Source organism: Argopecten irradians, chromosome 8 (assembly GCF_041381155.1).
Source record: "Argopecten irradians isolate NY chromosome 8, Ai_NY, whole genome shotgun sequence".
NCBI classification, from domain to species: Eukaryota; Metazoa; Mollusca; class Bivalvia; order Pectinida; family Pectinidae; genus Argopecten; species Argopecten irradians.
The window spans coordinates 336,911-625,268 of NC_091141.1; the positions used below are offsets into that span (position 1 = coordinate 336,911).

The following is a 288,358-nucleotide window of genomic DNA, read 5'->3' on the forward strand; positions in this document are numbered from 1 at the left end:
GTGTTATACTGACCATAAATAAATATTACAGGCCCTTTGTGTTAATAGGTGGTGAAACTGTTTACTGTCCTGACCATTTATAAGCTTTTACAAAATTTGTGCCTTTGTCTCTGTTAACAGGTGAAGAGGTGGTGTGAACTGTTTACAGAACTTTAACCTCAGTGTTATACTGACCATAGATATTAGCTGTATTACACAGGCCCTTTGTGCCTCTTGTCTCTGTTAACAGGTGGTGAGGTGTGTGAAATGTTTACTGTCCTCAGTGTTATACTGACCATAGATGTATAAATTACAGGCCCTTTGTGCCTCTGTTAACAGCATGTGGTGAGGTGGTGTGAACTGTTTACTGTCCTCATGTTATACTGACATAATTATTGTAGCTGTATTACAGGCCCTTTGTGCCTCTTGTCTCTGTTAACAGGTGGTGAGGCGAGTGGTGTGAACTGGTTTACTGTCCTCAGTGTTATACTGACCATAGATATAGCTGTATTACAGCCTCTTGTCCTTTATGAAGCTGTTTACTGTCCTAGTGTTATACTGACCATGAATAGCTGTAACAGGCCCTTTGTGCCTCTTGTCTCTGTTAACAGGTGGTGAACAAAAGTTACTGAATAATAACTACCCTTTGTGCCTCAACAGGTGGTGTTTTTTGCATACTGTTATACTGACCATAGATGTAGCTGTATTACAGCCCCTTTGTTCCTTGTGGTGAAACAGACCATGAATAGTGAACCCTGTTGTGGTGGTGAGGTGTGAACTGTTTACTGTCCTTGTTATTCTGACAATAAAGTGAAAAAAGTGAATCAGTTCACACATTAAGCTCATATTTTTTAATTATCACGAGCAAGAGTAAAGATTATCAGCAAAAATTAGCTACGATTAGCAGCTAAAAATCGCTGGTGCAAAGTGATGATTTAATAAAAACAATTTCATAAAAAATGGTAAAACTTTGGCTTTTACCTCAAAGCGAAAAAAAGACAAAATTTTTCAAACATGTCCGCCAAATTTGGCCATTTCTTACAATCCCCCCCCCGAATAAAAAAATTCTGCTAAAGATAAGAACTGGTAAATATTTTTACAAAATTTGCACCTGGCAACTTTCCTACCACGATTTTGAATAAATTGTAAATTGAAATTCTCATAACTTATACTTGATCTTTGTTGAAACGATTTGACCTTCAACAGGACCCTGAAACCATCAGAAAGCATACATCCTTAAAGTTTTTGGGGTTTACCCCGTTTCTAATAAAATCTCAGGAGAGTAACCCTAGCCCCGATAAACCAAACGTAGATCCGGCTTATACCTGGTTTTTTCGTACTACTTACAGCTCTCTGGCCCTAAACCAGAACGGTACTATCTGTACCATAATGTCTAAGTCTGGTGTCAGGGCCAGAGTATCTCGGGCTATTATCGCCCATAACAATAATAGTCTCTAACACTTAATCCACGAGAAAACAGATTCTATAGAACCATACCGAAAAAATGAACATGAGATTATTGCAACATAGTAAAATATATCAAAATTTAGGAAAAGAAAAATCGATGGGAAATTCAGTAATGATTCTTACTTGTATATAATTTATCATGTGATATTCATATGTATCATACGCCTTGTTTTTCACATGTAGATATAAATCATGGCGATTCTCATGTGGTGAAATAAATGACGAAGTAAATGCGCATGGGACAATCATATGAGAATGACATGAAATTTTCATGCGAAAAATCATGCTTGACAAAAAGTCATATGGATTTACGCATGATATTTCGATGTGAAAATCACATGAACATTGCCGACGCATGCGATTTTACCATAGCGTGGCAACTTTTGCCTGTGTATAATGACTATAAATTAACCCACCATATTTGGATCATTTTATCTTTTCACATTGATAAGTTTGTACAGGTGTATTGCATACTCCCAGCCAAGTGTTATAACCAAGTTCCTGACAGGTTTTTGTGTGTACCTCTCGTCTCATGTGTTGTATCCCTACAGTTTAGGCCTTGACAACCATTTCATTTACCCAAAACTGTAACCCACTCCAACAACTGCAGGTTCGAGATATTCAGCACTAACTTACTACAACTAAAACCTAATAGTAGACCGTAGTACATCTTTAAGATTGTTAGAGTAAATTCCGAGTTTGAGAACAAGTTACTAACGCTTTTTCCCAACAGCATAGGGTTCCTAGAAGTTTCGTAGTTGTAAACACAACTAGCATACAGAATAATTAGATTCAAGGATATATGCATCTGTAGGGTTCTTTAAAATTTGATAAGCAAAGAGATCATTTTTCCCATTATTTTTGGTTGACATCTAATTGAAGAAATGATATTCTTTAGATTACAGAAGCGCAGGCCAAAGCGCAACAAATTAATGCAATTGAATTTAATATTAAATGCAGAGAAAAAGTTAAACTGCATGAATATCATAAGCAACACTTTATTGTAACCTTTACGCATAAAACTTTAGAACTTTACACTAACGTTTAGATTTCTATTGACAGTTGATATGCATGATGCTGTCTTTTGGATTTACATTTGCATACGAGAGGCATGTTTTCCAAGATTTTTGGACGGTTCCACAGACTCACCACAGCCAACAAAAAAGACAGAAAGTTAACTAAGGGGTAACCAAAGGTGGTGTGAACTGTTTACTGTCCTCAGTGTTATACTGACCATAGATGTAGCTGTATTACAGGCCCTTTGTGCCTCTTGTCTCTGTTAACAAGGTGGTGAGGCGGTGTGAACTGTTTACTGTCCTCAGTGTTATACTGACCATAGATATAGCTGTATTACAGGCCCTTTGTGCCTCTTGTCTCTGTTAACAGGTGGTGAGGCGGTGTGAACTGTTTACTGTCCTCAGTGTTATACTGACCATAGATATAGCTGTATTACAGGCCCTTTGTGCCTCTTGTCTCTGTTAACAGGTGGTGAGGTGGTGTGAACTGTTTACTGTCCTCAGTGTTATACTGACCATAGATGTAGCTGTATTACAGGCCCTTTGTGCCTCTTGTCTCTGTTAACAGGTGGTGAGGTGGTGTGAACTGTTTACTGTCCTCAGTGTTATACTGACCATAGATGTAGCTGTATTACAGGCCCTTTGTGCCTCTTGTCTCTGTTAACAGGTGGTGAGGTGGTGTGAACTGTTTACTGTCCTCAGTGTTATACTGACCATAGATGTAGCTGTATTACAGGCCCTTTGTGCCTCTTGTCTCTGTTAACAGGTGGTGAGGTGGTGTGAACTGTTTACTGTCCTCAGTGTTATACTGACCATAGATATAGCTGTATTACAGGCCCTTTGTGCCTCTTGTCTCTGTAAACAGGTGGTGAGGTGGTGTGAACTGTTTACTGTCCTCAGTGTTATACTGACCATAGATATAGCTGTATTACAGGCCCTTTGTGCCTCTTGTCTCTGTTAACAGGTGGTGAGGCGGTGTGAACTGTTTACTGTCCTCAGTGTTATACTGACCATAGATGTAGCTGTATTACAGGCCCTTTGTGCCTCTTGTCTCTGTTAACAGGTGGTGAGGCGGTGTGAACTGTTTACTGTCCTCAGTGTTATACTGACCATAGATGTAGCTGTATTACAGGCCCTTTGTGCCTCTCTGTTAACAGGTGGTGAGGTGGTGTGAACTGTTTACTGTCCTCAGTGTTATACTGACCATAGATATAGCTGTATTACAGGCCCTTTGTGCCTCTTGTCTCTGTTAACAGGTGGTGAGGCGTTGTGAACTGTTTACTGTCCTCAGTGTTATACTGACCATAGATGTAGCTGTATTACAGGCCCTTTGTGCCTCTTGTCTCTGTTAACAGGTGGTGAGGCGGTGTGAACTGTTTACTGTCCTCAGTGTTATACTGACCATAGATGTAGCTGTATTACAGGCCCTTTGTGCCTCTTGTCTCTGTTAACAGGTGGTGAGGTGGTGTGAACTGTTTACTGTCCTCAGTGTTATACTGACCATAGATGTAGCTGTATTACAGGCCCTTTGTGCCTCTTGTCTCTGTTAACAGGTGGTGAGGCGATGTGAACTGTTTACTGTCCTCAGTGTTATACTGACCATAGATATAGCTGTATTACAGGCCCTTTGTGCCTCTTGTCTCTGTTAACAGGTGGTGAGGCGGTGTGAACTGTTTACTGTCCTCAGTGTTATACTGACCATAGATATAGCTGTATTACAGGCCCTTTGTGCCTCTTGTCTCTGTTAACAGGTGGTGAGGTGGTGTGAACTGTTTACTGTCCTCAGTGTTATACTGACCATAGATGTAGCTGTATTACAGGCCCTTTGTGCCTCTTGTCTCTGTTAACAGGTGGTGAGGTGGTGTGAACTGTTTACTGTCCTCAGTGTTATACTGACCATAGATATAGCTGTATTACTGGCCCTTTGTGCCTCTTGTCTCTGTTAACAGGTGGTGAGGTGGTGTGAACTGTTTACTGTCCTCAGTGTTATACTGACCATAGATGTAGCTGTATTACAGGCCCTTTGTGCCTCTTGTCTCTGTTAACAGGTGGTGAGGTGGTGTGAACTGTTTACTGTCCTCAGTGTTATACTGACCATAGATGTAGCTGTATTACAGGCCCTTTGTGCCTCTTGTCTCTGTTAACAGGTGGTGAGGTGTGGTGTGAACTGTTTACTGTCCTCAGTGTTATACTGACCATAGATGTAGCTGTATTACAGCCCCTTTGTGCCTCTTGTCTCTGTTAACAGGTGGTGAGGCGGTGTGAACTGTTTACTGTCCTCAGTGTTATACTGACCATAGATATAGCTGTATTACAGGCCCTTTGTGCCTCTTGTCTCTGTTAACAGGTGGTGAGGTGGTGTGAACTGTTTACTGTCCTCAGTGTTATACTGACCATAGATATAGCTGTATTACAGGCCCTTTTGCCTTTTGTCTTTGTTAACAGGTTGTTAGGCGATGTGAACTGTTTACTGTCCTCAGTGTTATACTGACCATAGATGTAGCTGTATTACAGGCCCTTTGTGCCTCTTGTCTCTGTTAACAGGTGGTGAGGCGGTGTGAACTGTTTACTGTCCTCAGTGTTATACTGACCATAGATGTAGCTGTATTACAGGCCCTTTGTGCCTCTTGTCTCTGTTAACAGGTGGTGAGGTGGTGTGAACTGTTTACTGTCCTCAGTGTTATACTGACCATAGATGTAGCTGTATTACAGGCCCTTTGTGCCTCTTGTCTCTGTTAACACTGAGGTGGTGAGGTGGTGTGAACTGTTTACTGTCCTCAGTGTTATACTGACCATAGATGTAGCTGTATTACAGGCCCTTTGTGCCTCTTGTCTCTGTTAACAGGTGGTGAGGCGGTGTGAACTGTTTACTGTCCTCAGTGTTATACTGACCATAGATATAGCTGTATTACAGGCCCTTTGTGCCTCTTGTCTCTGTTAACAGGTGGTGAGGTGGTGTGAACTGTTTACTGTCCTCAGTGTTATACTGACCATAGATATAGCTGTATTACAGGCCCTTTGTGCCTCTTGTCTCTGTTAACAGGTGGTGTGGTGGTGTGAACTGTTTACTGTCCTCAGTGTTATACTGACCATAGATGTAGCTGTATTACAGGCCCTTTGTGCCTCTTGTCTCTGTTAACAGGTGGTGAGGCGGTGTGAACTGTTTACTGTCCTCAGTGTTATACTGACCATAGATATAGCTGTATTACAGGCCCTTTGTGCCTCTTGTCTCTGTTAACAGGTGGTGAGGCGGTGTGAACTGTTTACTGTCCTCAGTGTTATACTGACCATAGATATAGCTGTATTACAGGCCCTTTGTGCCTCTTGTCTCTGTTAACAGGTGGTGAGGCGGTGTGAACTGTTTACTGTCCTCAGTGTTATACTGACCAAAGATATAGCTGTATTACAGGCCCTTTGTACCTCTTGTCTCTGTTAACAGGTGGTGAGGCGGTGTGAACTGTTTACTGTCCTCAGTGTTATACTGACCATAGATGTAGCTGTATTACAGGCCCTTTGTGCCTCTTGTCTCTGTTAACAGGTGGTGAGGCGGTGTGAACTGTTTACTGTCCTCAGTGTTATACTGACCATAGATGTAGCTGTATTACAGGCCCTTTGTGCCTCTTGTCTCTGTTAACAGGTGGTGAGGCGGTGTGAACTGTTTACTGTCCTCAGTTTTATACTGACCATAGATATAGCTGTATTACAGCCCCTTTGTGCCTCTTGTCTCTGTTAACAGGTGGTGAGGTGGTGTGAACTGTTTACTGTCCTCAGTGTTATACTGACCATAGATGTAGCTGTATTACAGGCCCTTTGTGCCTCTTGTCTCTGTTTAACAGGTGGTGAGGTGGTGTGAACTGTTTACTGTCCTCAGTGTTATACTGACCATAGATGTAGCTGTATTACAGGCCCTTTGTGCCTCTTGTCTCTGTTAACAGGTGGTGAGGTGGTGTGAACTGTTTACTGTCCTCAGTGTTATACTGACCATAGATATAGCTGTATTACAGGCCCTTTGTGCCTCTTGTCTCTGTTAACAGGTGGTGAGGCGGTGTGAACTGTTTACTGTCCTCAGTGTTATACTGACCATAGATATAGCTGTATTACAGGCCCTTTGTGCCTCTTGTCTCTGTTAACAGGTGGTGAGGCGGTGTGAACTGTTTACTGTCCTCAGTGTTATACTGACCATAGATATAGCTGTATTACAGGCCCTTTGTGCCTCTTGTCTCTGTTAACAGGTGGTGAGGTGGTGTGAACTGTTTACTGTCCTCAGTGTTATACTGACCATAGATGTAGCTGTATTACAGGCCCTTTGTGCCTCTTGTCTCTGTTAACAGGTGGTGAGGTGGTGTGAACTGTTTACTGTCCTCAGTGTTATACTGACCATAGATGTAGCTGTATTACAGGCCCTTTGTGCCTCTTGTCTCTGTTAACAGGTGGTGAGGTGGTGTAAACTGTTTACTGTCCTCAGTGTTATACTGACCATAGATGTAGCTGTATTACAGGCCCTTTGTGCCTCTTGTCTCTGTTAACAGGTGGTGAGGTGGTGTGAACTGTTTACTGTCCTCAGTGTTATACTGACCATAGATGTAGCTGTATTACAGGCCCTTTGTGCCTCTTGTCTCTGTTAACAGGTGGTGAGGCGGTGTGAACTGTTTACTGTCCTCAGTGTTATACTGACCATAGATGTAGCTGTATTACAGGCCCTTTGTGCCTCTTGTCTCTGTTAACAGGTGGTGAGGCGGTGTGAACTGTTTACTGTCCTCAGTGTTATACTGACCATAGATGTAGCTGTATTACAGGCCCTTTGTGCCTCTTGTCTCTGTTAACAGGTGGTGAGGTGGTGTGAACTGTTTACTGTCCTCAGTGTTATACTGACCATAGATATAGCTGTATTACAGGCCCTTTGTGCCTCTTGTCTCTGTTAACAGGTGGTGAGGTGGTGTGAACTGTTTACTGTCCTCAGTGTTATACTGACCATATATATAGCTGTATTACAGCCCCTTTGTGCCTCTTGTCTCTGTTAACAGGTGGTGAGGTGGTGTGAACTGTTTACTGTCCTCAGTGTTATACTGACCATAGATATAGCTGTATTAAAGGCCCTTTATGCCTCTTGTCTCTGTTAACAGGTGGTGAGGTGGTGTGAACAGTTTACTGTCCTCAGTGTTATACTGACCATAGATGTAGCTGTATTACAGGCCCTTTATGCCTCTTGTCTCTGTTAACAGGTGGTGAGGCGGTGTGAACTGTTTACTGTCCTCAGTGTTATACTGACCATAGATGTAGCTGTATTACAGGCCCTTTATGCCTCTTGTCTCTGTTAACAGGTGGTGAGGTGATGTGAACTGTTTACTGTCCTCAGTGTTATACTGACCGTAGATATAGCGGTATTGACCACATGGCAGGTGCTGGACCCACTGTACAGAGAAGTTGAAATATTTGAGAAAGAAGATCCTGTTGATACAGATGAAGACATCAAACTACAACCAGAGTTAGAACACTGTACTTCAAAAAATATCTCAATCTGGCTAGGTAGGTACGACATTCCACTCTACTTTAGGTCTTGTTCAATTTCTTGAACTTTCAATACTGTGTACAAAAAAAATCTCATTGGGCTAAGAGGAGACAATATCCCATTGGGCTAAGGGGAGACAATATCTCATTGGGCTAAGGGGAGACAATATCTCATTGGGCTAAGAGGAGACAATATCTCATTGGGCTAAGGGGAGACAATATCCCATTGGGCTAAGGGGAGACAATATCCCATTGGGCTAAGGGGAGACAATATCCATTGGGACAATTGGGCTAAGGGGAGACAATATCCCATTGGGCTAAGGGGAGACAATATCCCATTGGGCTAAGGGGAGACAATATCTCATTGGGCTAAGGGGAGACAATATCTCATTGGGCTAAGGGGAGACAATATCCCATTGGGCTTAGGGGAGACAATATCTCATTGGGCTAAGATATCTATATCCTTATAGAGTGGGGATTCAAAATTGTACAAATGATGTGGCTGACTCTCCGGGGGCCTGAGGGGTGGGGTCAAAAGGGGTTAATTTGGCTATTTCCATATAAATGACTTCTTCTCTGAAACTAAGCATGGGATAGCACTCATAATGCAATGGTAGCTAGCACTCATAATGCATTGGTAGATCCCTTATAGAGTGGGGATTCAAAATTGTACAAATGATGTGGCTGACCCTCCGGGTGCCTGAGGGGTGGGCTCAAAAGGGGTCAATTTTACTATTTCAATATAAACGACTTCTTGTTTGCAACTAAACATGGGATTACGCTCATATTGCATTGGTAGCATCCTTATAGGGTGGGGATTCAAAATTGTGCAAATGATGGGACAGACCCCTCGGGGGCCTGTGGGGGCGGGGTCAAAGAGGTAAATTTATTTCGCTTTTTCCATAGAAACGACTTCTCTAAGCATGGGAGAGCACTCATAATGCAATGGTAGCATCCTTATGTACAAATTATGGAACTAACCCCCCCCCCCCCCCCCCCCCCCCCACAAGTCCAAGCCCTTCTTCAATTAATGTTCTAATATCAACAAAAGTCAACTAGGCTGTTCCCCGATAGCTGTGGTGTTCCAGCAGAGTTAATGCAAATGTTCCATTAATACACTGGACATCATTGTAGATATTGTATAATGTTGTGACATGAGAATTGATACCTGTACATGTGTTTGTTAACAGGTGTGATATACGGCTACAAAGGAATTCTGCTACTGTTTGGTATATTCCTGGCCTATGAGACGAGGAGCGTCAAGCTGAAACAAGTGAATGACTCTAGATTTGTAGGAATGAGTATTTATAATGTGGTGGTAAGTTCTTCTATCATATGTAATTACATTGTGGTTGATCTTCTCTGACTAAATACATTGATTATAATGTGGTGGTAAGTTCTCCTATCATATGTAATTACATTGTGGTTGATCTTGTCTGACTAAATACATTGATTATAATGTGGTGGTAAGTTCTATCATATGTAATTACATTGTGGTTGATCTTCTCTCACTAAATACATTGATTATAATGTGGTGGTAAGTTCTATCATATGTAATTACATTGTGGTTGATCTTCTCTGACTAAATACATTGATTATAATGTGGTGGTAAGTTCTCCTATCATATGTAATTACATTGTGGTTGATCTTGTCTGACTAAATACATTGATTATAATGTGGTGGTAAGTTCTATCATATGTAATTACATTGTGGTTGATCTTCTCTGACTAAATACATTGATTATAATGTGGTGGTAAGTTCTATCATATGTAATTACATTGTTGTTGAAAGATCTTCTCTGACTAAATACATTGATTATAATGTGGTGGTAAGTTCTATCATATGTAATTACATTGTGGTTGATCTTCTCTGACTAAATACATTGATTATAATGTGGTGGTAAGTTCTCCTATCATATGTAATTACATTGTGGTTGATCTTCTCTCACTGAATACATTGATTATAATGTGGTGGTAAGTTCTTCTATCATATGTAATTACATTGTGGTTGATCTTCTCTCACTAAATACATTGATTATAATGTGGTGGTAAGTTCTATCATATGTAATTATATTGTGGTTGATCTTCTCTCACTGAATACATTGATTATAATGTGGTGGTAAGTTCTCCTATCATATGTAATTACATTGTGGTTGATCTTCTCTCACTGAATACATTGATTATAATGTGGTGGTAAGTTCTTCTATCATATGTAATTATATTGTGGTTGATCTTCTCTGACTAAATACATTGATTATAATGTGGTGGTAAGTTCTATCATATGTAATTACATTGTGGTTGATCTTCTCTCACTAAATACATTGATTATAATGTGGTGGTAAGTTCTCCTATCATATGTAATTACATTGTGGTTGATCTTCTCTGACTGAATACATTGATTATAATGTGGTGGTAAGTTCTCCTATCATATGTAATTACATTGTGGTTGAAAGATCTTCTCTGACTAAATACATTGATTATAATGTGGTGGTAAGTGTCTTATCATATGTATTACATTGTGTTGATCTTTCTCATATAAATAATTGATTATATGTGGTGGTAAGTTCTATCATATGTATTACATTGTGGTTGATCTTCTCTGACTAAATACATTGATTATAATGTGGTGGTAAGTTCTATCATATGTAATTACATTGTGGTTGATCTTCTGACTAAATACATTGATTATAATGTGGTGGTAAGTTCTCCTATCATATGTAATTACATTGTGGTTGATCTTCTCTGACTAAATACATTGATTATAATGTGGTGGTAAGTTCTATCATATGTAATTACATTGTGGTTGATCTTCTCTGACTAAATACATTGATTATAATGTGGTGGTAAGTTCTATCATATGTAATTACATTGTGGTTGATCTTCTCTGACTAAATACATTGATTATAATGTGGTGGTAAGTTCTCCTATCATATGTAATTACATTGTGGTTGATCTTCTCTGACTAAATACATTGATTATAATGTGGTAGTAAGTTCTCCTATCATATGTAATTACATTGTGGTTGAAAGATCTTCTCTGACTAAATACATTGATTATAATGTGGTGGTAAGTTCTATCATATGTATTTATAAAACCAGCATTTTTTCCGTTACCATGGAAACATTGCTGAAAATATCATGGTAAATGGTAAATGTTACTTTGCAAAACTCCACCCATCTTTGTGTATATAGTCGAATATAAATGTCAAGGCTGTATACCTGATTCAACAATTGCAGCCCCGCTCTACTTGAATTATACTCCATCTTTCTTTAGCATATTAACACAGGTCAATTACACTTGAATGTATCATAATTAGCCAAGCCTCTCTTAACCACAAATTGATCGCTTTGAGAAAGATTATTATTATATAATTATGATATTCACTTCGTAAAATGAACACATGTTTTGTGTATTAGGAATTTCTAGACCCAGAAATACTAATTGTGTATTTTTCTTTTGCATGCAGAGTTCCATTAAATTGATATCCCCTGGAAGTATCTATGCTCCAGCATTTGTATACTATTGTATGAATTACTGCAGTCGAGTTACACATTCAAACTTTCCAGGGTAAATCTTACTGTTTAACTGTACAATATATAAATTCTATAAAAAATACTTACATTATGTACATTGTAATGCATGCTGATGATCAAAATACATGAACTAATTACCAGAAAGATGGGACACAACACCTTATCTGTTCTATAACGCTTTGGACTAAATGAAAGTTTTTATGATTTTTTTTTCTAATCGTTTTACATCAAATTCTTTATTAGATCTTAATCAAGGTTATTGTTTGATGTACTACACACATAACCTATTACAGTAATTAGTAATAATAGATAATATTTCGTCTTATCAGCCGTGTTCTCTTCAATTCTTCAAATTGAATAATAAGTCTTAACCGATTGATAACACAAATATTTTAAAAGGATATTTTACAATATTAAGTTGATATACATTTGTCGTCTCTGTCACTGTTCATTATACAAACATTTTTGTTCTGTGTTCTGACAACATCCTTTGTTTTGTTAATATTTATTTAATTTAATATTATAATTTCCGTTAAGTATAATACTTTTCAAAAGAGTTAACAATGGGGAAAATATGATTTTTAAACAATTTTGTACATCGAATATATTACAAACACACCAAATATTCACAAGCACTGACTTCAGTTTTCTATATTCAAAGATAGTGGCTATTTCATATGATTTGCGCATGTGTAACAGGAAGGCGACAAGTCGACAACTCGACAACACGACAAGTCCGACAACTCGACAACACGACAAGTCGACATTTTACCGCGACAACACGAGATTCTGTACGCGCTAATTAGCGTGTTTGAAATGTCGACTTGTCGTGTTGTCGACTTGTCGTGTTGTCGACTTGTCGCGGTTCAAAAACGCGACAAGTCGACATTTTAACTGTTAAATCTCGGGTTGTCGCAGTTTGAGACCGCGACAACTCGACAAGGCGACAACACGACAAGGCGACAACACAACAACACGAGATGGCCGTAATCAGCCACCATATGAAAGTCTGTTGTCAACCTCGCTGAGTGCGCACGGGCATTATGTTGCTGCAGAACGTCGACGGCAGGATGATTACAAAAGAACGGTACCACGGTAGTTTTTAGGACTAATGCGGTATAACGTCGCGCCGTCAGATTACCATCCATAACCACCAGAGGCGTTCTGCGATCGAATGAAATCCCTCCCCAAACCCAACCGGAGCGACCGAGGGGAGATAAATCACAAAAGTGTATCATGTGTAATGCCCGATGTCCTTCAGGTTGTCCCCAAACCATCACGCTACCATCACCTCATGCCACCTGTCACATTCGTTGACGCACGAATCGACGTAGCGTTCTCGGGGCCAGGACCGTCTTCTCCAAACACGAAATTTCCTGTTACTATTGAAGTTATATTGCATGCTAATTTCACCGTTACGATATATCACTTAAACATTTGATAATTTACAAAAAATGTAGTTCCCCTTAATTGGAAAAGCATACATGTATGTCGGCCTATAAGCCAATCTGATTAAAATACATATCCTTATTATCGCTACGTTTGATAAAAGGATCTGACAACATCTCATTAGGAGTCACTTCACGATGACCTTTGCAAATGGCCAATGGAATTTGCACTGCCAGAATCTTGACTGGGGACGAAATACATGTAGTTTGAAAAAGCTGTTCGAACTATTTTTGTAGACAAAGTCATCTCGCCCAAAAAGCCAACAAAGCTAAATGCTTATGTATACTGGGACGAAATGGCGTTATCAAATGACGTAGCAATGTGTAGAAAATGTATTTCATTTGAAGTACACGTGGTAAAAGATTATCCGAACATGACCCCCTTATGGGGTGCTGTCAGGTCCTCTATTGAACGGAGTGGTTATAAGGATCTGTATTTTAATCAGATTGCCTATAAGAGAGCCGAAATCTATGGATCATATATTCCTGGTTTTGAATAGAGCTCATTCAATCACCGCCATGTTCAGTGACTTCGGGTTTTGTCGGTTTCCGAATCGTGTCACGTGACTGACGTTCGACATGACCTGCACGTGGTGAGCCAGGTAACTAGCGTAAGCGCTTATGTGTCTGTTTACGTTTTCCTTCTGGCTAATATGAACAGATCATGCTGGTAGATGTCCACAGAACGAGTATTTGAAACATCCAATTCACACATTGCCGTAAAATATTGTGTGTATCAAATATTGTAATGTGTGAGCATTATTTTCTTTGTAGATCCGGTCAGCTGAGGTCGACCACATGTTTTGTTTATGAAAAATTGTTAACATTTTTTTCACAACTCTCGTGTTACTTCGAGATTGTCGCGAAGATGTTCGGAAGAGTTCGGAATGATTCGGCATCTTTCGAGCTTATTTTTTACGTGTACGCGTCAGAAAGTTTTTTTACTCATTTTTTTTGTCAATCAAGGGATTCTACATACTATTTAAAAAAATGTCTCTTTAAAGATTCATTTGTTTATATGGCTTAGCAAGACGACAATTAATTCATTATTATTTTGTGTTAAACAACAATGTGCCGATGGTGTGAAGCCGGTATGTTCAGATCGAGCAGAGTTGCATATATATATGACGCCATTCACAATTATCATTTCTAAATGCAGGTAACTTTAAAAAAAAGTATCATGTTAAGAACGCTTTAAAATCATTAATATACATCGTAAAACTCATCACAGCAATTCTAAATCGTAATTTTTTTATCCGGACCCCTTCAAACACCAAAATCTCACGCCTTCGGGCGCTCCCACATTCATCAAAATCACATGAGTTTTTGACGTTCTGTCAATAATACATAGTATAAAATATATAAAAAATATCCCTATATACTATATAAAAACACTAGGCTTATGGTTAGGGTTAGGGTTAGTGTTTTTATATAGTATATAGGGGTATTTTTTATATATATTATACTATATATTATTGACAGAACGTCAAACTCCTGTGTCAAAATGCATCGTAAAATTCTAAATCGTAATATTTTTTCCGATGGAGACCCCCGGACCCACCAAAATCAAAATGCATCGTTAAACTCAACTTAGTCATTTTAAATCGTAATATTTTTTTTTTCTCGTAGGAGACTCTCGGCCCCCGAACACCAAAATATCGCATCTTCGATGCTCGCATGGCAATTTGCGTTTTCATTAATTTCCTTTTATCGACGCCACTGTCTATAAATGTATACAAGGATTCTATATATATATGAAAAACGTTTATAAAGTATATATGGTTGTGTGTTGAATCACAGGAGTTTGACGTTCTGTCAATAATATATAGTATATATATATATAAAAATACCCCTATATACTATATAAAAACACTAACCCTAACCCTAACCCTAGTGTTTTTATATAGTATATAGGGATATTTTTTATATATTTATACTATGTATTATTGACAGAACGTCAAACTCCTGTGGGTTGAATTAAAGAATTAATCTCCTCCTGTGGGTGCGGGGCGAGAAGGGGGGGTTCCAAATATTGAGGACCTTTAAACCCCCCCCCCCCCCCCCCAATTACGTTTCATCTTCCTACGCCACTGACATACGCTGTAAATGTATCAGCTATTACGCTTAATCAGGCCAATGTAACCCGATAAAATATAAGTTGCCTCTTAGTGGTGTTATTATAATTTTCAGCGACCCCGATTTCGAACTCGATGATGCACTCGGTTCTTTCCGTTGTAAACAGTCAATGCCGACAGATACGATTTCTTGTTGTGTTTGGCGATATTTTAACGTTGATAAACATTGCCAATAGTTCAAATTAAATGTTGTAATTTTGAAAACTTTCTAATTTCAGGTATAAGAACGTTTGATGGAAGTCAAAAACCCTAAGAAATCTATGTAAATCTAATGATTTAGTAACTTTAAAAAGTTGTTTTTTTCATCGGCGCTCAGTATATACATGTATCTATACGTTCAGGAATTTAGCATTTAACAAAATCAGATGAATTTGCCTTGATTGAACTATTTATTTTCAGGCTGTACATTTAATTCAATTTTAATTGAAAAATGATATACGTAGGCTAATAGCCTCTATGTCCATGTCATAAGATAGATAGATAGATAGATATCTTTGTTTCCTCCATGCACAGGGCCTCGTTACTATTGATGATATATATAAGATAGGTCACGTAATGTATGTAAATAGACGTGACCTATCTTATATATATCATCAATAGTAACGAGGCCCTGTGCTCCATGGGTATGAAGATTACAAAAATAGTTCATAATAATGAGTTAGAAAAAAGAACATTATATACAAAATAATTATCGTCACTGATTACTAGACACTGATGGCACGATGGCCATATAATTTACCAGGATATGTAATTTACATTACAGTCTCTCATATAATAGCTTTGTCATAGCTGCAATGCTGTCACTGTTCATGAGCATGAACTGTTCCCAAACATTATCTTCAATATCAAGATATTGTCTACTGCCAAATATTACTTTTGCCATACTTGTTTCGTCCAGGTCTGAGAATGTAATATAGTTCGTTGTACCAAGTATGTTGATGACATTATCGAGTAATTTATCTCTAGTTTCGAAAAGCTTGCAACATTGAATTAAGAATTGAACTATTACATTACTGCCTTGTTGTCCACATAATTTACACACCACTATTTCGTTGACATATACAAAAAACAACCTTTTTGCCATCCTGCAAAATTACATGTACAGAAATTGCTTTTCCAGTCGTCATGTGCCACCCCTCTTACAAAATGTCTGTATAATGTGACAAATATTATAATACATATATATTGTCAGTTTAAACTGGTTACAAGCGTAAAAACTCTCCATGCTGTGAAGCTCTGTTTGCATATTGAATACTCGGATTGGTATACCATAGAACAACAAACAGTGAATTGAGTGGCGATCATTGGCTCACTTCTTTATTAAAGTGGCCGCATTTATTAAAATTTTCTTTTAAAAACATATACATCCAAATTATCATTTAACAATCTTACATCAGACATAAAAGACCAATTTTACATAAAAGTAAATATGCAAAGGTGAGCGGAATATCCGCCATCTTCCTTCTGACATAAAAAACCACAATGTTTTCAAAAAGTAATATGAAAGAATGAGCAGAATATCTGCCTATTTGAAACCAATATATACGCTTAAACAAAAAACAAATGAGACATCAAATAGGGAGGAGAGGGAGGGTAAGCACAATACGATGAAATCAAATGTGATACAATGTTGAGTGTCAAACAAAGATGGCGATCGTTGAAAATTTTTTCTTCTTGTGACATGATGTCTGTGGTATTGACCAATGAAAATTGACCTTTAACTTATGACCCGGATGTTGATACCATATATGGCATGCAGAGAGCGCGAAAATTCAAACTAGTTAATTATATATGTATAACTGGTATGCAGTTTACAAAAATACGTTTGTTATTACAAACTTCAATTTATTTTGCCATCCTGCAAAATTACATGTACAGAAATTGCTTTTCCAGTCGTCATGTGCCACCCCTCTTACAAAATGTCTGTATAATGTGACAAATATTATAATACATATATATTGTCAGTTTAAACTGGTTACAAGCGTAAAAACTCTCCATGCTGTGAAGCTCTGTTTGCATATTGAATACTCGGATTGGTATACCATAGAACAACAAACAGTGAATTGAGTGGCGATCATTGGCTCACTTCTTTATTAAAGTGGCCGCATTTATTAAAATTTTCTTTTAAAAACATATACATCCAAATTATCATTTAACAATCTTACATCAGACATAAAAGACCAATTTTACATAAAAGTAAATATGCAAAGGTGAGCGGAATATCCGCCAAAATGACAATAAATATTATGATATTGTCATCCGCCACCATACAAAAAACAACCTTATCATCTCTGCCAATTTCCAAATGTACCTTGGATGTCATAAGCTATATTACACTAGATTGTATAACAATGTAATAACAATGGTCAAGTGAAATTAAGATACAGTTATCAGTAATCATTATACATGTTGTCCCTTAGATGGTTGTCTAGCAGAATTTCAAATTCTATCGTTATTTCTGCACTCACGACGGAATCTGGCAAACCGTTCCAGATATCAACCTCTCTAAAAGGAGTTTTTCCAGAGTTTTGAGTTATATCGTTGTTTGTGCAACTTGTAATTATGTCCCGTGTTCTTTCATTAGTATCGTAGACAGATGGATTGGAGGTGACGTTGTCGTCGAAACATTTTCTCCACAATTAAAAAACATTGATTAAATCCCCTCTAGTTCTTCTATGCTTAATTGTTGGTACTTTTAATTTTGTACAGGGTTCTTCATAGGAGAGCTCTTTGAATCCAGGTAGTTGCTTAGTAGCTCTTCGCTCTACATTCTGTACCAAACATCCGAATACCCTTAAGTTTGTATGGACTCCACGCACTGGCTGCACTGGCTCTAAATGTGGTCTTACGAGTGCCTTAAATAGCTGTTTTAAATATCTATTCGTCCAAGAAAGTAAATGACCTTCTGATCATCCCAAGTACTGAATTGGCTTTATTTATTGAATTTTGAATTTGTGTTCGTAAATCCAAGTTGGCGTCCAACGTTACTCCTAATTTTTTCTTGTTAATGATTTTTTCCAGGTACCACTTCTCCAGTTTGGCTTGCGAGACGGTATTCGGTGATCCCTTTACCTGCAGAACTTTGCATTTATTCGGATAACATTTCTGAAGGCAATCATCGGACCACTTTTGGAGATTGTTCAAATCTGTTTGTAAAATTTTCTTATCTTCATCGTTGTTGATCTAGCTGTATACTTTCGTATGATCGGCGATTTAAGGGCACATAATAGTAAACCGATTATTTTTTGCGATGGAAGCGCAACTTTGCCTTGTGGATTGCCCCATTTCCACAAATGACCCAGAACTGGTCTTTGATGTCGAATACACCACCGCTCATTTCATTTGACATGACAATATCGTCCAAGTTCCAGAAAAAGTCTCCTTCTTTGTCAAACACGACAATGCGCTTGTTACCTTCGTCCAAAACAAATCGTTCACCTTCAGATGTCACTGCGATACTGAGGGGCTGAAATCGTTTCACCACATCCACTTTTTCAGGGTCACTGTCTAGCTCACCTTTCCAGGTTTTCTTAACCTTGCCGTACGTATCCAAGGTTACCAGTGTTTTATTATCAGTCACCAGCACATCCCCTGTAGGTCTCACCTCTAGAACTTGTCTTGGTCTGTGGAAAATTTCTTTGTCGTCCTGATCACAGCGAATGGTCTGTAGGTAGCATTTTCCGTCGGAGGAGAATTTGGCCACTTCGGCGTAGTCAATTCCTTGGAGACACACTAGTATTTCATCTTTAGAAGTGATGGTGATTCCGAAAGTTACTCTTGATTCTGTCTTTATAATAGTATTCCAACTGAATAAGGCTTTCCTTTTTATCCTACAGCGGTTACAAACTGACGCGAAAAGTTCATTTTTGCTGTTGACGGATATATCATAGATATCAAAGTTGCTGAGAACCTGCTTCTTGACATTGCCCTGTTCGTCATAATGTCGGACCCACCTCTTCCCAGTGCATGCTATCCAAACACCGCCCTCACTGCTTGCAACCATTTTAAAATTGTTTTCTTCACCTTGCACATCGGAGCTCTGAAATTGACAGTGCTCCAGAATTTCAACATCTGCGACTTTCGCTTCTTCGTAGATTCTTTCTGGACATACGTCCTCCTTGAACGCATCTGAAGTAGTACAGGAATTTGATTTGATGTCAGATACGATGTCCGATCCATAAGATTCTTCATCAGAAACGTGACCTAACAACCTGTCTAGGTCTAGTTTAGAAAGATCGTCTTCTGTTAAGATGACACTTGCAGGACTGTATACCGATGTGTGACGTTTGACCTGCAATGCTTCATCTGCCAGTTCAAGTGATTTCAAGTAGTTGTCAGGACTACATTTCTCTATGGCAGCTCGCAGCTTGTCTAGGTCCTCTTTAATCGCATCCTGTCGATTTGTCATCAGTGCCCTGTTATTTTCGGCGCGTTCCTGAAGCAAAGATTTCACTTTCGTCTTCCAAGATTCAATTTCTGATTGTAGAGCCTGACTTCGTTTGTCTATCTCGTTGTTCAGATCATGAACAGTAGCATTGAATTTGGACTCTATTTCTAATTGGTGTGCTAGAATGAGAGCAAGTTCATCCTCGATCTTCTGCAGTTCTCCTTTCTTCTGCTCAATTTTCGTTTCGTGATTCTTAGCTATCTTATCCAGCGAAATGAAGATATGTCCTTTGTGTTTATCAGACAATATACCCTGAATACAGACGAATGTCTCGCAGTTCTGACACCAGGCGCTTACTAGTTCCGTGTGTCCTGGTTCTGTACACGGTTTCCCTGATAAAGGTCGAGAGGTTGAAGAATCCATTCTAATGACATAAAAAGTAAATAAAACATTATTATAATTTATACAGTATAGTTTCTCTTCATCGTGGTACTTTATTATGTATATGATTCGTAATTATAAACCAACTGCATTACATTGTAAAGTGATTTCTGCAGTAAAGTGTTTCCATGTATACATGCATTAGTCAAAAACAAGAATTCTACAGTGCATGAATTCCGTGTTGTAACCTACGTTATAAGGCACCATACATGTTTGTTTGTCCATTTGTTCACAGCTTAATTCATCAACTTTATGCTTTTTATTGATAACCGAGGAAAAAATATGTCAACATTTTTGCCCAATTGAGGCACATTTAACTCAATAGCGCGGTAGTGGTATATATTTCGGTATGTCAGTTTTGTTGTCGCTACAACATATAGTAACTGTTGTTAGGCTGTAGCTTCAGATATTGTTCTTCGCATTATCTCGTGACTATTGCTGAATGACGTGTGTATGAGAAAGGTAACTTAATAAGAGAGAAAAACTCACCTGGACCTTGGGGGAACAAAATTAATGTTGTATTGATTCGGTCTCACCTACTATCCAAGTCGTTTGGAAATTCCGAATTCCAGGTAAGACCTTATACTTTCACAATCAGTACGTGTGTATGTAGTGACCTTTAACCCGACTTGTGCGCCATTGCACATATTTAAAAGGTGCAGTTTGTCTATATGTGATTCACAAAACCAATTTGTCTTGAAATGCCGCCAATCAACCATGTTATATAGCCAGGTAAGACAGCGATATAGACAGTTATGTTTGATGTTATGTAATTGGTAGTGTTGATAATATTTATAGTGGTTCAAGACCTTCTTTGTAGTCTGAGGTTAAAATTTGTTAATTTTAGCTACACGTAGGTTTATTGTCTTTTAACGGAGCTAGCAATCCTTCTGTTTGGCCGGTATTTTCTTATTATTTTTAGAAGCTCCGCGAATAAAACTTTGTATATTATTATGGTGTTACGAAATATTCACATTGTAGCATTAACTAGATTAAACTGAATAAAGGCATGCGAAATATCTGCAATACAGATGAACTAAAAAAATGTCGTTACATATATTTACACTTTTATAGGATAACTGTACTTCATGTTGTTAATTTGAACATCTTAAGTAGCAAATTAACATTTCATTCATAACATTAGTCGGCTGTCAAAATGGTTCATGTAACTATCTCTTGTATCAATGTAAAACACATCCTCGATACTCCAGGGGTTCCGATCACTTACGATCTATACACCCCTGGAATTTCGCTAAAAATATATTGCAACATTGAAAAATATTCGATTTTATTTTTAGAATTTCCCAAATATATTATTCAAATAACCGGAGGTCATGTAAAAGTCTATGCAAATACACGGAGTTGAAAAACAAAGATAAAGAAGGAAAAAATCGGGACCGCAGAATTTTATGCAAATAACCGAAATATTCGAATAACCGTTATTCGATTATGTGGAGTCCTCTGTAGTAACTGTTGTTAGGCTGTAGCTTCAGATATTGTTCTTCGCATTATCTCGTGACTATTGCTGAATGACGTGTGTATGAGAAAGGTAACTTAATAAGAGAGAAAAAACTCACCTGGACCTTGGGGGAACAAAATTAATGTTGTATTGATTCGGTCTCACCTACTATCCAAGTCGTTTGGAAATTCCAAATTCCAGGTAAGACCTTATACTTTCACAATCAGTACGTGTGTATGTAGTGACCTTTAACCCGACTTGTGCGCCATTGCACCACATTTAAAAGGTGCAGTTTGTCTATATGTGATTCACTAAACCAATTTGTCTTGAAATGCAGCCAATCAAACCATGTTATATAGCCAGGTAAGACAGCGATATAGACAGATATGTTTGATGTTATGTAATTGGTAGTGTTGATTGGCCGGTATTTTCTTATTATTTTTAGAAGCTCCGCGAAATAAAACTTTGTATATTATTATGGTGTTACGAAATATTCACATTGTAGCATTAACTAGATTAAACTGAATAAAGGCATGCGAAATATCCGTAATATCAGATGAACTAAAACAAGAGGCCCATGGGCCTTAACGGTCACCTGAGTTAGAATATATAATTAAACAAATAATGAAACAAATTAAAGGCATATAAACACTATATGCTGGGCCTTGAAGTTGGTCAGTGATTTATAAATTTGACTTTTTAGACTATGAAGAGTATTTGCTTCCATCAAACCTGTGAATTTAGAGGTATTTTTTGAAATTTTAATCATTTTGACCCTGTTTGGTCCTGCCCCTCTGGTCCCCCAGGGGGTCATTGAGGACGGATATGGATGTTAAAATGCTATATCTTCGGCTAATAATTCTAATCAAGTATGACTCATTTCCTACGAAAATTGGGCAAATAATGTTCACAAATATGTCTTTCCTATATAAATTAAAGTAAACTTGACCCCTCCCCTGGGGGTAACATGAGACCCCAAGGTCATATAATTCACAATTTTTATAAAACACATCTTAAGACCTTTCCATCTATAATTATTTGATTCTACTATATCCAGAATTTTAGAAGATTTTTGAAGTTTTAGCCTATTTGACCCTTTTTTTTTGCCCCGCCCCTCTGCCCCCAGGGGGTCGGCCAGGACCAATGTGGATATGATATTTAAATGCTATCTCAGGCTAATAATTCTAAACAAGTTTTTGACTCGTTTCCAATGAAAATTGAGCAAAAACATGCTCATAAATGTGTTTTTCCTATATAAACTATAGTAAACTTGACCCCCTCCCCAAGGGGAAACAGGAGACCCCAGGGTCATATAATTGACAATTTTTATAAACAAACTTTAAGACCTTTTCATCTATAAATGTATTTGTTTATACCATTGCCAGAATTTTAAAAGAATATTTTCGAAATTTTAGCCTATTTGACCTTTTTGGGCCTATGAATTTGGGCCCGCCCCACTGCCCCAGGGGGTCGGCCTGGACCAATATGGATATGATATTAAAATGCTATGTCAGGCTAATAATTCTAACCAAGTTTGACTCATTTCCAATGAAAAATTGAGCAAAACATGCTCATAAATGTTTTTTTTCCCTATATAAACTATAGTAAACTTGACCCCCTCCCCAGGGGGAAACGTGAGACCCCAGGGTCATATTATTCACAATTTTTGTAAAGGACCTTAAGACCTTTCTATTTATTAAAAGTATTTGATTCTACCATTTCCAGAACTTCAGAAGAAGATTTTTGAAGTTTTAGCCTATTTGACCCCTTTTGACCCCGCCCCTAAGGCCCCTGGGGGTTAGTCATAGAAAATTTGTTAATAGGAAAAATTCCGTTCAATGGCCAAAAAATTTCTGTAAAATTTGACTCATTTCCTGATTAAATGCCCAATTTGCTAAAGGCCGTTTTTGGAATCCCAATATATATAATTAACTTTCGTCCAGGGGGGGAAATACAACCCATTTGTTTTCCTATAATTTCCGGACTAAAACACTAAAACCTTTACAAATTCTACCATGTATCTGTGACAAGATGAAGAAGATTTTTGAAAAATTTTACCCCTTTTTCCAACCCCCCTGGGGGGTGTGTACCAAATATTAATTCAACTTGTAACCTTAACTTGATCTTAGAAGGTTTATGCAAATTTTCATTGATCATTGCTTCAGCAGTTTTGGAGAAAAGTCGAAAACTACGGAAACTTTCAAGACCCCCAGGGTCATATAATTCAAAATTTTTGTTGCTTGATACTTCGTCTAGGACCTTAAAAATGTCTGTTACATATTTCCTTACACAAAATTTAAGACATTTTAAAATTTGTTATTTGAACATTTTTAGCAATACATTGCATTATCAAATTAGTCGGCTGTCAAAATGTTACAATGTAAACATTGCGTATCAATGTAAAACGCCACGCTCGATACTCCAGGGTTTTTCAATTTACATTTATACCCCTGGGACAACAGCATTGTAAAAGTATGTTTTGGCAGGTATTTAGTCTTTCAATGCACATTAAAAGAGCCAGTGAAGGTTTTGGCGAAGTCATTTAATTTCAAGTTGACAATTCTTGTTCATTGTCTTTTGGAAATTTTTGCTGGCCTGTGTTGGTTAAGATATTTAGCTGAGCTTTCAGAAGATAGTCCAGGGGAACACTTAGAGAATAAAAGTTCATGAAAATCTCAAACATGTTTTTCTACAAAATTTCATCATCAGAAAATGCAAGGAATTGGACAAGTGATTATGAGTTTACAAAATGTCTATAAAAACACACAGAAATGAATATAATAGTCTCACTATCAAAGTTTACATTTTAATACTTCCATTCACGTTACACCGGGGGTTTGTGTTGTAAAAGTAGAAACATTTTGACTTTTGTAGATATTAAGAAAATGACAAATAACAGAACAGGTGTTATATTTCAGCAAATGTTTGCCGTAAATTTGGATAAAAAAATCCTTGCTCATTGTAAAGATTTTAAAATAATGAAATCGAATTTCACTGACTGAAGTAAATATGTTTCAATACCAATCTTGATACTTGTATTCATGGATCATGAATTCACTTCAATTGTTTCGAAAAATATTAAGTTTCCTACTGGTGGTTCAAAGAGGTAAGTTTTGGTATTAGCACTTTTTGAAGTACATGCTGTAGTACTTAAATCTGACAAGTAATTGCTAAGAATACCTTTTCCATATTAAAATATGGCAAATATTTTATTTCCCTGCAGGACTAGAATTGTCAAACACAAGTAGTATTTCCATTTTTGTAAGGTCATAATTATTTGCTTTCATTTTGTTTTGTTTTCAAATCTAGTGATTTCATTCGAATTTTCGGACTTTGAAAACTCAAAATTCACCAGGAATTTTCTGATAACAATGTTCAGACAATGATCTAGTTGTGCCTTTTGCTAAATTGCTAGTTCCATGTTAAGTGTACATTTCTCTTGTCATCAATAACAAACCAATTTGTTTATGTAAACTTTGTTTCCGGATTAACATAATAAATGCAGCTCCATGAAAATTTTTTAACTCCAAAGACCGTTACAATGCAGCTCCATGTTTTCAGAATTTTGTGCCTTTTTTGTTGACCTTAGGGGAAGTTTTATCTGTTAGTACATTGAAAACTCAGTTGCTAAATTACCTAAATTACATTTTCAATTTTGTTATGTTAAAATTTTTGCAGTTCATATAAATTTTACATACTTGCTATATTTTAATTATAAGGTCAAATGATTATTATTCAAATGTTAAAAATTTGGGTTTTTAACCAATTCGTTCAGTCAGGGGATATTTAAAGCTTTGCGACTATTGTTTTATTTCAGTAATTGTACAAGGGTTTTGTTACACTATTGTAGGCTTTAAAATCTGTGGATTTTGAATTTTCAAGGTTACCTAATGGGCCGAAATTGAGTTGTGAGGTTTCACAGAGCAGATTAACTAACCTTTGATAGCAATGGTCTTAATTTGACCAATGTCTACACAATTCATTACACTAATATTGTATGGCTGTATCATTATAAACTGATTGTTAGTCACTAATTGGTCAATTTAAAAATAAATTGATTCAGATCTGTAAATGGTAAATGATCAGGACCAATTTTCACTAATTTTTAGGGGATAAATTTTAATTTATTTTTGTTCAGATAAATGTAACACGGGTCCAATTTTTACACTAGGTCATTATAAACATTGATCAGATAATGTTCATGGAGACAATTGTTACACATCCATAGGTTAGGGCCCTACTATCTTTATTGATTCAGATAGATGTACCAGAGGATCGCCAATGTTACGACTAATTTGGTATGGCCCCTTTATAACATTGATCTCAGATAATGCTACAAAGGTAGCCAATGTGTACACTAAATACGGTATGGTCATTTTAATATATGATTCATGATAAAAGTACAAAGGACCTATTGTTACTCATAATTGGTAGGGCCTGTATACTTATTGATTGCTTAGATGAAGTGTTCGAGGGACCTATATGTTACTACTAATTGGTAGGTCCTTAATAACATGATCAGATAATGTACAAGGAGCCTAATGTTACCATGATAAGGTAGGCCACTTATACAGTTGATCAGATGTATGTACAAGGGACCAGATCGTTACACTATTAGGTAGGACAATTATAATATTGTTCAGTTCATGTGCACATAAGGACCAATGTCTACACGCGTATAGGGTAGGGCCCTTATAATATTGATCAGATAATGTACTAATAGGACCAATGTGTCACTTATAGGTTAGGCCCTTCTAATACTATTGATTCAGATAATGTACAAAGGACCAATGTTACACTAATAGGTAGGTCCTTATAACAGATTGATAATCAGGATAATGTACAAGGGACCAATGTTACACTAATAGGTAGGGTCCCTTACTTACTAATCGATCAAGATAATGTACAAGGACCAATGTTACACTAATAGGTAGGAACTTATATTAATTATTGATCAAGATAATGTACAAGGACCAATGTCTACACTAATAGGTCAGGAGGCCCTGATACTATTGATAATAATGTACAATGGATCAATGTTACACTAAATGTATCATGATAATGTACATGGGACAATGTTACACAATATGGTAGGTCCTTATAATATTGATCAGATAATGTACAAGGATCAATGTTTACACTAATAGGTTGGCCCTTATAATATTGATCAGCGTAAGTGTACAAGGACCAATGTTACACTAGGTCCTCTATAACATTGATCAGATCATGTACAAAGGACCAATGTTTATATAGGCCCTTATAAGAATATTGATCAGATAATGTACAAGGGACCAATGTTACACTAATAGGTAGGCCCTTATAATATTGATCAGATAATGTACAAGGACCAATGTTACAACTAATAGGTAGGTCCTTATATTGTATTGATCAGATAATGTACAAGGACCCAATGTTACACTAATAGGTAGGTCCTTATAATATTGATCAGATAATGTACAAGGACCAATGTTACACTAATTAGGCCCTTATAAACATTGATCAGATAATGTACAAGGACCAATGTTACACTAAGGTAGGCCCTTATAATATTGATCAGATAATGTACAAGGACCAATGTTACACTAATAGGTAGGCCCTGATTATAATATTGATCAGATAATGTACAAGGACCAATGTTACACTAATAGGTAGGTCCTTATAATATTGATCAGATAATGTACAAGGGGACCATGTTAACTTAGGCCCTAAATAATAATGGGATCAGATAATGTACAAGGACCAATGTTACACTAATAAGTAGGTGAGGACCTTTTAATATTGATCAGATCATGTACAAGGACCAATGTTACACTAATTAGGTAGGCCCTTATAATATTGATCAGATCATGTACAAGGACCAATGTTACACTAATAGGTAGGCCCTTATAATATTGATCAGATAATGTACAAGGACCAATGTTACACTAATAGGTAGGTCCTTATAATATTGATCAGATCATGTACAAGGACCAATGTTACACTAATAGGTAGGCCCTTATAATATTGATCAGATCATGTACAAGGACCAATGTTACACTAATAGGTAGGCCCTTATAATATTGATCAGATCATGTACAAGGACCAATGTTACACTAATAGGTAGGCCCTTATAATATTGATCAGATAATGTACAAGGACCAATGTTACACTAATAGGTAGGGCCCTTATAATATTGATCAGATCATGTACAAGGACCAATGTTACACTAATAGGTAGGTCCTTATAATATTGATCAGATAATGTACAAGGACCAATGTTACACTAATAGGTAGGCCCTTATAATATTGATCAGATAATGTACAAGGACCAATGTTACACTAATAGGTAGGCCCTTATAATATTGATCAGATAATGTACAAGGACCAATGTTACACTAATAGGTAGGTACCCCTTATAATATTGATCAGATAATGTACAAGGACCAATGTTACACTAATAGGTAGGCCCTATATAATATTGATCAGATCATGTACAAGGACCAATGTTTACACTAATAGGTAGGCCCTTATAATATTGATCAGATAATGTACAAGGACCAATGTTACACTAATAGGTAGGTCCTTATAATATTGATCAGATCATGTACAAGGACCAATGTTACACTAATAGGTAGGCCCTTATAATATTGATCAGATAATGTACAAGGACCAATGTTACACTAATAGGTAGGCCCTTATAATATTGATCAGATAATGTACAAGGACCAATGTTACACTAATAGGTAGGCCCTTATAATATTGATCAGATAATGTACAAGGACCAATGTTACACTAATAGGTAGGCCCTTATAATATTGATCAGATAATGTACAAGGACCAATGTTACACTAATAGGTAGGTCCTTATAATATTGATCAGATAATGTACAAGGACCAATGTTACACTAATAGGTAGGGCCTTATAATATTGATCAGATAATGTACAAGGACCAATGTTACACTAATAGGTAGGTCCTTATAATATTGATCAGATAATGTACAAGGACCAATGTTACACTAGGTCCATTAATATTGATCAGATAATGTACAAGGACCAATGTTACACTAATAGGTAGGCCCTTATAATATTGATCAGATAATGTACAAGGACCAATGTTACACTAATAGGTAGGCCCTTTATAATATTGATCAGATAATGTTACAAGGACCAATGTTACACTAGGTATATATTGATCAGTAATGTACAAAGGACCCTTACATAATATTGATCAGATCAGAATGTACAAGGACCAATGTTACACTAATAGGTAGGCCCTTATAATATTGATCAGATAATGTACAAGGACCAATGTTACACTAATAGGTAGGCCCTTATAATATTGATCAGATTAATGTACAAGGACCTAATGTTACACTAATAGGTACGGTCTTATAATATTGATCAGATAATGTACAAGGACCAATGTTACACTTATTAGGTAGGTCCTCCTTATAACAGTGATTAGATCATGTACAAGGACCAATGTTACACTAGGCCCTTATAACTATTGATCAGATCATGTACAAGGACATAATGTTACACTAGGCCCTTCTTATAATATTGATCAGATAACATGTACAAGGACTAATGATACACTAATAGGTAGGTCCTTATAATATTGATCAGATCATGTACAAGGACCAATGTTACACTAATAGGTAGGTCCTTATAATATTGATCAGATAATGTACAAGGACCAATGTTACACTAATAGGTAGGCCCTTATAATATTGATCAGATAATGTACAAGGGACCAATGTTACACTAATAGGTAGGTCCTATAATATTGATTCAGATAATAGGTAGGTCCTTATAATATTGATCAGATAATGTACAAGGACCAATGTTACACTAATAGGTAGGTCCTTATAATATTGATCAGATAATGTACAAGGACCAATGTTACACTAATAGGTAGGCCCTTATAATATTGATCAGATAATGTACAAGGACCAATGTTACACTAATAGGTAGGTCCTTATAATATTGATCAGATAATGTACAAGGACCAATGTTACACTAATAGGTAGGCCCTTATAATATTGATCAGATAATGTACAAGGACCAATGTTACTAATCTAGGCCCTTATTAATATTGATCAGATCATGTACAAGGACCAATGTTACACTAATAGGTAGGTCCTTATAATATTGATCAGATCATGTACAAGGACCAATGTTACACTAATAGGTAGGTCCTTATAATATTGATCAGATAATGTACAAGGACCAATGTTACACTAATAGGTAGGTCCTTATAATATTGATCAGATAATGTACAAGGACCAATGTTACACTAATAGGTAGGTCTTTATAATATTGATCAGATAATGTACAAGGACCAATGTTACACTAATAGGTAGGTCCTTATAATATTGATCAGATCATGTACAAGGACCAATGTTACACTAATAGGTAGGCCCTTATAATATTGATCAGATAATGTACAAGGACCAATGTTACACTAATAGGTAGGCCCTTATAATATTGATCAGATCATGTACAAGGACCAATGTTACACTAATAGGTAGGTCCTTATAATATTGATCAGATAAATGTACAAGGACCAATGTTTACACTAGGTCCTTATAATATTGATCAGATAATGTACAAGGACCAATGTTACACTAGGTCCTGATAATATTGATCAGATAATGTACAAGGACCAATGTTACACTAATAGGTAGGCCCTTATAATATTGATCAGATAATGTACAAGGACCAATGTTACACTAATAGGTAGGCCCTTATAATATTGATCAGATAATGTACAAGGACCAATGTTACACTAATAGGTAGGTCCTTATAATATTGATCAGATAATGTACAAGGACCAATGTTACACTAATAGGTAGGCCCTTATAATATTGATCAGATAATGTACAAGGACCAATGTTACACTAATAGGTAGGCCCTTATAATATTGATCAGATAATGTACAAGGACCAATGTTACACTAATAGGTAGGTCCTTATAATATTGATCAGATAATGTACAAGGACCAATGTGTTACACTAATAGGTAGGTCCTTATAATATTGATCAGATAATGTACAAGGACCAATGTTACACTAGGAGGCCCTTATAATATTGATCAGATAATGTACACAAGGACCAATGTTACACTAATAGGTAGGCCCTTATAATATTGATCAGATAATGTACAAGGACCAATGTTACACTAATAGGTAGGCCCTTATAACATTGATCAGATAATGTACAAGGACCAATGTTACACTAATAGGTAGGTCCTTATAATATTGATCAGATAATGTACAAGGACCAATGTTACACTAATAGGTAGGTCCTTATATAATATTGATCAGATTAACTTGTACAAGAAGGACCAATGTTACACTAATAGGTAGGCCCTTATAATATTGATCAGATAATGTACAAGGACCAATGTTACACTAATAGGTAGGCCCTTATAATATTGATCAGATAATGTACAAGGACCAATGTTACACTAATAGGTAGGTCCTTATAATATTGATCAGATCATGTACAAGGACCAATGTTACACTAATAGGTAGGCCCTTATAACATTGATCAGATAATGTACAAGGACCAATGTTACACTAATAGGTAGGCCCTTATAATATTGATCAGATCATGTACAAGGACCAATGTTACACTAATAGGTAGGCCCTTATAATATTGATCAGATAATGTACAAGGACCAATGTTACACTAATAGGTAGGCCCTTATAATATTGATCAGATCATGTACAAGGACCAATGTTACACTAATAGGTAGGCCCTTATAATATTGATCAGATCATGTACAAGGACCAATGTTACACTAATAGGTAGGCCCTTATAATATTGATCAGATCATGTACAAGGACCAATGTTACACTAATAGGTAGGCCCTTATAATATTGATCAGATAATGTACAAGGACCAATGTTACACAGGCCTAGGATAATGTACAGGACCAATGTTACACTAATAGGTAGGTCCTTATAATATTGATCAGATAATGTACAAGGACCAATGTTACACTAATAGGTAGGCCCTTATAATATTGATCAGATAATGTACAAGGACCAATGTTACACTAATCAGGTAGGCCTTATAATATTGATCAGATAATGTACAAGGACCAATGTTACACTAATAGGTAGGCCCTTATATAATATTGATCAGATAATGTACAAGGACCAATGTTACACTAATAGGTAGGCCCTTATAATATTGATCAGATAATGTACAAGGACCAATGTTACACTAATAGGTAGGTCCTTATAATATTGATCAGATAATGTACAAGGACCAATGTTACACTAATAGGTAGGTCCTTATAATATTGATCAGATAATGTACAAGGACCAATGTTACACTAATAGGTAGGCCCTTATAATATTGATCAGATCATGTACAAGGACCAATGTTACACTAATAGGTAGGCCCTTATAATATTGATCAGATAATGTACAAGGACCAATGTTACACTAATAGGTAGGCCCTTATAATATTGATCAGATAATGTACAAGGACCAATGTTACACTAATAGGTAGGTCCTTATAATATTGATCAGATAATGTACAAGGACCAATGTTACACTAATAGGTAGGTCCTTATAATATTGATCAGATAATGTACAAGGACCAATGTTACACTAATAGGTAGGTCCTTATAATATTGATCAGATAATGTACAAGGACCAATGTTACACTAATAGGTAGGTCCTTATAATATTGATCAGATAATGTACAAGGACCAATGTTACACTAATAGGTAGGTCCTTATAATATTGATCAGATCATGTACAAGGACCAATGTTACACTAGGCCCTTATAATATTGATCAGATAATGTACAAGGACCAATGTTACACTAATAGGTAGGTCCTTATAATATTGATCAGATAATGTACAAGGACCAATGTTACACTAATAGGTAGGTCCTTATAATATTGATCAGATAATGTACAAGGACCAATGTTACACTAATAGGTAGGCCCTTATAATATTGATCAGATAATGTACAAGGACCAATGTTACACTAATAGGTAGGCCCTTATAATATTGATCAGATAATGTACAAGGACCAATGTTACACTAATAGGTAGGTCCTTATAATATTGATCAGATAATGTACAAGGACCAATGTTACACTAATAGGTAGGCCCTTATAATATTGATCAGATAATGTACAAGGACCAATGTTACACTAATAGGTAGGCCCTTATAATATTGATCAGATAATGTACAAGGACCAATGTTACACTAATAGGTAGGCCCTTATAACATTGATCAGATAATGTACAAGGACCAATGTTACACTAATAGGTAGGCCCTTATAATATTGATCAGATAATGTACAAGGACCAATGTTACACTAATAGGTAGGTCCTTATAATATTGATCAGATAATGTACAAGGACCAATGTTACACTAATAGGTAGGTCCTTATAATATTGATCAGATCATGTACAAGGACCAATGTTACACTAATAGGTAGGTCCTTATAACATTGATCAGCATGCCAGGCCATTGTGTAAATCTTCAGTTATTCCAAATACTGTTAAAGTGGAGATATTTGTGGCATGGACATTTTCTTTAAAATCTCTGTGAATATATCCACACAAGCAAAACATAATTACAAGTGCAGAATTCACATGTGAAAGTTATAGGTGCACATTGTTGAAAATTGGCATTCAACTCACAGTGCAAAAATCCACAAGTAAAAATACTTATATTTACAGTTGATCAACTTGTGATTGACTGTAAGTATATGGTATTGCTTTGGTGCGCAAGATCACAATTCATATTTAGTTTCTTTAACTCAATTTCAACCTTGAAGGCCCATTACCTTTCGGAAGCGGCTTTTGATTTTAAAATTGGAATGTAAAACGAGATATAGAATTTTGAAGAGTCACAAAAGTTATAACCTTACCATTAATATATTAATCCTCCACTTTCTGAACAATATTATTAAAATAAATCAAATGTCTAAAATTTTCCCATCGTCGCCCTTATTGCCATGTCGCCCTTTATTGACTATCATGCGCCAGCTAAAAACAGCGAAATGAATGACTATCACTGTGCCAGACGGTAAAACAGCGAAATGAATATTCACTGTAAACATTGATTACACATGCAAATCTTGCATTTGCTTAGTGGTTGTAACCTCATTGGTATATATTTTCTGATGTTATTGGTTTTAAGAAAATTTCAATATTTGTTTCGGAAAGGTTGTGGGCCTTAAATACAACAGTAACATTTCGCATGCTTTTGCTGAAAGCATATGCTAGAAAATCACAGGCACACGTACAAAATGGTCAGCAGCAATCTTATCAATATGTGAATGAAAGGTAAACAAAGACATAAAGTTCAGCAAATTATTATGTGTTTTCAATAAAAAAATAAAATATTGGTCACTTGCTTGAGTTATCCAAATGTCTTCATATTAACTAAGGACTATTTCAGCAAAACATATATGGTAGGAGGGGGAAGGCACTTTGAAATTGGGAGACTCACCGATAGAAGTGATTTTCAGTTTAGTTGACTCCAACACATATTTATTTTTTTGTGAACGAGACCATGGCATAGAAGCAATTTAATCTTTTATTTTGCTCCAACATCTTTTTGAATTTACATATTTTGATTTCTAGCATCATTTAAAGTTCCAGGACAAAATTGCACTGTATATGTCGCAGAGAACTATTGTTTGATGTGCTGCATCTATTACTGAATTTGTATAAAGGTACAATCCTCATAGAACCAGCGGAAATTCTACTAAAGATACCGAAGTGTTTCACAAGCGTAATGAAAGAGTAGACATTTGGACACTCATACTTAAGCTTGTGAACTGCCACTTTTTCCTCCACTTAATAACAGTGAATTTAAATAAAGATCTGTTGATGACAACTTTTTGCCAAAACTAATCCATTGTTTCTCTGTACTATTGACAAGTTTGGGTGAATAAATATGTTTTAGATAAATATTCTGTCATAATTATATCAAAACACCCAGATAATAAAAAACAAGGACATAGTCATTCAGATCCCCCGCCAATGGAGATAACAAAGCTGAAGTAAGTTTGATTGTGGAGACTTATGTGTATGAAAAAATGTATAATTCAAGTAGAGCGGGGCTGCAATTGTTGAATCAGGTATACAGCCTTGACATTTATATTAGACTATACAGTGGACCCGCGATAATCCGGACGCCGGTAGTCCGGAAAACTCACAATCCGAACGGAAATGTCAGGGAACGGATTTTCGTAAGGTTATTTATACTCACTAGTCCGGAAATTCGTATTCCGAATCCGGAACTCCATTTTGGGAACGGAATGTCATTTTCGTTAATAAATTCCCGCAATAATCCGGACAATTTGTTGTCGCCACGTGCCGAGAAAATCCAAGGCCAGCTACAGTCATGTGTACAATACACACAATCACTTGACACTGAGTGTGTTGTCATAACGACGGCTGCCAGGTCATAGCCACGGGCGTTTACCTGAACACCTTTCAGACGGGTACATGCAGTCATGTAATGGTTCATTGGTTTTCTATAGGAGATCAAACTTCAGTGTTGTTATTGAGATACGCAATATAAATGTTTAGCCACACACTTTTAAACATGCACTTTGAGCTTGGGTACGGGTACGTATGCTGTAGATACCTTACTTGTTTCGCATGCAGAATATATCGCTATGAGTATCGAATGCAATAAAGTGAGATAATACTCACAAAATTAATAAGAATTTTAAATGTATGTGAATCTATTCGAATTCATCGTCTGTGGTATAAGATATAAAGGCTACGGCATATGCCATTTACACGTGTGTGACATTGTGCACGAAGTTAGACGTGAACGGGCGCGTGGTTGTTACAAACGTCTGTAAGTCAGAAAGCAAAGATTTGTAGAGAAATGGTCATTAAAAACACACATTATACAAAATAACAATTATATGAGTTTATAAAATGTTCACAACTATTTGTTATCATAGTTTTTTTATGCCAAGAACGTAGATGATATTGATCCTTTGTTAGGCAATATCAAGAGTGGGATACGTAGCTAATATGCATACATAGTACACAATTAACAATGGCTTTAGGTTTCGTATTTTGAAGAAGAAATACGTTTATTCAATATTTTTAACGTAATGATATAAAAATACCTATAAATCATAACAAACGAAGTATTCCGTATATTACATAAAAGCCTATCATCGATTACAAGGTCAAGGGGAGTAACTCATACGTGCCAATTTAATTGACTAAGAACATGGAATTCGGCAGTCCAGAAAACTCGTAATCCGGACGGTTTAGGCTGGGAACGAAGGTGTCCGGATTATCGAGGGTCCACTGTATACACAAAGATGGGTGGAGTTTTGCAAAGTAACATTTACCATTTACCATATTTTCAGCAATGTTTCCATGGTAACGGAAAAAAGTGCAAAAAATGAAAACCTAAAAATAGCAAAAGGTACTACTAGACCATAAAAAGAATGTGTCTATGAAGTTTCGTGGAAATATCTCTGCTGGTTTTAGAGTTATGCTCCGGAAATGAACCTGCTACAAAAATATGATATTTTCAACAATGTTTCTATGGTTACAGAAAAAAGCACAAAAAGTGAAAACCTAAAAATAGCAAAAGGCACCACTAGACCATAAGAACAATGTGTCTATGAAGTTTCATGGAAATATCTCTGCTGGTTTTAGAGTTGTGCTCCGGAAACGATTCTTACACAAAAATCTGCCATTTTCACCAATGTTTCCATGGTTACAGAAAAAAGTACAAAAAGTGAAAACCTTAAAATAGCAAAAGGCACTACTAGACCATAAGACCATTGTGTCCATGAAGTTTCATGGAAATATCTCTTCTGGTTTCAGAGTTATGCTCCGGAAACGAACCTGGTACAAAAATATGATATTTTCAGCAATGTTTCCATGATTACGGAAAAAATGCAAAAAATGAAAACCTAAAAATAGCAAAAGGCACTACTAGACCATAAGACCAACGTGTGTTTGAGGTTTCGTGGAAATATCTCTACTGGTTTTAGAGTTATGCTCCGGAAACCATTCGTACGGACAGACGGAAACCCATTTGTATATCCCCCGCCAACTTCCTTGGGCGGAGGATAAAAATTTTTTTATGGAAGATGAACAACACATTAATAATATCAGAAGTTAAATTTTTTCTCAACAGTTATTTTTGTAGTCAGGATGACTGACAGCAGCATTATAAAACACAAATTTTGCATTTTATTTCAAACATTGCTTCAGATAGACCCACTCAAAAAAGCAAATTTTTATTGAAACTCCACCCTGGCACATACTATTTTCTAAAGTGCCTTCCCCTAGTTGCCATATACGTTTTGCTGGAACAGCCCTAAAGTTTTATGTGTGAATAAGTATCCCTCTGGATACTCTTTGTAAGATTAGTAGTAATATCTGCTATCTGATGTAGTGCTATGACAGAAATTAAATTTATTTTGAAATCTAAATATTTCAGTGTTAGAATTCACCATGAAAACTATATATTTCAGAATTTGAATTCACTATGAAATCTAGATATCTCCATGTCACATTAACATCATCACATAAACTAACAAGTCTTTCCGCTTTCAGAACAGTTGGTTTCAAAGTCATTTGACTTCACATAAAAGTACCTCACACACTATTCTGCATATCCTTGGATTTCTTCAATGTTCCATCAAAGTAGATTTCAGGACCATTTATGAATCTTGACATCTTTTTCCGTGAGAGCAGCGATGTAATCGTGTTGATTACTGCGTACCGCACATATATCCACCACTATACCACCTGTGTGTAGTCTCTGACTCATCTGGTTTGTCCCGCAATCCCAAACATGCATCTGTAGATAAAACAACACACACATCCATACACGTCATGTCTCTGGACTTGGGTCAGATTTATAGGATATTTGCCTACAAATAGTCTACCCAATTTAATTAAAAAATTTTTTTTACTTACTGTATTAAATTGGAAATTTTTATTTTACTTTGTCAAAAACAAACAAGAATCTTAATCATTTTGAAATATTCAAAGTTAAAGAAATACAAAGCATTAACATATATATTGTATAGAATATGTTTTACGTGTGCAAGTTGTCTTGCCCTGAGTAAGACAGAAAAATCTTACCCTCATCGGAAGTGCAGATATATCTGCCCGATGGGGTAGAAATATCTATCTTATCTTACCCAGGGAAACTCAGCCTGTATGCACAGAACACTTCAATGACGTCACAACTTGTCTTTTGTCAGCAGTATTAACATCAGTAAGCAAACAGGCTAAGAGAAAAATAACCATTCACCTCTGTCAGAATAAGAAAAGCTAAATCTCAACTTGGGGTAAATCCTCACACTGTCTAACAACTCCGCAACACTCGCGTTTGACAACTCAACAATCTTGACCCCTTAGGTTGAGATTTTCCCATCTCACCCCCGACAGGGTGAAAGACTCTATAGATTGAGATTTTGCCATCTCACCCGCGACAGGGTGAAAGACTCTATAGATTGCAGTAATTTAGTCCTAATTAGCAAAATAATTATGAAGTGAAATAGAAATGTTTGTAAATCATAAATCTTACACGGCAGACACATCGGAAAAACTATTCTGTATTTGAATATTACAGAGTTATCTACCTTTGTGGGTTGGTATTGATTGTTACGTCATGTATTTGCAAATGTAACGTCATATTTTTTGGAGAAACCAACGTAAATTGGGTTCACAATATAATGACGTCACAATCGATACCTTCTCACATGGGAGATAACTCTGTAATATGCAAATACAGAATATGAGAGGAGTAAAGTGCTATATTTCACAATGCACAGAGCTATTGGGTCTTGGATTACTTACCGCAGAGGAAGCTTCTTCCCCAGCACACACAAGTAATCTGGTGTTGTCCTCCGGGTGGGGTAGTAGGAGAGAATTGGACAGCATGGCCTGGGTTCTCCCTCCATGGAATGTTTGTATCACGTTACAAGAACATGCCAAGTCTGTACCAGAATTTAGGTGGATGGACGACATCTCGCACATCTGACAACAAAGGTTTACTTTGAAGAAATTACCTTAATAGTTGATAGTTAAGATGAATAAATGATATCTTTTTTCATCTGTCAATCAATACTACAAAGCGAGAGTTTTCTTGGATAAAAAAATATCACAATTTTGACAAAAAATGAGAAGATTACAATTTAACTCATTATATACAGTGGACCCTTGATAATCCAGACACTTCGTTCCCAGTCTAAACCGTCCAGATTATGAATTTTTCCGGACTGTCCAATTCCGTGCTCTTCGTCAATTAAATTGTCATGTACGAGTTACTCCCCTTGACCCTGTAATCGATGATAGGCTTTTATGCAATATATGTGTAATATAATAAATACTTTGTTTGTTATGTTTTATAGGTGTTGTTTTCATATTATTATGTTAAGAATATTAGATAAACGTATCTCATTTTAAAATACAAAACCGAAAGCCATCATTAATTGTGAACAATGTATGAGTATACCTACGTATCCCATTCTTGATCTGTCGTACGACAAATTTTGTTTCAAAATGCCAAACCAAGGATCAATATCTACATTCTTGGCATAAGAAAACTATGATAATAAATAGTTGTGAACATTTTATGCACTAATATAATTGTTATTTTGTATATTGTGTGTTTTATTGACAATTTCCACAAGTCTTTGCTTTCTGACTAACAGACGTATGTAACAACCATGTGCAAATTCACATTTGACTTCGTACACAATGTCACATACGTGTATATGGCATGTGCCGTAGCCTTTATATCATATACCTTAGACGATAAATTTGAATAGATTCACATACATTTAAAATATTTATTAATTTTGTAAGTATTATATCACTCATTGTATCCGAAACTCAGAGCAATATATTCTGCATGCGAAACCAGTAAGGTATCTACAGCATACGTACCCAAGCTCAAAGTGCATGCTTAAAAGTGTGTGGCTAAAAAATGAAAAAAATATATTGCATATGTCAATTGCAACACTGAAGTTTGATCTCCTATAGAAAACCAATGAACTGTTACATGACTGCATGTAACCGTGACTGCATATACCCGTGAGAAAGATGTTCAGCTAAACGCCCGTGACTATGACCTGGCAGCTGTCTTTATGACAACACACTCAGTGTCAAGTGGTAGTATGTAGTTTACACATGACTGTAGCTGGCCTTGGATTTTCTCGGCACATGGCGACAGAAAATTGTCCTGATTTTTGCGGGAATTTTTAATGAAAATTTTATTCAGTTCCCGAAATTGAGTTCCGGATTCAGAAGTATAAATAGCGTTATGGAAATCTGTTCCCTGATATTTCTGTCTGGATTGTGTGCTTTCCGGACTATCAGCATCCGGATTATTGCGGGTCCACTATATCTGCTATGAGGTATATTTTCAACTAACCAAAATAAACTTCAATTAACTTTCAGTAAATTTTATTTATTCATAGAACATTAAAAACATGTTTAGCAAAACTATCCACAGGGTCATCTATATATTTGAACAGAGTTATTGGGATCATTTCTTTTCAATTTTAATGTCCAAGAAATAGGAACATTAATGTATTAAATAAACATTTTACTGATGCGTCAACGTACCTGATGTCGAGTTGTTGGATACTTAGAGTTCGGTTTAAAACTTGCCAGCAAGTTTCTAGTGTTAGGCTTCAAAACACAGACTAGATAATGTTCCTTCAAATAATAAACAAAAGGAAATAGGGTGTTATAAGTTTAATTCGACCACAGTGTGTAATGGCGGACAGCGAGAAAGTTTGAATATTTCACACACGTGTCACCACCATAGGCGTTTCAGGCATATCACAGTAAAACTGACTGATGTAATTTCCATTAGAAGTTGACGTTTTCTCTGATATATATAACAAATTCTAATGTTCTCTTAGAATGAATTGTCCCTTTAATATGTTCTAGCAAAAGAACAAGATTTTATTAATCTTGTAATCAAGTACAAGTGCTACAGTCTACATGTATCTGAAGATTTCTTGATTCCTTTAAACAACTTTATTTTTGGGATATACACAAATTTTTGAAGTACAATAATTTCACAAGAGAGATTGAACGCCAAATTAAAATGTTACCTGAATAATTGTATGAATTTGTATTATTAATTAGTTGTCTGGAGTGTCTACATGTATAAACACGACAAGGTTTTACTAGGACACATTATCATTGTCTGGAGTGTCTACATGTATAAACACGACAAGGTTTTTACTAGGACACATTAACATTGTCTGGAGTGTCTACATGTATAAACACGACAAGGTTTTACTAGGACACATTATCATTGTCTGGAGTGTCTACATGTATAAACACAAACAAGGTTTTACTAGGACACATTAACATTGTCTGGAGTGTCTACATGTATAAACACGACAAGGTTTTACTAGGACACATTATCATTGTCCTGGAGTGTCTACATGTATAAACACAACAAGGTTTTACTAGGACACATTAACATTGTCTGGAGTGTCTACATGTATAAACACGACAAGGTTTTACTAGGACACATTATCATTGTCTGGAGTGTCTACATGTATAAACACGACAAGGTTTTACTAGGACACATTATCATTGTCTGGAGTGTCTACATGTATAAACATGACAAGGTTTTACTAGGACACATTATCATTGTCTGGAGTGTCTACATGTATAAACACGACAAGGTTTTACTAGGACACATTATCATTGTCTGGAGTGTCTACATGTATAAACACGACAAGGTTTTACTAGGACACATTATCATTGTCTGGAGTGTCTACATGTATAAACACGACAAGGTTTTACTAGGACACATTATCATTGTCTGGAGTGTCTACATGTATAAACACGACAAGGTTTTACTAGGACACATTAATCATTGTCTGGAGTGTCTACATGTATAAACACGACAAGGTTTTACTAGGACACATTACATTGTCTGGAGTGTCTACATGTATAAACACGACAAGGTTTTACTAGGACACATTAACATTGTCTGGAGTGTCTACATGTATAAACACGACAAGGTTTTACTAGGACACATTATCATTGTCTGGAGTGTCTACATGTATAAACACGACAAGGTTTTACTAGGACACATTATCATTGTCTGGAGTGTCTACATGTATAAACACGACAAGGTTTTACTAGGACACATTATCATTGTCTGGAGTGTCTACATGTATAAACACGACAAGGTTTTACTAGGACACATTATCATTGTCTGGAGTGTCTACATGTATAAACACGACAAGGTTTTACTAGGACACATTATCATTGTCTGGAGTGTCTACATGTATAAACACGACAAGGTTTTACTAGGACACATTATCATTGTCTGGAGTGTCTACATGTATAAACACGACAAGGTTTTACTAGGACACATTAACATTGTCTGGAGTGTCTACATGTATAAACACGACAAGGTTTTACTAGGACACATTATCATTGTCTGGAGTGTCTACATGTATAAACACGACAAGGTTTTACTAGGACACATTATCATTGTCTGGAGTGTCTACATGTATAAACACGACAAGGTTTTACTAGGACACATTATCATTGTCTGGAGTGTCTACATGTATAAACACGACAAGGTTTTACTAGGACACATTATCATTGTCTGGAGTGTCTACATGTATAAACACGACAAGGTTTTACTAGGACACATTATCATTGTCTGGAGTGTCTACATGTATAAACACGACAAGGTTTTACTAGGACACATTAACATTGTCTGGAGTGTCTACATGTATAAACACGACAAGGTTTTACTAGGACACATTAACATTGTCTGGAGTGTCTACATGTATAAACACAACAAGGTTTTACTAGGACACATTAACATTGTCTGGAGTGTCTACATGTATAAAACACGACAAGGTTTTACTAGGACACATTATGTCTACATGTATAAACACAACAATGTGTCTACATGTATAAACACGACAAGGTTTTACTAGGACACATTATCATTGTCTGGAGTGTCTACATGTATAAACACGACAAGGTTTTACTAGGACACATTATCATTGTCTGGAGTGTGTCTACATGTATAAACACGACAAGGTTTTACTAGGACACATTATCATTGTCTGGAGTGTCTACATGTATAAACACGACAAGGTTTTACTAGGACACATTATCATTGTCTGGAGTGTCTACATGTATAAACATGAAAAGGTTTTACTAGGACACATTATCATTGTCTGGAGTGTCTACATGTATAAACATGACAAGGTTTTACTAGGACACATTATCATTGTCTGGAGTGTCTACATGTATAAACACGACAAGGTTTTACTAGGACACATTATCATTGTCTGGAGTGTCTACATGTATAAACACAACAAGGTTTTACTAGGACACATTATCATTGTCTGGAGTGTCTACATGTATAAACACGACAAGGTTTTACTAGGACACATTAACATTGTCTGGAGTGTGTCTACATGTATAAACACGACAAGGTTTTACTAGGACACATTATCATTGTCTGGAGTGTCTACATGTATAAACACGACAAGGTTTTACTAGGACACATTAACATTGTCTGGAGTGTCTACATGTATAAACACGACAAGGTTTTACTAGGACACATTATCATTGTCTGGAGTGTCTGGAGTGTCTACATGTATAAAACACGACAAGGTTTTTTTTACTAGGACACATTATCATTGTCTGGAGTGTCTACATGTTAAGGGACTCAAATCCCGGAGATGTCACTGTCAGTGTAATTCTGATGGGACATAAACTCAACAGACAGTGGGCTCGTTACCTACAGTCCAACGAAGAATAAACTGGCTATAGATCATGATGTTCCATACACAGCTCCACACAGACAGTGGGGTCTCATACCTACAGACACAACACCACTAAATAAACTGGCTATAGATAATGATGTTCCATACACAGCTCCACACAGACAGTGGGGTCTCATACCTACAGACACAACACCACTAAATAAACTGGCTATAGATAATGATGTTCCATACACAGCTCCACACAGACAGTGGGGTCTCATACCTACAGACACAACACCACTAAATAAACTGGCTATAGATAATGATGTTCCATACACAGCTCCACACAGACAGTGGGGTCTCATACCTACAGACACAACACCAAGCAGTTTAGATAATGATGTTCCATACACAGCTCCACACAGACAGTGGGGTCTCATACCTACAGACACAACACCACTAAATAAACTGGTTATAGATAATGATGTTCCATACACAGCTCCACACAGACAGTGGGGTCTCATACCTACAGACACAACACCACTAAATAAACTGGCTATAGATAATGATGTTCCATACACAGCTCCACACAGACTGTGGGGTCTCATACCTACAGACACAACACCACTAAATAAACTGGCTATAGATAATGATGTTCCATACACAGCTCCACACAGACAGTGGGGTCTCATACCTACAGACACAACACCACTAAATAAACTGGCTATAGATAATGATGTTCCATACACAGCTCCACACAGACAGTGGGGTCTCATACCTACAGACACAACACCACTAAATAAACTGGCTATAGATAATGATGTTCCATACACAGCTTCACACAGACAGTGGAGTCTCATACCTACAGACACAACACCACTAAATAAACTGGCTATAGATAATGATGTTCCATACACAGCTCCACACAGACAGTGAGGTCTCATACCTACAGACACAACACCACTAAATAAACTGGCTATAGATAATGATGTTCCATACACAGCTCCACACAGACAGTGGGGTCTCATACCTACAGACACAACACCACTAAATAAACTGGCTATAGAATATGATGTTCCATACACAGCTCCACACAGACAGTGGGGTCTCATACTTACAGACACAACACCACTAAATAAACTGGTTATAGATAATGATGTTCCATACACAGCTCCACTCAGACTGTGGGGTCTCATACCTACAGACACAACTGTGACAACACTAAATAAACTGGTTATAGATAATGATGTTCCATACACAGCTCCACACAGACAGTGGGTCTCATACCTACAGACACAACACCACTAAATAAACTGGCTATAGATAATGATGTTCCATACACAGCTCCACACAGACAGTGGGGTCTCATACCTACAGACACAACACCACTAAATAAACTGGCTATAGATAATGATGTTCCATACACAGCTCCACACAGACAGTGGAGTCTCATACCTACAGACACAACACCACTAAATAAACTGGCTATAGATAATGATGTTCCATACACAGCTCCACACAGACAGTGGAGTCTCATACCTACAGGCACAACACCACTAAATAAACTGGCTATAGATAATGATGTTCCATACACAGCTCCACACAGACAGTGGGGTCTCATACCTACAGACACAACACCACTAAATAAACTGGCTATAGATAATGATGTTCCATACACAGCTCCACACAGACTGTGGAGTCTCATACCTACAGACACAACACCACTAAATAAACTGGCTATAGATAATGATGTTCCATACACAGCTCCACACAGACAGTGGGGTCTCATACCTACAGACACAACACCACTAAATAAACTGGCTATAGATAATGATGTTCCATACACAGCTCCACACAGACAGTGGAGTCTCATACCTACAGACACAACACCACTAAATAAACTGGCTATAGATAATGATGTTCCATACACAGCTCCACACAGACAGTGGAGTCTCATACCTACAGGCACAACACCACTAAATAAACTGGCTATAGATAATGATGTTCCATACACAGCTCCACACAGACAGTGGGGTCTCATACCTACAGACACAACACCACTAAATAAACTGGCTATAGATAATGATGTTCCATACACACAGCTCCACACAGACAGTGGGGTCTCATACCTACAGACACAACACCACTAAATAAACTGGCTATAGATAATGATGTTCCATACACAGCTCCACACAGACAGTGGACATCTCATACCTACAGACACAACAACACTAAATAAACTGGCTATAGATAATGATGTTCCATACACAGCTCCACACAGACAGTGGGGTCTCATACCTACAGACACAACACCACTAAATAAACTGGCTATAGATAATGATGTTCCATACACAGCTCCACACAGACAGTGGGTCTCATACCTACAGACACAACACCACTAAATAAACTGGCTATAGATAATGATGTTCCATACACAGCTCCACACAGACAGTGGGGTCTCATACCTACAGACACAACACCACTAAATAAACTGGCTATAGATAATGATGTTCCATACACAGCTCCACACAGACAGTGGGGTCTCATACCTACAGACACAACACCACTAAATAAACTGGCTATAGATAATGATGTTCCATACACAGCTCCACACAGACAGTGGGGTCTCATACCTACAGACACAACACCACTAAATAAACTGGCTATAGATAATGATGTTCCATACACAGCTCCACACAGACAGTGGGAGTCTCATACCTACAGACACAACACCACTAAATAAACTGGCTATAGATAATGATGTTCCATACACAGCTCCACACAGACAGTGGGTCTACACATCATACCTACAGACACAACACCACTAAATAAACTGGCTATAGATAATGATGTTCCATACACAGCTCCACACAGACAGTGGGGTCTCATACCTACAGACACAACACCACTAAATAAACTGGCTATAGATAATGATGTTCCATACACAGCTCCACACAGACAGTGGGGTCTCATACCTACAGACACAACACCACTAAATAAACTGGCTATAGATAATGATGTTCCATACACAGCTCCACACAGACAGAGGACATCTCATACCTACAGGCACAACACCACTAAATAAACTGGCTATAGATAATGATGTTCCATACACAGCTCCACACAGACAGTGGGGTCTCATACCTACAGACACAACACCACTAAATAAACTGGTTATAGATAATGATGTTCCATACACAGCTCCACACAGACAGAAGACATCTCATACCTACAGGCACAACACCACTAAATAAACTGGCTATAGATAATGATGTTCCATACACAGCTCCACACAGACAGTGGGGTCTCATACCTACAGACACAACACCACTAAATAAACTGGCTATAGATAATGATGTTCCATACACAGCTCCACACAGACAGTGGGGTCTCATACCTACAGACACAACAACACCACTAAATAAACTGGCTATAGATAATGATGTTCCATACACAGCTCCACACAGACAGTGGGGTCTCATACCTACAGACACAACACCACTAAATAAACTGGCTATAGATAATGATGTTCCATACACAGCTCCACACAGACAGTGGGGTCTCATACCTACAGACACAACACCACTAAATAAACTGGCTATAGATAATGATGTTCCATACACAGCTCCACACAGACAGTGGGGTCTCATACCTACAGACACAACACCACTAAATAAACTGGCTATAGATAATGATGTTCCATACACAGCTCCACACAGACAGTGGGGTCTCATACCTACAGACACAACACCACTAAATAAACTGGCTATAGATAATGATGTTCCATACACAGCTCCACACAGACAGTGGAGTCTCATACCTACAGACACACACCACTAAATAAACTGGCTATAGATAATGATGTTCCATACACAGCTCCACACAGACAGTGGGGTCTCATACCTACAGACACAACACCACTAAATAAACTGGCTATAGATAATGATGTTCCATACACAGCTCCACACAGACAGTGGGTCTCATACCTACAACAGACACACAACACCACTAAATAAACTGGCTATAGATAATGATGTTCCATACACAGCTCCACACAGACAGTGGAGTCTCATACCTACAGACACAACACCACTAAATAAACTGGCTATAGATAATGATGTTCCATACACAGCTCCACACAGACTCTCATACTACAGACACAACACCACTAAATAAACTGGCTATAGGATGTTCCATACACAGGCTCCACACTACAGTCTCATAACTACAGACACAACACCACTAAATAAACTGGCTATAGATAATGATGTTCCATACACAGCTCCACACAGACAGTGGGGTCTCATACCTACAGACGCACAACACCACTAATTTTTAAACTGGCTATAGATAATGATGTTCCATACACAGCTCCACACAGACAGTGGGTCTCATACCTACAGACACAACACCACTAAATAAACTGGCTATAGATAATGATGTTCCATACACAGCTCCACACAGACAGTGGGGTCTCATACCTACAGACACAACACCACTAAATAAATGGCTATAGATAATGATGTTCCATACACAGCTCCACACAGACAGTGGAGTCTCATACCTACAGACACAACACCACTAAATAAACTGGCTATAGATAATGATGTTCCATACACAGCTCCACACAGACAGTGGAGTCTCATACCTACAGACACAACACCACTAAATAAACTGGATATAGTAATAGATAACAGATCTCATTTTCTTTTCTCTGTTACATTTTTGTCTGTTATCTAAATTAAACTTACGTTTGCACAACAGAATTACTGATGACGCTCGTCATTTTGATGGTTTTATCCATTGATGCACTAAGCAGCATGCCATCGTCTACCAGAGGATGAAAGCAAACATCACGGATAGCTTTGGAATGCAGTGTCAAGTACTGGCATGTCTTAAAGTCCATCATGCTCACCTAGCAAGTATTAGCCATGCATGATAAGTACACGTAAATGTGTTACATTTGTGTTACATTTACAAGAGTTCCAAGATGGATCTTGGCGCCCATCAAAGAATTATCTATGTCTGACAAACAGAAAAGGGATCTTTTCTCTGCTTTTCAAACTTTTTCAAACATACCACATACAATTATTAAGACAGATCGCTTCATTACTTTCTGAGAAATAGCGGTAATAAACTTCAACTATCAAAATCCAAAATGGCTGCCTGGCAGCCATCTTGTTGACCGATTGGTCCAAAAACGTAATATGAACAACTACGGCCCTAGGGGAACCTACACATGAAATTTGAGAATGATCCATTCAGTACTTATTGAGAAATATTGATAAAAAATTGTTAACTATCAAATTCCAAGATGGCTGCCTGGCGGACATATTATTGACCCATCGGTTCCAAAATGCAATATGCACAACGAGGGCCATAGGGGAACCTACGTATGGAATTTGAGAAAGATCTTTTCAGTACATTCTGAGAAATAGCGATAACACACTTCAGGTATCAAATACAAGATAGTGGCCTGTTGGCTATCTTCTTTACCGATCAGTCATAAAATACAAGATGCACATAGAATTTGAGAGGGAACCCCTCAGTGCTTTCTTAGAAATAGTGATAAAAAAATTCAATTATCAAAATCCAAGATGGCGGCCTGTCAGCTATCTTGGTCACCATTCGGTCCCAAATCACAATATGCACAACAACGGCCCTAGGGGCACCTACATATGAAATTTGAGAATGATCAATTCAGTACTTTCAGAGATATAGCGATAACAAACGTTAACTAGCAAATTCCAAGATGGCTGCTTGACGGCCATCTTGTTGATCGATCGGTCCTTAAATGCAATTTGCACATCTAGGGTCCTCAGGGAACCTACATGTGAAATTTGAGAATGATCCCTTCAAGACTTTCTGAGAATTATTGACAACAAGAATTGTTAACGGACGGATGGAAGGACGGACGGACGAACGGAAGTATGGACCATGGACGAAAAGCGATTTGAATAGCCCTTAATTTAGTGATGTAAATTTACCTTTATCTCTAAGTGTCTTATAGAATATAGGGTAGATAAGATAAAACTGGATCTGCTTTTCTGTGTTTCCCTTTTTTGGTACAGATATTCTGTGTTTCCCTTTTTTCAAAATAACATTTTCTCCAAATGCTACTACTAACAGTAATTCATAATACTGCTTGTCATGGTGGAAATAGTTGAGTGTCTTAGGATTTTCCAGAGAAACAGCTCATTAGCCAGATGCCCCAAATTTTTCATAAGATTGTCTTCTTGTGTCTGATATGGAAATCAAATTCCATTTTATTTTAAAAAGGCTAACAGACAGAATGTGATAAATATAAGATAACTTGAATCATGATAAACCAACCTTTTTTATGCCAAACCCAGGGAACAGTGGACTAGCTGATGGCTGTGATACAACCAGTGTACCAAGGGAGAAACTGTAATCCATCACACGACAGTTACCTGCCTAAAATACAAAACATTACTATATTGTATTCTAAATACAGTTATTACACTGTACTACTGAATTCAAACCAAAACCGACAAGACAATTTAATGTATAGTAATCCCTAGCTGGATGTCAAATAATATAACAAGCATGCACAGGTAATGAATTAAAATTTGACCATACAAAACTTGCTGTCCAATTCTTTAAAAGATTTTAGGGAAATCTCACCTCCCATATCCTGATGGTTTTCTCCAGTTTGAACTGACCATTGAGTCTGGCCTTTATCTGCCTTGTAGGACTGGTCTGGGTCAGAGGCACACTGCTACTGGACGCCTGAGACCTGCAATAATACATGTACAACTTGTTTACTCAAAATCATGTAATTTAATGAATCCGTTTCATTTAAGGCCTTTTCTTAAGTTGAGGCCCAGAGGGCCTGTATCGCTCACCTGGTTTGTAATGCCAAATAATTTTCTGAATACAGGTTCATTGTTTCTTTTCTAAAGGAATTTTAATATTAACCTCTAACTCCCCTATTGGGCCCCACCCCTCCTGCCCCCTGGGGGTCAGAGCCAAAATTTATACAAGTTCTGTTCCCCTTCCACAAAGGATGTTTCTGGCCAAATTTGGTTACAATCCATGCAGAACTCTATGAGAAGTAGCGATTTAAAGGATTGACCTCTATTTCCCCTATTGGGGCCCACCTCTCCTACCCCCAGGGGATCAGAGCCAAAATTTATACAAGTTCTGTTCCCCTTCCACAAAGGATGTTTCTGGCCAAATTTGGTTACAATCCATGCAGAACTCTATGAGAAGTAGCGATTTAAAGGATTGACCTCTATTTCCCCTATTGGGGCCCACCTCTCCTACCCCCAGGGGATCAGAGCCAAAATTTATACAAGTTCTGTTCCTCTTTCCCCAAGGATGTTTGTGGCCAAATTTGGTTACAATCCATGTAGAACTCTAGGACAAGTAGCGATTGATAGAATTTACCTCTATTTCCCCTATTGGGCCCGCCCCTCCTGCCCCCTGAGGGTCAGAGCCAAAATTTATACAAGTTCTGTTCCCCTTCCCCCAAGGATGTTTCTGGCCAAATTTGGTTACAATCCATACAAAACTCTAGGACAATTAAGTAGCAATTTATAGAATTTACCTATAATTCCCCTATTGGACCCCGCCCCTCCTGCCCCGGGGACCAGAGCCAAAATTTATACAAACTCAGTTCTTATTCTCCCAAGGATATTTCTGGCCAAATTTGGTTACATTCCATGCAGAACTCTATGACTAGTAGCGAATTAAAGGATTTACCTCTATTTCCCCTATTGGGCCCCACCCCTCCAGCCCCGGGGGGGGCCAGAGCCAAAATTTATACAAGTTCTGTTCCCCTTCCCCCAAGGATGTTTCTGGCCAAATTTGGTTACAATCCATGCAGAACTCTACGACTAGTAGCGATTTATAGGATTTACCTCTATTTCCCCTATTGGGCCCCGCCCCTCCTGCCCCCGGGGGGGGGGTCAGAGCCAAAATTTATACAAGTTCTGTTCCCCTTCCCCCAAGGATGTTTGTGGCCAAATTTGGTTACAATCCATGTAGAACTCTATGACTAGTAGCGATTTAAAGGATTTACCTCTATTTCCACTATTGGGCCCCGCCCCTCCTGCCCCCGGGGGGTCATAGCCAAAATTTATACAAGTTCTGTTCCCCTTCCCCCAAGGATGTTTGTGGCCAAATTTTGTTACATTCCATTCAGAACTCTATGACAAGTAGCGATTTAAAGGATTTACCTATATTTCCCCTATTGGGCCCCGCCCCTCCTGCCCCCGGGTGTCAGAGCAAATATTTATACAAGTTCTGTTCCCCTTCCCCCAAGGATGTTTGTGGCCAAATTTGGTTACAATCCATGTAGAACTCTATGACAAGTAGCAATTTAAAGGATTTACCTCTATTTCCCCTATTTGGCCCCGCCCCTCCTGCCCCCGGGGGGTCAGAGCCAAAATTTATACAAGTTCTGTTCCCCTTCCCCCAAGGATGTTTGTTGCAAAATTTAGTTACAATCCATGTAGAACTCTATGACAAGTAGCGATTTAAAGGATTTACCTCTATTTCCCCTATTGGGCCCCGCCCCTCCTGCCCCCGGGGGGTCAGAGCAAATATTTATACAAGTTCTGTTCCCCTTCCCCCAAGGATGTTTGTGGCCAAATTTGGTTACAATCCATGTAGAACTCTATGACTAGTAGCGATTTAAAGGATTTACCTCTATTTCCCCTATTGGGCCCCGCCCCTCCTGCCCCCAGGGGGTCAGAGCCAAAATTTATACAAGTTCTGTTCCCCTTCCCCCAAGGATGTTTCTGGCCAAATTTGGTTACAATCCATGTAGAACTCTATGAGAAGTAGCGATTTAAAGGATTTACCTATATTTCCCCTTTGGGCCCCGCCCCTCCTGCCCCCGGGGTGTCAGAGCCAAAATTTATACAAGTTCTGTTCCCCCTCCCCCAAGGATGTTTGTGGCCAAATTTGGTTACAATCCATGCAGAACTCTATGACTAGTAGCGATTTAAAGGAAATGTTGATGGACAGACGGACGGACGGACGACGGACGGACGACGGACGGACGGACGACGGACGCCGCGCCATGACATAAGCTCACCGGCCCTTCGGGCCAGGTGAGCTAATAACTGCAAACAGTATTACTATACATTCAATTAAACGTATCTCAAATACTCTGATTAGTGTTACCAAGGTGCTCTAGACTTCTAGTTAATGAAATATGACTATTCTGTCTTATAGGCCTCCAGACCCTAATGTAGTTTGACTGTAGAAAGAGGTTTCAAGAGGTTTCAATGATAATGGTCCAAGGATGAAGGACACCTATGGTAAAGTCAAGGTCACAAATGATACCTGGTATCTACAGTAAGGTCAAGGTCACCAATGATACCTGGTATATACAGTAAGGTCAAGGTCACAAATGATACCTGGTAGTAGAGTCAAGTTCACAACAAGCAATTTCGTGGAATTTCCATCCCCCCTTTCAGGACATATTGTAGGTAAACATTATTGAGGTTAGGTTTAACCTTGGTTGAAATAGTAATAAATAAACTGAAGTCTTATTCGGATGTAAGACATTTACCTTTGTTACTAAGTTTGAAGAAAATCGGTTAATATTTATTACAGTTATTGTACGGAAGTGGCAGAAAATAATTTTTTTTTTTAAATTAAATCAAAGGGCTATAACTCTGCTAATTATGATCTGCCAAAAGTGGCAATCGAACTTGGCTAAGCCCTTAAGGCATTTAACTTTGTTGCCAAGTTTTAACAATATTAGTTTTAACATTTGTTAGTTATCACACAGAAACTGCAGAAAAATGACATTTTTAGTAAATTAAAGGGCCATAACTCTGATAAATAACATCTGCTGAAAGAATTGATCAAACCTGGCCAGGCAATTAAGGCATTCAACCTTGTTACCAAGTTTGAAGAAATCGGTTAATATCTATTACAGTTATTGTACGGAAGTGGCAGAAACTGACTTTTTTTATTCAAGCAAAGGGCCATAACTCCGCTAAATAAGGTCGGTTGAAAGTTGCATTCGAACTTGGCCAAGTCTTTAAGGCATTTAACCATGTTACTAAGTTTGAAGAAAATCGGTTTACATTTGTTACAGTTATTGCAAGGAAACGAAGTGTTACAGACAGACGGACAGATAGACGGACGAACCAAAATTAATATCCCCCGTTTCGGAGAAAGCGGGGAAAAATTAATACCTGACACTAACAGTAAAGTTTAAGTCATGGATAACACCTGGTAGTAAAGTCAAGGGCACAAATGATACCTGGTACCTATAGTAAAGTCAAGGTCATAGATGATTTCTATATAGCATGAAGGTCATTGATAGCCTTGTATGCCTTTTTCACCTGAGAGATTGTACAGTCTGGTTGAGTCGTTCCAGTTCAGCTTTGAGTCGGTTACACTCCTCCCTGGACAGTTGATATTGTAGTCGTGTCTGTGCAGCCTCCATCTCACACCGTCGACGTGCTTCCTTCTCCTTCTCTAGGTCCAGTAGGGCACGATCACGCTCTGATGTATCTATTGCCTGGTAAACAAAGTTTTTGAAACACCTTCATCAAAGACGGCAAATAAAGTATGGTCATGCTTTGAGACATCACCTGGTAAAGTTAACACACCCTAAATGACATAAATTGTTACATATCCATTTCATGAATTAAGTCTCATAAGTTTTTATTTTCGCGAGACTTGGCAAGCAAATAATTATTAAATTATGGAGACAAATTTTTTCTATAAATAATGTCAAACAAGATAGGTTTAGCAATGAAATCTGTGTATCAAATCATAACTTGCAGTATTGCCAACTCACCCGATTTTCCCGGGTTGACCCGTTTTTTTAGACATTTTAGAATGTATAACCCGATTGACCCGGCGGGTCATCAAATAACCTGATTTTCAGCACTTGGACCAAAGTGTCAAAAAGCTTACAAATAATTCGTCAGATAAAGCCATTAGTGCAATTTTAATTATATCTCAGGACTTTAGACTCATGTCAGGCCCTTGTATAATGCAGGTAGCAATGTTTGTGTTTACACAAACTTTGAAAAAGGTGTGAAATTGTAGCAATTAATCTATTCAGTCATGCTTCACGATGTCCATGATCGTTTTTAGCCAGACCCAGCTAGCAAAATCAGACATGGCCAATTAATACTGTTCAAAATTAGAAATTATCTCTTCAAAATTCTTCAAAAGCACAAACACTTCAAGTGTTGTGATCTCAGACAAAGATTTACTCACATGAATAAAACAGTCAACGTGAAGGGTATCCTGTTTCTGTAGGCAGGCAAGCCAATCATAATGGCCGCCATTTTGTTTAGTCAAAGATAATAATGAAACCGGACAACAAAAAATCCGGATTTTATTAAACATTATTTTAAAGATTTTTTAATAAAATATTTTTTATCAATTATCAGATTTAAATTATATTATAACATAAATATATCATAAAAATTATTGAATTACAATATGAAAAAAATAAAAATATAGGCATATTTAAGGCTTTTAAAAAGTGTTAAAAAATACACAAAATGTGGTTTCGCACATGACCCTTGTTTTGACCCTTTCACCCGTTTTTTCAAGGGTGATCACCTGATTTGACTTCATCAGAGGTTGGCAATACTGAACTTGATATCTTGGATATCCTGTAACATAGAGCAACTGTTGTAAGCTTTAATTTTTAAGCTGATACCTTGATAGCCTTGGCATATAACATCCTGATGTCCTGTCTCTTAGCCTTGGTATTACACTGGGGACATTTGCCTCCCTGACCCCTCAGCCATTTGTCTATACAACTGTAAAAAGCAATCATTTTACAATTCACAATAAACATTGCTATTAAATCATAACAAGTCATTATGACATACAAAATTTTTAACTGTAAGTTAACTGTAACCAGAAAACATACCCAGAAATTATCATTTCAGTTATAAGATATTCTGTATATCTTTTATATTCATTGCATCTTTGCAATGGTCTGTTAAACTTGTTTTATGAGCATATTAGATATGGTAATGGTAATACTGTTTCAGTGCCAAACAAATGGAAATGAACACAAAATGACATGTATACTACAAGGGGCGTTATAAATATCAAATGTACCCTACTGGCTGGCTAAAGTAGATTTTTTTATCATTTGGTGCAAAGTCTCTATCATCATCTACATCTTCAGCTTGTATGTGAATTTGTTCCTACCTGTGTCCGAATAAGTGACCACATCTGAGAGAAGCCAGTCTGTGGGAACCAGATGTTGTCCAATCCTCAAAACAGATAGGACAACTCTACAACCAAAATATACACCAGTTAGATATACCAAATACAATTATTTTCAACATTTAGCAAAATAACATGACCATAACTTGAGAACAAGTTCAAAATGTGTTTTAAAGATGGCGGTTGTGGTGGCCATCTTGGATTTTGGATCGACCCAAAAAATAACAACACTTTGTTTGGACCATGTCAGGATCATTTCAGGCAAGTTTGAGCTGAATCGCCCGGTAGAGCTTGAGAAGAAGTTCAAAATGTGAAAAAATTATGCACGGCGGACGACTACGGACAAAATATGATGACGAGGGGTCAGGATGACCTAATGAAATATTTGTTGAACATGTTTGAAGATAAAGGAAAATAACATCTTCAATATTTATGCCTAACAAAATAACATCTTCAATATTTATGCCTAACTACATATTTAGTAATAAGAATTTCACAAGAAACATTTCACGTTATTCACCACTTTTAGCAGATTTAATCTGCTGCCTGATCCAAATTGAATCTTGTTTAAATTATTTTTATTTTTGAAAAGAAATAAGAAACATATCAATTGTCTCCTTCAGTAACACATTATATTTATATATATTTCCCTTTACTCTTAGGAAGAAAGTATAGATATGTGCCTTAATTCTGGCAAATGAAATTGTTTATTCTTTTAAGAATTTAACTTATATGTTGAACAAAGGATAAGCTGTCAGAAACTATTTGATGTCTTACATTTGCATCATCATCGTCGTCATTATCTGTACATGATGTGGGACCTGCACCACCAACAGCACTTGTAGTCACAGTTTCACTGGAATCAATTCTTCTCCGTTTTGGAGATCGGAAATCCGCCGGAGAATTGTGGGCAGCCAACAAAGCTCTCACATCTGTATTTTGGGCTGTCGAGGGGCCAGCCTGTGGTGTACCCGGTGTATCAGCAGGAGGCTCAGGCTGCTGTGCATCAGCAGGACTACTTGGCTGGGGTGTTTCTGTATCAAATCTTTCTTCCTGTGTATCATTAAAATCATATTTTAAATAATTAAATCATGAAAAGATTACTTCTTTTTCATTGAGAAATGTTATTGGCATGATGAAAATTTTGTAAGACTTTAAAAATTATATTATCTCTTAATTAACTTCTAATAATAAGGTGACAATACTAAGAATAAAACAGGAAATATCTGAATGTATGTAAAAGGAGTAAGAGTAGTGTACAGCCAACCGAGATTGAATCAGTGAACATGGCCTTACTGCTATGCCACTCGATTGAGTGTGCTAAAAAGGAAATTGCTCCCTGTATGAAGCAATTAGACTACTGTATCACTAAATACTGGTATATCCTGTTCACAATTTAAACCTGATGCATGTATACAGGGTTCTCACTAAGTTTTTGAATACATGGTTGAAAATTTATAATAGGTGGTTGAGGGCCACAAGCCCCCATGGGGCCAATACTTATTTCTGACAAAAATAGCCAGTTGTAAACAAGGAAATACACGGCTGTTTTTGCCGGCAACCGGCTTTTAACGAGAACCCTGGTATATATATTATTTTGATCATTATTTTCAAAGAGTCATAATGTGATAACCAATGCTAGAAATATAACCAATGCTAGATGTTTTGATGAAGATGTCTCTGATTTATCAATATTACTTCATTTTCAGAGTTGGTGTCCTCTGTATGATCAGAGTTATCTTCAGACTGCACCTCTACCACATCACTGTCTCGGGAACTGTTGTCTACATCAATCACAACCTAAAACACACAAACATGCACCTTACTCAAAAGTACTAGTACTAATGGTTTCAAAACATTATTTATAATTGAGTCTTATTAAATTGTTAAAACATACATGTCACTTCATGTACATTTAGATGTGGTTGAAAAAACATGATCTAAAATCAAAACATCTATTACTTTATAACTAAAGCTGGTTTCTTTAAAGTATAAACTATATACCATTATACACAATATAAATTTTCGGCTACGTAGCTATAGCCTTCGTCTGGGAAATGAATCGCCCAGACGAAGGCTACGTAGCGGAAAATTGGGAACAGAGACTGTTTATATTGTGTATATACTGTAATTATGTTCCCTTTGGAACAATTATGAGAAGTTATATATATACCATTAATTACCGAAAGACTTTTATTTCATACATATATGGTACTGACAGTACTGTGCAGTATGCAAGTGAAAATTTCAATAGGTTATACCCTAATAAGATTACCCTTAAACAATTGTTGCTATTTTTATTGTAATTGGAGTCAAATGGCACACCTGATCTGCCAATGGCTGTATTGCAGCAATATCACTTCCAGATGGAACCAGAATATTTCCTTCAGGAATGACTAAGGATGGTAAGGGAGGCTCATTTGTTCTTGGTCCAGAATATCCCTGTCTTTGTCGAAAGAGATTCTGCAGTGATCTGCCAAACGTTAAGTTGGAGGATGTTCTTTGTGAAGATGCACCGATGAAATCAGGAATACTAACAGTTGATGAGGATGACTGAATGCCCGTACCAGGAGAGGGGGGTAATACTATTAATTCATCACCGCTATCATCAGACATGTCCCTTTTAGGCTTCAAAGTCTACTCCCCATGGAAATCACTCATCTGAAAAAAAAATAATTATCCAGTGATTAAAAGCAACCATGGCCAATTCTAGCCTCAATGCCTAAACTTTTTACTAAAAGTCAAGCTTGATCGGTTGATTTGTCAGAGGTTTGCAGAGTTTGATTCATAGTGGAGGCAGTGATCATAATTTTAAAAAAATTGTGTTATTACCTAACGACAATAGGTATGCTCTGAAGTCTGATCCTGTAAATTAAGATACTTAAACTATTTGATTCGAATATTTCCCCTAGCTTTTGCTTCTTAAACATTCTAAATTTTGCATCTTTATAAATACAAGACTACTATTAATGGTGTGTATAGATGTAGCTAACACATGCTAGCGACAATCAGGAACTTTCAGAAAACTACTAGTCTACCACCATTAAAGAACCAATTAAAAGATTAAACTTTGTACTCTGGTCTGTACATCGACAGTCAGAAGGCAATTTGGTAATTATACAATCTAATAAATTAACATTAGACTTGTAATGTCCATTTCACTACGATGCTCAGCATTGGAGCGTAACGTAGAGCATCGTAGTGGAGTGGAATTACAAGTCTAGTTTTAAGTAGATTGATAACTAAACTAACTAACTTCTGGCCCGAAATGAATGAACTAGACTGAATTCCTAGGAGTACATAATTTGCATCACATAATAACAGCAAAAATCACTATCTACATATATGTGATAATCTAAGCATGCTCATTTGATTTAATGCGATACATGTTGATATCAACTGGCCATGTCATGAAGGCGTTACCAAATGCATTGAAACCTTTTGCACAATCAGCGGTCGCCATACATCATTGTTAGACGATCAATAATGGACGATCAGTTTGTTCCATCAGCATATATCATAAATCGGACAAATCAAAAGTACACGGAATGTCTTACGAATCAAACAAGTGCAGATGAAATAGCTTGATAACATGTCATCTGCAGGATTATTGCGTTACACAACTTTAGTTTTCCCTCATTTCTCAAATTTTCCGCCATTCTCCATATATTCAGATTCCTCTAGTGTTATTTTAAATCTTCGTGATAAGTCAAGAGAGTGTCCGAAATGACAAGGGAAGTTACTCTAAACGAGCAAATGACAAGAACAGCGACGAAGGAATGTGCTCAATGAGTAGGCTCTGCAAACTAGTCAAAATGCATTTTATTTGTGCCAAAATACTAATTTATGTACTTAATTGATACAATACCGGCGATAAATACAGGTACAGTGAATTTCTTGTCCAACTGTCACTTCAACGTCATTGTCCACTTGTCAGATTGTTACCACAGCGCAGACAGACAGTGTCGAATATGATATTAGTCAAATACTGAAATAAGGTATTTTTTTATCTACTTCAATTAACATTCACTGCATTTCCTCTTTGACTAAATGATATATGAACACAGGGGAATGTAACAATATACATTATAAGTATCTAACAGTCAAACTTAGTTGAATTCAATGTGATTACTGTAGACTTGCAGAGACAAAAAGAACCTTTTTTAGACGAATTTCTTGAATAAAACTAATATATCAATGGATCACAGCAGCTGTGGAGATGATTAATGCCAGTGTAATCTTATTTTATTTTACTATACAATCATTCAGGCAGTGAATTGGATCTCTTCCGATGAAAAATATAATTTAAGTTGAATAATATTTATTTCAAAAAAATTGGGACTGATTCATGCACCACATGATGCCAAATGATGACACCGTTTGTACAGTACTAGTATCTATAGTGGTGACTTAACTCTTTGTAATCTTCCCACTGAAATGATGTTAGCGCGGGATATCATCTTTTATTGTCATTCCACCACCAACTGAAACAATCAGTCCCACACAAACATTATCATGTATCATGTGGTATGTGAATAAGTTCAATACGGAGGTTTCGAGATCTAAAACGACGTAGCTAAATTACAATTTACCGTCGATTATTCCCACCTTCCGGTGATTGTGATGTCATCTTTCAACATAAATTTTGTGATGTCACAATTACAGTAAGGTGGGACATGTAAATGACGGTAAATTACATGTTATTGTACTTTACCCATATCATTCTGAGATCTCAAAACCCTCGTGAATATGTCACAATCACAGTAAGGTGGGACATGTAAATGACGGTAAATTACATGTAATTGTACTTAACCCATATCATTCTGAGATCTCAAAACCCTCGTGAATATGTGTACACAATCACATTAAGGTGGGACATGTAAATGACGGTAAATTACATGTTATTGTACTTTACCCACATCATTTTGAGATCTCAAAACCCTCGTGAATATTTCACAATCACAGTAAGGTGGGACATGAAAATGACGGTAAATTACATGTAATTGTACTTTACCCAAACTGTTTTGAGATCTCAAAACCCCTGTATTGTAAAGGAGGGGACTCATGTGCATGGTACATATTAAATGTGCTTAATACTCTATCACTTTCAATAGCTCACAACATTATTTATTTTGATCATATCTGTGGCAATTTTTTATTTTTTTCACTGAATTTTATCTTTTTTTCCCTAGGATGGCTGGACATGATGAAAGAAACTTTCGAACTTACTATTACGAAAAATTTGGAATCGGAGGAGTAGATGAAAAGAAATCATTGGAGATCCTCCTTAAAGAACAACCACTTAACATAGAGAAGCTCAGACAATTCTGTTTACGATTCCAAGTTCCTGCCATGTATAGAATTCATTTATGGAAAGCTATTTTAGGTATTCTGACGATAGCATGTCTATTTGTAGCTTAAAATAATGCATTTATGAGAATAGAATGATTAATTCTTCAAGCTGGTATTGCATGGGTTTAGCCAGATTGTAAGTTCATAATTGATTTATGATGATGTACTTGTGCTCAAATGGAGCTAAGAGTGGTTTAGATGTCCCGACATATTACCACAAGCCCTCCACCTCTGGGTTGTGTTGGCCGAGTGGTTAGATGTACCGACATATTACCACAAGCCCTCCACCTCTGAGTCCTGTTGGCTGAGTGGTTAGATGTCCTGACATATTACCACAAGCCCTCCACCTCTGGGTCGTGTTGGCGGAGTAGTTAGATGTCCTGACATATTACCACAAGCCCTCCACCTCTGGGTTGTGTTGGCCGAGTGGTTAGATGTACTGACATATTACCACAAGCCCTCCACCTCTGGGTCGTGTTGGCCGAGTGGTTAGATGTACTGACATATTACCACAAGCCCTCCACCTCTGGGTCCTGTTGGCTGAGTGGTTAGATGTACCGACATATTACCACAAACCCTCCACCTCTGGGTTGTGTTGGCCGAGTGGTAAGATGTTCTGACATATTACCACAAGCCCTCCACCTCTGGGTTGTGTTGGCCGAGTGGTTAGATGTACCGACATATTACCACAAGCCCTCCACCTCTGAGTCCTGTTGGCTGAGTGGTTAGATGTCCTGACATATTACCACAAGCCCTCCACCTCTGGGTCGTGTTGGCGGAGTGGTTAGATGTCCTGACATATTACCACAAGCCCTCCACCTCTGGGTCGTGTTGGCCGAGTGGTTAGATGTACCGACATATTACCACAAGCCTTCAACCACTGGGTTGTGTTGGCCGAGTGGTTAGATGTACCGACATATTACCACAAGCCCTCCACCTCTGGGTCGTGTTGGCCGAGTGGTTAGATGTTCTGACATATTACTACAAGCCCTCCACCTCTGGGTCGTGTTGGCTGAGTGGTTAGATGTCCCGACATATTACCACAAGCCCTCAACCTCTGGGTCGTGTTGGCCGAGTGGTTAGATGTACCGACATATTACCACAAGCCCTCCACCTCTGGGTCGTGTTGGCCGAGTGGTTAGATGTCCCGACATATTACCACAAGCCCTCCACCATTGGTTCGTGTTGGCCGAGTGGTTAGATGTACCGACATATTACCACAAGCCCTCCACCTCTGGGTCGTGTTGGCCGAGTGGTTAGATGTACCGACATATTACCACAAGCCCTCCGCCTCTGGGTCGTGTTGGCCGAGTGGTTAGATGTACCGACATATTACCACAAGCCCTCCACCTCTGGGTCGTGTTGGCCGAGTGGTTAGATGTCCCGACATATTACCACAAACCCTCCACCTCTGGGTTGTGTTGGCGGAGTGGTTAGATGTACCGACATATTACCACAAGCCCTCCACCTCTGGGTCGTGTTGGCCGAGTGGTTAGATGTCCCGACATATTACCACAAACCCTCCACCTCTGGGTTGTGTTGGTGGAGTGGTTAGATGTACCGACATATTACCACAAGCCCTCCACCTCTGGGTCGTGTTGGCCGAGTGGTTAGATGTCCCGACATATTACCACAAACCCTCCACCTCTGGGTCGTGTTGGCCGAGTGGTTAGATGTCCTGACATATTACCACAAACCCTCCTCCTCTGGGTTGTGTTGGCCGAGTGGTTAGATGTCTCGACATATTACCACAAGCCCTCCACCTCTGGGTTGTGTTGGCGGAGTGGTTAGATGTTCTGACATATTACTACAAGCCCTCCACCTCTGGGTCCTGTTGGCGGAGTGGTTAGATGTTCTGACATATTACTACAAGCCCTCCACCTCTGGGTTGTGTTGGCCGAGTGGTTAGATGTACCGACATATTACTACAAGCCCTCCTCCTCTGGGTCCTGTTGGCCGAGTGGTTAGATGTTCTGACATATTACCACAAGCCCTCCACCTCTGGGTTGTGTTGGCCGAGTGGTTAGATGTACCGACATATTACTACAAGCCCTCCTCCTCTGGGTTGTGTTGGCCGAGTGGTTAGATGTCTCGACATATTACCACAAGCCCTCCACCTCTGGGTCCTGTTGGCCGAGTGGTTAGATGTTCTGACATATTACCACAAGCCCTCCACCTCTGGGTTGTGTTGGCCGAGTGGTTAGATGTACCGACATATTACTACAAGCCCTCCTCCTCTGGGTTGTGTTGGCCGAGTGGTTAGATGTACCGACATATTACCACAAGCCCTCCACCTCTGGGTCGTGTTGGCGGAGTGGTTAGATGTCCCGACATATTACCACAAGCCCTCCACCTCTTGTTCGTGTTGGCCGAGTGGTTAGATGTACCGACATATTACCACAAGCCTTCCACCTCTGGGTTGTGTTGGCCGAGTGGTTAGATGTACCGACATATTACCACAAGCCCTCCACCTCTGGGTCGTGTTGGCCGAGTGGTTAGATGTTCTGACATATTACTACAAGCCCTCCACCTCTGGGTCGTGTTGGCTGAGTGGTTAGATGTCCCGACATATTACCACAAGCCCTCAACCTCTGGGTCGTGTTGGCCGAGTGGTTAGATGTACCGACATATTACCACAAGCCCTCCACCTCTGGGTCGTGTTGGCCGAGTGGTTAGATGTCCCGACATATTACCACAAGCCCTCCACCATTGGTTCGTGTTGGCCGAGTGGTTAGATGTACCGACATATTACCACAAGCCCTCCACCTCTGGGTCGTGTTGGCCGAGTGGTTAGATGTACCGACATATTACCACAAGCCCTCCACCTCTGGGTCGTGTTGGCCGAGTGGTTAGATGTACCGACATATTACCACAAGCCCTCCACCTCTGGGTCGTGTTGGCCGAGTGGTTAGATGTCCCGACATATTACCACAAACCCTCCACCTCTGGGTTGTGTTGGCGGAGTGGTTAGATGTACCGACATATTACCACAAGCCCTCCACCTCTGGGTCGTGTTGGCCGAGTGGTTAGATGTCCCGACATATTACCACAAACCCTCCACCTCTGGGTTGTGTTGGCGGAGTGGTTAGATGTACCGACATATTACCACAAGCCCTCCACCTCTGGGTCGTGTTGGCCGAGTGGTTAGATGTCCCGACATATTACCACAAACCCTCCACCTCTGGGTTGTGTTGGCGGAGTGGTTAGATGTACCGACATATTACTACAAGCCCTCCACCTCTGGGTCGTGGTGGCTGAGTGGTTAGATGTCCCGACATATTACCACAAGCCCTCCACCTCTGGGTCGTGTTGGCCGAGTGGTTAGATGTCCTGACATATTACCACAAACCCTCCTCCTCTGGGTTGTGTTGGCCGAGTGGTTAGATGTCTCGACATATTACCACAAGCCCTCCACCTCTGGGTCGTGTTGGCGGAGTGGTTAGATGTCCCGACATATTACCACAAGCCCTCCACCTCTGGGTCGCCACCTCTGGGTTGTGTTGGCCGAGTGGTTAGACGTCCTGACATATTACCACAAGCCCTCCACCTCTGGGTTGTGTTGGCCGAGTGGTTAAGATGTCCTATATATTACCACAAGCCCTCCACCTCTGGGTTGTGTTGGCCGAGTGGTTAGATGTCCTGACATATTACCACAAGCCCTCCTCCTCTGGGTTGTGTTGGCCGAGTGGTTAGATGTACTGACATATTACCACAAGCCCTCCACCTCTGGGTCGTGTTGGCCGAGTGGTTAGATGTCCCGACATATTACCACAAGCCCTCCACCTCTGGGTTGTGTTGGCCGAGTGGTTAGATGTACCGACATATTACCACAAGCCCTCCACCTCTGGGTTGTGTTGGCCGAGTGGTTAGATGTACCGACATATTACCACAAGCCCTCCACCTCTGGGTCGTGTTGGCCGAGTGGTTAGATGTACCGACATATTACCACAAGCCCTCCACCTCTGGGTCGTGTTGGCCGAGTGGTTAGATGTACCGACATATTACCACAAGCCCTCCGCCTCTGGGTCGTGTTGTCCGAGTGGTTAGATGTACCGACATATTACCACAAGCCCTCCACCGCTGGGTTGTGTTGGCCGAGTGGTTAGATGTACCGACATATTACCACAAGCCCTCCACCTCTGGGTTGTGTTGGCTGAGTGGTTAGATGTCCTGACATATGACCACAAGCCCTCCTCCTCTGGGTTGTGTTGGCCGAGTGGTTAGATGTACTGACATATTACCACAAGCCCTCCACCTCTGGGTCGTGTTGGCGGAGTGGTTAGATGTCCCGACATATTACCACAAGCCCTCCACCTCTGGGTCGTGTTGGCCGAGTGGTTAGATGTCCCGACATATTACCACAAGCCCTCCACCATTGGTTCGTGTTGGCCGAGTGGTTAGATGTACCGACATATTACCACAAGCCCTCCACCTCTGGGTCGTGTTGGCCGAGTGGTTAGATGTCCCGACATATTACCACAAGCCCTCCACCTCTTGGTTGTGTTGGCCGAGTGGTTAGATGTCCCAACATATTACCACAAGCCCTCCACCTCTGGGTTGTGTTGGCCGAGTGGTTAGATGTACCGACATATTACCACAAGCCCTCCACCTCTGGGTTGTGTTGGCCGAGTGGTTAGATGTACCGACATATTACCACAAGCCCTCCACCTCTGGGTTGTGTTGGCTGAGTGGTTAGACGTCCCGACATATTACCACAAGCCCTCCACCTCTGGGTTGTGTTGGCCGAGTGGTTAGATGTCCCGACATATTACTACAAACCCTCCACCTCTGGGTTGTGTTGGCCGAGTGGTTAAGATGTCCTACATATTGCCACAAGCCCTCCACCTCTGGGTCGTGTTGGCCGAGTGGTTAGATGTACCGACATATTACCACAAGCCCTCCACCTCTGGGTCGTGTTGGCTGAGTGGTTAGATGTCCTGACATATTACCACAAGCCCTCCACCTCTGGGTTGTGTTGGCCGAGTGGTTAGATGTACCGACATATTACCACAAGCCCTCCACCTCTGGGTTGTGTTGGCTGACTTGTTAGATGTACCGACATATTACCACAAGCCCTCCACCTCTGGGTTGTGTTGGCCGAGTGGTTAGATGTACTGACATATTACCACAAGCCCTCCACCTCTTGGTCGTGTTGGCGGAGTGGTTAGATGTCCTGACATATTACCACAAGCCCTCCACCTCTTGGTCGTGTTGGCCGAGTGGTTAGATGTACCGACATATTACCACAAGCCCTCCACCTCTGGGTCGTGTTGGCCGAGTGGTTAGATGTCCCGACATATTACCACAAGCCCTCCACCTCTTGGTTGTGTTGGCCGAGTGGTTAGATGTCCCGACATATTACCACAAGCCATCCACCTCTGGGTTGTGTTGGCCGAGTGGTTAGATGTCCCGACATATTACCACAAGCCCTCCACCTCTAGGTTGGGAGTTCAAGCTAATGTGGGACAGTTTTACTGACCACTGATAGGAGGTTTTTCTCAAGGTAATGAGGCTTTCCTCCACCAGCAAATCTGGCACAACCTAAAATGACATTTGTTGTTAATAGGACTTTAAACTAATAAAACCAAATTATTATATTTTTTTTCAGACAAACATACTTGCAATGAAAGATGAATTACTTCATCCCTTTTCTAAAAATATTTTTAAGCTTTTTGAAAAATAGTGAGCTATAATTTCAATATTCCGTCAAACCACATTCTTGTATTCTGCTTTGTTGTCTGTAGTAATTATTGTGTTGCTATCCTTGTTATACCAGGAATCACTCCAGCCTATTCCAGATCCACAGATTTTGTTATGACTCAGCGTCGTCAGCAGTATGAAGATCTCCACCATGCCCTTTGTGTGATGAAGAGAATTGATAGTGATACTCCCCCAGGGGAAGTCTACACAAAGATGTTTCTTCTTCAGACAGGCATGCTGTCATTTGAGGATCATGATTTGGTATGCATAAATGTTCTTGTATTATTTCATCAACTTTCCTCGATATTCCAGGGTTAGTATCACTTGTCATATCCACCCCTGGACCTTGTCATAACAAAACTAAAGGCTCTGTGTGGACAATAGATGGGGCAGATAGATTGGTCATTTGATGTACATCAAAAGAATCGGATAACAAATTTATTTACTTCAACACTATTATTTACACCTTGCTGCTAATTTTAATACTTTCATATCTGTATTGATTATAATATCTTTATTGACTTTGTTCAGGAATTGTCTTAGTCTCATGAAATTTTGATCACCTTAACAATTATATTCCATATAGTTAAAACACTTTTTTCTTTCTTAGAACAATCCAGAGAACCAGGCCCTGGTTTCCATGGGAACTTCAGTGAGTGGTATAGTCGAGGACGATGTGGATGGCTACTGGATCACAACAAGGTTTTATTCACAGTTCAACAAGTGTAAAGAGTCTCTACAACAATTGGTGGGTTATCATCGTAATATTATTCTCTGAAACCTGTAAAGAGTTCCTACAATAGTTGATAAGTTGTCATAGTAACATTACTGTTCCACTCCAAACCCTATAAATAGTGTAAAGAGTTCCTACAATAGTTGATGGGTTATTATTATAATATTACACTCCAAACCCTATTAATAGTGTAAGAGTCCCTATAACAGTTGGCGGTTATTATTGTAATATTACACTCCAAACCCTATAAATAGTGTAAAGAGTCCCTATAACAATATTACACTCCAAACCCTATAAATAGTGTAAAGAGTCCCTATAACAGTTGGCGGTTATTATTGCAATATTACACTCCAAACCCTATAAATAGTGTAAAGAGTACCTATAACAATTGATGAGTTATTATTGTAATATTACACTCCAAACCCCATAAATAGTGTAAAGAGTCTCTATAACAATTGATGGACTATCAATGTAATATTACACTCCAAACCTTATAAATAGTGTAAAGAGTTCCTATAACAATTGATGGGTTATCAATGTGATATTACACTCCAAACCCTATAAATAGTGTAAAGAGTCCCTGTAACAATTGATGGGTTATTATTATAATATTACACTACAAACCCTGTAGATAGTATATAGAGTTCCCAAAACAGTTGATAGGTTATCATTGTAATATTACACTCCAAACCTATAAATAGTGTAAAGAGTCCCTATAACAATTGATGGGTTATCAATGTGATATTACACTCCAAACCCTATAAATAGTGTAAAGAGTCCCTATAACAATTGATGGGTTATCAATGTGATATTACACTCCAAACCCTATAAATAGTGTAAAGAGTCCCTATAACAATTGATGGGTTATCAATGTGATATTACACTCCAAACCCTATAAATAGTGTAAAGAGTCCCTATAACAATTGATGGGTTATCAATGTGATATTACACTCCAAACCCTATAAATAGTGTAAAGAGTCCCTGTTACAATTGATGGGTTATCAATGTGATATTACACTCCAAACCCTATAAATAGTGTAAAGAGTTCTTATAACAATTGATGGGTTATCAATGTGATATTACACTCCAAACCCTATAAATAGTGTAAAGAGTTCTTATAACAATTGGTGGGTTATCAATGTGACATTACACTCCAAACCCTATTAATAATGTAAAGAGTCCCTGTAACAATTGATGGGTTATTATTATAATAATACACTACAAACCCTATAAATAGTGTAAAGAGTTCTTATAACAATTGATGGGTTATCAATGTGATATTACACTCCAAACCCTATAAATAGTGTAAAGAGTTCCTGTAACAATTGATGGGTTATTATTGTAATATTACACTCCAAACCCTATAAATAGTGTAAAGAGTCTCTATAACAATTGATGGGTTATCAATGTAATATTACACTCCAAACCCTATAAATAGTGTAAAGAGTTCTTATAACAATTGATGGGTTATCATTGTAATATTACACTCCAAACCCTATAAATAGTGTAAAGAGTTCTTATAACAATTGATGGGTTATTATTATAATATCACACTCCAAACCCTATAAATAGTGTAAAGAGTTCCTATAACAGTTGATGGGTTATCAATGTGATATTACACTCCAAACCCTATAAATAGTGTAAAGAGTTCCTATAACAATTGATGGGTTATTATTGTAATATTACACTCCAAACCCTATAAATAGTGTAAAGAGTTCCTATAACAATTGATGGGTTATCAATGTGATATTACACTCCAAACCCTATATAAATAGTGTAAAGAGTTCCTATAACAGTTGATGGGTTATCAATGTGATATTACACTCCAAACCCTATAAATAGTGTAAAGAGTCTCTATAACAGTTGGCGGTTATTATTGTAATATTACACTCCAAACCCTATAAATAGTGTAAAGAGTTCCTATAACAATTGATGGGTTATCAATGTGATATTACACTCCAAACCCTATAAATAGTGTAAAGAGTCCCTATAACAATTGATGGGTTATCATTGTAATATTACACTCCAAACCCTATAAATAGTGTAAAGAGTCCCTATAACAATTGATGGGTTATCAATGTGATATTACACTCCAAACCCTATAAATAGTGTAAAGAGTTCTTATAACAATTGATGGGTTATCAATGTGATATTACACTCCAAACCCTATAAATAGTGTAAAGAGTTCCTATAACAATTGATGGGTTATTATTGTAATATTACACTCCAAACCCTATAAATAGTGTAAAGAGTCCTGTAACAATTGATGGGTTATTATTGTAATATTACACTCCAAACCCTATAAATAGTGTAAAGAGTCTCTTTAACAATGGATGGGTTATCAATGTGATATTACACTCCAAACCCTATAAATAGTGTAAAGAGTCCCTGTAACAATTGATGGGTTATCATTGTAATATTACACTCCAACCCTATAAATAATGTAAAGAGTTCCTATAACAATCGATGGGTTATCAATGTGATATTACACTCCAAACCCTATAAATAGTGTAAAGAGTCCCTATAACAATCGATGGGTTATCAATGTGATATTACACTCCAAACCCTATAAATAGTGTAAAGAGTTCTTATAACAATTGATGGGTTATCATTGTAATATTACACTCCAAACCCTATAAATAGTGTAAAGAGTCCCTATAACAATTGATGGGTTATCAATGTGATATTACACTCCAAACCCTATAAATAGTGTAAAGAGTCTCTATAACAATCGATGGGTTATCAATGTGATATTACACTCCAAACCCTATAAATAGTGTAAAGAGTCCCTGTAACAATTGATGGGTTATTATTGTAATATTACACTCCAAACCCTATAAATAGTGTAAAGAGTCTCTATAACAATCGATGGGTTATCAATGTGATATTACACTCCAAACCCTATAAATAGTGTAAAGAGTCCCTGTAACAATTGATGGGTTATTATTGTAATATTACACTCCAAACCCTATAAATAGTGTAAAGAGTTCTTATAACAATTGATGGGTTATCAATGTGATATTACACTCCAAACCCTATAAATAGTGTAAAGAGTTCCTATAACAATTGATGTGTTATTATTGTAATATTACACTCCAAACCCTATAAATAGTGTAAAGAGTCTCTATAACATTTGGTGGATATCATTGTAATATTACACTCTTAAATCCTATTGATAGTGTAAAGAGTTCCTTCAACAATCTGGTTTGTCATCATAATGTCATATAATAATATACTAAAATAACAAACTTTGAATATGATTCAGAACTCAGTTTTGTCTAAAAACACCATCATAATAATGATAAAAGCATTTGTTTGTACACAGCCTGAAAAAACTATTCAGTACCTGAAAAAGGAAGATACAGACCAGCGCCTTGTCAACCACCTCAACAAACATGATGTCTGGAGTTGTCTACCCTTAGTTGATTGGTACCGAAGGTGTTTTTCCAATGTCCTTCCAGACACATCATTTGAAAGGTACTGATTTTTCGGTTGTATCAAATATGGACATGGTTGATATCATCTGTAACAAGATAGCTCAATTGGTAGAACATCTCACTTGTGTCTGCTGTCTGCAGGTCATGGGTTCAAACTGTAGTCTGGCCACGCTTTGCATGCATGAAAAAAATCATGAAAAATACACATTTGATTCATATTGTGTCATTTACCCTACATGGAACTTTAGCCTGTTATTAGGTCACCTGACCAAAGGTCATGGTGACCTATTGCGATAGCCTTTTGTCCGTTGTCTTCCGTCGTGCGTCGTCCGTCGTGCGTTAACTTTTTGTTGTGAACACGATAACTTGAGTAAATGTGAACCGAGATTGATGAAACTTTGTATGTAGCTTAATATTAACAAGATCTCGGACGAGTTCGAGTTTCAGGGTTGCTGGGTCAAGTTCAAGGTCACTGCTACTATTTTTAGAAAATCCCTATCAGCACTCTAGCGGCTTCATTCCTTGAGTGATTTTGATCACACTTCACACATAGACAAAGGATCATAATATCTCGGACAAGTTTGAGTGTGAAGATTGCCAGACTAAGGTCAAGGTCACTGTTACTATTTTTAGATAATTTCTTTGTCAGCACTCTAGCGGCTTCATTCCTTGAGTTATTTTGATCAAACTGCACACAAATACAAAGGACTGAAAAAGTTTGAGTTTCAAGGTTGCAGGGTCAAGGTCAAGGTCACCGTTACTATTTTTAGAAAATCCTTTTCAGTGCTCTAGCGGCTTCATTCCTTGAGTGATTTTGATCAAACTTCACACAAATTTAAAGGACCATAATATTTTCGACAAGATACAGTTTCAGGATTGCCAGGTCAAGGTCAAGGTCACTGTTACTATTTTTAGGTCACCTGACCATACGTCATAGTGACCTACTGCAATAGCCTATTGTCCATCGTGCGTTAACTTTACTTTGTGAACATGATGACTTGAGTAAATGTTAACTGAGGTTGATGAAACTTTGTATGTAGCCTTATATCAACAAGATTTCGTACGAGTTCAAAAATGGGAATTATTCGACAGTAACGTACAAGTTATTGCCCTTTGTTCTAATTTTATCATTGTGCTTGTGAACAAGATAACTTTGGTAAATGTGAACTGATTTTGATGAAACTCTGTATGTAGCCTTATATCAACAAGATCTAGGATGAGTTTGAAAAAGGGAATTTTTCGACGGTAACTATATTATAGAGTTCATGTCCTTTGTAATAATGCTATTATTGGACCTTGTGTTCTAAAGATATTGTGGTGCTTTATCAGAATTGTGAATTTTATAACCCTTGGCCTCTTTGACTGCCCCTGGGGAGGGGGCTAAGTTTGCTATAGTTTATATTGAATACCTCTTGGGTATATTTTGTTTATTTTCTACTGGAAATTGTTCAAACTTTTGATTCACATTATAACCACTAGAGGACATTTTGCTATTATGTCATTTTGACCCTGTCTCATCCCCAAAGGCTGAGGGGTGGAGCCAAGTGGGGTCCAAATGGCTTAATTTTTTAGGTCACCTGACCATAGGATGATAAAATCAGAAAGAAAAATAACAACCATATGTCAGTTATGATAAATTGTTCCAGTATGCAAATTCATCCAAGACCTCATTGCATACAGAGTTTCATCAACATCAGTTCATATTTACTTCAGCTTCTGTGTTGAATACAGGAGGGAAAAAAATTACACACCATGTGTTAAAGTCCCTCATAGCTATTATGTTGGCTCTTAAATGACAAATTACTATTGGATGTCAGGTGACCGTTAAGGCCCATGGGCCGCTTGTTTAATAATACAGTATATAATATCTGGTCCATTAATGAAGAAATTAAAACCTGCCGTATACATCAAACGGGCCGAGACATTTCATACCTGCGCACAATAGATGTAAACAAACATGTAGAAGAACACGTGTTAGTGTTATTTTGGACTGAAGAAGGCCCTATAGTGGCTGAATATATATTCCTTAGAAATGATTTTGATTTTACTTTGAATTTATTTTGGCCTTTCATTTCGGATTATTAATATACTAGCTTTATACCGTTTTTACCTCAGTAGAATACCAAGATTTGCCATTGCTCAGGAAATCCAATTCCATTCCCTGCAATAATGATTGTGTATTAAAACAATACCAGGTACGGAAAAAAATATTGTATCTTTCAACCCATTTAAATTTTCAGCCGTTATCACATCCATAAAGACGATATTGTTTTGTTTCAACAGAGTATGGGATAAAGTTATTGGAGGATCGTGCAGCATACTCATATATGTAGCAGTGTCTATATTCCTTACCTTCAAACGTCCACTCTTGAGTATGAATAGTCGAGACGACATGGTGAATTATCTTCTTAAAGTGAGTACATGTATAACCACATCATACAGGTGGTTCAATTACATTTTATGTATTACCTTTTGTTCTGTTGATGAAAACAAAAGGTAGACCATGTTCCTTGGTCCATCTGTAGATTGACACCTCATGTTCCTTATCCCAGCTTGTTTGTGGACAAATATTTCTTGGGGTCCAAACTGAAAGTGTGAATCATTGTGGTCTTCTGTTAATGTTGTTGCCAATTCTGTGTTCGAAAAAGAAGAAAGGCATCTTTGGATAACAGTTCAGTATATTTCTGATTTTTGACTCCTTCTCTTTGGAGCCTGGCATTATCTACCCTTCCAGACAGTCCTTGCATATAAATGACCATAGTTACCCATGTCCATGTGAAAATGACCATAGTTACCCATGTCCATGTGAAAATGACCATAGTTACCCATGTCCATGTGAAAATGACCATAGTTACCCATGTCCATGTGAATATGACCATAGTTACCCATGTCCATGTGAAAATGACCATAGTTACCCTTGTCCATGTGAAAATGACCATAGTTACCCATGTCCATGTGAAAATGACCATAGTTACCCATGTCCATGTGAAAATGACCATAGTTACCCATGTCCATGTGAAAACAACATTCTGCCAAATCAAGCAGAAGCTAAATGTGTGTGATAATTCTTATGTTCTATAATAGAAGTGGTTATCTAAGTCATATTATTGTTTCAGATCTCCGAGGATAGTGGTGATGTCCTTTAAATGTGGGTGATAATTCTTATGTTCTAGAATAGAAGTAGTTATCTGAGTGATATTATTGTTTCAGATCCCCGAGGATAGTGGTGATGTCCTTTAAATGTGTGTGATAATTCTTATGTTCTACAATAGAAGTGGTTATCTGAGTGATATTATTGTTTCAGATCCCCGAGGATAGTGGTGATGTCCTTTAAATGTGGGTGATAATTCTTATGTTCTACAATAGAAGTGGTTATCTGAGTGATATTATTGTTTCAGATCCCCGAGGATAGTGGTGATGTCCTTTAAATGTGGGTGATAATTCTTATGTTCTAGAATAGAAGTAGTTATCTGAGTGATATTATTGTTTCAGATCCCCGAGGATAGTGGTGATGTCCTTTAAATGTGGGTGATAATTCTTATGTTCTAGAATAGAAGTGGTTATCTGAGTGATATTATTGTTTCAGATCCCCGAGGATAGTGGTGATGTCCTTTAAATGTGGGTGATAATTCTTATGTTCTAGAATAGAAGTGGTTATCTGAGTGATATTATTGTTTCAGATCCCCGAGGATAGTGGTGATGTCCTTTAAATGTGGGTGATAATTCTTATGTTCTAGAATAGAAGTGGTTATCTGAGTGATATTATTGTTTCAGATCCCTGAGGATAGTGGTGATGTACTTGTGATACAAGCTATAGAGCTTTGGCAGAAACATGGCGGACATATGATACAAACCAAATCAGACTCACCAATCTTTGTGGACAGGTCACCATCCTGACACAAACAGGTTCTTGTGAACAAAATAAAAGTCGATATCCAATGTAATCTGAAGGATGTGGCACATAGACATCAGTGAACAGAAAGTACCAGTGTATATCTGCTATGACTTTGTGTGCTGGACAGATGAAGTCAGGTTCACTTGTGTTCTGGCTATGACTTTGTGTGCTGGACAGATGAAGTCAGGTTCACTTGTGTTCTGGCTATGACTTTGTGTGTTGGACAGATGAAGTCAGGTTCACTTGTGTTCTGGCTATGACTTTGTGTGCTGGACAGATGAAGTCAGGTTCACTTGTGTTCTGGCTATGACTTTGTGTGTTGGACAGATGAAGTCAGGTTCACTTGTTTTCTGGCTATGACTTTGTGTGCTGGACAGATGAAGTCAGGTTCACTTGTGTTCTGGCTATGACTTTGTGTGCTGGACAGATGAAGTCAGGTTCACTTGTGTTCTGGCTATGACTTTGTGTGCTGGACAGATGAAGTCAGGTTCACTTGTGTTCTGGCTATGACTTTGTGTGTTGGACAGATGAAGTCAGGTTCACTTGTGTTCTGGGTTAACATGAGAATGACATTTTGTTGTAAAAGAAAATACATGCTCTTCAGAGAAGTGTTTACAGAAAACAACTACTGTAGGAAATGCAGTAGAAATGAATGCTGGTGAACCTGATAGCCGATGTAACTCACATTGTTGAACATTGTTATTGAATGTTAATAATATTATGATCATGAATAAAAATAGCATGATGACTTAATTTTCATATCTTTTATAAAGAATGTTCAATAAGAACCTTTTCTATGACAACAAGTTTTTCTAAATGTTTCTATGACCACAATCAAGTTACCATAACACAATCAAATTACCATGACCACAATCAAGTTACCATGACACAATCAAGTTACCATAACACAATCAAGTTACCATGACACAATCAAGTTACCATAACACAATCAAGTTACTGTTTTCAAGATTACTGCACCAACCAGTACTGCTGCCAAGACTATGCCATATTGCCATGTCTACACCATATTTCTGTAACTATGTTTCCATCAGATATGCCACGTTTCAAATGACCATGTTAGCTATAGTTTCCTAACTGTTACCATGACTACCCTGTGACCCCAGCCATTTTCATGGCTAAAGTGTTTTTACTGTTAAACTGTACCACCCCCACTCCCAATTATTGTAATAAAGGGGCATAACTCTGAAACAGGTGGAGGTATCTTGTTCATAGATTACACACATCAATACTGTATAAGGATTATTGCCATCAAGTTTCACTGGAATCCATCTAGTATTTTAGGAGTAGTCGGTTGATCGTTGTATCTGCAATTCCATCTATTACAATTCATAAAATTGTTGTGTTCAAAATTATGACAAAACCAGAGTTTCTATAACTTTAATAATCATAACTATGTCTCTTTGTAAACACAGCCTTGTTGAAACCAACTTTGATTTTATTTTGAATAATGGATTTAATCAATTATTAGTTCATAATTATTCATTGTTAAGCTTGGTGGGGGCAAACACGGTTTTTATAAACATGCTAATTATATATAATTTAATGTCCTCTGCCTTATGTGCCGTAAGATATTATACACTGCCCTCCAAAAGTTCTGTTACAACTCTCTTAATTCTGTATAAAATTGTTTTTGACAAAATTATTGGGGATAGAATTTGTTTGTCATATGTTTTAAATGAAGTAAAGGGGGGTAATACTACTTTGGTATTTTAACACAAATTATTGTCCTAATTAAGTCCTAAAACGTGTTTTTTTTTTAAATTCAATTATTCCATATTTAATACAGACCTATCAAATGCCTAAAAATAGTAAAGCAAACTCACATATGGACAGTATTTCCATGGAAATTTAATTTAAATGACAAAATTAATCACTGCTCACCATGTGTCATCTTTTTTGTTATTCTTAAAGTATGATTTAATTATGAAAAATTTCATGTAACAAAATGCAGCAATTATCTAGAGAAGACCGTTTTCAGTGTGTTTTAAGCTCACCTGGCCCGAAGGGCCGGTGAGCTTATGTTATGGCGCAGCGTCCGTCGTCCGTCCGTCCGTCCGTCAGTCCTTCCGTCCGTCCGTCCGTCAACATTTCCTTTAAATCGCTACTAGTCATAGAGTTCTGGATGGATTGTAACCAAATTTAGCCAGAAACATCCTTGGGGGAAGGGGAACAGAACTTGTATAAATTTTGGCTCTGACCCCCAGGTGGCAGGAGGGGCGGGGCCCAATAGGGGTAATAGAGGTAAATCCTATATATCACTACTTGTCCTAGAGTTCTGCATGGATTGTAACCAAATTTGGCCAGAAACATCCTTGGGGGAAGGGGAACAGAACTTGTATAAATTTTGGCTCTGACCCCCTGGGGGCAGGAGGAGCGAGGCCCAATAGGGGTAATAGAGGTAAATCCTATAAACCGCTACTTGTCCTAGAGTTCTGCATGGATTTGAACCAAATTTGGCTAGAAACATCCTTGGGGGAAGGGGAACAGAACTTGTATAAATTTTGGCTCTGACCCCCAGGGGGCAGTAGGGGCGGGGCCCAATAGGGGTAATAGAGGTAAATCCTATAAATCGCTACTTGTCCTAGAGTTCTGCATGGATTGTAACCAAACTTGGCCAGAAACATCCTTGGGGGAAGGGGAACAGAACTTGTATAAATTTTGGCTCTGACCCCCAGGGGGCAGGAGGGGCGGGGCCCAATAGGGGTAATAGAGGTAAATCCTATAAATCGCTACTTGTCCTAGAGTTCTGCATGGATTGTAACCAAATTTGGCCAGAAACATCCTTGGGGGAAGGGGAACAGAACTTGTATAAATTTTGGCTCTGACCCCCAGGGGGCAGGAGAGGCGGGGCCCAATAGGGGTAATAGAGGTAAATCCTATAAATCGCTACTTGTCCTAGAGTTCTGCATGGATTGTAACCAAATTTGGCTAGAAACATCCTTGGGGGAAGGGGAACAGAACTTGTATAAATTTTGGCTCTGACCCCCAGGGGGCAGGAGGGGCGGGGCCCAATAGGGGTAATAGAGGTAAATCCTATAAATCGCTACTTGTCCTAGAGTTCTGCATGGATTGTAACCAAACTTGGCCAGAAACATCCTTGGGGGAAGGGGAACAGAACTTGTATAAATTTTGGCTCTGACCCCCAGGGGGCAGGAGGGGCGGGGCCCAATAGGGGTAATAGAGGTAAATCCTATAAATCGCTACTTGTCCTAGAGTTCTGCATGGATTGTAACCAAATTTGGCCAGAAACATCCTTGGGGGGAGAGGAACAGAACTTGTATACATTTTGGCTCTGACCCCCTGGGGGCAGGAGGGGCGGGGCCCAATAGGGGTAATAGAGGTAAATCGTATAAATTGCTACTTGTCCTAGAGTTCTGCATGGATTGTAACCAAATTTGGCCACAAACATCCTTGGGGGAAGGGGAACAGAACTTGTATAAATTTTGGCTCTGATCCCCCGTGGGCAGAAGGGATGGGGCCCAATTGGGGAAAAAGAGGTAAATCCTATAAATTGCTACTTGTCCTAGAGTTATGCATGGATTGTAACCAAATTTGGCCAGAAACATCCTTGGGGGAAGGGGAACAGAACTTGTATAAATTTTGGCTCTGACCCCCTTGGGGCAGGAGGGGCGGGGCCTAGAGTTCTGCATGGATTGTAACCAAATTTGGCCACAAACATCCTTGGGGGAAGGGGAACAGAACTTGTATAAATTTTGGCTCTGACCCCCCGGGGGCAGGAGGGGCGGGGCCCAATAGGGGAAATAGAGGTAAATCCTTTAAATCTCTACTAGTCCTAGAGTTCTGCATGGATTGTAACCAAATTTGGCCAGAAACATCCTTGGGGGAAGGGGAACAGAACTTGTATAAATTTTGGCTCTGACCCCAAGGGGGCAGGAGGGGCGGGGCCCAATAGGGGAAATAGAGGTAAATCCTATAAATCGCTACTTGTCCTAGAGTTCTGCATGGATTGTAACCAAATTTGGCCAGAAACATCCTTGGGGGAAGAGGAACAGAACTTGTATAAATTTTGGCTCTGACCCCCCGGGGGCAGGAGGGGCGGGGCCCAATAGGGGTAATAGAGGTAAATCCTATAAATCGCTACTTGTCCTAGAGTTCTGCATGGATTGTAACCAAATTTGGCCAGAAACATCCTTGGGGGGGGAGAGGAACAGAACTTGTATAAATTTTGGCTCTGACCCCCTGGGGGCAGGAGGGGCGGGGCCCAATAGGGGAAATAGAGGTAAATCCTATAAATCGCTACTTGTCCTAGAGTTCTGCATGGATTGTAACCAAATTTGGCCAGAAACATCCTTGGGGGGAGAGGAACAGAACTTGTATAAATTTTGGCTCTGACCCCATGGGGGCAGGAGGGGCGGGGCCCAATAGGGGTAATAGAGGTAAATCCTATAAACGCTACTTGTCTAGAGTTCTGCATGGATTGTAACCATTTGGCCAGAAACATCCTTGGGGGGAGAGGAACAGAACTTGTATAAATTTTGGCTCTGACCCCCTGGGGGCAGGAGGGGTGGGGCCCAATAGGGGTAATAGAGGTAAATCGTATAAATTGCTACTTGTCCTAGAGTTCTGCATGGATTGTAACCAAATTTGGCCAGAAACATCCTTGGGGGAAGGGGAACAGAACGTGTATAAATTTTGGCATTGACCCCCCCGGGGGCAGGAAGGGCGGGGCCCAATAGGGGAAATAGAGGTAAATCCTAAAAAATTCTACTTGTCTTAGAGTTCTGCATGGATTGTAACCAAATTTGGTCAGAAACATCCTTGGGGTTAACAGAATTTGTATAAATTTTGGCTTTGACCCCCCTGGAGGAGAAAGAGTGGGCCCAATAGGGGAATTAGAGGTAAATATCCAAATTTCTTCAGAAAAGAAACAATGAACTTATATTCAGAACATTACTTGGCATTACAAACCAGGTGAGCGATACAGGCCCTCTGGGCCTCTTGTTTACCATTGTAATGGTGTTCCGGCGGCACAAACTGCAAGGATACTTGGAACTAGCAGGTAAGTGATCATTGTTTTCCTTGAAACTTTTGAGGATTTTGCAATTCATAATTTGGTATGCAGTTTTAAAGTTTGACCATTTCTCTTTTGTTACAGACAGAACGTGTACAGGGCTATTAAAAGATTCCAAGATACGGGTAACTACGAGGATCGGGAACGTTTTGGTCGGCCACGTATTTCTACGGATCGGGATGACAGATTGCTAGTCCGGGCCAGTCTAAGAAATCGTAAGGAGACCGTTGCTGAACTTCGAACCGTATGGCTCCAAACTGGTGTTGTGGCATCCAATACAACAGTGAGGAGAAGATTACACAATGCAGGGTTAAAGGGTTGTGTTGCTGCCAAAAAAAAAACACTTTTAACTGTTACCCATCGTTAGAAGAGGTTGGCATTTGCACAGAATCACGCAAATTGGACCTGGGTGGACTGGTCAACAGTTCTATGGACTGATGAGTCAAGATTCACTCTCTTCCAAACAGATGGCAGAACGTACGTGAGAAGAAGAGTGAATGAACAATTACATCACGAGTGTGTAGAGCCTACAGTTCGAGTCGGGTGGGGGTGGTGTGACGGTTTGGGGTGCTATATCTTTCCCAGGGACTGGATATCTTACTCCTTTGAAAGGAAATCTCAACGGAATAAAGTACATTGACATTTTAGAGAACAGTGCAATACCATCAGCACATCTGCTAGGCTACAGTAATAACTTTTTCTTCTAGGATGATGGTGCCCCATGCCACAGAGCCCGTATAGTAACTGAATGGAAGGATGAAAACAATATTCAGTCTTTGGAATGGCCCCTACAATCCCCTGACCTGAACCCAATTGAAAACCTGTGGAGAGATCTTGGTATGGAAGTCCGCAAGCACAAGTGCGGAAACCTTGGGGAACTGGAAGCTGCATTGCAGCTAGCATGGGATGAGATACCTGCTAGAAGATGTAGAACATTGATCAGAAGTATGCCTGACCGTATACAGGCAGTACTTAGAGCACGTCGAGGATATACCAAATATTAACAGAATAACAATATTTTTTTATTTTTAACAAATATTCCAATTTCATTACAATACATGAACTCAGGGCCATTGCATTATCATGAAAAATTGTAAAAGTATTTGGACAATAAAATATTCACGTGATAACTAAAAGAATATTGATTTTTTTTTTTTGTATTTTAAATCTATTGATAAAAAATGTATGTGTAACAGAACTTTTGGAGGGCAGTGTAGCTGTGCATATTTCTCTTGCCTAGAAAAACTCATACATTACAATGTGCTTTAGACCTAAAACTTTATAATAATGAAGAAAGAAAACGCACTAACTTTTTTTTCAAATCGTCTGTTAACAATTCTGTTACCGCTATCTGTCATAGTACTGGATGGACTGATCACCAGTGATCGGTCAACAATACGGCCGACATCTTGAATTTTACTAATAATTGAAGTTTGTTATGGCTATTTCTCAGAATATACTGAAGGGATATTTCTGAAATTTCATTTGTAGGTTCCCCTGGGACCCTAGCTGTGTATGTTGCATTTTGGAACTGAACGGTCAACAAGATAGCCAACCGGCCGCCATCTTGAATTTTGATAATTGAAGTTTGTTACGGCAATTTTTCAGAATATACTGAAGGGATATTATCTGAAACTTCATTTGTAGGTTCCCCTAGGACCCTAGCCATGTATGTTGCATTTTGGAACTGAACGGTCAACAAGATGCCCAACCGGCCGCCATCTTGAATTTTGATAATTGAAGTTTGTTACGGTTATTTCTCAGATTATACTGAAGGGATATTTCTGAAATTACGTTTGTAGGTTCCCCAAGGACCCTAGGTGTGTATGTTGCATTTTGGAACTGAACGGTCAACAAGATAGCTGACCGGCCGCCATCTTGAATTTTGATAGTTGAAGTTTGTTACAGCTATTTCTCAGAAAGTGCCAAAAGGATCTGTCTCAAATTTTATATGTAGGTTCCCATAGGGCCCAAGTTGTGCATATTACATTTCAGTCAACAAGATGGCCGCCATTTTGGTAGTTGAAGTTTGTTACTGGTGTTATTCCTATAGTACTGAAGGACCCATTCTCAAATTTGATAAATAGGCTCCACATAAGCCATAGATTTGCTAATGCATTTTGGGACCAATCGGTTAACAAGATGCCAACAGGCTATGGCCACCATCTTGGATTTTGATAGCCAAAATTTGAAAAGAAGAGAAAAGATCCCTCTTTTATTTGTCTGACATAGATCAATCTTTGGTGGGCGCCAAGATCCCTCTGGGATCTGTTTTAATTAAGGTCAAAATATAGGCCAGTGACCTGCTTTTGGTACAAGACCCAGTCATGTCTAGGTAGATTCACATATCAAGTATGAAGCTCCAATTCCCTATAGTATAGGAGATATAACCCTGAAAATCTTTTCCTAATACCAAGTTAAAAGAAAGGTCACATTGATGACCTGGTTTTGGTACCCTACACATCACCTCATCTAGATGAAGCCACATTTGCCTTTTAGAAGAAGTGGGAGCCAAGACTAGCTTTTCTTAACTGGGGTCAAAGATTGATCCCGTTTTTGGTATGCAACATGTCTCGCCAAGGTGGACCCACATAACGTATTTATTGCCTTATAGTATATAGGAAATAAAGAGTCTGGACAGACATGTAACACAAACGTATCTTCCCCACAATGTCCATACAATCTAACAATATATCTCTGCCGAGTGGGCTGGTCAGCAGGAGACCTGAAGAGTTGCAAATCAGTCAAAATCTTTTATAGAAATATCTCTAAATTGATATTTGATGATTTGATAATTTTTCTTGTTTATTTGAGAAAATGATATTTTCATCTCACATTTTTAGCCCACCATCATCAGATGGTGGCATCAGATGGTGGGCTATTCAAATCGCCCTGCGTCCGTGGTCCTCCGTAAACAATGCTTGTTATCACTATTTCTTAAAAACTGCAATACTATCAAATTCTTGTCAATAAAAAGAATGGAATTAACCTACAGAGACATTTGAGCAGAGCATACTTTCATAAGAACCCCCTAAGAACATATCCAGATAATTAAGATCTGTTGTCTCGTCCCTCGAAGAGTGAAAATGATTATTTTTTTACTTACACTGTTTACTAGCTGCAATATTGTAGCTCAAAAGACTTTTAGACAGAAAATGGTGTTAACATTGTAGCTCAAAAGACTTTTAGACAGAAAATGGTGTTAATATTGTAGCTCAAAAGACTTTTAGGACAGAAAATGGTGTTGATATTGTAGCTCAAGACTTTTAGACAGAAAATGGTGTTTAATATTGTAGCTCAAAAGACTTTTAGACAGAAAATGGTGTTAATATTGTAGCTCAAAAGACTTTTAGACAGAAAATGGTGTTAATATTGTAGCTCAAAAGACTTTTTGACAGAAAATGGTGTTAATATTGTAGCTTAAAAGACTTTAAGACAGAAAATGATGACGTCTTTAGAGCTACAATTGGTGCCTATTACCGCTAATGGAGCAAATTAATGATTATGCAAACCATTATAAATAAATCGTTTGTTTGCATTTTATCATACTTGTTTGATATCGTTACCTACTAGACAATTAAACTGAACCACATAAAATATCAAATTCTCATCGAGGCAATATTTTTTTTACATATTACATATGAAGGTCTTTCTGAAGGGAATTTATATGGTTAGTCCACAAATTGTGAATTGGACGTCTTGTGAGCTGTACGGTAGATATTAAGAATGGTTGTTTTGGACAAAAATAATATGTAAATGCATGTATACGCATAAAATAATCGGAAACCTAAAATCGGAAACCTACAAACAAGAGATCCCAGAGGGATCTTGGTCCCCACCAAAGAATGATCTATGTCTGACAATGGAAAGAGGGATCTTTTCTCTGCTTTTCAAACTTTTTTCAAACGTACTACATATACAATTTGAGCCAGATCCCTTCAGTACTTTCTGAGAAATAGCAGTAACAAACTTCAACTACCAAAATCCAAGATGGCTGCCTGGTGGCCATCTTTTTCATCAATCGGTCAAAAACACAATATGCGTAACTAGACCCCTAGGGGAGCCTACATATAAAATTTGAGACAGATCCCTTCAGTAATTTCTGAGAAGTAGCAATAACAAACTTTCACTATCAAAATCCAAGATGGCTGCCTGGCGGCCATCTTGTTAACTGATTGGTCCCAAAAGAATATGCACAACTAGGGCCCTAGGGGAACCTACATATAAAATTTGAGACAGATCCCTTCAGTAATTTCTGAGAAGTAGCAATAACAAACTTTCACTATCAAAATCCAAGATGGCTGCCTGGCGGCCATCTTGTTAACTGATCGGTCCCAAAAGAATATGCACAACTAGGGCCCTAGGGGAGCCTACATATGAAATTTGAGACAGATCCCTTCAGTACTTTCTGAGAAATAGCGATAACAAACTTTAACTATCAAAATCAAAGATGGCTGCCTGGTGGCCATCTTGTTGACCGATTGGTCCCAAAATGCAATATGCACAACTAGACCCCTAGGGGAGCCTACATATGAAATTTGAGAATGATCCATTCAGTACTTTCTGAGAAATAGCGATAACAAACTTTAACTATCAAAATCCAAGATGGCGGCCATCTTGCTAACCGATTGGTCCCAAAATGCAATATGCACAACCAGGGGCCTCGGGGAACCTACATATGAAATTTGAGACAGATCCCTTCAGTACTTTCTGAGAAATAGCGATAACAAGAATTGTTAACGGACAGACGGAAGGACGGACCACGGACAAAAGGCGATTTGAATAGCCCACCATCTGATGATGGTGGGCTAAAAAGTATGAAAAACTATGCCCGAGTGATTTTCAGAGGCAGTGCTCTACTACGACGCATAGGGACCAATTCGTACCCGGCCGAAAGGTATAGTAGGCTGGGTATGTATATTCGTTCTCACTGTATACCAGTGTGCTATATTTCCTAGTCCTCTGGACTGTGAAATCAAAACCCATGTGGGGCAGTTGCAGGTTCTGTCACAGGTCAATTGTTTTCTTCAGGTATTTTGGCTTTCAACCACCTCCTAATGCTAGCACATCCCTAAATGACCATGGCTACAAATAAGAATAACCATGTAAATATGGGAAGAAATATCATGCTCATTCAAAACAAAAATTAGATAGCTGAAGACTGGTTTATTCTGCATGTTTTATAAAACTGTGTCCATCTCTGTTCCCTGTCAAGTCAATGATTTAATGTCTTATAATCTGCTGCCTGCTGGATCTTTCTCACATCAGGTTTTTCATTTATTTCTTTTTTACTGCTGCCAGTAAATATTGTCCAGATTAAAGTCACTATTATCGTAAATGCAAGAAGAGGTCCAGTGATGTAGCAAGAATGAAATCCAGTTTACATCTTCAGCTTTGTCCTCCTCCAGTGACGCCTCTTGGCATTGTATCTGAAAGAACGTAGATATTTATCAAACTGATAGGCAATTAATCATCTTTGATAATCATGGCTACAGGAATAATTGTCTCCCTTATTGTTTTTTTTTGTTTTGCACTAGATTAGAATAATTTAGAAGTTTTTTTTTTCCTTTCATCAGAATCAAAACTACATTTTTTGGTTCAGACGCTTCTCTAGTTCAGAAGATCATTCTTGATACTGATATATTCTATCAAAGGACATAACTCTATTTTCTCACATGATCAAACTCTTGCATAAGCAGATAGCAAAAAGAAATGATGCATTGACATTTCTAATAAGTGTTTTTCTTGATCTTTTTGGCATCTAGGTTATCTTACCTTATTGTGTTGCCAGTCTTCATTCTGACCCACTGTGGCACTGGCCTGTTCTGCTTCTGTTTTTTAGCAAGACGCATCTTGATCCTAAATGATTTGTGGGCGCCCTGTAGATGACAAGTTTGTTTATATTAACAAGACAAGAAAAAAAAATAATACAAAAAATTATTTAACATATAATAAACAAGTAGCTAGTTTATATAACGACCAGACAATTCCAAATTAAAATGTATCTTTTATACATACTTGGCTTGTAACATTGGAATTGACTACTGCAAACAAACCAATTTTCGAAAATGATTTAATCTTGCAATATTCAATGTGTTCAGAATGCATGTGTCACAGTCAAGCTTTGATGTACTTATCATATTATAAATAATTGTAGTCCAAACCTTTTTGCTGCTAACATTACTAGTTTTGTCTCAAAAGATACGGATTTGCCAAATCCCAACCACGGTTATAAATGCATGTTTGCATGCGGAGTTTTGTACGAATTAAACTTCGAGAGAATCTAGAATATCTTGCTTTACAATGAGCCTATTTGAGGGGTCCATTTTTGGACAATGTGCAACAAATATTAAGTCATCTCTTTAAAAAGTATAAACCATTTGCCGCGTGAGTTCTTTGAATTGGGCACTAATGTTAGTAACAGGGAAAATACATTTTTTGAATCCCTAAAGTCATAAATGGGTAGAACCGTCACAGTTACGCCACCAATAAGATCAAAAACATATTTTATGAACAACAACACGAGCTGTTTTAAGTGCACTTAACAATAATAACGTTACAAGTTAATATCAAACTTCATACAAGCTGAAAACCAGTGAAATTATTGGAGAACAACACGAAACACTAGTCTGTTTACATTTTACTTGGTAAAACGTGATCACCAACCCATGTTTAGTACGGTTGAATATAATCAAAGGGGTCCCATCAAAACGTTTAAGTATGCAATCATGACCAATCATCACACCTATTACTTAATTTTGTATTTTATACTTTCATATGATATCAGAAACTATGCATAAATTACTATCAAAGTGCCGACTCGTACCATTTTGATGTAGCGGAAATGGCGTCCGTTTTGGAAAGGAAAACAGGAACGGAGAAATTTAAGTCGTAGACAAACAAAATAATTGAAGGAGGTATTTATTTATAGTATTCCCTTTGTGTGATTACTTATATTATCAAGATATCAATATAACAGTAAATATATTTATCAAAGATGTTTGTAGGATTTTCATTTTGTCCGTGACTTGAAAGTAGGGTTTTTGACAACGACGCGGAAGAAGCGTCTGCAAATTATTTTTCATCTTCTTTATATTGGAAAGAATAAACCTATTTTGCTTCTGGTGTACTTACTAGAAATGTTTTTTTTGTGTTTTATGTACATGGAAATGTACCAATTCCAAAATTCAGGCTCTTCAATGCGTTATTGTGTTATACACGGGACTACATTTTTAAGCGGACGGTAGCATCATTTGGCGTAACGCGTCTCGCACTGACTTGAAATGACGATAGCACGTCTTTACCTGTACTAACGTATTTATTTTGCTATTTAAAAGGATTGATAGGTGACCCAATACACAATAACTCATTCTTTATTGATAAATCCGTTCTTACAAACCACCCAATTTGTATGTCACTTAATATTATTATGCAAAACAACGTTTGAAAAATTGGCTGTCTGCACTGTAAGGATTCGTTACAAGACTCAAAACGCTCTTCAGATTGACTGTGAAAGTAATATCGACGATCACGTCTCTAACTTTTGAAGATGTGGGATGCTGGATTAGTTGCTACAAAAAGGCGTGTGGATAATTCGTGGATAAAATGAAAGACGAATATTGAGTACAAAATTATGAATGTGGCATCACTGCAAGCTTCAAACTTTTCCATCGACTCCACTGAAAAGATTTAGTTAGTTATTTCAACATGTGGGAAAATCCTGACACCGATTTTCAATATGACTTGGTGAGTATTTTTGAGTGTGTTTTAATTTGTGTGTCTTGATAGTAACGTCTAATAAACTGTTCTTAAGTGATTCATTACACAATTGATATTTAATTGTGCAGACAACATCTTAGTAGTTCTAACGAATCAAATGAATTCATCAATCTAAAAAAAAATGTCTCTGGTATTTTCATCCAGAACCCCCTATATCTGTTTTTTCTTAGTTTCTGAAGTTTCCTTTTTTTTTTTACAAAGCCCATTAGTGATGACAATCACAATATAATTTATTAATTTCTTATTATTAGTACATCTTTTAAGTTCAATTTGCAATTTTTTGAATAACTAATTATACACCACCTTTAACTTTACAAAGTATCAAACTAATTATACACCACCTTTAACTTTACAAAGTATCACTATGTATATATATATATATATGTAATATGGATACATTTTTCTGTCATGGAAGTCTAATTGTATATGTAAATGTATATTGTATAACATAACTGGATTCTGGAATTTCTTCATAATGAGGTAAAAATGGTATGAAGCTAGTATATCAATAATCCGAAATAAAAGGCCAAAATAAATTCAAAGTAAAATCAAAATCATGTCTATGGAATATATATTCAGCCACTATAGGGCCTTCTTCAGTCCGAAATAACACTAACACAAATTTCTTGTAAATGAATTACAAACATTTGAATTGTAAAATACTGTATCATCTATAATAGAAGTGTTTAAAGTCCTTGAATCTTGAAGGAGAGGTTACAATTTTATGTCATTTAAGGTAAATTAGGTAATAATCAAATTAAAAAAAAAAAAAAATGAAAAAAAAACATGTATGCAATAGACATTTGCTAAATGGTCTTCACTCAGTGCTTAAAAGTACATTTTTGTAATTTGGATCATAACATTCATCAAGTGTATACCATTCATCTTGAAGTATATATATACAGTGTATATATAAAATCTCTTCTGATAAAACTCCATTGTTGAGTGTTTTAAAGTAAAGTTATAAAAGATTCTTTGCTCTTATAAGAGACACTTGCAAAATGCAAAATTTATGTTGCATGCAACATGATAGAATTTTATGTCTTTCGATAGTCAATCTATGGTGTAAATTCAATGAATAGTTCAATAATGAGATTTATGATTATTATGATTTCATTTTATTATAAAGTCTAAACTGATTTTTAGGATAAAAAGACTAGGTGTTAAATACAAACAAGAATTAGTGGTATATACCAGATGAACCTCACATATTATCACTGTGCCATTACACCTTCAGATTTCAATGCTAGACTTGTGGTATGACCTTATCATTTCTTGGCTTAGTTAAACTCAAAGTTTGTTTGTTTTATGGCTAAACGTTTGATTCAAAGCTTACAATTTTATCAGTAAAGCCAAATGTGTCTGACTGTTCGATTGACACAGTGAAGGCCTTTGAGGAAAGTTTGCTATCAGTTCTTTTAAGGCGACATATCTTTGACAGTGCCCTGTTGTTCGATAATACACTTTGCATGTTATTTTTGACAAAACGACTTGGTTAGCTCTTATCTTGTGAAAGAAACGGAATAATGTCTGATAAACAGGGGATACATTTTTTTTTCAGGAGAGGCAGAGCGATTTCAGGGGGTACTTTTCTATATTTTCTCTATGTTTTCTAATGCAATTTAGCCCAAATCAGACGGCACCATAGGCAGGTTTATAACCGGCAAAAAGTACTGGATAAGCAGGTACTAGGGGTGTAACAATACCTTGGACTATCGATATATTGCGATTGTATGCCTTTCAACTCGATCAATCGATGGCAATTTCAAAACGTTGATAACAATCGCCAATAGTACACCAAACTATCGATAGCAAACTATCGATAGTTTCAATAGTCAGATATTTTTCTGTAACTTGGACTAAAATCATGTACATGTACTCACAGAGGTTTGATACAGTAACAGACTAACATTCACGATAAAATGTCAGTTTTCCATGCTTTCCGATCAAAATATGACACAGACAATGTTCTCAATCACGATCTTCATTGCGTTTGAGTTGGTACTTTGTTGTAGTCTGCAATAGTTAAACTATAGCAATAGTATTGCAATAGTTAAAATTGTAGGCAATAGTCACCCCTAGCAGGTACCTTCTGATAATGAAACCCCTGGATATATGTACTAGTCAGTCCTTTAGAATACCGACTAGTTCAAAATTGACAAGTGGTTTCTTTTGTTCTTCAACATTCTAATGACTATATTACTATAGACTACAGAATGATATATTGACAACATGTCATGTGCGATCTTCGATATTTTCTTAATATGGAGCTAAAAGGTATTTTCAGGTGTATTTTTTCAACATTTAGCGGCATTTAAATGGTTTCATTATTAATATTACTTGAAAGAGAATATAGATTTTCGACATCAGACCAAAGAAATGTGTAAATTTCAAATGGAGTGGAAATTGAAAATAGAATGCCATTGATGGTAGTTGACTCTTTTGTAATTGTGCCTATCAATATCTGTCAGATCAATGTAGGGAAAAGTGTTGTAACTAGCTACCGGGTAAATACTCTCTTTGTATCATGTTTGATAGATAAATTCAATCGATACAATGATAGAAATATTTATTGATAGTGCAACCACATACATGGAGTTAGTAAAGCCCCGGGTGTGATGGTGCCCAATAGAAGTGGACGTACTTAAAACATTAAGTGCTAATTTACTATGGAACCCACACAGACATTAATGCTAGTATATTTACTCAGAATGTTTGTCCAATGATTTTAAATATGCGCTTAGTGTATTCACAATAGTTTTAGAATCCTTGTGTGATTGCTCAATTCAAATAAACCATTGACATTGATGTTTGATAAGGTTTCACTACCTTGTACAGTAAGCAAGTGATAAGGGTCCATCTTTTAGGCCAAACAGGAGTCCTTGATGTTCAAATATATATACATGAGAGGGCTTTGATTTGAATATCAATAATTTTGGGAGTACCTGTTATAATACCATACATTATATTCATGGTCTAGTACCTATTTAGTCAACATGATGTAATAGGCTTTAAAGTACTTCTTGTTGATCTTATTACGCTCTATTTAGAACTTTGTTTGTTGGAATCTGAATGCTAGGAGATCTAACACTGATTGTAAGCCTTTAATCAGATGACTTTCTGAGACCCCTTAATTAGTTAGTAACATACTGTCTTGAAATTGTCCCTGAAAGAGGATTTAGAGGGACAACTGTAGATTATAAGACATTGGCCAGATATATATGTAAACTTAAAGAGAATTAAAGACGGTTGTTTTATATCAGTATTTGTGTTTTATCAGTCGGTATAGGGTTTGACTTAAATCCTTAGCATATTCATGGCTTGTTATGGCAGATTTGGTGGTGAATGAAAGTGTGCTTTTTGATACTTACAATCTTTCAGTTTTTCCATGATTGTTGACTTGTGCAGAAAATAAGTAAAGGTTATTGCATGGCTTTTGAGTAATAACGGATTTATTACACCCAATCAAAGCGAGGGGGTAATTAAGTCCCAAATTATATTGGACAGTAAAGGGGTTTTGAGATACCGAAACGACATGGATAAAGTATAATTTACCATAGATTAGTCCAATCTTGGGTTGATTTTGACGTCACAAAAATCACATTAAAGATGATGTCTCAATTAATATAAGGTGGGACTAATCAACAGTAAATCGTACTTTACGTTGTTTTTGTATCTTGAAACTGTCATATATTGTTTCTGTTGAAATTGTGTCCTTTAGCTTTCAAGACTATGACTCGAGACTTTGCCTCAAATAATTTTAAGGCCACTGCCTTTCTGAAACAGCTTTTAATTTTTAAAAAGCGAATGTAAAGCGAGATTTATGATTTTGTTGAGTCTCAAAAGTTATCTCTTTATTGTTTATACTACAGTACATTTATCATTACCTTCTGAACAATTTATTTAAGATAAACTAAATGTTAATTTTTGTTACACAGGTCGTCTTATGTTTCTCATCGTTGTTCTTGTTATCACACATTAGTCAACTATCACTGCGTCAGACGACAAAACAGCAAAATGAATCTTTACTGTTAACATATAGTATTATGAAATACCCACTTTTGACCATCAATATATGTTTTAATGTTATTATTGTTTTAAATAAACTTTTATAAAATGTTTCGGAAAGGTAGTTGGCCGTTACTGGCAGTCCTCATACTATAAAATATGGCAAGATATTAGTATCTTGTATGTTAGTGCCCTAGATATTGGTATCTTGTATGTTGGTGACCTAGATATTGGTATCTGTATGTTGGTGACCTAGATATTGGTATCTGTATGTTGGTGACCTAAATATTGGTATCTCGTATGTTGGTGACCTAGATATTGGTATCGTATGTTGGTGACCTAGATATTGGTATCTGTATATTGGTGACCTAGATATTGGTATCTGTATCATGTTGGTGACCTAGATATTGGTATCTGTATGTTGGTGACCTAGATATTGGTATCTGTATGTTGGTGCCCTAAATATTGGTATCTGTATGTTGGTGACCTAGATATTGGTATCTGTATGTTGGTGACCTAGATATTGGTATCTGTATCATGTTGGTGACCTAGATATTGGTATCTGTATGTTGGTGACCTAGATATTGGTATCTGTATGTTGGTGCCCTAGATATTGGTATCTGTATGTTGGTGCCCTAGATATTGGTATCTGTATGTTGGTGACCTAGATATTGGTATCTGTATGTTGGTGACCTAGATATTTGTATCTGTATGTTGGTGACCTAGATATTGGTATCTTGTATGATGATGACCTAGATATTGCTTTTGTGCTGTATTGCTGACATTATTCTTGGTTTTGTAGTGAGTATATCATTGACATGTTTAATGGCACTTGTTCTATATTGGTTAGTACATGAAGTATAATTGTGAGCTACTTTAATGATCTGTACCTAATGCATGATGACCTAGCTATCCTTATCAATACTTTCTTAACCAAACCATTTTACAAGACAGTCTAGATGCCAGATCTACAGTTTACATGTAAATCATTCAGAGCTTTGCAATATTGATCTGTAGAAGATATTTAGTTTTTGTTTTCTTTGTAGCACTTGTATAGATGAATAGTTAATGACCTAGTGTATGTTTATTATGGTCAGCTGTCCGGTACTGGTTAAGGTGGGTCAGTACACATACTCCTTAGGCACTAAGTATTGATACCATATCCAGGATCACTGATTCCTAGAGTACATTATTATGTACATGTTGAACATGACATTTACAATTACTAGACTGACCGGTTTTTATGCCCCAGTAATGAAATTGAGAATGATGGTATACGTAGGGAGGTTCCATATAGTGTTACTACAGTATTTACCATATTTGCCCCCCCCCCCCTCTCCCATTGTGTTGCAGTTAGAACTGTCATTTACAATTGCAGCCTGGTTAGAAGTTGTGCAGTTACAATTGCAGTTAGATTTGTTCATTTAAGAAATGCAGGTTACAAGTTGTTTATATAGTTATATGTGCTGATGCTAGATTTGTTCATTTAAGAAGTGCAGGTTACAAGTTGTTTATATTGTTATATATGCTGATGCTAGATTTGCTCATTTAAGAAGTGCAGGTTAGAAGTTGTTTATATAGTTATATGTGCTGATGCTAGATTTGTTCATCTAAGAAGTGGAGGTTAGAAGTTGTTCAGTTATTAGCTCACCTGGCCCTTCGGGCCGGTGAGCTTTTGCCATGGCGCGGCGTCCGTCCGTCCGTCCGTCCGTCCGTCAACATTTCCTTTAAATCGCTACTTGTCCTAGAGTTCTGCATGGATTGCAACCAAATTTGGCCAGAAACTTCCTTAGGGGAAGGGGATCAGATTTTGCATAAATGGTGACCCTGACCCCCCTGGGGCAGGAGGGGCGGGGCCCAATAGGGGTAATAGAGGTAAATCCTATAAATCGCTACTTGTCCTAGAGTTCTGCATGGATTGCAACCAAAATTTGGCCAGAGACTTCCTTAGGGGAAGGGGATCAGATTTTGCATAAAGGGTGACCCTGACCCCCCCTGGGGCAGGAGGGGCGGGGCCCAATAGGGGTAATAGAGGTAAATCCTATATATCGCTACTTGTCCTAGAGTTCTGCATGGATTGCAACCAAATATGGCCAGAAACTTCCTTAGGGGAAGGGGATCAGATTTTGCATAAATGGTAACCCTGACCCCCCTGGGGCAGGAGGGGCAGGGCCCAATAGGGGTAAAAGAGGTAAATCCTATAAATCGCTACTTGTCCTAGAGTTCTGCATGGATTGCAACCAAATTTGGCCAGAAACTTCCTGAGGGGAAGGGATCAGATTTTGCATAAATGGTGACACTGACCCCCCTGGGGCAGGAGGGGCGGGGCCCAATAGGGGTAATAGAGGTAAATCCTATAAATCGCTTCTTGTCCTAGAGTTCTGCATGGATTGCAACCGAATTTGGCCAGAAACTTCCTTAGGAGAAGGGGATCAGATTTTGCATAAATGGTGACCCTGACCCCCCTGGGGCAGGAGGGGCGGGGCCCAATAGGGGTAATAGAGGTAAATCCTATAAATCGCTACTTGTCCTAGAGTTCTGCATGGATTGCAACCAAATTTGGCCAGAAACATCCTTGGGGGAAGGGGAACAGAACTGGTATAAATTTTTGCTCTGATCCCCGGGGGTAGGAGGGGCGGGCCCAATAAGGGTAATAGAGGTAAATCCTATAAATCGCTACTTGTCCTACAGTTCTGCATTGATTGCAACCAAATTTGGCCATAATCATCCTTTGGGGAAGGGAAACAAAACTTGTATAGATTTTGGCTCTGACCCCCCTGGGGGCAGGAGGGGCTGGGCCCAATAGGGGAAATAGAGGTAAATCCTAAAAATCGCTACTTGTCCTAGAGTTCTGCATGGATTGTAACCAAATTTGGCCAGAAACATCCTTGGGGTTAACAGAATTCGTATAAATTTTGGCTTTGACCCCCTGGAGCAGAAAGAGTGGGACCCAATAGGGGAATTAGAGGTTAATATTCAAATTCCTTCAGAAAAGAAACAATGAACTTGTATTGAGAACATTACTTGGCTTTACAAACCAGGTAAGCGATACAGGCCCTCTGGGCCTCTTGTATTAATATAAGTGCTGAGGCTAGATTTGTTCATCTAAGAAGTGCAGGTTAGAAGTTGTTCAGTTATATTAATATAAGTTCTGAGGCTAGATTTATTCATTTCAGAAGTGCAGGTTAGAAGTTGTTTATATAGTTATAAGTGCTGAGGCTAGATTTGTTCATTTAAGAAGTGCAAGTTAGAAGTTGTTTATATAGTTATATGTGCTGATGCTAGATTTGTTCATCTAAGAAGTGCAGGTTAGAAGTTGTTCAGTTATATTAATATAAGTGCTGATGCTAGATTTGTTCATCTAAGAAGTGCAGGTTAGAAGTTGTTCAGTTATATTAATATAAGTGCTGAAGCTAGATTTGTTCATTTAAGAAGTGCAGGTTAGAAATTGTTCAGTTATATTAATATAAGTGCTGAGGCTAGATTTGTTCATCTAAGAAGTGCAGGTTAGAAGTTGTTCAGTTATATTAATATAAGTTCCGAGGTTAGATTTGTTCATCTAAGAAGTGCAGGTTAGAAGTTGTTCAGTTATATTGATATAAGTGCTGAGGCTAGATTTGTTCATCTAAGAAGTGCAGGTTAGAAGTTGTTCAGTTATAAGTGCTGAGGCTAGATTTGTTCATCGAAGAAGTGCAGGTTAGAAGTTGTTTATATAGTTATATGTGCTGATGCTAGATTTGTTCATCTAAGAAGTGCAGGTTAGAAGTTGTTCAGTTATATTAATATAAGTGCTGATGCTAGATTTGTTCATCTAAGAAGTGCAGGTTAGAAGTTGTTCAGTTATATTAATATAAGTGCTGAAGCTAGATTTGTTCATTTAAGAAGTGCAGGTTAGAAGTTGTTCAGTTATATTGATATAAGTGCTGAGGCTAGATTTGTTCATCTAAGAAGTGCAGGTTAGAAGTTGTTCAGTTATATTAATATAAGTGCTGAGGCTAGATTTGTTCATCTAAGAAGTGCAGGTTAGAAGTTGTTCAGTTATATTAATATAAGTGCTGATGCTAGATTTGTTCATCTAAGAAGTGCAGGTTAGAAGTTGTTCAGTTATATTAATATAAGTGCTGAGGCTAGATTTGTTCATCTAAGAAGTGCAGGTTAGAAGTTGTTCAGTTATATTAATATAAGTGCTGAGGTTAGATTTGTTCATCTAAGAAGTGCAGGTTAGAAGTTGTTCAGTTATATTGATATAAGTGCTGAGGCTAGATTTGTTCATCAAAGAAGTGCAGGTTAGAAGTTGTTCAGTTATATTAATATAAGTGCTGAGGCTAGATTTGTTCATCTAAGAAGTGCAGGTTAGAAGTTGTTCAGTTATAAGTGCTGAGGCTAGATTTAAATTTGTTCATTTACAAGTGCAGGTTAGATTTGTTCAGTTTCAAATGCAAGTTTAAAATTGTTCAGTTACAAGTGAAAGAAAGAAGATGGTTTCAGTTGCAAGTTCAGCTTACAAATTGTTCAGTGAGATATGTTGCAAAATAATGTTTGATGCATGTATTATTGGTGCCAATTGAATTTTGTAGTGTACATGTTGAGAATGTATCCTGTATATGGTAGATTACCAGGCCTTTTATTATTCAAATGTCACAGCTCTGTTTGTCAGTTATAACAAATATTTGTATGGAATAAGATTATCAGTGTAACATAGTTTACAGTTGTTATTTAATCAGTGTGATTTATCATGAAGGATTTTCACTTCAGTCCAATTTTATGAATATTTGTTGGCAGATTTTAGACTGGTTTTAAACCCATGAGGATTATCCCCTTAAACAGAAAATGACAATAGATATGATTACTGGTGACTTTTCCCAGAGCTACCTGGTCACCGATGATAGACTACTAGTCCAATCCCACAACACTCCTCTCTCTTGTTCCAAGGTCTTCGACTTGAAGGCATACAAGACCCCTATACCACCACCATGGGTATTTTAATAAAGCACCAAATTTGTATTAGTAGAGGAAAAAATGAAGTGACCAGACCGAGATTCCAATTCAGGACCTCTGAACACTAGCGGAATGCTCTACTGACCACAGGCGTTTGGCTCTATAGATATTTTTCTCTATTTAAATATGTAATACTGTGTCAAGGTTCATAACTCGACTGGCCTTATAACACTACCCAATTTAAGAAAACAACATGATTATCAAAAAACCGTAAGTTATTTCATGTCTAAATACCATCCATTTGTCCAAAGTAGCCATTTGAAATTTCCGATTCAAATATTTGCGTCTTATGTAAGTACGTGTGTAGTTCATTTTTTTTTCTCTGCGTTGATTGGCTCTCGGAAATTAATTGACCAATCAACGCTGAGAAAACAAATGTACTACACACATACTAACATGGCGGCTAGAGACACAAATTTTTGAATCGGAAATTTCAAAGGGCTGTATTGAGCTAATGGATGGTATATAGATATACACTAACATACCGGTACGTTTACTTTCTACATAACTTTCATTTTTATGACGCTGAAGTATTTTATGCAGTGGTTTTTGAGCTACCCATTGGATCCCTGGCGACTTTTTTTTCGGAGGCTACCAGTGTCCGGCCAATTCAAAGGTTTCTCAATACCTAGTGACATTTATACGACATGCTATCTTTTGTATCCTATACCAAATTAAAGATAAATTATCTGGCTGTCGATTGAGAGTATTCCTATTGTCACATCTTATACGGTTTTTTAATAATCATGCTTTTTTCTTAAATTGGGTAGTGTTATAAGGCCAGTCGAGTTATGGACCTTGATACAGTATTACATATATATATATAGAGAAAAATGTCTATAGAGCCAAACGCCTGTGACTTACTGAGCTACCTGGTCACCAATGATCAACCCAGTCCAAGCCTGCCATATTTTAAAAAACACTATTACCACACATGATAATAAGAATCCTGATTAATACTCTAGTTGATGGAATTACTTTAAGAATATAATGAAATTCAACAAAACACCAGCATCATTTTATTGTTACCATGTTCACAGGCGAAAGATGCATTTTTTGGGGAATTCACTATACACAATCTACATACTAGCCTATGAAATTCTCCTCTCCCTCGAAACATTGTTACTAATTTAAGTGGGGATGTGTTGGCTAAGTGGTTAAGGTGTTTGGACATATTCACCACTAGCCCTTCACCTCCAGGTTTTGAAATTGAATCTTTATGTGGAGCAATTGCCAGGCGCTGACTAGATTTGTGGTTTTTCTCTGCATTCTCTGGCTTTAATACACCTTCTAAACCGGGTGCATCCTCACTGTTACAATAAGACATAAAACAAAAACAATAAAAAATTTCATCCTAACCTGGAATCTAACAAACCTTTAGGTAACAAATGATTTTTGGTCCACTTCTCTTCCTCTTCTCAATTTTAATTATTTTTATTTGTTACAATCAATACACAACTGGCAAACACAAAATAATCTTTAAAAATAATACCAATTTATACGTTCCAGCTCTTTTGTTATTTGTTAGTAAACCATGAATGTTACAAGGATTTGTAGATGTTTTCTTTTTGATTTTCAGAATCCTTATGACAGCTTTATGCGAAAACATTTGGAGCACTATGGCTACTATACAGGTAAGCTGTGTTTGAGTACACTGGATTGTTCACCTGTCCAACAGGTACAGCCATATATTATGATAACAGGTAGACCTGCAGGTATAATGTCCCTTACAGTTTGTCTACCATCAATAGTCGGACACGATCGATGCTGTATATTGGCCAATATCCCTTTACCTTTCATACACAGTGAACCAGTCATGCAGTGATAAGCCGATGGAAACATTCTGTAATCTGTGGCATGGATGCATTAAACTTATATTCTTTTTAGTTATACGATCATAACAGTTGTTTTGGAAGCATATTGTCATTTTGATTTTATCAAATGAATGAATTAACGACAGAATATGAATTTTCTGTTTCATTTGCGGAGCTGACCAGGCGTCGACTTGGGTGTTTCTATATGTTAATTATCCACTTGTCCCTGGAGAACATTTAAACAGCAGCCTCTCTGCTACACAACACACTTATAATAGTTGGTGACACATCTTGATCAAGTGTTAGTGATGAACACAGCTCCATATTACAAAGATTTATTGGGCAGGAGAGTAAACGCTTTCTTTTTATACATCATTGATTGGCTATAATTCTGGGTAGAAGTGAGTCGCTTTGATTTATTAGTACCACACAATAGTACATTTTGTGTAGGCCAGGTAAGGTCTGTTACATTGATAAGTTATTGGTATAGTGAAAGGCAGCAATGACGGCCAACATTAACATCCATATTTAGAACGACAATTAATTGCAATGTTACGCTTTCGAGAATAAATGGAATACATTATCATTAGGCAATAGCTACAACCAAAATAAGTGATTTCCTGTCCATCACAGTGTACCTCTGTACCTATTTATATAGTGTAGCGGACATTACAATTAGACATTTGGTACAATTATCACTGAGTATGTGCTGAATCTTACTATAAATAAGTGGAGTAAGAATTTCCTTATAATTGTTATGCCAATGCTTGGCTTTTGCCACCTTTCCTTGGTATAAAGTATGAGAATGTGGTTATATTTATGAACTCTTTCGCCTCTGAAGACACTTTTAGGCTCTTCTAAGTCAAAGACTAGACCAGTCCAATATGAGCTAATTAGGAAAGAGATCATTTGTTTGAAAATTTCCTTTAATCAATAGTAGATGGGCTATTAAATGGTTTGAATTTTTTCCTGAAAAATGAAAATAGCTGCCAACACTAATAAGAGTGTAAAAATTGAAAAAAAAGTCTGATTTCAGGATCAATTGGTTTATAGGAATGGATACTAAATACCACTGTTAGTTGTAATTTTCAATGGGAGGTCTAGAAATCAATTGTGGCCATTGTGTATAGCCCTGAAGAAATGTAATTTACCCATGCATTCCATATCTAGGGATCTAAATGTAGAAAATCATCTATTTCAATGAACATTAATGTTATTAGGGTGTTCTTGATTTTAAAGTTCTGTTTCATTAGTTTTTGGCTTTGGGATCATGGTGCTGGCTGAGTTGTTAAGATGTCCCAACATATTACCACAAGCCATCCACCTCTGGGTCATGATTTTGAATTTCTTTTGGGAAAGTTGCCAGGTACAGATCACTGGTTGGTTGTTTTTCTCTGGGTAATCGACTTTCTTCAACCTTCTAAACCTGGCATGTCCTTATATGACCCAGGCTGTTAATAGGATGTTAAAATAATTAAACAAAATGTTCGTGGTTTAGTCAAGTATACAAGGTTTGTCATTGGCCATGTTACATAAATCCAAGTAACAGTTGTACTGGTGTTGGGTAATTATAGATTGTATATGGTTTATTGTGTCTGTCCATTGTTTGTATCCAGATATACACACGGCCCTGTCATTGTATATGTCTGTGTAATTGTTCTACACATTATTAGTCCTCAGTTATAATTATACAGATTGTTTTACTGATAATCTGATCCATTATAACGTCCAGAATCAAGTTCTCCTATTTCAACAACGTGCTGTAAACAAGGACACCATTATTATAAAACTTTACTCAGGTCCTCCATAGGTAGGTTCTAAATACATTCAGGGGAAATACAAAGTCAGCCTGAATCGTTTTTTGGCATTGAAAGGGTTAGATCTTATTTTTGACGCTTGATTTCATCCCCACCTCTAATTTTGTCCGTTTTTTGTGGGAGTGAATGCTACAAATACAAGGTACTAGTTCAATCCGTGACAGACATTTAAACTTATATTCCACATTTAAATCAAGACTACATGTTGGTGTTTTCTGTTTATAATATTTTCATTACTGTAGAATATATGTATATATATGGATTATCATGTTAATTCAGCTATACCAGGAGGCATATAGGCAAACATTCCATAAAGTGAATGAATTAAATTGAGTCCAAGGGTTCCTGTTCGGAATATGTTATTTAAAACCATAATTGTGAAGTCATTTGATATGAGAAAATATTATCTGCCTTTCTCAAGGAGAGCTTAATATCTCCAACAAAGGTCAAATTTTAAAAACATTTCATGTTCGAGTCCTATTGCCCAACAATATGATTGGATAGTGACCTAAATGTGAAAATTCACCAAACTCATTGTATGGATATAGATTTAGTTATGACTATTTTTCAATGTCATCCTTTTCAAAATTTGAAATCTGAGGCCTTGATATTTCCTAGCATAATATCAGACACCTACTGGTATGATAATTAAATCTTAAGTGGTCTTAACATTCTGTCATAAGCCCTCCCATCTCTAATTTGCAAGATTGAAAGAAATGTGGAACAATGTGAAACTGCTACAAGTACGTTGATTTTTTTCTTGGTGCTCTGGCTCTTCTCCATTTCCAAAACCCTTGCACATCCATTAATGACCCTGGCTTTTACAATATTAGGTCGATGATATAGGTTAGTAATAATAAGAAAAACTGAAGTAAACTAAACCAAATCGAGATTGAAATGTTTCTATAAATGCATTGGATGAGGGGAAAAATAAGAAAGATCAACTTGTGTTAAGCCTAATGTTATATAGCTGCAATACTGTACCATTGTACATGTAATGGATCCTATACATTTATAAGAGATGTTCAAAACATTGATATAAGCACTACAGGCAATGTTTATTGAACGCAATGGGTGCAGAAAAGTCTAGTGCAGACTTTGTATTATTATAAGTATGTATTGTCTCAGTTGAAAGTTTTAGTAAATTTACACAAGTACAAATTAAATGCAATATTGAGTGCATGAGGTGCAGTCAAATATTAATTCAATAGAGAACTAATATAGGTTATGAATAGAAGTTGTGACAACTTGTTTAGAAATGTTCAAGTAGGAGTAACAGTAACTTTCAGGGGGCATATGGTGACAGTAATATAGATTAAGTAAACTTGGGGATTTTCTGCCATTTTCTCTGATTATGAAGCTGTAGAAGGCTAAATTAGAGAAAACAAATGTATTATAAAAGATAATTGGACCTATTTGATATGAATTTTGAAGTCAATTTATTGGAAAAAATAATACATAGCTAACAATTTTGCATACACTATGGCCAAACAAAAAAATATTTGTGTTTCCGGTAACCCGACCGACCCTATATTATCAGTTTTGTCCTCAAACACTATATTATCAGTTTTGTCCTCAAGCAAACAAATAACAACCTAAATTTTGTTTGGTTTTTCACAATATCCAGAATTTTGGTACAAATTCTGTAAATCTAAGACACCAATAGGCTCATGGGAATCAAATTCATGGTTTATATATGGTTGAATAAAGTCTACTTCAGTTTTTCACTGCAAGACTGGGATGAAGAGAAAAAAATATTTAAAAAAAAAAAATCCCTACCTACCGACCCTTCATTTTTAAAGGGTGTTACCAGAAACAAGAATATTTTTTTATTTGGCCTAATGGTCTCAAGAATTTAAACAATTTTATGATTAAATCAATTTGTTTTTGCGTTTGTTCTAATAGGCATACGGTAATGAATAACAGTTTTTTTTGTCTATTTGATTTTAAAGAAGGGAACTAACTCTTATAGTCTTGTTGACTTATTTGTAAGTCAGCTTTTTATGGGGGTAAAACATAGAAGCTTGTCTCCCTTGACTTACTTGATCAGAGATATGTTATTCTTGGTATGGTTTTCATTTGATAATTGATTGATTATCTCTTTGAATTCTGGTAAAGGTAAGCTTATACATTGATTATTTGTGTCAGTGATCAAATGTTACTCTGCCATGCAATTGGTTAGCCCAATTTCCAATTAAAAGTACAGACAATCTAATTAAAGTTTATTTTTTGCTCCTTTTTGTAATGAACACTGAAGTTTAAAATACTTTTGGATGTTGATGTTGTTTGCTTCAGAAAAAAAAATATTTATGATTCTAAACCAATTTATCATTATAACACAATTAAGGTATCTTCACACTTTTGTTGATTTTAGTACAACTGTCCAATTTCCCCCATAAAACATTGGGTGCCGACAAAAATGCTCTAAAGTAGTGACATACATTATAGTCAATTAGTATGTTTTAACCAGATCACTCAAGAGTACAGATGCCAAATCCAATAATTTTATGACAATGGGGCTGACGATTGTGATAAAATAAGGGAGGGCTTAATAGGGTCAAATTTAGACCAGACTTCATAAAATAATTACACAAAGTAAGCCATAAATTAATTTGCAAAAGAAATAAGGTAAAGAGACATACATGGTGTTCATAGTTTTAGTCTGCATTTAAAATCAGGCCTCAAAATGGAGTTGAGTGCTTATAGGGAAGGGAGTCTCATTGGGTTTACTATGGTATAATATATGATTGTTAAAATAATGATATAATAAAAAGATTTTTCAAGAGACTGTGTATAAAGACCAGATCCTCTGAAATATTCTGATAGATAAAATACCATGGCTTATACAATTTTACTTTTAATGGTTAAATTTGCTTGAAGTATATTGCCCTGTTCAACTATGACTTAGTTATAGCATGAAAATGTGAAGCAGCCTGAAGCTATAAATCAACATTAACATATCTATATTTAGCTTTGTTGATTTTAAGATTGTATGGATGCATCAGGATGTAAACATAAGTAATGATGCCAGTGTCGCCATATTAAATTTTTTAGGTTTTTGTCCCTTACCTGACCCTGTCTAGATAAATTGCATGGTAGGTAAGTGAAAGGTATTTGCTTTGATAGGTAGGTTAGACCTTTTCATAGATTGCAATTAACATTATTATACCTCAAGTGAAAATCCTGCATTCTGATTGGTTGAGAGATATTTGGTATTTTACACTATCACACGGCAGTTAGCATTAGAACAATAGGAAACAATAGACACGTTCGTAGCAACCCCCTAACAACGGATGATAGTGTATTTTTGACAGTGGAAAATATTAACCGCCCGAAAAAGATGCACACTTGTTTCTTTTTTCAACGCCATCTTTGTTATTTGAAGCGACGCTTCAAAATTTATATGGAGCTATTTAGTAATAATTTTGCCAAATTAGTCTGTTTATCAACATATTTTTTTCAAATTAAGGACAGAGCTTTCCATTTACGCCTTTTCGCTTACCATCCAAGCACTATATGTTTGTGTTTATGAACCCGTTGGTGATAAGGTGAACGGAAGACATGCAAATTTAAGCATCTTCGTGATGTTGCTAATGTTGTAAACAGATGACAGGATGAAACCAGAACTCATTGAGATTTACAAAAACGTAAAGATTTTAACAAACGCAGGGGACAAGACAACAAGAATTTTCACTAAATGCTTATTGTGAGTATTCTTTTTTATAATGCAATGATAAGTTAGTGCTACTGAGTAGAAGCTTATATGCTATTCTACTGCCGACAGTGACTGTTCGACTTTTGCTATATTCAGTTAAATTTTTTCAATAGATTGCAAATACTTGAAAACTGGTTTTGTTTCTAGACTTTTGGTATAATAAAATAAATACCACCTGCATTAGAGGGTGACAGTGCCTAGTGTCACCCCTCAGAATATCACTGTCACCCTTGGCTTTGTATATAATGTTACAATAATGACAAGACATTGAAAAATCCAAGATGGCGAAGTCATAGATCAATGTTATCAGGCAGGTTATCCGCAAATAAGACCCCCCCGCTTTTGACCTTAATTTCTTCTTTGGGTGGGGGTCTTGTTTGCAGTGAAATACGGTAGGATTAGAAGCTGAATGCAAAAAAAAAATCACTTAAAGTGGGAAATTAAAGGAGATCCAGGAGTTTTATTAAAGAGTTATCATTAATATTTATCAAATATTATCACTTAGTAAAGTGAATTGAATTATGCATGTTGTTTTCATGTTTCAAGAGTTATTTTGATTGAATTAATCAGTGGCAGAAACTTCTTATTAGGATCACTCCCACACCCACAGTATATATTCATCTATATATTCATCTGTTGGTAATTTATTTGTCCCATCTTAAGGACATTATTTTGAATCTATTTAAGTAAGAAATAATCCACACAATGTAACACAAATAACCCAGTGAAAACTTACCATGCTGTCCTAGGACCAGATCAGGCTGTGTATTTGTTACCAGATTGTCCACGCCTTCTATACATTACAGAAGTGTTTAATAAAACCCTAACCGTTATATTGAATTCAATTTTGAATGTTTAGTTTCTTAAGGACAGAATTGTAAGGTATAGGTATATAGGGGAGAAGATAGAGAACAAAAGCGGGCTAATTATACAGAACACTTGATCTAAGGCTGGCTAGATCTGAATGGGCCGAGCACCGTATATATAAATAGGGAGGTACCGCTGTTGTATGATGACAAAAATATTCTACTCAACCTAGAACATTTAAATAATTATCATTTTATCTTTTTAACCTTTAATAATACTCCTCAGATTATCCAAACATGTCGACTATATAGGTATGCTTTGGTAGTCTTGGTCACATAGACCCTTCAGATTCTTACAACTTTAATTATTTTGTTAATTTAATTTATCAATAAAGAATTGCAATTCTAGTTTTCTTGTGAAGACAACTTCTATTCTAACTTTAACAAAAAGCAAACATACATATCAAATGACTGGCATCTCAATTCGTCATGTAAATTTGAATTGTAAATTGTATAGTGCAATGGTTGTAGTCATGGCATGTCAGCATGTTCTCTGTAGAACCATGCCTTAATTTAAATATAGATTCAACTTATCAATTACATGCAGCTTATTTCGTGGTTGGATAAGGCTGAAAATTAACAACAAAACGATAGTCCAAATTAAATTTGTTCTTTAAAATTTATGATGCATACTTATACAGTAAAACCTGTTTATAAGAAAATTCATGGTTGTTTTTAAAGATATGATTTTCAGTGCCTGTCTGGGTAAGGTTTGGTTTGGTTTAGTAGATCTATGTCCGAGTAACAGCCTGGTGGTTTGGGAGATCAATGTCCTAGTAACAGCCTGTTGGTTTAGTAGATCAATGTCCTAGTAACAGCCTGTTGGTTTAGTAGATCAATGTCCTAGTAACAGCCTGTTGGTTTAGTAGATCAATGTCCTAGTAACAGCCTGTTGGTTTAGTAGATCAATGTCCTAGTAACAGCCTGGTGGTTTAGTAGATCAATGTCCTAGTAACAGCCTGTTGGTTTAGTAGATAGATGTCCTAGTAACAGCCTGGTGGTTTACTAGATCAATGTCCTAGTAACAGCCTGTTGGTTTACTAGATCAATGTCCTAGTAACAGCCTGTTGGTTTAGTAGATCAATGTCCTAGTAACAGCCTGTTGGTTTAGTAGATCAATGTCCTAGTAACAGCCTGTTGGTTTAGTAGATCAATGTCCTAGTAACAGCCTGTTGGTTTAGTAGATCAATGTCCTAGTAACAGCCTGTTGGTTTAGTAGATAGATGTCCTAGTAACAGCCTGTTGGTTTACTAGATCAATGTCCTAGTAACAGCCTGTTGGTTTACTAGATCAATGTCCTAGTAACAGCCTGTTGGTTTAGTAGATCAATGTCCTAGTAACAGCCTGTTGGTTTAGTAGATCAATGTCCTAGTAACAGCCTGTTGGTTTAGTAGATCGATGTCCTAGTAACAGCCTGATGGTTTACTAGATCAATGTCCTAGTAACAGCCTGTTGGTTTAGTAGATCAATGTCCTAGTAACAGCCTGTTGGTTTAGTAGATCAATGTCCTAGTAACAGCCTGTTGGTTTTACTAGATCAATGTCCTAGTAACAGCCTGTTGGTTTAGTAGATCAATGTCCTAGTAACAGCCTGTTGGTTTAGTAGATCAATGTCCTAGTAACAGCCTGTTGGTTTAGTAGATCAATGTCCTAGTAACAGCCTGTTGGTTTACTAGATCAATGTCCTAGTAACAGCCTGTTGGTTTAGTAGATCAATGTCCTAGTAACAGCCTGATGGTTTAGTAGATCAATGTCCTAGTAACAGCCTGTTGGTTTAGTAGATCAATGTCCTAGTAACAGCCTGGTGGTTTAGTAGATCAATGTCCTAGTAACAGCCTGTTGGTTTACTAGATCAATGTCCTAGTAACAGCCTGTTGGTTTAGTAGATCAATGTCCTAGTAACAGCCTGTTGGTTTAGTAGATCAATGTCCTAGTAACAGCCTGTTGGTTTAGTAGATCAATGTCCTAGTAACAGCCTGTTGGTTTAGTAGATCAATGTCCTAGTAACAGCCTGGTGGTTTACTAGATCAATGTCCTAGTAACAGCCTGTTGGTTTAGTAGATCAATGTCCTAGTAACAGCCTGTTGGTTTACTAGATCAATGTCCTAGTAACAGCCTGTTGGTTTAGTAGATCAATGTCCTAGTAACAGCCTGTTGGTTTGGCAGATCAATGTCCTAGTAACAGCCTGTTGGTTTGGCAGATCAATGTCCTAGTAACAGCCTGTTGGTTTAGTAGATCAATGTCCTAGTAACAGCCTGTTGGTTTACTAGATCAATGTCCTAGTAACAGCCTGTTGGTTTACTAGATCAATGTCCTAGTAACAGCCTGTTGGTTTAGTAGATCAATGTCCTAGTAACAGCCTGTTGGTTTAGTAGATCAATGTCCTAGTAACAGCCTGTTGGTTTACTAGATCAATGTCCAAGTAACAGCCTGTTGGTTTGGCAGATCAATGTCCTAGTAACAGCCTGTTGGTTTAGTAGATCAATGTCCTAGTAACAGCCTGTTGGTTTAGTAGATCAATGTCCTAGTAACAGCCTGTTGGTTTAGTAGATCAATGTCCTAGTAACAGCCTGTTGGTTTAGTAGATCAATGTCCTAGTAACAGCCTGTTGGTTTACTAGATCAATGTCCTAGTAACAGCCTGTTGGTTTACTAGATCAATGTCCTAGTAACAGCCTGTTGGTTTACTAGATCAATGTCCTAGTAACAGCCTGTTGGTTTAGTAGATCAATGTCCTAGTAACAGCCTGTTGGTTTACTAGATCAATGTCCTAGTAACAGCCTGTTGGTTTAGTAGATCAATGTCCTAGTAACAGCCTGTTGGTTTAGTAGATCAATGTCCTAGTAACAGCCTGTTGGTTTACTAGATCAATGTCCTAGTAACAGCCTGTTGGTTTACTAGATCAATGTCCTAGTAACAGCCTGGTGGTTTAGTAGATTAATGTCCTAGTAACAGCCTGTTGGTTTGGCAGATCAATGTCCTAGTAACAGCCTGTTGGTTTAGTAGTTCAATGTCCTAGTAACAGCCTGTTGGTTTGGCAGATCAATGTCCTAGTAACAGCCTGTTGGTTTAGTAGTTCAATGTCCTAGTAACAGCCTGTTGGTTTGGCAGATCAATGTCCTAGTAACAGCCTGTTGGTTTGGCAGATCAATGTCCTAGTAACAGCCTGTTGGTTTACTAGATCAATGTCCTAGTAACAGCCTGTTGATTTACTAGATCAATGTCCTAGTAACAGCCTGTTGGTTTACTAGATCAATGTCCTAGTAACAGCCTGTTGGTTTACTAGATCAATGTCCTAGTAACAGCCTGTTGGTTTAGTAGATCAATGTCCTAGTAACAGCCTGTTGGTTGTAGATCAATGTGTCTTACTAGATCAATGTCCTAGTAACAGCCTGTTGGTTTGGCAGATCAATGTCCTAGTAACAGCCTGTTGGTTTACTAGATCAATGTCCTAGTAACAGCCTGTTGGTTTAGTAGATCAATGTCCTAGTAACAGCCTGTTGGTTTAGTAGATCAATGTCCTAGTAACAGCCTGTTGGTTTAGTAGATCAATGTCCTAGTAACAGCCTGTTGGTTTAGTAGATCAATGTCCTAGTAACAGCCTGTTGGTTTAGTAGATCAATGTCCTAGTAACAGCCTGTTGGTTTAGTAGATTAATGTCCTAGTAACAGCCTGTTGGTTTAGTAGATCAATGTCCTAGTAACAGCCTGTTGGTTTAGTAGATCAATGTCCTAGTAACAGCCTGGTGGTTTACTAGATCAATGTCCTAGTAACAGCCTGTTGGTTTAGTAGATCAATGTCCTAGTAACAGCCTGGTGGTTTACTATATCAATGTCCTAGTAACAGCCTGTTGGTTTAGTAGATCAATGTCCTAGTAACAGCCTGTTGGTTTAGTAGATCAATGTCCTAGTAACAGCCTGGTGGTTTAGTAGATCAATGTCCTAGTAACAGCCTGTTGGTTTTGTAGATCAGTGTCCTAGTAACAGCCTGTTGGTTTAGTAGATCAATGTCCTAGTAACAGCCTGTTGGTTTAGTAGATCAATGTCCTAGTAACAGCCTGTTGGTTTACTATATCAATGTCCTAGTAACAGCCTGTTGGTTTAGTAGATCAATGTCCTAGTAACGGCCTGTTGGTTTAGTAGATTAATGTCCTAGTAACAGCCTGTTGGTTTAGTAGATCAATGTCCTAGTAACAGCCTGGTGGTTTAGTAGATCAATGTCCTAGTAACAGCCTGTTAGTTTAGTAGATCAATGTCCTAGTAACAACCTGTTGGTTTAGTAGATCAATGTCCTAGTAACAGCCTGGTGGTTTAGTAGATCAATGTCCTAGTAACAGCCTGATGATTTAGTAGATCAATGTCCTAGTAACAGCCTGTTGGTTTACTAGATCAATGTCCTAGTAACAGCCTGTTGGTTTACTAGATCAATGTCCTAGTAACAGCCTGTTGGTTTAGTAGATCAATGTCCTAGTAACAGCCTGTTGGTTTAGTAGATCAATGTCCTAGTAACAGCCTGTTGGTTTAGTAGTTCAATGTCCTAGTAACAGCCTGTTGGTTTAGTAGTTCAATGTCCTAGTAACAGCCTGTTGGTTTAGTAGATCAATGTCCTAGTAACAGCCTGTTGGTTTAGTAGATCAATGTCCTAGTAACAGCCTGTTGGTTTACTAGATCAATGTCCTAGTAACAGCCTGTTGGTTTAGTAGATCAATGTCCTAGTAACAGCCTGTTGGTTTAGTAGATTAATGTCCTAGTAACAGCCTGTTGGTTTAGTAGATCAATGTCCTAGTAACAGCCTGGTGGTTTAGTAGATCAATGTCCTAGTAACAGCCTGGTGGTTTACTAGATCAATGTCCTAGTAACAGCCTGTTGGTTTAGTAGATCACTGTCCTAGTAACAGCCTGTTGGTTTAGTAGATCAATGCCCTAGTAACAGCCTGTTGGTTTACTAGATCAATGTCCTAGTAATCAAGCCTAGTAACGCCTGTTGGTTTAGTAGATCAAATGTCCTAGTAACAGCCTGTTGGTTTAGTAGATCAATGTCCTAGTAACAGCCTGTTGGTTTACTAGATCAATGTCCTAGTAACAGCCTGTTGGTTTACTATATCAATGTCCTAGTAACAGCCTGTTGGTTTAGTAGATCAATGTCCTAGTAACAGCCTGTTGGTTTACTAGATCAATGTCCTAGTAACAGCCTGTTGGTTTAGTAGATCAATGTCCTAGTAACAGCCTGTTGGTTTACTAGATCAATGTCCTAGTAACAGCCTGATGGTTTACTAGATCAATGTCCTAGTAACAGCCTGTTGGTTTACTAGATCAATGTCCTAGTAACAGCCTGTTGGTTTAGTAGATCAATGTCCTAGTAACAGCCTGTTGGTTTACTAGATCAATGTCCTAGTAACAGCCTGTTGGTTTACTAGATCAATGTCCTAGTAACAGCCTGTTGGTTTACTAGATCAATGTCCTAGTAACAGCCTGTTGGTTTACTAGATCAATGTCCTAGTAACAGCCTGTTGGTTTAGTAGATCAATGTCCTAGTAACAGCCTGTTGGTTTAGTAGATCAATGTCCTAGTAACAGCCTGGTGGTTTAGTAGATCAATGTCCTAGTAACAGCCTGGTGGTTTAGTAGATCAATGTCCTAGTAACAGCCTGTTGTTTTAGTAGATCACTGTCCTAGTAACAGCCTGTTGGTTTACTAGATCAATGTCCTAGTAACAGCCTGTTGGTTTAGTAGATCAATGTCCTAGTAACAGCCTGATGGTTTACTAGATCAATGTCCTAGTAACAGCCTGTTGGTTTACTAGATCAATGTCCTAGTAACAGCCTGTTGGTTTAGTAGATCAATGTCCTAGTAACAGCCTGTTGGTTTGGCAGATCAATGTCCTAGTAACAGCCTGTTGGTTTGGTAGATCAATGTCCTAGTAACAGCCTGTTGGTTTAGTAGATCAATGTCCTAGTAACAGCCTGTTGGTTTACTAGATCAATGTCCTAGTAACAGCCTGTTGGTTTACTAGATCAATGTCCTAGTAACAGCCTGTTGGTTTAGTAGATCAATGTCCTAGTAACAGCCTGTTGGTTTACTAGATCAATGTCCTAGTAACAGCCTGTTGGTTTGGCAGATCAATGTCCTAGTAACAGCCTGTTGGTTTGGTAGATCAATGTCCTAGTAACAGCCTGTTGGTTTAGTAGATCAATGTCCTAGTAACAGCCTGTTGGTTTAGTAGATCAATGTCCTAGTAACAGCCTGTTGGTTTAGTAGATCAATGTCCTAGTAACAGCCTGTTGGTTTAGTAGATCAATGTCCTAGTAACAGCCTGTTGGTTTGGTAGATCAGTGTCCTAGTAACAGCCTGGTGGTTTACTATATCAATGTCCTAGTAACAGCCTGTTCGTTTAGTAGATCAATGTCCTAGTAACAGCCTGTTGGTTTAGTAGATCAATGTCCTAGTAACAGCCTGGTGGTTTACTAGATCAATGTCCTAGTAACAGCCTGTTGGTTTAGTAGATCAATGTCCTAGTAACAGCCTGGTGGTTTAGTAGATCAATGTCCTAGTAACAGCCTGGTGGTTTACTATATCAATGTCCTAGTAACAGCCTGTTGGTTTAGTAGATCAATGTCCTAGTAACAGCCTGTTGGTTTAGTAGATCAATGTCCTAGTAACAGCCTGGTGGTTTAGTAGATCAATGTCCTAGTAACAGCCTGTTGGTTTAGTAGATCAATGTCCTAGTAACAGCCTGTTGGTTTAGTAGATCAATGTCCTAGTAACAGCCTGTTGGTTTAGTAGATCAATGTCCTAGTAACAGCCTGTTGGTTTAGTAGATCAATGTCCTAGTAACAGCCTGTTGGTTTAGTAGATCAATGTCCTAGTAACAGCCTGTTGGTTTAGTAGATCAATGTCCTAGTAACAGCCTGGTGGTTTGGGAGATCAATGTCCTAGTAACAGCCTGTTGGTTTACTAGATCAATGTCCTAGTAACAGCCTGTTGGTTTAGTAGATCAATGTCCTAGTAACAGCCTGTTGGTTTAGTAGATCGATGTCCTAGTAACAGCCTGTTGGTTTACTAGATCAATGTCCTAGTAACAGCCTGTTGGTTTAGTAGTTCAATGTCCTAGTAACAGCCTGTTGGTTTAGTAGTTCAATGTCCTAGTAACAGCCTGTTGGTTTAGTAGATCGATGTCCTAGTAACAGCCTGTTGGTTTAGTAGATCAATGTCCTAGTAACAGCCTGTTGGTTTAGTAGATCAAGGTCCTAGTAACAGCCTGGGTCATTCCAGGATGGCCTCTCATTTGTGTGTTAACGGTGTGTAGATGTCTTGAGTGTTTTGGGAGACTGCAGTATATTCTTGTCTCCTTATAGTAGTGGAACTTTCGCCTAATTTAAAGTGCTATCTCACTGAAGCATGCCCCTGAAGATACCGGATAAGCATAACCCACCCACATCACATGAGAATGACAACAGGTCACTGAAGATACCGAACAAGCATACCGAACAAGCATACCCCACCCATCACATGAGAATGACAACAGGTCACTGAAGATACCGAACAAGCATACCCCACCCATCACATGAGAATGACAACAGGTCACTGAAGATACCGAATAAGCATAACCCACCCATCACATGAGAATGACAACAGGTCACAGAAGACACCGAATAAGCATAACCCACCCATCACATGAGAATGACAACAGGTCACTAAAGATACAGAACAAGCATACTCCACCCATCACATGAGAATGACAACAGGTCACAGAAGATACCAAACAAGCATACCCCACCCATCACATGAGAATGACAACAGGTCACTGAAGATACAGAACAGGTCACTGAAGATACAGAACAAGCATACCCCACCCATCACATGAGAATGACAACAGGTCACTGAAGATACAGAACAAGCATACCCCACCCATCACATGAGAATGACAACAGGTCACTGAAGATACAGAACAAGCATACCCCACCCATCACATGAGAATGACAACAGGTCACTGAAGATACAGAACAAGCATACCCCACCCATCACATGAGAATGACAACAGGTCACTGAAGATACCAAACAAGCATACCCCACCCATCACATGAGAATGACAACAGGTCACGAAGATACAGAACAAGCATACCCCCCATCACATAGAATGACAACAGGTCACGAAGAACACAACATACCCCACCCATCACAGCAGAAGATGAGACAACAGGTCACTGAAGACACCGTACAAGCATACCCCACCCATCACATGAGAATGACAACAGGTCACTGAAGAACCGTACAAGCATACCCCACCCATCACATGAAGAATGACAACAGGTCACTGAAGACACCGTACAAGCATACCCCACCCATCACATGAGTAATGACAACAGGTCACTGAAGATACGGAACAAGCATACCCCACCCATCACATGAGAATGACAACAGGTCACTGAAGATCACGAAATACATGAAGAACAAGCATACCCCACCCATCACATGAGAATGACAACAGGTCACTGAAGATACCAAACAAGCATACCCCACCCATCACATGGGAATGACAACAGGTCACTGAAGATATCGAACAAGCATACCCCACCCATCACATGAGAATGACAGGTAAACCAGAGCCGTTGTCGTTTATGCAGTTGGACCATTTGTAAAAGTTATTATTTCAAGTATAAATATTGACAAACCTACTGATTTTGATACGGGCCTATGAGGGCTTTGCCAATGATTGTCTAAATTTACCAGGTCTGTAAAAAAATGAACAACTAGATCCCTTCAGTCAAATTCTGTATAAACGGAAACGGCCCAGTTGTCTTGATCCTGAACACTTAGAGCACTACCACTTTTATAGACTATGGCATGTCTCGGCCAGGAGACAGAACCCAGCGCCATAAAGGCCACAAGTGAGGAGGTGTCAACGGAGAGGCTAGGAAGAAGAAAGTCAGATAGGATAAAGAGACGCTAGGAAGAAGAAAGTCAGATAGGATAAAGAGACGCTAGGAAGAAGAAAGTCAGATAGGATAAAGAGACGCTAGGAAGAAGAAAGTCAGATAGGATAAAGAGACGCTAGGAAGAAGAAAGTCAGATAGGATAAAGAGACGCTAGGAAGAAGAAAGTCAGATAGGATAAAGAGACGCTAGGAAGAAGAAAGTCAGATAGGATAAAGAGACGCTAGGAAGAAGAAAGTCAGATAGGATAAAGAGACGCTAGGAAGAAAAAAAAGTCAGATAGGATAAAGAGACGCTAGGAAGAAAAAAGTCAGATAGGATAAAGAGACGCTAGGAAGAAAAAAGTCAGATAGGATAAAGAGACGCTAGGAAGAAAAAAGTCAGATAGGATAAAGAGACGCTAGGAAGAAGAAAGTCAGATAGGATAAAGAGACGCTAGGAAGAAGAAAGTCAGATAGGATAAAGAGACGCTAGGAAGAAGAAAGTCAGATAGGATAAAGAGACGCTAGGAAGAAGAAAGTCAGATAGGATATAAAGAGACGCTAGGAAGAAGAAAGTCAGATAGGATAAAGAGACGCTAGGAAGAAGAAAGTCAGATAGGATAAAGAGACGCTAGGAAGAAAAAAGTCAGATAGGATAAAGAGACGCTAGGAAGAAAAAAAGTCAGATAGGATAAAGAGACGCTAGGAAGAAAAAAGTCAGATAGGATAAAGAGACGCTAGGAAGAAAAAAGTCAGATAGGATAAAGAGACGCTAGGAAGAAAAAAGTCAGATAGGATAAAGAGACGCTAGGAAGAAGAAAGTCAGATAGGATAAAGAGACGCTAGGAAGAAGAAAGTCAGATAGGATAAAGAGACGCTAGGAAGAAGAAAGTCAGATAGGATAAAGAGACGCTAGGAAGAAGAAAGTCAGATAGGATAAAGAGACGCTAGGAAGAAGAAAGTCAGATAGGATAAAGAGACGCTAGGAAGAAAAAAGTCAGATAGGATAAAGAGACGCTAGGAAGAAAAAAGTCAGATAGGATAAAGAGACGCTAGGAAGAAAAAAAGTCAGATAGGATAAAGAGACGCTAGGAAGAAAAAAGTCAGATAGGATAAAGAGACGCTAGGAAGAAAAAAGTCAGATAGGATAAAGAGACGCTAGGAAGAAAAAAGTCAGATAGGATAAAGAGACGCTAGGAAGAAGAAAGTCAGATAGGATAAAGAGACGCTAGGAAGAAGAAAGTCAGATAGGATAAAGAGACGCTAGGAAGAAGAAAGTCAGATAGGATAAAGAGACGCTAGGAAGAAAAAAAGTCAGATAGGATAAAGAGACGCTAGGAAGAAGAAAGTCAGATAGGATAAAGAGACGCTAGGAAGAAAAAAGTCAGATAGGATAAAGAGACGCTAGGAAGAAAAAAGTCAGATAGGATAAAGAGACGCTAGGAAGAAAAAAAGTCAGATAGGATAAAGAGACGCTAGGAAGAAGAAAGTCAGATAGGATAAAGAGACGCTAGGAAGAAGAAAGTCAGATAGGATAAAGAGACGCTAGGAAGAAGAAAGTCAGATAGGATAAAGAGACGCTAGGAAGAAAAAAAGTCAGATAGGATAAAGAGACGCTAGGAAGAAAAAAGTCAGATAGGATAAAGAGACGCTAGGAAGAAAAAAAGTCAGATAGGATAAAGAGACGCTAGGAAGAAAAAAGTCAGATAGGATAAAGAGACGCTAGGAAGAAGAAAGTCAGATAGGATAAAGAGACGCTAGGAAGAAGAAAGTCAGATAGGATAAAGAGACGCTAGGAAGAAGAAAGTCAGATAGGATAAAGAGACGCTAGGAAGAAGAAAGTCAGATAGGATAAAGAGACGCTAGGAAGAAGAAAGTCAGATAGGATAAAGAGACGCTAGGAAGAAAAAAGTCAGATAGGATAAAGAGACGCTAGGAAGAAAAAAGTCAGATAGGATAAAGAGACGCTAGGAAGAAAAAAAGTCAGATAGGATAAAGAGACGCTAGGAAGAAAAAAGTCAGATAGGATAAAGAGACGCTAGGAAGAAAAAAGTCAGATAGGATAAAGAGACGCTAGGAAGAAAAAAGTCAGATAGGATAAAGAGACGCTAGGAAGAAAAAAGTCATATAGGATAAAGAGAAAACAGAAGATCCTAAATTTAGTTGTCTTTAATGGACATGTTACTAATGGTGAATTAATTGGCCTTCATTTCTTTTGTTACTACAAAAACAAATAACTTTAGGGTGGCAAAGTCACTATTGATATAACCAATATACTTAGTCAATTAGGCAGATTGTAGCTATTCCAAACCCTGATACTGATGGCTGTTTCTGGTGATATTGAACAGTATTGACTAATTTGATAGCCATTATTTGTAGTGTTGAGTAATTAGATCTATAGACACCAGATACTGCTTCAGGCATGTTGAAAGTGGAGCACAGAAACAATGATTTCTGCAATGCATTATCTGCCTACAAACAGGGTCACATGTGGAATCTGGTCGATTGAGTTTCTGTGGTAGTTACTGGGAGTACCAGGTATGTTCCTGTATCGCTGTCTACACTGTACTGACTAGCCTGTACTTATCTATCATACCCTGCACATGCAATATGTGTTCAATTGTTGCTAATGAAATAAAGGGAAAAAAAGTTCATACAGGTGGCACATATAGATTAGGATATAATAGTTTTCTGTCTGTCACACAGCTATTGTATAATCTTATATAGAATATATACAGACCATCTTAGTGTGACATGGAGAATTTATAATGTTACAATGCTATAGATGTATGGTGCATGTGTAAGTCGGGGAAATGAATCGTTCTTAATATAGGATATAACGACAAATAGGATTTTTATGTTTTTTTAGTGGTTAATTGTATTGAACACCATTAGATATGTTCTAAAGTATTATCAGATTACAAGATATCAAAATAACCTAGCCCCAGTTGTGTTTATTGGTTAGGATTCTTTAGAGCAGTAAGGACCATAAAAACAGTGCCTGTTTCACCTCTGTAAGGGATTTATTTACATCTCGCGTGGCCAACAACAAATAATTCCACTTAATAGGTATGACAACAAAAGCCGGGCACAAGCGATACAAAGCTGGGGAGACAAGATCTTCTGTCGGGAGGCGTGCAGCGGCCGGCGGACCGACCCTTGACGTGCCTCTATTGATCCTGGTAAAAAGCATACCAGGATATCTGATCTTTTGTTAATCATTTAATCTCCTCTTAACTTGGGGGCGCTGCCGGTATATTAGGGTATAGAGGTATTAATACAGCGATATGTTATGTTACCAAACATAAGGGTCGGAACCACTTATCTCTCCATTGTACATGTGTTAGGCCCGAGTGTGTGTGTTGATTGACCAACAGTGTGAGGCCGTCAGGTGTTAATAGCAGCTAATTAATATTTCAAGGAGTTATGACTCTGTCATGTAGCACTTATATTGAATGTCTTTGATGGGAAGTACTTGTGATTGGTTCTCCGGTGACCATCAACACTGTAACGGCCATGTGAGCAACAATTTGATCAGTAGTACCTGGAAATTATGACCTGTGGGATAAAATTCGGTGATGACAACCATTGGGAAGTACAAGGGCCACACTCGGCCCAGTAGTCGACCATCAGGAGATTGCTACAACACAAGCAATAACTTCGGACGCGAGCATGAAAATCCATTTGAGATTGATTTATCTTTTCGTCCTGTGGATTTTACTGCTTTTGGAAAGTGTAAGTACCTGGTATTTGAGCCGTGTATGGAAAATAAATCCGTCTATTGTCCTACTTGCTATAAGCCATGTTGTAGAGATCGAAGGACTAGGGTTTAGGAATAGAAGTTATTGGTGCCAACATAAGCTAGAGTACCTATATATCAGGTGTAAGGCATTCCTTGTAAAAGAGACAGAACCCCTGTACAGATAAACCCCTATATAAACACATAGCTATGGGACTATGGTGATCAATTCTGTCCATGCATACAACTGAAAAGAGGAGATATTTTGTTGTCTATCCAAAACTGTAAGGATTTTGAGATTTCATATTAAATTAGGAATGTTTTCAATGTATTGGTATGACTGATTGGCCAATCTAAATATCTTCACATTCATTTTAATATGGGTACAACTACCTTGACAGTTGTCTACTGGCAGTTTGTTGTGTCAATTAGGTAACTTAATAGTCATTTAGTGGAAGTCAATTAGGGATTTCCAAGGGGAAAATATGGTACATTAAAATTATAGTATGTGGATTCCTCTAAATGAGTAAATTATACTGTATTACACTGTATATATATATAGTGACAGTACCCTTTCTTGTGCTAGTGCATTGCAGTTTCTATTCATGTTGTTGTAATATATTCATATGTAATAGCACAGTATCTGATAGTATATATCATGGAATTTTATACTTATGGCAATAATAATTATTGTTAAACAATACATCCTGAAAATATCCCTCCATGTTACACCGTATATATCCTGACAATACCTCTTCATTTTACACTATATATATTTATCCTGACAATATCCCTCTATGTTACACTGTATATATCCTGACAACACCCCTCCATGTTACACTCTATATATCCTTACAATACCCCTCCATGTTACACTATATTTATCCTGACAATACCCCTCCATGTTACACTATATTTATCCTGACAATACCCCTCCATGTTACACTGTATATATCTCGACAATACCCCTCCATGTTGCACTGTATATATCCTGACAATACCCCTCCATGTTACACTGTATATATCCTGACGATATCCCTCCATGTTACACTGTATATATCCTGACAATATAATGTTACACTGTATATATCCTGACAATACCCCTCCATGTTACACTGTATATATCCTGACAATACCCCTCCATGTTACACTATATATATCCTGACAATACCCCTCCATGTTACACTGTATATATCCTGACAATACCCCTCCATGTTACACTGTATATATCCTGACAATACCATGTTACACTGTATATATCCTGACAATACCCCTCCATGTTACACTGTATATATCCTGACAATACCCCTCCATGTTACACTGTATATATCCTGACAATACCCCTCCATGTTACACTGTATATATCCTGACAATACCCCTCCATGTTACACTGTATATATCCTGACAATACCCCTCCATGTTACACTGTATATATCCTGACAATACCCCTCCATGTTACACTGTATATATCCTGACAATACCCCTCCATGTTACACTGTATATATCCTGACAATACCCCTCCATGTTACACTGTATATATCCTGACAATACCCCTCTGTGTTACACTGTATATATCCTGACAATACCCCTCCATGTTACACTGTATATATCCTGACAATACCCCTCCATGTTACACTGTATATATCCTGACAATACCCCTCCATGTTACACTGTATATATCCTGACAATACCCCTCTGTGTTACACTGTATATATCCTGACAATACCCCTCCATGTTACACTGTATATATCCTGACAATACCCCTCTGTGTTACACGATATATATATCCTGACAATACCCCTCTGTGTTATACTGTATATATCCTGACAATACCCCTCTATGTTACACTGTATATATCCTGACAATACCCCTCCATGTTACACTGTATATATCCTGACAATACCCCTCCATGTTACACTGTATATATCCTGACAATACCCCTCCATGTTACACTGTATATATCCTGACAATACCCCTCCATGTTACACTGTATATATCCTGACAATACCCCTCCATGTTACACTGTATATATCCTGACAATACCCCTCCATGTTACACTGTATATATCCTGACAATACCCCTCCATGTTACACTGTATATATCCTGACAATACCCCTCCATGTTACACTGTATATATCCTGACAATACCCCTCCATGTTACACTGTATATATCCTGACAATACCCCTCCATGTTACACTGTATATATCCTGACAATACCCCTCCATGTTACCACTGTATATATCCTGACAATACCCTCCATGTTACACTGTATATATCCTGACAATACCCCTCCATGTTACACTGTATATATCCTGACAATACCCTCCATGTTACACTGTATATATCCTGACAATACCCTCCATGTTACACTGTATATATATCCTGATAATACCCTCCATGTTACACTGTATATATCCTGACAATACCCTCCATGTTACACTGTATATATCCTGACAATACCCCTCATGTTACACTGTATATATCCTGACAATACCCCTCCATGTTACACTGTATATATCCTGACAATACCATGTTACACTGTATATATCCTGACAATACCCCCTGTGTTACACTGTATATATCCTGACAATACCCCTCCATGTTACACTGTATATATCCTGACAATACCATGTTACACTGTATATATCCTGACAATACCCCCCATGTTACACTGTATATATCCTGACAATACCATGTTACACTGTATATATCCTGACAATACCATGTTACACTGTATATATCCTGACAATACATGTTACACTGTATATATCCTGACAATACCCCTCCATGTTACACTGTATATATCCTGACAATACCCCTCATGTTACACTGTATATATCCTGACAATACCCCTCCATGTTACACTGTATATATCCTGACAATACCCCTCCATGTTACACTGTATATATCCTGACAATACCCCTCCATGTTACACTGTATATATCCTGACAATACCCCTCCATGTTACACTGTATATATCCTGACAATACCATGTTACACTGTATATATCCTGACAATACCCCTCCATGTTACACTGTATATATCCTGACAATACCCCTCCATGTTACACTGTATATATCCTGACAATACCATGTTACACTGTATATATCCTGACAATACCCCTCCATGTTACACTGTATATATCCTGACAATACCATGTTACACTGTGTTACTCTGTATTATATATCCTGACAATACCCCTCCATGTTACACTGTATATATCCTGACAATACCCCTCTGTGTTACACTGTATATATCCTGACAATACCCCTCCATGTTACACTGTATATATCCTGACAATACCCTTCATGTTACACTGTATATATCCTGACAATACCCCTCTGTGTTACACTGTATATATTCTGACAATACCCCTCCATGTTACACTGTATATATCCTGACAATACCATGTTACACTATATATATCCTGACAATACCCCTCCATGTTACACTGTATATATCCTGACAATACCCCTCCATGTTACACTGTATATATCCTGACAATACCCCTCCATGTTACACTGTATATATCCTGACAATACCCCTCCATGTTACACTGTATATATCCTGACAATACCCCTCCATGTTACACTGTATATATCCTGACAATACCCCATGTTACACTATATATATCCTGACAATACCATGTTACACTGTATATATCCTGACAATACATGTTACACTGTATATATCCTGACAATACCCCTCCATGTTACACTACTGTATATATCCTGACAATACCCCTCCATGTTACACTGTATATATCCTGACAATACCCCATGTTTACACTGTATATATCATGACAATACCATGTTACATTGTTTATATCCTGACAATACCATGTTACACTGTATATATCCTGACAATACCATGTTACACTGTATATATCCTGACAATACCCCTCCATGTTACACTGTATATATCCTGACAATACCATGTTACACTGTATATATCCTGACAATACCCCTCCATGTTACACTGTATATATCCTGACAATACCTTGTTACACTGTATATATCCTGACAATACCCCTCCATGTTACACTGTATATATCCTGACAATACCATGTTACATTATATATATCCTGACAGTACCCTGTTACACTGTATATATCCTGACAATACCCCTCCATGTTACACTGTATATATCCTGACAATACCATGTTACACTGTATATATCCTGACAATACCATGTTACATATATATATCCTGACAGTACCCTGTTACACTGTATATATCCTGACAATACCCCTCCATGTTACACTGTATATATCCCGACAATACCATGTTACACTATATATATCCTGACAATACCCCTCCATGTTACACTGTATATATCCTGACAATACCCCTCTGTGTTACACTATATATATCCTGACAATACCCCTCTGTGTTACACTGTATATATCCTGACAATACCCCTCCATGTTACACTGTATATATCCTGACAATACCCCTCCATGTTACACTGTATATATCCTGACAATACCCCTCCATGTTACACTGTATATATCCTGACAATACCCCTCCATGTTACACTGTATATATCCTGACAATACCCCTCCATGTTACACTGTATATATCCTGACAATACCATGTTACACTGTATATATCCTGACAATACCCCTCTGTGTTACACTGTATATATCCTGACAATTCCCCTCCATGTTACACTGTATATATCCTGACAATACCCCTCTATGTTACACTGTATATATCCTGACAATACCCCTCATTTTACACTGTATATATCATGACAATACCATGTTACACTATATATATCATGACAATACCATTTTACACTGTATATATCCTGACAATACCATGTTACATTATATATATCCTGACAGTACCCTGTTACACTGTATATATCCTGACAATTCCCCTCCATGTTACACTGTATATATCCTGACAATACCATGTTACATTATATATATCCTGACAATACCCCTCTGTATTACACTGTATATATCCTGACAATTCCCCTCCATGTTACACTGTATATATCCTGACAATACCATGTTACACTGTATATATCCTGACAATACCCCTCTATGTTACACTGTTTATATCCTGACAATACCATGTTACACTATATATATCCTGACAGTACCATGTTACACTGTATATATCCTGACAATACCCTCTAGTTACATGTTATATCCTGACAATACCATGTTCATTATATATATCCTGACAATACCATGTTACACTATATATATCCTGACAATACCCCTCCATGTTACACTGTATATATCCTGACAATACCCTCCATGTTACACTGTATATATCCTGACAATACCATGTTACACTATATATATCCTGACAATACCATGTTACACTGTATATATCCTGACAATACCCCTCCTACACTGTATGTTACAATACACTGTTATGATATATCCTGACAATACCATACTGTTACACTATATATATCCTGACAATACCATGTTACACTGTATATATCCTGACAATACCATGTTACATTATATATATCCTGACAATACCCCTCTGTGTTACACTGTATATATCCTGACAATACCCCTCCATGTTACACTGTATATATCCTGACAATACCCCTCTGTGTTACACTGTATATATCCTGACAATACCCCTCTGTGTTACACTGTATATATCCTGACAATACCCCTCCATGTTACACTGTATATATCCTGACAATACCCCTCTGTGTTACACTATATATATCCTGACAATACCCCTCCATGTTACATTGTATATATTCCTGACAATACCCCTCCATGTTTCACTGTATATATCCTGACAATACCATGTTACACTATATGTATCCTGACAATACCCCACATGTTACACTGTATATATCCTGACAATACCCCTCCATGTTACACTGTATATATCCTGACAATACCATGTTACACTGTATATATCCTGACAATACCCCTCTATGTTACACTGTATATATCCTGACAATACCATGTTACACTGTATATATCCTGACAATACCATGTTACACTGTATATATCCTGACAATACCATGTTACACTGTATATATCCTGACAATACCCCTCCATGTTACACTGTATATATCCTGACAATACCCCTCCATGTTACACTATATATATCCTGACAATACCCCTCCATGTTACACTGTATATATCCTGACAATACCCCTCATGTTACACTGTATATATCCTGACAATACCCCTCATGTTACACTATATATATCCTGACAATACCCCTCCATGTTACACTGTATATATCCTGACAATACCCCTCTATGTTACACTGTATATATCCTGACAATACCTCCATGTTACACTGTATATATCCTGACAATACCCCTCCATGTTACACTGTATATATCCTGACAATACCATGTTACACTGTATATATCCTGACAATACCCCTCCATGTTACACTGTATATATCCTGACAATACCCCTCCATGTTACACTGTATATATCCTGACAATACCATGTTACACTGTATATATCCTGACAATACCCCTCCATGTTACACTGTATATATCATGACAATACCATGTTACACTATATATATCCTGACAATACCCCTCCATGTTACACTGTATATATTCCTGACAATACCCCTCATGTTACACTATATATATCCTGACAATACCCCCATGTTACACTGTATATATCCTGACAATACCCCTCCATGTTACACTGTATATATCCTGACAATACCATGTTACACTGTATATATCCTGACAATACCCCTCTATGTTACACTGTATATATCCTGACAATACCCCTCCATGTTACACTGTATATATCCTGACAATACCATGTTACACTATATATATCCTGACAATACCCCTCCATGTTACACTGTATATATCCTGACAATACCCCTCCATGTTACACTGTATATATCCTGACAATACCCCTCATGTTACACTGTATATATCCTGACAATACCCCTCCATGTTACACTGTATATATCCTGACAATACCCCTCCATGTTACACTATATATATCCTGACACAATACCCCTCCATGTTACACTGTATATATATCCTGACAATACCCCTCCATGTTACACTGTATATATCATGACAATACAATGTTACACTGTATATATCCTGACAATACCCCTCCATGTTACACTGTATATATCCTGACAATACCCCTCCATGTTACACTGTATATATCCTGACAATACCCCTCCATGTTACACTGTATATATCCTGACAATACCATGTTACACTGTATATATCCTGACAATACCCCTCATGTTACACTATATATATCCTGACAATACCCCACATGTTACACTGTATATATCCTGACAATACCCCTCCATGTTACACTGTATATATCCTGGACAATACCCCTCCATGTTACACTGTATATATCCTGACAATACCCCTCCATGTTTACACTGTATATATCCTGACAATACCCCTCATGTTACACTGTATATATCCTGACAATACCCCTCCATGTTACACTGTATATATATCCTGACAATACCCCTCATGTTACACTGTATATATCCTGACAATACCCCTCCATGTTACACTGTATATATCCTGACAATACCCCTCTTGTTACACTGTATATATCCTGACAATACCATTTTACACTGTATATATCCTGACAATACCATGTTACACTGTATATATCCTGACAATACCATGTTACACTGTATATATCCTGACAATACCATGTTACACTGTATATATCCTGACAATACCCCTCCATGTTACACTGTATATATCCTGACAATACCCCTCCATGTTACACTGTATATATCCTGACAATATACCGACCCCTCCATGTTACACTGTATATATCCTGACAATACCCCTCCATGTTACACTGTATATATCCTGACAATACCCCTCCATGTTACACTGTATATATATCCTGACAATACCCCTCCATGTTACACTGTATATATCCTGACAATACCCTCATTTGTTACACTGTATATATCCTGACAATACCCCTCCATGTTACACTGTATATATCCTGACAATACCCCTCCATGTTACACTGTATATATCCTGACAATACCCTCCATGTTACACTGTATATATCCTGACAATACCATTTACACTGTATATATATCCTGACAATACCCCTCCATGTTACACTGTATATATCCTGACAATACCCCTCCATGTTACACTGTATATATCCTGACAATACCCCTCCATGTTACACTGTATATATCCTGACAATACCCCTCCATGTTACACTGTATATATCCTGACAATACCCCTCCATGTTACACTGTATATATCCTGACAATACCCCTCTGTGTTACACTGTATATATCCTGACAATACCCCTCCATGTTACACTGTATATATCCTGACAATACCCCTCCATGTTACACTGTATATATCCTGACAATACCAGGTTACACTGTATGTTAAACTGTATATAATCCTGACAATATCTGACCTCCATGTTACACTGTATTAATATCCTGACAATACCCCTCCATGTTACACTGTATATATCCTGACAATACCCCTCCATGTTACACTGTATATATCCTGACAATACCCCTCTGTGTTACACTGTTGTTATCCTGACAATACCCCTCCATGTTACACTGTATATATCCTGACAATACCCCTCTGTGTTACTCTGTATATATCCTGACAATACCCCTCCATGTTACACTGTATATATCCTGACAATACCCCTCCATGTTACACTGTATATATCCTGACAATACCATGTTACACTGTATATATCCTGACAATACCCCTCCATGTTACACTGTATATATCCTGACAATACCCCTCCATGTTATACTGTATATATCCTGACAATACCCCTCTATGTTACACTGTATATATCCTGACAATACCCCTCAATGTTACACTCTATATATCCTGACAATACCCCTCCATGTTACACTGTATATATCCTGACAATACCCCTCTGTGTTACACTGTATATATCCTGACAATACCCCTCCATGTTACACTGTATATATCCTGACAATACCCCTCCATGTTACACTGTATATATCCTGACAATACCCCTCCATGTTACACTGTATATATCCTGACAATACCCCTCCATGTTACACTGTATATATCCTGACAATACCCCTCCATGTTACACTGTATATATCCTGACAATACCCCTCCATGTTACACTGTATATATCCTGACAATACCCCTCCATGTTACACTGTATATATCCTGACAATACCCCTCCATGTTACACTGTATATATCCTGACAATACCCCTCCATGTTACACTGTATATATCCTGACAATGCCCCTCCATGTTACACTGTATATATCCTGACAATACCCCTCCATGTTACACTGTATATATCCTGACAATACCCCCATGTTACACTGTATATATCCTGACAATACCATGTTACAATGTATATATCCTGACAATTCCCCTCTATGTTACATTGTATATATTCTGACAATACCCCTCTATGTTACACTGTATATATCCTGACAATACCATGTTACACTGTATATATCCTGACAATACCATGTTACACTGTATATATCCTGACAATATCCCTCTATGTTACACTGTATATATCCTGACAATACCCCTCCATGTTACACTGTATATATCCTGACAATACCATGTTACACTGTATATATCCTGACAATACCCCTCCATGTTACATTGTATATATTCTGACAATACAATACCCCTCCATGTTACACTGTATATATCCTGACAATAATACCTGTATATTCCTGACAATACCCCTCCATGTTACATTGTATATATCCTGACAATACCCTCATGTTAACCATGTATTATCCTGACACTGTATATATATCCTGACAATCCTGTTACACTGTATATATCCTGACAATACCCCTCTGTGTTACACTGTATATATCCTGACAATATCCCTCCATGTTACACTGTATATATCCTGACAATACCATGTTACACTGTATATATCCTGACAATACCCCTCCATGTTACACAGTATATATCCTGACAATACCTTGTTACACTGTATATATCCTGACAATGCCCCTCCATGTTACACTGTATATATCCTTACAATACCCCTCCATATTTCATTGTTTTATACTGTTTATATCCTGACAATACCCCTCTGTGTTACACTTATATATCCTTCTGTTGACAATACCCCTCTGTTTACACTATATATATCTTCTGTCTGTTGTTTTCCTCCTCCACACCTCTGGATAGCACTATTCTTATCTTCTATCTGTTGTTTCCTCCTCCACACCCCTGACAATTTGATAGCACTATTCTTATCTTCTGTCTGTTGTTTCTTCCTCCACACCCCTGACAATTTGATAGCACTATTCTTATCTTCTGTCTGTTGTTTCCTCCTCCACACCCCTGACAATTTGATAGCATTATTCTTAACTTCTGTCTGTTGTTTCCTCCTCAACACCTCTGGATAAGACTATTCTTATCTTTGTCTGTTGTTTCCTCCTCCACACTTCTGGATAGCACTATTCTTATCTTTGTCTGTTGTTTCCTCCTCCACACCCCTGACAATTTGATAGCACTATTCTTAACTTCTGTCTGTTGTTTCCTCCTCAACACCTCTGGATAAGACTATTCTTATCTTTGTCTGTTGTTTCCTCCTCCACACCTCTGGATAGCACTATTCTTATCTTCTGTCTGTTGTTTCCTCCTCCATACCTCTGGATAACACTATTCTTATCTTTGTCTGTTGTTTCCTCCTCCACACCCCTGACAATTTGATAGCACTATTCTTAACTTCTGTCTGTTGTTTCCTCCTCCACACCTCTGGATAGCACTATTCTTATCTTTGTCTGTTGTTTCCTCCTCCACACCTCTGGATTAGCACTATTGTTATCTTCTGTCTGTTATCTTCTGTCTGTTGTTTCCTCCTCCACACTTCTGGATAGCACTAATCTTATCTTTGTCTGTTGTTTCCTCCTCCACACCTCTGGATAGCACTATTCTTATCTTCTGTCTGTTGTTTCCTCCTCCACACCCCTGACAATTTGATAGCACTATTCTTATCTTCTGTCTGTTGTTTCCTCCTCCACACCTATGGATAGCACTATTCTTATCTTCTATCTGTTGTTTCCTCCTCCACACCCCTGACAATTTGATAGCACTATTCTTATCTTCTGTCTGTTGTTTCTTCCTCCACACCCCTGACAATTTGATAGCACTATTCTTATCTTCTGTCTGTTGTTTCCTCCTCCACACCTCTGGATAGCACTATTCTTATCTTCTATCTGTTGTTTCCTCCTCCACACCCCTGACAATTTGATAGCACTATTCTTATCTTCTGTCTGTTGTTTCCTCCTACACACCTATGACAATTAGATAGCACTATTGTTATCTTCTGTCTGTTGTTTCCTCCTCCACACCTCTGACAATTTGATAGCACTATTCTTATCTTCTGTCTGTTGTTTCTTCCTCCACACCCCTGACAATTTGATAGCACTATTCTTATCTTCTGTCTGTTGTTTCCTCCTTCACACCTCTGGATAGCACCATTCTTATCTTCTATCTGTTGTTTCCTCCTCCACACCCCTGACAATTTGATAGCACTATTCTTATCTTCTGTCTGTTGTTTCCTCCTCCACACCTATGACAATTAGATAGCACCATTCTTATCTTCTGTCTGTTGTTTCCTCCTCCACACCCCTGACAATTTGATAGCACTATTCTTATCTTCTGTCTGTTGTTTCCTCCTCCACACCCCTGACAATTTGATAGCACTATTCTTAACTTCTGTCTGTTGTTTCCTCCTTCACACCTCTGGATAGCACTATTCTTATCATCTGTCTGTTGTTTCTTCCTCCACATCCCTGACAATTTGATAGCACTATTCTTATCTTCTGTCTGTTGTTTCCTCCTCCACACCCCTGACAATTTGATAGTACTATTCTTAACTTCTATCTGTCGTTTCCTCCTCCACACCAGTTCTTCATGAATATTGATTATCATGTTCAATCAAAGTCTCCTAAGGGTCAATAATTACTGTGCAGTTATGATATTATAATTGTTTTTCTTTTGTTCTATTTTACAAAGGTTTAATGACTCTTTATTTTATCTTTTTTTTTTCTCAGTTTCCCCAAAGTACATACTTCAATTTTTTCTCTTTTATGTTCCTTTTGACTAAGGTTCAATTTTGGCCTCTGGTCGACCAATTGTGATTGCTTGTTGTTGTCCTTTTGAAATAATTTACATTTTTGACTTCTTCCCAAAAACAATTTGAGGTCAAAGCTTAAGTGTAAATGGAAATAACTTGACTTCTCAATGTCAGAAGACTGTGTGCCTTTAAAATCCTGAGGTGAAGGGCTATACAGTTTGTTCAAAGAGATAACATTGACCATCTTTTGAATTTCTCAATATTTAAGACCTGTTATATTAATGTATCTGTGTGAATGGCAAACAACCTGGTTCCCACATTCATGCTTAAAAGTTATACTGTACAATAACATTACATAATATGTTGTTCAGCTTTAAAAAAAAAAACAAAAAAAAACCTGACAGCTTTATACTGTATCACAACTGACAGCATTTTATTGATAGAAATTGTTAATTTGGAGGTTTTCTTTTTAAGCTGAAGTCGTACCATAGATTTACAGACTTTAAATGCTCTTAGACATGTTCTCCATAGAATATATACAAAGCTAAGTAACGATTGGGCTACGTGATTGATATAGGATATGATCATGATATGTAAATGATTTTTTTATGATCTCCAGTGCCAGTAAAGAGTACGTGAGATGAGTTTGGTGATATGTGTACCTGGGGTAGTCGGTGATTGTAACACAGGTGGTGGTGATATCTGTATTTACGGTGTCCGATTCCACGATGACATAGTCTTTAATGACTTGGTAATGTACCTTAACATGCGCTATGTTCTTGGATATCAAGTTTCATATTTATCATTACATATTTATAATGCCACGTTTATTCGTTAGATTTGCCAGGTTATTACTGGAAACTTCTCATTTTTTTATCGAAATCAATTAAATTTTATTTGAAATTTTGAAAAAGAGAGGAAAGGAAGTGGTTGGAGGGGGGGGGGGAGGGTTTAGAAATTCAATTATGTACTGTTGCTTATTGCAAATTTTAAAAATAATGCTGCCAGAATGGATTTGTCTGAACTAGTGGGTCAAAAAACAGATAAGGATCTACTGTTAAATCCTTTTTAGACTTTAGTAAATTAGATTTTACTATCAAGCCTGTGAGGTGTAACAATTAATTGTTGATAATCTTTTGGCCATCAGTCTTGTGATACATCCACTTTTTACACTCCACAAAAACTTTCCTAGTCCGATATTAACTGGCGACATTGTGTGATATTGTTAGCCTTTCTTCATGGCTAATGGTTCCTGTTATGTCATTTCTTTGGTCAGACAAACAAACCTAACTCCCTACAGGTTATAAATGGACCTTAGAAAGCTGGTCTTCAATCAAATTGAAATTTAATGAGAAGATCCTTGAGAGACTTACAAAGGTACATACCTTAGACATTATAAAGCCCATGTTCATAAAGTGCTGGCAAGTGAAAAAAAAGACTAATGTTAGGAACACCATATCATTGAAAGTACCTATTGATGTAGAATTAAATATTCATATGACAAATAAGCTGTAGTATTGTGGTGATTAGAGAAGAGACTGTTTAATTAGACCTCCTACTGATCACTGTAATGCAGAGAAAAAACGTACTGTGGATTATTTCACGAGAGAAGTTTAAATACATGGTAGAAAAAAACTTACATAACAGACCCATGAGAGTACTATTCACATTGATGTTTACATTTCATTAACAGATTGTTAAAGAGCGGGTGTAAAGATATTGCGACCCTAACCATTTAATTTGTGTGAATTTGTTTGATATTGAGTGGAAGACGTTAATTCATTCTGGTTATAGTTTGATGTTTGGTTGTATTGGGTACCATTGAAGTTTCCTGGTTTTGGTGTAATTGTAAAAATTGATACAAATTATTCATGTCATGTTTAAACTTTTTATTGTGAAATAATGTAAAAGTTTAACCACAATTCTTTTCTCAATTATTGTTAATAGAAATTCTGTGACATGACTTTTATATTAGATTTTAATGTTTGCTTTCAGATACAAAGAGAAGCCAAAAAAAATATTTGGAAAAAAAATCTCTTGAAATGTATAAAAAATAATCATTATTTTGCTATTGCTTTAATGAAGTAATGACAGCTAGGTATCAAGCAAAACCTGGTTTGACCTGAAATGACTTATTGGTGAACACAATGTATGGATGGTTGTATTATATTTGTCGACAACCTTCCCAGGCCTTCACCGTACTAGTGTTTTGTGTGAGCCATGTCAGCAATTCTATGGCCGTCCTGTAGTATACTAAGTAATCGGTAGTAGAATCTTCTGGCACACTGTCAATATGTATTCTAAACAAGTGATTCCTTTAATATTTATTAGCCATATTGTATCAGTCGTTTGGTATTTACCTGATTTAAATATTTTGCATTATCATTGTGTCCTTAACTTGCTCAATGAACTGTAGATGTGGTGGATGTGGACAAGTATTTAACAGGGAATCTCATTCCTTCTTGGCCCTACTCCTCTATATGTTGTATATTAGTCAATGCATTTTATTGAATATTGAACTTCTTAAATGATACTGAATAAGCCAACATGATCTGTTGCATCCCAATACAATGGACAGTTTTTTTTTACAATAGAATAGGCTATAGATCAAACATAAAGAATCTTTCCTCAGAGTTCAGTAAGACACATTTCTTTTGCTGGCTATGTCTACTTTTTATACCCTTGCAATGAAGTTAAGGGGGGAGGGTATACTGGAAATAGGTTTTCCGTCGGTCCGTCTGGAGACACAACTTTGCCCCGCTAACCCCTAAACTTCTTGACAGATATTGTCATCATGCACCGTCCATGGTCGTGCGCCGTCCACCGTGCGCAGTGCGTAAACTTTTCATTCAAACGTTTTCTCAATAACCGAAAGGCCCAGGGCACTGATAATTGGCCTGTAGCATGCTGGTATAAAAGGCTACCAAGTTTGTTCAAATGAATGACCTTGACCTTCATTCAAGGTTACAGTGGTCAAATAGGCTAAAATCCTTTAAACAACTTCTTGTGAATAACTAAGAGGCCTAGTGACCTAATATTGGGCCCGTGGTATGCTGGAATAAAGGGCTTCCAAGTTTGCTCAAATGAATGACCTTGATCTTCATTCAAGGTCAAAGGGGCCAAATAAACTAAAATCTTTAAACGACTTCATGTGAATAACTAAGAGGCCTAGAGACCCGATATTGGGCCTGTGGCATGCACGGATGAATGGCTATCAAGTTTGTTCCTATGAATGCATGACCTTCATCTTCATTCAAGGTCACAGGGGTCAAATAGGCTAAAATCATTAAATGACTTCTTGTGAATAACTAAGAGGCCTAGAGATATGATATTTGACCTGTGACATGTCTGGATGAATGTCTACCAAGTTAGTGCAAATGAATGATATTGACCTTCATTCAAGGTCACAGGGGTCAAAAAGGCTACAGTCTTTAAAGCGACTTCTTCTCAAGAACCAGAAGGCCAAGGGTACTGATATTGGGCCTGTTACATGCTGGGATTAATGGCTATCAAGTTTGTTCCAATGAATGCATGACCTTCATCTTCATTCAAGGTCACAGGGGTCAAATAGGCTAAAATCATTAAATGACTTCGTGTGAATAACTAAGAGGCCTAGAGATATGATATTTGACCTGTGACATGTCTGGATGAATGTCTACCAAGTTAGTTCAAATGAATGATATTGATCTTCATTCAAGGTTACAGGGGTCAAAAAGGCTACAGTCTTTAAAGCGACTTCTTCTCAAGAATCAGAAGGCCAAGGGTACTGATATTGGGCCTGTTACATGCTGGGATGAAGGGCTACCTATTTTGTTCAAGTGAATGACCTTGACCTTCATTCAAGGTCAGAAGGGTATAAAAGGCTAAAATCTTTTAAACAACTTCTTGTAAATAAGGAAGAGTTCTAGAGACTGGATGTTGGACTCATAGCATGGTGGGGACCAAGGGACCTTCATTCATGGTCTAATTCATCAAATATATCAGAACCTGAACTTCTTCTATTAAAACAGTTCTTTGTATTGCCTTAATTGTTTGTCACTGCTATATTCTTTGAGTGTTGTATTGTGCCAGTAGTCAGATGACCGTTAAGGCCCATGGGCCTCTTGTTTTAAAATAAAATGGTACACAAAACCCTGACATAAAGGTAAGTTGACTAAACTATATAGGGTTCTGCAGTGTCCCCCTGTTAATGGAGTTATTACTAAATTTGTGCAGCGGGGGTATTAGTCATCCACTCTGGCGACAGTTTTAGTTTGTCTTGCATATAACCTTTATAAGCTTATGGCATCGTGCAGTCATCCAACTTCCATCTATTTAGCCATTGAGCTTTACATTTTCCTGTAAAGGACTTCTTCACAAAAAACTAAGAACCCTAGCGATATAGAGATATACCTGACACATTTTGGAATAAAAGCTTTCAGGTGTGAATGACCTTGACCTTTATTCAAGGTCACAGGGGTCAAAATGGCTTAAATCTTAGAATTCCTTCGTTTCAAAAAAAAAAGAAGAGGCTTATAGACTTAATATTGGGCTTGTGGCATGTTACCAAGTTTGTTCAAATTAATGACCTTGACATTTGATCATGGTCACAGGGGTCAAAGAGGTTAAAATATGTGAATGACTTGTTGTAAAAAACTAAGCTAGGCCTGATGACATATTGACTGTCAATTAAAGTTACTTTAATAAAACATGGAACAATTTCTTACTATCTTGGGACTATACCAGTAATATTCACCAATTAGCAATTTGGGCCCAAATACAATCCCATCAGAATATCAAGGATGCTACTGAGTATAATATGAGAAATCAAAATTTCAGTCTAAAACTTCACCAGGAACCTTAAAGTTTGTGATCCTAGCCAGGTTTTGTGTGATTTTCTGTTAACAATTTTGGAGGTGGAGGAAAGTCAGAGTACCAAGAGGAAAACCATTGTCCTCTGTTCAGTACCTGACAACTGCCCAATATGGGTTGTATGCCAAATGTTGTGAGACATTAATTACTGGACTGGTGGGGCCTCTATCTAAACTAGAAACAATTCTACCAATTATATAATTACATTGATGGTGGATACCAATTTTGTTTTAAAGTTTCTGAAGTCGTGTTATTTTTGATGTGTTTTGTTGTACCATTATTGTGTTCTGCTAGGCTTAACACAATTACACAGAGGAGTCCTTATACTCATTTACAATCATCGTTTACACAGCTGTTTATTTACATTAGACATTTTAGGGACTTTACCTTGAATAGTTGTCATTATCAGTAAAATCTAAAGTATACAAACAACCTATTTACGTAAATTGAGCATGAGATTTTGTACACAAATAGCCTAACAGCAAACCATTGGTCACTCCTGCTAAAGTCTGGTATTCATTCTTCTCAAACTTTTATGAGACAATGTTCCTTATTTTTTCACAAAGAAATAATTTGTTTGATGAAAGTAGACTGACTCAAATTGGTAATGTAGTCTGTGAAATATGTCTTCACTCATTGTAATTGTATTTTTTAGTTCCTATGTAATTTTGTAAACTCTGTATTTCCATATTACAGTTTAATCTGTCCTTGTCAGTAGGTATTGATTGTGATGTCATGTTTTGCAAGCATAACGTCATACTTTTCTGAGAAAACAGCATTAAGTTTGCTTACAAAAGAATACCATCACAATACCTGCAAGGAAGATAACTCTGTGATATATGTAATGTAAAGATGGATTATCTTATAAATCCTTAGAAATTTTGTAATTATTGGTATTTTGTAATTATTGGTATTTTATAAATAGGAGGTAATTTTCTAATGATTGGTATTTTGTAATTATTGGTATTTTATAAATCAGAGGTAATTTTGTAATTATTGGTATTTTATAATTCGAAGGTAATTTTGTAATTATTGGTATTTCATAAATCGGAGGTAATTTTGTAATTATTGTTATTCTATAAATAGGAGGTAATTTTGTAGTTATTGATATTTAGTAATTTTTGGTATTTAATAAAAGTCATAGGTAATTTTTTAATTATTGATATTTTGTAATTATTGGTATTTTGTAAATATTTATATTTTATAAGTCATAGGTAATTTAGTAATTTTTGGTATTTAATAAAAGTCATAGGTAATTTTTGAATTTTTGTTATTTTACAGCTCGTAGTAAGTATCTAACTCCTTTGGAGTTGGATGATCCGGGAGATTTCTCTGAGTCTGACAATCACTCGGACACGGAGAGTCAGGCTCTCAGTGAAGGTATAGATGTGATGTTATCATATTCACTGCCAGGCCGCCCAGTAGCTATGTCAGTGTCAGGAAATGTTGGCAGCTAGTTAATTTGATAAACCAATCAAAATTGTTCAACATTATAGTTGATAAAAAACTAAGCAATCAGAATTATAAAATGTATTGTCAAAAAAAGAGATATTTTTTTCCTTTGAATCTTTTCAAGAGAATGAATCAATGTTTATTGATATCAATTACATCATTTATATTAAGTACCAGTATTGTGTTTTCAGTGACAATTTTGATTGGTAGTTGATATTTTATTTCAGGCCAGGCTGTAATGTTTGATTTTAGATGCCAGGTTGTTATTTAGACACCATTAAGACAAGTGCTTGTTTACCATTCTTATCATGATAAATACTGACTATCTATTGGTGGCAAAATTATAATTGACATGTATAAAGTATTGATTATGTTAACAGTGATTTCCTTGCCCTAATTATTATACAGAGGCCCACATCTTATTTTCCAAAAGGAAACATAGCTGTGGCAATTTTCACATAGCGGAAAAATATTTCTATCTACTCAAGCACAACACTAGCATCAAAATATTTGCTTGATTAAAGTTGATAAACTATTACCTTGGTTTATTATAAGCTTATGAAAATGTTGTAAAGGAAATACATGTATTTAAGAAATAAATAAATTGGCATATTCTGACTAAGATTAGAATAGGAAAATAAAGTAAAATTTCTGAAGGAGAAAGGACCATGGTATAGATAAGACATACAGAGGACACTGAGTTCTATACTCAAGTAAAGTTTGGTCAATGATTGGAAACCATTTCAAAGGGGAGGTAACTCCTGTAACAAAATCTGCAAATCAAAATATACATATCTTCAGTCCTGGATAACCATGGTATGATATCTCATTAATTTCACTGATAACTTATTTTTGTATATATATCAATTTGTTCATGTCAATTTTTAGCGTAAACAAGATTCATAGTATTTGGCTGACAAAAAGATATTTAAAAAAAAAAAAAGTGTTAAAAATTATCTGAACCATACTGATAAAGGTTAACAGCTTATGATGTAAAAATACATTTATGATGATGTTGTGCTATCTTATTCATCAATAAATAAGAAAAATCAAATGATATCATTGAAATTATTTGACAAATTAAAATAAATCAAGCAAAATCATTTGAATACTTTAATGACTTTGATATAAAATGATAAACAAGTCACACTTGTCGGTTTAATTAATGCTACATTTGGTGAAGGTTAAGTATCACATGTTAAAGCTCGTGTGCCACTTCGCTTTCAGGTCGAAATCAAGGCTTTAGACATAACTTTTCCTCGTATGCCGAGTGGGAGAAGACATATGGCTGTGTGTTGAGCAGTACTAGTGATAGCAGTGACTCCGAATCGGACTCGGACGAGGTCAAAAATGGTAAGAGTAGTCCGTAATTAATGTTCAATGTCTTTATAAAGCACAGACACAGGAGAGATCAAATATAGACATACAGTCAATCAACTGTTTAGATTAACATGATTTACCAACATTTAAGCTATAAGTTACCAGAATTGGTACTCCATAAGGAAGCAGAAAAAAAAAACAAAAAAAATAACTTGAGTTTGAATAACTGTTTCAACAGTACTAACCCTGTACATGTAACTTGTTGGTCCACTAAAGTGCACAAAGGAACATTTAGTTAACATGAAGTTACATTTAATAATAAAATGGTTGAGTCAGATGGGTCCAATTAATGTCTTAATTAGTGCTGGTCAATGAAGGTTTGGTAATTACATAAAGTATTAAACAGCACTACGTATACAATAACAAATGTGGCATCAACTCAAAGGATTCTGTTGTTACAATTACATTATGGTACTGGTCATCAAGGTGTATTATGAAAATACAGTAATTACTGTGTACTGTATCATTATAAGTTGAACGGGAGGTGGAGGGGGAAATTAAGCAGCAATTTGATAATTTAATCTAACACACAATAACATGACAAATATAATATTTCAATGGGGTTTAAAAACAATTGTTAAATTAGAGGCATAAAATAACATTGTAAGGTGTAAATTAAGGTGTAAATACCTTTGTACGTATTTAAATGTTCTAATCCTACAGTGTGACCTTTAATGATTGTTAATGTTATAAGTGTGACCTTTAATGATTGTTAATGTTATATGTGGTCTAGCTGCTCTGTATATTTAATGATTGTTAATGTTATATGTGGTCTAGCTGCTCTGTATATTTAATGATTGTTAATGCAGCTCTGTATACCGACAGTCTTGTTAAACGCTAGATGTGCTTTGTAATGGAAAGATATAATGCTGTGTGTGCTAAAGAGTTTAATCTACTTAGATTAGATCTGCTATTTTAGGTACCACATGTAGAATAGGAATAAAGGGGGACAACTCTGATTGTCTCTTGCATTTTATTGACAGCATGTCTTTTTTGTATTGTCTGTTTATATGTCCAATTTAAGTTAAGTTTATTGTGTGATAAAAAAGAAAAAAATGAAGTTTGATTGTTAAAATTAATCCTTGAAAATTTACCGTTGCCATCAAAAATTTTATGTGATTTAATTGGAAAATCTGCATGGTGTTTAAATTATACCAGGGTAATATTTTTTTTTTAAGTTCTAGAGGTATTTTGATCAGCTTTCATTTCATCATCTGTGTCTAATTACTTTCTGCATTGTAAATAGAATTATAAGAAATTCTGTAATTGCAAGATAAATATGTTTCTTTTCAGAAGGGAAGTTATTCAATACAACATTTTGTATGATAATAAGATAATTCATAAGACATTTAATAAATCAAACTTGGTGATTACCGGCATTGTGATGAATTCAGTATAACTTTATAACTGTGTCAGCCAGCCTTTTCAGATATTGACTTCTGTGTTGTAAACACATTAAATAATACATCATCTATTCTTCAGTCCTAATGCAAATTATATAACTTGAATGGTATTTGTCAATATTCATGCTATGGAGAACATGTATTAGAGCATGGTTTCCAGGTGATTTCTGGGTGATACTATCTAAATTTTACAAAAGACATGATAGAATGTTAAGTCTCCAATGTTCAGATTTAATATTCATACAATATTGTATGAGAGAATGTTCACTTGCTGTAAATAAATAAAAACTTAAAGAAACCTTTCAGTCTCTTCTATAAATGCTATAAGTATTATTATCCCCCGCCCAACGAAGTTGGCGGGGGATATACAAATGGGTTCCGTCCCTCCGTCCGTCCGTCCGTCCATCCGTCTGTCCGTCCGTACGAATGGTTTCCGGAGCATAACTCTAAAACCAGTAGAGATATTTCCACGAAACTTCATACACACATTGGTCTTATGGTCTAGTAGTGCCTTTTGCTATTTTTAGGTTTTCATATTTTGCATATTTTCCGTAACCATGGAAACATTGCTGAAAATATCATATTTTTGTACCAGGTTCGTTTCCGGAGCATAACTCTAAAACCAGAAAAGATATTTCCACGAAACTTCATACACACATTGGTCTTATGGTCTAGTAGTGCCTTTTGCTATTTTTAGGTTTTCATTTTTTGCATATTTTCCGTAACCATGGAAACATTGCTGAAAATATCATATTTTTGTACCAGGTTTGTTTCCGGACCATAACTCTAAAACCAGAAGAGATATTTCAACAAAACTTCATAGACACATTGGTCTTATGGTCTAGTAGTGCCTTTTGCTATTTTAAAGTTTTCACTTTTTGTATTTTTTTCTGTAACCATGGAAACATTGCTGAAAATGGCAGATTTTTGTGTAAGAATTGTTTCCAGAGCACAACTCTAAAACCAGCAGAGATATTTCCATGAAACTTCATAGACACATTGTTCTCTTGGTCTAGTAGTGCCTTTTGCTATTTTTAGGTTTTCACTTTTTGTGCTTTTTTCTGTAACCATAGAAACATTGCTGAAAATATCATATTTTTGTAGCAGGTTCATTTCCGGAGCATAACTCTAAAACCAGCATAGATATTTCCACGAAACTTCATGCACTTTTTCCGTTACCATGGAAACATTGCTGACAATATCATGGTAAATGGTAAATGTTACTTTGCAAAACTCCACCCATCTTTGTGTATATGGTCTAATATAAATGTCAAGGCTGTATACCTGATTCAACAATTGCAGCCCCGCTCTACTTGAATTATACTCCATCTTTCTTTAGCTCAACTTCCTTTTTCCTGTTTTTTTTTCCATACACATAAATCTCCACAATCAAACTTACTTCAGCTTTGATATCTCCATTGGCGGGGGATCTGAATGACTATGTCCTTGTTTAAATAATTTTTGAAACTTAACAAAATCTTGTGAGCCTTTAATTGAAAATTCCTAGAAAACTCTGAGAGTCACTTCAGCCTGTATATGTAATAACTATTAAGATAATGTTTTGAAACTTGACAGAATCTTGTGAGGCTCTTGCTGCTTTATAGCAGGTATTTCGGCTTTTACTTATAGAACTGGCTGATAGAGTGGCAGCAGCTATAAGGCAATGCTACCATTGTAGATCATTATTACCAGCTGATCAGGATAAGGACATCCGATCACAAAGCACTAAAAGAATACCAGTATATGGGGCATGGTTATAACTATCCTGTAGATCACAGCTTTGGAGGGAGAGAGAAAAGTATGCATAAATAGAAACAAAAATTTCAATAATTTGCATGGCATGTTCTATAAAACGGTTACAGGTATTATAAATTCAATCAGGGACTTTAGCATTCTGATAAACTCTTAACAGCTCTATGTGGGTCCAAACATTCTTTACCTCAATTGTTTATTATTTGATCAATTACAAGTACTTTTAGCCTTATATTGATCTTATAGAATATTGTGATGAAAGGTTTCAAAGTTTGTTCAATAATGTGACCTTGATGTTGACCTTCATTCAAAGCCATAGTAATTAAAAAAGCCTCAAAATTGAAATAACTCCTCCATAACCAAGAGGCAGAGCATGTGTGAATGGTTACCAATTTTGTTCAAATAAATAAACTTGATTGTCGATTTATTTTAAAATCTTTATTGTAAATAACTAAGATGCTTAGAGATTTGATTTTGAGTCTGTAGAAAATTTGCATGAAGGACTAACAAGCTTGTTCAGATAAAGTCCTTGATCTTTGTTACGTGTCTTTTAGGTAAAACAGACTAAATGCTTCAAGACTTCTCAACAACCAAAATTCCCAGAATTGTACATGAATTCTCAGTAATAATAAACAGTTAACGAAACCCTTTTTTGGGTGTGTAGCATACTGAGATAAGTTCTTCTAACGTTGTTCAAGTGATGACCTTGACCTTCATTAAATCTCTTCATCATAATTGAGACCTTTATTGAAGGTCACAGAAATAAAAAAAAATTGAAAATTGGGACCAAAAATGGACAGTTTATCCATGGCATATCTCGCATATTGTTATTTCTTTGAAATATGCTACAAATTGCTAATTAACTTATTTTTTAAAGCTCGCCAATCATGCGCATTTTGCATTTTGTGTGATGTTCTTGATGCTATGAAACAACTAAATGTACAATATATCTTCATCAAACTTCATACATTAATTTATGTTATTGCTAGATTATATTCATATGAATGCAAGTCACAAAGATCATAATGCTTATCAAAACTATAGTTATATGAACCTGTTAAATCATTGCCATTTGTGAAATCAAGTCCAAGGTTTTGTTAATGAGTAACCCAAGTCAATAAACTGTATATTTCTAACATTCATGTTAGACAATCATTTCTCCCTTTGGTACGTCCTTCCCAATCTTACTGTCTACAAAGCAGATAACATTTGTTTAAGTCTTTAATTGCTATGTGTATTAAATCTTTTGTATTTCTTACTCTCTTTGGACACCTTAGGCATGAAGGTTGTGAAATTTTAGGACTAGAACCTATTATCAATGGAGATCAAAAGATTGCTAGCTCAGGTATTTGATAATAGACAAACAAGTCTTTACATTACACAGGTCATTTTATGATTAAAGTGTATTACAGGCTTAGTTGTAACTGAGATAGCCATTGAACCTGAACTTTTAATTGGATATTAGTCACATGACGTGCACCTGACAATGCGGTTGTGGCCTGGGTATTAGGTGTTTAGTGGTCAGACTATGTAAGTGGGATTTGTATGGCTGCTGAGATGCAGTCTCAGAGACAGCAGAGTATGTGTCAACAGTTACCGTTCCTTCTTCTGGATGGACCTCTCACTTCTATACTGGAAGGTATAACCGACACTTTTCACTGCCAAGGATTTAAGTTTATACCTGTTGTGTGACATGGTTAGGTCTAATTCAGCTACATGTATTGTCAGAGTTTCAAAAAGGGCATATATCAATTTATTTGAAACATTATCTTTTATCCATTTTGTTTTCTAAACATTAAATGTTTGTCCTAGCTAAACTAACAAACAAGCACATATTTACGTTTTTGATAATTTGGAATGTTTTCTGGTTGTTTTCTCATATCTTTTATTTTGTTGTTTATGTTCACTCTTCTTCTGTTCATCTTTTGACTTGCTTAATTTTTTTTTCATCTTTGTTTATTTTTTTTCTATTTTTTTTGACAGATGAAAGACTAATATTTATTACTATACTATATAAAGTGTAAGATTACTGTTTTCCCAGACAACATACAGTTAAACACTTGAGATAGTCTGGTTATCTGTTGTACCCGTAGCCTCTCAATACAACTGGCAGTTTGTCCATCTTTTAGTCAGACGAGCGATTGTCTTCTATAAGAATCCTTCTACATCTGTGTGTCAGATCTCTGGGAGGACTATAGCTTTACAATACATGTGTATTAGTCTATCCATGTACGTCTATTGTCTCCTCCCCATTGTCTTCATGCCTGGCTTGTTTCCGCTATCATAAATGGCCATTTTGGTTCACCAGACAAATCATACTCATAAAGTATAGTTTTAACATGTCACTATGTACTTCATAATTAACTCCTACAGACAGTACAGATATTTTTGAAGTATTATTTTTCTCTTTGATAAAACATTGCGTGAAGAATTAGTGTAATAGCGCCAACCAAATGCTATTTTGAGGTGTGAACTTTGTCCTTTTTTCTGTACGACGTGGGAAGAATATTTAATTTGTCATTGACTTTGAAATTGTAATGGGGTAGTTTGTCTAATGTTTTTCTGCTAATGTATTAGGTAATAGGTCAGCTGATGTTCCAGTCTAATGATTGTTATCATCTTGTGGCATGAAGTGGTTAAAGCTCACGATTTTGGTTTCTTTGGATATGTGATTGGGTACTAGAGGACTAAAAAAGACTGTTTAACCAGACAATAGAAAACTTTCTTAAATTGTCCTTTATTACTTTTAAACAAGTGGACCATTTTACCATGATTGTTATAGTATTCATTTCTTGATTCCAAAAGTTTTCAACACATATTCCACAGTGACAAGGGTTATGCCTCTTTCTTTGTACCCACATATATTGACAGTACATCACAAATAAGACCTGTGAATAGATGAAGATTTATTTTACACATTTCTGCAGAATGTAGAATAAAACTTTCTGTCCAATACCAATATAAGTGTTTGATTTTATTTTACTGAAAAAAGATAACAATTAGAAAATCTAGAATGGCTTTACAATTATTGCTAATGTAATGTGTAGTGATTGCTTGGCAGGTTTTGGGAGGCTGCAGTATACTTGTGTTAGGCTCCTTGTGATAGGGTAAACTGTCGCTGATATTATGATATTATAGTGCTTTCTCTCAGTAACACACTATGAAAGAGGGTAAACTGTCACTGATATTATAGTGCTTTCTCTCTGTAACACACTATGAAAGAGGGTAAACTGTCACTGATATTATAGTGCTTTCTCTCAGTAACACACTATGAAAGAGGGTAAACTGTCACTGATATTATAGTGCTTTCTCTCTGTAACACACTATGAAAGAGGGTAAAGTGTCACTGATATTATAGTGCTTTCTCTCAGTAACACACTATGAAAGAGGGTAAACTGTCACTGATATTATAGTGCTTTCTCTCTGTAACACACTATGAAAGAGGGTAAACTGTCACTGATATTATAGTGCTTTCTCTCTGTAACACACTATGAAAGAGGGTAAACTGTCACTGATATTATAGTGCTTTCTCTCTGTAACACACTATGAAAGAGGGTAAACTGTCACTGATATTATAGTGCTTTCTCTCAGTAACACACTATGAAAGAGGGTAAACTGTCACTGATATTATAGTGCTTTCTCTCTGTAACACACTATGAAAGAGGGTAAACTGTCGCTGATATTATAGTGCTTTCTCTCTGTAACACACTATGAAAGAGGGTAAACTGTCACTGATATTATAGTGCTTTCTCTCTGTAACACACTATGAAAGAGGGTAAACTGTCACTGATATTATAGTGCTTTCTCTCAGTAACACACTATGAAAGAGGGTAAACTGTCACTGATATTATAGTGCTTTCTCTCAGTAACACACTATGAAAGAGGGTAAACTGTCACTGATATTATAGTGCTTTCTCTCTGTAACACACTATAAAGAGGGTAAACTGTCACTGATATTATAGTGCTTTCTCTCTGTAACACACTATGAAAGAGGGTAAACTGTCACTGATATTATAGTGCTTTCTCTCTGTAACACACTATGAAAGAGGGTAAACTGTCACTGATATTATAGTGCTTTCTCTCTGTAACACACTATGAAAGAGGGTAAAACTGTCACTGATATTATAGTGCTTTCTCTCTGTAACACACTATGAAAGAGGGTAAACTGTCACTGATATTATAGTGCTTTCTCTCTGTAACACACTATGAAAGAGGGTAAACTGTCACTGATATTATAGTGCTTTCTCTCTGTAACACACTATGAAAGAGGGTAAACTGTCACTGATATTATAGTGCTTTCTCTCTGTAACACACTATGAAAGAGGGTAAACTGTCACTGATATTATAGTGCTTTCTCTCTGTAACACACTATGAAAGAGGGTAAACTGTCACTGATATTATAGTGCTTTCTCTCTGTAACACACTATGAAAGAGGGTAAACTGTCACTGATATTATAGTGCTTTCTCTCTGTAACACACTATAAAGAGGGTAAACTGTCACTGATATTATAGTGCTTTCTCTCTGTAACACACTATGAAAGAGGGTAAACTGTCACTGATATTATAGTGCTTTCTCTCTGTAACACACTATGAAAGAGGGTAAACTGTCACTGATATTATAGTGCTTTCTCTCTGTAACACACTATGAAAGAGGGTAAACTGTCACTGATATTATAGTGCTTTCTCTCTGTAACACACTATGAAAGAGGGTAAACTGTCACTGATATTATAGTGCTTTCTCTCTGTAACACACTATGAAAGAGGGTAAACTGTCACTGATATTATAGTGCTTTCTCTCTGTAACACACTATGAAAGAGGGTAAACTGTCACTGATATTATAGTGCTTTCTCTCTGTAACACACTATGAAAGAGGGTAAACTGTCACTGATATTATAGTGCTTTCTCTCTGTAACACACTATGAAAGAGGGTAAACTGTCACTGATATTATAGTGTTTCTCTCTGTAACACACTATAGTGCTTTCTCTCTGTAACACACTATAAAGAGGGTAAACTGTCACTGATATTATAGTGCTTTCTCTCTGTAACACACTATGAAAGAGGGTAAACTGTCACTGATATTATAGTGCTTTCTCTCTGTAACACACTATGAAAGAGGGTAAACTGTCACTGATATTATAGTGCTTTCTCTCTGTAACACACTATGAAAGAGGGTAAACTGTCACTGATATTATAGTGCTTTCTCTCTGTAACACACTATGAAAGAGGGTAAACTGTCACTGATATTATAGTGCTTTCTCTCTGTAACACACTATGAAAGAGGGTAAACTGTCACTGATATTATAGTGCTTTCTCTCTGTAACACACTATGAAAGAGGGTAAACTGTCACTGATATTATAGTGCTTTCTCTCTGTAACACACTATGAAAGAGGGTAAACTGTCACTGATATTATAGTGCTTTCTCTCTGTAACACACTATGAAAGAGGGTAAACTGTCACTGATATTATAGTGCTTTCTCTCTGTAACACACTATGAAAGAGGGTAAACTGTCGCTGATATTATAGTGCTTTCTCTCTGTAACACACTATGAAAGAGGGTAAACTGTCACTGATATTATAGTGCTTTCTCTCTGTAACACACTATGAAAGAGGGTAAACTGTCACTGATATTATAGTGCTTTCTCTCTGTAACACACTATGAAAGAGGGTAAACTGTCGCTGATATTATAGTGCTTTCTCTCTGTAACACACTATGAAAGAGGGTAAACTGTCGCTGATATTATAGTGCTTTCTCTCTGTAACACACTATGAAAGAGGGTAAACTGTCACTGATATTATAGTGCTTTCTCTCTGTAACACACTATGAAAGAGGGTAAACTGTCACTGATATTATAGTGCTTTCTCTCTGTAACACACACTATGAAAGAGGGTAAACTGTCACTGATATTATAGTGCTTTCTCTCTGTAACACACTATGAAAGAGGGTAAACTGTCACTGATATTATAGTGCTTTCTCTCAGTAACACACTATGAAAGAGGGTAAACTGTCACTGATATTATAGTGCTTTCTCTCTGTAACACACACTATGAAAGAGGGTAAACTGTCACTGATATTATAGTGCTTTCTCTCTGTAACACACTATGAAAGAGGGTAAACTGTCACTGATATTATAGTGCTTTCTCTCTGTAACACACTATGAAAGAGGGTAAACTGTCACTGATATTATAGTGCTTTCTCTCTGTAACACACTATGAAAGAGGGTAAACTGTCACTGATATTATAGTGCTTTCTCTCTGTAACACACTATGAAAGAGGGTAAACTGTCACTGATATTATAGTGCTTTCTCTCAGTAACACACTATGAAAGAGGGTAAACTGTCACTGATATTATAGTGCTTTCTCTCTGTAACACACTATGAAAGAGGGTAAACTGTCACTGATATTATAGTGCTTTCTCTCTGTAACACACTATGAAAGAGGGTAAACTGTCACTGATATTATAGTGCTTTCTCTCTGTAACACACTATGAAAGAGGGTAAACTGTCACTGATATTATAGTGCTTTCTCTCTGTAACACACTATGAAAGAGGGTAAACTGTCACTGATATTATAGTGCTTTCTCTCTGTAACACACTATGAAAGAGGGTAAACTGTCACTGATATTATAGTGCTTTCTCTCTGTAACACACTATGAAAGAGGGGTAAACTGTCACTGATATTATAGTGCTTTCTCTCTGTAACACACTATGACAGAGGGTAAACTGTCACTGATATTATAGTGCTTTCTCTCTGTAACACACTATGAAAGAGGGTAAACTGTCACTGATATTATAGTGCTTTCTCTCTGTAACACACTATGAAAGAGGGTAAACTGTCACTGATATATTATAGTGCTTTCTCTCTGTAACACACTATGAAAGAGGGTAAACTGTCACTGATATTATAGTGCTTTCTCTCTGTAACACACTATGAAAGAGGGTAAACTGTCACTGATATTATAGTGCTTTCTCTCTGTAACACACTATGAAAGAGGGTAAACTGTCACTGATATTATAGTGCTTTCTCTCTGTAACACACTATGAAAGAGGGTAAACTGTCACTGATATTATAGTGCTTTCTCTCTGTAACACACTATGAAAGAGGGTAAACTGTCACTGATATTATAGTGCTTTCTCTCTGTAACACACTATGAAAGAGGGTAAACTGTCACTGATATTATAGTGCTTTCTCTCTGTAACACACTATGAAAGAGGGTAAACTGTCACTGATATTATAGTGCTTTCTCTCTGTAACACACTATGAAAGAGGGTAAACTGTCACTGATATTATAGTGCTTTCTCTCTGTAACACACTATGAAAGAGGGTAAACTGTCACTGATATTATAGTGCTTTCTCTCTGTAACACACTATGAAAGAGGGTAAACTGTCACTGATATTATAGTGCTTTCTCTCTGTAACACACTATGAAAGAGGGTAAACTGTCACTGATATTATAGTGCTTTCTCTCTGTAACACACTATGAAAGAGGGTAAACTGTCACTGATATTATAGTGCTTTCTCTCTGTAACACACTATGAAAGAGGGTAAACTGTCACTGATATTATAGTGCTTTCTCTCTGTAACACACTATGAAAGAGGGTAAACTGTCACTGATATTATAGTGCTTTCTCTCTGTAACACACTATGAAAGAGGGTAAACTGTCACTGATATTATAGTGCTTTCTCTCTGTAACACACTATGAAAGAGGGTAAACTGTCACTGAAACTATTATAGTGCTTTCTCTCTGTAACACACTATGAAAGAGGGTAAACTGTCACTGATATTATAGTGCTTTCTCTCTGTAACACACTATGAAAGAGGGTAAACTGTCACTGATATTATAGTGCTTTCTCTCTGTAACACACTATGAAAGAGGGTAAACTGTCACTGATATTATAGTGCTTTCTCTCTGTAACACACTATGAAAGAGGGTAAACTGTCACTGATATTATAGTGCTTTCTCTCTGTAATAAACACTCATATGAAAGAGGGTAAACTGTCACTGATATTATAGTGCTTTCTCTCTGTAACACACTATGAAAGAGGGTAAACTGTCACTGATATTATAGTGCTTTCTCTCTGTAACACACTATGAAAGAGGGTAAACTGTCACTGATATTATAGTGCTTTCTCTCTGTAACACACTATGAAAGAGGGTAAACTGTCACTGATATTATAGTGCTTTCTCTCTGTAACACACTATGAAAGAGGGTAAACTGTCACTGATATTATAGTGCTTTCTCTCTGTAACACACTATGAAAGAGGGTAAACTGTCACTGATATTATAGTGCTTTCTCTCTGTAACACACTATGAAAGAGGGTAAAACTGTCACTGATATTATAGTGCTTTCTCTCTGTAACACACTATGAAAGAGGGTAAACTGTCACTGATATTATAGTGCTTTCTCTCTGTAACACACTATGAAAGGTAAATGGGTAAAGTGCTTTCTCTGTCACTATGATGATATTATAGTGCTTTCTCTCTGTAACACACTATGAAAGAGGGTAAACTGTCACTGATATTATAGTGCTTTCTCTCTGTAACACACTATGAAAGAGGGTAAACTGTCACTGATATTATTAGTGCTTTCTCTCTGTAACACACTATGAAAGAGGGTAAACTGTCACTGATATTATAGTGCTTTCTCTCTGTAACACACTATGAAAGAGGGTAAACTGTCACTGATATTATAGTGCTTTCTCTCTGTAACACACTATGAAAGAGGGTAAACTGTCACTGATATTATAGTGCTTTCTCTCTGTAACACACTATGAAAGAGGGTAAACTGTCACTGATATTATAGTGCTTTCTCTCTGTAACACACTATGAAAGAGGGTAAACTGTCACTGATATTATAGTGCTTTCTCTCTGTAACACACTATGAAAGAGGGTAAACTGTCACTGATATTATAGTGCTTTCTCTCTGTAACACACTATGAAAGAGGGTAAACTGTCACTGATATTATAGTGCTTTCTCTCTGTAACACACTATGAAAGAGGGTAAACTGTCACTGATATTATAGTGCTTTCTCTCTGTAACACACTATGAAAGAGGGTAAACTGTCACTGATATTACAGTGCTTTCTCTCTGTAACACACTATGAAAGAGGGTAAACTGTCACTGATATTATAGTGCTTTCTCTCTGTAACACACTATGAAAGAGGGTAAACTGTCACTGATATTATAGTGCTTTCTCTCTGTAACACACTATGAAAGAGGGTAAACTGTCACTGATATTATAGTGCTTTCTCTCGTAACACACTATGAAAGAGGGTAAACTGTCACTGATATTATAGTGCTTTCTCTCTGTAACACACTATGAAAGAGGGTAAACTGTCACTGATATTATAGTGCTTTCTCTCTGTAACACACTATGAAAGAGGGTAAACTGTCACTGATATTATAGTGCTTTCTCTCTGTAACACACTATGAAAGAGGGTAAACTGTCACTGATATTATAGTGCTTTCTCTCTGTAACACACTATGAAGAGGGTAAACTGTCACTGATATTATAGTGCTTTCTCTCTGTAACACACTATGAAAGAGGGTAAACTGTCACTGATATTATAGTGCTTTCTCTCTGTAACACACTATGAAAGAGGGTAAACTGTCACTGATATTATAGTGCTTTCTCTCTGTAACACACTATGAAAGAGGGTAAACTGTCACTGATATTATAGTGCTTTTCTCTCTGTAACACACTATGAAAGAGGGTAAACTGTCGCTGATATTATAGTGCTTTCTCTCTGTAACACACTATGAAAGAGGGTAAACTGTCACTGATATTATAGTGCTTTCTCTCTGTAACACACTATGAAAGAGGGTAAACTGTCACTGATATTATAGTGCTTTCTCTCTGTAACACACTATGAAAGAGGGTAAACTGTCACTGATATTATAGTGCTTTCTCTCTGTAACACACTATGAAAGAGGGTAAACTGTCACTGATATTATAGTGCTTTCTCTCTGTAACACACTATGAAAGAGGGTAAACTGTCGCTGATATTATAGTGCTTTCTCTCTGTAACACACTATGAAAGAGGGTAAACTGTCACTGATATTATAGTGCTTTCTCTCTGTAACACACTATGAAAGAGGGTAAACTGTCGCTGATATTATAGTGCTTTCTCTCTGTAACACACTATGAAAGAGGGTAAACTGTCACTGATATTATAGTGCTTTCTCTCTGTAACACACTATGAAAGAGGGTAAACTGTCACTGATATTATAGTGCTTTCTCTCTGTAACACACTATGAAAGAGGGTAAACTGTCACTGATATTATAGTGCTTTCTCTCAGTAACACACTATGAAAGAGGGTAAACTGTCACTGATATTATAGTGCTTTCTCTCTGTAACACACTATGAAAGAGGGTAAACTGTCACTGATATTATAGTGCTTTCTCTCTGTAACACACTATGAAAGAGGGTAAACTGTCACTGATATTATAGTGCTTTCTCTCTGTAACACACTATGAAAGAGGGTAAAATGTCTCTGATATTATAGTGCTTTCTCTCTGTAACACACTATGAAAGAGGGTAAACTGTCACTGATATTATAGTGCTTTCTCTCAGTAACACACTATGAAAGAGGGTAAACTGTCGCTGATATTATAGTGCTTTCTCTCTGTAACACACTATGAAAGAGGGTAAACTGTCACTGATATTATAGTGCTTTCTCTCAGTAACACACTATGAAAGAGGGTAAACTGTCACTGATATTATAGTGCTTTCTCTCTGTAACACACTATGAAAGAGGGTAAACTGTCGCTGATATTATAGTGCTTTCTCTCTGTAACACACTATGAAAGAGGGTAAACTGTCACTGATATTATAGTGATTTCTCTCTGTAACACACTATGAAAGAGGATAAACTGTCGCTGATATTACAGTGCCACCTCACTGTAATATGCTACCAAAGACAATTGATGAACACCCTACAGCACTGACATTGTACTGACTATGAAGTCCTCCCAGTCTTACAGCAACCTATATGCAGTGAAGAAAGAATAAATTTGTCATGATTATGTAGGATTGGCTATCCTAATATTTGTTGTTGCCTAATATGGAGTTTTATTGGAATATAGTCAACTATAGTGTGTTAATGTTGTTTGTCTTGTTGATTTTAAGTCTGATTATTTAAGATATTTTAATTAAAATATATGTGATGATAGCATACCTTTTATGTAAATGATATACCATTACACAACAGATAGCAGTGGAGATATATAACTGGTGCTATTTATAAGCGGTACATATAGAAATGTGATGAGATTTAATCCCAGAGTCTATACCCTAGTGACAAGGGTGAGGACTAGTAATAGGTGTGAAATGTGATGAGATTTAATCCCAGAGTCTATACCCTAGTGACAAGGGTGAGGACTAGTAATAGGTGTAAATGTGATGAGATTTAATCCCAGAGTCTATACCCTAGTGACAAGGGTGAGGACTAGTAATAGGTGTGAAATGTGATGAGATTTAATCCCAGAGTCTATACCCTAGTGACAAGGGTGAGGACTAGTAATAGGTGTAAATGTGATGAGATTTAATCCCAGAGTCTATACCCTAGTGACAAGGGTGAGGACTAGTAATAGGTGTAAATGTGATGAGATTTAATCCCAGAGTCTATACCCTAGTGACAAGGGTGAGGACTAGTAATAGGTGTGAAATGTGATGAGATTTAATCCCAGAGTCTATACCCTAGTGACAAGGGTGAGGACTAGTAATAGGTGTAAATGTGATGAGATTTAATCCCAGAGTCTATACCCTAGTGACAAGGGTGAGGACTAGTAATAGGTGTAAATGTGATGAGATTTAATCCCAGAGTCTATACCCTAGTGACAAGGGTGAGGACTAGTAATAGGTGTAAATGTGATGAGATTTAATCCCAGAGTCTATACCCTAGTGACAAGGGTGAGGACTAGTAATAGGTGTAAATGTGATGAGATTTAATCCCAGAGTCTATACCCTAGTGACAAGGGTGAGGACTAGTAATAGGTGTAAATGTGATGAGATTTAATCCCAGAGTCTATACCCTAGTGACAAGGGTGAGAACTAGTAATAGGTGTGAAATGTGATGAGATTTAATCCCAGAGTCTATACCCTAGTGACAAGGGTGAGGACTAGTAATAGGTGTGAAATGTGATGAGATTTAATCCCAGAGTCTATACCCTAGTGACAAGGGTGAGGACTAGTAATAGGTGTGAAATGTGATGAGTTTTAATCCCAGAGTCTATCCCCTAGTGACAAGGGTGAGGACTAGTAATAGGTGTAAATGTGATGAGATTTAATCCCAGAGTCTATACCCTAGTGACAAGGGTGAGGACTAGTAATAGGTGTAAATGTGATGAGATTTAATCCCAGAGTCTATACCCTAGTGACAAGGGTGAGGACTAGTAATAGGTGTAAATGTGATGAGATTTAATCCCAGAGTCTATCCCCTAGTGACAAGGGTGAGGACTAGTAATAGGTGTAAATGTGATGAGATTTAATCCCAGAGTCTATACCCTAGTGACAAGGGTGAGGACTAGTAATAGGTGTGAAATGTGATGAGATTTAATCCCAGAGTCTATACCCTAGTGACAAGGGTGAGGACTAGTAATAGGTGTGAAATGTGATGAGATTTAATCCCAGAGTCTATACCCTAGTGACAAGGGTGAGGACTAGTAATAGGTGTAAATGTGATGAGATTTAATCCCAGAGGCTATACCCTAGTGACAAGGGTGAGGACTAGTAATAGGTGTAAATGTGATGAGATTTAATCCCAGAGGCTATACCCTAGTGACAAGGGTGAGGACTAGTAATAGGTGTAAATGTGATGAGATTTAATCCCAGAGTCTATACCCTAGTGACAAGGGTGAGGACTAGTAATAGGTGTAAATGTGATGAGATTTAATCCCAGAGTCTATACAAGTGACAAGGGTGAGGACTAGTAATAGGTGTAAATGTGATGAGATTTAATCCCAGAGTCTATACCCTAGTGACAAGGGTGAGGACTAGTAATAGGTGTAAATGTGATGAGATTAATCCAGAGTCTATCCTAGTGAGTGAGGATTTAAAGCTAAGGATGTAATGAATGATGAGATTTAATCCCAGAGTCTATACCCTAGTGACAAGGGTGAGACTAGTAATAGGTGTAAATGTGATGAGATTTAATCCCAGAGTCTATACCCTAGTGACAAGGGTGAGGACTAGTAATAGGGTGTAAATGTGATGAGATTTAATCCCAGAGTCTATACCCTAGTGACAAGGGTGAGGACTAGTAATAGGTGTAAATGTGATGAGATTTAATCCCAGAGTCTATACCCTAGTGACAAGGGTGAGGACTAGTAATAGGTGAGAATGTGATGAGATTTAATCCCAGAGTCTATACCCTAGTGACAAGGGTGAGGACTAGTAATAGGTGTAAATGTGATGAGATTTAATCCCAGAGTCTATACCCTAGTGACAAGGGTGAGGACTAGTAATAGGTGTAAATGTGATGAGATTTAATCCCAGAGTCTATACCCTAGTGACAAGGGTGAGGACTAGTAATAGGTGTAAATGTGATGAGATTTAATCCCAGAGTCTATACCCTAGTGACAAGGGTGAGGACTAGTAATAGGTGTAAATGTGATGAGATTTAATCCCAGAGGTCTATACCCTAGTGACAAGGGTGAGGACTAGTAATAGGTGTGTAAATGTGATGAGATTTAATCCCAGAGGCTATACCCTAGTGACAAGGGTGAGGACTAGTAATAGGTGTGAAATGTGATGAGATTTAATCCCAGAGTCTATACCCTAGTGACAAGGGTGAGGACTAGTAATAGGTGTAAATGTGATGAGATTTAATCCCAGAGGCTATACCCTAGTGACAAGGGTGAGGACTAGTAATAGGGTGTAAATGTGATGAGATTTAATCCCAGAGTCTATACCCTAGTGACAAGGGTGAGGACTAGTAATAGGTGTGAAATGTGATGAGATTTAATCCCAGAGTCTATACCCTAGTGACAAGGGTGAGGACTAGTAATAGGTGTAAATGTGATGAGATTTAATCCCAGAGTCTATACCCTAGTGACAAGGGTGAGGACTAGTAATAGGTGTAAATGTGATGTGATGAGATTTAATCCCAGAGTCTATACCCTAGTGACAAGGGTGAGGACTAGTAATAGGTGTAAATGTGATGAGATTTAATCCCAGAGTCTATACCCTAGTGACAAGGGTGAGGACTAGTAATAGGTGTGAAATGTGATGAGATTTAATCCCAGAGTCTATACCCTAGTGACAAGGGTGACCCTAGTGACAAGGGTGAGGACTAGTAATAGGTGTAAATGTGATGAGATTTAATCCCAGAGTCTATACCCTAGTGACAAGGGTGAGGACTAGTAATAGGTGTGAAATGACTAGTCTGGTATCTTTTGATGATAACCAGATCTATACAATCAACAAGTCTTTCAACAGGCTTTGGTGACTGCCAACAAAATAATTACTTCTACTCCAAAATTGAAATTGTGATAGAATATTCGCCTATAAAACCAAGTATAGAGGGTTTGATTTAAGTGTACGATAAAATTCCTTGGTGCATATAAATGCCTGAGAATAACTTTTAATCGCTAAGTTGATTAAAACTTGTAGATCCACAGGTACCTTTAAATTGTAATTGGGAGTACATGCTTTATGAGCACATTGTATTGGAATGTCACCCATAGTTTACAGATTACCTAAAGCTGATGTATTGGTACACTAAGTTTGCATAGATTACATTAAAAGTGTCTATTCTCATAATCTTAAGTTAATGTATCTTAACATTTCCAAACTTTTGATTTCAAACAACACAGGTAGTCAAGGAATGATAGAGAATCTAACATCAAGGTAGTAATACAACATACCAAAACAAAGTGGCTAAAGTACAATTTACCGTTGATCACTGGAACTTATAGTAATACCAGAGTTTCAACATACCAAAACAAAGTGGCTAAAGTACAATTTACCATTGATCACTGGAACTTATAGTAATACCAAAGTTTCAACATACCAAAACAAAGTGGCTAGAGTACAATTTCCGTTGATCACTGGAACTTCTGGTGGCCCTGATCAACAATAAATTATACGTAACCCACATTATTTTGCTATGTTCAGTTGCAGTTGTATTCAGCTTTTTCCGTTTCATATTCGTTTGTATGTGATTTGTATCTGTTGTCCCTTACTTTGCACTGATGATCCAGTGTTTTCTGCAGGTGGCTTAAGGAGATCTAAAACATTAGGTACAGTATATATCTGAGATTGGTATCACCAAGTTTGTTTGAGAACTGTCACTTTCTAACTAAATGTACAAGTCAGAGGGGTGTAGTGAAAATCGGTGTGACCACTCGTTATCTGTTACTAATTTTGGTTGTGTTGATTCACTGTGATCACACATTTGATTTGAGATGTTCTTGTCCGTCCTATCAGCACTGAGTCTAACTGGTTAAATTTTGCCTAACAACATAGAGATCCAAAACTTCTGGCATATAATAGCTGTATGTCAGGCAAAACTTGTTAAATAGAATCAAAGTTTTCCGATAGTATCATGCTTTCAGTTAAGCTTTCATGATAAAATGGACTAGATTGACCAAATCTGTTCACTTGATTTTATAATGTTTATTCCTTCCTTATGAGCATGATCCAGATATAAGGTATTGAGTGAATAGAAATCCCTAGTACAGTGTATATGTGTTTAAGTCCTAGTAGGGGATAGCTAGTTTATGTGACTTTTATAGTAACACTATCTGGCTGTTACAACCAGAGTTTGGTAATGTTGGCCATTATAAGTGTGAAGTTTAATGTCACATTCATTACTATATACCATTTCAGAAATCAATTTTGTACTAGCCTTCTATTTCATGATTTCTGCATTATTTACCTTTTTTATTCCTTTAAACATGAAGGTCAAGATGTAGATAAGAAATCCACACAAACATTTTCCCTGTACTGTATGTTATCCTGTAGTAGGTTTTGTGCTACTTCTGTGTCTGGATAGCGACAGGATTTCACACCAGAAATGTGTGGAGATAGTAATGCTAGTGAACCCACAAGTACAATATGAAAACAATGAACATGTGCTTGTTTTTCTGATAATTGAATAAACTAAACGAGAACATTCTCACTTGATGAAGTAGATTTTTGAATTGTTTCTGAGCAATTGACAAGTGCTATTTGATAAATATAGTGTGCTTGGTTTCTGTGACGGATATTGTGTTTGTGACCTTAGCTGGGATTTCCATAGTTGTGGGGATACCTGTACTTTATTGTAGACAAGATTAGAAATTAAACAGGTTTTGTTGTATCATCGTCAGGACAGTGACCAAAACCAGGATATTGTAAAAATGTGAGCTATACTTGTCCCGTTTTGTCCACCCTTCATTTTCTTATCTTCAACCCAATAAGTACCCACGACACTTAAACACTGGTTTTCATATTTCCAGTCTGCTTTTAGTTTGAGATCAGTGCAAATATAGGGCCTCAAATAGGGAGAAGTGCATTTATAAGGAGGGGGATGCTTATTGGGTCAAATACAGTATACTATGGTATGTTGTTTAATATTATTGGTAACCAGTTATAGGCCAAATATCTTGCTAAAACAGTCATTAATGGATGTTTATGGCGAATAGTTGGGGCCTATGGTGTTAGAGACTAGTTCCTTGTTTGACTATATTTATAAATGCCAGCACTGTGGAATTTGAGCAGCATTTCTTAGCTTTAAAAGAATGTTTGAAAGACATAAAAAAATTTTTTTAAAGATATAACTTTGACTGAAGAACCTACCAGCAGTCTGATAACCAGGTGACCACATGAACTACAGGAATGTGTCACCAAACTGATTTCGTAGCTCTAATGATGTCATCATCTGATGAACATGTATCAGATATGAGATTTTTTTGTGTTATGTAGTCTGAGAGCTTTGTAAGTTTAGCTGAAACTTGCATGAAATGATCCTGACATGGTCCCGACCAAGTGTTATTGTTTCTCGGGTCGATCTGAAATCCAAGATGGCCGCCACAGCCACCATCTTGAAAATACATTTTGTACTTCTTCTCAAGTTCTACAAGTGTGATTTAGCAGAAACTTGCATAAAATGATCCTGACATGGTCCTGACCAAGTGTAATTATTTTTCGGGTTAATCAGAAATGCAAGATGGCTGCCACAGCCGCCATATTGAAAACACATTTTGAACTTCTTCTCAAGTTCTACTGGTGCGATTTAGCTGAAACTTGCCTGAAATGATCCTGACATGGTCTCGACAAAGTGTTGTTACATCTCTGGTTGATCTTAAAGTGAAAATGGCTACCATGACAGCATTTCTAATATATTTCCTATAGACTATTGCCAAGGTAGTCAGATGACCGTTAAGGCCTTTGGGCCTTTTGTTGTGAAAGTGCAATAGGTCTGTGTTCTGTGTTCTCAAGCAGGTGTGAGAGGTCTGTGTTCACATGCAGATGTGAGAGATTTGTGTTCACATACAAATGTGAGAGGTCTGTGATTACATGCAGGTGTGAGAGATATGTGTTTGCATGCACATGTGAAAAGTCTGTGTTCAAATGTATGTGTGAGAAGTCTGTGTTCACATGCAGATGTGAGAGGTATGTGTTCACATGCATGTGTGAGAGATCTGTGTTTCACATGCAGATGTGAGAGGTATGTGTTCACATGCATGTGTGAGAGATCTGTGTTTGCATGCACATGTGAAAAGTCTGTGTTCAAATGTATGTGTGAGAAGTCTGTGTTCACATGCAGATGTGAGAGGTATGTGTTCACGTGCATGTGTGAGGGATCTGTGTTTGCATGCACATGTGAAAAGTCTGTGTTCAAATGCATGTGTGAGAAGTCTGTGTTCACATGCAGATGTCACTACTGCATGCCAGTACATGAATTTGCCATGAACAGTTACCCATGAAAATAATGCATGAAAATTCCATGAAACTTTGCCATGAAAAAACCCTTAAAAGGATCATTATTCATAGCCATGAATTTGAGTAAAGAAACATGACAATGCCATGAATGCATGTTAAATTTTGACCATGAAATTGAATTATGTCATCATTCAATTTTATGGCCATGAAACCTAGGAATAATTTCATGGGGATTTTCATACCCATGATTATCAAATGAATCATTTTTTAAAATATTCTTGCTTCATGGCCATGAAATTCCACTTAAAAGGAAGATAATTCATGGCCATGAATTTTCAACCCATGAGAATTGCTTGTCTGATGTGATTTCACCATTTTCATGGCCATGGAAATAATACAATCACATAGTTTTGATTTTCATGAAATTGACATTAGAATGGAATTTTCAACCCATGAGAATTGCTTGTCTGATGTGATTTTACCATTTTCATGGCCATGGAAATAATACAATCACATAGTTTTGATTTTCATGAAATTGACATTAGAATGCATACTTATCATTCATGGCCATGAATTTTATGATAAAGGAATTAAAGTACAAATATTACATTCAGCATGATATGATCAGTTTTCCTAAATCTGTCATCAAAAACTCTCTGCTTTATAATTAATGTATTTTAAAATAAAGAAATATAATGAAAAAAAACAATCTTCAGTTTGAAAGTTAAATTAGCATTAACAAAACATATAAAGCATTCAACATGCAGGCACATGGCAAATAAATTTGTACACTGTCATGTAGTTGATTGTGAGAATTTGGCAATGCCGCCCAGTGTATGCAATTTCATCAATTTTAAGGAATCACATTTTATGTCAAATTGTTTACTGTACCTTTAGGAACTCAGGATTAAATTCAGCACTTGTCTACAGAGTGTATAACAGATTAGTGAGCATGAAAATTCTGTTCCTAGTCATACATCAACAGACACAGCAGCCATTTTGGATTTCCTCTGTTTAGGCGGGAATATTCAAGTCATGTGACTCAAGTATTAAGATATAGAAGTCACATGACTCTAATAATAGAAAACAGAAGTCATGTGTCTCAAGTTTTAGAAAAAAGGGAGTCATTTGACTTTAATTATTGACTTTTGACAAACAAAACTCATCTTAATTAAGGCAAGAATATGAAATTACTAGTGAGTATCTTAATTAGCTAATTTCTAATTAAGGTTAATTTTCATAATTGTAAATTTTCATGGCCATGAATCATCAGTTATTATCCCCCGCCCAACAAAGTTGGCGGGGGATATACAAATGGGTTCCGTCCGTTCGTCCGTCCGTCCGTCCGTACGAATGGTTTCCGGAGCATAACTCTAAAACCAGTAGAGACATTTCCATGAAACTTCATACACACATTGGTCTTATGGTCTAGTAGTACCTTTTGCTATTTTTAGGTTTTCATTTTTTGCATATTTTCCGTAACCATGAAAACATTGCTGAAAATATCATATTTTTGTACCAGGTTTGTTTCCGGAGCATAACTCTAAAACCAGAAGAGATATTTCCACGAAACTTCATAGACACATTGGTCTTATGGTCTAGTAGTACCTTTTGCTATTTTATAGGTTTTCATTTTTTGCACTTTTTCCTGGTTTTTTTTTTATACACATAAGTATCCACAATCAAACTTACTTCAGCTTTGATATCTCCATTTGCGGGGGATCTGAATGACTATGTCCTTGTTGTGTTTAGATATGAAATATGAAATGTTAGAGAGAAGTTTGTGTTATTATGTATGAAATGTGTGTAATGAGGTGTGAGAAGCTTACATATGGGATAAGCAGGTGTAGGTAAGGTAGGTTTGTGTACCAGACTAAACATACTGTACAGATATATAGCCATTCAATGTTTGCTATTGTATGTATATGATCAGCCTTTTCAGACCTATGAGAGATAGAGTTTTCCCTTTAAATGTTCTATCTGTTGGGACAGGTCCACTTAGCTTGCAATACTATTTATGCTACCCAATGAAATGTGACCAACAGCTTATGTAAATTCTTTCTGACAATATTCCAACTGAATGACCTGGGTTCAATCCTAAATAGAATATGATATTGGTTTCATTGGTATGAAGTGGTACCGGTGTGGTGTTCTTCTACACACAGTAGAACAGGACTGTTCAATTGTCACCTCTATCTCAGTATTGTTTTCTTAACATATAATGTTGTATCACATATAAGTTTTACAAATACTGGACAAACACGGATTAATCCAACATGATCCCTAACAAAAACTTCAAACAGACTTTTCATGTTAAGGACAACTGAATTCATGAACGACTCCAATAGTGTATACAGTGAATATGATATTGAACAGGTGCTTCTCAGTCAGCCTTGGATTGGGAAAATAGCTTCAAAATAATCAATGGACTAAATTGTGTAGAGCTGTTCCTGGATGGTGTTATAATGGATATTATTACGAGTAGAGCTGTCCTGTTGTACCCATCTCAAAATTACACGTTATAGTACTGGTGACTTAGGCAAGGACTGAATGTCGTGTAGTCGTCCTCAGGAAAGGCAGAATAAAGTAGCCGAGATTGACTTAGATCACTGCTACAGGTGACTTAACTGATGCAGTAACATTACCTGGAAGAACTCTTAGTAAAACTATCAATAAAACATTTATTTGGTGTTGAATTAGAAACGAGCAATACAGACAGAACAGTACAGTGTGAATCATTTTGAAGTTCTGTCGATGTATCTAAGGACAAAGGGCCACATCGTGTCTGCAGGAAGAGTAAATACACAGCTTTGTTGGTTGATACAAGTTTATGATCAGTGTTTTCAATAGCCGGATATTTACCTGTGATTAAACACTGGTTAGATAACCTTTAATAGCTATCGTGGAATGGTGGCGTACCTCCCGACATCACACAAGTATAGCTTGTGTACGGATACATTTTCTTGGATCTTATAAATGTACTTTAGACTTCTGTATGACCTGGTCATTCAGTCAATTTTGATCGTTTTGATGTATATGAACCATATGAGTACACTATAGTCCTGTTTGACCTGTATGGTCAGTTTGACCCATTTGGTCACTTTCGACCTGTGGAGATGTACCAACACAATCTATTCCCAGTAAGGAGGTTGGACGGTGATGGGAGAACCCAGCTCCTACCCATGAGGCGTCACTCCGAGGGGGAGAGGAAAAGACAGGATACAGACGAAGATAACGTTAACTTTATGTTCTTCCCTTCCATCTCACTGGACTTCATTAATGATAGCTTGTTTGATAAACTGGGATTTTTCAACAAAGCAGGTAAATCCTTTGCTAAAAAATTGAAGGTATTTCTGTTTCATGTATGACTTTATATGGTCATTAGTGATATCTTAGGAATTCATAAGCTTTAGTACATCAAGAATCTGTTTTAATCTTCAATAATGAAACAATGTACATGTAATATGAGAAGACTTGATCAGTGAAACATGTTATGGTAACCAGAACAAAGCAACCACACAAATATCATACAGGTAGAATCCTGACAGGAGGCTATAATAGAGAGTGAATCTTATCTGGAATCAAAGAATGTAACGCAATATAACTAATCTATCAAACCTATAGAAACGGGCATTTGGAATAACTACATTACAAACAGAATGGTATAATGATGGACCTAATTGTGTACCATTTACGTGAATTAATTGATTAAATATATCTAAAAGTAAGTCAAAGGTATATATGTGTAATCAATTTGTTCTTGTTGTGAGTGAATAGAAAAGGTTACATGGTGCTCTTCAAACATATGGTATTTTCCAAATGGAAAAATCTATAGAATTGAAATAGATTTGTCTGTGAGTGAATTGTGGTTACCCGGCTATGTGGGTGAATCATGTACAGGTAGATCTACCCCTGGTAGATAGGTTACCTTGTAAAACATGGTTTAATGGAGATTCTATAAGATCACTTGGTGTTCATCACTGATAAGCTTCCCTTCCTTTTAAACCACCTGTTGGTATATATATAGAGACAGACCAATTGGAAATGTATTTATTAATAATAATTTTATGTTGTTTTGTGATAACATTTTTACTGCCTACTTCCAACCTCTTACAAAGGAAATTAAAGTATAGCCAATTTCACCGTATATTTTGCTTCTACATGTAAGTTTATTCAAGTCTGCCTGTGTAAAAACTACACATTAATCGGCAGAGAGAAAAAAGGTGCAGAAGCCAAACTGTTGGTCATTTGGTACCCCAGAATTTGGTCTTATTAAGCAGATCAGGGTCTTTGTACAGATCATCATCATCATTCTTTACTTCCCCCTTGCGGAGATTAAGTGAAACGTTTACTGGAAATGATATTTATAAAACGCTAATGGAAATCAAATGCTATGAATACAAATTGGAGTTTGTGATGATAACACTCATATTTCATAGTAGACTCAATTTTGTGTCTAGCTTATGATTTTAGATTTATGGTCTGTGTGGTGCTGTGTCTCAATAAGTGTATCAGTTAATTAAGTTTATAAGTAAAGAACAACTATTTATAAAATGTCCGCGGCTGCCAAGTTTTTCTAGTAAGATTACCAAAACCACAATAGTATATGTGTCTCAAGTATTCAAATGGCTTGATAGTTTCATGTTTAATTAGCAGAATGATTCTTCAGTTGGACTTTTTGAAATGATCTACTTATAAATGGAAAAATGAAAATGATAACAAAACAATCTTTTAATAATGTTTTAAATCATTTTGAAAATTGAATTATTTGGATTCTGCAATGCTTAATCCTTCATTGGTTAACAAAACTGTACTCTTGTATACTCTGTATGTTTTTGATAGCTAGAATAGGTTAAAAACATGAGGCTAAGCTGTCTTGAAATTTAACAGATTAGCAATAGATTTCCAGATTGTAATTATTTGGATTTGTACATGCGTTACAGAGGTAATATTTGTTTTGCCAAGTTCTGATCAAAACAGATTGTTTTTTATTCTTATAGAAGCATTTAAACAGTTGTTGGCATGTCCAAATTGACTCTTAAATTGTCTCAAACTGTTCTTCAGGTGTTGGTGAAGCCCTAAATAACCCATTTGTCCATAATGATATCTTTAGTTGGCTCACCCCCACCAGCTATAAGTGTGTTGAATAATTCTGCTCCCTGCCATTGGTGGCCAAAACCAATATAATTTGTTGCCCAAAATAAGGCCAATGAAGTTCTTAACCCCTTAATTGGCTTTTGGTTGCTCTTTGTCTTAACCTTGCCTCAACTGTTCATGGTCCCCTATTCTTTTTGTATATTTACCAGGCCCATCATGTTGACGGCCCCAAATATTCTTCCTCCCTGACTGTTCCTTTGTTGTTTGTGACTAACAACTGTATCATATTACTATTTCTGAATATGATGTTTATTTTGAGAAATATGAATGTTTTCAAATGCAAAGTGATGTGGCCGATCTTGCTTTTGGAAAATCTGTTGCTAAGGAATTGATTTTTAGCAAGTGTTCAATGATGATCTAATTATGAGCTAACAAAGCAGCTGTATGTTGCAAACACAATAATGGGAAGGTGGAGATTTTATCTGAAGGTAATTTCCTTTTTCATTTCCCAATGCAACAGCCCATAAGTAAGTGCTTTGTACCCTATATATTGGATATGGATTCATTTGTTCATTGATCTTGTCCAGTCTATTGTAAGCTATGGGTAAATTAGAATATAGCCATAACATGACATGCATGCTTTGAGTGTCAATATTTGAAGTTAATTACAGTAGCATGTTTTTTAGACATTCTTACCTGCGACATACAGTAATATAAATCCATTTTTCATTACCTGAAATTGAATGCATCATTGGATTGCATTAAGGCATTGCGTCGTGTAAGGTAATCAAATTGCGTGTTCCCTTTCAATATGATTTTGTTTATCTCTGTCAAAATCTGACAATTTCTTGAATATGATTATTAAATTATATGTAAACTACGTCTCTAGGCCCCCTAGTGTTGGCAGAGAGTAAAGGCTTTATTGAAAATCTTCTACTACCAATGATAATAGCTCATTCAATAATGTATTGTCACTTTATACAATCATCCTTCAATGGTGATGTCTGGGGCTCCTTTAAAAAGCCTTCTGAAGTTTTTGGTATAAGCGAGTCTATTAAAAGCATTCTAAATGATTTTTACTTGAAATTGACTTTCAATCTTTCCAGAATGCTGAAAAAGCATTTAAGAAATTGAATCTGAAATCTGTTCAGGCTTAAGATCAAGCTTTAACAATAAACTTAACTTGGCACTTAACTGCATTACATTCATTGCAATACACATGCCAATATCAAGTTTTGAATCTTCACCTGTTGCTATTGTTAGGCTTAATATCTTGTCAGCAAATTATTCCATTGTGATTTAACATGACTCTCCCTCCTACAACTGTCAAGTTACATATGAACACAGCTGGGGGTGCTCTGTAGCTCCTATTGTTATTGTAAACTCATATCTCCTCATCAATTACTTTATAAACATAGACTTCTCAAAAGTAAACACATGAATTTGTAATAAATACACAGGGATATCAGGTGTAGACAAAACACAATAGGGAGTATCAATATTGGCTGATTTTGTCACCAAATATTTAGTTTTACATGATTTCTTTGCTAAGATGGAGGTGTTGTTTGTCCATACTTGTAGACAAGACGTTGGGGATAGGAAGAAAGACCATGATATTTTAAACAAGGCATTCTATACAGGAATTCTGTCGGTTGTTTAAACACACTATAACAGAGTTCTATTATCAGTGAGTAACTTTACACGGCTCCCAGGAAACAAGATCCCATTGTCTCAGGGAAAGTATTCATGTTTCTGAATCTCCTACTGAATAACTAACGTTAAGTGTTTACACAAGGCTTTTTGTAGAAGAATTGTTTAACAGTGCCGTTTTGTGATGTTTTCCATTCAGTTGTACAATATTAGTTTACATACAGAAACCGAGCAATTGTTATAACAGGGACGCCGCAATATTTAATTAAACAACTAACCTGCCACTATAGGTCCCGACCTCTTATGTCATATTTATATATAAATTATATGGTAGGCTTTTGAAAACGGATTCAAATTGTGTAAATGTCGTAGGATCCAAAGAAACCATTTTTTTTATTTTTACTGCTATAATTGTTGAGATATTTCACCAGTTAGAATTATTTGAAATGCTAATAGTTCAATATTGCTAAATATTAATGAAATTTTAGAACAAGTTAAAAAGTTATTTTTGTCTTGGCAAAATGGAGGCTTATTTGGAATGGGGGTTTTTTCAGAGAAAAAATATTCAATTACCTTTTTGTATATGTATATGTGAACAGTGAGAGACTAGAAAGTTTTTGCCTTTGATGGAAGGTTTGGGCTATGGTAGAACATTCAGCCACCAGCCATATAGTGTGTCAGGGTGGATTGTCAGACAAGCTGTTAGGGGGTTCCTATTCCAAATGAATGCTCCATTATTGTGACTTTATGATTTTATAATTGGGAATCCCATGCACATACTATTTAATGACAGGTTTTGTTTGTCGGTGTCTTTACATGTCCACAAGTTAAGATTGATTTTACATAAATGGCAAACTATCCGACATAAAACATTGATGTTCATATTGGTATAAATGGCCATTGATCTGCGGACAAGGTCTCTGCTGTCACACTGGCTCTGGGTACTGGTACGGTTTCCTATAACTATCTCTCATTATACCCTATATATAATCACACCTGCCAAATTGTTAAATATAGTCATAATTGACCTTGACCTACATATACTCATAATTGACCTTGACCTATCAATGATTTGCCTGCAGACCTACACTTTAGAATGTTACTGATAGGGGAAGACTTTTATTACTATGCTAATAGAGGATTAAATACAGTGCACCAATCACTTTTTTTCTAAAGCTAGTTTTTGAGTACAGGTTCAGATCCTGCTGAGTCTTGCATTATCAAACTTATGTTAAATTTAATGCTTTTGACTGAAACTTATTTTTGACCTTGTTTTGAACACTTAAAATGATTTAGATTTTTGATATTAACTAAGGCGATACACATTCCTGAATGGTTTTAAGGTGTTCAGAAGAAATAATCAATTAGAAACTCCCTGAGATGAAAAATTGATTTATTTCTACTTCTTCATTTTTTATGTAAAGTATAGAAAATTATTTTAGCTAGTATGGTTTGAGTCAGCAATATTCCTGAAAATTATCATATTGATTATTGGGGTTTTGATATTCCTTTGACTTTAAATATTTTACTGCCAATATTACTCTAACATATGCATTGTATTAGAACCATTAGCATAAGAGATCATAGCCTTATCGTGTCTGATGCCATCTGTTGTGCTGTTAGAAAACATAGCCATATCGTGTCTGATGCCATCTGTTGTGCTGTTAGAGATCATAGCCTTATCGTATCTGATGCCATCTGCTGTGCTGTTAGAGATCATAGCCTTATCGTGTCTGATGCCATCTGTTGTGCTGTTAGAGATCATAGCCTTATCGTGTCTGATGCCATCTGTTGTGCTGTTAGAGATCATAGCCTTATCGTGTATTAGGATCTGATGTCTGATGCCATCTGTTGTGCTGTTAGAGATCATAGCCTTATTGTGTCTGATGCCATCTGTTGTGCTGTTAGAGATCATAGCCTTATTGTGTCTGATGCCATCTGTTGTGCTGTTAGAGATCATAGCCTTATCGTGTCTGATGCCATCTGTTGTGCTGTTAGAGATCATAGCCTTATCGTGTCTGATGCCATCTGTTGTGCTGTTAGAGATCATAGCCTTATTGTGTCTGATGCCATCTGTTGTGCTGTTAGAGATCATAGCCTTATCGTGTCTGATGCCATCTGTTGTGCTGTTAGAGATCATAGCTATATCGTGTCTGATGCCATCTGTTGTGCTGTTAGAGATCATAGCCTTATCGTGTCTGATGCCATCTGTTGTGCTGTTAGAGATCATAGCCTTATCGTGTCTGATGCCATCTGTTGTGCTGTTGAGAGATCATAGCCTTATTGTGTCTGATGCCATCTGTTTCGTGTTAGAGATCATAGCTATATCATGTCTGATGCCATCTTTGTTGTGCTGTTAGAGATCATAGCCTTATCGTGTCTGATGCCATCTGTTGTGCTGTTAGAGATCATAGCTATATCGTGTCTGATGCCATCTGTTGTGCTGTTAGAGATCATAGCCTTATCGTGTCTGATGCCATCTGTTGTGCTGTTAGAGATCATTCATAGCTATATCGTGTCTGATGCCATCTGTTGTGCTGTTAGAGATCATAGCCTTATCGTGTCTGATGCCATCTGTTGTGCTGTTAGAGATCATAGCCTATATCGTGTCTGATGCCATCTGTTGTGCTGTTAGAGATCATAGCTATATCGTGTCTGATGCCATCTGTTGTGCTGTTAGAGATCATAGCCTTATATGTGTCTGATGCCATCTGTTGTGCTGTTAGAGATCATAGCCTTATGTGTCTGATGCCATCTGTTGTGCTGTTAGAGATCATAGCTATATATGTCTGATGCCATCTGTTGTGCTGTTAGAGATCATAGCCATATCGTGTATGATGCCATCTGTTGTGCTGTTAGAGATCATAGCCTTATCGTGTCTGATGCCATCTGTTGTGCTGTTAGAGATCATAGCCTTATCATGTCTGATGCCATCTGTTGTGCTGTTAGAGATCATAGCTTATTATGTCTATGCCATCTGTTGTGCTGTTAGAGATCATAGCTTATCTGTCTGATGCCATCTGTTGTGCTGTTAGAGATCATAGCCTTATGTGTCTGATGCCATCTGTTGTGCTGTTAGAGATCATAGCCTATATCGTGTCTGATGCCATCTGTTGTGCTGTTAGAGATCATAGCCTTATCGTGTCTGATGCCATCTGTTGTGCTGTTAGAGATCATAGCCTTATCGTGTCTGATGCCATCTGTTGTGCTGTTAGAGATCATAGCTTATCGTGTCTGATGCCATCTGTTGTGCTGTTAGAGATCATAGCCTTATCGTGTCTGATGCCATCTGTTGTGCTGTTAGAGATCATAGCCTTATCGTGTCTGATGCCATCTGTTGTGCTGTTAGAGATCATAGCCTTATCGTGTCTGATGCCATCTGTTGTGTGTTAGAGATATATAGCATATCGTGTCTGATGCCATCTGTTGTGCTGTTAGAGATCATAGCCTATCGTGTCTGATGCCATCTGTTGTGCTGTTAGAGATCATAGCCTTATCGTGTCTGATGCCATCTGTTGTGCTGTTAGAGATCATAGCCTTATTGTGTCTGATGCCATCTGTTGTGCTGTTAGAGATCATAGCCTTATCGTGTCTGATGCCATCTGTTGTGCTGTTAGAGATCATAGCCTTATCGTGTCTGATGCCATCTGTTGTGCTGTTAAGATTATAGCCTTATTATGTCTGATGCCATCTGTTGTGCTGTTAGAGATCATAGCTATATCGTGTCTGATGCCATCTGTTGTGCTGTTAGAGATCATAGCTATATCGTGTCTGATGCCATCTGCTGTGCTGTTAGAGATCATAGCCTTATCATGTCTGATGCCATCTGTTGTGCTGTTAGAGATCATAGCCTTATCGTGTCTGATGCCATCTGTTGTGCTGTTAGAGATCATAGCTATATCGTGTCTGATGCATCTGTTGTGCTGTTAGAGATCATCTTGTTGATGCCATCTGTTGTGCTGTTAGAGATCATAGCCTTATCGTGTCTGATGCCATCTTTTGTGCTGTTAGAGATCATAGCCTTATCGTGTCTGATGCCATCTGTTGTGCTGTTAGAGATTATAGCTTATCGTGTCTGATGCCATCTGTTGTGCTGTAAGAGATTATAGCCTTATCGTGTCTGATGCCATCTGTTGTGCTGTTAGAGATTATAGCCTTATCGTGTCTGATGCCATCTGTTGTGCTGTTAGAGATCATAGCCATATTGTGTCTAATGCTATCTGTTGTGCTGTTAGAGATCATAGCCTTATCGTGTCTGATGCCATCTGTTGTGCTGTTAAAGATCATAGCCTTATTATGTCTGATGCCATCTGTTGTGCTGTTAGAGATCATAGCTATATCGTGTCTGATGCCATCTGTTGTGCTGTTAGAGATCATAGCCTTATCGTGTCTGATGCCATCTGTTGTGCTGTTAGAGATCATAGCCTTATTATGTCTGATGCCATCTGTTTCGTGTTAGAGATCATAGCTTTATCGTGTCTGATGCCATCTGTTGTGCTGTTAGATATCATAGCCATATCGTGTCTGATGCCATCTGTTGTGCTGTTAGAGATCATAGCCTTATCGTGTCTGATGCTATCTGTTGTGCTGTTAGAGATCATAGCCTTATTATGTCTGATGCCATCTGTTGTGCTGTTAGAGATCATAGCCTTATCGTGTCTGATGCCATCTGTTGTGCTGTTAGAGATCATAGCCTTATCGTGTCTGATGCCATCTGTTGTGCTGTAAGAAATTATAGCCTTATCGTGTCTGATGCCATCTGTTGTGCTGTAAGAGATTATAGCCTTATCGTGTCTGATGCCATCTGTTGTGCTGTTAGAGATCATAGCCTTATCGTGTCTGATGCCATCTGTTGTGCTGTTAGAGATCATAGCCTTATCGTGTCTGATGCCATCTGTTGTGCTGTTAGAGATTATAGCCTTATCGTGTCTGATGCCATCTGTTGTCTGTTGTGATGCCATCTGTTGTGCTGTTTGAGATTATAGCCTTATCGTGTCTGATGCCATCTGTTGTGCTGAAAGCTAGATCTGTAAATCTTTGTTTCTGTCTGCCAAATGATAACTTAAGGTGTAATGTGAAGGCTGTATGTAATACTAGCTATGTACATAGTGTGTTCGCTCCTAGCTTGATGACAAGTTATTCGAAGGTCTCCAAGTTTGGATAATCACATATTGACTTATTGGATATGATAAAGTGGATATTGGCCTATACAGGATAGATTTTGAATGGATTCCACAGTGTTGTCAAAACACAAAGCCTGGCCTGTGTGACATGGGCTATAGTATAAAGGCTATTGTTACAATAGTATTTGCTGAATATCAAAACAAGGCAAGATTGAATTCAACTACATACTGATATTTGAGGCTCTATATTTAGGTTAGTATTGTACAAATGGAGTACCGTGCCAACTCTTTGACATAATTTTGCCAATAATTACTTGTATAAACATGTGTATCTACTGAATGGCATCTATCTGTACATCATATGCAAACACGAAATATTAACTGGAGCCTGCAAAAAGCTCGATCACTGTTTCTTCAAGTTGTAAGTTGGTAGGTTAGCTTGACCATTAATATTTAAGTTGCCCTTTATCTGATGAAAATACCACTAACCAACAAGATTTATTTTACAGATAATAGCAGCGTTTACAGAGAAGAGTTTTCCTACATAAAAGGTTCACAATTTGCCTTCTGTAGTCAAGCTAGAAATTTACTTGAGTACAACAAATTAATAAAGATAAATAATACATTTGTCTCATAAGGAATATATTCTTCAATTTTGCAGACTAAAGCTATTTTTGAAAATCAATATTCTAAAGTTACAGATGATTTTTGAAAGATTTTGTGGGAAGTGTATATTGCAAATAAGAACTACAAATGTACTAAAAATAACAGTTCTACAACTTAGATAAGAAATACTGAGTTTCAGAGGTTTTCTGATCTTCAATACATAACCTCAAAATGGTATCTTTATTACTTAGAAATTAATATTATTTAATCCTAACTTAAGTGTTTGTAATATCACTTAGAAGACAGAATTTGGTTGAAACCTATAGAAAGGTCAACATTCTGGTGTAAGAAGAAGAATTTTTGAGGCAGATATCTTTAAATGTTTTTGTTTCAATTTTGGTTGACAGCCAGTGTGTAGTTTAGTATTATTTGTATTGAAAGTAAACTAGAATGGTTTAAAAAAAATTCTGTTTTCGTTATTCATTTCAATATTAATTGAAGTGCAGACCTACATTCTAGTCTGTTGTTTTACCTTCTGATTTAGATATATATAATTGTATAATAGAATAAAATCTTCCGTGACTTTTCCTTCGTATGTTTACATATGTACAGGTGTTTAAAGTATTTGGAGAAAAGCTAATGTGTCACTGATTTTATTGAACTGTATCTAGTGTAGTCTGTTTGATCAGGGCTAGAAAATATCAGAACAAACTGATGTTACAAATGTATTTATTTGCAAAGATGAAGAATTTTGTGCTAGCTTATGCTAGACAGGTTATAACCATCTTCAAATGGGTAAACTTCTATGAATATAAATATATTTGAATGTTTTGTATGCTTTGATGAAAGCAGGATCCAATATTGATCAATGTTGTCAATTCTAGGACTGGTAAGAGATGTGACCAGCCTATTACTAATCTAAAACCAATATTAATTACTGTTTCCAATCATGATATAAAATGATGTGATTATTCATTGAATGGACTGAAACATCAATACCAGACAATGATAGCTGAGAAGACTAATTAATAAAACCTATGAAATAGGGCTCTATCTTATCATTGACAGGAAATTAGCGTAATGTTTACTCTACTTTAACCCAACAAATGGTAATAAGGTTGTTATGGCCATGGTAGCTCTGACCATACACAAGTTTCTTTGTAAGTATAATGCATCAAAATGATTGATTTCATACAATGTTAAATGTGTTTGCTGAAGCTAGTTCAAAGGATTGATATTTTGAAATAACATTTGATAGATATATTTCACCAATTTTTTCTTGCTCAATAGAACAATTGTTGCACTTATCTAAAAGCACTGTTCTGCAAAAAAATGTTAATCTTGGTCAGAGCACCATTCTGTTATGAACAATGCTAACTGCTATGAAATGTTAATCTTTAATTGTCACAGCACCCTTTTATGTTTATGGTCTACAGTGAAATATTAAACTTGGTCACGGCACCATTCTGTGGTGATGGTCTACAGTGAAATGTTTATCTTGGCCACAGCACCATTATGTGGTGATAGTCTAGAGAGAAATCTTGGTCACAACTCACAACACCATTCATTAGTTTAAGTTACCTACAATGCAATGTTAATCTTTGTCACAACACCACTTTTATGAACAATGCTAGCTACAGTGAAATGTTGATCTTGGTCTAAAAACCATTCTTTGATTCTTTGATATTGCATACAGCAATAGATATCTATAGTCACAGCACCTTTCTGTTGGAGCAAATTTCATTGTTGGTCTTGGTCAAGATGCCAGTTTGCCATGATCAAAGTAAATTTGAATAGATCATATATTACTCCTGAAACTAGAAGCAGAACCTGAAGAGCAAAATAATTATGACGCCATGGTTTTTGTAGTCTAGGGAAGCAAGTATAAGTAAGTTATGCGTATGCTAATTGGAAAAGATACATAAAAGCAATACTAAAATACCAACAATTTCTAGATTCTGAAGCTCTAATGGCTAATCGATGACATTAAGGGCATGTTTTTTAATTTTTATTTTTTCATGTATATCTATAATAACTTATACACCTAGATTAGACTAATATTATCAAAATAGTTAAGTTTCTCTTCAAAATTTTCATCACAATTTATCTTTACCATATGGTCATGATCAGTGATGGATCCAGAAGGGTTGAAAAAGTTTGACAATAGGCAACCGCCCTCCGCCCCACCGAATTGTCTTTGTATTCTGCCACTGATTAATGTACTCCTAACAACTTATATATAAGCTTTGAGGTTATGTTATGAAAATTAAGTATTCCATTAGTACAATACATCTACAACGGTTAGGCCAACTAACAAGAAATGTAATGAATGGAACCGCAATAGAATAGGAATATATGCAGTGATTTTTGTTTTCAATTTCTTGTTTTTTCATTAAAAACATTGGCTAATAAAAAAAAAACTTACCAAAAGTCTAATGAAAGTTGAGATGTGTTTTCATGACCAAGTTAGTTCGATTTTTCTTGATTAGTCACACAATCACAGACATTGCACTAATTGTCACGAATATTGATTGTCAACTGTTTTTGTGTACAGTCGTTAGCACACTCACTTTGATGTGGTAAAAAGGCTGTAAAGGTTGGCTGGGACAACACATATTAAATGTATACCACAGTTACTAAATAAACACAAATTTCCTCCTTGTTGAGATTTATTGGATGTTTTTGCACTGGAAATGTATAGTATTGTGCTGTACAATGAGGGTAGGCTAATTGAGGATCAAATTGGTCCAACAGTTCATACTCCCATCAGTCCAACTCACTTAAACCACAATTCTAGGGAGTCTGCTAGTACAGTGTGTACAATATATTCACATGATGTTGGAGGACACCATTTATCTTACAGATGAATTTTCAGGTAGTGTCTGCCATTTATACTAGCACCTCATTTCTGTCTGTGAAGAGGATGTGGGTAGATGTCACCTTACAGAATAGAAATTTTGTGTAACCAATTATCTCTGAAACTGATGAATGTAGGGAAAGAGACTTATAAATATACCATCTCCTGATTATAATTGGAAGTTAAAATTAGATATTTTGTTTTATTGATGAAGCTTGTTTTATGTTGTTGTTGCTTTGTCTGTTGTAGACAACAAGCTACAAGAAGAGTTATTACGGACCACACAACTCGTGTACAGCTACCAAGATGGCCGTGGAATGGTGAGTTCATTTGAATGATAATATCTGTAGGATTTGAGCAATGTTTACTATTCATTTGTGTAATAAGAAATCCCAGCATATTTAATTACGGTTATTACCACAGTAATTTTTTAGTTAAACATATAAATAGCCTTCATTCAAGTAGGGTAATCCTTCTCGTGTCTTTGAACATGAGGAGAAATTTTATGTCATAGGTTATTGGTCAGGCATTCTTCAGTGTTACGTCAGGTTCATGAAGACTTACGTTCCAAAGTTTTAGATGCCAGATGTCATAGTACATCTGAATGCATTGCATCTTAAGATGGTTGAATTTAGCGTTTGTTTGATGTAGATATGAATTGAGAACAAAGCAAGGCTACATTCCTGACTGGATCAGTGTCACTTACATTCTGGCTATCGGTTTATAGAAACCTACCTATACAGCCTCAAATGAACTCTTCCTTCCTTTGTAGAGGATGAGTCCATTTTATATTGGGTGATAGGTTTAGTTCAAGGTCACTTCATTCTTTAATGCTTTATTGACAGGTTCCAAAGTTACGTGAGCCCAGGAATCTGTATGCCCTGGCAAAGGAGTTTGGTCCACAGCAGTCAGCTAGATGGTAATAAAGTGATTCGCATAAAACTGACATTTTATATGATTATACAATGATAATTTATTGGTTATTTTGTGAATGTGAACATGTACCATTGTTGCTAGATATGAAGTATTCCTTATTTTATCTTGATGCTTTATGGGTCAGTCCACATGTAACCAAGGAGTAAACATTTTTGAGTGTATTGGATACAGCACAATATAAAAGAAATGTCTGTTAAATATGATCACAGTTGTCACACTTGTTGTTTAGATTTCATGGAATATAATGTCAAACCTGTCTATAAAGACCACCCAAGGGACAGTCAAAAACCTGTCTATAAAGACCACCCAAGGGTCAGTCAGACCTGTCTATAAAGACCATACCCAAGGGACAGTCAGACCTGTCTATAAAGACCTCCCAAGGGACAGTCAAACCTGTCTATAAAGACCACCCAAAGGGACCCAACCTGTCTATAAAGACCACCCAAGGGACAAACCTGTCTATAAAGACCTCCCAAGGGACAGTCAAACCTGTCTATAAAGACCACCCAAGGGACAGTCAAACCTGTCTATAAAGACCATCAAAGGGCCAGTCAAACCTGTCTATAAAGACCACCCAAGGGAAAAGTGGTCTCTACAGCCAAGTGATCTTTTCACACAGGTGAAATTGTGTTATAATTGGCCATATCCTGGGACCCTGTGAAAGTGTCTGCTAAGGCAGGTTTTACGGTATCACAATTCAATGCAAGTATAATCACAGCAATAATATTATGACATATTCTATTACTGATATTTAGAATATACAGATTGATTCTGATATTTTCAGGCCATCAGAAATCCAGGTGCTGGAAGAGAAGGTGAGACACATCAGGTACATTCCTCCTTCTCCGGAGCCGTTTTATAAACAGCATGGACAGGAGCGTATGCCGATGGTGCGAGGCGAGGAACGTGGTGCCAATCTAGTCTACATGTACCAACCCAGGTCTAGCTTTGTAAGTACCCAGGGTGGACTGTCAGGGGAACAACCCAGGTCTAGCTTTGTAAGTACCTAGGGTGGACTGTCAGGGGAACAGCCCAGGTCTAGCTTTGTAAGTACCCAGGGTGGACTGTCAGGGGACCAACCCAGGTCTAGCTTTGTAAGTACCCAGGGTGGACTGTCAGGGGACCAGCCCAGGTCTAGCTTTGTAAGTACCCAGGGTGGACTGTCAGGGGGCCAGCCTAGGTCTAGCTTTGTATGTACCCAGGGTGGACTGTCAGGGGGCCAGCCCAGGTCTAGCTTTGTAAGTACCCAGGGTGGACTGTCAGGGGGCCATCCTAGGTCTAGCTTTGTAAGTACTCAGGGTGGACTGTCAGGGGACCAACCCAGGTCTAGCTTTGTAAGTACCCAGGGTGGACTGTCAGGGGGCCAGCCCAGGTCTAGCTTTGTAAGTACCCAGGGTGGACTGTCAGGGGGCCAGCCAGGTCTAGCTTTGTAAGTACCCAGGGTGGACTGTTAGGGGGCCAGCCCAGGTCTAGCTTTGTAAGTACCCAGGGTGGACTTTCAGGGGATCAGCCTAGGTCTAGTTTTGTAAGTACCCAGGGTGGACTGTCAGGGGACTAGCCAATGTCTAGCTTTGTAAGTACCCAGGATGGACTGTCAGGGGGCCAGCCCAGGTCTAGCTTTGTAAGTACCTAGATTGGACTGTCAGGGAGCCAGCCCAGGTCTAGCTTTGTAAGTACCGAGGGTGGACTGTCAGGGGACCAACCCAGGTCTAGCTTTGTAAGTACCCAGGGTGGACTGTCAGGCCAGACAACAGTTTACCATGATTGCTTAAACATTTTACAGTCAGAGTGTCTTGATCATTTACTATAAGTTTGACAAGTTTCACCTATGTTGAATATCAAGGGTACTTGAAGAACAGCTTAACACACCAGTGACCTTGAAATGATATCAAAGGTACATTGGTCAAAGTCCAAACAGGAAAATATTGAATTTAAATACAACTTCAAATATGACATTATATAACATTGACCTTTCAACATACAATATTCAACCAAATAAGTACCCAGGATGTTTAAAACGTCGAAGGTTAAGTACAGAATATTTCTGTAACCTTTGAAAGTTTGGAAGTATTATGTCTTGATTTGAGTGCATTTCCTTTTGTGATGATATTTAGAACAAAAAGAAGAAGATCATGGTAAGTTTTAGAGGAAAGGGTTTTGTAGACATTCAGCTTATATATAAAGTATACAAATAATTTACACACAGCAAACTGAAACGTTTCTATCAGCACAATAACCTGACATTTTGTCTGATGCTCAAATGCTTGAAATTTTAATTTTAAGATGTTTTTTTCCCAAATGTTTAATTTTGAACAAAAAAAAACCACAACTGGAAAGCGGTAAAGATCTTATCTTTATTGTGGTTGGTTGTAGTATTAAGTATCAAAAGTTGCCATATCAAAAAGATTATGTACCAGGTATTTTGTTTATTTCTTTCTGGTTTTTTTTCTTTTTCATTTTTCCACATGAGTGATTCATTTGTCACAGTAGTGGGGTGTATCAAATTTACTTAACTGATACTGCACTATATCTTTTATCAACTTAAAGTTTTAACATGTATTTACATTGTATGGACTCCGTTAGTCTTTTGCCAATTATGTCTTGGTATACCTCTGTGTCCAGCTACACCTTGGTATACCTCTGTGTCCAGCTACACCTTGGTATACCTCTGTGTCCAGCTACACCTTGGTATACCTCTGTGTCCAGATACACCTTGGTATACCTTTGTGTCCAGCTACACCTTGGTACACCTCTGTGTCCAGCTACACCTTGGTATACCTCTGTGTCCAGCTACACCTAGGTATACCTCTGTCTCCAGCTACACCTTGGTATACCTCTGTGTCCAGCTACACCTTGGTATACCTCTGTGTCCAGCTACACCTTGGTATACCTCTGTGTCCAGCTACACCTTGGTATACCTCTGTGTCCAGCTACACCTTGGTATACCTCTGTGTCCAGCTACACCTTGGTATACCTCTGTGTCCAGCTACACCTTGGTATACCTCTGTGTCCAGCTACACCTTGGTATACCTCTGTGTCCAGCTACACCTTGGTATACCTCTGTGTCCAGATACACCTTGGTATACCTCTGTGTCCAGCTACACCTTGGTATACCTCTGTGTCCAGCTACACCTTGGTATACCTCTGTGTCCAGCTACACCTTGGTATACCTCTGTGTCCAGCTACACCTTGGTATACCTCTGTGTCCAGCTACACCTTGGTATACCTCTGTGTCCCGCTACACCTTGGTATACCTCTGTGTCCAGCTACACCTTGGTATACCTCTGTGTCCAGCTACACCTTGGTATACCTCTGTGTCCAGCTACACCTTGGTATACCTCTGTGTCCAGCTACACCTTGGTTGCGACCAGCTACACCTTGGTATACCTCTGTGTCCAGCTACACCTTGGTATACCTCTGTGTCCAGCTACACCTTGGTATACCTCTGTGTCCAGCTACACCTTGGTATACCTCTGTGTCCAGCTACACCTTGGTATACCTCTGTGTCCAGCTACACCTTGGTATACCTCTGTGTCCAGCTACACCTTGGTATACCTCTGTGTCCAGCTACACCTTGGTATACCTCTGTGTCCAGCTACACCTTGGTATACCTCTGTGTCCAGCTACACCTTGGTATACCTCTGTGTCCAGCTACACCTTGGTATACCTCTGTGTCCAGCTACACCTTGGTATACCTCTGTGTCCAGCTACACCTTGGTATACCTCTGTGTCCAGCTACACCTTGGTATACCTCTGTGTCCAGCTACACCTTGGTATACCTCTGTGTCCAGCTACACCTTGGTATACCTCTGTGTCCAGCTACACCTTGGTATACCTCTGTGTCCAGCTACACCTTGGTATACCTCTGTGTCCAGCTACACCTTGGTATACCTCTGTGTCCAGCTACACCTTGGTATACCTCTGTGTCCAGCTACACCTTGGTATACCTCTGTGTCCAGCTACACCTTGGTATACCTCTGTGTCCAGCTACACCTTGGTATACCTCTGTGTCCAGCTACACCTTGGTATACCTCTGTGTCCAGCTACACCTTGGTATACCTCTGTGTCCAGCTACACCTTGGTATACCTCTGTGTCCAGCTACACCTTGGTATACCTCTGTGTCCAGCTACACCTTGGTATACCTCTGTGTCCAGCTACACCTTGGTATACCTCTGTGTCCAGCTACACCTTGGTATACCTCTGTGTCCAGCTACACCTTGGTATACCTCTGTGTCCAGCTACACCTTGGTATACCTCTGTGTCCAGCTACACCTTGGTATACCTCTGTGTCCAGCTACACCTTGGTATACCTCTGTGTCCAGCTACACCTTGGTATACCTGTTCCTCTGTGTCCAGCTACACCTTGGTATACCTCTGTGTCCAGCTACACCTTGGTATACCTCTGTGTCCAGCTACACCTTGGTATACCTCTGTGTCCAGCTACACCTTGGTATACCTCTGTGTCCAGCTACACCTTGGTATACCTCTGTGTCCAGCTACACCTTGGTATACCTCTGTGTCCATGCAGCTACACCTTGGTATACCTCTGTGTCCAGCTACACCTTGGTATACCTCTGTGTCCAGCTACACCTTGGTATACCTCTGTGTCCAGCTACACCTTGGTATACCTCTGTGTCCAGCTACACCTTGTTATACCTCTGCGTCCAGCTACACAGCATCCATCAAAACTGGGGATAGACTAATTCTATGTCAAAAATAAGGTATAATTTGTAAGTAGACATCAGACTATGGTGTACTTATAATTTAAAAGATGATGACTTTGATACTGTGTATGATTTAGAAGAGGATGACAAGGCTCCACCTCACTACATTACCCAGGAAATATCTGTGTGAGATATATGGTTTGAACTTTTTTTCAGTGACTGTTATTCATCATTTTGCATTTCAGAAGCATTAATTAGTTTAATTCTTTTACTATAATGTGTGTTATATATTCTCTTTAAATAAAAAGATGACCAAGATTTACTCTTTAGAATGTCTGTAGGTGCAGGGATACACTGAAGCAATCATAATTTCAAAGTTTGATTTTATATCATTTCAGTTTGTGAGGTCAAGGGTGAGAGGTTGTAGGTCGGGTCCCTCACAGTGTGCTCCCAAGATAAATACAGAGGAGAATACCACATTAATATTTGAGTCACGGTTTGAGAGTGGAAACCTAGCCAAGGCCTGCCAAGTGTATGTATATATTTACTATATAAATGGTCAGATACAGTAGAATTGGAATTTACTTCATTAAATTAAATACATGACACTGTATGTCTTAATATTTTAAGATCACTATAACAGAAATGAAGAATTGGACTGGAAGATAGGGGCTTCCAGCATTCAGTAAAAAAAACATAAGAAAAAATCCAAAACAGCTTCTCAAATATTGAAAATTGTTATACATACAGATATAAAGTAATGTTTTAATAATGAACCAAGTACCTAACATGATCTACTTGAAATAAAAATAAATCTTAGTCTCATCCCAAAAATGATGAATACAAATTTAATTACAAAGTTGTATTCAAAACCAAAATTCAATGAAATATGAGCATAGTAAAAGCAAAAGAATAGAATACAAAACCAAAAATTGAGAATTCGGAGTCAGGTGTTCCAGAAGAGCTATTTTATCCTTGTTCAGTTTAGTATCATTTGTCTTATATCTTACAGCGAAGGCACAAACGACTACGAAATGTGGCTACGTTACGATCTCTATACCAACAAACATATACAGTGGTATTACTTCAGGGTATCAAATACTCGTGCCAATGTTAAATATCGCTTCACCATCGTCAATTTCATCAAGTCTGACAGCCTGTATAACTATGGTATGAAGCCATTGATGTACAGCGAGAAGGAGGCTCAGACGAAGAAGGTCGGCTGGATACGGTCCGGCAGTGACATCAAGTACTACAGGAATAACATCAAGTAAGTACTGAGAAATTAATACAAACAAGAATTCTGTGCTAAATATGCATGAATGAAATGGGCGTAGTGGTATTTCTAGATATATGCAGAAGATGAAAACAAAAATCTACTTAAAAGACCCCTTTATCTATTGTAGACAAATTTTTAAATGATTCAAGAAAGTTCTGTTGCTTCATGTGCACGTAATGTCCTCATGTATATATTGTTCATCCAAATCAAGATATTTCATAATTTCAAAAGAATGTTTTGTCAAACATGTCCGTTCATAAAACTCATTAAAGATGAGATATCTTTGTTGTAGATATGAGACTTCCAAGGGAGAGAAGCCATTTTACTCCCTAACATGGACGGTGGAATTCCCACACGACCACGACACAGTGTACTTTGCTCATTGCTTCCCATACACTTATACAGACCTTCAAGTAAGTGTCAGCACAGTTCAGCACAATATCTTAATATACTACTACATTAATTGTAATTGAATTATTGTATGGAATGAATCAAAAGAATTGACTTTATGTTAGGTTGCAATATAGATATAAATTTTAGGAAAATTATAATAATTTAATTTTCTCCTTGTAGGATTATCTACTAGATATATCCAATGATCCGGTAAAGTCCAAAATCTGTAAACAGAGAGTGCTATGTCGGACACTCGCCGGAAACCTAGTCTACGTGCTCACCATAACCTCACCTTCACAGAACCCAGAAGACATCAAGGTTGGTTGACAGATTATAAAAGTAGTGTTACTGTATAAGTTAATAATGATGGAGATATCACAAACATTTCAGTCTATTCACTGTCTTTAGGGTCAACACAAAATTATGCACCATCTGAGACATGAGGACACCATTGCTACCAGCTATCATCTGGTACCAATCTTAGAGGTTGCATTTTTAGCCCATCATCATCAGATGGTGTGCCATACAGATTTTGAGGCTGATTGGAAAACAGTTGAAGTTTGTTATCGCTATTTCTTAAGATTTACTAAAAGGAGCTTTGCAGTACCAGTCTATTCCTGAATGACAGAGCATGTCAATTTGACAAATAGCATTTCAATGGGGTTAACCCCTTGTGGTTGTCCACCAATCTGTTAACAATGCTTTGTAACTAATTATTTCTGACTCTGAAACTTATATCGTTACAATAATGATTTGTGAATCCTGAAGTTTTATATTGCAATTTTCAAGATTAACATATCAAATTTCATTTTGCACTTTCTTGACAAATGCTTCAAATATATTCCACACACATCAAATGAACGGTAACGACTTTGTCCATATTTTTATCTGATTGTTTGAATGATAATGCAACTAGAATGAGGAGAGAAAGAAGAGAAAAGAACAGAAAAGAAATCTATCATTCATTTGACTAACATAGAACATACAATGGTGGGCACCAAGATCCCTCTGGGATCTCTTGTTAAAATCCCCCATTACATTTGAATAGAGGTTATTTCCTTAGAGACCCTTCAGTGCTCAAGGCTTACAAATAAATGACATAATTTTATTTCAGCATAAGAAAGCCGTCGTGATCACATCTCGGGTACATCCAGGAGAGTGTAATGCTAGCTGGATGATGAAGGGTTTCCTTGACTACCTAACCGGTAACTCAGCAGATGCTAAGGTAGGATATTTTGTCCTAATCTTTAAGTCTCCTCCACAGGTAACTCAGTAGATGCTAAGGTAGGATATCTTATCCTAAACCTTAAGTCTCCTCCACAGGTAACTCAGTAGATGCTAAGGTAGGATATTTTATCCTAAACATTAAGTCTCCTCCACAGGTAACTCAGTAGATGCTAAGGTAAGATATTTTATTCTAATCGTTATGTCTCCTCCACAGGTAACTCAGTAGATGCTAAGGTAGGATATTTTATCCTAATCGTTAAGTCTCCTCCACAGGTAACTCAGTAGATGCTAAGGTAGGATATTTTATTCTAATCGTTAAGTCTCCTCCACAGGTAACTCAGTAGATGCTAAGGTAAGATATTTTATCCTAAACGTTAAGTCTCCTCCACAGGTAACTCAGTAGATGCTAAGGTAAGATATTTTATTCTAATCGTTAAGTCTCCTCCACAGGTAACTCAGTAGATGCTAAGGTAGGATATTTTATCCTAATCGTTAAGTCTCCTCCACAGGTAACTCAGTAGATGCTAAGGTAGGATATCTTATCCTAAACATTAAGTCTCCTCCACAGATAACTCAGTAGATGCTCAGGTAGGATATTTTATCCTAATCGTTAAGTCTCCTCTACAGGTAACTCAGTAGATGCTAAGGTAAGAATTATTTTATCCTAAACGTTAAGTCTCCTCCACGAGTAACTCAGCAGATGCTAAGGTAAGATATTTTATCCTAAACATTAAGTCTCCTCCACAGATAACTCAGTAGATGCTAAGGTAGGATATTTTATCCTAATCGTTAAGTCTCCTCCACAGGTAACTCAGCAGATGCTAAGGTTTGATATTTTATCCTAAACGTTAAGTCTCCTCCACGGGTACGTCAGCAGATGCTAAGGTAGGATATTTTATCCTAAACGTTAAGTCTTCTCCACGGGTACGTCAGCAGATGCTAAGGTAGGATATTTTATCCTAAACATTAAGTCTCCTCCACAGATAACTCAGCAGATGCTAAGGTAGGATATTTTATCCTAAACGTTAAGTCTCCTCCACGGGTAACTCAGCAGATGCTAAGGTAGGATATTTTATCCTAAACATTAAGCCTCCTCCACAGGTAACTCAGCAGATGCTAAGGTAGGATATTTTATCCTAAACGTTAAGTCTCCTCCACGGGTACGTCAGCAGATGCTAAGTAGGATATTTTATCCTAAACATTAAGTCTCCTCACAGATAACTCAGCAGATGCTAAGGTAGGATATTTTATCCTAAACGTTAAGTCTCCTCCACGGTAACTCAGCAGATGCTAAGGTAGGATTTTATCCTAAACGTTAAGTCTCCTCCACTAAACATTAAAGCCTCCTCCACATTCATACTTTACACAGTTACTTTCATAAGGCATGATTTTATAACATTTTACACACGAAATTAGCTGAAAATCATTTGCTGCTAAAACTGTTGATACATAATTTGATCAATGAGGAAGAATGAGTGAGTGTTGAATTTTCAAAGTCTATATCTACTGTATTTTATATATTAATAGAATTTTAAACATTTCTGTTGTTAAGCTTCTGCGAGATACGTTCATCTTCAAGATTGTGCCAATGTTGAACCCAGACGGGGTGATAGTGGGTAACTATCGGTGCTCCCTGGCTGGCCGAGACCTCAACAGGAACTACAAAACAGTGCTCAAAGACTCGTACCCTTCCGTGTGGCACACGAAAAACATGATCAGGAAGTAGGTGGCAATACTTACTGGCAGATGTTTATGGAAAAGGGAGATAATCCTCCTTTTTTGCTTATTCTATTAGGATATAAACTCTGCTGGCTATATATATATCTAAACAACCAGCTCTCACCATTGCATGTGCATTTGTTTAATTACATTTTATCTGATAGAAGTCACTACTAAGCAGAATAGATCATACAAATACACATGCTATGGTGAGAATTAGTATTAGGTGAACACTGGCTGCCAGTGAGACATCTGTTACCTGTTACCTCTTCTTAGACACCATAGTTAGCTAGTTCCAGCTAGTTGTGGCACATTTTGTTCATTTACTAGATTGTTGTCTGGTTGCGTCATATGTTTTCTGATATCTAAAACAAATATATAGGCTGGAATGTTTTAGATCAAACATCTGCTCTTCAATAGCAGAAATGTTATGTATAGATCAACTGTAATTCCACTAAAAACAATGAGTGTGTTTGTTCAATTGAAATTATATCTTATTTATAACTAGATTGTTCAATTGTATAAATGCAATTTGCAGAATTCTGTAATTAAATTTTCTATTGTGCCCACAGACTCCTCCAAGAAAGAGAGATCATTGTATATTGTGACCTCCACGGACATAGCAGAAAACAAAATGTGTTCATCTACGGCTGTGAAAACCGCCACAACCCTGAGAAACGTCTCCGAGAACGAATCTTCCCGGTCATGCTCAACAAAAATGCTCCAGACAAGGTATCAGTGATGAAATGACATTTCTGGTCATGAAAAGTTAACTTCTTTGCACAAAGGTTAACTTTCCCATTCTGTTTTCTATAGTGTTATTTATAAAATATCAGTTCCTTTTTCAGCTGGCAATGTTTTTGAACTTAGTAAATAAAAGTTCATAATCTGCATTCTTTTTTATCAAGATAAATCCTTTATCTGTTGTAGTTCAAATTTGAATCATGTAAGTTCAAAGTTCAGAAGAGTAAAGAAGGGACTGGACGAATTGTCATGTGGCACATGGGTATCATGAACAGTTACACAATGGAGGTAAGTCACATCATATAAATATGTAGTGTTAATTAAGTTTGGTGGTCAAAAACCTGTACAGTACTGTATTATATCGTTTGAGAAGAAGAAAAATATAAGTAACATAGTATAGCTCTGGTACTGTTCACAAATTAATTATCAAATACTCATCCATTACAGGAATTGTGAGATTGTAAAATGACTTTGGTTTGAGAATAATTAGTTCTACTTTCGGCAATTTTAATATAATATCATGCAGGGCCATTAACAACTCCTGAAGGTGGTATTCAAAGTCTTCACAAAGTTCATTGTTTTATTTCATCCATAGTATTGCAATTGGCCATATGAAAAAAATATGTTTGGTATAATTATTTGCCATAAGAAATACACGCATTTATATATGCATGTACATTTAACTCATTTGCCCCTGAAAATTATGAACAATTCAAGCTTTTGAATCAGAAGAGATCAAAAGTGTCTTCAGATTAGAATGAGTTTAAACTGTTGATGTGTCTTCAGATTAGAATGAGTTTAAACTGTTGATGTGTCTTCAGATTAGAATGAGTTTAAACTATTGATGTGTCTTCAGATTAGAATGAGTTTAAACTATTGATGTGTCTTCAGATTAGAATGAGTTGAAACTGTTGATGTGTCTTCAGATTAGAATGAGTTTAAACTATTGATGTGTCTTCAGATTAGAATGAGTTTAAACTGTTGATGTGTCTTCAGATTAGAATGAGTTTAAACTGCTGATGTGTCTTCAGATTAGAATGAGTTTAAACTGTTGATGTGTCTTCATATTAGAATGAGTTTAAACTGTTGATGTGTCTTCAGATTAGAATGAGTTTAAACTATTGATGTGTCTTCAGATTAGAATGAGTTTAAACTGTTGATGTGTCTTCAGATAAGAATGAGTTTAAACTGTTGATGTGTCTTCAGATTAGAATGAGTTTAAACTATTGATGTGTCTTCAGATAAGAATGAGTTTAAACTATTGATGTGTCCTCAGATTAGAATAGTTTAAACTATTGATGTGTCTTCAGATTAGAATGAGTTTAAACTATTGATGTGTCTTCAGATTAGAATGAGTTTAAACTGTTGATGTGTCTTCAGATTAGAATGAGTTTAAACTGTTGATGTGTCTTCAGATTAGAATGAGTTTAAACTATTGATGTGTCTTCAGATAAGAATGAGTTTAAACTATTGATGTGTCTTCAGATTAGAATGAGTTTAAACTTTGATTGTCCTCAGATTAGATGATTTTAAACTTTTGTGTTCAGATAGAATGAGTTTAAACTGTTGATGTGTCTTCAGATTAGAATGAGTTTAACTATTGATGTGTCTTCACACTAGAATGAGTTTAAACTGTTGACTGTGCTTCCAGACAACAATGAGTTTAAACTATTGATGTGTCATACATGGATTATAGACTTTGACCGACAAACTATGAGTAGTCTTCAGATGATACTAAACTGATACTGTGCTCCCACAATACTAAGGTATTTAGACTACTGTTGATCCCGACAATACTATGGTTATAAACTACTGTGATCCGACAATTATGTGTCTCAGTTAAGAATGAGTTTAAACTGTTGATGGCCGACAATACAATGGTTTAAACTATGTGATGTGTCTTCAGACTGTGATCCGACAATATGGTTAAAGATGTATATAGATACTGTGATCCCGACAATACTAAGGTATATAGACTACTGTGATCCCGACAATACTAAGGTATATAGATGTATCACGAGATACCGACAATACTAAGGTATATAGACTACTGTGATCCCGACAATACTAAGGTATATAGACTACTGTGATCCCGACAATACTAAGGTATATAGACTACGGTATCCCGACAATACTAAGGTATATAGACTACTGTGATCCCGACAATACTAAGGTATATAGAGATCACTTGAGATACGACAATACTAAGGTATATAGACTACTGTGATCCGACAATACTAAGGTATATAGACTACTGTGATCCCGACAATACTAAGGTATATAGACTACTGTATCCCGACAATACTAAGGTATATAGACTACTGTGATCCGACAATACTAGGTATATAGACTACTGTGATCCCGACAATACTAAGGTATATAGACTACTGTGATCCCGACAATACTATGGTATATAGACTACTGTGATCCCGACAATACTAAGGTACTACGATCGACATAGTATAGACTACTGAGATACCGACAATACTATGGTATATAGACTACTGTGATCCCGACAATACTAAGCTATGTAGACTACTGTGATCCCGACAATACTAAGGTATATAGACTACTGTGATCCCGACAATACTATGGTATATAGACTACTGTGATCCCGACAATACTAAGGTATATAGACTACTGTGATCCCGACAATACTATGGTATATAGACTACTGTGATCCCGACAATACTAAGGTATATAGACTACTGTGATCCCGACAATACTAAGGTATATAGACTACTGTGATCCCGACAATACTAAGGTATATAGACTACTGTGATCCCGACAATACTAAGGTATATAGATGTATCACAAGATACCGACAATACTAAGGTATATAGACTACTGTGATCCCGACAATACTAAGGTATATAGACTACTGTGATCCCGACAATACTATGGTATATAGACTACTGTGATCCCAACAATGCTAAGGTATATAGATGTATCACGACAACTCAGCAAAACTTAACTCAGAATTTACTTCAGTTTGACTTTGAGCATGAGGTGAAAATGAATGCCATTTCATTATTTTACAAACATTATAGTTTCATTGATTCATCAAGCATAGTAGTTGTGTTTAATACTCTTGACACCAATTGAACAGAATTTCCAGGTATATATGTAGGAAGAGAATGTTTTTTATACCATGAAATCCTTTTCTGTGATGGTAACTTTATAAAATGACATGCTAGGTTTAACTAACACCATTTCCATACTGCTCGCACCTTTTATCTAGAAGTGATGCTTCTCTTATCATCATTCTGTGGAACCATTGAAATACATCGGAAATATTATGTATGGCAATTTCTACATGTTGTCATAAATATGATACATTTCTACCTTCATGCATTGTAAATAATGTATCAATTTTTGTTGCTTTTGCTTGCCATTCATGATGCTCGGTAATCCCAATATACGCTGAATAACTACGGTAATTATTCACTTGATGGTAACTTTATAAAATGACATGCTAGGTTTAACTAACACCATTTCCATACTGCTCGCACCTTTTATCTAGAAGTGATGCTTCTCTTATCATCATTCTGTGGAACCATTGAAATACATTGGAAATATTATGTATGGCAATTTCTACATGTTGTCATAAATATGATACATTTCTACCTTCATACATTGTAAATAATGTATCAATTTTTGTTGCTTTTGCTTGCCATTCATGATGCTCGGTAATCCCAATATACGCTGAATAACTACGGTAATTATTCACTTGATAATTCAGATGAGGCACATTACCATAGTGCCTGCCCTCCCCCATACATAGCCTCACCATCACCTTGTATATATAGTCACAACGGTACCTAAATCATGGACAACTTTAGGCTTCTGTGTGCATGATCACAGAGAACAAAATATAAAAAGTTGCCTGGATCATTTATTACTTCATCTTTTGTTTTTATCAGATCTTCATTGCCATAGATTTATTTGCATAAAGACATTACCTCAAATTTTTATATTTGTTTGTTGTTCATTTATCATTTTGACCACTGCACAGTGCATAAATCACAGGTACATTATCTTTTCGCTGTTTAGCCACCATCACTTTACACTAAGCTACATTATTGTATAATATCATTTTATATTTTTGCTTTGCTTCACTAACACCCTATAGTTAAGATTCTATACTTCACTAGTAATAGAAGTTCTGGTTGGAATCAGGTCGGATGATTGTTAAAAATATATCATATTGATTGGTAATCTAAATCTAGATTCTGATATCTCGAAACAAAAGTGCAGACTTCAAGATTTTCTCCTTATGTAACATATTTGAAAAATATTTTGACTGAAGTTGTGTAATCGTGATGGCAGGGTCCATTATCCAGAATGGTGTTTGTTTACTAATTGTCATATTTTTTTAATTAGTTTTTTAAGTTTTAGTCAGCCAAAATTAAACCTGCAGATTGATTACACATTACTTACCAGTATATGCTTTGTTTATATTAATTCACTCGCACTGTTCCTTATTTGATATGCTTACTGTGTCACTTGCATTAAGCTTCACTATTTATTTTACCAGTTGTATTTTTATGCAGTGGAACTTTTATTTTTATTTAGATTTAAAATGATATAGAATACTGCAGATAAAATAGGATGCAGATCATGAATTATTTATTTATTTATTTGCAGTTATTTGGAGAGATTTGTTACTGGTATTAGAGTAGTAACCATGGTTTTGAAAAATGTAGTTAAAATTGATTTCAAATACATGAAAACTTTATAATATTATTCGTTATATAAAACCTCTATTACTATTTGTTTTCAAATTATTAGCAAATATTGATTATTTCGTCTGTGCTACATCTCATTATTGGATAAGACTGATTTAGTAATAGGTCTGCTTGAAGATGATAACTCTACTAATATGTAATTATTACAGATATTCATATGATTTGACAGTATTCACTTAAAAAATTCTCAACTACAGTTAAGAACAGACAACCTTAAGTGGAGCTGTTGTTATCACATGGTGTTTCTGCTTTTCTGACATATATGGGAAGTCATGTAGTTATCTCCCTTTTACATAGTTTTCTCCCTTTTATACAGATTGCATATCTGTCAATAGCCGTCAGACTTTTGGATTCTACTGGGTCCAATAATAAAAGAAAGGAATACAAAGTTATTTAAGGATCAATCCACATGGTAAAAAAACCAATCACATTTGATATTGTGTACTCCATCGACAAGGTGCCATATCATAATGATGTGTTGTTAACTTACTCGTGATTGTAATTACAGTGTGCTATATAACATTTGGATGTAATTTGCTTACATGGATCTGGCTGTAATTACAATGTTTAAGTTCTGATTGTAGTGTATCAATGTGTCTTGATTGTAATTTCAGTGTGCTAATGTACTTCTGGAACTGGAGGATAAGATGAAGAGAGACATCCTTGCCAAACTCCAGAGAGCAGGAATCAGCCCTAGCTCTGCAGATGACATCGACCTCAGCGATGACTTCAGCTCTCTGGAGTCCAGGTCAATATTTCCAACAAATTTTTCTTTTAAATATGTATCCCATTTTTGTAAAGAACAAAGCTAGCAAACATGTGATGTCTCAATCAATTCCTACTGGCAAGTGCAGATCACACACTAATATGCTTATTGTAATGTTAAATAAAGAATATTGTTAATAAATGATCAATGCTATAACAATTGAGAAATGAGAAAATATTTATCAGCTTAATATTTTACGTGTTTGAGCATCTAGCAGCATCTGCTGCTACTATATTGAGCCAATATATATTTTCATTCACTGATTATATAGTATTTTATATTATTTCTGTATGTTTCTGTTTTGTGTGTTGTAGTGACGGTGGATCCGACAGCTCAGTCTCCGATGGACCTCCAGTACATTTACAGTTCGGTCCTCAAAGGGTAGGTAACTCTAGTCTAAAAGTCATTTTGTCACGGTGGAGATTTCTATTATCAGAATTCTGTTCATCATTTACATTTTGAAAATAATTTCTGCTTTTATTCATTATTTCTGGACATATTTGTGGGGAAAATCTTGGTAGACTTGAATTTCCATTACTGATGTTGATGGACATTGAAGGCTTCATTGAAGATTTTGATAACGAAAGTCCAATGAAGATACCACTGAAATGTATCGTCGATGAAATTAATGGGTTTCTTCTATGAAAAAATCAATGAATCCATGATATAGCTATTGGAGCTTTTCTTTGTTGAATGAAGAGTGGAAAAAGTGTAAAGAAAAACTGGCACAAAATGTAAATGATCAACAGTAAGAGGGAGATAATTGGTGACTGTTCGATCAAATTTCGCAGTAATTAACTTTGGTAGACTTTGGATTAAAATTGCATGGAATTTGGGTATAATCACTTAATATAGGGTTGGATTTGATAATAAAATGGCATTGATTGCATGATTCTGTGACCATGTTTATGGAAGGACCGGGAAGCTAACAGTCCGGTAAAGTGTGTTTGTGTGTATATACGCAAGATTATTGCTTACCTACCAAACAACTTATAACACTGCTGAATATAATATTACTGAATATTTATAGTTTATCAGTTTGAATGGCTGTGTTTTATGATTTGTGTTGATAAAACTAAGTGATCATGGCCTTTGTTTAAAGATTGGAATAAAACCAAATATATTATCAATATTCTACTTGTAACACATGTTTTATGTAACTATTTTTTTTTTTACATGAATAATGCAAAGTTAATAAGTAACACAAATTAAGTTGTGTGATCCAATGTTGCTTTATATCATATACCAAGGCATTCCATTTAGTATAACATGTTAAATTCTCTGTAATTAAAAAATATGCATCTTTCTTATATAGAACTAATTATAGTGCCACATTATGATATGGTTTTGTTTTCTGATCAACTGAAGATAATTCTCTCTTGTAACAATATTCCCTTTTTCAATACAGTAGTCAAATTACCATATTCGATGTAATAAGCGCCCTCATCCCTATAAGCACGCCTCCCCCTTTTTAGGCTACAATTTCACTTAATTTGAATTTAATACAGACTGAAAATATGAAAACTGTGTTGGTTCCTTACTGATTTCTTTTGTGAATTGATTTATGGCTAACTCTGTAGAATAAATTTATGAAAAGCAAGTCCAAATTTGTTTCTATTAAGTGCCCCTTTATTTGTTTCATTTTTTTAAACACCCTGGGGACTTATTGGGTCTAGTACGGTACCATTGTTTTTCCATTCCAAGGTACTATTTGATAATGTATACTAAGACCCAATTCCTTCAGCTGTATTTGATGTTGTGACCAATATTGATATGAATATTTGATTTGATATGTGCATTCAGAAACTAATCAGTGTTTACATTTTCTGTGTCAATTAACAGGTATATTAACGTTATCATTTTCTTCTTGTATTATTCTCTAAACACATTTCAATTTTATATATATGTATAGTAAATACCTGACTACATATCTTACATATCATACAGTTTAATGTAAAATAATGATAAATAGGAATAACTGCTGTTAATAATTAGTAATTAAGGTCTGTTCGGGAGAAGACCTATATAGGCTTGCCTGTTGTCTGATCCCTTTAATATTTGTTATTTATAAAATATGTTGAAATGAAATTAAGGTCTGTTGTACTGTAGTTCGATATTAATTCATATATAACATCAATTTTTACACTTAAAAGACATTTAAGATTATAAAGAATCATGTAATTTTGTTATCTAATTTAAAGTCATATCAAATAATAAAGATTTTAGTTTGTATTCTACAATCATCAACATTTTAGAACTAAGACATATTTAATTGTTACCTGTGTGTCTAGAACAGATTGTTTATCAGAAATATATAGGTTGACTATAGAGTTTCTACCTCAGGATATGCCACAGGTAGTTTTTGTCTTTTGGAATATGGAGTTATCTACCCTTGATTTAAGCAGACATTGATTATAACACCATTTGTGTGTCCACTAGATATCATTCTGTGAGCAATCAATGGAATTTTTCACATAGGTAATATTTTGACAATCAGTGTCTGCTACATAGAGTAGATAATTCTCAATACGAAAGGAACAGAAGGATTTGTAATTATAATTCTGACAAATATTTGGCGACACTCGACTAATTCTCGTCTCTCTGTGTCTTTTGGCAGGAGGACATACAAGTACGTACCCCGTACAGATTCCGCATGTTGTCTCAACAAGTTTGTTATCTCCTCTTAATCCATTTTCCCTCTGATGTGTTTTTCGCTTCACATATACCTGGAGTAACCTCCCTTTGCTTGTTATAATTATATTAAGACTTTGACCTAATTTCCAGTATGGAATTAATTATTTGCAAATGATGTTTCATCCTTTAATCTATATTTCTTTACATAGATATGAACTTAATAACTTAGAATTTCTTCAATGCTCAAAGATTTTTTTTATTTTGTTCTGAATATTGTGAAATTTCCATGCATTAATTCTCACAATGATCTCAGCTTCCTAAGACTATACTTACAAATAATGATGAGTGCATCCTCTGATAACAGTTGATTAACAGATGGAAGAAAACCTATCAGAAGTTAATTTCTTCTTGTTTATATACGTATGACATCAGAGGTAATAGATTATATCAAAATGATTGACTTGCCTTTGGGACATTATACAAGTATAGATGTAGGACATGTTTTCCCCTTTTGTAATGAGACTGCAATAACAGCCATTATCATAAAGAGGATGCTCTTTATATCTGCTGTGGTTTTCTTGCTAATCTGTGTAATAGTTTGTTGTGACTACATTGATAAATTACTTTGCTGTTGTCTGGTAACAACTTGGCCGTCACTATAATGGAAAAGACATATCATAAACTGTTGTCAAAGGAACAGACATTATAGACCTCTGTCATGTGACAGACATCGCAGACTTATGTCATTGTCATGTGACAAATATCATAGTTTTGTGACGTGTGACAAACTTCGCAGACTTATGTCATTGTCATGTGACAAATATCATAGTTTTGTTACATGCGACAGACATTGCAGACTTATGTCATTTTCATGTGACAAATATCATAGTTTTATGACGTGTGACAGACATCACAGACTTATGTCATTGTCATGTGACAAATATCATAGTTTTATGACGTGTGACAGACATCACAGACTTATGTCATTGTCATGTGACAAATATCATAGTTTTATGACGTGTGACAGACATCACAGACTTATGTCATTGTCATGTGACAAATATCATAGTTTTATGACGTGTGACAGACATCACAGACTTACTTATGCCATTGTCATGTGACAAATATCATAGTTTTGTGACGTGTGACAAACTTCGTAGACTTATGTCATTGTGGTCAATGATGGTGATGGCACGTCCTCCTGTAGTTGTTGTGAGGTAATGACTGATGTAAGATGGATTTTATTGGTGCTGGAAATATAATGATGGTGTTGGTTCATGGCTGTCTGACCATTTCTTATACTTTAAAGTTCAGGATGGTGTAATTTCTTATTTCATTTTTTTTTTATGTTGTTCATTGTAAATGTTCATTATGAATGATAATGTAAGGAACTTCCAGATTGAAGGTAGAAGATTCCATGATTTTCAGATAAAACATATATATGCATATGTATAGTACTATTATAAAGACTAATATCACCAGATATATATGTTTCTTTTTAGTTAAATATCACAATCACATTGTTATTTCCATTGTAAAACTGCACTCTTTTTACTAATGTAATTGTACCTGAGCTTATCTTTTAATGTTTTTTAAGTTACTTGGCAGACCCAGATACCTGATATTGTAGTATTTTGATGTAAATGGTTATCATCAGCATTCTATTGCTTGACCTTAAACTTCATTTTTATTATGCTCCCCCTGCAACAAAGTTAGAGAAGGGATATGCTGGATTCAGGTTGTCTGTCTGTCCATCTGTAGGCACAATGATCGACTGACTACTACTCCTGAACTACTAGAGATTTCATTGAATCTTGGTGGTAATATTCCATATACTGTGAAGTTGTGTGGAATAATATTGGAATGAGAAAATCACAATCATTGACATATGTTTGTGGGGAAGGTATGGGGTATAAGTTGGCCTCCTAGATACTTAACAAGAATCAACATAGAAACACATACCGGATAGTTGACTAGGTGATCAAATCTGATTCTTTGAAGACTAAACCATTGACTTCCTCTGGAGTTCATCTTTAGATACGCATACTGCATGCATTTGGATGCTACTGAAAGTCTCTCTCGTTGCACTCTCCTCTATCATAAATCCATAGATATGGACATTGTTTCATGTCAAAGGTCGTATCATTCCCATTCATCCTTCATAAAAATCTATCCAGAGTCTTTGACCAACAATCATGTAAACTGCTTAGGATTTTATAATGTATAAATGATCTGTATAGAAGGAAAGTTTTGCTATTTGACTGAGAAAAATATTGGAAGATTTTGCCTCAATTAAGCGGCAATACATTCTAATTTAAGATTAAAATTTGTGTAGACACACTACCTATATTAGTGTTGTAGCACCAGCTGACAGTAACAGCCGGACTTCTAACAATTCAAACTGAAATGTTCATTCATGGTAAATAGCTTACATATTGTCATTTGAGTTTATATCATAGCAAATAATGCTGACATACAGCATACAAACTGATTTGTTGTGATGTAAAACTCTGCTGTGTATTTTTACTTTTATTTATCTTTTGTTTTGCTGCCTTGTTTTATGACTTGGTGAGTTTTCTTGTTCTAAATGTATTAATTTTTGCCATAATTTTATCCTTTTTAGCCCACCATCATCAGATGGTGGGCTATTCAAATCGCTTTTTGTCCATGGTCCGTGGTCCGTCTTCCGTCCGTCCTTCCGTCCGTCCATTAACAATTCTTGTTATCGCTATTTCTCACAAAGTACTAAAGGGATCTGCCTCAAATTTCATATGCAAGTTCTCCTAGGGCCCTAGTTGTGCATATTGTATTTTGAGACTGATCGGCCAACAAGATGGCCGCCAGGCAGCCATCTTGGATTTTGATAGTTAAAGTTTGTTATCGCTATTTCTCAGAAAGCGCTGAAGGGATCTGTCTCAAATTTCAGATGTAGGTTCCCATAGGGCCCTAGTTGTGCATGTTGCGTTTTGGGACCGATTGGTCAACAAGATGGCCGCCAGGCAGCCATCTTGGATTTTGATAGTTAAATTTTGTTATCGCTATTTCTCACAAAGTACTAAAGGGATCTGCCTCAAATTTCATATGCAAGTTCTCCTAGGGCCCTAGTTGTGCATATTGTATTTTTGGATCATTTAGTCAACAAGATGGCCGCCAGGCAGCCGTCTTGGATTTTGATAGTTAAAGTTTGTTATCGCTATTTCTCAGAAAGTACTAAAGGGATCTGTCTCAAATTTCAGATGTAGATTCCCATAGGGCCCTTATTGTGCATCTTGCGTTTTGGGACCAATCTGTGAACAAGATGGCCGCCAGGCAGCCATCTTGGATTTTAATAGTTAAAGTTTGTTATCGCTATTTCTCACAAAGTGCTGAAGGGATCTGTCTCAAATTTCAGATGTAGGTTCCCATAGGGGCCTTGTTGTGGATATTGCGTTTTAGGACCGATCGGTCAACAAGATGGCCGCCAGGCAGCCATCTTGGATTTTGATAGTTGAAGTTTGTTACTGCTATTTCTCAGAAAATAGTGAAGCGATCTGTCTAAAATTTTGTATGTTGTATGTTTGAAAAAGTTTGAAAAGCAGAGAAAAGATCCATCTTTCCATTGTCAGACATAGATCATTCTTTGGTGGGCGCCAAGATCCCTCTGGGATCTCTTGTTTATTGTTCTACTTTTTTCCTGATTTCTGATTTTTCTTCAATAAACAAATACCAGAATTAATATTTAAATATATTCATATTTTTCAAATCATTTTTTTTTCTTTCTTTTCCTTTAATATCTGTTGTTTATATAGTCCAGGGATTAATTTGACAAGTCCATGACTAGAACTACTTCTCTTATAACAATCTCAAAGTCCTTTGTTCAAAAACTTTAAAAACACATCACCTAAGTCTGTTATAAAATATCCATTTCTGTGACTTATTGTTTGTCTTTTCATACAGTAACTGTTATTTAACTCTTTTTACAGCCGCTAAAAAAGAAGAAGAAATTAAAGACAAAGAAGGAGAGAGACAGAGTAAGAAGCTTTAAGGAAGACACAAAGAAAGCTCCGTCTGGGGATAGGCCGTCTTCCGTTAGTATCAGAGTCCCTTCAGATTTATGGTGGTATCATTGACCTTCACCTTTCAAGTCTAACGTCAGATCTTTGTAGAGTTTGATCTATGACCTACTTATCAGAGTTCTATCTTAAGTTTAAACGTTGTATGTTATCCTTTTACACCAGAAAAAAATGTTTTTAAATCAGTTGTAACTTGTAAAATTTAAGGAATAGTTTTAAAACAAAAAAGTTTCATTTAGGCATACAGTCAATAAAGATGTTCAATCAATGAAGTAAAAGATACAGGAATATCATTAGGATATACAGCAAATATCAGTTAATATTTTAATTATACCTTATAATTGCAGCAATGCAAAAATATAAATGGGGTTTTCGTCTTTTTTTACAATAATGGATTATTTTCATGAAGTTATAAAGACTGAACAAACATTCATCAATCATCTATTTTTCAAGGTCATTAAGTCAGTGTTGAAGGTGAAGGTCGCACCATCCATAAATGATTTTCACCCTGCATCACTTTAAGACTGGTTTGAAATTTGAAGACTTTATTTTAAAGTCACTATTACAGCACTTCATGATAAAACTACTTGACAATTTCACCACTGCCATATTGAAGGGTGGGTTAGGAATATAGGTGGTTAACTGCTAGGAGGACTCTCTGTACACAGCTCACGGCCAACCCCTACGTGTCTTCTCTATGTGTGCAGTTTTCTTTGTTCATGTTGGAAACAGTGTGATGTGTGAAAAGGTTCATGTAATTTATAACTTTTAAAACTTTTTATTTTTGTTGAGGATATCATGGCTAATATTTCATAAAAGATATTGTTATAACTTGATGATTTTGAAGTTGATCCTTTTTGAGTTTTGAATCTGACATTGGCCTGCCAACTTTGGTTCAAGAATCCTAATTAATCTCCATTAATTATTTTTTTATCTCTGAGTGTGTCAATCCATTTAACTTTGGTGTAATTTGAGACCAATTCTATGGTATAATTTTAATTCAAATTCAATAAAACACTTGTACCATTGAGACATTGACTTTCTTGATTAACTTTTTTTTTTTTTTGTAAACTTTAAGAAATCTTTCAAACCTTATTTTAACACCAGATATGTACTTTTGATTCAATTAAGAATGATATTAAATATAAGAAAATGAACATAATGATTTCAATCTTGAAAGGAGATTCTAATTAATCCCACCATGCTACATTTTCACTGGTTATGTATCATTACATAAACCAGTCTTTTAAACGTGAAGAAATCGTTAGAAAAAAATCAATCTGTTGCTTACTACCATCAGGAGTTAGTTAAAAAGGATATTAATAGCAATAACTTCAGATTTCCTTTACTAATTAATTTTTATTTATCTAAGGAATGCAATCGGTAGTGGAAGGTGTTATTTGTAATTATCAAAGAAGGGGGAGGGGGGGGGTCAAAATTTAGTATGCCTTTAATAGGATGATTAACTCAAAAGGATGAATAAAAATAATCATATGTCAATCAACTATCAAAAAAAGATACATTTAAGGATTCAAAATAATTTTGAACGTTTTTGAATGATTAGTTGAAATTTTAGAGTTAATTTGTTTTTGAATGATTGTAATTTGCTTTGTTAATTGCATGAGAGTTGCTTTGTCGTTGGTTAGACAGGGTTTAAATATATTATTACATTGCTATTTTTCTCCCCTTTACAAGAATCTGATGGTAAGTAGATAGGTGTCTGTTTTGTCCTATATCCTGTGTGACTACCATCTTACAGGCATGAAGTCAACACTGCATGAGTGACGTAGTAATGCTGTATTGTCAAAAATCAAATATTAGTAACAATATTTCAAAATCTAGTAACAACTAGGAAAACCTGTGCAGATAAGTAGTTGTTAATTGTACAAATAGATTTGACTGACTATTGAATTTGTATGTAAGGGTGAAGGTCATTGACTAATGTATATGTTAGGATGAAGGTCATTGACTAATGTATATATATGTTAAGATGAAGGTCATTGACTAATGTATATGTTAGGATGAAGGTCATTGACTAATGTATATGTTAGGATGAAGGTCATTGACTAATGTATATATATGTTAAGATGAAGGTCATTGTCTAATGTATATATATGTTAGGGTGAAGGTGACTGAGGTACAAGTTAGGGTCGAAGGTCTTTTACTGTTGTTCCACTGATTGGGGTACAAGTTAGGGTGAAGGTCACTGACTGATTTACATGTTAAGGTGAAGGTCACTGACTGAGGCACAAGTAAGGGTCACTGACTGGGGTACCTTGTTAGGTTGAAGTTTACTGACAGACTTAAGTCAATGGTGTATAGGGACACAGTTTTACTAGTAATGTAGCATACTTAGTTTGGTGCTGTTATATTGTCATGTCAACATTTTGTTTGGTTTTGAGGTTATTATATTATTCCTAATAAATATAGATGTTAAAAAGACTTCATTTTTGGAAGATTTATCAACCTTGAAAAAGTATTTGTAAGGAAAATGATACAAAAATATATATCACACATATTCCTGTTTACTTCAGCATATATAGGGCAGTTGTGTATAATTTGTTTTATTTATTTTGAAGCAGGTACATAAATTTCATATCTACTACATTGAAAACCTCATAGAAAATCCTATATATGTAGTTAATACAAAGACCTGTATTCTAGATTCCAGTCCTTGCTGTATATATTAGGTAGCTTGCATGTCAGTAGATGTACATGGACCAGCATGTGTCAATGTAAATGTTCATCATGTCAGTAGATGTACATGGACCAGTATGTGTCAATGTAAATGTACATCATGTCAGTAGATGTACATGGACCAGCATGTGTCAATGTAAATGTACATCATGTCAGTAGATGTACATGGACCAGCATGTGTCAATGTAATGTCATCATGTGTCAGTCATGTAGCAGTGTCAATGTAAATGTACATCATGTCAGTAGATGTACATGGACCAGCATGTGTCAATGTAAATGTACATCATGTCAGTAGATGTACATGGACCAGCATGTGTCAATGTAAATGTACATCATGTCAGTAGATGTACATGGACCAGCATGTGTCCATGTAAATGTACATCATGTCAGTAGATGTACATGGACCAGCATGTGTCAATGTAAATGTACATCATGTCAGTAGATGTACATGGACCAGCATGTGTCCATGTAAATGTACATCATGTCAGTAGATGTACATGGACCAGCATGTGTCCATGTAAATGTTCATCATGTCAGTAGATGTACATGGACCAGCATGTGTCAATGTAAATGTTCATCATGTCAGTAGATGTACATGGACCAGCATGTGTCAATGTAAATGTACATCATGTCAGTAGATGTACATGGACCAGCATGTGTCAATGTAAATGTACATCATGTCAGTAGATGTACATGGACCAGCATGTGTCAATGTAAATGTTCATCATGTCAGTAGATGTACATGGACCAGCATGTGTCAATGTAAATGTACATCATGTCAGTAGATGTACATGGACGAGCATGTGTCCATGTAAATGTACATCATGTCAGTAGATGTACATGGACCAGCATGGGACCAGCATGTGTCAATGTAAATGTTCATCATGTCAGTAGATGTACATGGACCAGCATGTGTCAATGTAAATGTACATCATGTCAGTAGATGTACATGGACCAGCATGTGTCCATGTAAATGTACATCATGTCAGTAGATGTACATGGACCAGCATGTGTCAATGTAAATGTACATCATGTCAGTAGATGTACATGGACCAGCATGTGTCAATGTAAATGTACATCATGTCAGTAGATGTACATGGACCAGCATGTGTCAATGTAAATGTACATCATGTCAGTAGATGTACATGGACCAGCATGTGTCAATGTAAATGTACATCATGTCAGTAGATGTACATGGACCAGCATGTGTCAATGTAAATGTACATCATGTCAGTAGATGTACATGGACCAGCATGTGTCAATGTAAATGTACATCATGTCAGTAGATGTACATGGACCAGCATGTGTCAATGGTACATCATGTCAGTAGATGTACATGGACCAGCATGTGTCAATGTAAATGTACATCATGTCAGTAGATGTACATGGACCAGCATGTGTCAATGTAAATGTACATCATGTCAGTAGATGTACATGGACCAGCATGTGTCAATGTAAATGTACATCATGTCAGTAGATGTACATGGACCAGCATGTGTCAATGTAAATGTACATCATGTCAGTAGATGTACATGGACCAGCATGTGTCAATGTAAATGTACATCATGTCAGTAGATGTACATGGACCAGCATGTGTCAATGTAAATGTACATCATGTCAGTAGATGTACATGGACCAGCATGTGTCAATGTAAATGTTCATCATGTCAGTAGATGTACATGGACCAGCATGTGTCAATGTAAATGTACATCATGTCAGTAGATGTACATGGACCAGCATGTGTCAATGTAAATGTACACATGTGTCAATGTAAATGTCATCATGTAGATGTACATGGACCAGCATGTGTCAATGTAAATGTACATCATGTCAGTATGATGTATGCATGGACCAGCATGTGTCAATGTAAATGTACATCATGTCAGTAGATGTACATGGACCAGCATGTGTCAATGTAAATGTACATCATGTCAGTAGATGTACATGGACCAGCATGTGTCCATGTAAATGTACATCATGTCAGTAGATGTACATGGACCAGCATGTGTCAATGTAAATGTCATCATGTCGTAGATGTACATGGACCAGCATGTGTCATGTAAATGTACATCATGTCAGTAGATGTACATGGACCAGCATGTGTCATGTAAATGTTCATCATGTCAGTAGATGTACATGGACCAGCATGTGTCATGTAAATGTCATCATGTCAATGTACATGACAGCATGTGTCCATGTAAATGTACATCATGTCAGTAGATGTACATGGACCAGCATGTGTCAATGTAAATGTACATCATGTCAGTAGATGTACATGGACCAGCATGTGTCAATGTAAATGTACATCATGTCAGTAGATGTACATGGACCAGCATGTGTCAATGTAAATGTACATCATGTCAGTAGATGTACATGGACCAGCATGTGTCAATGTAAATGTACATCATGTCAGTAGATGTACATGGACCAGCATGTGTAAGTAATGTCAGTAGATGTACATGGACCGCATGTGTCAATGTAAATGTCATCATGTCCGTAGATGTACATGGACCAGCATGTGTCAATGTAAATGTACATCATGTCAGTAGATGTACATGGACCAGCATGTGTCAATGTAAATGTTCATCATGTCAGTAGATGTACATGGACCAGCATGTGTCAATGTAAATGTTCATCATGTCAGTAGATGTACATGGACCAGCATGTGTCAATGTAAATGTACATCATCATGTCATGGACCAGATGTGTACAATGGACCAGCATGATGTGGACACGCATGTGTCAATGTAAATGTACATCATGTCAGTAGATGTACATGGACCAGCATGTGTCAATGTAAATGTACATCATGTCAGTAGATGTACATGGACCAGCATGTGTCAATGTAAATGTACATCATGTCAGTAGATGTACATGGACCAGCATGTGTCAATGTAAATGTACATCATGTCAGTAGATGTACATGGACAGCAGCATGTGTCAATGTAAATGTACATCATGTCAGTAGATGTACATGGACCAGCATGTGTCAATGTAAATGTACATCATGTCAGTAGATGTACATGGACCAGCATGTGTCAATGTAAATGTTCATGTCATGTCCTATAGATGTACATGGACCAGCATGTGTCAATGTAAATGTACATCATGTCAGTAGATGTACATGGACCAGCATGTGTCAATGTAAATGTTCATCATGTCAGTAGATGTACATGGACCAGCATGTGTCAATGTAAATGTACATCATGTCAATAGATTACATGGATGTTCATCAGTATTAAATGGACAGCATGTGTCTCAATGTAAATGTTCATCATGTCAGTAGATGTACATGGACGAGCATGTGTCAATGTAAATGTACATCATGTCAGTAGATGTACATGGACCAGCATGTGTCAATGTAAATGTCATCATGTCATAGATGTACATGGACCAGCATGTGTCAATGTAAATGTCATCATGTCAGTAGATGTACATGGACGAGCATGTGTCATGTAAATGTCATCATGTCAGTAGATGTACATGGACAGCATGTGTCAATGTAAATGACATCATGTCAGTAGATGTACATGGACAGCATGTGATGTTCCATGTAAATGTACATCATGTCAGTAGATGTACATGGACGAGCATGTGTCATGTAAATGTACATCATGTCATAGATGTACATGGACCAGCATGTGTCCATGTAAGATGTACATCATGTCAGTAGATGTAAACATGGACCAGCATGTGTCCATGTAAATGTACATCATTCATCATGTCCATGTAGATGTACATGATGTACAGACAGCATGTGTCCATGTAAATGTTCATCATGTCCGTAGATGTACATGGACCAGCATGTGTCCATGTAAATGTTCATCATGTCCGTAGATGTACATGGACCAGCATGTGTCCATGTAAATGTACATCATGTCAGTAGATGTACATGGACCAGTCAGATGTACAGGTCATGTGTCAATGTAAATGTTCATCATGTCAGTAGATGTACATGGACCAGCATGTGTCAATGTAAATGTACATCATGTCAGTAGATGTACATGGACCAGCATGTGTCAATGTAAATGTACATCATGTCAGTAGATGTACATGGACCAGCATGTGTCCATGTAAATGTACATCATGTCAGTAGATGTACATGGACCAGCATGTGTCAATGTAAATGTTCATCATGTCAATAGATGTACATGGACCAGCATGTGTCAATGTAAATGTACATCATGTCAGTAGATGTACATGGACCAGCATGTGTCCATGTAAATGTTCATAGCATGGTTATGAAATGATACCTATGTGATAATTACATTTATAATGAATTGTTTGTTATAGAGACTTAAGGTACATCTAGTTTGATTGATAAGATTGATCCAATGTTCTCTTTCCTTATCATCATTTCAGATTTATTGATTTAGGTTTTACATATCAATAATATATGCACCATACCTAGACCTAATCATTTTGTAAATTTTGCTTAGAAAAGTCCTTATTGTTTTTTTATTCAAATTATATAATTATAAGGGTGAATGAACTGAACAGTTCTTAGTTATGATATTTTTTTATGTAAAACTTGCATAAAGTAAAGCAGTTCTTAATTATTGAAAAATAACATAACATAATCTGGAACATGGAGATATTTCCACTGAATATCCTAAATTTATCATTGTTAAATGGCTGTGTTACAGGACCATGTGTGTGACAAGAAAGCAATGAGTGGTCACCAAACAGCTCACGCCAAACAGGACAAGGTACAGTATACACATGTAGGAAGTTACCTCCCTCTACCAATGTACCAGTGGGGTATAATTGTATTATACGGTATACATGTGTAGGAAATTACCTCCCTCTACAAATGTACCAGTGGGGTATAATTGTATTATACAGTATACACTTGTAGGAAATTACCTCCCTTGTAAGATTGGGGTATAATTGTATTATACAGTATACATGTGTAGGAAATTACCTCCCTCTACCAATGTACCAGTGGGGTATAATTGTATTATACAGTATACATGTGTAGAAAATTACCTCCCTCTACCAATGTACCAGTGGGGTATAATTGTATTATACGGTATACACATGTAGGAAATTACCTCCCTCTACCAATGTACCAGTGGGGTATAATTGTATTATACGGTATACACGTGTAGGAAATTACCTCCCTCTACCAATGTACCAGTGGGGTATAATTGTATTATACGGTATACACGTGTAGGAAATTACCTCCCTTTTACCAATGTACCAGTGGGGTATAATTGTATTATACAGTATACATGTGTAGGAAATTACCTCCCTCTACCAATGTACCAGTGGGGTATAATTGTATTATACAGTATACATGTGTAGGAAATTACCTCCCTCCTACCAATGTACCAGTGGGGTATAATTGTATTATACGGTATACACATGTGTAGGAAAGTTACCTCCCTCTACCAATGTACCAGTGGGGTATAATTGTATTATACGGTATACACGTGTAGGAAGTTACCTCCCTCTACCAATGTACCAGTGGGGTATAATTGTATTATACAGTATACACGTGTAGGAATTACCTCCCTCTACCAATGTACCAGTGGGGTATAATTGTATTATACAGTATACACGTGTAGGAAATTACCTCCCCTTGTACCAGTGGGGTATAATTGTATTATACAGTATACATGTGTAGGAAATTACCTCCCTCTACCAATGTACCAGTGGGGTATAATTGTATTATACGGTATACATGTGTAGGAAATTACCTCCCTCTACCAATGTACCAGTGGGGTATAATTGTATTATACGGTATACACATGTAGGAAATTACCTCCCTTGTACCAAGTGGGGTATAATTGTATTATACAGTATACATGTAGGAAATTACCTCCCTCTACCAATGTACCAGTGGGGTATAATTGTATTATACGGTATACACGTGTAGGAAATTACCTCCCTTACCAATGTACCAGTGGTATTAAAATTGGGGTATACACAAGTAGGAAAACCTCCCTTGTAAGTATTATACAGTATACACATGTGTAGGAAATTACCTCCCTCTACCAATGTACCAGTGGGGTATAATTGTATTATACGGTATACACGTGTAGGAAGTTACCTCCCTCTACCAATGTACCAGTGGGGTATAATTGTATTATACGGTATACACGTGTAGGAAATTACCTCCCTCTACCAATGTACCAGTGGGGTATAATTGTATTATACGGTATACACGTGTAGGAAGTTACCTCCCTCTACCAATGTACCAGTGGGGTATAATTGTATTATACGGTATACACGTGTAGGAAGTTACCTCCCCTCTACCAATGTACCAGTGGGGTATAATTGTATTATACAGTATACATGTGTAGGAAATTACCTCCCTCTACCAATGTACCAGTGGGGTATAATTGTATTATACGTATACACGTGTAGGAAATTACCTCCCTCTACCAATGTACCAGTGGGGTATAATTGTATTATACGGTATACACATGTGTAGGAAGTTACCTCCCTCTACCAATGTACCAGTGGGGTATAATTGTATTATACGGTATACACGTGTAGGAAATTACCTCCCTCTACCAATGTACCAGTGGGGTATAATTGTATTATACGGTATACACGTGTAGGAAGTTACCTCCCTCTACCAATGTACCAGTGGGGTATAATTGTATTATACGGTATACACGTGTAGGAAGTTACCTCCCTCTACCAATGTACCAGTGGGGTATATTATTGTATTATACGGTATACACGTGTAGGAAATTACCTCCCTCTACCAATGTACCAGTGGGGTATAATTGTATTATACGGTATACACGTGTAGGAAGTTACCTCCCTCTACCAATGTACCAGTGGGGTATAATTGTATTATACGGTATACACGTGTAGGAAAGTTACCTCCCTCTACCAATGTACCAGTGGGGTATATTGTATTATACAGTATACACATGTAGGAAGCTACCTCCCACTACCAATGTACCAGTGGGGTATAATTAGTACGTAGGAATTACCTCCTATTATTTAACGTATACACGTGTAGGAAATACCTCCCTTACCAATGTACCAGTGGGGTATAATTGTATTATACAGTATACATGTGTAGGAAAATTACCTCCCTCTACCAATGTACCAGTGGGGTATAATTGTATTATACAGTATACACGTGTAGGAAATTACCTCCCTCTACCAATGTACCAGTGGGGTATAATTGTATTATACAGTATACACGTGTAGGAAATTACCTCCCTCTACCAATGTACCAGTGGGGTATAATTGGGTATACACGTGTAGGAAATTACCTCCCTCTACCAATGTACCAGTGGGGTATAATTGTATTATATGGTATACACGTGTAGGAAATTACCTCCCTCTACCAATGTACCAGTGGGGTATAATTGTATTATACGGTATAGACGTGTAGGAAATTACCTCCCTCTACCAATGTACCAGTGGGGTATAATTGTATTATACGGTATAGACGTGTAGGAAATTACCTCCCTCTACCAATGTACCAGTGGGGTATAATTGTATTTATTATACGGTATACACGTGTAGGAAGCTACCTCCCTCTACCAATGTACCAGTGGGGTATAATTGTATTATACGGTATACACGTGTAGGAAGTTACCTCCCTCTACCAATGTACCAGTGGGGTATAATTGTATTATACGGTATACACGTGTAGGAATTACCTCCCTCTACCAATGTACCAGTGGGGTATAATTGTATTATACGTATACACATGTAGGAATTACCTCCCTCTACCAATGTACCAGTGGGGTATAATTGTATTATACGTATACACATGTAGGAAATTACCTCCCTCTACCAATGTACCAGTGGGGTATAATTGTATTATACAGTATACACATGTAGAAAATTACCTCCCTCTACCAATGTACCAGTGGGGTATAATTGTATTATACAGTATACACATGTAGGAAATTACCTCCCTCTACCAATGTACCAGTGGGGTATAATTGTATTATACAGTATACACATGTAGGAAATTACCTCCCTCTACCAATGTACCAGTGGGGTATAATTGTATTATACGGTATACACGTGTAGGAAATTACCTCCCTCTACCAATGTACCAGTGGGGTATAATTGTATTATACAGTATACACATGTAGGAAATTACCTCCCTCTACCAATGTACCAGTGGGGTATAATTGTATTATACGGTATACATGTGTAGGAAATTACCTCCCTCTACCAATGTACCAGTGGGGTATAATTGTATTATACAGTATAGACGTGTAGGAAATTACCTCCCTCTACCAATGTACCAGTGGGGTATAATTGTATTATACGGTATACATGTGTAGGAAATTACCTCCCTCTACCAATGTACCAGTGGGGTATAATTGTATTATACGGTATACACGTGTAGGAAATTACCTCCCTCTACCAATGTACCAGTGGGGTATAATTGTATTATACGGTATACACGTGTAGGAAATTACCTCCCTCTACCAATGTACCAGTGGGGTATAATTGTATTATACGGTATACACGTGTAGGAAATTACCTCCCTCTACCAATGTACCAGTGGGGTATAATTGTATTATACAGTATACACATGTAGGAAATTACCTCCCTCTACCAATGTACCAGTGGGGTATAATTGTATTATACAGTATACACGTGTAGGAAATTACCTCCCTCTACCAATGTACCAGTGGGGTATAATTGTATTATACGGTATACACATGTAGGAAATTACCTCCCTCTACCAATGTACCAGTGGGGTATAATTGTATTATACGGTATAGACGTGTAGGAAATTACCTCCCTTTTACCAATGTACCAGTGGGGTATAATTGTATTATACGGTATACATGTGTAGGAAATTACCTCCCTATACCAATGTACCAGTGGGGTATAATTGTAGATTTTAATAGAACTAATGCCACCTTTAGAAATGTACAAACAGGGGAATTATAGAAATGGAGATAGACTTCCATCTCCTTAAAAGCTCAAACAATGGACTTTAGACAATGTGAATGGCCATTTCTGCAAATGTTTCACAGGGGCAATTTGCAGACAAAATAATAAATAGGAATTCCAATCTTAATCTCTTAGATGTAAAATTATAGACTGGCATGGGAATTGTGATCTCAACGAATATTATACTGATGTGGTCTTATGAATGATGGAAATTTGACTTGAACAAATTTTCAAAATAAAATACAGAAGACTTGTGGATCATGTACAAGGTGTAGACATAAATGTAATAGGCAAGAATGCAGAAAATTCCTCTTGGATATGGAAAACATAGGAATCAGAATACACAACAACTGAATGGACTAAAAAATGTGTGAAAAAAAATAGATGGCTCTGTAAGTCTAATGCTAAGTCACATTACAAATCGTATTCAGTTTGTTTGTTGTCAAAAGTAATGTTCAAAATCTTTATCCTTAGAACACTATATTTAATGTATGAAATGTCAGTAAACCAGTTGAGAGTGACTGAGTTGTCCTCTGTTTTTAGGGAAGCAAACCTGTTGGATTTGATTCCTCCCAGGTAGGGTGTCACTGGTGTCTGGTAAACTCCAGTAGCCTATTGTAGCTTTTCCTCCGCTTGTGTTCACATGCAAAGCTTCCTTGTAGAGTTGCAGTTACTTGTACTAGGGAGTTGGTTGGTGGTTGCCAAGTATTCATCATCATTCAGTTATCTTTAGTTTGAATTCTACAAATTAAAAAAAAAACAGTAGTGGAGTTTTTATGCAAGTCTCATATAATTATAATTTCACTGTGGGTTTTTACAAGGTAAACAGCACATTTTTGTTGAACTTGTACATATTACTTACGTTTTCCTTTCAGCTAACAGGGCCAAAACAAGTTAATATTAGTCTTAAATATTTCTACATTTTACAGATAGTATAAAAATGTGTGAAACCTGACTCAGCGAGATGCTTGTTTTTCAGCCTAGTTACAGACTTGAAGGGTTCGTTGAACGACGGGGCCCTGTCTGGAAATAACTCCCCCAACCCCAACCGTAGGATAGGTAACAGGGTTGGCCGATTATCTGTAGGTGTGGCATTGTCATCTCGTTAGGCTCGTGAAGACTTGCTAGGGTCCATACCTCCATAGTATCTGTTGGCGTAGGCTACCAATTGCTCATCAAACATCATAAAGAAACCATCAGCAGGCTGCCTAAAGCTTGTGATAAAGTCGTGAACTTAATTGGTGTATAGAATGGCACAAATATGTATTGTTTTAAAAGCTTTACTAACAAATTGCTGTTCATATATGTCTCCAACCTTATCAACATTTCTAAAACATCAACTGTCATTATGTTTCCTCTGTAGCTTAAAACTTCCTTGATTTAAAATTGAAATACCAAATTTAGCTAAAAAGCATTATTTGTATAATTCTCAAAAATCTTTCTCATTAAATTTGTACTTTGGCTTATTCTTGACTTTCCTTGTTGATATATTTTGAATGACATAATGTTGGAGGTATATGAACAGTAACCATGTTCTATAGCTGTATATTGGTGGCTGTGTGATATGTATATAACCTATGTAATCTAGCGTATTATTGCCAGCAGACTTCTCAGAGCATGAAGTATACATCTGCTCAAAGACGCCCCAAGTCCTACGAGGAACGTCCTTCTACCACTACCTCAGCCACCCACCAAGACAAACTCGAAGACAAGAATCCTCGCAGGGTAAAGTACAATACAATCTGACCTTGAACTCTGATAACCTTTGACCTCTGTTTTCATTCCATTTGATGTCTTGTAAACTTTTCTTGTTCCATTTCTGTCGTTTGGACTGTTGATGGACTGCCTGTATGACATCAGTCTTTACCAATTTCTATAGGTTGTGTAGGTTCCTGGACACACGGTTCAATATATTTCAAAATGGATGTAAGTTTTGGCAACATTGAATAAAAACTTGTTGAATAAAAACATCAAGGTTGGACACCAAATGCCAAACTTGATGGTCTGTATGGTTATCACCTGAGATAAACATTTGGAGGCAACAATAATTCAACAACTGACCCTTCACATGCCATCATAAGCTAAAGGAAACACTAGTACAGCAGTACAGACTGGTACATTACTTATTTTCCAAATCTCAAGAGAGCAGATCACACTGAATGGCTTTAGAGATAAAGTCAAGTAGAAAGTGTAATTGAAATAAAACACACTTTTAGGGAAAACAGAGTATTTCAATCAACTGATAATTAGACCCAAAAAACTCTTCTTTTTAAGCCTGATCACTGAATATCACTCTCTCACTTTTACAAACTTACAAATGAAAGATTTAATATTCTGTGTGTCCTAGCTCTTGAACTCTCCCTTGCATCACCCCCAGCATGTTGTGTGACTATTACCACATCATCTAGCAGTCACACGATTATTCTATTGCCATATTTAAAATCCAAATTGAAAAAAGATTTTCTCCCCTCCAAAAAAAATGTGTTTCAATTTTTTTAGAATTATTCTTATCTTAGGTACAGATAAGTTAACGGGAACTCACATTTAACACTTGTGTTGGTAACAGAGAAATGTTGATGTTTTTTTATTTGTTGGAAGAAACCTGTTTATTTTGTAAAATATTTGTATGATTGTCCCGTTAGTACTGACATCTTTGTTTTAACAGAAATTTTAAGGGTATAATTTGTAATTCACTAAACAGTATTACTACACAGGAAATGTCGGCTAGCAGTCACTTTCAGGAGCGACCTGCTGAAGGAAATCCTATCAGGGTAAAACCTGTTTACTTGTCCGTGTGGTGTGGACAGGGGTCATTTTTGTCCTTGTGGTGTACTGGACACGGGTTTTCCCTGTCCTTGTGGTGTGGACCCAGGTCAAACATGTCCTAGTGGCGTGGATATGGATCTAATAAACTCTGCTGACTTTTTAACCTGATGAATTATAAAGCTTTTATGCATGATGTTAATATAACATGTAAAACAGGGATGTGTGTGTCGGTAAATGAAACTGCGTTTTCTAACTTGATAACATAGTTTCCATGACCTAGAACTGGCTAGGTGCATAGCTACCCTGGCCAATACTAAATATGTCTGCTTGTTCTCTTCTCAATCCTTTTATATAGATGGTGGAATCTAGTCCTAACCAGGGAAAATCAAACCCTATTTGGGTTTAAGTAGTGGAAAGGGGTTGTCGAACTGTACCAGATGTGATACCGGTAGTTTTAATTTTGGGCTGGAATAGTATAGAACATGTAGATAAATCTGTAGAATTCAGCACCTGGTGAATTGTTGAGTTATAAAGATGATGTATAATACTATGTAATCCTAATCTACTGGGTAGTGACATGACTCTGCCCCATAACAACACTCTATACTCCACAGCAGTGTTCACTGTGTGCATGGTATCTGATTCATGTAACCATTTTTCCATGTGATATGCATTAACATGAGCTTTTTCGAAATCAGTGGTCTCCACACCATAAAAAAAGTATATTTACAAAACCAGTGGTCTCCACGCCATAAAAAAGTATATTTACAAAAATTGCAAAAACAATTTTTATGCCCTTCCATGAAAAAAGGAAATTCTCTAATTATATCAAAATGCCAATACAGAAAAGTCAGAAGTTAACTGTAATTTTGAAAAGTAAAACATTTTTTCAAATATTTGAAATGATATTGATTTTGAAACCGTACACTTCTAAGATATGGGTTGCTGTTCACAGGGTAATGCCTATGGTCAGGAGAATTAACCTCGGCTGAGTATTGATATAAAAATTCTGAAGGTTTTGGACATTTAGGTCATTTCCCTGTGTTTTAACCATTCATCATTCATCATTGCTAACAAGTTGTGTTGTTGCTATTGGTAAGCTAGGGGAGAATTGTTTCTGTTCCCATGATAAACCAATAGAAACCTTTCTTTATAATGAAAGCTAGACGTAAAAGTTTGGATTCAGTCAAATTTTATTATGGTACATGAACACCAAAAACGCAGCATTTATTATTCATACATGTTGTTCATATTTTAATTATTTTCTGTAACAAAATCATAGTGGTGACCTTGTAAAGTAAAATCTACTGAATTTCATTTGTAACTATGTAAGTTGATCATAGTGGTGACCTTGTAAAGTAAAATCTGCTGAATTTCATTTGTAACTATGGATCAGAACACAATAAGCTGTGATAACAAAAAAACAACTACTTTTAATAACTGCTTTCTAAAACTTAATGAAATATGAATCAATTTTCAACTTTAGAATGCCAGTGTTAATAACTGACCTTTGACCTTCAGAATGAATACCTGGAAGCCCTGACAAATGCCTACCTCAGGAATGGACTGCTGACTTCAGAAGCAGGTTAGTCTCGCTGCTGAACTCCAACTCATCCAACTCGCCGTCAGCATGTATCTGCTTAGGTCATAGACAAAGCATGGCACTGAAGTTGTAAAACTATATCAAAGAATTCTGTATTTATATGTGATAGCATGCATGTCAATGCTTGTACTTTAAAAACACATGTCGATGAAGATTTAGTGGACACAGTTTGTAATGTTATTATGTTTCAATAGTTAAAAATATCAACATTTTGAACTACTTCAGTGATTGAGGAAAATGAATATACTGGACAGGATGGTTCATGTATAGAAACCTCTATGAACTCGATAGATGTTGTGACAGACAATAGATCTGTCAATGACTAATAACGATGTCTGCTTTGTAGGTGTCACCCTTCGTACAAAGAAACCAGGTACTATCACCAGTAGTCTCCCCTTGTATAACACCTAACCTGTTTATAGCATTACTGATCATTCAGGGGGGATAATCCTGTACTCATGGGAAAGGACTCTAAATGTCATATACTGCACTGGTGACAGATCTCTTTTTACTGGTAGATTAATTTTTCTGTTATAGCTAAGATATTAATAGCAATGGTTAGGGGTATATACATTAACATTATTTAAGTACATACAGCCAAGGCACAAAGAGTCTTCAAAAACAGAATATTCTGATATTCTTATTTGAATCATATATACAAATTGATCTTGATGAATATAATGTACCTGGTATATAGTTGATTATTTGCCTTAGGGGAATGTATGTACTGAAGAAAATTATAGTGGTATGGTATTTTATTAAATTTCAGAGTGATCACTTTATATGCCTGTATTTTACACAATTTCTGCTTGGAATATATCAAGGGAGATAATTCTAATTGATGGTTATGCCTGGAAAAAGTTGGAACTGTAAATTCCATGTCTGAGCATCAAAATTTCTCTTTGCGTACATGAGTATCCATGATTGCTCAGATGTAAAGAATGAAATTGGAATCTCTGATTTATCTTCTGAAATTAATTTTGGATGACAATTTTATTTTATTTTTAATCTTTTTTTAAAATTGTAATATCTGAGTTATCTCCCTTAATTAGTTCCTGTGCATGATAAAAACATTTAGCCATGCATGACTATGCATCCTAGAAAATCTTGTCTATGCATTCTACAGTGGCCCCACATTTCCGATACTCGGGATCCAACAAAGGTTCGCCCAATATGGCCTTCAGTTTGGACGGCTTGTGCCCCCACCATGAGCAGACGTTTGCTGCTCAATATATGGCACAGCAAATACAAAACCTGCAGTGTGGAGGTAATTCTTCTCAATGACAGTTTGGCTACCATGTTTGCTGTTCAGGAGTATGTTCTCGATACTAACCTCGGACGGGTCAGGGGTGATACTATCGCAAAAAAGTTAATCACTGAGGTTGGGTTAGGGGGTTGGGGGAGCTAGTTGTTAGCTCATATTTTAATCTTGGGGTTTCTGTATAAAAAGCTGTTGATGGACAAAAAACTAATTTAAAATTCAAGGAAAAAAAAATCCAAAAAGTTTACATGTATGCCAACATAAAATTTCTGTTTAACAGATGTTAAAATTTCCAGCAGTCTTCATATTGGATTTAACAACTGCATTAAGTCGAATTTGAAATCAGAACAACTTCATCCATTAATGATTGTCTGAGAATGTAGTGGGCAAGTCATCTGGAACATACTCTGGTGTATAGTTAGGATTTATGTTTCTTTATATGTCATAATGGGATAACTCTGTATATACATCTATTGCATAAGTTCATTATATCTATAGTCAAACCTTATGCCTCTTTGAAAGAATTCAAGCATCTTTTTGCCATTTCCCGAGGCAAGCTATATATGGTATTCAGTGGTAGGAAGTAAGATGTTGACTTACTGAGTTATCTCATTGGGTTTTTTTTTTTTTTTTTTTACAAATTTGATTTGGGTACCTGCTGATTTTAACTTGGCAGTTAAGTGTTGGTTTTTCTGCTGTGGCTCTATATATCATACATACCCTAATCCAGTCAGTATATGGAATGTCTGCAGTATTAACAGCTTGTGTCTTTATATAGCTTCTTTACTTAACCTTTCTCTCTTTCACTTTACAAATTTTATTGTTCATGAATGATTTGATATATCTTCTTTCTGTTGTTTGATGATAAAATGAGTTGTGTTTTTTTATACTTAATTCTGTTTGGATATTTTATCATTTCATAATTATTGTATTTCCTTTACTTAAATCAATAGCTTGTTGGTATATATATATAAAAAGAATAATTATTCACCAGATGTGATTACGGTATATATTTTATCTTTACATTTGTATCTGTATCAAAAGAAATTAGAGCTCTTTCTAATTCAAATATTACCTTTATTTATTGGTAATTAGGTTAAACAATATGTAATATACCTGCAGTTAACGAGGACTGTATCTATTGCTTTACTTAACTTAGTAAAACATTTATATGTGGCACTACATGCTTACAGGGAAGCCTGAATCACCTGTATCTCAGAGAAAAGGTATACTCTGTCTAACTAACCATATGACACACACCTACTACAGAAACAATGATCAGGATAGATACTTCAGTCAGATAATATTGAATCCTCAAAATTCGAATACTAACAGGTTATCAATATATGCAATCATTACAGTTTTCTAAACACAACACAAAAAAGTATGATATAAATCAAACTTAATACCAGAACCATAAACTTCTGATGAATTAGAAGTCGTATGTTCCCCTAACCTGTATAATTTGATGTTGTGATGTTGTATTAACATCACTTTTTTTGTGTGCAACCAACAAATGATCAAGCTTGACCTAGCTCTCAAGGTTAAAAAGGTATGAAATTACAGCAAAAATAAATGGTTAATGTTCTGAGTTGTCTCCGCATAATACTAGGTTAACTTGTAATGATTGTTGTATGATAATGTGATATACCAAATAAGTCCTTCTCAGTATGATGTTTAACACTCACAAACATTCTGTCACAATCAATTCCCACAAGAGCAAGAAAGTCTTTAAAGTACAGAATAGCATGTGCATAATCAATCTTTTATTGCCCTTTAAACCTGTGTTCTGTTAGCAAGAACTGCATGTGTAACATAACCTATACACTGTCCTAGGTTTTAAATTGACCTGTCTGGTTGATACACAGGATTTTGTCACATCTAACTGCATGCAGGGATTGAGAGTAAAGGATTGAACTGTTTCACAGATAATTGTGTGTTTGTGTGTGATTCCCACCCTGTCTTACAAGATGTTCTCTCTGAGTTTTCTTTCGATTCTATAATTGCATGCTCTCTTGTAATGACATGTATTCTTTCTGTGTTAATTTCATTAACTATCCTACCAGAGAATTGGTACCTTATTGTCTATGTAGTAATTAGATTTATTAGAAATATATCTTCATTCTAAATATCTATATTTAAACTCAAGTGTGATCTTTCTGGAATCAAGTATTTCTTTTGCTGATCAAAGTATTTATTATTCCCATTTAATATTATGTGGAAATCTTCTTTGAAATAAATTGTAGTATTTGAAAGGACATTGCATGTTGATAGAGAAAAGTGATGTTGTTGATGTTGTTTGATGTTTATTGATGTTGTTTGTTACGTCAGATTCAGAAGCACTACAGCAAGGGGTCAGAGGTCACCCTAAGTCCATCAAACCCTTCCATGAAAAATGTAGTGATGATATCCTATCTAAGTTATTGGGAATGCCTAAAGGTATACAACTTAGCTGTGTGCAGTTTCTCTCACCCACCCACAGTCCCTTATCCACCCCTCTGGGAATCCACCAGGAAATCTGGAAATCCCAAGGGTATCAGCCAAACCAACCTGGAAATTACCCAAGGGAATTTGAGGGCATTATCTGTGGGTGAAAATACCCTCATTCATTCACATGGGTGGGATCTTTTAGATTATCACTTTGAACACTGCTTTGTTTAAAACCCTATAAGGGATCTCAACCTCACAGTTTTCATAGATACATCACATGATCTAGTTGTTTGTGTCACTCATTAAATGCCACAAGAAATCTCACAAAGTTTGTGTAGATATTCAGTCTATCTTTTTGTACTTTGCCATAAGAAACCTCACAAAGTTTGTGTAGATATTCAGTCTATCTTTGTGTACTTTGCCATAAGAAACCTCACAAAGTTTGTGTAGATATTCAGTCTATCTTTGTGTACTTTGCCATAAGAAACCTCACAAAGTTTGTGTAGATATTCAGTCTATCTTTGTGTACTTTGCCATAAGAAACCTCACAAAGTTTGTGTAGATATTCAGTCTATCTTTGTGTACTTTGCCATAAGAAACATCACAAAGTTTGTGTAGATATTCAGTCTATCTTTTTGTACTTTGCCATAAGAAACCTCACAAAGTTTGTGTAGATATTCAGTCTATCTTTTTGTACTTTGCCATAAGAAACCTCACAAAGTTTGTGTAGATATTCAGTCTATCTTTTTGTACTTTGCCATAAGAAACCTCACAAAGTTTGTGTAGATATTCAGTCTATCTTTTTGTACTTTGCAATAAGAAACCTCACAAAGTTTGTGTAGATATTCAGTCTATCTTTGTGTACTTTGCCATAAGAAACCTCACAAAGTTTGTGTAGATATTCAGTCTATCTTTGTGTACTTTGCCATAAGAAACCTCACAAAGTTTGTGTAGATATTCAGTCTATCTTTTTGTACTTTGCCATAAGAAACCCCACAAAGTTTGTGTAGATTTTTAGTCTATCTTTGTGTACTTTGCCATAAGAAACCTCACAAAGTTTGTGTAGATATTCAGTCTATCTTTTTGTACTTTGCAATAAGAAACCCCACAAAGTTTGTGTAGATATTCAGTCTATCTTTTTGTACTTTGCAATAAGAAACCCCACAAAGTTTGTGTAGATATTCAGTCTATCTTTTTGTACTTTGCAATAAGAAACCTCACAAAGTTTGTGTAGATATTCAGTCTATCTTTTTGTACCTTGCAATAAGAAACCTCACAAAGTTTGTGTAGATATTCAGTCTATCTTTTTGTACTTTGCAATAAGAAACCTCACAAAGTTTGTGTAGATATTCAGTCTATCTTTTTGTACTTTGCAATAAGAAACCTCACAAAGTTTGTGTAGATATTCAGTCTATCTTTTTGTACTTTGCAATAAGAAACCTCACAAAGTTTGTGTAGATATTCAGTCTATCTTTTTGTACTTTGCCATAAGAAACCTCACAAAGTTTGTGTAGATATTCAGTCTATCTTTTTGTACTTTGCAATAAGAAACCCCACAAAGTTTGTGTAGATATTCAGTCTATCTTTGTGTACTTTGCAATAAGAAACCCCACAAAGTTTGTGTAGATATTCAGTCTATATTTTTGTACTTTGCAATAAGAAACCCCACAAAGTTTGTGTAGATACTTCAGTCTATCTTTCTGTACTTTGCCATAAATACCTCAGCCTACATTTCTGTACTTACTGTGCCACTCTACAAACTCTGTAAGGATCAATTGATCATCACATGTTCTGTGTTGGTCACTTCTTACCATTAATCACATGCCTCCCAAAAGGGGCCTCAATGTTGACATGTCTTCCTCATTTTGTGTTTGTAGTTTCTTGTTTGATCCATTTATTGTTTTTAGCGAAGACTGTTCAATAATATTCCTTTTTTGTGAAATGCCACCTCTAAGACTTGTCTTGTACATCACCTTGCATATTTACATTTCATTGTGTGTTACACACTTGCATGCTGTAGAAAATGTACAAAGAGATCTAGAGAGAAAAACCACGATGTGTATTTGTGTGTTGATGATTTGTCTGTTGTTTGTATGTAACCTTGTCTGTATGTGTTGGATTACTATTGTTCTGGCTGTTTAGTTGTAGGGAGTACTTTGGTTAAAGTATGGAAGGAGCACATGAAACGTACTCGAGGACGTCGTAAGATTATCTATAATTTATGTTCTGGGTATAAGGGGTGTGCACCTTTATAGTCAGACGCTCTAAATGTCTGTAGCACCTAACACAGAAACACCATCCTTTTGTGGCTCATTGTATAGAAAAGGAAAATCTGTAAAGGGAGGCAATTTTTGTAGAGGGAGACAACTTTTAACTTGTAGGGGAGGTAACTGTAATTGGAAGGGATATAATTTTTACTGTTATATATAGAACCTGAATTCCAGAATTTTAGAACAAAATGCAATGATTATATGTGTCAGTAATTCTAAAATCCACTAAAAGTAATATTTCAATGTACATTTTCTTTAATTGATAGGGCATTCTTATTCTTGGAAACAATTTTGTGTTGTTGATATAATTGAGAATAAGGATGGTGTTTCCAACATTCTCCACCAGAAACATTCCTCTCTATACAAATTGTAGATTTGGTGCTATTTTAAACGCATCATTTTGACACCATACTCATGCAGAAACATTTTATTCATATCTCAGAGGTATGATATTATTTGAGCTAGTGAACACACAATAATTGGAGGATCCAGTTGGCTTCATAGAGTAGTACAATTTTCTATGCCACACATTTTGTATGTAGTTGACACATTTTGCTGATCAATAGGTATTTTAGTTCATTGAAAGTCTACTTTTCACAAATCATGCATGAAAAAAATCAGCATAACCGGTAATTGTTTGGTGCCTTTCAATAGTGAAAGACAGGAAAGATTTCCTACAGGTAGATTTTAATGTTACAATTTGAACGTATAATATAATAATCAAATAAATTCTTAAAATCGACAAAGAAATCACAGTTCTTCTGTAGAAATAGATTAACATCAACCAGTTTCATTTAGTCTTTAAGTGTTTGAAATTCTTATGAAAGATTACTGAAAAGGCTATAGAATCACATTAAACCCAATAATAAGGTAGAAATACTGTAGTATTCTGGGTTATTTAGCCCCTGTAAACAACCTTTCTATGTTATCTGGAGCCCTGACTTTTCTAGAGTCCTGTCCTTATAATCTGGAGCCCTGTCTTAATGTATAACATGTCAAGATCAACCCACTTGTCTAAACAATTTCCATTCATTTATTAATTTTTTTTTCTTTTCCAAAATTGACCAGATTTCTGTTCCTACAACTGAAGTGTTGGACTGTCAGTTAATTACTTTACAGTTTTATAGTTTACTTGTACATTACAATGAAATGTTTATTCCTTAAATGTTTTAGTGTGACTAGATCAAAGTCAAATTCATAACTGATGAAGCGAATTTTACACATGTCATGTAAAACAGAAACTTGTTTTTCCATTCAATCTTTAATCTGTTTATATCTAGTACTATAAAACTTATAAAATACCTCCTAATACGGATATTTTTGTTATTTTATTTAAATTTTGTTGTAAGTTACAGTTGGATAGTAGACAACTCAGTTTTATTTCAGTCAATTGAAGGTAAAACGATATCTAGGTTTACAAACACTATATTTTGAGAGTCATTGTAGGCATTAATTAGACAAATCTATTGTATTATATTTATGTTTAAAAAAGAAATTTATAAAGTTATTTGTTGTAAGGTAACAAATAAAAATTAGTTAATATGTACTGTAAGTTGTTTAGATATGCATGTGAGTTTCTATATGAATTGCTGAAGACTTTTCGGCAGATTCTGCACACTTTTATTTTCCATGTTTACAGAAGCCAATATAGATGACCTGGTTCGGTCACAGATAACCCATCAAGCCAGTATCTCGCCGATCAACCGCCAGCCACTCCAACGGCACATCCTTGAAGTGTCCGCGGCCCAGCAGCGTCAGCAGGATATGCTGCAGCAGAACCGGAAACAGGTACGTTGTCCGACTCAGATCTCATGGGCATATTTCTCTCCAGTTTTCCATTGTTTTATTTTATCATTACATAATTTTGCCTAAGTCTGAGTAGTTTTCCTTTTTTCATAGATTTACTTTGTGCACTTTGAACTTTTTGTGCACGTGTGACCTTTTCAATTTGAATAGACAAGAACCTGTTTCGATGTTGTCCTACACTTTCTGTAAATAGATGTCAATATTTTTCCATTCAGAAGTAAAAACTTTGATAAAAACTTCTGTTATGTAATGATCTTATCTGTAAATGTTACCTCGATCTCATTTTGTGATATTTAAGCGTGATGATGTCTATGTTTTTGTATCCATTTCAGACGTTGATAAGTGAAGTTTGTTGTATGTTTTTGTGTACACTAAGATTTCACGATCATACAAACCAACTTATTGACCATGCAAACTTTAATTTCTCTTTCAACCTGTCTATTTATTGTATTAGCGGGAAATGGCACGTTTAACTCTGAAAGTACCAGGGAAGATATTTATTTAGTGAAAGTTAGTTCTTATAATTCCAAAGCTGGAGACAAATCACCATTTTCAAGTTCATTAGATTTAATTGATGATAATTTATTAAAAAAGTCTATTTATTTAAATTGATTGATTATAGATATTTAATAAAGAAAAGTTTGTTCCAGCTTTCTACTACAAATTGACCAGTTTTAATTGAACAGTTTAAGTTGTTGGGTTAGAAATGGATTATAATTGATATTATCAAAACAAATTGAGGATGATAGCTTCTGAGCAATAAACTCTTACACCCTGTGACTTTATATACTACACAAACCTTTTACCTTCTGTTCTATATCTGGTCAAGGCTAAATATGGATTTATATCTAGTCATCTGATTTGGAATAACATTCTCGTGACCTTTAAAAGAACATTGAATCATTAATATGTGGTGAAATAAATCAGGAGACTTAAGTAAAAACTCAATTTGAACTAAGTTATTTGCTGATTCTTGTTTATCAATGATATGTATTTTGTCATATTTTAATGAAAAAGTGACCTCCAAGATAATACCGAGACTTTCAACCGAAATTTTGGTCACTTTTTTTTGCTATGAATAGAATTTACTTGAACATGATATACAATGTAGTATATATAATGATTTCAATTAACTTAACTTGATATTTTTTGTTTCCTTGCTCATAAACAACATCAAATTTTAATAAGTAATAAAACTTTGGAGTCATATAGTAGTTTTAACACATTCTGAAAATAAAATCATGTTAACAAATCCAAGCTCATGGATTAACAAGGATTTATAAAATATCACCTCAGATAACAAAATTCTGAAAGCTACAACAAAATATTAACTAGCTGTTTAAATGCTCCATGTGAGAGCTAGTTGTATTTTATTTTAATATCAAACAAATACATGTATATATACAAGTGTAGGGCAGTATCATCCTTTCTTTCATCTGTGTTCTGTTGCTAATTTGATTTTTTCCTACAAACATCTGTTATCAGAATTTTTCGTTTGTTTTCCTCAAACTTTGTGTTTTTTTGTTATGATGAGCACGTGTCTGAGAGCTAGACTACCCAGAGAGAGTTGCTTCCCCTGTGTAGAGTAGATTGTGGTGACTGGTATGGCAGTTTGATGCCAGGCCTACAGCCTATAGCCAAGCACCCCTGTAGATCTAGTCTGTGTTGGTTTGATTTGCGTTGGAGTTTAACAATTTTATTGTTCATTGTAATGTTTTTTTATTGAAATGTTACAGGTAACCAGTTTTTTGTTCTAGAAATATGTATTCCTTTAGTTCTCCCAAGTGCAATATATTTACATAATATTAGAAGCATATTTGTATGGTATAGGAATATGTACACAATATGCATGTCCCCAAGTAGAGCAGAGACAGACCATACTATGTGGTACTGTAGAGCTAGATTCAGTCTCCTGTAAATAGTTATATAATTAAATGAAAATGACATCTTAAAAATGAAAAAAAAGATGAATGACCAAAAATTTACCTACTGTAAACTAACTTATATATTCGCCGTGTTGTAATTACATGTTTTAATGCCTATAACAGACTTTTTCACGGGGATTTAATTTTGCGATCAACACTTCCATAGTTCTACTTAACCTGTTTATATAAAACATTTTCGCAGCAATATATTTTCGTAATTTTTTAACACCAGCAAAATACACTTTAAATTCAATCGCAGGTGAAAATGTAAGTTAGTTTACTGTATGGCACCTGGTCACAGTAGAGCAGCTATTTTATTATAGCTCGTCTGAATGGTAGGATAGAGCTAAGATCAACATTCGCCTGTCAAAGTGGACAAGTTTTAAAGAGTCAAAATGGGATGAAACCCTATGGATAGATTAAAAGTGCACAGAATTCACTTGATCAAGGACTTAGCGGATTGAAGTTTGCTATTGTTTAGCTTACCGTTCGGTATTGTGATAGTTTATGGATAAATTTATAAAAAAAAATTCATATACTTATATCCTTAACTTTACATACAGAAATAATTTTCTAAATACCAAATTTTATCATGAGTTGAATAAATTAATTAGGAATCACTGTTCCTTAAATCTGATATGCTTAGATTTAGTTGTAAGTGAATGTATAAATCCAGCTTTATTGTTCTGGTGTTTGTTATACAGCATTATTTTCTTTGTGTTCCATAGATGTGTACAACTTACCTATAAATGTTTCTCTTTTGTATACTTGCAGGAGAACAGATCAGGTAATAACGTCATTCGGATGCACCCCAATCCTTTTGACGAGCGCTCGTCCAAACCTCCCATAACCATTTGTGATGGTAAGACTGTCACACAATCAGATCAATCGTCCAAAGTCAGCCAACCAAATTGCCTCCTCAAAATAATAGAATAATTGGCTCAATTGCATAATCTCAAGAATGGATTGAGTAAATTCAAAAGTTTCAGACTAAAAAAAGTTGCTATTGGTCAATATCTTTCTTCTCTAGATCTACAATTACAATTGTCATCGTTTTCTATGTAATGTGATTTTCTCAGCAGAATTCTGATACCAGATTATCCCCTTATTTGAAACTGGAATCAGACATGTCACAGAAAAAAATTATCAAGTCAGATTTTAGTGATGAATACTCTAGAGACTGGTGGCCAGTCTAGGGTTCAGCTTATATTGAATTACATGCATTTCAAATTTTGTGATTTGGGGTAAGGTTGGTAGCATGTTATTATTTTGATTCACATACATGTATGCATTATATAACTAAATCATGTAGATTTTAAAAGTAACATCACCTAGAAGTTTCAGTACATCACAAGTATCAATATGTGTATGTGTCGATATTAGTGCATTATGTTATTGATGTGTCTGCACGTTCTTGAACATATGTGCTTTTTTACTGTGTACATGTTAAACATTTTTACTTTATAATAAAAATGAATTATTGAAAATCAAAAGTCGATGATAAAGTTTGACATTATGTTCATATTTTTCTTTTAACATTCACTAGAACTGATATATAACAAATTGGTATATATATTCTTTTTAACCAATCTCTGTTTTATTAAACTACCTTGATATACTGTAATCTGTCAGTTAATTATAACACACTTTCTGAAGATTTCAATCTGAGATTAGATATTGTCAGTGTATTTAAGTTATTTGTTAAAATTGTTCATATGAAGAATTTTTCTACCTGTGCAGCTAATTGCAAACAATAATGAAAAACCTTAATTTCCTTTACATATTACCATTGATCTGGATCAGTAGTGAATGTTCTTTTATAACCACTTATATATTTATATATTAAAGCTTGCCTAACCATCATTGAATATGCTTGCTAGAAAAATTGCCTGATGATATACTTTTTGGCTAACAAATCTCAACATCATTGTCATCTATTAAGTCTTGTCTATGTCTGAAAATTTCACATATAAATTTTGTACTTCAAACTATATAAAACCAAAACAACTTGCGTCTTCTAGTTATGTGTGTCAAGGGAGGCAACCATCATAAACCAATATGGCAAAGGTAATCCAGAAATCGTCAATTTCACACTGAAAAAAAAACTTGACAAATATCTATATCAATGTAATTTGCACACCCAAAACTGTACAATTTTTATTTTGCACAAAAAGTGCACAAATTCCATGAGTTTTTACTGTATTTGCAACTTCTGACCTAAAATTTCAAATAAAAAATGGGTTTTAAATAACAAAGTAATTAAAGCAACATAATAATAAAGGGGTTGAAGTTTTAATTGAGTCAGCATATTTTGTTTTTGAGAACTTTGGACCAAGACCAAATAAATAGCAGTGATGTTAAGACCTATAAGAACTAATAAAATTAAGGTTTCTTCAAGCTGTTTCTAGGATTTTACTATGTCTTGATGGAGGTCACACAAAATCTACAAAATTGATTAAAGTCTCTTATATTTGATTTTACAATATTTGAAAAACCTCAGGTTCCTCAGACAAGACGTAATGTAAGATCATGGCATACAGTAATTTGACCAACTGTCTGTATTTCTAATTCTATCCTAACTTCATCATACTATTTCAGCCAGTAAATCTGGTCGACCTAGAACTCAGGTTCCTTCCGCCACTTTCGTAAATTATGATCAGTATCATTCGGTGAAAGCACCACCTGAGGAACCACAAGTGGAGTCTAAAGAGGTTCTGCTGATGGAGGTAGAAAAATTGGAACCAATTTCATTGGACAACCAGGATGGTATGTCGTAACCTGAAAACCAACAAATATGAGTTCTTTGATGCGGAAGTTAAATCAAAATGTAAAACAGAATATAAATAATTTTTTTATTCTTAATTTTGAAGCCTCTTTCTTTTGTATCCTTTCTAAATTTTATGGAAATGCAAGGTCATTCATCGTCAATCAGTTTTAAAAAAAAAGGTTTGCATAAAATATATATATTTAGGATTAAGTGTTATGGATAGTTTTTAGAGAGGAAGTCTCACCTACTGCCATTGTCTTTTGTCAGTGTCTTGAATTTTTCAATATAAGTGTCAGTAATATAACCGAAACAGAATTAGATAAATGAGAAGACATCAAACATGAATAAAATTAGAACACCAAAAGTGATTGATAGTGTATAGCCTATGTTTTGGAAAATATTTTCCCCAGGTGATGTTGGTATCTATGGTAACTGGTGAAGGGTTTATCATACTTATCCTATATACATTATACTTCTACTACAAAAATTATCTTTATTCTCATTTCTTGTCCTGTACTTTTATACTTACATTCCATATTACCTGGTATATATTCAGCTATAGTATCGCCAGTATTGTTTATGCTATTCCAACATTTCCAGGACTATGGTATCCTACTTTTGCTGTGTGATTCATTGTTAGGCAAGGTATACATTCTTTATACAAAACTCTCATTGTATGTGACTTTCCAGATGAATCTAAAGAAGGCAAGAAACATAAAGGGAAACATAAAGAGAAAGGAGGCCGGAAGAGTCGGATGGGTGGGTATACAATTCTATAGTTCTCTATGTCAGGGTATCATCAATCATTAAAATTTGAATTCATTTCAGTCTTATTTTTACATAAACTTTTCCTTCTTTCATATCTAGTTTGGGAATGCATGACTTTCAACAGAACATGACATATGCCTGAGAATTTGCCATCTACAGCACGTTGAATTGGCATGCTTATATATGATTTAATATTTTCTATTTTGAGTTTATTTATTCCTTGAAGCACTAGCTAATTTATTTTTGATATATTTCTTTGTTTGGGTTTTAACATCTAAGATCAAATTCTAGTCCCTAGTGATACATCAAGTGCCAAAACAGAGAGAAGAGGGCACCGAAATCGCCAGTTTAAACACGACATTTACGGGGACACCTGGAAACAAAGTGAAAGTGTGTTCACACTCTTAAAACTAATTAGTATTAAACTACACATGACCTGCCAATCACTTGTGTTAACTTAAGTCACCTGAATGATTCCATCTGTGTTTGACCACTGTAGTATTATTAATGATTATATATTTTGTTGTGAATCGTCACCAGAATGGCCCATAACTGGGTAGTGTAATTATGTGTGCCTCTAATCTCTAAATTCATTAATTACTTCCCTGTGTCACATTGAGGAATGAAAATGTTACGATCAAATCAGGAACTGGAAAAAAGAAAAGAACAGTTATGATTTTGAAACTTTAAACTGTCACTTTCATTATTATATATACCTGACAATTCTGAATCCTAGCTGTCCTTTCCCATGTTTTACTATTTATTTAATTATTGCAATATGATGTATATTATATATTATATTATATATAATATAATATTATGTTATTATTACAATATGATGATATAATATTATGTTATTGTTCATCTCTAGAAACTATTCACTTCCTTGAACTTTCTTTTTTTGATTCTCTGCATGGTCAAACACTTGCATGATCAAATTACCTTCCATTGTTTGCCAGTCAATGCATGTATTTTGTGCCTGTCCACCTTCCCTTTTTTATCTATGTTTGTTTATTTTTGTAGTTTTACTATACATGTATATATCTCTGTTTGCTTATTTTTGTAGCTTCAAAAGTTTCTTCATTAATGAATGATTAATTATATTCAGCTTACTTTTCTTTCAAAATTCAATGTCATCACAGTTCTGAGTGAGATAAATGTAGATTACTTGTGTAGCATGTTGCTATAACATCATGGATTGTATAGTAGTACAGTCAAACCTGTCTTATCCGACATCATGGGGGAGTGACTCTTTTGCTCAGATTAGACAGGATGTCAGAGAATCAGGTGTCAGATAAGACATCGAGGAATAGAAACCATAAATTTTCCAAGAATCCTTGAGTTTATGCCTTGCTACATAATAACATTCAACTATCATGTTAATCCTAGTAGATCAAATAATTGTGTACAGGGTATTTTATTTTTCAAAAATATTTTTGGACCTTTCAGACTTTATTGAAACCTATCGGGTTATAAAAGTCAAAATGAGAATGTTAAGCATGTTTTTCATGTAAATGTTTTATAATTATTTTAACTGTCTGCATAGGTATGCGAGAGTCAGATGAGGACCGCGGTCCAGGTATAGAGGGGCCAGATTATGTGACTGACCCCCACTCGCACAAGGAACCAAGGGTGAAGTCAGCCCAGTCTACAGAGGAAGTGGACAGTGCAATAGAGAGCATCAAGGAGCTGCGGCAGTCCCTGGCCAGCACAGCCATACAACAGAACCTTAGTCCCACCGCTGGGTAGGTAGTGTGTTATGGTCATGAAGAGATATTCAGACCTGAACTCATTCACCCTGAATTTACACTCTTCTAAGTTAATGATTAGACGACCAGTTCATTATGAAAAGTGTTAAAGGAAATGTGAGGAAGAGATTTAATGCCATGCATGTGAGACTATATTTCTTTGTTGTACATCAGGTGATGCAGGGTAAAATAGCTTATATCCAGTAGGCTAGAAAACATATGGGATTCCATAATTGATATATCATACTATACAGAAAATAAATAAATTGGCATTAATCATACCGTGCATACCATTTGTGTAAGCTGCTTTTTGAGATCAGACAAGCATTGTAGGTGTCCTCTATGCTGTATCATCCAAGACTTGCTGTATGCAATGCTGCACATACACCTCTGCACCTGCATGCCTTATTGGAAATCACCTTTATATATGATTTAGGGAGTTTAGATATGTGCTAGTCATGCAATGTCATTAAAACAAGATCCAAAAATATACACCAAACCTTTAATAAGGTGACAGCTTATATGGAAATCTGTAACATATTTCCCAGAATACTTTTTTTTCTGTATTTTTTTTTTTTTTAAATGAGAATGTAAATTCTCTTCCTATTTAAATTCCATGTGAAAAGGTTAAGACATCAATGCTTAGAATATCATATTTGACATTGGTTTTAATTGCCAGAAAGAAAAAATTGTATCTACAGTATTGTGACATCATTATTTTGGAGCAAAATTCATGTACTTTCTCAGAAAAGAATGGCGTTCTGCTCGCAAACACATGGTGTCACAATGAATACCTACCAACAGGGGCAGATAACTCTGTAATATGTTAATACAGAATAAGGATATATGAATCAATTTATTGTTCTGCCAATGTAAATGACTTGGGTGTGGTTATTTCTGTTGTCAGACTTGCGAGGTAAGTTGTCCTCCGCCATCTTTACGATAAGTCGGTGTGTTGGATTGATGAGTTTATAATGCGGACATTATGCTGTATATTCTCTTTTCTCTCATTACACTTTTATTATGATCCAGGGCTCCTGACAAGTTTCCATTCTCGAGGTAGTTTTTGTTGACAAAACAGAGATGTAGTAACATTTCTATAGTAACAGACACACAGTTAATGTCCAAGTGTATTACAGAGCAATGAACCCTGAGTCTTCTGGTTAAGGAAAATTGTTTCATGATATTGAGTGAAAAAAATGTTTGCCACTCCAAATAATTTTTAATCTCTTGAATTTTGTTCATAAATTAGTATATATCATGATGAAAAGAAAATATAAAATATTTTAAAGAAAAAAAAAGAGATGAAAAAATCACATTGATCAAGTATTCTATTGTCCTGTCTACATAATACGTATCTAAAGATAGCATTGCAATTATAAAAATGGAAAACGTTTTCAAATGAATACAGTCGAAACTCGTTATCTCAAAATCACTTGAGTCGAAATTCCGGTTGAGTCGAATTAATTTTCAAGTCCCGTTTTTTGTCCTTCTTTGTGTATGTATTTTTAAGATCGGATGACTAGAATTTCGATGACTCGAAACTCCGGTTGTGTCAAAGTCAATTCCTGGTCCCTAGAACGGATATTCAGCGAAAAAATAGTCGCTATCTCGAATTTAATTTTAGTCAAAATTTTAAATAAAAAACCCCAACAATTACGTAAATATATCATGGATACAAACAATTGAAATTCACCTGTGGTTTGTCGTAACACGTGATTGGTTTACCTGCACATATCGCGATCGGTATATGCAGATTCAGGCCTATGGGAACATACTACAACAATGACTGCTAATTAATAATTGTTTAATAATCCTCTCAAGTCTGGCTTCCTAATTAGTGTCACTTTACAATTGTGACTTACCTGTACATAAACACGACGCGCATTTTACACAATCACACTCAGCATGGCTCGATCAGCGTGGCTGATCATGACCGGAAGCGTGTTTGTTTAGGAATCATTAGAAACGAAAGTGTTTTCTAAGGTTTGTATGGAATGTTGATAGTGCAAAATAATTTAACAAACCCACAATGTTAAATGTTTAACTAGTCGTTGCAGATGTACTAGTATCTTAGTCATACAATGTATTTCTTCGTTGGTATAGAAATCTACTTTCGTTTCATTTACCGTAAATTATATTAACCAGTAGAAACGGAGAGTGTAGTCTGCTCACGGTAGGTGAAAACTATTGTTTATTTTACTATTTTGAAATACCATTAAATTCTGAAATAAGAAAGATGCTTGTTTTTATTTGTTTAGGTACTATATTCCGTATAAGTTTGATTAACCATTGAAGTCAGTATACGTATACCACCGGGAAATCAGGGTGCATGCCTATTATCGTGACGATCATATTATTGTAATTCAATTTTTTTATTTACCTGGTCCAAATGGATTTTAAAAAAATCCGAAAACATCTGAAAACAGATAACTAAAAGATTTAATATAAACCTTATAAGTTGGAAAATCACGATAATATGCTAATCACGGTAAAAGGCATGTACCCGGCTGTCATAAGATATAAGGACCGTTGAAAACCACGTTCTGACCAAACCTAATGGCATTACGTTTGAGTGGAATTCCGGATGAGTCGAATTAATTTCGTTGGTCCGTTGAATTTCGAGATAACGAGTTTCGACTGTATATTGAAGTTATTAATCGAGAAAACAGCAGCATTTGATATACACTTGGTATTTAATTGAACATTCTTGAGAATAGTGCAACTCTTTGCCCTAAACTAATTCTACATTAATTATCTAAGTCACTAAACCGCTGGTAACAGATTTAAAACAAATGATAGGTGTAGATTCCAATAGAATAATAAAGTTTTCAGCCTGTAGAATTCTAGTATAGATTGAGCTTAAAAGATTTTGGTGAGAAATCACTGTTATTTGAATTGAAAATATTAATTTAAAAATAATTGCTTCGTAGTGATAAGACTTTGTAGTAATTAGAAGATTTAGCTGCCCGTCAAATTGACAAGGATAAAATGCATGCATGTGCATCCTAACTTGCTTGCATTATTAATTTGTTGTGGCCTGAGAAACAGGATTAATCTGTAATATCTCCTGGTTTTGGGATACTAGGCTAACAGAATGTGTAACATGGATCATCTCCTAATAAACATCTCATGTAAAAGATCATCTAGTTTTCTGGTCAGTCAAATCATGTTAGTTTTTAAGTAACTTTTACCTGACATTTCATGACAAGATCATAATATTATATACTGGATGCTCACATGCAATAATTAGTTCTTTCTGATATTAAAAACAATAGTAATAAAAGAAGAGGCTTACATAACTTTTATTGAATTATCGGTTCTGTTACCCAATATCAAACAATCTTCATTCAAGTTGAATATGTTTTGTCATACATAGTTTCAGGGTATGATGTAAATTGAAAGGCTTTATAAAAATGTTGTTGTTTTGTTAATGTTTGTGTATTGTGAAGTGTAACAGGTCTCAGATATGGTGATGGAATGGGAGAGGTTTACATTACAGGAATCCACTGTATCACACAAATGTTCCATTGCTCACAAAAACATCAATAATCATGCTTGTCATGTGTTTTAAACATTAGTATGATTATTTGAGATATCATGCATGCTGCTTTCTGTTGATTTACCTGTATCAGTGTATAGATCTATAATTATGCCTTCAATTTTTGCTTAAAATATAGACGTGTAGCTATAAAATATGTGCTGTTTTAAAGGGCAAGTTTTTAAAGAAAAGAACAGATGATAATTATTTTATAAATGTCAGGATTTACCAGGGATCAGTATAGTCAGGGAGTAGACAGTTATCAGGATTTACCTGTGATCAGTACAGGTGGGGAGTAGACAGGTATCAGGATTTACCAGGGATCAGTATAGTTGGGGAGTAGACAGGTATCAGGATTTACCTGTGATCAGTACAGGTGGGGAGTATACAGGTATCAGGATTTACCTGTGATCAGTACAGGTGGGGAGTAGACTGGTATCAGGATTTACCTGTGATCAGTAAAGGTGGGGAGTAGACAGGTATCAGGATTTACCTGTGATCAGTACAGGTGGGGAGTAGACTGGTATCAGGATTTACCTGTGATCAGTACAGGTGGGGAGTAGACTGGTATCAGGATTTACCTGTGATCAGTACAGGTGGGGAGTAGACTGGTATCAAGATTTACCTGTGATCAGTACAGGTGGGGAGTAGACTGGTATCAGGATTTACCTGTGATCAGTACAGGTGGGGAGTAGACTGGTATCAAGATTTACCTGTGATCAGTACAGGTGGGGAGTAGACAGGTATCAGGATTTACCTGTGATCAGTACAGGTGGGGAGTAGACTGGTATCAGGATTTACCTGTGATCAGTACAGGTGGGGAGTAGACAGGTATCAGGATTTACCTGTGATCAGTACAGGTGGGGAGTAGACAGGTATCAGGATTTACCTGTGATCAGTACAGGTGGGGAGTAGACTGGTATCAGGATTTACCTGTAATCAGGGCAGATCAGGAGTAGACAGGTATCAGGATTTACCTGTGATCAGTACAGGTGGGGAGTAGACTGGTATCAGGATTTACCTGTGATCAGTACAGGTGGGGAGTAAACTGGTATCAGGATTTACCTGTGATCAGTACAGGTGGGGAGTAGACAGGTATCAGGATTTACCTGTGATCATTACAGGTGGGGAGTAGACAGGTATCAGGATTTACCTGTGATCAGTACAGGTGGGGAGTAGACAGGTATCAGGATTTACCTGTGATCAGTACAGGTGGGGAGTATACAGGTATCAGGATTTACCTGTGATCAGTACAGGTGGGGAGTAGACAGATATCAGGATTTACCTGTAATCAGGGCAGATCAGGAGTAGACAGGTATCGGGATTTTATCGGGATTCTTTGGTTTTGCCAAGAACATAGAAAAGACTTACTTGTGGCAGTAAGTTTGATACTGTTATCAGTATTCAAAGGTTTGTTTTAATTTGGATGAATTTTTTTTGCATTTTTAAATTTTTTATGTCATATATATATAAAAAAAAGTAAGAATGCTGAAGTAATTATTATAGATGTCAAGGAATCCTAAAGATTATTTTTGAGCATTTGTTTAATGTTTGTCAGATTGTAAAATAGAAATATGATCAAGTTATTTGTTTTGTTTAGACGTTACATCAAGCGCCTTATGAAAGAGACTGACCACGACATTGAAGAATTGACCAACGAAATCAAAAATGATATTGAGGTAACTACACTTAGAGTTAATGGGGAATGAAATGTGGACGACAAAGACAAAATCATCAACAAATAATCATAGTTTTAGACGTTTATCTTTGTAATTAATTATTCTGATTTTGCTGAAATCTTCACCAAAATGAAATTTGTTACATAATGCCACTTCTATTATTGGGGCAGAAACTTTTAATTAATAAGAAACATATTAGCATTTTTGTTCCTAACCCTGGCGATGGAACACTAACAATATCGGTTAAAATTGTAAAGTGTTTATATGTATTTCAGTATGAGAAGAAACTTGCCAAGAGGAGGTCTGGTACGCAATCTGCCTCCAGTGGCTCTACCCCAGTAAACGGAGAAATGTCACCTATCGTCGGTGAACCCACTGTTGTGCTAGTGCCAGAGCCAGTGCCAGACAAAGTCCCAGAAAAGGTTCCTAAAAGTCATCATAGAGACTTAGTTCTATTACGTGAAAGTCAAAATGGCTTGGGCCTAGAACTGCCAGACGATCACCCAAAGTGGCTACAGGACACTTCTGTTACTCGTGAGAAAAAATCATCTTCAAGACAACGAATTGTGACCCCGATGGAAACAAAAACGAATTACCCAATAAGTGATAGAACACATGACAGAGTTCCGAAATGGTCCAATGAATCGGGCGTAAACTACAGCAACAACGCTCAACCTCCCATGGTTCAAAAGAAGCTGTCTGATGTAACGTTTGACATCAGTCAGGTTCATACAGAAGTACCGCCTGTACCACAAAACGGATCTATCAGTGTGTCCCACTCCAGTACTCAGGTAGGCAGTAGTTATGGTGGGCGGAAACCTGTTGGAGAACCGCTCAAGCTAGCTGAATGTAGTAGCTACCATGGACAAAGCTTCGTCAAGTGTGGGAAGGGTGGCATGCGAGTAGGCAGTGCAACTAGTAGCAGTAGTCGCGAGGAGAAAAGCAAATACCCAAATACTGATAAATACTTCGAGGTAGGTAATGCATAGCAATCATGATATACCCACATATTATTCAAGATTTAGGATTGTGTTGGAATTGCTGTCTTGCATTACGACGTTATCGTATTGAAGCGACTTTTTCTTCATTTTATCAATGTTGCAGTACCCTGTAGGGAGCCTCTTTTATTTCTACCCATGTTGTCGTGCTATAAGGAAAACCTTCGGGTAGTGATTGGATTCGGGTCCCTCACAGGATATCTACTTTCTAGCTTTGATAAGATGACTGAAATGAGGTTCGATATGATAATACCTAGAATTTGTAGGAAAATGAAATTACAAACTTTTGGTTTTGCTATGGAATTTTGTTTCACACACAATGTTTGTGTTTTCATGGTTGTGTCATTGCACATGTATAAATGATCTTTTGAGTTAATTGTTTTGTTTATTTTCATGCTGTTTTATTTGTAATTTGTTCAGAAAAAGATACCAATAATTTTTCTCTCATTCGTTTAATTTATTGAATATTTCATAGTAAACTATAAATTTAGATCTTCATTGTTTCTATGTAAACGTGAATTTTCTCGGACACGTTTGTGGTCACATATCTAGTGGAACTTGGTGTGTAAATACAAACCCTAATATTATTGAGATTTGTATTTTCCAAAATAAATATCAATATTTTGAGATGTACGACTGATTTTCAGGGATTTGGCCCTAATACTCCAGGTACTGGTGAAAATTTTCTTCTATTCTTAATAATTCTCAGTTCCTTTAAATCACTTCCTACCTTTTTGTTTTTAATCCACCAAATTCCACAATATAATACGTTTCACTTTGGTAAAACTTCTCAACTTATACTGCATGTTTGGTGTTGGTCTTCAGGCTAAGGGCTCTCCTGTATCTCTGTACCTCATCGCTAGATAACCTCTGTAGACAGACTGTAGTTTTACCTCCATACCTCCGTGCCTTCTATGTAATAGGTTATATAAACATTACTTTCACTACTTTAATAATTGAGCTAGTTTGTTGATTTAGAAATTCAAATAAATTGAAAATAAACTTGTAAATGTCTTTTTACATACAAAAATGATCTGGAAATAATGTAATGCATTATCTCTTAATCCATCCCATGCTTTGCTTCATTCAGAAAAAATAATCCAAAGCGCTCGTTATAACGATTGCATACATTTTTCAATTAATCATGAAAGATTTGATGATTAGCCTTTAAAATAAAATCCGGATCTTAATGAGCACATTTGAAGATATAATTTGTTTTGATTGGATTATTTATCATCATGTTATTTCAATAGACACATTTCTGATGATTTAACTTTAAATTAATTTACTCTCTTAATTCAATGGGTTTCGTCTCTTCTATTAACGGTTGTTATCATTAAGAAAATGCATGGTACTATGCTGGAGAATAAGGAAAATAATATATATATATATATTCTTACCTATTGGGTCAACATGAATCAATCCAGACTCTCCAGCTTAGATATTCTTCAGGGGTGAAACGGAGCTCTCAGTTAGGCGATAGAGACAATTAATACATATATGTTTACAAACCACAATGGCATGTAGCGTTTATGTATAATTACGATTACTTCATGTAAAAACTCTCTTGAAGATGGATACCGATTTCAATATATTAATATCAAAGCACTTCATCTTATTGTTTAGATAGACGTACAAAACACAACGTATACATACATAGATAAAGATAATTTGTTAAGTTTTCATGTTTCCTTTCCATATTTTACATCATCCTGAATATTTCTAGTTTAGAGATAAATAGACCTAGATATATCCCCACAATTTGCACATGAATCCAGTAACCCTGCACATTCCTTGAGGAGACACTTGAGGGTAAGATAACAACTCTACATGTGTAAAGTTGAGAAGTTTTAAGTCTGTTTGTGATTAATGAATGCCTTTCCCCCACATTGATTGTGCTTGATGACACATTTGTAGCTGACAAACCGAGCAAAATCTGCCAAAAGTAGTCGTGGAATCGTAGGTAAGATGTTTCTCCGGCCGATGATTTCAGGTATCTATAGTTAGCTTCTAATTCTGCTATATGGCTTGGCTGTCCTAACAACGTGCCTACCTATTGTACAGTGTCTAATGGGTGACTGAGTATCGTACTGTTATCATATCCATGATATAAGGTATAATTTTCTATTAGTGTAGCCGTCATATATAGAAACGCTTTTCTTTATTAGTAATAATCTTGCTCTTATTACTAATAAATTGTTTTATCTAGTTTTGCTCAGATTTCTTACTAAGATGGTGAAGTCTCATTTTGTTTCCGTTTGAAATGCTCGAATGCACATGGCAATCGTTCTAACATTTGTTATCTTAGTATTTCTGATTTGATGACAAATATATGGATTCAGAAAAATAAATTAGTCGGGAGAAAAAAATTGATGGAACGAGTTGGAAATAGAATTAACAGGGTTAAATGTATTCATATTCGGATGTTTCCTACACAGTAGTTTATACTCTTTGGAAGAGAGAGGGTCAATTGTGAATTTAAATACCCCTTGGTCATTTCATTTAGGAAACATTAGAACTACAGACGAAATATTTTATCGTGATTCCAAGTCATGGTCAAACTATATACATATGTAGTATAGAAATTTGAAAAATCACAACAATTGCAAGTAATCTTACTTCTCTTGATGGTGCAGGGAACAATAAGAAACCCTATAGAATAAGCATTGGTTAAAGCTTTGGTTCTGCGCTTAGTGGAAAGAGTGTTACAGTGCGAAAATAAGTTTGGTTGTGGTCAGTTTTGTGTAGTATCTTCTGTAAGCATTGGTGATTCGGGATAGGACGTAATGTCATAGTGTTGTTATTAGACAGTAAATGTCATGCTCGATATTGTTTGTCTAACATTGTGTGAAAACATTTATGTAAGACACGTGCACTTGCTTGACATACCATTATGATTCATCATAGAAATGAGTTATCAGTCATGATTTCAATGATTTTTAAAGCCAAAGCTGTTGAAAAAGGTTTCCATTTCCAGATATTTTTATCATTGGCTATTGTTTAACTTCACTTTTTGAAAACATTAATCTGAATCACATTTAAATGGGAGTTACTCAGAACTCCCAGCCTTTTCGATAAGCGCTATGAGCACTTTGCGTTATCCATTATAAATGAAAATTGTTTCTGATACAGCAATAAAGGTTTGTAAAATATCAAAATCGCCTAATGGCACCCATTGATTGTAAATTATTACAGAAATATATATATCTGGTTTCGTAAGGCAAAACAAAAATTGGTGTAACAATCAAGTGCATAAAGTGGCTCATAAAAAAAACGAAAGCAAAAGCTTATTGAAATCATAGAATTCTGAGACATCTTTGCTGATTAGAAGGGAAATTGCACATGTAATAGTTATTTACACTTTTCGAAGGGTTGTTTGGTGACATTGTATAATTCATGATAATTTTAGTATTATATTTATGACAATTTCTTTATCATTTAGAATAAAAGTGAAAATATTGCAAAATTTACTTTTATTTTCGTTTTGTCATTTATTCCATTATAAAAATTAAATGAAGAATGAGACTCACTATGCACAAATTAATGGAAGTTTTAAATATTAAACATGTTTGGAATTCTTGTATTGACAGGAAAGAAGATTAATAAACTGCCGGTACAATGTTTTACCTGTATATTTGTAATAACTTTGTAGCCATTGTTTAAACTCATACTTTACAGGTACATAAATAAGTGAAAACAGGTGACTGAAAAGTTATCACGTTGAGGTTGAAATTGCAACATTTTATCAAAATCTGTGATACATCATCGTCATATAAACTTAAATTAATTTTTAATATATATCTTTATTTTATCTGTTTCACTGCTAAAAACTTCTTATTTCAAGATTTTTCACTGTTGGACGTCAATTTTTAAAAATCGAATATTTTTCAATACTTAATAATTATGAGAATGTTGAATAAGTTTCCTGTTGGCCAAAGCGGCTCATAACGCTAAATATTATAGGGATAGACTTTTTTATTTTGAATGTCAGAAGAAGTTTATAGTATCAAATACTGCAGATACCAAGATTTGTTACTGTGTACACCGAGACATTTGGTAAGAGTAAGACTTAATGAACAAACACAATTGCTAAAGATTCTCTTTAATTCCATGTTTTTTCTTGAAAACACCAGGAATTCAATTTAGATAAACAAAGATTTCTCAGAATTTCCTTTTTTATCTACCTGTAAAAGGACTTGGGAAATATTTATTCATTTAATAGTGGCATTTAATTACCTGGTGTATAGCAACCATGTCAGTTCGTTTTAACGGACCATTGTCTTTCTTTAAATGATAATCATTATTACCAATAAAATCCTTCGAAGTTTTGAATTTCGTCGCAGACGCGACGCTTTCTTTACACTTTTATATGCTTCTGACGATGACCCATGACACAATCGTTACTCTAGAAACGCTTGCTATACATTAGGTGACAAATGCATTATATACTAGATATTGTTTTAACATGTATATTCCAATCCTAATATGTTTCCAATACATGGTGTGTTGGGAGAGGGTATGTTGCTATACATTAGGTGACAAATGCATTATATACTAGATATTGTTTTAACTTATATATTCCAATCCTTGGTGTGTTGGGAGAGGGGATGTTTGTATGGTTTGGTATGTAGTTTTGGATGGTTTAGTATAGTATATGATGGTGGAGGGTATTATTATTTACTTATCCACCCGTTATAGTGTGCCATTCACGTCTTGCATATAATACATATAATGTGATATAATGTGATCATACTTTATTATATATATAATGTGATCATTCTTTATTATACATAATGTGATCATACTTTATTATACATAAGTGATCATACTTTATTATATATAAAATGTGATCATTCTTTATTATATATGATGTGATCATACTTTATTATATATATGATATGATCATACTTTATTATATATATGATATGATCATACTTTATCATATATATAATGTGATCATACTTTATTATATATATAATGTGATCATACTTTTATTATATATATAATGTGATCATTCTTTATTATATATGATGTGATCATACTTTATTATATATATGATATGATCATACTTTATTATATATATGATATGATCATACTTTATCATATATATAATGTGATCATACTTTATTATATATAATGTGATCATACTTTATTATATATATAATGTGATCATTCTTTATTATATATGATGTGATCATACTTTATTATATATATGATATGATCATACTTTATTATATATATAATGTGATCATACTTTATTATATATAATGTGATCATACTTTATTATATATATAATGTGATCATTCTTTATTATATATAATGTGATCATACTTTATTATATATAAGTGATCATACTTTGGGAGATATGTTTTGGTTCATTAATCTTTTGAAGTCATTTTGTTACAAGGTGGTGGTATTTTGTTTTAGCTTTTTCTGCATCTATTGTAATTGGCAAGCATAGAATATCACTTTAGTAGATATTGCAGTGATATCATAATACAAGTGGTTCGAATATTTCTGTTTAGTCCAGCATATTAACATATGAGGTGACCTAGTTACTTTTATTCTTTATTTAGCGAAATCTGGTCCTTTGACTAACGGTTTCCTCGGTTGCTCTTGCTAATGTGTCGATATAATTAATCTTTGAAGTTATCGTGTTTATCAAAACCATTGAATATAGTTCAACTGACCTCACAAACGCAGTGTGAGGAAAATAATTAAATTAGTTAAATTTGAAGATTATTAACAATCAATATAACATTTTATGAAATACTGTATACAAATATTCTGTATACACATATTGCGTTTACGTAGTCTTAATCGATTATGCGTTATAATTCAGTTTCGCTGAAATACGTAAGTTAACGGTTGTATATATACAGCGGAAATATTAATTTTGATATATTTGTTGTTTTCTACAGAGACTGTGCCGACAAAGATACAACTAATGATTAGTCAGAGTCACCAGGAGGAAAAGACATTTGGGGGACAATTTCTACCACTTTCTCGGACAATTAGGGCACCGTTTTATAGGAACAATAAGAGGAACTCCATGAAATGATAGGAGTTCTAGTGATAATGAACTTTAACTTACAGGGCATCTCCAGAAGAGTGATAAATAATTTATTTAGAAATATTTATAGGATTATACAGATTGAAACATTTACTGTGATATTTAATTTTATGAATCTCTGAAACTAGAGAAAAAGCTTAGTGATATTCAGGGAATTGTGTGCTTACTTCTGATCTTCCTATTCCATACTAATATATGACTTACCTATGATAATGAGGATCATAATCAAGGTGTTATTCTACGACACTAAATTCCTGTCGATCTGTTACATCGCCAGGGTTTGGTGGTATTCTGAACATTTTGCAGCAGTACACTTTCCTAATAATTCACAGCAGTTAACCAAGATCTATATCTTGCCACAAATGAGAAGAGGACCGATTTAAACAAAACAAAAAAGAAGACTGAAAATAAGTTCATATTAACATTATACCATATGTATTTTCGTTAAATTCACATATGCTGATAAATTAAAAATGGGTTGTGTTACCAGGATTGAGAGCATTGGCTGTCACTTCTGTATCAGAATGTAAATATCATACATTATGTCTGGCGTCCATTGAATGACTATTCGCAAGACATCTGCTCTTCAAGTGACACATAATACATCGTATATAGTTTACCCTGGTATAGATATAATACGGTAAATATTTTGCTATACTTTTTGTTATACATCAGTATTAACATTCCTTCAGATATGCCACCTTCATCATCCTTCATTCGTCATCCATTAATACTTGTCCGTCCACCTTTGCTAGGCCACTGAACAAAGCAGTCAGATACTTCCGTCCAATTGTGGTTAACTTTAAGATGTAAATTGTCTTTCCCTATACTTAAGTTTACTCTTTAATTTAATCAGTCTTCTTTATTATTTAATCATTTAACTCAACAGAGCTTAAGGTTTATGTGAGCTATTGTGATGTCCTCCAAGTTATACATGTCGAAGAATTTATGAGAGCTTTTGTTTTTGTGTGAGAGGATTAATTGACAGAATTAAGTTTTAAAATGAACTGCCTACGTTTCAATTCAATTCAGTTACCTTTGGCATCACTGCAAATCAGTTTTTACGATCAATTCGTAAAATGTATCTTATAGTACGGACATAATGTTATACATCTTAAGAGCATTTCATACCATCATGATCATTGTCAAAATGATAGTAATTTTACCGTTAAAAATCAATTTCTATGAAATACTTTTAAATTTTGAAAATCTGAAAACGTCTTTACAAACTGTGTATCATATACAACGTTTCTGTTTATGAGAGTATATACCCATTGTGTATTGCCATGATAAAATACTCGTTTGGTGGCTGATCCATGTGTACCCTAGTGCTGGAATGTTACTGTATGTTTATCACCGGGTGATATCAAGGGATATACACAGACTGCATTGCATATCGGGTGCTGTCTATATCATTGTGTATTTATGTTTACTAATGAGATGTTTGTATAGGTTAGAGATGTACTATAATCGATATACTTGTGTATTAACAGAGATTTATTCGTTTCTATTCGTAATGTACTAGGTACCTGTTATGATGTCGTTGTCACATATGCCATTTAATCAAACCTCTTGCATGTTAGTAAAAATGTAATTTTTTATAATTCTCATATTGATTAATGTCATAGGAAATTAAATAAAATTTTATTTTAACATTGAAAATGTGTCTGATTTTATATTTATGGAAAGTAAAATCAACAACGTAGGCCAATAAAGAAATCAACCTAAAAGTTATATGTGTCGTATTTTTTATACTCACATTTTAAGAGCTTTTACTATTTTGATCACCACCAAGTTACCCATTACTTATAATCTATAATACATTGGTTTTAATTTTACAAGAACAAATAAGAGCTGAAAATGAATTTTGGCAAAAATTGTTATAACAACATCCATGAAGTCAGGATGTGTTCTACAATTTCATTTCACATTTTACATTGTAATTAGGATTTGTAAAGTGATTTCCACAGGTATGTCCATCTAAACATATATAAGGCATAAAAACAAGAATTTTACAGTACATAAATTCTGTGTTGTAACTAACGTTTCTAGACATTGTACATGTTTGTCTGCCCATTGGAATGATTGTTACAGTTCAATATTTCAAACCTTACGGTTTTACGTTAGATTACCGAAGAAAAAATAGCATGTCAAAATTGTCGTCTATTTATGGCACATAAACTTAAAAAGATACGAAGCGCATTGTAATAAATGTAATATAAACTTGAAATAGGTTATTCAGAAGAATAGATCTCGGTAGATAGTATTGGTTCGATCTTATCCTAACTTGGAATATAGTTACAGAACCTTAACAGCACTCAACACATCCTTGCATACCAGGATTCGGCCATGAGTTGGTAATTCATAGGCTGGAAAACACAAGTGTTTAAAGTGTAGATTCGTTTCGCAGACACTAATGGCCATATCTTATCCAAACTTTGACTATAGTTAGATGGCATTATCAGTACCTACGCGCTGCGGGATTCAGAGGCCTAGACACATGAGATGTTTGACCACACGAAATTCAAAAGGTACACGTTTCTCAAAAACTGTTTAACCACACATACTGAATTGTCATGCGTTTAGGTCTTTTTTATCAAAAATTAAATTCATTGTTAAACAAACTTGGAACAAATTCACAAATGTTTCGATGCAACCAGAATCTTTGCTGATGCTGTAATCAGTGGTAAATTGTAAATTTAACACCATCATCACTCATCCATATCTAATTGTGCTGCAGGGTTTAATAAATTGTGTAAGCTTAATGAAACTTTGTATGTAGACTAAGATTGGAGAGATCTCGGTCGAATTCGAAAAAAAACCATGGTGAACAATATAACTTGAGTAGATATTTACAAAGTTTAATCAATCTTTGTGTGTAGACTAACGTTGGAAAGATTTCAGAAGAGTTTGAACATCATTCGACTGTTACGGAGTTATCGCCCTTTGCACTAATCATTATTACTGGATCTTATGAACTTACGGAGTTATCGCCCTTTGTACTAATCATTATTACTTATTGCCCTTTGCACTAATCATTATTACTGGATCTTATGAACTTACGGAGTTATTGCCCTTTGCACTAATCATTATTACTGGATCTTATGAACACAATAACTTGAAGTAAATATGCACCGGGCTTAATGAAACTTTGTATGTGGTCTAACATTAAGGTTTGTAATTAGGGGAACATTAACAACTCTTTGTAATGTGTGTACCCTAATTTTCTTTTGTTGATCTATAGACCTTCAAGATACAGATAATGATGAATACATTATTGGTCAGGATTATAGAAACATTAAAAGATTAAAGTATCTTTTCTGATGGTTATATCAAAGGATAAAGTGGAGTAGGCTATCAAAATTAGGAAAAGACCGCTTTTTGGTCCATAAAACAAATATTTATATCCTACTCAACTTTATCCTTTGATAAAACCATCAGAAAGATACTTTAATTACATATTTACAGTTTTATCTATTATATTTATAGCTCAATATTTACCCCATTTAGTGTTTATGACACTCATAAGATTTAAATTTAATTCTATCGTTTGGCTCCGATGGGCATTTGGAGCAGCCACTATAAGTATGGCGGGTTATTAGGTTGTTAGGGTTATTAATGGACCTTAACCCTAGTCAATGTCTTATCATTTACTAATATATTTGACTTGGTTCTGTTCCCCTTTTTCCGATATGAAAACTATAAGTTGTTTTATTTATCTGATGTTAAATAGGCAAATAGCAGTTGATTTTATGGGGTTTGGATTTACCCACCACTCCATACTATAAATAACACATTATTACAATTCAGCTTTTAACAGAATTTGTATTTTTTTTTAGCTTTATTTGGCGATAAAACTTGGGTTATACTTTTATAAATTCACGTTTGAATACAAGGATGTTATAATTTTTTTTGAAACATGCCATTTAATATTTCCGTATTTTGTCAGTTTTCAAACCATGCTGCTCTACCTTTGGAAGGGTACGATATTCAAATAATGTTAAACGAGATACTTTTGAATCATCATATCGTGTTTTAACAATAGATCATGATATCGGATATGAGCTTGGCTGTTGCTGATAGCATTGAACCGGCACTTATAAATACTCACATGTTCAGGAAGCAAAGCAATTAAATACACGGAAGCAATATTTTATCATAAATCCATGTAAAATATATTTTTTTAACGTGACTTTATTGAAAATAAAATCAAAACACGAGATCTTTTTGATTGAAGTTTAGCTCATTCAATGAGTCCATTATCAGCCAAATAGAAAATATTGATATACATTTAAAACGAACAGGTGGTGGAGATTTTACCAGACGTCCGGAATGTCAAGAATAAGCCTGCAAAAATGCGAAACTATTTGCTGTCGATCATCATCCAAATAGCTTAAAAGTATTAGAAAGAAAAACCCAAAAAACAAGCAATATACATGCCCACAAGTTACAAAAAATATATTGTTTTAGAGCAATCATTCTATCTATATATAAATGCTTTAGTTGGTGCAAATACAAACAATGACATTGATTTTGAACTTACAACAATGAAACAGATTGTTTGATACTACTCAATAAGCAGGATGATGGGAATCGATCACTTTTTCATTTCAACAAATTTTATTGCAAATAATATGCAAATGGATTTTGCAACAGACAAAGCCTATATTAGCCATCTCCAAAAAAATCCGGTATAGTACAATTATCGACAAAATATTTGAACATTTAACATAACATTATGAATGAATATTATTATTAGTTATCTCCCCAACCTATCACCGTAGAAAAAAATCTAAAACAAATCGTTTAGTTTCAGATACATTGTATATATTCTGTTGCAATAAATATGTATTTTTTTCTTTATCACAATTGTGACAGCCATGAAGTAGAGTTTTTGTGTTAAAATGCGAATGGGGAATATTTGAGTTATGTATTTTAGTTCTGAGTGATGATCTTTGTTCATTAAATAATCGATCACTTTTAAATAGAACAATTATCATATAAACTGAAAATTGGCCCCTTTTGACTCCGCCCCTCAGGCACCTTGGGGGGCCTTACAGTCCCATCATTTATACAATTTGGAATCCCCCGTTCTTTAGGGATGGCCGAGATTTCGACGCCAAAAGATTTTTGTGAAAACTAGTGTTGTGAGCTAGAGCGCTATTTTTTTCTGCACAGCGATAGATGGTAAAAATGATAACACTTTCCCGAAGTCCAGGGGCGTATCTTTCAAAGTGGCCGAGAATTTTCGCGCCTAAAATGACCAAATCTTAATAAGTCGATTTTACCGCCGCTTAAAAACGTTTACGGCTTCCGGCACAAAGCGGTAAATTATGGCTATGCTTTTCACCTTTATTTTTCGTAGCATGATCTACATAATGGCGGATTTCCAGGTGCTAAGTATTCAAAATAGCAAAGTAATGGCCCGCGAAAGTTTAAAACGACTTAATTTGCAACACAACTTTAACCGCACAATTTGACACGATTTATCCATGTTGTTCTGATATATTGTTCCGATGTTTGACACAACCGTACACACGTGCATGGACTACATAATGGTGGGTTAGGGTAAGGGTTAGGGTGATTGGCGCGCCTAGGTTTAGGCTAATTTTGGGCCGATTTCGAAGACGTCTAGATTTTTGACAAATGTCACTTAATGTTTTACGTTTGTAACCAGATTTTTTAAAATTTGTAATATAAAGACTTTTTTTCGACCCTGCTTTTGTAACTTAATCTTTTACATTTGTAACCAAGTGTTTTGCATGTGTAACATAAAATTTACAATTGTAACGTAATCGCCATTTGTAACATCACTTTTATAACATAGCAATTTACGACCGTAACCAAGTTTTTTTTACATAGGTAACATACAGGACTTTTCCATTTTTTTTTCCGAAAAAACAGAAAAAAAAATGTTTTGAATTAAAAAAAAACGATGTCACATGACCATTTTGGGTAACAGACAGTGGCAATTGCAAAAATATTCATTAATAAAGATTTTGGACAAAAAAAATCTCCCTCTTGAACAATTTCACTACTTTGAAATTAATTAATAATTAATCAACCGGTCAATTTTCATTAACATCCTTTAATTTTCTGTAAAACTGGTATCTACTCTTTAATTTGAAAAAAAAGAAACATCTGTTCTGCCGAACCTAAAGTGTTGTAATACATGCATGGAAATACGATATGCTTTAGGAGGGTACCCTTATATATCACTCTAAAACATCTATTTCCGGTACCACTTCCGCTTATATCTTTGTATTCCCGGTTCCTGGGATACCACTGGCAAACATATTCAAAATTCCCCTCATTCAAGCATTTAAATTAGTTGTTCTGATTCTTTTTACTAAACATGTAGTTCATTTAAAACCAACGATTTGAATTAAATTGAAAAAATACATGTATCGTTTTTCTTAGTTTCAAAATATTTCCTATTAGAATTGTGTTTGATCTAGTAGAAAATACTAAAAAAAAACGATTCTCTAAGTTCATTAAGGAAACCTGTCGCTCTAAAAATATACCCAATATCAAGTAGAAAATAAAAACTTCTTGAAAAAATAGTCTTTAGGGAAAAACATGCTTAAAAACTTGTTTCCATAAAGACAATCAACCAACATTTTGAAAAAAAAAATGGTTTTATATTTAACCGAAAAAATGGAAATGGTTAGTGTTATAATTATTGCTACTGATATCACGATATCTTTAAAAAGATCAAGTTTCTTTTTTATTGTCAAAAGTTTCATTGAAGACGCAGCGCTTAGCTGTTTGATTCAAATTATTCATCGGAGAAAGTTCTGACATCAATAAGATAATAACATACAACATTACATAACGATAAAATCAAGTTAGAAAAAGATTGTCTTGGTCTCAAAACTGTTCAACAAAGTTGTCTGTGACCGCGCATGTCAAGGTCTTCTGGAGTTGTCTCTCTTTAACCGTTAACCGCAAGTTTATGTTACTAACGTCCATTCCAGTTACAAAAGACAGGAACGGATTACTTCCCTTGGTTCGCATTAGTCTGTCAGAGTTATCTGTCCATAGCTGCGGTTAGAAAAATGAATTTTCTTTCAAAGTAAAAATCTCGCTTTCCACTGAAAATGCTGAATGAAACGTTTTGCACAAAGATTACTCTTGCGTAATGATACAATGTGAAACGAATTTTAATGCAAATGGTTGAGAAAAATATTTCTTTTCACAGAAAAGTTGCTTTTTTTGCACTTGTCTGATAGAGAATACTGTATCTAATATCTACAATCTGACCTGCACTGAAAATGTCCAAATATTGCAACAAAAATCGAATATTTGTGTTAAGGTGGTTAGGATCGAGAACGAGGTCATGGTTTGACTGAGATCGAGATTAAGTATCAAATGTGAAGGGAACGTTACGATTATTACTTCCGGTTTAATTTTAATATTTTCTTTCAATGTAAATATATCGTTTGTCAATCAAATTATGAATAAAATGTTTTGCTGATAGGTTATCCTTGCATTATGCTACAATATGCAACCAATTTTGATACAAATGGTTGAGAAAAATGTTATGCATCTTTTGCACAAAAAACTTGTTTTTGTCAATTGTCTTAAAGAAAATACTGTATTTTATACCTACAATCTGATCTGTACAGGAAATTTCCAAAATTTACAACAAAAATCGAATATTTATGCCATGGCGGTTAGAACTGTGGTTAGAATATTATCATCCTTGGTATTGTAACACTTATTCCTCTTTACATGTAACCGCCAGTTTATGTTACAAATGTCTTATAATGTTACATAAGTAGAAGAAACTTGCGATTAGAGTTGCCTACCTTGATATTGTAAGAGTTATTCCTCTTTACATGTAACCGTCAGTTTATGTTACAAATGTCTTATAACGTTACATAAGTAGAAGTGACTTGCGATTAGAGTTGCCTACCTTGGTATTGGTCTTGGAGTTATTTCTCTTAACATGTCTTATAGCGTTACATATGTAGAATTGCTCGTGGTTAAACTTAAGAACCATAATATTGTAAGAGTTATTCCTATTGACATGTGACCGCCAGTTTATGTTACAAATGTATTATAACGTTAAGTAGAAACGACTAGCGATTAGAGTTACCGACCTTGGTATTGTAAGAGTTATTCCTCTTTAAACCAAACCACATATTGATGTTATTTTTTGCATAAGTAGGTTTGAATAGTGGTAATCTCTATAATTACATAATCTATTATATTTAATTTCACGAAGAACAGATACTACTCCTTATTTCATAATGAATTATATAATTTCTGAAGAAAAATAAATTGATATATATCAATTAGGTCTCTCAAAATGTCATTTAAAAGATGTGAGCCTATTTGACCCCTGTGACCTTGAATGAAGGTCAAGGTCCGTCATTTGAACAAACTTGGTATCCCTTCATCCCTTCATCCCGGCATGCTACAGGCCCAATATGAGTACCCTGGGCCTTTTGGTTCTTGAGAAGAAGTTGCATAAGTATTTTAGCCTATTTGAACCCTGTGACATTGAATGAAGGTCAATGTCATTCATTTGAACAAACTAGGTAGCCCTTCATCCCAGCATGCTACGGGCCAAATATCAGTACCCTAAGCCTTTTGGTTATTAAGAAGAAGTCGTTAAAATCAAAAGTTTACGCACGGCGCACGGGGCACGGCAAACGGCGGACGGCGCACGACGACGGACGGGCATGATGACAATAGGTCAGATGATCTAAAACAACAGGAGGCCCATGGGCCTTAATGGTCATATGACTAATATTATATGGCATAAAAAAGTACATAAAGGTCATTCACTTTATCAAACTAGGTAGCTCTTTATCCTAGAATGCTACAGGCCCAATATCAGTACTCAAGGCCTCTTAGTCATTAACAAGAATTTGTTTGAAGATATTAGCCTATTAGACCCCTGTGGCCTTAAATGAAGGTCCTTTTGGTCCTTTTGGTTCTTAAGAAGAAGTCGTTTAAAGATTTTAGCCAATTTGAACCCTGTGACTTTAAATGAAGGTCAAGGTCCTTCATTTGAACAAACTTGGTAGCCCTTCATCCCAGCATCCCGCTCCCGCAGGCTCAATATGAGTATACTAAGCCTTTTGGTTCTTAACCGGAAGTGGTTTAAAACTCTTTATCCCAGCATGACACAGGCCCAATATCAGGTCTCCAGGCCTCTTAGTTATTCGCAAGAAGCCGTTTTAAGATTTTAGCCTATTTGACCCCTGTGACCTTGAATGAAGATCAAGGGCATTCATTTGAACAAACTTTGTAGCCATTCATCCCAACATGTCACAGGTCTAATATCATGTCTCTATGCCTCTTAGTTATTAATAAGAAGTTGTTAAAAGTGTTTTTGCCTTTTTAACCCCTGTGAACTTGAATGAAAGTCAAGGTCATTCATTTGAACAAACTTAGTAGCCCTTCATCTCAGCATACTACAGGTCCAATATCAGAACCCTAGGCCTTCAGGTTCTTGAGAAGAAGTCGTTTAAAGATTTTAGCCTATTTGACCCCTGTGACCTTGAATGAAGGTCAAGGTCATTCATTTGAACAAACTTGGTAGCCCTTCATCCCGCATGTTACAGGCCAAATATCAGTACACTGGGCCTTTCGGTTATTGAGAAGAAGTCGTTTGAATGAAAAGTGTACGTAGGCGGACGGCGCACGACGACGGGACGACGGACGGTGCATGATGACAATAGGCCATTATGACCCTTTGGGTCAGATGACCCCCTCCCCCCCAAAAAAAACCCACAAAAACAAAACACATGTAGTAGTTCCTACAATAGTGTCGTGTCCAGGCATCAAATTAGGAGAACATTTTGCACATATATGTTTTCCATAATGCGACTGTTTTCGATATATGATATCCTGGATGTAGAAGGTGTTTTAGATTGGTAAAGATCTTCCTCATATCACATCTACCGGATGATACCACTTCCGGAATGTTGGTTGTGGCAAGTCAGATCGTATCAGATCACGATACATGTCCCGTTCCTAAAACATTATCTGAGGGGAAATGTTATGGGAAGGGAAATGTTGCCTGATGTACATACTAGACCCTGAAGTGCTAACGACAATTGTTACCCATCTCTGAATTCCTGCACATTAAATTTCATGTTAATGAATTATGATTCATGTCTGTAGCAAATGTTATTTTTGTACATCCTTCTTGACTTGAAGCGAGGTATTCCAGGTCATTCACGTAGAAATAGTTCCTTCTACTACCATAACACACACGTGTATCAACGTTCAATCTTGTTCAAATTTCAAAGCGGGGAATTATTCAAGATGCCAAAGAAAATTATATACATAATGTATTATAAAGTTGATCAAAACGAATCTAAACCGGGATTATTCTTAATCGAAATAGAAGGTGTCTTCACTGATACCCCAAAGAAAATATTAAGGATTTTTTTTCATTTGTTCATTGAAGAATCATTTAGAACATATGTACGGGATGAAGGAATATTTATTAATTAATGGATTTTTTTTTTTTTTTTTTTTTTTTTTTTTGCAAAAGTTATTTTTATTTTTTTTCACAATATATATACGTACATGTACAAGTATTGTATATTTTACTTACATGTCTACCACAGTAAAATTAACCTTTGTTTCATAGTCTTTTATTGTTGGCAATGCTAAAAAATCATGCATATTTATCACTAGATTGGAACTGTTTTATATTTGACTATCCAACGGTTACTGTTGTAGAGTAAACTATTCAACTGACCGTAATTGGATAGTTGTACACAATGGGTGACGTCACAGGATTAAAAAATTATCTGGTTTAAGATTTTTATTACTAATGTTGTACCTTTTAGTTAGTTACACACTAGGTGGATATCCGGAATCGATGTACGGTTTTAAACTAACAGTACATTTAATCCTGAGTGACAAATGATGCACTATCTGACTTACTGCATGTTTATTTATTTTCCACGAACCTATTTCATTTATGTATTTTCTCGGTTGTATAAATGATGAGCTTTGTGTGGATACCAAATTTATAAATCATCACGAAATATTGGATATTAAAGTATACCACTTCCTCAGACATTTTCATAATAGATACATAATAATTAAAAAATAATGTAAAATCATATTAACCATGTGTTCTGATACTATTACTTGTCCTCTTTTAAGCTTAGATACTAAATGTTTAATTCAGCTGATCATTTCAATAAGGAAGTCTGATAAATAGTTCCACTTTCATACATCTCAGTACCTAATTTATACGACATACTCGATATTCCAGGGGTTAGTTTCACTGTCATTTTACCCACCCCTTGACTATCCTATTGTAAAAATCAATGCAGTTCAGGAGAAAAAAACTGACCAGTCACAGGCCAGTAGAAACATCCTTTGAATATAACAGAGAGCGACACCCAAGTTCAAAGCTAAAAAGTTAAACACAATGTATCATTTTCAATTCTTTTGGATCAAAGAACTAATTTAATTAAGTCTACAGGTTTACTATGACATGGAGTACGACAGCAAAAGTAACCCCTGGAATGTCGAGAATGCCCTATAGCAACATTGATTACTCTCATAGAACTGAACAGAAACTAATTAGGATGATAGGCACAGGTAAAGTCGACAGATTACAATTTAGTAGCATTAACGGTTCTGGAAATTCATTTAATCACCTCAATTGGCATTTATGTATGCTATTTTATGTCTCAATCTAAGTTTCAATGGCAATAAAAAGTTCCCAGAATTGATCGCACACAGAAATATGCCATATATTCATGTATTTTCGAAAAGGGTAATGATTGATATTATGAATTGTCCTATTTAAAGTCGTTGCCATTTAAGGACGTTCGGTGTTAAGAGGAAGTAAAAAGTCAGAGTTCCCGGAGACTAGAACCAAGCAACTGCTCTCATGGATAGCAGAGTTGGACGGTTAGTATAATTTGTCGGAACACTTTAACCACTTAATTAGTCAATGTGATATGCCGGATAATACATTAAATTAGTCATTAAAAAAACCACTGTCCTCTTCCAAAAGAAAGTACTCTGTAGTACGATGACCGACAGCGGCCTGCCATTATTTTTATATAAAATAATAATGTCAAAAAAAAAAAAAAAAAAAAAAAAAAATAAAATAAAATAAAAATCTGTCATGACACTTTTCTACGGCGGCGTATTAGGGCCACTACAAACTTTTATTTATCTTGTACGTACAAGTTATTATCTTGTACGTACAAGATAGTATCTTGTACGTACAAGTTATTATCTTGTACGTACAACTTAGTATCTTGTACGTACAAGTTATTATCTTGTACGTACAAGTTAGTATCTTGTACGTACACGTTATTATCTTGTACGTACAACTTAGTATCTTGTAAGTACAAGTTAGTATCTTGTACGTACAAGTTAGTATCTTGTACGTACAACTTAAAGATACGTACAAGTTAGTATCTTGTACGTACAACTTAGTATCTTGTACGTACAACTTAGTATCTTGTACGTACAAGTTAGTATCTTGTACGCACAACTTAGTATCTTGTACGTACAAGATAGTATAATGTTGAAACTCTCAACTGGTTTACTCTCACAATGGCATCGCATGCTATACGTATATTACGTAAACTTTGTTTTAGCCAAAGGGAGAAAAGAATATATGTTGTGGAGTTGTAATGCTGTGATAAGTTTCCGAACACTTATATGTAAATGTTTATAACAGATTATTTACTATGATCATCATTTGTACAATAATTGATGTGTGTATATATGTCTAATAAACACAAAAACACATATGAAATATTTTGTTTTGCTTTTGTTGTCTTTGCAATCAGTATTCTGAAGTAAAATAAATGCTCAAACATTTCCAATAATGGCACCATTGTGAAGTATTTAACTTTATTATTACTGAAGAAAATTACGAATTTGTTTAATAGATCAAACTTATCATTCATCGGAGATGAATCATATCCGTTTTATCACTAAATATATCTTATCTATAAAACAAGCGACTATACAGTTTTCTCGAAAGGAACTATACAGTGTCAGTTTCAAAATAATGCAAGTGACTATACAGTTTCAACTCATAATCCGGCAATTTCAAATTACGATTGTGAAAAAGATATTGTTCTCATTAACATGTATTCATATTTTTAATATTGTCAAATAAGTTAATAAACCTGTGATCGTGCTTGAAGCAATGTAAAGTAGACCGACTATCTTTAATTACGAAAAATATCAGGCGGGTGACTCAATTCTGCGGTGATGAACAGCAGTTCAACTCAACTTGTATGTTCAAGATACTAAGTTGTACGTACAAGATACTATCTTGTACGTACAAGATACTATAAGTTGTACGTACAAGATAGTAACTTGTACGTACAAGATAGTAACTTGTACGTACAAGATACTAAGTTGTACGTACAAGATACTATCTTGTACGTACAAGATAATAACTTGTACGTACAAGATACTAAGTTGTACGAACAAGATACTAACTTGTACGAACAAGATACTAAGTTGTACGTACAAGATACTAAGTTGTACGTACAAGATACTATCTTGTACGTACAAGATACTAAGTTGTACGTACAAGATAGTAAGATACTATCTTGTACGTACAAGATCAATAACTTCTGTTATATAAAATAACTTGTAATATATAATGTCAGATAACTAACAAAAAAAAAAAAAAAAAAAAATAAAATAAAATAAAATAAAAATCTGTCATGACACTTTTCAGTCAAAAAATTACATGAAATTTTTTACTCAATGAAGGTATATGGAATTTATAGGAGTATACGAGTATCCTATTTTAGTTGTGCTTTCTCACGGTCATCATAGGCCATAGGCTAGGAGGGTCCCACATGCATCCCCCCAACCTCCGAACCAATATTTTTCTTAACCCTTATGACCCACTGATCACAAATCATAATGTTAGCATAAGTTGGGATGAACTTCCGGTTATGACGTCATCAAGATGACCGCCATCTCGAATTTCACCAAAAATGAAAAATAGTTAAAACACTGACATTTTTCAACCAAAGTAGACAAATGAGGTATCAAAACGACCAAAACAGAAAAACAAATACATTTCAGGACCAAGTATTCCAATATATGCACGAGTATTACGCAGGATTGGAAAAAAATCGAATTTTAAGCTCATATTTGGCTTGACGCAGCAAAAATGTTTTCCAACAGCAAACAGTTATTTCTTATCAGTTTTTTGACCACTTATCAATCAGTTTAAACAACAACAACAACGAAAACCAATGTTAACATTGTACAAGTTCCGGTTATGACGTCATCAAAATGGCATTTTTCAACTGAAGTAGACAAATGAGGTATGAAAACGACCACAATAGAACAACAAATACATATCGGGACTTAATAACCCAATAGATGTAGTGATTTGTACGCAGGGAATGAAAAAATAAGATTTTAAGCTAAAAATTGGTAATTCTTTTTTGACTAAACACTGTCATGACAGATTTATTTTTATCAAAACATTATTTGCCCGAAACTTTTCGACTAAAAAGTGTCATGACATTTTTATTTTATAAAAAATATAATGGCAGCCCGCTCTCGGCCATCGTACATTAGGGGCCACGTTCTAATGACTACATTAGAACTACATATGGCTACATAAATTAGAAACGACATTTCGTCACAGTATCCATTTTCACGTAAAAATGTCTGTTTGATTGGTCACTTGGAAAGGTCACCAGAACGTGACCCTTACTGAGATGTTATTAAGCCTGTATGAAAGAATAAGGATAGCATTAAGATCTAGAACTACACTGTAAATGTATTTCATTTCAACAAATTTTATTGCAAATAATATGCAAATGGATTTGGCAACAGGCAAAGCCTATATCAGCCATCTCCAAACAAATCCGGTATAGTACAATTATCAACAAAATATTTTAACATTTAACATTACATTATGAATGAATATTATTATTAGTGTATCTCCCCAACCTATCATAGTAGAAAAATCTAAAAAAATCTTTTAGTTTCAGATATATATTCTGATATGCATTGCAATAAATATGTATTTTTTTCTTCATCACAATTGTCACAGCCATGCAGTAGAGTTTTTGCGTTAAAATGCGAGTGGGGGATATTAGAGTTATGTATTTTGGTTCTGAGTGATGATCTTTGTTCATTAAATAAAGGACATATGAAAAGATAGTGTTCGGCTGTTTCATTACCAAGGCCACAAGAACAAATTGGAGAATCTCTCAAATGATCGCGAAATAGGTCAGAATTTAGATTGCTAGAGGAATTTCTGAGCTGGCACAGAGTAATATTTATAATTCGAGAACCTTTGTTTATAAAGGTATTTGTTATATCAGGTTCCATTTTATTAATGTTAAAAAGGAGTGTTTTAAATTGTGCAACAGTATTAACATTCGATAAGTCAAAGTTTAAAGCGAAAGAATTAAATTCTCTAAAGGTACTTAGAAAAAAACTAGTATAGTAACTTGCAGTTTTGCACATAGGAATATTAAAATATCTTGTCATCCTTAGTGGATATCTCTCATATTCAGGCTGATATAAAAATGGTTGTATAATTTCAATCAAATGCTGTGGAGCAAATCCACGGAGTATCTTAAACATAAGAATAAGTTTGTGTTTTTGACGCCGATCAGAAAGAGATTCCCAAGCTAGTTCTTTATAAAGTGTATTATGGGAGGTACCTCTGCGCAATCCCGTTATAATCCTAGCGGCTTCTAAGTGGACAGACTCTAACAGAAGTTTACATTGTTCAGTACAGTTATCCCATAAAACATCAGCATATTCTAAAATAGGTAAAATATAACTTTTATAAATGTTTAAAAGAGTTTTACGTGACACTCTTTTTTTTAATGTTTTTTAAAATATTTATCCTTTTAAATGCTTTCTGGTATACATAATCTATGTGGTGAGTCCATTTACAGTCGTCAGAAAGTAGAACTCCTAAATGTCTATGTGTGCTAGCTGTATGAACCGTGTTATTGTCAAAGTATATATCGGGATGAATGACGTTTCGTTTCCTTGAAAATATTAATGATTCAGTTTTAGTGGGGTTAAACTTTATGTCCCATTTCAGAGCCCAGGTACTTATATTCGAAAGATTTTGTGAAAGTGTATGGGCAGCATAGATTTGGTTATTATCAATTACTTCACTAATCGAAGTGTCATCTGCAAACAATTTGCAATCACTTGTAACAATATTAGTTATGTCGTTAATATATAATAGAAATAAAAAAGGGCCTAAGACAGATCCCTGAGGGACTCCAGCGTTAACAGTTTTAAATGTAGAGAAAATGCCTTCAGTTAAAACACGTTGCTTCCTATCAGTAAGATAATTTCTAAACCACCCTAATAATTTCCCTTTAAAACCATAAGATTCTAATTTAAATAATAATAGTCCATCATGCCACACTCTATCAAAGGCTTTACTTATATCACAGAAAACAGACCGGACTTCTTTTCCTTTGTCTAATGAGTTAGTGATATTATTGTATATCGAAAGAAGTTGGTTCACAGTTGAATCACCGGGAATGAAGCCGGACTGATGTTTGGTGATTACTTCACAGTCACGTAGGTAATTATAGAGATACTTAAAAATTACTTTTTCTATTATTTTACTGAAGCAAGAGGTGATAGAAATGGGTCGATAGTTGGAAATATCATTTACATCACCTTTCCCTTTGTATATGGCATTAATGTTAGCAGCTTTCCATGGCAAGGGAATACAACCGGTTTCCATAGTTTTATTGCAGAGAAGGGTAAGAGGAATAGAAATAGAGGGTGTCAATAGTTTTATGAATTTCGGGACAATACCATCAGGTCCTGCAGGTTTCTTTTCATTAAGATTAGAAAGCTGATCTTTGATATCCTGTTCAGTAAATACAATATTGTCAATCTTAAAAGGAAACTCGGGAGGAGGGGGAAGAGGATCAAGATCATTAGAGGAAGTGGAGATTGAAGAGAAGTATGTATTTAGGTGTTCCGCTTTTTCAAAAGGATGTTGGAGAAAAGACTCATTGTGTTTTAGAGGGGGGATAGACGTTTGCTTATTATCAATTTTTAACAAAGATTTAGCAATTTTCCACCATTTATCTGGAGACAAGCTATTATTATTTAACGATGATTCAAGTTTCATGAAATAATTTTGTTTTGTTTCTCTAATTAGGTTAATAGTTTCATTTCGAACTAATCTGTACCTTTCCCATTGAGTAGGTGAGTTTGAATTAATAGCTTTTTTGTGTGGATGCGGTTCCTCTGTCTAATTTTTAATCTAATTGTGTTTGTAAACCAAGGCTTATCATTCGGTCGCACTGTAACTATTTTTTGTGGTACATGGTCATTTATTTGTGTGTTAATTGTTTCAACTAGAATATTATTAAATTCGTTTACATCATTATTTTGTGAGATAGATATCCAGTCAATATTACTAATATTATCATTAATCCTATCAATGTCAGCACCATCATATTCATATATCGTTTTCTTATATGCAGTTTGTCTATATACTGAATATGATATACAGAAGTTAATAAGACAATGGTCACTGCAAATCGGAGCAAGAACATTTGTATCCCTTATAAGGTGATTGTTGTTAGATAGAACAATGTCAATAGAAGAAGAAGAAGTAGGAGTAATGCGAGTGGGTTCTTTAATAAAACTGTTTAGATTATGTTTTGTAAGTAATCGGCCTAGATGAGAGTGTGGCTGAAGGTTTGACATATCAACATTTATATCACCAGTTATAACTACATCATTATTATTATCATCAAAAACAATATTAAACATGTCATCTAATTTTCGCCAGTATTCTACATTAGATTCTGGTCTATATATACACCCTAAAAAGAACTTATGGCTATCTACTAAAACTTCTAACCAAATAATTTCAATATTGTTCGACTCCAAATCTCTTCTTCGCTTACAGATTACAGTATCTCTTGTATATATAATAATGCCACCACCAAATCCTACCTGCCTATCCCTTCGATGAAAACTACTAAAACTGTCTAAAACAAGGTCAGAGTCCGGAACTAACGGGTCAAGATGTGTTTCAGTAAGACATATTATATCATTTTCAGTCAGCTCACTATCTATTATATCTAATTTATTTCTAAGTGATCTTACATTAACATGTGAAATTTGGAGAGTGCGCAGAGGACCGGGATTTTGTTCGATATCATTACACAATAATAGAAACTTTATAAGAAATAATTTGAATGCCAAATTTTTTCCAACAAAAGAAAAAATATGAATATAAAGTATATCAGAATAAAATTGCTTGAATGTTAGATATGATTTGTAACTTCCATGCATATCATGTGCCCATAGCTTGATAGAAATTTTACAATCCATTAACCGGTATCAAGAAAGTATGGCGCTATGTGGTACATGAAATACATGGAAGAAAAGGTATTGCAAAATAGACAGGTCATGGAAAAAATAATACATATCAATTAAATTTCTGATTATTTCCTTAATCATAGCTACAAATGCGTGTAGACCCATGTTTATTCCTTGTGATCAAATGTATATTGGTAAATGTATAATGAACATGATAACACGAGTTACGTCCCTTGAATCAAGCTGGTATACATGTATAATTACTCGACAACAAAATCACTCGTATAATATGCTTAAATATACCACATACAGAGGTATAACTAAAGACGCGTCTTCACCTTTTTGTGCGTAAATACCTTTGTTTATGAGAATGAAATAGCTTTTTGTGCGTAAATACTCCTTTGTTTATGACAATGAAATAGCCCCCCCCCAACCCACCCCCGTTGTCACGATTCCGTTGATATAAATTAGATTTGATACATACACGTATAAGAGGCGCCCGACCAGTATGAAATACTGCTTTTCGATACATGCGACGCGACGGTATGTTGTAAATCGAACCGTCTCGCCCGGCGTACATTTTCATAATTAGCCGCGTGTAATTAACGGAAGTTCACTGCCTATAGTGTTCGGTTACAACCGTTAACTTCCGAAGACTGCCGACGAGATGTTGCGATTGTATCCCATTGTTCTATGACGTCATCAATAACGTTACCATGGAGCGTCACAATATCTTTCTCGGCAATTCTAAGTTATGTGGCTTATATATATATCACTAGTATACCATGCAGTTATTTCTACTGTCCAGTGTCTGGTCAAGCCTGCAGTCGAGCGCACAGACCGTGACCGCGTAACGGTAAATGGTGTGCCTTTCACTCAATATACTAAATGCGCTGACACGCGTCAGAATGTGTACTGACAATGTGTACACGAGTTTCTCGTTATGGCCTATGACACTTGAAGTCAGGGGTATAAATACCCGACGACAATCTACTGTCAACACTTAATCTTGAGACAATCATGAAGACGAAAGCAAGAAACTCCCGACTCGATCAACGATTCACTCTGCTGAATAGCGAACGTCGATTCCGAAGAGCCTGTGAACAGATCGTACAACTGAATTACAAGCTAGACGAGTTGCAGTCCCGTTACCTCGGTGCCAAGAGAGACGGACTGAGAACCTTTCGCTACAGCTACAGACTTAGAATGTCGGTTGTAGAAGGCCTGCGTAACATGTACTACGACTATGCCCACCAAAAAGCTGAAGACATATCCGGATTACGAAGAGACCTGTATGGCGAAATTGTAGACGTTGTTTCCGGATCCGAAGACGATGATGAAGAGTGACCAAGAATCGAAGCAGTCTTGAATCCTATAGCAACGGCTCTTTTCAGAGCCAAACACTTTTCTCGAAAAGTGCCCATTAACCTCGAAAATACGCAAAATAGTTGTGTTTTGTTGTGTTATGTATGACACTTAATACATGTAGTTATGAGATAAGGGAGATAACTCCTATAGTTTTTTTTATCAATACATCCTATAAAGTTCACATAATTAATTTAGGTTATAGAACTTTCTAGAATATCATCATCGTATAAACAAATATGTTTGTAAACATGTTGATTATAAGTAGAGATCTAGAATGATCTATTTCCAGAAAGTTCTGTGTGTTTATTTGTTTACTGTTTTTAGTTAGATATTTCTGGAGGTAGAAGGTTCTCCAATATTCTTGAATTAGGGTTTAGCTATATATACTCCAGCTGCCCAAGGCTAATCAGAACTGTAATGAGACCTGTAATAAGACATATCAAGAATTGTACAGCGCCATATAAGATTCTATTGGGAGAGCTATTGTGACTTTATCTGTGGATTATTACAACACTTTGTGTGGATTTATTCATATTGCCTGGAACTTTACAAATCATCGGTGGACATTCAATTTCCTTGTGGATTTGTGATTATTGTTAATTTGTTAATTCGTCCGGGATCGATATTTTATTTGTGGAATCTAACTTTGAAAAATTAATTAAGAAATTTTCAAAATTTGTGTACAAACTTTGAGTTTAAATTTGAAACCAACAGCTAGATAAATATGACTACTATGCAGGTAGAACAGTTTGTTAAAGCACCATCCCTGGAAGTTCTTTTGCAAGTTAGCAAGAAGGATTTACTGTTATTGGGTAAACATTTAGGCCTTACTATCAAAACTAATTTGAGGAAAGCTGAAATTAGGAATGTAATTATAAGATATTTTGTTGACAATGGCAAATTTGACTCTAGTGCATTAGATAGTATAGAGGAAACAGTCAGTTCAGAAATTCAAATTAGACAAATGGAACTTGAACATGAAATGAAACTAAGACAAATGGAAATAGAGAAGGAAATGAAAGAGATGGAGTTAAGAGAAAAAGAAAAAGACAAAGAAAGAGAGTTAAGAGCAAAAGAAATTGAAAGAGAATTAAAAGAAAAAGAGATCGAGAGAGATCAGATGTTAGAACTAGAGAAGCAGAAAATTCAAGCTGAAACAGAACTTAGAATGAAAGAATTAGAGCTAGCTTCTCAAGACAGTTCAAGTAATCTAACTTTTAGGGGTTTACAAGGAAACAGAGGTTTTGATGTCAGTAGAAACATTAGGTTAGTTCCTCCTTTTCAAGAGAAAGAAGTTGACAAGTATTTTCTGCATTTTGAGAAAATAGCTGATAGTATGAAATGGCCTGAAGATAAGCTTACAATGCTTCTTCAGAGTGTCTTGATTGGTAAAGCTAGAGACATTTATTCTTCTTTATCTGTTGATGACATTTCAAATTACCAAGTAGTTAAGAAAGCTATTTTGAAAGCTTATGAGTTAGTTCCTGAGGCTTACCGCCAGAAATTTCGAAACTCAAGAAAGAGAGATGAACAAACTCATGTAGAATTTGCCAGAGAAAAGGAACAATTATTTAATAGGTGGTGTGATTCTAAAGAAATTGATGACGATTTCGGTAAATTGAGGCAATTATTGTTGATAGAGGAGTTTAAACGTTGTGTCCACACAAACATAAAAACTCATTTAGATGAGAGAAAAGTTGAAACACTTAGTGAAGCAGCTACAATGGCTGATGATTACGCTCTCACCCACAAAGGCTCATTTGTTAAAAACAGTTCTCAAGACAAAAAACAGTACCACAGGTACTAGTAAATTTGGTCAGCCTAGGAACCCAACCTTTAGTGGCCCTTCTAACGACAAACCTAAATTAGGTGATAAGACTAAGTCTGATTCTAAAACAGATCATAGGGCAGGTGTGGGGTCTCCTTCTGGTCCTGTTTGTAATTACTGCAAGAAAGTAGGGCATACTATGTCTGAATGTTATTCTCTCCAGCGTAAGGAGCAAAGGCGTAAACAGTCAGTTCCTTCTGTGTTAGCTATGTCAAAGCCTAGTCAGAAACTTAGTGATATTGTGGAAGATTCTAAAGTGTCTGTTGAGATTAAGAGCTCAGAGTCTGATAGCGTCTTGGAGAAGTACTCTCCCTTCATTTCTGAAGGTTTTGTTTCACTTACTAGTGATATTACCAACTTGAAACCTGTGAAGATTTTGCGAGATACTGGGGCTTCTCATTCTTTGATATTAGATGGCGTAGTGCCTTTGTCTGAGGAGACCTCATGTGGTAGTAGTGTTTTGCTTCAAGGTGTAGAGTTAGGTTTTGTTAATGTGCCTCTCCATTGTGTTTATTTAAAGTCAGACTTGGTTACTGGGCCTGTCACCATTGGTGTTAGACCGGAACTTCCCATAGAGGGCGTGTCGCTCATTTTAGGCAATGACTTGGCTGGAGAGAAAGTTAGGGTAGATCCCTTAGTGTCCAGTATCCCTGATAAAACAGATGATGCTGAGACTATTCAACAGGAATTTCCTGGTATTTTCCCTTCTTGTGCTGTAACTCGTTCAATGAGTAAGAAGGTTTCTGATGTTGCAGTAGTTGAGGATCATTATAGTCCAGGGTTAGGTGACACTTTCTTGGCTCATGATATAGAGGATGTCGGGAGCAAGTGTGATCTTTTGAGCAATCCTGTAGACTTTGATAGTGATAGAGTTGTTCCTAACAAGGATCTTCTTTGTCTGACATGATGAGTAAATCATCTTTGTCTAGAGAGGAGCTTATAGTAGAACAGGAGAAAGATCCTGAAATCTCCTTATTGTGTAATCGGGCTTTGAGTGAGGAAGAGGCTGAGAAAGTCCCGGTTTGTTACTTCCGTCAGTCAGGTGTGTTGATGCGCAAGTGGCGCCCCCCTGATGTGTCTCCCGAGGAAGACTGGAAGGTTGTCAATCAAATAGTTGTCCCACCGAGGTATAGGCAAGATATTCTAAGTTTGTCTCATGACGTACCTATGGCAGGGCATTTAGGTGTGACCAAGACTTATAACAGGATCTTAGATCACTTCTTTTGGCCCAAGTTGAAACGGGATGTGGCTGATTTTTGTAGGTCTTGTTCATACTTGTCAGGTGGTAGGGAAACCTAATCAGAAAATCCCTGTTGCACCTTTGCACCCCATTCCAGCATTTGAGGAACCATTTAGTAGAGTCATTATAGACTGTGTAGGTCCTCTACCCAAAAATAAGTCTGGGAATGAGTATCTTTTAACTATTATGTGTGCTTCCACACGCTTTCCTGAAGCCATTCCACTCAGGAATATTAAAGCCCCTAACATAGTCAAGGCTTTGGTTAAATTCTTTACATTGGTTGGTCTTCCAAAAGCTGTCCAATCGGACCAAGGTTCGAATTTCATGTCTGGTATTTTTCAACAAGTCATGTACCAGCTCCAGATCAAGCAGTATAAGTCTAGTGCTTATCATCCAGAGTCTCAGGGTGCTTTAGAACGTTTTCATCAGACATTGAAGAATATGATGAGATCTTATTGTTTTGAAAACAAAAGAGATTGGGACTAAGGTATACACATGTTGTTGTTTGGCGTTAGAGAATCTGTACAAGAATCTCTTGGCTTTAGTCCCTTTGAACTTGTGTTTGGACATACTGTACGTGGTCCTTTGAAAATTTTGAAAGACAAAATTTTGGACGAAGATTCTAAAGTGAATCTCTTAGAGTATGTGTCTAACTTTAAGCAAAGGTTGACAAGGGCATGTGAACTGGCAAAAGAAAATTTGGCCGTTACTCAAACCAAAATGAAAACATGGTATGATAAAGATGCCCGTGCAAGAAGTTTTGATCCAGGTGACAAAATTTTGGCTCTATTACCAATACCGGGTCAGCCTTTGCAAGCTAGATATTTTGGACCTTATGTTGTTGAGAAAAAGGTCGATGATGTTAACTACATTGTACAAACTCCAGGGAGGCGCAAGAAAACTCAATTATGTCATGTTAATATGCTTAAGAAATATGTAGATAGAGAAGAGAGCAAGACCTCTCAACCTATTGCTACTTTGGCCTCTGTACCATCACAAAGTGAAAGTACAGCTGATATTTGTAAATTAGACTTAGATGGTGGTGTACAAGATGTAGGTTTAGACTGTGGTGTTAAGTTACGGAATTCAGATGTGCTCGCGAACTTGGACAAGAAACTGTGTCATCTATCAGAAAAGGAACGCAATGAACTGAAAGATTTGATACTTGAGTTTAAACATTTGTTTCCGGATACACCAGGCAAAACAGATGCTATCTATCATGACGTGGATGTAGGCGATGCGCCACCTGTCAAGCAACATCCTTACCGTGTCAATCCTTTGAAAGAAGAACACTTAAAGAAAGAAATTCAATACATGTTGGACAATGATATTATTGAACCAAGCAAAAGTGAACGGAGCTCTCCATGTGTTCTGGTGCCAAAGCCAGACAAGACATACCGGTTCTGTACTGACTTCAGAAAAGTTAACTCTGTCAGTAAAACAGACTCTTATCCAATTCCAAGGATTGACTCTTGCATTGACAAAGTTGGCAAAGCCAAGTATGTTAGCAAGTTTGACCTGTTGAAAGGATATTGGCAGGTGCCATTAACAGAAAGAGCTAAAGAAGTGTCGGCATTTGTAACCTCACAAGGTTTGTACCAGTACAAAGTTATGCCGTTTGGTATGAAAGAATGCCCCGGCAACATTTCAACGTCTTCTTAACAGCGTGATATCAGACCTGGAAGGCTGTGATGGATACATCGATGACGTCATCAACTACCACGACACGTGGAAAGACCATCTACGCGGGATTCGTGATTTCTTCGAAAGACTCACTACCATGAAATTGACTGTAAACTTATTGAAATGTGAATTTTGTCATGCAACTGTTGAATTTTTAGGCCATGTTGTAGGACAGGGGCAGGTTAAGCCTGTTCAGGCCAAAGTAGAATCAATTACAGATTTTCCATCTCCTGGAAGCAAGAGAGAGCTGATGAGATTTCTTGGTATGGCTGGATACTACAGAAAATTTTGTCAAAATTTCTCTGTTATAGCAGCTCCACTTACTGCTTTGTTAAAGAAAAATGTCAAATTTGTCTGGTCAGACGAATGTAAGTCTGCATTTGAGAAATTGAAAGCCATACTATCAAACTCACCAGTTCTGACTGCTCCAGATTTTAATAAACAGTTTAAACTGTTTGTTGACGCCAGTGATGTAGGTGTTGGTGCTGTTTTGATGCAAGAAGGTACTGAACAAATTGACCATCCAATTTGTTATTTCTCGAAAAAGTTTGACAAACACCAGAGAAATTATTCCACCATTGAGAAAGAATGTTTAGCGTTGATTTTGGCCTTGAACCAATTTGATGTGTATCTCTCTGCACTACAGTTGTGCCTGTATTGGTCTTTACCGACCACAACCCTTTGACATTCATTGGGAAAATGAAAAACAAAAATCAAAGAATTCTCAGGTGGAGTTTGACTTTGCAAGAGTACAATCTTGACATCAAACATATCAAAGGGAAAGACAATATTCTGGCTGATGCTTTATCAAGGATTTAAATATGACTTAATATGTCAAGAAAGTTTCCTTTTCAAGAAAACTTTCTTTTCTTTAAGGAGGGGTGTGTTATGTATGACACTAAATACATGTAGTTCTGAGATAAGGGAGATAACTCCTATAGTTTTTTTTATCAATACATCCTATAAAGTTCACATAATTAATTTAGGTTATAGAACTTTCTAGAATATCATCATCGTATAAACAAATATGTTTGTAAACATGTTGATTATTAAGTAGAGATCTAGAATGATCTATTTCCAGAAAGTTCTGTGTGTTTATTTGTTTACTGTTTTTAGTTAGATATTTCTGGAGGTAGAAGGTTCTCCAATATTCTTGAATTAGGGTTTAGCTATATATACTCCAGCTGCCCAAGGCTAATCAGAACTGTAATGAGACCTGTAATAAGACATATCAAGAATTGTACAGCGCCATATAAGATTCTATTGGGAGAGCTATTGTGACTTTATCTGTGGATTATTACAACACTTTGTGTGGATTTATTCATATTGCCTGGAACTTTACAAATCATCGGTGGACATTCAATTTCCTTGTGGATTTGTGATTATTGTTAATTTGAACCCTGGAAGGATCAAGGATTATACCAGGACATTCGCATACAGATAAGTAACACTTTAAATCATCGTACTAGTCTTGTTCCACCACCAATTACTTTAGATATCGTAAACCATCTCTGTATAATATTGTATATATAATTAAATTGTGTTTTGAATTTAGCTGCTGGTTTCTCCTTTCTGTTATTCGTTCATGTAACAGTTGTTATTTATTTCTATCTATCGAAAACAAATAGTTGTATATATCTAAATATAAGCCGGGGTAGCTCGGTGATTTAGTCGCTAAGTAATAAGTACATGTATCTTATACGAGAATATGAGTTCGAATATTGCTAAAATGTTTTTCTCTTCAATTTATCAACGTCTTAAGATAATTTCAATAGTACAAAATAATACATATCAATTAAATTTCTGATTATTTCCTTAATCATAGCTACAAATGCGTGTAGACCCATGTTTATTCCTTGTGATCAAATGTATATTGGTAAATGTATAATGAACATGATAACACGAGTTACGTCCCTTGAATCAAGCTGGTATACATGTATAATTACTCGACAACAAAATCACTCGTATAATATGCTTAAATATACCACATACAGAGGTATAACTAAAGACGCGTCTTCACCTTTTTGTGCGTAAATACTCCTTTGTTTATGACAATGAAATAGCTTTTTGTGCGTAAATACTCCTTTGTTTATGACAATGAAATAGCCCCCCCCAACCCACCCCCGTTGTCACGATTCCGTTGATATAAATTAGATTTGATACATACACGTATAAGAGGCGCCCGACCAGTATGAAATACTGCTTTTCGATACATGCGACGGTATGTTGTAAATCGAACCGTCTCGCCCGGCGTACATTTTCATAATTAGCCGCGTGTAATTAACGGAAGTTCACTGCCTATAGTGTTCGGTTACAACCGTTAACTTCCGAAGACTGCCGACGAGATGTTGCGATTGTATCCCATTGTTTCTATGACGTCATCAATAACGTTACCATGGAGCGTCACAATATCTTTCTCGGCAATTCTAAGTTATGTGGCTTATATATATATCACTAGTATACCATGCAGTTATTTCTACTGTCCAGTGTCTGGTCAAGCCTGCAGTCGAGCGCACAGACCGTGACCGCGTAACGGTAAATGGTGTGCCTTTCTCTCAATATACTAAATGCGCTGACACGCGTCAGAATGTGTACTGACAATGTGTACACGAGTTTCTCGTTATGGCCTATGACACTTGAAGTCAGGGGTATAAATACCCGACGACAATCTACTGTCATCACTTAATCTTGAGACAATCATGAAGACGAAAGCAAGAAACTCCCGACTCGATCAACGATTCACTCTGCTGAATAGCGAACGTCGATTCCGAAGAGCCTGTGAACAGATCGTACAACTGAATTACAAGCTAGACGAGTTGCAGTCCCGTTACCTCGGTGCCAAGAGAGACGGACTGAGAACCTTTCGCTACAGCTACAGACTTAGAATGTCGGTTGTAGAAGGCCTGCGTAACATGTACTACGACTATGCCCACCAAAAAGCTGAAGACATATCCGGATTACGAAGAGACCTGTATGGCGAAATTGTAGACGTTGTTTCCGGATCCGAAGACGATGATGAAGAGTGACCAAGAATCGAAGCAGTCTTGAATCCTATAGCAACGGCTCTTTTCAGAGCCAAACACTTTTCTCGAAAAGTGCCCATTAACCTCGAAAATACGCAAAATAGTTGTGTTTTGTTGTTATTTATTTCTATCTATCGAAAACAAATAGTTGTATATATCTAAATATAAGCCGGGGTAGCTCGGTGATTTAGTCGCTAAGTAATAAGTACATGTATCTTATACGAGAATATGAGTTCGAATATTGCTAAAATGTTTTTCTCTTCAATTTATCAACGTCTTAAGATAATTTCAATAGTACAAAATAATACATATCAATTAAATTTCTCCTTTGTTTATGACCTTAATCATAGCTACAAATGCGTGTAGACCCATGTTTATTCCTTGTGATCAAATGTATATTGGTAAATGTATAATGAACATGATAAACACGAGTTACGTCCCTTGAATCAAGCTGGTATACATGTATAATTACTCGACAACAAAATCACTCGTATAATATGCTTAAATATACCACATACAGAGGTATAACTAAAGACGCGTCTTCACCTTTTTGTGCGTAAATACTCCTTTGTTTATGACAATGAAATAGCTTTTTGTGCGTAAATACTCCTTTGTTTATGACAATGAAATAGCCCCCCCCCCCCCCCAACCCACCCCCGTTGTCACGATTCCGTTGATATAAATTAGATTTGATACATACACGTATAAGAGGCGCCCGACCAGTATGAAATACTGCTTTTCGATACATGCGACGGTATGTTGTAAATCGAACCGTCTCGCCCGGCGTACATTTTCATAATTAGCCGCGTGTAATTAACGGAAGTTCACTGCCTATAGTGTTCGGTTAACGTTACAACCGTTAACTTCCGAAGACTGCCGACGAGATGTTGCGATTGTATCCCATTGTTCTATGACGTCATCAATAACGTTACCATGGAGCGTCACAATATCTTTCTCGGCAATTCTAAGTTATGTGGCTTATATATATATCACTAGTATACCATGCAGTTATTTCTACTGTCCAGTGTCTGGTCAAGCCTGCAGTCGAGCGCACAGACCGTGACCGCGTAACGGTAAATGGTGTGCCTTTCACTCAATATACTAAATGCGCTGACACGCGTCAGAATGTGTACTGACAATGTGTACACGAGTTTCTCGTTATGGCCTATGACACTTGAAGTCAGGGGTATAAATACCCGACGACAATCTACTGTCATCACTTAATCTTGAGACAATCATGAAGACGAAAGCAAGAAACTCCCGACTCGATCAACGATTCACTCTGCTGAATAGCGAACGTCGATTCCGAAGAGCCTGTGAACAGATCGTACAACTGAATTACAAGCTAGACGAGTTGCAGTCCCGTTACCTCGGTGCCAAGAGAGACGGACTGAGAACCTTTCGCTACAGCTACAGACTTAGAATGTCGGTTGTAGAAGGCCTGCGTAACATGTACTACGACTATGCCCACCAAAAAGCTGAAGACATATCCGGATTACGAAGAGACCTGTATGGCGAAATTGTAGACGTTGTTTCCGGATCCGAAGACGATGATGAAGAGTGACCAAGAATCGAAGCAGTCTTGAATCCTATAGCAACGGCTCTTTTCAGAGCCAAACACTTTTCTCGAAAAGTGCCCATTAACCTCGAAAATACGCAAAATAGTTGTGTTTTGTTGTTATTTATTTCTATCTATCGAAAACAAATAGTTGTATATATCTAAATATAAGCCGGGGTAGCTCGGTGATTTAGTCGCTAAGTAATAAGTACATGTATCTTATACGAGAATATGAGTTCGAATATTGCTAAAATGTTTTTTTCTCTTCAATTTATCAACGTCTTAAGATAATTTCAATAGTACAAAATAATACATATCAATTAAATTTCTGATTATTTCCTTAATCATAGCTACAAATGCGTGTAGACCCATGTTTATTCCTTGTGATCAAATGTATATTGGTAAATGTATAATGAACATGATAACACGAGTTACGTCCCTTGAATCAAGCTGGTATACATGTATAATTACTCGACAACAAAATCACTCGTATAATATGCTTAAATATACCACATACAGAGGTATAACTAAAGACGCGTCTTCACCTTTTTGTGCGTAAATACTCCTTTGTTTATGACAATGAAATAGCTTTTTGTGCGTAAATACTCCTTTGTTTATGACAATGAAATAGCCCCCCCCCCCCCCCAACCCACCCCCGTTGTCACGATTCCGTTGATATAAATTAGATTTGATACATACACGTATAAGAGGCGCCCGACCAGTATGAAATACTGCTTTTCGATACATGCGACGGTATGTTGTAAATCGAACCGTCTCGCCCGGCGTACATTTTTCATAATTAGCCGCGTGTAATTAACGGAAGTTCACTGCCTATAGTGTTCGGTTACAACCGTTAACTTCCGAAGACTGCCGACGAGATGTTGCGATTGTATCCCATTGTTCTATGACGTCATCAATAACGTTACCATGGAGCGTCACAATATCTTTCTCGGCAATTCTAAGTTATGTGGCTTATATATATATCACTAGTATACCATGCAGTTATTTCTACTGTCCAGTGTCTGGTCAAGCCTGCAGTCGAGCGCACAGACCGTGACCGCGTAACGGTAAATGGTGTGCCTTTCACTCAATATACTAAATGCGCTGACACGCGTCAGAATGTGTACTGACAATGTGTACACGAGTTTCTCGTTATGGCCTATGACACTTGAAGTCAGGGGTATAAATACCCGACGACAATCTACTGTCATCACTTAATCTTGAGACAATCATGAAGACGAAAGCAAGAAACTCCCGACTCGATCAACGATTCACTCTGCTGAATAGCGAACGTCGATTCCGAAGAGCCTGTGAACAGATCGTACAACTGAATTACAAGCTAGACGAGTTGCAGTCCCGTTACCTCGGTGCCAAGAGAGACGGACTGAGAACCTTTCGCTACAGCTACAGACTTAGAATGTCGGTTGTAGAAGGCCTGCGTAACATGTACTACGACTATGCCCACCAAAAAGCTGAAGACATATCCGGATTACGAAGAGACCTGTATGGCGAAATTGTAGACGTTGTTTCCGGATCCGAAGACGATGATGAAGAGTGACCAAGAATCGAAGCAGTCTTGAATCCTATAGCAACGGCTCTTTTCAGAGCCAAACACTTTTCTCGAAAAGTGCCCATTAACCTCGAAAATACGCAAAATAGTTGTGTTTTGTTGTTATTTATTTCTATCTATCGAAAACAAATAGTTGTATATATCTAAATATAAGCCGGGGTAGCTCGGTGATTTAGTCGCTAAGTAATAAGTACATGTATCTTATACGAGAATATGAGTTCGAATATTGCTAAAATGTTTTTCTCTTCAATTTATCAACGTCTTAAGATAATTTCAATAGTACAAAATAATACATATCAATTAAATTTCTGATTATTTCCTTAATCATAGCTACAAATGCGTGTAGACCCATGTTTATTCCTTGTGATCAAATGTATATTGGTAAATGTATAATGAACATGATAACACGAGTTACGTCCCTTGAATCAAGCTGGTATACATGTATAATTACTCGACAACAAAATCACTCGTATAATATGCTTAAATATACCACATACAGAGGTATAACTAAAGACGCGTCTTCACCCTTTTGTGCGTAAATACTCCTTTGTTTATGACAATGAAATAGCTTTTTGTGCGTAAATACTCCTTTGTTTATGACAATGAAATAGCCCCCCCCCCCCCCAACCCACCCCCGTTGTCACGATTCCGTTGATATAAATTAGATTTGATACATACACGTATAAGAGGCGCCCGACCAGTATGAAATACTGCTTTTCGATACATGCGACGGTATGTTGTAAATCGAACCGTCTCGCCCGGCGTACATTTTCATAATTAGCCGCGTGTAATTAACGGAAGTTCACTGCCTATAGTGTTCGGTTACAACCGTTAACTTCCGAAGACTGCCGACGAGATGTTGCGATTGTATCCCATTGTTCTATGACGTCATCAATAACGTTACCATGGAGCGTCACAATATCTTTCTCGGCAATTCTAAGTTATGTGGCTTATATATATATCACTAGTATACCATGCAGTTATTTCTACTGTCCAGTGTCTGGTCAAGCCTGCAGTCGAGCGCACAGACCGTGACCGCGTAACGGTAAATGGTGTGCCTTTCACTCAATATACTAAATGCGCTGACACGCGTCAGAATGTGTACTGACAATGTGTACACGAGTTTCTCGTTATGGCCTATGACACTTGAAGTCAGGGGTATAAATACCCGACGACAATCTACTGTCATCACTTAATCTTGAGACAATCATGAAGACGAAAGCAAGAAACTCCCGACTCGATCAACGATTCACTCTGCTGAATAGCGAACGTCGATTCCGAAGAGCCTGTGAACAGATCGTACAACTGAATTACAAGCTAGACGAGTTGCAGTCCCGTTACCTCGGTGCCAAGAGAGACGGACTGAGAACCTTTCGCTACAGCTACAGACTTAGAATGTCGGTTGTAGAAGGCCTGCGTAACATGTACTACGACTATGCCCACCAAAAAGCTGAAGACATATCCGGATTACGAAGAGACCTGTATGGCGAAATTGTAGACGTTGTTTCCGGATCCGAAGACGATGATGAAGAGTGACCAAGAATCGAAGCAGTCTTGAATCCTATAGCAACGGCTCTTTTCAGAGCCAAACACTTTTTCTCGAAAAGTGCCCATTAACCTCGAAAATACGCAAAATAGTTGTGTTTTGTTGTTGTTATTTATTTCTATCTATCGAAAACAAATAGTTGTATATATCTAAATATAAGCCGGGGTAGCTCGGTGATTTAGTCGCTAAGTAATAAGTACATGTATCTTATACGAGAATATGAGTTCGAATATTGCTAAAATGTTTTTCTCTTCAATTTATCAACGTCTTAAGATAATTTCAATAGTACAAAATAATACATATCAATTAAATTTCTGATTATTTCCTTAATCATAGCTACAAATGCGTGTAGACCCATGTTTATTCCTTGTGATCAAATGTATATTGGTAAATGTATAATGAACATGATAACACGAGTTACGTCCCTTGAATCAAGCTGGTATACATGTATAATTACTCGACAACAAAATCACTCGTATAATATGCTTAAATATACCACATACAGAGGTATAACTAAAGACGCGTCTTCACCTTTTTGTGCGTAAATACTCCTTTGTTTATGACAATGAAATAGCTTTTTGTGCGTAAATACTCCTTTGTTTATGACAATGAAATAGCCCCCCCCAACCCACCCCCGTTGTCACGATTCCGTTGATATAAATTAGATTTGATACATACACGTATAAGAGGCGCCCGACCAGTATGAAATACTGCTTTTCGATACATGCGACGGTATGTTGTAAATCGAACCGTCTCGCCCGGCGTACATTTTCATAATTAGCCGCGTGTAATTAACGGAAGTTCACTGCCTATAGTGTTCGGTTACAACCGTTAACTTCCGAAGACTGCCGACGAGATGTTGCGATTGTATCCCATTGTTCTATGACGTCATCAATAACGTTACCATGGAGCGTCACAATATCTTTCTCGGCAATTCTAAGTTATGTGGCTTATATATATATCACTAGTATACCATGCAGTTATTTCTACTGTCCAGTGTCTGGTCAAGCCTGCAGTCGAGCGCACAGACCGTGACCGCGTAACGGTAAATGGTGTGCCTTTCACTCAATATACTAAATGCGCTGACACGCGTCAGAATGTGTACTGACAATGTGTACACGAGTTTCTCGTTATGGCCTATGACACTTGAAGTCAGGGGTATAAATACCCGACGACAATCTACTGTCATCACTTAATCTTGAGACAATCATGAAGACGAAAGCAAGAAACTCCCGACTCGATCAACGATTCACTCTGCTGAATAGCGAACGTCGATTCCGAAGAGCCTGTGAACAGATCGTACAACTGAATTACAAGCTAGACGAGTTGCAGTCCCGTTACCTCGGTGCCAAGAGAGACGGACTGAGAACCTTTCGCTACAGCTACAGACTTAGAATGTCGGTTGTAGAAGGCCTGCGTAACATGTACTACGACTATGCCCACCAAAAAGCTGAAGACATATCCGGATTACGAAGAGACCTGTATGGCGAAATTGTAGACGTTGTTTCCGGATCCGAAGACGATGATGAAGAGTGACCAAGAATCGAAGCAGTCTTGAATCCTATAGCAACGGCTCTTTTCAGAGCCAAACACTTTTCTCGAAAAGTGCCCATTAACCTCGAAAATACGCAAAATAGTTGTGTTTTGTTGTTATTTATTTCTATCTATCGAAAACAAATAGTTGTATATATCTAAATATAAGCCGGGGTAGCTCGGTGATTTAGTCGCTAAGTAATAAGTACATGTATCTTATACGAGAATATGAGTTCGAATATTGCTAAAATGTTTTTTCTCTTCAATTTATCAACGTCTTAAGATAATTTCAATAGTACAAAATAATACATATCAATTAAATTTCTGATTATTTCCTTAATCATAGCTACAAATGCGTGTAGACCCATGTTTATTCCTTGTGATCAAATGTATATTGGTAAATGTATAATGAACATGATAACACGAGTTACGTCCCTTGAATCAAGCTGGTATACATGTATAATTACTCGACAACAAAATCACTCGTATAATATGCTTAAATATACCACATACAGAGGTATAACTAAAGACGCGTCTTCACCTTTTTGTGCGTAAATACTCCTTTGTTTATGACAATGAAATAGCTTTTTGTGCGTAAATACTCCTTTGTTTATGACAATGAAATAGCCCCCCCCCCCAACCCACCCCCGTTGTCACGATTCCGTTGATATAAATTAGATTTGATACATACACGTATAAGAGGCGCCCGACCAGTATGAAATACTGCTTTTCGATACATGCGACGGTATGTTGTAAATCGAACCGTCTCGCCCGGCGTACATTTTCATAATTAGCCGCGTGTAATTAACGGAAGTTCACTGCCTATAGTGTTCGGTTACAACCGTTAACTTCCGAAGACTGCCGACGAGATGTTGCGATTGTATCCCATTGTTCTATGACGTCATCAATAACGTTACCATGGAGCGTCACAATATCTTTCTCGGCAATTCTAAGTTATGTGGCTTATATATATATATATTGGCAGTTATTTCTACTGTCCAGTGTCTGGTCAAGCCTGCAGTCGAGCGCACAGACCGTGACCGCGTAACGGTAAATGGTGTGCCTTTCACTCAATATACTAAATGCGCTGACACGCGTCAGAATGTGTACTGACAATGTGTACACGAGTTTCTCGTTATGGCCTATGACACTTGAAGTCAGGGGTATAAATACCCGACGACAATCTACTGTCATCACTTAATCTTGAGACAATCATGAAGACGAAAGCAAGAAACTCCCGACTCGATCAACGATTCACTCTGCTGAATAGCGAACGTCGATTCCGAAGAGCCTGTGAACAGATCGTACAACTGAATTACAAGCTAGACGAGTTGCAGTCCCGTTACCTCGGTGCCAAGAGAGACGGACTGAGAACCTTTCGCTACAGCTACAGACTTAGAATGTCGGTTGTAGAAGGCCTGCGTAACATGTACTACGACTATGCCCACCAAAAAGCTGAAGACATATCCGGATTACGAAGAGACCTGTATGGCGAAATTGTAGACGTTGTTTCCGGATCCGAAGACGATGATGAAGAGTGACCAAGAATCGAAGCAGTCTTGAATCCTATAGCAACGGCTCTTTTCAGAGCCAAACACTTTTCTCGAAAAGTGCCCATTAACCTCGAAAATACGCAAAATAGTTGTGTTTTGTTGTTATTTATTTCTATCTATCGAAAACAAATAGTTGTATATATCTAAATATAAGCCGGGGTAGCTCGGTGATTTAGTCGCTAAGTAATAAGTACATGTATCTTATACGAGAATATGAGTTCGAATATTGCTAAAATGTTTTTCTCTTCAATTTATCAACGTCTTAAGATAATTTCAATAGTACAAAATAATACATATCAATTAAATTTCTGATTATTTCCTTAATCATAGCTACAAATGCGTGTAGACCCATGTTTATTCCTTGTGATCAAATGTATATTGGTAAATGTATAATGAACATGATAACACGAGTTACGTCCCTTGAATCAAGCTGGTATACATGTATAATTACTCGACAACATATACCACTCGTATAATATGCTTAAATATACCACATACAGAGGTATAACTAAAGACGCGTCTTCACCTTTTTGTGCGTAAATACTCCTTTGTTTATGACAATGAAATAGCTTTTTGTGCGTAAATACTCCTTTGTTTATGACAATGAAATAGCCCCCCCCCCCCCAACCCACCCCCGTTGTCACGATTCCGTTGATATAAATTAGATTTGATACATACACGTATAAGAGGCGCCCGACCAGTATGAAATACTGCTTTTCGATACATGCGACGGTATGTTGTAAATCGAACCGTCTCGCCCGGCGTACATTTTCATAATTAGCCGCGTGTAATTAACGGAAGTTCACTGCCTATAGTGTTCGGTTACAACCGTTAACTTCCGAAGACTGCCGACGAGATGTTGCGATTGTATCCCATTGTTCTATGACGTCATCAATAACGTTACCATGGAGCGTCACAATATCTTTCTCGGCAATTCTAAGTTATGTGGCTTATATATATATCACGAGCATTTGCATTGGCTTACCATGCAGTTATTGGCAGTTATTTCTACTGTCCAGTGTCTGGTCAAGCCTGCAGTCGAGCGCACAGACCGTGACCGCGTAACGGTAAATGGTGTGCCTTTCACTCAATATACTAAATGCGCTGACACGCGTCAGAATGTGTACTGACAATGTGTACACGAGTTTCTCGTTATGGCCTATGACACTTGAAGTCAGGGGTATAAATACCCGACGACAATCTACTGTCATCACTTAATCTTGAGACAATCATGAAGACGAAAGCAAGAAACTCCCGACTCGATCAACGATTCACTCTGCTGAATAGCGAACGTCGATTCCGAAGAGCCTGTGAACAGATCGTACAACTGAATTACAAGCTAGACGAGTTGCAGTCCCGTTACCTCGGTGCCAAGAGAGACGGACTGAGAACCTTTCGCTACAGCTACAGACTTAGAATGTCGGTTGTAGAAGGCCTGCGTAACATGTACTACGACTATCACTGGTAGCCCTGTTCTGTTAATTTTCGTTCTTAAACTGTTATTTTAACCATATTCGTGATATTTCAAATATTTATGTTGGTTTTATCTGTTTTACTGTTATTATCAAAATTTTAGTTATCTTTAACTAAAAGCATGTTATTATTTTCTAGCACACGTTATATTTTTGCTGCTGTGTTATCTCTATCTTTGCATGCGTTTGTCTTTTTAAAATGATGTTAGATTTAGTGGCTGATGTTATTATTTATTTTGCATTGTTATTCATTTCATTTCACGTGTTAGTGTCAGCAATGATTGTTAATGAATTTGTTTCCCATGTTATTGCCAGAATGTTACGTGATTTTTATGTGAAACTTTGTTAGCATCAACAAAACATGTGATTATTTACGTGACCACGTTACAAGTAACGTTGGAAACGTTATTTTGTTTTGAAAGCGTTATTTTTTTTCGTGGAAATACCACTGCCTATTGTTCTCATTGACCCCCTACGGCGACAGCGCAGTGAGCCGGCGGGCGAGCTTCGCTAGTGTGTTGACCACTCACCCATAACGAGAGCACGGCTCCCAATATATAGTCTTGCGGTATATATAGATACTTGCGGTATCGCTGTCAATGTATCGCTACCGTATCGCATGTGCTGTGCAACTGAGCATGGAATATATATAGTTTTCAGTTACTATATTTACAGTTCTTTTTCTCCAAAGTTTGCATTCACTGTATAAACTTATTGAAAATTCCTGACATATTAGGGTTGTGTTGGAATCGGCAAGGACGTTTAAATCCTTGGAATCGGTCATAGTTTAACTACACTGTACACAGATTTGATGTTTTTTAACGTATTGTGTATTTCAAGTTTATTAATTATTACGTTATAAATATAATATATAAATATGTTTCTGATAACTTACGTAATCTGTTTTGATTAATGAAATTGTGTTCATTTCTTGTATGGCTGATTAACAAAATTATTTGTCGAAGTTATGCATATTATGGAATCTGTTTTGATTAACGAAATTGTGTACATTTCTTGAATGGCTGATTTATATATATCACAACATTATTTGAGGCATATTTTGGAACAAGTGCTATATATTCAAAATGAACATTACAAAATCTACTATAATTCTATATGATATGTCGTATCGTACAGGGAAGACACAAATACATATCAAATGCACGTGTCTTGAATACAGTTACAATACGCATGATGCAAACTGACATGCATTTATTAAATTAAATACACTGTATTGTACGTTTTGTCTACGTTATGAAAAGTGAAATATATATTCAAGTTCATGCTAAAATCACTGTCAAAACAAACTCCATTGTATCCGACGTAATTTGCTACCGCGCAGGGACATGTAACATGCGCAGCGACCCGTGAAAAATGCCCGCGGGTCAAGCAGTCGTGGATCTTTTAATTTATTTTCTTTTTTTTAAGTATTATTATCTACGCTAGAAGGCAGTTACCATTAATTTTTTATGTACTGTTTGGAATCGGCTTGTTAACTTAAGCCGTTAACTTTTAACTTCAACAAAGATTATTGTAAAATGGCACCGCGACATAGAGTCATCTAGCTAAAGGAAAACTATACTCTACTATCATAGAATTTTATTTAAAATTTTGTAAACTACTTCTTGGTTTGAAGGAAAGTACACCAAACTACATGGTTTATGGAGAATTGGGTACAAGACCACTTATAATTGATATAAAAATAAAGATGATTAACTACTGGTCGACTATGATGATATCTAAAGAAAGTAAAATGAATGTTATATGAAATCATATGCTATACCATGTATTTACAAACGAAAACAGAGCAGTTACATACTTAATGTTTATACAAAACATTTTAAATGAGTGTTGTCTTATATATATATGGAACTTGCAGCAAAATAACTTGTATCCACAATGGATAAAAGCGCAAGTTAAACAAATATTATACGAACGATTTTTACAGAAATGGAATCATGACGTTTTTCATTCTTCAGTGTCAGTATGCTATAGAATATATAGAAAAGAGTTTAATTTTGAAAAATATCTTGAATTATTGAATGATAACGAAAGATTATTAATGTGTAAATTAAGAACAAGAAACCATAAATTTATTGTTGAAACTGGTAGGTGGAATAATATAGAATATCAAAACAGAATTTGTCCTTTTTGTGATACAAACGATATTGGTGATGAATTTCATTATTTACTAAAATGTCCATTTTTTACGCTGGAAAGAAGGTTATATATTAACAAGCAGAGTTCAATCTACGATTATTATTCGTGGGTCCTTTTCAATGGTTTTTGTGAAAACCATGGGTCCCACAGTGTTATAGATACCCATTCCCGGAAATTTCATGGGTCCTTTTAAAATTCTGTGAGTACAGGACTCGGGATGCGCACGTAGTTTTAACACTGAACAAGTACTACTATACGCAACCAAATATTCTAAAATTCTCACTACTTATGAATTCTGTTAATATTAAAACATTAAGAAATTTATGTAAATTTATCAAGGTTATTTTCCAAAAGAATTTATGATTTGTCCTTCCATATATGTACATATTTTCTACTTGTCAAATTTTTGAAATTGATATTTATATATTATGTTTCTCTATTCAATGTATTTGTCAAAGAGAACTAATAAAGAAACTTAAAACTTGTCACGATAAAATGAGGTGTGTTCTCCTTTCAAGACTCTCGGAGTCATTAGTTGCCGGACACCTAGATATCCGCATTTCGGTGTCAGGACATGTATTGTGGTAACGAGACTTATTTGGTGCGTGACGTAATCGACCCTTTGCGAGGCAGCGCAGCTCATCACTATCAATGCTTGCATACGGCGCTCGACACACCTACCTGTGATTTTCAAAAACGTCTTTTCAGCGATTGGGGATTGTTGCTACGTTTCTCTGATTTTTTTTATATTATTAAATAGCATTGTCATGAACTTTCGTTTTCTTACAAAATATCAAGCAAGGCGGGACGAAAGCGTAATTGTGAGAACCGCGATGGACAACGTAACCCTGTACAATTTCACCTGGATGCGGAGGCTGGTGGATAATTATGTATATATAATGAGGGTAAAACTTTCGTGTAGATTTCTTACTTTTTTGCAATGATTTATGCATTCTTTCTAAAGACTGTAGTAAAAAGTAACACATACTTGTATTCATCTTAGCGATTAAAGGCCCACTACCGTTCCGAAACGGCTTTAAATTTTTAAAGTGGGAATGTAAAACAAGATCGATAATTTTGTAGAGTCTTAAGAATTATTAACTTACCGTTAATACTATATTTATCATCACCTTCTGAACGATTTGATTAAAATAAATAAAATGTTTATTTTCATAACGCGGGTCGCATTATGTTTCCCGCCGTCGTCCTAAATACCGGGCGGTAGTTGACTATCACTGCGCCAGACGGCAAAACAGCGAATTGACTCTCCATTGTTTTCACATATTACGCAGGAAATCTTGCATATGTTTGGTGTCGTAACCTTGTTTTAGGTCATCGGTACGCATTTTCTGATGTTATTAATGGTTTTTTTAAGAAACCTTTATATTTTGCTCCGGAAAGGTAATGGGCCTTTAACATTTTTCTACATATTTAATTCTCCCTCTCTCTTTCTTTCTTTCTCTGCCTCCCTCTCTGAGTGACAGGTCACAGCACTTATAGGTTCTCGCCATGTCTGCTAGTGTGATTATCCTGTTTAGACAGGAATTCACACTAGACCTATACACGGTGGAGAAGGTTAACGGAATCGTGATGCGCCCTGACTTACGAGGCTCGACTTACGGGGCGCTTATATTAGGCGGCACTAGTAGGAGCACGAAGCGAGAAAATGGCCGACAATAATTGTATACACTTTATAGACAAAGATATTGAAAGGGAACATTAACATTGAAAGTTGCTAGTAGACGTAAAAATTTCTCTTTATGAGTTGCAAATTGGTTGAAATCTTAGCGAAGTACGGGATTAGCTGGGCGGGTGGTTACGTTATGTATAGTAATCTTCAGAATTAAACCAGAGACTTAATAGTTTTACTGTAATTTAGTAGACATGCAATATTCTATCATAAATTTTGATTCATATATTGTATATGGGGGTTGGGGGTTTATACGTATCGACATTAAATCTACATTGAAATCACGCAAAAACTGCAGATAATTATAACATTTAAATTTTGTGGAACTACACGTGTAAAAATTCATGTTGTCAGAAACATTTTAATTGTCAATCTGTTTTAGTGCATTACAAACACAATAATTACTTCTTTTTATTTATTTTGAATTCCAGAACGGTTTAAGAAACACAACTATGTACATGAATTATAGGAAATGAATAAAAAATCACGATTTTGATCAGATATTAATATTTCCATTCCAGGTTCTGCATCCCATTGAGAGCATCTTGGGAAATTTCTGTTATCGTTGAATCCATTTGTATGTGTATGCTTATAAGAAGTTTACTTGAGTAAAAAGTATTGTTAAAACTAATAAATAAACAGGCCGCGATATTTCCCGTGAGACATTGGGATTATCTTTCCTCGTGAGCTTTGAATCGATCCAAACTACAAGTGGAACCTAAAGTACTAATTGCCATCATTTATAAGTATGACATCGAACAAGTTTTATGTTGACAGCTGACGGCGGAATTTGAAGATAAAGTACATACTTTGTAGGACGTAAGACATTCGCTTCCTTTTGTTGATAAATACAATTTTATACGGACCCAACAGAGGGCCCTAAGACCAATTTTAGAGGTTTCTGATTTTTGATCTAAACCTCTTAAACGTCTATAAATGGTCTCTGGTGGGTCCATAAATAAAATATATCAAATGTAGCTAATTTTCGGATCCCTGTGATATTACCATATATACATGAAAACAAGTCGATGCTTTATTTATGTATGTATGACAACAGAAACATGTACAAATGTATTGGTTTATGATAAATTGACATTTTTATCCGATTATGTGTCAAAGAAAGATTTGTTTTCCTGCACCAATATTCAGAATTTGTTAGAATAACGGCAGAATACTTAATTTTTAACAAGTTTCGGCAGGATTAGCTTATGTGTTTTTTTTATTCAGTGTTAACCCTTAATATTAGGACTTTTCCTTAGAATTCCAATTCGATCAGAAAAAGTAAGTATTCTGCCGTAAAATTAAGTATTTTTCTGTCCGCTGTCGCCGCCGTGACGGCCGACTAACAAACAATCAGAGGCTATCAGTTACAAGTACCCACCTTTGTTTACATGCACGGCTATCTATTGCTGCATAGTCGGGGTCAAACTTTTCCGATGCGACAGTGAAATTGACACATTCGGCGATAGAATTAAATATTTCGTCGGTTATATTATACTTTCTGCGCGAAGATTAACAGATTTTCTGACTGACGTTGGTAATTATCGAGAGGACGCGCCGAGCCGTGACGGCCGAGTACACACGGCTTGCACAGGTAAACATTAGGTTTGTGAAACGGGCCAAGCTATCCCATTGTAAACTACCCCTGTGATATTTATGTTTACGACATGCATGTACTAAAACTACTTTACTAGTTGGGCGACACCTGAAGGAGTGTCGCGGATGAAATGAAGAGAAGAGAAAGGGAAGATAACTCTTGTTGTTACCCTTAAACGGGACCAATTCCATTAGGTTATGAACGAGAGGCCGATGGGCCTTAACGGTCATCTGACTATTGGCACAATACAACACCTCAAAGAATAAAGAAGTGGCACACAGTTAAGGCAATCCAAAAAAACTCATTTATTAGAAGAAGTGCAGGTCCTGATATATTTAATGAATTAGACCATGAATGAAGGTCCCTTGATCCCCACCATGCTGCAAATCCAATTTCCAGTCTCAAGGTAGTCATTCATGTTACAGGCTCAATATCAGGTCTCTATAGGCCTTTAAGTTATTCACACGAAGTCGTTAAAATTTTTTAGCCTATTTGACCTGATGAAGGTCAAGATAATTTATTTGAACAAACTTTATAGCCCTTCATCCAAGCATGCCGCAGACCCTATATGAGTACCCTGGGACTTTTGGTTCTTGAGAAGAAGTCGTTTAAAGATTTTAGCATTTTTGACCCCTGTGACCTTGAGTGAAGGTCAAGGTCCTTCATTTAAACAAACTTGGTAGCCATTCATTCTAGCATGCGACAGACCCAATATCAGATCTCTAGGCCTCTTGTTTATTCACAAGAGGTCATTTAAAGATTTTACCCTATTTGACCCCTGTGACCTTGAATGAAGGTCATTGTCCTTCATTTGAACAAAGTTGGTAGCCATTCATCTGTGCATGTCACAGGCCCAATATCAGGTCTCTAGGCTACTTATTTATTCACATGAAGTCGTTTAAAGATTAAAGATTTTAGCCTATTTGACCCCTGTGACCTTGAATGAAAGTCAAGGTCATCTGTTTGAACAAATTTGGTAGCCATTTATTCTAGCATGCCACAGACCCAATATCAGGTCTCTAGGCCTCCTAGTTATTCACAAGAAGTTGTTTAAAATATTTTAGCCTATTTGACCCCTGGGACCTTGAATGAAGGTCAAGGTCATTAATTTGAACAAACTGGGCAGCCCTTCATCCCAGCATGCCGCAGACCCAATATGAGTTCCCTGGGCCATTTGGTTCTTGATAAGAATTCGTTTGAAGATTTTAGCCTTTTTGACCACTGTGACCTTGAATGAAGGTCAAGGTCATTCATTTGAACAAACTTGGTAGCCCTTCATCCCAGCATGCTACAGGCCAAATATCAGTACCCTGGGCCTTGCGTTTGAATGAAAAAGTTTTGCACTGCAGACTGCGGACGGCGCACGATGACGGACGATGCATGATGACAATAGATCTTCCTGACCCTTCGGGTCAGATGACCTAAAAATATACCAGAGCTTGAAGTCATTTAAGGATTTTAGTCTATTTGACCCCTGTGACCTTGAATAAAGGTCAAGGTTATTTATTTAAACAACCTTGGTAGTTCATTGTATAATATATACTGGCAGTTAACCTGAAAGATACAATATAATTGATTGTCTATAAAAACACCAATAAAGGAATGTAATTAAAAAATGAAAAAATCCTTTTAAGCTACATCCTCAATACTCCATGGGTTACTATCACTGACTATCCACTCTTGGACTATCTCATAGTAACATTGGAGCCACTTCAGAAGAAACAAACTGACCAATCACAGGCTTGCAGAAATCATTTTTGGCTACATCCTCAATACTCCAGGGGTTACTATCACCGATGTGATATCCACCCATGGACTAATATATCATAGTAAAATTGGATGCAGTTCAGAAGAAAACAAAAGGCCCAAGAGGCCTTGATGGTCACCTGAGTGCTGATACAGAAAGAACATTGCAAAGTCGGTTCAAATCTTTAAAAAGCATTTATGAATTAAAAGAAACCCCTTTTGGACCCACTCCTCAGGCCCCTGGGGGTCAGTCATGGAAAATTTGTTAATAGGATTCAATGGCCATATCATACTGATAATTCTGACATTTGACTCATTTTCTATTACAAATGACCAAATAATGTTCAAAAATGTGTTTTCCCTATAAAAACTATAGTAAACTTGACCCCTCCCGAGGGGAAAACATGAGACCCCAAGGTTCATATATAATTCATAATTATTGTAAAGGACCTTAAGACCTTTCCATCTATAAAGAGTATTTGATTCTACCATTTCACAATTTTAGATGAAGGTTTTTGAAGTTTAAGCCTATCCTATTTTACCCATTTTAGCCCCACCCCTCAGGCCCCTGGGGGTCAGTTATGGGAAATATGTTAATATGATTCATTGACCATTTCATACTGATAATTCTGATTCATTTTCTATTACAAATGACCAAATAATGCTCAAAAATGTGTTTTTTAAACCTAAATAAACTATAATAAACTTGACCCCCTCCCCACGTGATTCCATCTATGAAGAGTATTTGATTCCACTATTTCTTGAATTTTAGAAGAAGATTGTTGAAGTTTTAGCCTAATTGACCCCTTTTGGCCCCAACCCTCAGGTTCCTAGGAGACCATATAATTCACACTTTTGATTGACCTTTGGCCTTGAAAGGTCTCTGCAAAATTAGATTAGGTCACTGGAGACTTCATCTCAGGTGACCTCAAAACTGAGTCCTGCATAGACTTCCTTTCAAGATTACAGAGAAAGTGACACCCAACTTCAAACCAACCCCTGAGTGATAGTAACCCCTGGCATATGGAGAAGGATTAGGCTATTACTCTGCTATTTTCTTAAATAAAGAAAGACTTAAAACTTGAATGTGGCATTTTATAATTGTCCCTATGACATACAATTAAGCAAGGAGTTCATCATAATTGCTATTGCTGCCTGGAATATGCATTTTCATGAATAATCATGCAAAAGTCTCTGCTAGCTACCCTCATTTTTTCGAAAAATAAGTAAAAAATTGGTAATAATAGACAATATCGCCTGGCTGGCACTCAATCTCTTACAAATACATACATTTTAGAGAACAAGAAATGTTAAACAGTTTTTTACAGAGAAAAAAAAAACAAAATAAAACTACTGCTATAATCAAGTTAAAATAACCAGAAAATGTATAAATCTATGTAATAGATGTATAAATGTATGTATGTACTTCATATGATTGCAATTACTATACATACATGTATAATGTATATGGTATGTCGGAGTGAATGTGTATATGCCTGTATTATGTTATGTACTATAAAATGTCTTGAAAAATAAAAAAAATTATAAAAAAAAATAAAATAACCAGAATTCATTTAATATGGATGATATCGTTTCATAATGACACAGCATCAAAGATTTGAAAAATATCATGTAATTATACATGTACATCACGAATAATCATGTAAAAGTCTCTGCTACCCCCATTTTATCAATAAGAAACTGTTTTTCCACATGTAGATAAAAAAATGTCAAAATATAGACAATATTGGTCTGACCGAATACTCAATCCATAACAAAACCCACATTTCTCTGTTTTTGCAATTCTTTTCGTGATATTGAGCATTTTGCTAGAAAATATACCTTAAAAAATAATAAGCCAATTACCTCCCTTTATCCAATCCCAATGAAAACTGTTCATATGAACATTTAAAGAATATAAAGTTTTTAATTAAAAACCCACGTACCCTTTTACAAGTAAGTCAGTTGTTTGATGGTATACATGCATCTGATCATACATGTACTTGCATAAGATATTTAACAATATAATGCTTTAATCAAGAAATGCCTTGGAATTGTATAATGCTAATTCGAATTTCATGTTGGGCAATTAGGGTAATGAGTTATATTAGGTGCCAATCTTTCTAATTATCATAACATTTATGAGACCTTTTATGAGAACTCTATTCATGGGGCCACGGTGACCAAGTGGTAAAGTTGTCCCAACATATTACCACAAGCCGTCCACCTCTGGGTCACAAGTTCGAATCCTATGTGGAAAATTTGCCAGGTACTGACAGCTGGTCGGTGATTTTTCACCGGGTTCTCCGGCTTTCCTCCACCATCAAACCTGGCACGTCCTTAAATGACCCTGCATGGCTGTTAATAGGACGTTAAACTAATAAAAAAAGAGAACTCTATTCTACATCCGAATTGTACATCCTAATTGGAACACATATGGTACCAGGTAATTAAATTATTTTAAATCCTTGATACTGCTGAATGATATGAAAATCAGTTAAATAAATCATCACATTAAAGGATCTATTTGTAGCTTTTATTCATACGCAGAAATGAATTACTTAATTGGTACATCTTTCATACTTCAGTCTTTTGTTTTATTAATCATATTTAATTTTTATATTGAGGAAGATTACCTACATATATATATATATAGGTACTAGTATTTAAAATAGTTACCGTTTCCAAGTGTTATTCATCACAGATGAAAAAAATGTCAACAGCAAGCAAATCATATATTAAAAAGTCTATACCTTAAAGGGCCACTACCTTTCCGAAACGGCTTTTACTTTTTAAAATAGGAATGTAAAACGAGATCAATAATTTTGTAGAGTCGCAGAAGTTATTAACTATGCGTTTACTAGCACACTTATCATCACCTTCAGAACTGTTTAATTAGAATAAATAAAATGTAAATTTTCATAACGCGGGTCGTTTTATGTTTCCCGCCATCGTCCTAAATGCCACGCGGTACTTGACTATCACTGCGCCAGACGGCAAAACAGCGAAATGAATCTCCACTATTGCATATGGTTTGGTGTTGTAACCTCATCTTAAGCCATCGATATATATTTTCTTTTGATATTAATGTTTTTAAGAAACTTTTAAGAAACCTTCAAATTTTGCTCCGGAAAGGTAGTGGGCCTTTAACCGAAATGGCTTTCAATGTATCAATTTTTTTTTTAATTGTTTTTTTGATATAGAAACATTTTGAAAACCTTTCTCAAGCTGATGAGGCTGTTACAAGTTTGACATTCACTACTGTATAGTGAGTGTTATAACTAGGTCTCCTTTTACCTAGATACTGTATGATATTTAAAAAAAAACCCAGAAAACTGTTGTTATTTTGGAAATAAAATGTCAAAATATCCTTAAAGGCTCGTGGTATTTCAAATTTGATAAATTTAAGTTAAATAAATTTCAAATGATGTAGCCATGAGTGTAAGATTCTATTTATCACACAACTAGTATTAATCAAAACATAGTCAAAACTTCAGTGATTCTGACAGGACAGTGGCGTAGGAAGATGAAAGGTAGTGGGGGGGGGCAAAGGTCCTCAATATTTCATATTTCATAACACCCCCCCCCCCCCCCATCCCACCCCCCCGCGCCCTGCACCCACAGGAGATACTTGATTTACTTTTTTCATATATCATTACATATTTATTGGGGGTCCGAGGGATTTGAACATACCGGATTCACACCATCGGCACATTGTTGTGTAACTCAAAATAATAATCAACTGAACATTCTGAATCCTTCAGAGAATAGCCAGGGCTTTAGCTCTGGGTCAAAATTGGGATTACTTGTTTAGTTTCAATTCTGTTTCATGTAAGAGTGGCGAAATCAGGCTTGGATTCAACGTACATTGTATCAACCGAGATAATCATCCAACATCACAGACGTCATTAATATCTACGACGCCACAATAACGTTCCTCTTACAACATTTATGACATTACGTATATAACATTGCTAAATGGGTCAGAGTGATATTATACATGTATGCTAATTTTCACAACACGGGTCAATCTGATGATTCCTGTCGGCATCCTAATTATTATGCAGTAGTTGTCTATCACTATACACAACACAGCAAAATTGTGAAATGAATTTTAATTAACATTATTGACCTCACCCACCCAGTCTGTACAGTAACTTAAGCCTAAGCAATTATTATGTGTCATGTAAAACTGCAGTGCATACAAATGTCCATATCTACATGTAATAATGTTGATCATATCCATTGTCAAACTACATGTACATTGTTACCATTTTTTTTTTTCTGGTTTGTTTTCTTTAGTTGTCTAATATTCAGATTACTCAAAGACGTTTCGGTACCGTCTGAATGTCATTTCGCCCTGTTCACTTTATGATACCGAAAAGACTTCCGCATGTACCGAAATGACATGTAACGAAGCTAACGTTACGTACGTTACATGTGAGCCTACGCACTACCGAAACGACATGTGCATGACTTTATGGTTTAACTACTAGCAATTTAATCAAATGATCAAACAATATATTAGGAGATACATATATTCAAACGGCATCTGCCTCAAAGTCGGTATAGTTGTCAGTTTACGTGCTGTTATGCCACGATTTAGAACACATGCATGGTTCTGTTGTTCGACAGTCACTCGCGATGTAGCTACTGTTGTAGCGGAAAAGATATCACCTTCTGACTGACTTTTCCGCTACTGCAAGGTCCCTCTATAAAGGTGTGGGAAACCAAATCAGGCACGACCGACCATCGATTATGTCTTGTCAAAAATATTCCGATCAAACACGGCTTTGACACATACCTGGATGTTAGTAGGGGATGTTATTCTAGCTGTAGACGTCGGAGTTTTTAACTTTATCAC

The 288,358-nt window shown here is 36.4% G+C and overlaps 4 protein-coding genes and 1 long non-coding RNA gene across 10 annotated transcripts; 3 read left to right on the forward strand and 2 right to left on the reverse strand.

Annotated features, from left to right (window-relative positions):
- The first annotated feature begins 7,250 nt into the window (after positions 1 to 7,250).
- On the forward strand, positions 7,251 to 10,198 carry LOC138329040 (uncharacterized). Its single transcript, XR_011209397.1, has 2 exons — positions 7,251 to 7,988; positions 9,161 to 10,198. It is a non-coding gene; the product is annotated as an uncharacterized lncRNA (long non-coding RNA).
- A 5,508-nt stretch (positions 10,199 to 15,706) lies between these two features.
- LOC138329041 (uncharacterized) lies at positions 15,707 to 20,550 on the reverse strand. Of its 3 annotated transcripts, none has more exons than XR_011209399.1 (3): positions 20,403 to 20,550; positions 17,367 to 19,896; positions 15,707 to 16,158 (listed from the first exon to the last, which is right to left on the reverse strand). XR_011209399.1 is itself a non-coding variant. In XM_069275745.1 (2 exons), the coding sequence occupies exon 2, from the start codon at positions 19,893 to 19,895 to the stop codon at positions 18,324 to 18,326; it is 1,572 nt and encodes a 523-aa protein (XP_069131846.1). In that variant the 5' UTR covers position 19,896; positions 20,403 to 20,550; the 3' UTR covers positions 17,149 to 18,323. The 3 variants fall into 3 exon arrangements, 1 of the variants encoding a protein (XP_069131846.1); XR_011209398.1 differs by having other exon boundaries at positions 17,364 to 19,896; XM_069275745.1 differs by lacking the exon at positions 15,707 to 16,158 and having other exon boundaries at positions 17,149 to 19,896.
- On the forward strand, positions 20,466 to 80,578 carry LOC138329042 (TBC1 domain family member 7-like). 4 transcript variants are annotated; one of them, XM_069275749.1, is made up of 7 exons: positions 20,466 to 20,485; positions 60,484 to 60,677; positions 66,420 to 66,604; positions 66,954 to 67,091; positions 70,402 to 70,553; positions 72,797 to 72,926; positions 74,288 to 75,156. In XM_069275749.1, the coding sequence occupies exons 2-7, from the start codon at positions 60,485 to 60,487 to the stop codon at positions 74,408 to 74,410; spliced, it is 921 nt and encodes a 306-aa protein (XP_069131850.1). In that variant the 5' UTR covers positions 20,466 to 20,485; position 60,484; the 3' UTR covers positions 74,411 to 75,156. The 4 variants fall into 4 exon arrangements, with proteins under 4 accessions (XP_069131850.1, XP_069131849.1, XP_069131851.1 ...); XM_069275748.1 differs by lacking the exon at positions 20,466 to 20,485 and adding an exon at positions 59,020 to 59,174; XM_069275750.1 differs by lacking the exons at positions 20,466 to 20,485; positions 74,288 to 75,156 and adding exons at positions 59,027 to 59,289; positions 79,546 to 80,578.
- Positions 35,514 to 58,982, reverse strand: LOC138328865 (uncharacterized). Its single transcript, XM_069275582.1, is given in 17 exon segments — positions 35,514 to 37,182; positions 38,190 to 38,369; positions 39,963 to 40,025; positions 40,027 to 40,055; positions 43,218 to 44,132; positions 44,390 to 45,231; positions 47,527 to 47,583; positions 47,854 to 48,017; positions 49,436 to 49,537; positions 49,748 to 49,859; positions 53,431 to 53,609; positions 54,771 to 54,873; positions 55,274 to 55,359; positions 56,069 to 56,344; positions 56,990 to 57,091; positions 57,617 to 57,952; positions 58,849 to 58,982. Coding segments are annotated over 16 exon segments (3,651 nt in total). The 5' UTR covers positions 57,908 to 57,952; positions 58,849 to 58,982; the 3' UTR covers positions 35,514 to 37,032.
- Positions 80,579 to 116,525: 35,947 nt separating the features above from the next.
- On the forward strand, positions 116,526 to 241,271 carry LOC138328868 (uncharacterized). Its single transcript, XM_069275583.1, has 38 exons — positions 116,526 to 117,103; positions 136,707 to 136,832; positions 173,469 to 173,539; positions 174,065 to 174,138; positions 174,940 to 175,105; positions 179,219 to 179,352; positions 179,833 to 180,090; positions 180,392 to 180,512; positions 180,673 to 180,810; positions 181,607 to 181,717; positions 183,272 to 183,441; positions 184,011 to 184,170; positions 184,369 to 184,470; positions 187,001 to 187,051; positions 189,545 to 189,678; positions 190,011 to 190,077; positions 192,314 to 192,325; positions 196,293 to 196,397; positions 203,726 to 203,788; positions 208,518 to 208,550; positions 209,580 to 209,699; positions 212,262 to 212,325; positions 212,690 to 212,716; positions 213,470 to 213,610; positions 214,798 to 214,830; positions 215,936 to 216,043; positions 218,177 to 218,236; positions 219,944 to 220,092; positions 222,810 to 222,897; positions 224,634 to 224,801; positions 225,493 to 225,561; positions 225,862 to 225,960; positions 227,117 to 227,315; positions 228,351 to 228,377; positions 232,460 to 232,538; positions 232,814 to 233,512; positions 235,454 to 235,529; positions 239,458 to 241,271. The coding sequence occupies exons 1-38, from the start codon at positions 116,947 to 116,949 to the stop codon at positions 239,595 to 239,597; spliced, it is 4,599 nt and encodes a 1,532-aa protein (XP_069131684.1). The 5' UTR covers positions 116,526 to 116,946; the 3' UTR covers positions 239,598 to 241,271.
- The last annotated feature ends 47,087 nt before the right edge of the window (positions 241,272 to 288,358 follow it).

Bases quoted from the DNA above. Each gene is read 5' to 3' on its own strand.
- LOC138329041 (XM_069275745.1), bottom strand. From the start codon at position 19,895: ATGGATTCTTCAACCTCTCGACCTTTATCAGGGAAACCGTGTACAGAA.
- LOC138329042 (XM_069275749.1), top strand. From the start codon at position 60,485: ATGGCTGGACATGATGAAAGAAACTTTCGAACTTACTATTACGAAAAA. The intron at 60,678-66,419 runs GTATTCTGACGA...TTGTTATACCAG, and splicing joins TTTATGGAAAGCTATTTTAG to GAATCACTCCAGCCTATTCC. The intron at 72,927-74,287 runs GTGAGTACATGT...TTATTGTTTCAG, and splicing joins TGGTGAATTATCTTCTTAAA to ATCCCTGAGGATAGTGGTGA.
- LOC138328868 (XM_069275583.1), top strand. From the start codon at position 116,947: ATGACAACCATTGGGAAGTACAAGGGCCACACTCGGCCCAGTAGTCGA. The intron at 179,353-179,832 runs GTATGTATATAT...TATATCTTACAG, and splicing joins CTAGCCAAGGCCTGCCAAGT to CGAAGGCACAAACGACTACG. The intron at 183,442-184,010 runs GTAGGTGGCAAT...TTGTGCCCACAG, and splicing joins ACGAAAAACATGATCAGGAA to ACTCCTCCAAGAAAGAGAGA.